This window comes from Bubalus bubalis, chromosome 15 (genome assembly GCF_019923935.1).
Source record: "Bubalus bubalis isolate 160015118507 breed Murrah chromosome 15, NDDB_SH_1, whole genome shotgun sequence".
NCBI lineage: Eukaryota > Metazoa > Chordata > Mammalia > Artiodactyla > Bovidae > Bubalus > Bubalus bubalis.
The window spans coordinates 72,066,132-72,354,489 of NC_059171.1; the positions used below are offsets into that span (position 1 = coordinate 72,066,132).

Consider the following 288,358-nt stretch of genomic DNA (forward strand, 5'->3'; position numbering starts at 1 on the left):
CCTTCTCTGTACTTTGTGCTTCTCATGAGTTTGAGCAAACTCTGGGAGATAGTGATGGGCCGGGAAGCCAGACGTGCTGCAGTCCATGGGGTTGCAAAGAGTCGGACATGACTTAGTGGATGAACAACAGCAGAGAGTGTAGTTTCTCTTCTGTCATGGGGGTCTCAGCCGAGGTAACGCAGGTGGGTATTTCTTTGAGAGTGTATCTACGGTAGATTCGTTTCCGATGCTAACTTTTTTTTTCAACGAGCTATGGTTAAGAGCAAAGAGTTAGATAATGATTCGAATTTACTGCTTTTCCTTTCATTACTTAAACCTTGTCCTCCCCTCCAGCATGAAACTTACCAGAAGAGCTTCGTGTTTGCACACGTGGGCTTAGACAGGTAGGGATTCTTTTTTTTTTTTTTTAAGATTTTTTTTTGGAAGTTTACTATTTTTAGATCCTTTATTGAATTTATTACAATATTGCTTCTGTTTTTTATTTTGGTTTTCTGGCTGTGAGGCATATGGGATCTTAGCTTCCTCCCAGACCAGGGATCGAACACCCACCCCCTGTACTAGAAAGCAAAGTCTTAACCACTGGACCACCAGGGAAGTCCCCAGGTATAGATTCTTATGGAAGAGACAGTATTTCTCGTTACATTTCAACTTTCTCTTAGAGATGAACACAGGGAGAATCCATCTCCTCACCTCCCTTGCCCTGAGGTGGGGCCAGTGACTACGTTCTGGTTGACAATAGAAAAATATAATAATATGGGTGACTCCCAGGCCTGGTACCCAAGGCCTTCTGAGTGACCTCCCTTTCTTTCCCTCTCTTCCCTATAGCTGGCTGGATAGAGAGGATCAGGCAGAGGACTCCAAGTAGAAGGAGGCTAAGGTCCTGAGACCATTACCAGGAAGGCCCCTGCCACACATCAAATAGGACATAAATGAGATCTAAATCTCTCATTTCATTTTAGCTGCTAAGAGTGGGAGTTATGTGTTAACAGCACTTAGCTATTATTGACCAATACGGTTCCGAGCCTAGTTCTACACCTAACTATAAGATCCTGGGCAATTCCTTTACTTTTTCTGAGCTTTCTCATCTGTATGAAGCTTTGCTGGCAGGCTCTGCAGTCAGCAGAGCAGAGCTTAGCATGCCATCTTCCCAGGAAACAGTGCACCTGCCTGAACCTGCTCGCCCACCTGCTGCCTGCTCCCTGTGCTTCCATCCGACCCAGTGGTCTTGATCCCCCCTCAGGGCATTTGCACTTGCTGTTCCTTCTGCTTGGGTCACTTTTCTCCCAGGTTCTATGGCTTTCCTCCTTCTCATCATTTAGGGCTAATCTTTAGCAGCATATCCTCAAAGATGCCTTCCCTGTTGCCTTCAGTTCAAAGAACATGCTTGACTTCCAATTCTTTTTTTTTTGGCCACAGCATGTGGGATCTTAGTTCCCCGACCAGGGATCAAACCTGTGTCCCCTGCATTGGAAAAGCAGTGTCTTAACCACTGGACTGCCAGGGAAGTCCATGATCTTCAATTCGTTATCACAATTGTCCTACATAATTTTTTTCTCATCGCCTCTACCCCTCTCTGAAAGCAGTGTTTCATGCTTAGTCATGTCTGATTCTTCTCGACCCCAGGGACTGTAGCCCACTAGGCTCCTCTGTCCATGGGATTCTCCAGGCAAGATACTGGAGTGGACTGCCATTTCCTACTCCAGAGGATCTTCCCAACCCAGAGATCAAACTTGGCATCTCTTGCGTTTCCTGCATTGGCAGATGGGTTCTTTACCACTACTGCCACCAGGAGGGCATCCCTGATAGTTCAGTTGGTAAAGAATCTGCCTGCAATGCAGGAGGTCCTGGTTCAATTCCTTGGTCAGGAAGATCCACTGGAGAAGAGACAGGCTACCCACTCCAGTATTCTTGGGCTTCCCTGGTGGCTCAGCTGGTAAAGAATCTGCCTACAATGCGGGAGACCTGGGTTTGATCCCTGGATTGGGAAGATCCCCTAGGGAAGGGAAAGGCTACCCACTCCAGTATTCTGGCCTGGAGAATTCCATGGACTGTACAGTCCACGGCATCACGAAGAGTCCGACATGACTGAGCAGCTTTCACTTTCACCTCACTTTCACTTTTCAGTGCCACCAGGGAAGCCCCTAAATACTCTGAAAGCAGAGTATTATGTATTGGTTTATAGGAATATTATCCATTAAAATTATCATGTACCAGGCACATGACAAGCACTGTATAAGCAGCAGCTCTTTATGCAGATCCCACTATATTGAGTCTCTGTTTACAGGTCTCTCTTTTCACAGTCCATTGTGAGCCTCTGAAGGTCAAGGACAAGGTCTTACTTATATTCACTTCCCAATAAACCGTGTACGTAAGAGACGATGAAGAAATGTCTGTGACGGGAGAGAAACTCAGATCGTGTCTTCGATCTAGAGCATCCAGAGACCAACGAAACCATCCTTGTTCTAAAAAAAATTAAACCTTTTTATTAGTATATTTATTTTATATATAAAAGAAATACAAAAAAAGAAACAAAGAAAATGCATTTATGGCAACTCGGACTTGTCGGCGCCTTCGGCTGGGGCTCCCGGCTCTGGCCCGCTGGGTGTCAGCAAAGTCCGCCGGTTGTAGTGGCCCTTGATAATGCCGGTGTTGTTGTTCTCGTTCAGCAGCTGCTTCTGCCTCTGCCTGTTGAGGGACTGGACGAGGCCCAGGACGACTGCGGCCAAGGAGTACTGCCCGGGCAGTCTCCTGGGGGGCAGGATGAAGGGGTTGGGCTGGACTCTTCCCAGGAGAAAGTACGTTTTGATTTTCCCTTCCTGTTCGCTAATGCCCTTCACGTAGATCTCCCCTCGGTAGTCAAAGGCAAAGCCCTGGTCCTTCAGGATGAGGTAGGTCTCCTCCGGGACCTGGATCCTGCCGCTGACCCCCGTGCTGTCCATCCGACTCGCCAGGTTCACGGTTTTGCCCCAAATGTCGTACTGTGGTTTCTTAGCGCCGATGACGCCGGCTACCACTGAGCCGTGGCTGATGCCTGTGAGGGAAGCAAAGGAGTGAGAGAAGAGAGAAGAGGGAGGTCTCGGAGGGAGCTGCCTCCGCCCGGGAGCGTGTGTGTGCATGTGTGTGTGTTTAGCCATGTCCGACCCTGCGACCCCATGGACTGTAGCCCACGAGGCTCCTCTGTCCATGGGATACTCCAGGCAAGAATACTGGAGTGGGTTGCCATGCCTTCCTCCAGGGGATCTTCCTGACCCAGGGATCAAACCCACATCTTCTGTGGCTCCTGCATTGGCAGGCAGAGTCTTTACCACTGGGCCACCTATTTTCATCTCATCTTACTACTGTGAGGTAACAATATAAAACCCAGTTTATACAGGATAAAGCTGACACTCAGCGAGTTTTGTTTTTGTTTTCTAAGTTTGGGCCGCACCTTGAGGCATTTGGAATCTTAGTTCCCTGACAGGGAATTGAACCTGTGCCCCCTGCAGTGGAAGTGGGGAGTCTTATCCACTGGACCACCAGAGCAGGGCAGTCCCAGAGGATTAAAAAGACTTGCCCAAGTCATAGAGCTGGTTACAGCAGACCCGAAACACAAACTGAGGTGCCCAATCCCATTGGGAACATAATTTTCTAAATTCCAAACTATGCCTCCAGTGTAAAGTACAGGTTGGCCTTAATCTTAGCAACATCTCCTGAAATTACAGAGCCTTTGCTCAGGGTTATAGTTCTTTTTATTTCTGGTTCGATCATGTATTCAGCGATTTCAGAAAGGACATGTAGGGCCCTTGAAAGATGTGGAAACAAGCCCTGAACAACCCATCCATCGATCAAAACATAAAATATCACTGCTTTATTCCAGTGAACAAAGGGAGTCCTTAGATCTGACAAGTCAGGCATGGCTATTACTCGACCTTTTATACTTGAAAGCTACTAAAGCAGAACCAAGAAAGTAAAATGGCACACCAGCCAGAGGGTATCTCAGACACGAGGACTGCAAGAACATTTGTTTTTAGATTGCACACTGGCCCCCAGAAGGTCACTGGTCTCAGTAAGGAAATCCTGGAGCTGCTGCTGGAGGACCATTTGGCCATGTGATTTGAGGCTAGCTGCTCCCCTTCTCTGGGCCTGAGTTTACCCACCTATACAATGTGAATGTGGACTAAGCAGGGGCTTTCAGATTGGGCTTCCCAGGTGGCTCAGATGGTAAATCTGCCTGCAGTGCAGGAGACCCAGGTTCGATCCCTGGGTTGGGAAGACCATCTGGAGAAGGAAATGGCAACCCACTCCAGTATTCTTGCATGGAGAATCCCATGGACAGAGGAGCCTGGTGGGCTACAGTCCATGGGGTCGCAAAGAGTCGGCCACAACTGAGCGACTAACATGTTCACTTTTAGACTGTACTTTAGGAGCACCCGCCCACCCCCCGCTGCCCCCAGGCTTAGTAGAGATGCTGAAAAAATTAACAAGTTATATGAATTGTGAATGACTATTATCACATCACTGTGAGTATTGTGTTGTTGTTTTGCAACAAGGGTGTCCCAAAGCCCAAAAACGCTGAGCCGTGTGGCTGAGTGAAGAACTCTAATGCTATCTGCCAGTCCCGGGCTCAATTCAGCATCTGACATCCTCAGGAACAGAATCCTGGCTTTTGGCTCAAGGCAAAACCCCAGAAGAACCACAGGGCAATGCACTGACCCCTAGCATCAGGTGAGACAGAGGGAAATGATTGACAGTCAGCTTTCTCTCTACCCAAGGCCTTGCATGGGTGGGATTCCAGATAAGCTGGAGGAGGGAGGAGCCATGGTCTATCATATTCTTGGTATTTCTGCACACAGGCCAGAATCCTTCCCCTACTTCCAGCATCTTGAGCAAGAAGAAGCCCAGATGGGCCTGTCCTTGGCCAGGTCACACTGGCTCTGCTGTATTCTTGCGGGAAAAAGCGCCCCTGGCTTGATGCCCAGGGCACGGGAGGGCTCAATGGAGCGAGGCCAGCCAGCCTTCCAGCTGCTACTCACCAATCCGGAGCTCGAAATTGTTGAAGGAATGCTTGTTGATCTCCTGGATGCTTTCAGTGAGGGCGAGGGAGAAGTCGGCCAGGGCGCACAAATGCCCCCACTTATCCTCGCATTGCTGTAGCGAACACGAGAGAAGACGTCATTGGACGGGGCAAACAGGATCATTTCTGCTGCAGGGGTCTGGTCTGTGTCCTAACCTAACTCCACCCACACCCCCCTTCAAGGGAAGTACAGGTTGTGAGCCGTGCAGCCTTCAGTGTCCAGAATCACAGGGTGCCAGGAGATTTGCTCCAGAGAGTGTCCTATGTGTGACTCTCAGATTCCATTCCCTACCCTTAGCCTTGTCTGTTCAGGCTGATGCTGCTCACAGGTGTGTGTGTGTGTGTGTGTACCCGCCTATGTTCATATGCATGATATTTCCAATCTAGGAGCTGTGTTTCTCTCCTTTGAAGCACTCACAGTGTCTGTTTAAGGGATATTTCACATAGACATTTGCTTTCTGAGCCTCAGTTTCCTCATCTCTAGAGTGGGGATAAACAAGTTGCCCTGCTCACCTCCTGGGGACTGAATGACAGTGTATATGTGAAAGAAATTCTGTATCTCTCTAGAGCAGAGGTTGGCAGTCAGGAAAGGGCCAGATAGCAAGTATTTTAGGTTTTGTGGGCCATGTGGTCTTTGTCATAGCTACCCAACACTGCCATTTTGGCCAGAAAGGAGCCATAGACAAAATAGAAATGAATGCATGTGGCTGTGTTCCAATAAAACTTTATCTATGAACACAGGTGGTGGGCTGGACTTGGCCTGGAGGATGTCTCTGGGGATCCCTGCAGTAGACTGGTGTGCACACGTACCCAGTGACCATCAAGGGTTTTTTCTCGGGTAGTCTTGCAACACTTCTAGGTTTTCAGTTGGAAAGTGAGCAAAGAAGGATGAGGAGGGATGAGGATTCCTGACCCTGGTAGTTCACGTCCATATCCAGAAAGCATCTACAGAGGACCTACCAGGGGCAGGGCTTTGTGCGGGGAGTGTGACTCTATCCCAGGTAAATTCATCCACTGACCTTGGGGGGTAGATGTTGGTTTTCCCACTTAACACTAGTGCCTGGCACACAATCACCTCTCAAAAGAGTGAAACTATTAATACTGGAGCCCGGGAGCCATGACTACTGAGCCCACGTGCCCTAGAGCCCGAGCTCCACAACAAGAAAAGCCACCATAATGAGAAGCCCCCACCAACACAAGGAGAGAAAGCCCGCATGCTGCAACGAAGACCCAGTGCAGCCAAAAAATAAACACATAAAAAATGTTTTAAAGTCTGACTTGCAATTTTTAAACACTTAAACACTTAAAAACAATTTTTATCATTTTTAAAAAACAATTTTTAAACACTTAAAAACAATTTTTATCATTACTTTTGGAGGAGAAAACAAATATTAGAGTAAGAAAACAAGCTAGGATCAGGGGTTTAGCAACACCTGCAACCGAGTCATAATCGGTATTTCTCAGTCCTGATTTTGCACATCAAGTGAACAGTGAGTCTCAGAGTGAAGCCTAAAGGCTTCTCAACCATAAAGAAGCATCGTTTCACCCGGTGGATCCTGCTTACACGGGGAACAAATACATCACGCACCTAGAAGGTCCATTTATGAGTTTCTCCCTACCAGTCACCAAGTCTCCTGGTGTGGACAGCCCACCACTCTCCCACCTTCAGCGACATGACCACAGTGAGGTCCCTGCCGGAGGGTGTGGTCGAGTCCAGAGCATTCCTTTACCTGCTTTTCAGGTGACAGGCCTGACACGGCCATGTAGGTACTACCAATGGTCTTAATCTTTTCAATGTCTTGAAACCGGTCTTCACCGAGCAGCTGAAACAGACCCAGACAACAGTGTCAGTCCTGGTCCCTGTGCTTCCAGCAGCCTGGGGCTCCTGGAAACAGACCCCTGGCGCACTGTGGGGACCACCTCGGGCTGGGTTAGCATCCTTGAGGTAGCCACTTTCCTCTCTCAGAATCAAACATCCAGGCCATCAACACATGTTTACTGATCACATGCTAAGTGTTAGGTGCCCAGACGGGTGTGACCAGATACTCTAAGGACTAGATCAGTTCCTATGAGTCTCTGAAAGAAACCAATCTATCTTATTAGATTTAAGAAGAAAGGGCAAATATTCCAAAATCCAACACCTCCTTTTGGTTTTACTGTCAGCATGTATTTAAAATCTTAGCATTTCATGTCAGCACCCTGGTCTAAGGCGCCATTAGTCTATACCTGGCTTGTTACTATTGTTTAGTCGCTAAGTCATGTGCAACCCCAGGGACTATAGCCCATCAGGCTCCTCTCTCCATGGGATTCTCCAGGCAAGAATACTGGAGTGGGTTGCCATGCCCTCCTCCAGGGGATCTTCCTGATCCAGGGATTGAACCCGTGTCTCTTATGTCTCCTGCATTGGTAGGCGGGTTCTTTACCACTGGAGCCACCTGAGAAACCCTCGGAACTACTTGGCTGAAGGCCAATTTCTGGTCCAGGCGTCCCCTCTTCAGAAGTTGATTAGGAGGCTTCGCTGCTTCATTTTATATCCACTGTGTAGCTAAGAGTATCGGGAGCCATAATGGGGTTCCTTATCAGTGCCTTCATTAGTTCTCTGTGAGGAGCACTGAGCTGTGAGGGACTCTTTGGCCTTCGATGAGGCAGAGGCTGGGGATGAGAAGTCCTGCCATTGGGTTATCACAAACCCAGTCCTGGAGCGCGTGCTCCAGGTAACATTCCGCCTTCCTCTGAGCCAGGTTCCTGTGGCAATTACATTAGCAAGAAGAGCAACCCAGTTACTGAAGGGTATCTGGCTGGAGCTCAATCAAGGCAGAATCTAGAGGGTCTCTTTGGACCCAAGAAAGAAAGCAATCTGACTTGCACTGTTGGTAATAACGGTAAAATATTATCTTTAATTTTAAGATCCCCCAAGGCTCACATTTCTCTCTAGGAGATGAGGCTGGTCTCTCCAATGTGTATCTTCACTGCTTTCTATATCCTTTAGATAACAATATATTATCTTCTTCATCCAAGCAGAGTCTATATGCGATCTGACAAATCTCCAAACTTTCCAATTACTGTTATAAACACCATGTACTTTGTCCATCTATCTACTGCACTTCATTTTTGTTGCCTTGTGGAAGTTCATTATATATTTGTCACATTAATAATTTCTTATTATAGCATATAGGCTATAACACAAATAAATAAGTTATTCTGTGAAAAAAAAAATTCCAAAGAACAAAGAAAGAAGGCACGTCCAGATGATCCAAGGACCCATGCAAGGAAGGCTGATGGTGCCTGGGGTTGGCAAGCCAGGGAATCTTATTTTTCCTTCCTGTTGACTACATTCTCTTCTTTCTTCCTTCTCCTCTGTGGCTTCTCTTCTTCCTCACCTTTCTCCCTCTTCTTTTTCTTCCACTCTCATCTCAGCTTCTCCTCTTTCTTCTCTTTCACCTTCTCTTCAAATCTCCTTCTTCCTCCTGCTGCTCCTGAGCTGAAACCCCTTAGAAGGACCAATTCCTTCTCTTAGTCTTTCCAACTTTCCTCCTCAAACCTCCATCTCTACCAACAGAGATGCTGTCTTCCACCTCTGTTTATTGGGAAGACCGGCAAAGAGGAGCCACCAAGGGATTTTAGGCTTCAAAGGAACGTGATGAAATACTCTTGCTTTTGGTGGTTGCTGATAGTCAGATGCATCTGCGTGAATGATAAGGTGACTGTAGTCATTCAGATGAGAAACAATATGGCCTAAAGCAGGACAAGGGCCATTTGCTGGTGAGATGGTGCAGGGCGTATCCAAGCTATTAAGAAGGAGGACTGCACAGGACATTCTAGATGGATGGTGGGGATTAAGGGAGAGAGCTTTGTTTAGGGGGATGGGGTAGATGCTGTTGACACCAGCTCAGCTCTCTTTTAAGGGCTCATTCTCCTGAGTGCTCTCAGGGCTGGCTGCTAACAGTGTACTATTATGCCAATTTCGGGGAATAGCCCTGAGAGCCCTCTTCTTGGCAATGCCTGGAAGATCACACCCCCCCACCGGGGTGGCCCATGGCCAATGGCTGACCTAGACAGCTGGACAAAACCCTTGCCTCAAGGTGGACCTTAATTTAAAGCCCTGAGCTCCCTGGGGGATCAGGCTGAGGAGTCTGGACTTCAGCTAAACCCACAATTTTGCTTGGCTTCTTCCCTGACATCTTTTCAATTACTCAGAAACTTCCCATCTCGGATTTAGGCATGTGGATGGACATGGGTGTCCTACATCAAGCTGGGGGGTGGTGAGGAGGAAAAGACCCCCTCCTGCAAAGCCCATTAATGTAAATAAAGTGCAGCATGAGTGTTTCCCCCATTCTTGGAAACTGGAAGAAGAAAGTACCACCTGGGGTGTGTTTATATTTTGTGGAGGTCTGTGAGCAAATGCTAATTGATGGTTTTATCTTTGGCAGTTTGAGCAGATAGAGAAATGGCCCCGTCTCTGTGATGTCAGAGCCTTGTAGTGCCGGCCTCCAGTCAAGTCCTGGTTTTGCCGTTTGCTGGTCGCGTGACACTGGATTAAATTCCTAGCCTCACTGGAGCTCACGTTCCTGGTCCTCAGGGAGAAACAACCGCCTTTATCTCGCGTGATAATGAAATTAGATGACACATGTCTGTGCCTATAACGCAGTCTGGAATTCCGTAAGTGCAGACATCGGTTACGAGGAACAACACAACGCTACGACAGCAAGGGTGCTTATTCGCGACTGTAAGTTTCGGAGGCTCCCATTTACCTCATCGAAGTCAGCAATGATCTCATTCAGCAGGCGGAGGCACTCCACTCCCTGGTTGTTCATTTCGGTCTGAGAGTAAAAGTCTGCAAACCCCGGGATGGAGGCAAACATCACCCCGACGGCGTCATAGGATTGAGAATACAGCTCCTGGACAGAGACACAGAAGGAAGCAGAGACAGTCCTCAGAGGCGAAGTTCTGCGCTCCCTATGTATGCGCACCTGCAGCCATGCACAGGGGCCCAGAGAGGACAGAGAGCGGGACCCTGACACCACCTCACCTCAGCATCGTCACCAGGAGGGCTGGGACCATTGAAAGCTCATGGTCAATTTCGCTGACTTGAGCTTAACTGAAGCCTAAAAATTGACATAAAATGAGTTTGATGATATAATATGCCATGTAAATGGGCATGAATGACAAATGCTTACTAAAAAACCGATTTTAATGACTAAACATTCACAATCTTTTTTTTTTTTTTTTTTTTTTTTTTTTGCTTTTCGTGTTGAATTTGTTTCCAAAACATTTTAATGTGTTATTCTAAGACCAATTGATAATTTTAAATGGCAAAGCTATGGCTGATTCATGTTGGCGTATGGCAAAGAGCTAGCACAATATTGTAATTACCTTCCAATTAAAATAAACTTTAAAAAATAAATAATTTTTGCATACTATTGTAAAAATACATTGTACTAATAGCCTGTACTAATAGCCTGTAAAAAAAAAAAACTATGACGAGAAAAAGAAAACTTGTAAATCCATGGTCTCCAGCCTCAGCTGGGCCCAGATTTCTGCCTGCGCCTCACTTTGCCCTTGATCAGCTTCCTTTTCTGCTATTCTCAGTGGCCCTTCTCAGCTCTAATCGCTCTCCTTACCTTTACTCTCCACTTGATTCTTCTCAGTAGATGGTCTTGTCTGATATGCTATTGAGAACACTGAGGCTCTCACTTTCCTTACTCATACAATCATCTCTTTCATTGTATTTTCATCTCTTCGGCTTCAACTCCAGACAATGCATCTTCCCTTCTCCTGCTGAATATCACTGCTTCTTCCTCATCTCTGGATCCCCCTCTCACTTCTTTAACCTCATCCTCCTATAGTGATCCCTTCTTTTTTCTTCTTTCTTTCTCCTCTCCCCCTCCACTTTCTCTAAGTGCCTCCGATAAGAAAAACTGCAGGGTGCTCTGGATGCTGAAGACACTTGTAACTAACCATCTCCACCCTAACTTCTCAAACTAGCTGCCTCTAGTGCCTGTGTCCATTCGCATGAAATGAATCTAGGGAAGGTCAGATTGCCAGCCAAAATGAGGACATCACTACACCAATCTCTGTCCAAGGCTTCCTGGGCATCCCTGGGAACTGGTGTGGTGATCACATCCAAGTTCATAGGTCTCTCAACTTCTCTGTGCTAGTTATACCACATCTATTTTCCTTGTGCCTGGCCCCTTCAAGGATTTTTTTTGGGGGGGTAGGGGGGGCTTATCTACTATCTTCAGTGTTGGTGATTGTTGTTACGGTTCTGTCCCTGACCCCCTACAAGGTTCACAGTTTCCATACTCACCTGGGTCATCTTGTTCACCCTCAACCTTTCACCAACATTCGCGTGTGCGTCTCTAGAATCCCATATCCAAGTCAGTTCTCCTTGGGCTTCAGGCTTCTCTGTTTCATGCTGGGTTGCCTTCACACTCCTCAAATTATAAGTGCTGCACCTGACTGCATGTCCTCCCTACCTACACCTGCTCCTGTTTCTTCATCCTCTGACTTGGTTGGTGGCACCAGCTTGGACAAGTCGTCAAAGTTAGATACCCTCAGAGTCATCCTTGACCTTTTCTTCCCATCATATTCAGATCCAATAAATTGCCAAGTCCAGGTGGGTTTCTTTTTGCCTCCAACATATTTTTTCTAATCCTCTCACTATTCCTTTCTATAGAAAGGAAAACAGGTCCTTCCTGTTTTCCTCCTTGACTGTTTTTTTTAACATTTTTTTAAAGATTTTTTTTTAATACGGTCCGAGCTATAAGGTGTTTTTGTTTGTTTGTTTTGCCTGCACTGTGCGGCATGCGGGACCTTAGTTTCCTGACCAGGGATTGAACCCACAACTTCTGCAATGGAAGGCAAAGTCTTAAACATTGGACCACTATGGAAGTCCCTTCCTTGGCTGTTAATTAAAATGAGAACCTCCTCCTGGGTTCAGAACTGGTCTTATCTCATTCAAAGGCATCTTCCATATGGCAACCAGAGTGATATTTCAAAGATACAATACTGACCATGCCCTTCCCATTCTTAAAACCCTCCAACTGCCCTCAGGACAAAGTTGAAACACAGGAGCATGACCTATATTCACATATTCCTGCCCTCGCCTCAGCCTATCTCTTCCGCTTCATGGGCTGCAATTCCCTGTGTTGGACCTTGTGTTCCAGAAACAGCGAAGCATCTGTACTCCTGTATGCCCACGATAGCGGATGCAGTAGGTGCCTGGCCTGCATTCTCTCTTCCCAGGTTCTGCAGTCAGCCAGCCCTTGAGTTTCTTTGCATGGAGTTTTTCTCTGGCCACTAGAGGGCACTCTGCCCATGTGAGCTGCAGGCTAAAATCTCCAGGAAACTAATGCCCGCCCCCTCCACTTCCTGCCCCCAGCAAGAAGCTGCTCTTAACAGATTCCGGATGGAGTCCTCCTCGCCCTCACAATTTGGGCCGCAGAACGTTGAGGCGCGCTTTCTACGCCACTTCCCAGGTTCTCCAGTGAGATTCAGCTCCAGCCACCCACAGAGCTAACCAGGCTGACAACGCCTCAAGACTGGATTCCTGTACTTTCCCTACCTACCTTCCTTCTTCCTCTCCTGTCTACCTGGGTGGGTTTCCTGGGACAACCTCCAAGCAAGATACTTACTTGCACGCGAACCCTTGTCTCAAGGAATGCTTCTGGAAGAAGCCAAAGACACATCCTCTTCAATGCTTTCATTTTTACTGTCTGTCCTTTGATAGAATATGTCCTTCCTTCCCTGCAATGAGCCTCCCTAACCAGGCTAACTCTAGTTTTCTGCCTTCACTACCCACATATCATATCTTCCTGCAGAACTTGCTGGATTCACTGATAGGGGTGGGAAGCTGACTCGGGCTGAGCGGGCACCTGGGTCACTATACACCGGAGTCCTTGCCGTGTGCATCGTCTTAATGTCCTTCTCTTTCTTTACCTGTGGACTCCGCAAGGGCAGGGACTCCATGCCATTCATCTCAAAGTGTTCAAATCATCCAGTTAGTAGTTTTTGGATGCCTACAATGTCATACATGCCCTATACAGGGTCTAAAGTGAAAGTGAAGTCGCTCAGTTGTGTCTGACTCTTTGTGGCCCCATGGACTGTACCAGGCTCCTCCGTCCATGGGATTTTTCCAAGCAAGAATACTGGAGTGGATTGCCATTTACTTCTCCAGGAGATCTTCCCAATCTCCAGGAGTCACTTCAGTCGTGTCCAACTCTGTGCGACCCCATAGAGAGCAGCCCACCAGGCTCCCCCGTCCCTGGGATTCTCCAGGCAAGAACACTGGAGTGGGTTGCCTGTGTAGGAAATGTTAAAGCTTTACAAAGCACTTTTGGATAGAATCCGATGGTTTAATTCTTGCACTAATCCTGTGAGAAGTAGGTATAATTTTTATACCCATTATACAGATAAGGAAAATGAGACATGGATGACTTAAGACATTGGGATCATGCAGCTGGCAGCAGAACAGCCAGAGTTAAAGACGTCCAGGGTCTTTCCCACTCAGCACACCTGAACTCGCCTTCTCTACCTTTTACGCCCTTGGTCTGAGAAAGAGTTTGTCCCTGATTCATGATCAGTTGACTTGAGCTTTAAGAGTGGGTACATCTGAATGGATGGCTTTGCTAATCTTCATTCAAAAGTGCAGAGGTGGTTGGTGACCAGTTGGATTGGGTTGGGTTGGGGGGCAGTGCAGATTGTAGCCAAGTTGCATAGCTATGGTACACAGCTTTCTGAGGCTGGGTCATTCACCTTGGCCTTGACAATGGAGCGATACCGAAGGAGAAGCCTGACTGCTTTATGGGTCGGAGAACCTGCATAAGCAAACCTACAGAACCGCATCCTCTGAATGGCTGCGATTTGGAGAGAAAGAAAATCTCTGTTTGCTCAATTACCAGTTGCATTAGTTTGCTCAAGCTGCTGTAACAAAGTGCTGCAGCCGCAGTGGCTTAAACTACAGAAGTTTACCTTCTCACAGTGCTGGAGGCTAGAAGCTCAAGGTCAAGGTGTTGGCTGGGTTGGTTCCTTCTGAGGCTGCTCTCCATTGGCTTGCAGATGGCTTTTTCTCCCTGGGTCTTCACAAAAGGTCTGTTACCTGTGTATCTGTGTCCTAATTTCCTCCTCTTATAAAGACACCAGGCACAGTAGATGAGAACCCTACCCTCTCCCTTTAAAGACCCCATCTCCAAACACAGTCACATTCTGTGATCCTAGCAAGTAGCAAGAGGGTTCTGCACTACTGGGCTGGCCAAGTGGAAGGACAGAACTTCTTTGCCTTGGGCACAAACAGGTCCCAGAGGAAATAAGGCAGACTGAGGGACTCACGAGCCCTTAGCACAGTAGTCCAACGACTCTGGTCTCCCCAGTCACGTCCGCTAGGGCGGGTAAGATGGGATAGGTGATGATGAGAGCCCCCTCTCCGTAGCACTGCCCCAGAGGGTGGAAGATGTCACAGGAAGCTCTTTCCTCAGTGGGCCAAGTTGGGAACACGTGAAGAGAGGAAACGATGAGCCTACAGATGTAGTCCTGTGGCCTCGGCCAGGGAGACCTGTTCCCCACTTCAGGTCCCTCGGGGGTAGAGGAGATACTCATGTCTGCTCTGCTGCCGCCCTGGCTTCCCCGAGATGCTCTGTGTGACATCCTTGATCCTCTGCTCCACGGTCAGCAGTGGCTGCCTTCTCCCGGTGGCCCGGCTCCTGTCAAGATGCCCTCTCCTAGTGCTACAACTCTCACTGGTCCCAGGAACTGCTTTATCCGCTGACCCTTCAGGACTGGGATGGTACCAGTTCCCAAGACTATCGACCCTATGAGGCTTTACCCACTTCTTTGTTCCTGTAGCTTCAACCAGGGATGCAACATTTCTGTTGCGCATTCAAGGGTGCATTCAAATTAAGATAATTCAAGGAGGGTAATTTACAAAGGGCTTCCCAGGTGAATAGTAAACAACCCTCCTACCAATGCAGGAGATGTGGGTTCAACCCCTGGGTCGGGAAAATCCCCTGGAGGTGGGCATGGCAACCCACTCCAGTATTCTTGCCTGGAGAATCCCATGGACAGAGGAGCCTGGCGGGCTACAGTCCAGGGGGTCGCAAAGAGTCGAACATGACTTAGCGATTAAAGGACAACAATTTACAAAGGGCTTAACTAGGAAGATGAGGGTCAAGTACAAGGTTCCCCTAAGAAATCCCTCAGGAAAACAGGGCTCGTGGCAGTCGAGCTGTGGCAGTTGAGCTGCCATCCTCCTGGGCTCAAAGGGATGAGAAGAGCCAGAGACAAGGATGTTGATTTGACATCGGAGGCGGCCCAGCAGTGGCCTTGGGAGAAGCTGTGGGGGACGTAGGCAGCCTCAGATGGATCCCAAAGGAGGGGACCAAAGGAATAATAATATACTGGCCTCATTCTCCTTCCCCCGGTTCCTGGATCTCCGGCCCAGGGTCCCCAGTTGATAACCCTCAGCTGGGTGTCAGAGGGCTTGCAAGGTCACTGCCGTGACCCATGCAGGTTGCCCCCTCCCTTTCCAAGCAAACAGAGAGAAGGGGGTGGGGCACTTGGAGGGGCTCATGGGAGAGCTCCAGACCCCTGCCCACACCTGTCCACACCTTTAGAGACATCCTGTCACTTGACTCGCTCCAATTGACCGCACTGAGTGTGCCATCTGTTTCTTTCTATTTTGAGTTCTAAAAAGATAAAAACACTGCACACTGCAGGGGTATTGATGAGTATAGAAAGCCCATTATTGTTTCACTGACCCTCCTCTGGCTGGATGTACAGGTTTGGGCTTTGCAGAGGATTCGAGTGCCTGCATGCTCCACCCTCTGCCCCCTACCCGGAAGCCAAAATGAAGATTTTGCCCAGGGAACCAGGTCTGGTTTTTCACTGGCCCAGGCCTGTCTGATTCAAAGCCCTGCGTGTCTTATACTAAGTGAAGTCACCTCTCTGCAGGGGAGAAATGGTGTCTTATACCTCCTGGCCTTGTATCTATCCTCAGGGCTCAGCTTAAATGCTATGTGCTCAGAGAGGACTTCCAGGACCCTCCAGTGTAAACACCCCCTTTTCACACATGCTTTCCTCTTACTGGGGGATACCGAGGTGGCTCAGTGGTAAAGAATCTCCCTGCCAATTTAGGAGACGCGGGTTTGATTTCTGGGGTGGGAGATCCCCTGGAGGAAGAAACGGCAGCCTACTCTAGTATTCTTGCCTGGACAATCCCGTGGACAGAGGGGCCTGGCAGGCTATAGTCCAGGGGATCGCAAAGGGTCGGACATTACTTAGCGACTAAACAACAACAACAACAATTCTCTAACTCAGATTCGTCCACCCTCATAGAACATTAACACTAATATATAACTATGTTACATATTCATTCGTTTTAATGTCTGTTTTCCCAGAAAAACACGTGCCTCATATCAGGCAGGACTTTGTCTTCTTTGTTCTTCTTTGTTTGAACCCCAGGATCTAGAATAACATGTGGCACATGGATGACCCTCAAGAAATCCTTGGGGAATGAATGACGGAGTGAATAGGTGGGAGGTGGGGCTGGGGGTGGAAAAAAGTAATGATGACTCATATTTTCAGAATTAAAAACAGTAAGAATCAGAGGGCTTGTAAAATGTGCCAGGCACCACTTAAGCCCTTTATGCGTAATAACTCATGCGAATGTTGTAACGTAAAGTTGGGGGATACTGTTACTGTGGAGATGCGGAAAATAAGCTCTAGAGAGGTTGGGCATTTATTCATGGTCACAGAGTCGTGAGAGGAGGAGCCAGGACTGAAGTTCAGGCATCAGATTTTCAAATATACCAAATGGCTCTTCTATGCTGAGCCCCGCTTACAGCCGGCCACGCTGGGCACTTCATGCGTTCTTCTTACCCAATTTAATTCTCACACCAGTTCAGCAAGGTTGGTATTAGTTCCTCCTCAGCTGGATGACAGAATGGATTCAGAGAGGTTGCATAAGCTGCCCTGGGTCACACAGCTAGCTCGGGGCAGAGGTGGCATTTGTGCGGCACGGGCTGTCCAGCACCTGAGATAACTGTCCTTGTCACTGTCCTCTCAGAAGTTCTAACAGAGCCGGGATGCGCGAGCAGGTTTCCTGGGACTCAGCGAGCGCCTGCCTGACACTGCTGACCGGGCCCAGCTGGCCTGATCGGCAAGAGTCCCTGCCTGCATGCTGAGTGCTATTCTAAGCCGAAAGTCAAGCAGAATAGCAGAAGCTGCCAGGACCTCTGCGTGGGCGACACAGCTGGAACAGACTCGGACAGGATGTTCCCAAGGGCAAGGCTCTCTCAATTGCCCTAGGCTTGGGTGGCTTGCGTCATTCCTTGTCACTGCTCCCCCGTCTCTGCCACTCACCCCCTAACAGCAAAGTGCAGGAGAAAATGCACAGCATTTGGCTTGGAGGTTGTGCACACCTGGGCTTGAATTCCAGCTCACTACACACTAGCTGTGACCTTGGGCGAATTCCTTTACTTCTCTGAGCCTCAGTTTCTTCATCGATGAAATGGGGAGAATCATTCTTACTGCCTTGTTGCCCATATCTGTGAGCACTGCCCTCGCCTCTGAAAGCTGGGACCCAAAGTCACGAATGTCCCCAAGCAGATATTCACAGGTTTGTATCACAGTCAGATTTGTAGCAAGAGAAGGAGCTAAAAATGCCTCTTATGGAAACAGAGCATGAAATCGGGAATTCTTGCAGGCTATAGCTGCCTGTCTCTGTCACCCCTTCACATGTTACACCACTCTGCCTGTGTCTCCTGCACACACACACATGCCCATGCGCGTGCACACACACACACACACACACACACACACCAAGTTCTTCCACACATACGTTCATATTTCCAGACACACATCCCAATCTTTCCAGATACCTACACAATATAAATCATGCCACATAGACATCTTCTATAACCATCACACACACGTACACACTCCCTCATCTTGACAAACTCCTGGGGCACCACGGCAGCAGCACAGTAAGGGGTAACATGGCACAGATGGAAGAAATCCGAGGGGCTGGAGCAGAGCTATGGCTTTGCTGAAGTCAACAGAGGCATACCATGGACCTCTCTGAGCCCCAGTTTCTTCATCACTACTGTGGAGGTCACAGAACCCTCCTCTTCAGGTTGTGAATAGAATGAAAGATCATTTTCATCAATTGCCTGTCTCAGTACCTGGCACACAGTAGGAGTTCAGTAAATGATATGGCATCATAATGTGAAGTCCTCCAGGCAAAGCGAAAACTTTCTCTGTTTAAGCCTAGCCAAGTGCAAACTGTTTAAATATTTATAAAACCACAAATGAACTTGACAAGACTTTCTATTGAGAATGTCTTATCCATGTGATGATGGCTGAGCCTGACCTTTATTTTGCTCAGTGGGGGTTTGGCTCAAATAATCGCTGATGACCTGGTGTCTGGGCATCTCTGGTTGGTTTCCTTTCTTTCAGGATGAAGTCAGCCAGTGCATTCCTGTTCTTCCCCACTGGTTCCAAATACCTCCTTGTTTTGGTGTCTTGATTGACAGGTGGCTTTCCTTTCATTTCTTTGTGGGTCTTCCCTCCGAGGGCTCCAGCATTCCATCTGTTCCTTCCAGTGGTCGCGGTTGACGGTCAGCGACATTTCGCTTTCTTGGCTTCCTCAAGAAGCTCTTGCAACAAAGTCCCTGACCTTAGGGAGCTCTAAGGAAACCAGGCTTGAACTCAATTCCAGAGAACTCCATCTGTTGAGGGTGTTTGGTGCCTTAATCTGCATCCAACAGACTCTCAAGGGCGTGAGTTCATCAAGAGCTGATTATTCAAGCAGCAGATGACTCATGCTCTTGGTTTCTCTCCCACTGGCCTTTTGCAGAGGCTCAGATGGGAAATGGACCTTGTAGATCTCTCCTAATTCTATCCTAAGGCAGGGGTCACAACCCCAAATGTTTTAAGAGGTCCAGCAGGTAACAAAAGTGTCAGGGTAGAGATGGATAAATTGGAGAGTCCATTCCATGTCTAAAGGCATCGAATCTACCAATTAAAACAAAAAAGCAAAACAACCAACTGACCACTGTCCCAGCCCACTGGCTCGCTGGTCAGATTTGTCTCAGAATCAGCCAGTCTGTAATCTTTGTTCTATGAGTTTTTCATCCCCTGTTTGACTCAGTTTGAAACTCTCTAGTGGAAGGGTTGTCTTGGTCCAGTCTCCCAGACAACTGCCCTTGCCTTTGTAGTGTCCTTGGCAAGGACTTTCTCCTCGCCACTTAAAAAGTTTCAGCAAAGGAACTCACCATTCTAGTTCATCCACAAACCTTTAATGAGCAAGACCATCCGGTAAGGGCACCAGGGCCCAAGGGTCGGTGGTGCCCAAGGCTGATGTTGTCCCTGCGCCTGTGGGCCTCTCAGCCTGATGGCTGCATCACCACAGGGCTCTACATAGTGCTGAATACAGAGATATCTCCTGAGGGTGTCCAGGGCCCTGGGTCTGCCCTCTGGAGTCTCACAGAGCAAGGTCAGTCCCTCTCATGTGATCACCCTTCAGGTCTTTAAAGGCATCTTTTATTTCCCTCTTGAATTACTTTTTTCTAGGTGGTTAGAGGGTGAACCAAATGGCTTGGTTTTTTTTTTTTTTCCATTTCTTATCTTTCACATCCACTCCATTATCAAGTCCTGTTGATTCTAATCTGTAAAGGTACCTGGGATTCATCCACTTCTATCTCACTGTGACATCTTAGGCCTCCCCATCAGACCCTTTCCTGGGCTACTTTAGGCTCTCTTAACTAGTTTCTGGTTTTGTGACTCTCTTATCCACACTCTATTAGCATTTGGTCAGATTAGGTAACACACTTTCCAAAGGATCATACAGCACTCAAAAGGGTGTCCCGAACCCTACCATACTCCATAAGACCCAACTACCAGGCCCTGGTCCCGGATCTTCTCATGTCACTCATCACTCTTCATTCTTGGAATGGGAAGTGTTCCAAATTCATGTCCCCTGCACAACCTGGGCTTCCCATGTGGCTTATCTGGTAAAGAACCTGCCTGCAGTGTGGGAGACCTAGGTTCGATCCCTCGGTTGGGAAGATCCCCTGGAGAAGGGAAAGGCTACCCACTCCAGTAGTCTGGCCTGGAGAATTCCAGGGACCGTATAGTTCATGGGGTTGCAAAGAGTCAGATGTGACTGAGCGACTTTCACTTTCCCTTTCTTTCTTTCCACAACCTCAGACTGAGCCCTTATTTGGAAATGAGGTCTTTGCAAATGTGACTAAGCTAAGATGAGGTCATACTGGAGACAGAGAGTCCTAAATCTAATGACTGGTGTCCTCATATGAAAAGAGGACACATGCCCTTATAAGGAGGGGGAAGGTCATGTGACTAAGGCAGAGCTTAGACTGATGTGGCCACAAGCCAAGGAGTGCTTGAGGCCACCAGAAGCTGGAAGAGGGGGAAGAATTCTTCCTAGAGACTTCAGAGAGGGCATGGTCATGTTACTGCACTGATTTCAGATTTCTGGCTGCCAGAACTGTGAGAGAATACATTTCTGTTGCTTTAAGTCATGCAGTATTTATTATAACAGCCTTGGGGAACCGAGACAATCCCCTAGCCCAGGCTTCCTGTTCCGTGGGCACCCCAAGCTCATCCTTACCTTGTCCCTGCTTGTGCTGTTCTCTCTTTCCTGAACCGTCCTGCCTCCTCCCCAGTCTCTCAGGATGACTTGGTCCTTCCTATCACTTAGTCACAGGTCAGGTGTGGGCATCTCCCCTGATCACACCTGCCCTTGCCAGCTGCTACTAGCCGGTAACATTGTCCACCCATCGCAGCAGCACCGTCACAGTGTGCTTCTGTACTGGGCTGCTACCTCTCTGCCCCCATTTGAATATAAGCTACATGATGGCAAGCCCTTGTCTAGGCAATCCCCCAGAAGCGTCCCAGGGCCTTTCAGATGTTTATTGCACAGTCTGTGCCTGAGAAATGTTTTTTGAGTGTTTGTTGTGACTTGGACAACAGGAAGGTTTAGTTCGCTTTGCTCAAACAAGGCTGCCCTGTTGTAGTCAATGGCTAAAGCTTACTTCACTTGCTGTAGTGTCTTCAGGCTTCATCCATGTTGCAGCATGTGTCAGAATCTACTTCCTTCCAAAGACTGAACAACATTCCACTGTATGTATTCACACAACATTCCACTCTATGTACAGACCCCGTTTCCCTTGTCCATTTACCTTCTGATGGGGTCTTGGATGACCCCAAATTCCGCTATTATAAATAATGTTGCTATGAATATGAATGTGCAGTTGTCTTCTTGTGACCCTACTTTCAATCCTTTTGGTTACATAACCCCAAAGTGGAATTGTTGGATTTCCATATATATATACACACATCTATGTAAAACTTTAAAATTCCAACTCAGTCTTGTGCTAGCAAACTTATCACATGCATCTTACAGATGAGGTACCAGAAGCTGGGGAGGCCACATGCGTGTCTCCGAGTGCTGGGGAGTGGGCCTGGTCTCCATGCTCAGGGGCCCTCCGAGCGCTTGGGATCAGTGTGTCCACCGCAGCCCTCCCGCGGCTGCCCGTCCTCGGGGGCCGGACGAGCCTGGGCTCACCTCATTGTCCCGGTCCTTCTCCAGGAAGTGGCGGGCCACGTGGCTGGGCAGGATGTTCCGCAGCATGTTCTCATTGTGCTCCCTCAGCTCCTTCATCTCGTTGATCTCCTCTTTGGCCTGGACTCGCCACAGGAAGTCCAGGCGGGCCGTGTACTCCAGCTGCGGTTCAGGGGACAGAAGGGAAGGGACGGGTTCAGACACACGTTTGTGGGAGGTGGACAGGGTTTCTCCGGAACCCTCCACAGATGAAACAGAGCCCAAGCTGAACGCTTTGGGAGGCCTTTCGCCTGACACCAGGAGATCAGAAGATGAGCAGATTTTACAGGGCTGTGTGCCTCCCCTTCCTGGCACTGGGGCACCAGGACTTTGCCATTGTTTCTTTCCCCCACTGTGCACCACAGGCGCTTTGAGGTCAGGCTTCTTGCTCGGTTCAGTGTCACATCCTTACCATAGAGCAACGCTCCTGGCACAGGGCTGGTGTTCCATTAATATTTCTTGACCCAACAAATAAATTACAGTAGTAAAACCAGCTAACACGTAGGCTGTGCTCATTAGATGGTGCCAGGAGCTTTTCTAAGGAATATACATATATTAATGCCTTTAATCTATACAACAAGGATGTCCTAGTGGCTCAGAGGTAAAGAATCCACCTGCAGTGCTGGAGACGTGGGTTCAATCCCTGGGTCAGGAATTATTTAGGAAGTTGTAGGTAGAACAGTAGGTATTTAATACCTATTAGTTCCCTCTTCTCCTAAAATCCTGTTTGGTTTTTAATTTTTAAAACTTGTTACTTTTTCTTAAAAACTTCATCTTTTGTGTTGGGGTATAGCTGATTAGCAGTGTTTTGATAGTTTCAGGTGAACAGCAAAGGGACTCTGCCATACATATACATGTATCCACCCTTCTCCAACTTCTCTCCCATCTTAGCATTTCTTTTCCTTGGAAAGAGGACAGTTTCCTTTCTAAAAAATCTCACAAACCATATTTATGAGGGCTTTTGGTAATGTCATTATTTCAAAGTCTTTAACTGTTGAAATGAACAATATGTTGCACCATTAAACACATGGTTAGATGCCCTGAATTCAAGGGCTTAAAAAAATTCAGATAGTTCTTTTCTTTGTCTTATGCACAAGTCTCAGTGGATGTCAAAAATATGAAAAGGCAGAGGTGCAAGGTTATTCTTTCAGCAGAATTTCTAATAGCAAAAGCTGGAAACAATCCAAGTGCTCATTTTGGTTGAATAAGCTTATATACAGCTATAAAAAGAAACAAAGAATATTTCTCTATATGTACTTTGATGGGTTGGTATCTAAGGAGGAGAAATACATGCACAGTTTGCCATTATCGATCTAAGGAAAGGGGATATCTATATATCTCTCTCTTTCCACATATATATATTTCTTTATTTATTAAAAATTGAAGTGCAAAAAAATAAAAAATCATTACAATGAGATGAGGAAGGTAGGGTGAAGGAATAGGGATACATTTAAACTTTAAAAATTATATCTTGTTTTATAAACCTGACTTTTGAATCATGGAAATATTTTACTTAATTATGAAACTGGATGGAATTTTTAAAAGCTCAAACTATATAAAATTTTTTAAAATGACAAAAAAAAAGCTCAAACAAACAAACAAACCTACAGGTATAACCACACAGAGAGGAATTATTCCAAATGTCTTTTAACACAATAATTTGCAGGCACGTTCGTAGAGAGAAATATTCTAAGGCTAAAAAGAGCTCAACAAGAATCTTCAAAGTGTTTACAACAATCACCTGGTAGGTGGTGGTATCTGTGGTATTATTGTGGTTTTGGAAAAGACTCTTGAGAGTCCCTTGGACTGTAAGGAGATCAAACCAGTCAAGTACTAAAGGAAATTCCTGAATATTCATTGGAAGGACTGATGCTGAAGCTGAAGCTCCAATACTTTGGCCACCTGATGCAAAGAACTGACTCATCAGAAAAGACCCTGATGCTGGGAAAGATTGAAGGCAGGAGGAGAAGGGAACAAAAGAAGATAAGATGGCTGGATGGCATCACCAACTCAATGGACATGAGTTTGAGCAAGCTCTGGGGGTTGGTGATGGACAGGGAAGCCTAATGTGCTGTAGTCCATGGGGTCACAAAGAGCTGGACACGACAGCAACTGAACTGAACTGATTGTATCTGAGGGGCTTCCTTGGTGGCTCAGACAGTAAGGAATCTGCAATGTGGGAGACCTGGGTTCAGTCTCTGGGTTGGGAAGATTCCCTGGAGAAGGGAATGGCTACCCACTCCAGTATTCTTGCCTGGAGAATTCCACGGACAGAGGAGTCTGGTGGGCCACAGTCCATGGGGTCATAAAGAGTTGGACATGACTGAGCAACTAATACTTTCACTTGCATTGTATCTGAGTTGCAAGATAAAGCAAATGAATAATCCTTTTCAACATTTTGTATTCTGATTTCCCTTCCCAAACCATTTAGGAACTGGCTACATGCAAACAGTACCAAGGGTTTGTGTGCCCTCAAAATTCATATTTTGAAATCTTAACCCTCAAAGTGATGGTATTCGGAGCTGGGGCCTTTGGAAGGTGTTTAGGTCATGAGGTTGGAACCTTCATGAATGAGATTAAGATCTATAAAAGTGATCCCAGAGATGTCCCTGTGCCTTCTGCCATGTGAGGATGTAGTGAGAAGCCTATGAACCAGGACGTGGGCCCTCCTCACAGACACTGAATCTGCCATTATCTTGGTCTTGGACTTCCTATCCTCTACTGGGAGAAATAAATTTCTGAGTTTATAAAAGAAAAAAGAAAACAGTACCAAAGGAACTAATAAACATTGTTTATATGTTTTGTGCCAGGCTCTTAACACAGAATGATAATTAACACAGGCTGAGTCCTTGTCTTGAACTGGGCACTGTACTTAGCATTTCAAACATACTGAAAGTCTTTTAATCACACCATGGCTCAACAAAGCAGGTACTTTTTTATGCCCATTTTATAGCTGAGGAAACGGAGGCACAGGAAGGTAAAGTCAGGTGCCCAAGGTTTCACAAATAGAGGCTGGGCTTTGAATTCAGGGCATTTGGACTCCAAGCTGTGGCTCTTAACCCCTGCACTCTACGAACATGACTTCATTCAGTTGTTCTCCAACTCTTGATAGATAACTATTAGACTTTTCCTTTTGCAGGTAAAGAAATGGCAGGTCTGGGAGGTTGAACATCTCAAGGTCATCTATTTTTCCAGGAGTCTCACTGGGATGCAAATTCAATAATTTGGTCCCAAGGCTTGGGTCTTACTAAGCTGCACAATCCCAGTGCCTATCTTTATCAGACCCGGAAGTAAGCAACTAGAGACTTGACCTCATTAATCTCTATCTCTGTGCTCAGGTGTGAGATCCTTTGCTCTGAAAGGAGAGCTGAGGCCAAGCCCAAACCTCAGGGCTGCAGTGAATCAGGCACGAGGTGGGAGGCACCTGGTTGTCTGCTCGCTTCTGTCCAACATTCGGGATGTTCACCTGCCTCGGAGGAGGAGGAAGTGTTTGGCGTATTGCTTTCACATATGTGCAGGATGAGAGTCCCAATTATTCGGTTACATAACCGCCTCCGTCACTCTGGAGATGTACAATTACACATGCTCCCACTGGGATGCTGCTGTGTACCAGGCATCAGTGGGGATTATTCAGGCTTTAATAAAAATAGGGGGCCTCTGAGTCACCAGGGAACACAGTGGAAGCCAGTAGCAGAGCCCGGAGTGGACGGACTTGATCCGGATGAACAGGACTCTGATGGGCGTCATGAAATGATGCTTGAGGTGATGCAGTTCTGCAGAAAGGTATCCTCTAACAGATAGGCAGCACCACGTGGTGGAGAGGGCATGGACCGAGAAGTTGGAGCATTTGCATCCCTGTTTCTGTCTGGTTCTCCTTTGTGACTTTGTGACCTCAAGTGACTTGAGTCTCTGCTGCTGCCTTGCGACCAGATGGATAATAACACTTTCTGTTTGTCTCCGACTCTTGCTTCCAAAGTAAAATATTAATAGCTCATGATGTTTGAGCACTTACTCCAAGTGCAAATCACTGGGAGAGGTGTATTATAATTATATTCTCATATAATACTACAAAAAAACCCTACAAAAAACCAATACTACAAATACTACAATACTACAGTTTTTTTTTTTTTAAACTCTACAAAAAAACAGAAACTGTTACTATCATACCCACTTTATAGGTGAGAAAATGGAGATACAGAAAGTTGGATACATGACTGAATGTCACTTATCTATTGAATGGCAGAGTTGGGGTTTGAATAATATCTACCCCACTCCAAAGGTTACATTTGTAACTGCTACAGTTATGGGATGCAGCTATGTCATTTTAAAACCTTTTGAGGGACTTCCTTGGTGGTCCATGGGTTAAGACTGCTTTCCAATGCAAGGGGTGCAGGTTTAATCCCTGGTCGGGGAACTAAGATCCCACATGACTTGCAGCCAAAAAAACCAAAGCATGAAACAGAAACAGTAGTGTAGCAAATTCAATAAAGACTTTAAAAATGGTCCACATCAAAAAAAATCTCTTAAAAAACCTTCTGAAGGTTAAAAATAAAAAAGAAAACAATCAGATATAACTTAAGTACTCAGGCCCTCATTATTCACTTACTTGCTCTTACTTTATTCATATTCTTCATGAGATGAGGTTATCTGCTTTTGCAGGACCAATGGAGAATAGAATAAACTGAATCAGAATTTCAGAAGAGCTTTGAGGAGGCACTAAGAGGCACAGAGTAATCCTTAAGGTGACAGGGAAGATAGAAACAGCTTTCCTATTCTAGAATGAGCCCCGACCCCACTTCTGAACTTTCTCTTAGCCATCTCTGAGAATTTCTCATGTGTCAGTTTAAAACCCATGTGATGGAGTATACGTACACTTTTCTATAGGATTGCCTTGTCTGATTGTCATTTGCATGTCAGATGAAGAATTTCTCCCCTGTACTAGAAGTCATCAGGACATGGAGGACATGATCCCAGCTCTCACAGAAAACCAGAAAGACCTAAGTCGGGGGATACTGCCGATGGCCAGACTTTGACCTTTGGCTTAGCGTTCCAGCTGAAACTGAAAAGCAAGGTAAGGTCATATTGCGGGACGGAATGCCCTTGGTGCTGTGAAGATACACAGACAGTGCTTTTTGTTTTTCCCCCGATCGAGAAAGTGGAAAGGTGGGCTCTGGAGACTGATCTGGGGTTGAATTCTAGTTCTCTCACTTTCTAGCTCAGCAGCCTGACTTCCTTCAATCTGTAAAACAGGATCCATCGTAACGACCATTCAGGTTGTTGAGATGGTTTGATAATTCAGGTGACGGACGTGTTGACTCTTGCCTTCTTTCCTTCAATTGCCAAGTTTAGTTTTATTGCCTTTGTCCCCCAAGCACGTTTTACCATCAGGCTTCCCAGGTGGTTCAGTGGTGAAGAACACACCTGCCAAGCAGGGGATGCCATTTTGATTGCTGGGTTGGGAAGATCCCCTGGCAACCTACTCCAGTTTTCTTGCCTGGGAAATCCATGGACAGAGGAGCCTGGTGGGCTATAGTCCATGGGGTCACAAAAGAGTCAGACACGACTTAGTGACTAAACAACATGTTACCATCCCGCTTTATTACAAATAACTTTATGTATGTATCTCTAGCTTCCTGGGGCTTTTGGCTGTTTCATCCCTGGTTTCTCAGGATTCATTACCTCCCTGTCTCCATGGTGATTTCTCAGTGGTATGTTTCTATTTCTGCTCTGGCTGATAGTCTTCTTGTTTTTTTCCTTTCCTGGTTACTTTTATTTTTTTGAAGTACACGCACAGAGAGATGGACTGGGATCCAGAGCACAGCAGTGAAGCAGACGTCCTGGCTCTAGCAGAAAGTGATGAGTGTTGCTGCGTTCATGGTCTGAGTCTGCGTGGAGAAATCCTACCAGTTGTGGAGAACAGGTGACATCTCTTGGATGAGGCCTGGTATGATGCTCCATGCAGAATAATTTCCTGCATCTCTGACTCCTGAGGTCCTTGGACAAGGCTGGTCCACGCATAGCACATCCCACATCGCATTATTTAGTGTCCACTCTCCTCCAGGAGACAGGAAGCCTTGGGGCTGGGGGTGGGGTTTTGTACGAGGCTATCCATGGTGCCCGCCCCAGATCCTGGCAGACAGGGAAGTGGCATCAATACTATAGGCACTTTATCTACTCAGGACAAATCAATGATGAAGTGCCTCCTCTATCTCTGAAAGGCAGTGCTCAAAATGCTACATACAATCATCTCAAATGATTCTTCAAAACAGCCCTAGTCAGGAATTACTGTCTTACTTTAAAGAGGAGGAAACAGAGAGTCAGGGAGAAGGCCACAAACTTCTTAGAGGCAGGGTGGGATTGGAACCTTGGTTAGGATGGTCCTCAAGCCGGATTGGGCGTTTGGAATAGACATGTGCCTGTGAGCGTGCATGCTATGTTGTTTCAGCCGTATCCTACTCTGTGGGACCCTGTGGACTGTAGTTTTCCAGGCTCCTCTGTCCATAGGATTCTCCAGGCAAGAATACTGGACTCCGTTGCCATGCCTTCCTCCAGAGGATCTTCCCGACTCAGGAATCGAACCCACGTCTCTTATGTCTCCTGCATTGGCAGGTGGGTTCTTTACCACTAGCACCACCCAGCTGGCATGTACACATACCTATATTTAAAATAGATAGCCAACAAGGAAGAAGGAAACAGCAACCTGTTCCAGTATCCTTGCCTGAAAAAGCCTGTGGACAGAGGAGCCTGGCGGGCTATACAATCCATGGAATCGCAAAAGGGTCAGACACAATTTAGCAAATAAACAACAATTGTATAGCACAGGGAACCTTGCTCCATACTCTGTGCGTGTTGTGTGTGTGTGTTAGTTGCTCAGCCATGTCTGACTCTGAGATCCTATGGACTGTAGCCTACCAGGCTCCTCTGTCCACAGGATTCTCCAGGCAAGAATTTTGGAGTGGGTTGCCATTTCCTTCTCCAGAGGATCTTTCCAACCCAGGGATTGAACCTGTGTCTCCCGAGTTGCAGGCAGATTCTTTACTATCTGAATTCAATACTCTGCAATAACCTAAATGGGAAAAGATTTTGAAAAAGAATAGATACATATATAACTGAATCACTTTGCTGTACATTTGAAACTAATATAACATTTTAACTCAACCATACTCCAATAGAAAATAAAAATTAAAAAAAAGCCAAAACACAAAAATCCCCAAACCTGAATTACACAATTTCCATTGTTATTGTTTAGTTGCCAGGTTGTGTCAGACCCCTTGTGACCCCATGGACTGTAGCCTGCCAGGCTCCTCTGTCCATGGGATCTCCCAGGCAAGAATATTTGAGTGCGTTGCCATTTCCTTCTCCAGGGGAATCTTCCTGACCCAGGGATCGAACCTGGGTCATCTACATTGACAGAAAGATTCTTTACCACTGTCCCATCAGGTCAACTTCCATAGTAATAGTTTTATCCAGGCAACAGAACTGGGAGAGATCCCAGTTGGCCTCAGCCAGAAATTGAAAGCTCTGTTTTTTTTTTTTTCCCCCTTATAATCATTTCATTGAAGGAGATACACCTAAAGGGAATGAAAACCATATTGCTCTCCAAATCATCTCCAACTTAGTTTTTTATTAAGTGTTCCATACTAGGAATTGTTTTGTTAAGAATCACAACTTGCTGGGAATTCCCTGGCAGTCCAATCATTAGGACTCAGTGCTTTTAACTACCGGGGCCTAGGTTCAAACCCTGGTCAGGAAACTAAGATCCCACAAGCCATGCATGGCTCAGCCAAGGGGCAAAAAAAAAAAAAAAAAAAAAAAAGGGAGGGGGGAGAAACAAAAGAAAATAAAAGAAGAAGAAAAAGAAGAATCGCCACTTGCTGCAAGCTACTCAAAGTCATTTATGCAGAGATGAGTGGTGGGCCCCCAGGCCAGTTTTATGGCAGCAGGAAATGCCAGGTGACCACAGGCAGTCAGAAGAAGACGTCAGATTACCTGCTGTCCATGGTAGAAAACGGCGAGAAGAAACATGGCCATTAGCAGCAGCGACGCTTCCTTGGTCCCCAGGAAATCTCTGTCAGGAGGAGAAATGCAAATAGTGGCATGGTTATTGACAACTATGAAGGGACTTCAAGGAGACCCATTATGAAACTGAGATTCAGACTGGAGTGGGATAAAAAGTAAGAAGCAGCTGTTTTCTGAGCTCCCACTATATGATAGGGGCTCTCTGAAGGCCTCCACATAGGCAAATAGGAAACCAGTTGACCCCCAAGGCCACAAGGTCACGTAGGTCATACCTGGCGGAAGACTCCAGAGTCTAGCATGTAGACAATGCATTCACATTAATAATGATGTCTTCTATTGCAAAAAGATTTTCTCTAAATTTCAAGGAGGTCTTACACTTTCTTGTCACAAAGGTCCATGTGAAGACAGACATTCTCTTTCTTCAGTGTTGTCCCATTTAAGAGACAGGCACATTGTACTTGCTATGTGGCAGTGCCTGTTCTCAGTGCTCTAAGAATCACACTTAGGTTTTTATTTAAAAGTCTTATTGCAATTTTAGGCACTGTTGTTCTCCTTTACAATATCTTTTCTGCATGGCTGCTAGAGTTTTGTTTTTTTAATACCAAGAAGAAAAGAGGGCAACAGAGGACGAGGTGGTTTGATGGCATCACTGACTCAGTGAACATGAGTTTGAGCAGACTCCAGGACATGGTGAAGGACAGAGGAATCTGGCATGCTGCAGTCCTTGGGGTCGCAGACTCAGACATGACTTAGTGACTGAACAACAACAAAACCAGATCACATTACTCCTTTGTTTTATAGCTTCCCAACCACAAGCATACACATACTCATAACTCATTCAGAGGTAACTTGACTCTGATGTGTTAAGGGACACAACAGGGCCATCAGAGATGAGATGCAGTGCTCAGAGAGTAGAATGGGCATAAATATGGCGGCACCCAGGCCATCTCCAGCCTTCCCTTTTCTATTCTCCCTGGAGACTAGCAGGAGGAGCATGGGGCTCAGGGCAATGACAGCATGAACTCAGCTGCCAAGGCTGGCTTTTCACCTCGCCTTACACTAAAAGACCCTCCCAGCTTACACAGGGCCAGAACCAGTCAGGCTCTCCAGGCAGAACAGAGACTCAGGAATGGAAATGTGCTTTCTCTTGGGGAGATACTGTGCACATGGGGACTCAGGGCTCCGAGGAACTCTGTAGACTGCAACAAGATGCAGAGTCATGAATTCCCAGTTCCATCTGCTTTTCCTTGGAGATAAAATGCTAATAATAGATGAAACTCATTATTACATCTCTTTTCTGTAGCCCCAGTGAAACACATAATTATTGACCATCTACTGTGTACCAGGCACATGATAGGGTACAGAACTGAAGAAGATACCTTGCCTTTGTCCTCAATACAGTTCAGTAAAGGAAAGAACTAGACAGATGGTTTCATAGCATGGTATAACCCATAGTAAGGATACACTCTGGCTGCCATGGGCATATAAGGGAAGAGAAAGTAAACTAGGCTGGATATTCAGGTAAGACTCAAGAGCTGAATATTAAAGGTTGATAAGAGTCAATCCTAAAGGAAATCAGTCTTGAATATTCATTGGAAGGACTGATGTTGAAGCTGAAACTCCAATACCTTGGTCACCTGATGCAAAGAGCTGACTCATTTGAAAAGATCCTGATGCTGGGAAAGATTGAAGGCGGGAGAAGGGGATGACAGAGGATGGGATGGCTAAATGGTATCACCAACTCGATGAACATTAGTTTGAGTAAACTCTGGGAGTTGGTGATGGATAAGGAAGCCTGGTGTGCTGCAGTCCATGGGGTCGCAAAGAGTTGGACACAACTGAGCCACTGAACCGAACTGAACTGAAGAGTTTGGGAGGAAAAGAGGGGAGGGGAGTCTATAGATATGAGACACAGATCTTGCTTAGCTAACAGCTGGTTTACAAGCCTCTAGTGCAGGGAGGATAAATAAATACCATACATCCAGTCTGAGGCCACACACAGACTCAGCAGGAGAGTGCTCAGATCTGGTTGAGCCGTACAGCTTACAGCTGGACTGTAAGTCATATATTGCTGTCCAGAATCTTAGCGGCTAGGATTCACTCATTCACTCAGTCATACTCACCACAGTGCTGTGCACAGGGACATACTAACAGCACCCTTTTTTCGTGTCACAATTCTCTGGCCCTTCAAGCTTGCGGACACCTGACAAAATAAAGTGGTGTACTCATGCAGACCCAGCTTCCAATCTCAGCTCTGCTGCTGACCAATGGTTTGACCTTGGACAAGCTACTCAATACCTCTGAACCTCAGTTTGTTGCCTTGGGAAGGACTCTAGTTGCATTTACCCCCTTAATTGTGAGAAATAATTGACCAAATCTTGGCAACACACATGCTTGGCATGGTGTGTGGCCCATGTCTCCCTCTCTTTATCCCTCAAAGCTCCCAGCACATCAACTTGCTCCTAGTGGTGGCATTTTACAAAATCATCATTCACACGGCTTAGATTGAATGGGACACGTCCTGTGTTCAGCTCCTCATGAATACAGCCTGAACGCCTGCTCTGACTGGCACTTCTGACATGCTTTCCTTTGCGATGCAGAAGAATTTTTAAAGCTCAGCAACGTATCACATAAAACATACCTTCAAGAGAAAACGTAAATACATCTTAAATCATTATGAAAGTAGTGGTTGACTAAAAATAGAGAGATAACTAGATCACATTCGGAAGAAAAGTAAAGGAAAATTATGAATGGTTGTTGAGTCTTCAGGATGTATTTCAGATGGAAAAAATATGGCCTGAGTAGAGACTACAGAAAATGCACAGTAAGTTAGCCAGGCCAAAGAACATCCAAAAAGAATTGTGAGTTGAAAGGACTTTTTTTTTCTTTGTAACTTCTATGACTATTTGAAGAACTTCCAAAGAGAGCCAAATGGCTGAAATTTGTACAAAACTGTAATGCTTTGTCAGATATTAAGTGGCAGAGACACGAAACCAAGGACATTTGGAACGAATTTATTTGTGTTAACAAAATTACTGAATTGATAGTATCCTCACCCTATGCTCATAGAAAAGGACATAATTAAGTGAAAGCACATGTAGAATAATGTGATCTTCAGGGCTACCACAATCTTCAGAGACCATCTTATCTTATACCTCATAAAATTAATATTTAATTTGAGCATTGATCATTACAGAGTACTCATACTAGCTGTAGTGAATTCGGAAGCTAATACAAATTCACAAATAAAAAAAAATAAAAATTGTTCTTCAGCGGATCACTCAGAGAAAACAATGATTAGTATTTTGGAATCAGCTCAATGTCATTTCCTTTTCCTTCATGCAAAAATATATTTATGTTTCCAAATTTAGAATCATAGGGTTCAGACTGCTTTGTAACATATTTTTGCACTTAGTATGTATGTGAAAATACTTCTGTGTAATTAAATACTGCACGATATAAATTTAATGGACCCATCAAATTCCATATTATATGTGCCATACATCATATAATGGTCCTGGCAAGCCTTTCAATTTACTGGTTGAAGACTAAGGCCCAGAAAGAATAAGATGCTTGCTCAAGGTCACATAGCTGATTTGTGTCCCAGGATGAGAATTCACATCTCAGGCACCAAGTCAGAGCGTTAGCCATTGCGCATCTGATGCCAAATTTTAATGCTGCAATTAGTTCCCATTTCCCCTTGTGAAACCCAAAATAAACCAGCCAGTTTGAATTTATCTCTTATTCTGTTGCCATACTAATGACTGCATTTGCTTAGCACTGATTTTATGTCATACCTCTAATAACACTTTGTGTACATTGCCTACTTTAATCGTCACAGCAGCACTTAAAATATTATTCTCCCTATTCTAGTAAAGCAGAAACTGAGCCTCAGATGTTAAATGAGACACAAATCTAGTGAATGGTGAAAGCTGAGTATCAATCCACATCTCAATGATGCTTTTTCAGTAAGCTACCACGGCTTTCTAACATGCACTTACTTATAATTACTTGCCTCTAAGCTCCTTTTCCCAGATGGCTCAGTGGTAAAGAACCTCCCTGCCAATGCAGGAGAAGAGGCAGTGGGTTCAATTCCTGGGTCAGGAAGATCCCCTGGAGGAGGGCATGGTAACCCACTCCAGTATTCTTGCCTAGAGAGTCCCATGGAGAGAGGAGCCTGGAGGGCTATAATCCATAGGGTCGCAAAGAGCCAGACACGACTGAAGTGATTTAGTAGGCAAGCTCCTTGCAGTATCGTATTCATCTGTGCATCTGCAGAAGCTACCAAAGCCCATAGCAAAGGTTATGACACTTGGGTTCGGAAGCAAATTCTACCGACAGCATGGGGAGCACATGGTTTGCGGGTGTGTGAATGTGTGCTCAGTTGCTCAGCTGTGTGTGACTCTTCGCAGCCCTGTGCACTGTAACCTGCCAGGCTCCTCTGTTCATGAAATTTCCCAGGCAAGAATATTGGAGTGGGTTGCCATGCCCTCTCCAGGGATCTTCCCACTCTCAGGATCAAACCCACATCTCTTGTGTCTCCTGCATTGGCAGATGGATTCTTTGCTACTGAGCCACCCAGGAGATCATAGGCTGTAGGTAGATGAAACAGCTTACTGTGAACTAGTGGTGTAAGAGGATTCCAAATGAACTACTATCTCCATCAGCCACTCATTCATTTCATTCAACAAACATTTAATTGGGCACCTGCTGCCAGATACTCCACTAAGTGCCAAAATTATGAACATGGGTAATGGCCCTTGCCCTTAAAAGCTCCTATTCTAACAGAGGAGGAGGACATGGAAATTAATGATTGAAACAGACAGAGATAAGTGCAATGATAAAAAATTATATGCACAGATTAGAAAATGAGGAATGATCAGAGACGGCTTCATGGAGGAGGCAGTCTTGAGCATGGTTGGCAAGGGGAAGAAAGTGCAGAGGCTCATGTGGGAAACAGCATATGGTTTCCCATGGCTGCAATGCAAGATCTAAACAGTGACCTGTGGCGTTGTAGGAGATAAGGTTGGGGGAGTCAATGGGACTCCAAGGAGGGTTTTGAAATTCTTGACAAACAAGTTGAACTTTTCTCTCTTGAGAGGTAACCAGGAACCCCTAAGGATTTTAAGAAGGATAATGAGTTGACCAGATGGCTTTGAGGAGGATGGCTTAAAAGGGTGGGTTAGGAGATCAGGTATGGTACAGCAGTCCAGAGACGAAAGTAGGGATATTTCTAAGAATAGTAGAAAAGAATATAGAAAAGGTCATGTCTAACACAGTAAGTCCCCTACCCTTGAACCTTCAAGCTGTGAACTTTCAAGGATGCAAAAATGCATTCACATGTCCAGTCACACAAGTTAGTTCACAAGTCTGGCAACATTGTACTTGCATGCATCCTCTATTGTCCAGTGACATACAGTATACAGAAGTACAGCATCTTTATTTGAAGACCAGGATGTCTGGAAGCAAGAGTAAAAGCGGTGGTGATGTACCTGGTACTGTACTGTAAGATTAAACATGTTTTCTTTATTTTTTGTGTTTGTTTTCTATGTATTATTTGCTTGAAAAACATTACAAACCTATTACAGTATAGAATTATTTGCCAACAAAGGCCCGTCTAGTCAAGGCTACGGTTTTTCCAGTAGTCATGTATGGATGTGAGAGTTGGACTATAAAGAAAGCTGAGTGCCAAAGAATTGATGCTTTTGAACTGTGGTGTTGGAGAAGACTCTTGAGAGTACCTTGGACTGCAAGGAGATCCAACCAGTCCACCCTAAAGGAGATCAGGCTTGAGTGTTCATTGGAAGGACTGATGTTGAAGTTGAAACTCCAATACTTTGGGCACCTGATGCAAAGAACTGACTCATTTGAAAAGACCCTGATGCTGGGAAAGATTGAAGGCAGGAGGAGAAAGGGACAACAGAGGATGAGATGGCTGGATGACATCACTGACTCAATGGACATGAGTTTGGGTAAACTCTGGGAGTTGGTGATGGACAGGGAGGCCTGGCGTGCTGCAGTCCATGGGTCGCAAAGAGTCAGACACGACTGAGCAACTGAACTGAACTGATTATTTAGCCTATTGTGTTAGCTGGGTATCTATTTGTTGGACCTACCAACAAATTGGACTTATGAATGTTCTCAGAAGGGAACTTGTTCATATGTAGGGGACTTACTGTAATAATTATTTGTATTCATCAAGTGCTTATTCTATGCCAGACCTTGAGCTAAGTTTCCAATATCACAATTTATCTCTTGTATATTCCTACAACATAGGAACTATTATCACCCCCACTTCACGGATGAGAAGATCAAGGCTTACAGAGGTTAAGTCGCTTTTAATTCATTTTCTCAAGATCACACAGCTGGTTGATGAAGGCGCTGGGATTTGAAGACAGGTGGTTTGACTCCTAAACTTGTACTCACAGGTGTCACGATGTAGTCGTCCTTACTAGGGGTGCTGAGGCGGATGAATTTCTAGGGACTGATAAGATACTGGCAGTCAGGGTGCCTCCCCTGTTTTGGGCTCAGTGTCATCCATGGAGATGGGGGTCGTCATGGAGGGGGCCTCATGAGCAGACAGAGAGTCTGAGTATGGGGGTCATCTCAGTGTGGACGTAGCCAGGATGCCCTGTGCTAGGTTCTCTGTACTTTCCCCAGGACCCACTCCCCAGGAACAATCAGCAGAAATGCCCCCAAACCAATGCGAGCTCCTACAGGATTGGTTAAATTCCAACAGCATGAGCAGACAGTGACTGTCAAATGGATCCACAGTGATTACTGACCCGTTGATTTATAAACATGGCCGAGAGGGAAGGCTGAATGGACTCTTCCATTTCTTATTAATTTAATTCTGTTGATAGCAGAGTGTGAATCAATACAAGACTAACTGACAATCAACCTTGAGTCAGGAAGCTGAGAAAAGCAGCAATGAACTTGGGATTATGCACACTCTTAGAATCCTACTTAATAATTTAACAATAAGTTTTTCCTTAAGACCTCAAAACAGAATTCAGAACTAAACCTTTCTCCTAAAAAGGAATGACGGGATAGGAGTGAACAGATCCTGAACACCTACAACGTGCCAGGCACGTCAGAGTCTCATGCAGCCCTACACTAGAGTACAGTTACTTCACTTTGCTGATGAGTGAACTGAGGTTCAGAGGTGGGAAGGGACTTTCTAATGCAACAGAGTCTGGATCTGACGCCAGAGCCCTGGTTTGCTCCATTACTACTTTTTAAATTTCCTTTGAATGAATAGATTTTAGATGATTTAATTTTTATTTTTACTACAAAAATGGCCTACTTTGTTCATATATATTTTTGTCCTCTTTTGTGCTGGTTTCTACTTGGCCATGGGACATCAGTTCTGGGTGTCCATTGGAAGGACTGATGTTGAAGCTGAAACTCCAATATTCTGGCTGCCTGATGCAAAGAGCTGACTCTTTTGAAAAGACCTTGATGCTGGGAAAGATTGAAGGTGGGAGGAGAAGGGGGTGACAGAGGGTGAGTTGGGTTGGATGGCATCACAGACTCAATGAACATGAGTTTGGGCAAACTCTGGGAGTTGGTGATGGACAGGGAGGCCTGGCCTGCTGCAGTCCATGGGGCTGCAAAGAGCTGGACATGACTGAGCAACTGAACTGTGGGACATCTGTTGCCACTAACCATTTAATCTAATTTGAAACTATTTTGACTTTCTTTGAACCCTGGGCATTTGGTGAGAGATTCTTCATCTTGATGTGAAAGACATGTTTACAATATTTACAAAGATGGGCTTTTGAGCCAGAAAGACCTGAGTTTGGATCTGGATCCGCCACCTACTGGCCATGTGCATCCAGGTAATTATTTAACCTCTGAGCCTGTGTTCCTCAGACGGTTGCCATGAGGGTTAAAGAAGGTAATGGATATAAAGTGGATGTTGCATTCACATAACAGGCACAAATTAGTACCTAGAATATATAAAGAACCTTTACAAATCTAGTGAGAAAAAGGCAAAAACACCTAATAGAAAACCAGGCAAAAGACATGACCTGCAAGTTTACCGAAAATGGCCAATAAACAACAAAAAACTGCACAAACTTATTCATGATGAAGGAACTACCAATGAAAATAATGAGATAAAATTCTCACTAAGGAACTGAATAAGAATTACAGAGACCACTGCTTGTAAGAGAGAAACTGTTCCAAACTTGTTGGAGAGCCATTTGGCAAGATCTTAAAAAGTTGAAAATGCAGATACCGTCTATTCCAGTAAGTGTGCTTTGAGATATGAACCCAAACAGATATTTTCAATGGTGATCACTGAAGTATCAATAGTGTTTTTATAGGTTAAAGGATAAATATATCTTGGTATGTTCTATCTAAAATGAGCTAAATCTGTAGATATGAACCTGCTGCTGCTGCTACTGCTAAGTCGCTTCAGTCGTGTCCGACTCTGTGCGACCCCGTAGATCGCAGCCCACCAGACTCCACCATCCCTGGGATTCTCCAGGCAAGAACAGTGGAGTGGGTTGCCATTTCCTTCTCCAATGCATGAAAGTGAAAAGAGAAAGTGAAGTCGCTCAGTCGTGTCCAACTCTTTGTGACCCCATGGACTGCAACCTACCAGGCTCCTCCATCCATGGGATTTTCCAGGCAAGAGTACTGGAGTGGGTTGCCATTGCCTTCTTCGAGATATGAACCTAGATGTATCTAAAAACTACAATATTACATGATAGCATAAGAATTTTATAAACAATTTAAAATACAGACACAACTAAATATATACTGTGTTTAAAATGTATATATATACATATATATATATATATATATATATATATATATATACATACACACATAAACTGGGTTAGCCAAAAAGTTTGGTCTGATTTTTTCAGTTTATGGAAAAATCAGAATGACCTTTTTGGCCTACCCAATATAAAACACATGGATGGGAAGGATATACATTAAATGCATTAGAAGTTGACTCTTGGGAGGAGGATAAAAGAACAATGCTAGGGAAGGGAACTTCAACAATATCTGAAAACACTTTATCCTTTTAAAAATGCAGAAGGAAACATGACTAATTGTATGCATTGTTTATTTCCAGCAGTTGGATCATAAATGTTCCCATTATTAGTCTCAGGCACATTTTCTGAGGCTTCTTGGACTGTCTTTTCCTTCTCTATTTCTCAGACTGTTGGCCACGTGTTCTGGTCTCAGAGAGACCTCTGTTCTTCCCACCTCTCAAGGCCAATCAGCCTCCTGCTCGGTGTCTGGCTCCTTCCATCACTTCCAGCTCCCGTGGAGCTCCCTAAGGCAGGTGTGGGGGCTGGTTTCCCTAAGGGCTGTAGAAATGGCTGAAGTATATCACCAGGAAGTACGTCCAGAGTATAAACAGACTAATGGGAGAAACGAGAGGGAAGGAACCAACAGATTCCATCCCTCCTGAGATACTTTCCCTACCTTGTCGCCTACCCAGAGATACTTCCAGACATCCTCCAAAGCCCCAGCTTCATGATTCATCTGGACAGCATAATATGGCTTGTATTTGCCTTCCATCCTTCCCTTCTTCACTTCCTTTCCCCTCACTTTTGCCGTCCTGGGTTTGGATTAGCACTTCATGCTTGCCTCAGGCTCTGTTCTCTAAGAAATCTAGGCTAAGATTTTTGTTGTTGTTGTATTTTTCCATATTTCAAAATAACACAATGTAAGGAGTTTAGCAACTTCTCAATGCACAGGGTCTGCTATTATTAATAGTGCTACAGAAAAATGACAACCAGACCTTACAAATCTCGGAGCTGTTACAGTTGAAGGAATTGTAAATTATTACATTTGGGGAGACCTGAGCTATGGTCTAGTCCAAACTTTAATTCATGAATTAATCTGTAGTGAATATACATGATAAAATGGAAAGCTAGGAACTTTGCCTAAACTTGTCATCCATAAAGTGCATGAGAAATATGCCAATATTCAATCAGTCTCTAAGTTTCAATAACTCTACCTGAATCATTTTCCCAGTGGTTTCATTTCCCACTAGAAGTTGAGCTCTTTTTGAGCACAGTGGTGGGCACTTACTCTCCGCTGTGGTTCAGGTTGTCGTAGCGCAGAAAGAGGCCTGCATAGATGGTCTCGGTCAGCAGGGCGTAGATGGCAATCATGATCAGGAGCACAGCCAGCTTAAGGACAGAGTTGAGTCGGAGGAAAACCGCACAGGTCACCATGGCCAGCACCCCCGTGAAGACAAAGTACTGGAAACAGAGAAGGTAGCTGGTCAGATTCAACAGGAATGTGGGCCGGTCATTCTCCTAGTCATGGATTCCAGTAGGTCTCTTTATACGGATGTTTGCTGAGCATCTCCATTTGGAGGTCTCAGGCCATCCTCAAATTCAACAGGTCCCAAGTTGAACTCGTCATTTCCTTACCACTGAGAGAGTCAATTTCTAGGTAGGTTGATAAGAAGTCCAGGGTTCCCGAGGAGGAGAGAAGGGTCTGAAGCTCTCAAGGAGGAGATAGGGGTCTGGGGTTCTCAAGGAGGAGAAAAGGACAAATGTTTTTTTTCTTTAAACCCAGAGCTGATGATTGCACAACAAAACAGCTCATCTTGCTCAAGGATATGCTTTCCCTTACACTCTGTACCAATGATGTATGACAACAATGTATCCTGCTTGAGGACATGTTTCTCCTTAACAAGAACCTTCTCACTAATCTTGTTATCTGAAAATGTATATTGTGGGAGTGGGTCTGGTAGTGGTAGTTTAGTCACTAAGTTGTGTCCAACTCTTGTGACCCCATGTAGCCTGCCAGGCTCCTCTGTCCATGGGATTCTCTAGGCAAGAATACTGGAATGGGTTGCCATTTCCTTCTCCAGGGGATCTTCCTGACCCAGGCATCAAACCCAGGTCTCCTGCATTGCAGGCAGATTCTTTACCAACTGAGCTACAAGGGAAGCTCTAAAGTGAAATTCACTCAGCTGTGTCCGACTCTTTGTGACCCCATGGGCTATACAGTCCACGGAATTCTCCAGGCCAGAATACTGGAATGGGTAGCCTTTCCCTTCTCCAGGCGATCTTCCCAACCCAGGGATTGAACCCAGGTCTCCCGCATTGCAGGCGGATTCTTTACCAGCTGGGCCACAAGGGCAGCCCCTGTGGGTCTGGTAAGACCTTTCTATTGTTAGTTGTAATCTTGTTAATTTAAGATGTATGTTGTGGGAGTGTGCCTGGTGAAAGTATATAAGGCCTTGCTAAGACTAGTGAGTGGGCACTCTCCGTGCCCCTTCTGATGTCTATGTCAGAAGCTTTCTCTGTCCCCTTTTCACTTTAATAAAACTCTGCTACACAAAAGCTCTTGAGTGATCAAGCCTGGTCCCTGGTCCTGAAGCTAAATCTTCTTTGGAGATCACGAATCCAACATCATTCACCATAAGCTATTACCACCTCCTCAAAACTCTCTTTCCAATTCTTGGGGGAACCATTGGCACCATTTCTCAAGCCAAAAATCTTAGTCTCATCTTTGCTGCTTTTCTTTTCCCCCATATTCCACAGTCTGCTCATCCTAAGCTTGTAGATTCTATTTCCTCAATAAATCTCATATCTATCCACCTTTCTCCTTCTATCCTGTTTCTGTTTTAGTTCTCACTTACAGTTTTGGAACAGTTTTCTAGCAGCTGTTTGCTTCTAGTTCCCAATCCTACAGAATATACACTACTGTTTTTTTTTTGTTTTTTTGGGTTTTTTTTGGCCACACCACACGGCACATGGGATCTTAGTTCACCAACAGGGATTGAACCTGTGGCCCCCACAGTGGAATCTCAGAGTCTTAATCCCTAGACCACAAGGGAAGTCTCTGAATACACACTGTTATTTTCCAGCCAGTATTTCTGAAACTCAGATCTGACCATGTCACTCCTTAACTTGAAGTCTTTCCATGGCTCTCTAGTCTCTCAAATTATATTCTCCTTCCTGCATGGCAAAATTCTCAAGACTGTCATATATCAGATTCCTTTTCACTGTCCAAATCCTGACATATGTTCCAGCCTCACTATAAACTGCGGAGAAGGCAATGGCAACCCACTGCAGTGTTCTTGCCTGGAGAATCCCATGGATGGAGGAGCCTGGCAGGCTGCAGTCCCTGGGGTCGCACAGAGTCAGACACGACTGAAGCGACTTAGCAGCAGCAGCAGCACTATAAACTGGCTATCTCCCACAGCTGTTTCCCTGCTCTCTTGTTCCTTTAGTGCTTTGCTTTTCCAGTGTCCTGTTTCTCTCAGCTCTCATGCATGTGACCAAGCCTTGCTCTTCTCACAGCATTAGCTCAGGTGTCCTCTCCTCTGAGAAACTTTCATGCATATCCTCCAGGTGCTTCTGGATACGGCCTCATTCCTCCACGGCAACCTTCACAGCCCAGCATGATACCTGCCATCTTGTATTAGAAGTAGCTGCTCAATAGGCCAGTTGGGAACCATTCAAGGGCTGCAATACTAGAGTGACCCCAGGTGTCAGTCTGCCCAGGTAGATTTCAGCCTTCTATAGGAAGATCCTCAGCCCATTTCCCTTACAGAAGGACACTATATCATTCTGGTCAAAAGGTTAGGATTCTGAGTATCCAGTAGGAAAAAAGAATAAAAATTGCATTATCAAAGACCCACTTGGTGATGGTACCTTGATTTTTATACACATGGTCTTCCCTTGTGATTTTTCAAAGCAGCTGGTCAAGATGGGATTCCTAATTGCCATTTTACAGGTGAAGAAACTGAGGCTCATAGAGCTTAAGTAAAATTTTCAAGTTCTCATAATTAGAAAATGATACCGAGGACACCTGTATACAACCTGTGCATGTAAATTTTAACTCTAGTGGGCATACTGGGCTTAATTTATAAAATCCATTCTAGCCTTGTTATGCGTGGCTCTTTCCAACAACTGGTTGTCTTCTCTCTCCTATGACAGGAAGAGACAATTTCTGTATGGGCAGAGGAGACAGGTAAGAAATTCTGGAATCTCTGAATGACGACTGAAGGATTCCCATGTCTTGACAAAGTGTTAAGGGGAGCGATATTCTGCTTGCTTGAAACAAGCATTTTATAAACTAAACAATGAATTTTTTCCCTACAATTGTTGTCTGGGGACCTGCTGGACACCAAGAATTGTGCCAGGCTGGAAGGCACCATCCTCATGTTAGGACATTGTCACAATGCATCATTTTCCTCTTAGAGAAGAAGGAGGAAGAAGAATTTTACACAACGATAACTTACAGGGACTTGCGCATCTGCTGACAGGGGTAGTATATACTGGAGTGTCTGTACCCATTTGATTGCTCTCAAAATCCCATGGCATTATGAAGTCACAGAACAAGAAGGGAAGAGAGCAGAGAGTTTTCAGAGAAAGGATCCAAACTTCCCGAATCACACAAAATCGAACATTTAGCAATTACGAGTCTTGGTATAAGCAGCGCAGTGAAGGGTACGCAGGCCAGCGACAGTGGCTTCCCTGTCTCTTCCTGAGCTCTGACTCTTCTCATGGTCCAGGAATGAGGCTGTCATGAACACGGGGTCAGCACGGGTGCTGAGTGGGGATAACCGATCTGACTTTCCCAGCTGTTTCTTGGACCGCATCAGGTAAGGGAAAGGGACATTTCGTATGTGTATGATGCTCTGGGACAGTCTGACTGTGTTTGGCTTGTTTGAGCTCCATGGTTTCCATTTGATGTCCCCCTTCCTCCCAATACTAGAGGAAGAATGATGAGTGTTTTTTAGTTCATCATAAGTTGTTAACTTAGATCTGTTGAAACTGCATTTAAATTCCACAAGTAGATGTGCTGTTTGTGTCTGACTGGGGTTGAGGATGGACTTTTCTGGTTATTTCCTAGAAGGGACTGCAGCCCCAGTCAATATTTTAATCTCATAATAATTCAGAGGAAGACATATCTGTGTTAATGATGTTCACAAATGATGACTCACGGTATAAGTATGAAGTAAAACCTAACCAATGAGCAGGCAAATAGCTAGTTCTTAGGGAAAGAATTTGATTTTTTTCTACATTTTTTTTTAATATAAGAATGATGTTTCTCTTGATGATGCTTATTGGTCAATTCAATGTAGTCACCTTGAGGGACTATGTGTTTATCTTGATCCTGCTTCTTTGATGACTGAGCTCAGATCCCTGTAAATAATCTTCAGAGTCCAGTTTTGAAAAATGCCCCCCAACCCCCACCCCTTGTCTGCAAATGCAGTTTTTCTATATTTGATTCCTAAACAATGATATCCAGCCAGATTATGTCTCCCACATTGCAGGTGGATTCTTTACCTTCTCAGGCACCAGGGAAGCCCAAGAATACTGGAGTGGGTAGCCTATCCCTTCTCCAGGGGATCTTTCCAACCCAGCAATCAACCAGGTTCACCCGCATTGCAGGGGGATTCTTTACTAGCTGAGCTACCAGGGAAGCCCTTTCACTTGCACTTTTCAAACAACGATGTCCAGCCAGATTATGCATCTTGGTGACTTTCAAAAGTTAAATTTGTTCCCAGAGGATAACGATTTGACATTGCTGGACATGCCTAGGAAGTATATGCTGTCAGCAAAGAACAGTTAGCAAAGAGGAACGTGGGGATGCTGGTGGAGTAAGTGTATGCTCTCCAGGCTCACTCTCTTGCTTTGGGCAACAAGTGAAGGTCTAGGAGGATCTGGCTTCCTGAAAACGATCCGAGTCAAGGTGGCCGCCATTTTATAAATAATTGATAGGAGACTGATATTGCTATGAAAGTATGGCCTGCTCAAAGTTTTAGTCACATGTTGTAGCAGCATACATGGGATTATGTAGATAATCTCATGTTTAGAGAATGAAGGCTTGCACCTTTTTTTTCTTCTTTTTTTTTAGTAATTTTATTTATTTATGGCTGTGCTGGTTTTCAGAGCTGTGCAGGCTTTTTTTTTTTCTAGTTGAGGTTAATGGGGGCTACTCTCTATTTGCAGAGCATGGGCTTCTCATTGTGATGGCTTCCCTTGTTGGGGAGCATGGGCCTTAGGGTGTGTGGGCTTCAGCAGTTGTGACTCTGGAGCTCTAGAGCACAGCTCCTTAGTTATGGCACACAGGCTTAGCTGCTCTGCAGTATGTGGGGTCTTCCCAGACCAGGGATCGAACCCATGTCTCCTGCATTTTCAGACAGACTGTTTACCAATGAGCCACCAGGAAAGCCCTGGCTTAAAAAAAAAAAAAAAAAATTGTTATATTCCTATTTCCTTCCTTAAATACAAAGCTCTATTTTGGCAGATACTATTTACTCAATTACCAAAGCTTTAAGGAAAGAGAAGGAGAAAAGAAACTAATATTTAATGAGTGTTTATGTATATTATCTCTATTTGTCACCCAAACAATCTTATAAGATAGGTATTGTTAATAATCCCATTAAACAGATGAGGAAACTGTGGCTCAGAGAGGTTAAGTGATTTCCCCAAGGCTAAATGGCTAGTCAATGAGAAGAAGAGTGCTTACTCATTCTGTCACCTCACAGCTTCTATCATTCAATTCTACTCTGCTTTCCATGCACAATTAATAGTCTTCAAAGGTTTGGAATCCAAGCTCCAGCGAGATGGGATTTGGTTTTTGGATCACATTGTGTTATTACAGCTTTTGGCTCTTTGTGGGGCAAGGCAATTCCAAAAATTAATTATCATTTGGGAAAAAACAAAATGATCTCCTCTATGTATTTAGCCATAACAAAATTGGCTCAGAGTAGAAGAAAAAGGAGCTTATATAATATCCCTCTGTTCAACTAGAAAAAGTTCTGAAATTACAATGGTGCTATTTGATCCTTATTTTTTGTTTGAAGTTTTTGGTGGACCTGCCGCTGTGAAAGTCTGGAGAATCTAATTTTATCCTGAATGCCAGTTGGAGATTTTAGACTGCAGTGAATACATTTTACTCCAAAATTACTCAAGGCTCTGATTCCTACCTGAGAAGTTAACCAGAGAAATGAAGGCAAGAGTTTAGGGAAATACCAATTTTTACAGTCACTTTTGGAATTTAAAATATCTGCTTATTTGCTTGAAGAATACAGAGGAGCCTGGCAGGCTACAGTCCACGGGATCATGAAGAACTGGACATGACTGAGCAACTACCATGAACTATTTGCTTGATTATCACTCCTTTGTTTCTGTTCCTCTCTTTTTGCTCCTTCTTGGTTTTTCTCCCTTTTGTCTTCCTCTTTTAACTCCCACCCCCTTTTATCCCTCATCTTCATCATCATGATCAACTTATGTTTAATGAGCATTTATTATGCACCAGAAACTGTAGTAAGTGTATGCATGCATTCTCCCAATCTAAGTCTCATGATAACACTGCAAGGTAGGCACAGCTGTTATCCCAGTGTGGAAATGAGGCTCAAAGAGCTTAAGTTGCTCAAGACCACAGCTGCAAGTTCAGCCAAAATGTTCTGACTACAGGTTTTCAAGACTCGAATTCTCTTCCCCTTTCTCTCTGTTTCCTCTTTTGCACTTAAATTTTAAAATAGTTTTCTTCAGTTATGATTCACCTACAGTGAACTGCATATATCTGTTGCACCCAATTTGCTAAGCTTTAGTATTTGTGTACGTCCACAGAATCATCACAATTATGAAAATGAGCACCAGCATGGGTTTCAGTGTATCCCTTTACGACTTTCCCCTCCCATGTGCCTCCCTCTCCTCCCCAGGCAACCACCTCTTTCTTTCTGCTATTATGTATCAATTTATCAATGCATTTTCTAGAGTTTTAGATCCGCAGGACCATACAAATGCATACTTTTGCTTTGTTTTGCTTATTTCTGTCAGCATACTGATCTTGGGATTCATCCATGTTATTGCACATATATCCAGGGATCATCTCTCTCTATTGATGTGTCCCCTGGATGGCTATTCTACAGTTTCTTAGTTTCTTCATCCTCTCAACTATTTAGGGACAATTGGGTTATTTTTAGTTTTTATCTATTACAAAGAAGGCTGACATGAACATTCTTTTCCAATACAGAAATATAACTTCGTATTTTCTAATATAAAATATTTATCATTTTATAAGAAGTTTATTAAGCAACAGAGTGGCTGACTTGAAGGGAAAACATTCTAGGATTCATTTCTTTTAGAATAATTTATCATTTCTTAAAGATTTATTGCCCTATATGTTTACTTCATTATCTGATTGGATTTCTTTTCATTTTTGTAACACAAAATAATAAACATTTTGATCTTTATAAAAAGGAGAAATGTCTTCTTAGACCTTTGGTGTTACTTTTCTTTTCTTTTTTTTTTTTTGCCACACTGCATGACATGTGGAATCTTAGTTCCCTGACCAGGGATGGAAACCCAATCCCCTGCACGGAAGGGCAGGGTCTCAACCATGACCACCAGGAAGCCCCATCTTCCTTTTAAGATTATTTTGAGGGAAGAACTAGAGCAGAAGCATATAATCTAGGGGTAATTATTGAACACTACTGAAGCAAGTCTCATCTGATTGCTCTATTTAATGTCCCATGAATTATGGTATTTTTCAGACTGGCTGGTGGGAAAAGACACAATTCCCAGCCTAATGTGAGAGCCAGGCACTAATCCTTTCAGATGTGTGTTTTTGTTTTTGTTTTCTGGAGCATCGCTGTTTTCTCATATGCATGCACTGATCAGACCCTCTGCAGATCTCTCTGAGTCTTCTCTATCAGAAACTCTCTTCTCTCTGGCAGTATGTCCTACAAACTCTAGCCACCTTGGTTCCCCCAGATTCTCAGTTCTATCTCCTCAAATTAGGGAGTTGCACTGAGTTCCATGTGCGTTCTTCCGACCTGAGCCAGTCTGAAACACTCTTAATGCAAGGTACAGCCCAGGAAACCATAGGGCTCACTTAATTTGCTTCTTGTCTTTCAGGGATTGCGTCCTTCAGTACCTGATGCCTAGTGTCTTGAAAACTATTGTTTCATATATTTTGTTAGTTTTTAGCTATTTCAGGTGGGAAGGCAATTTTATCTCTACTGTTCCACTTGAAATTTATCTTTTTAAAGAAAAATTATTAAGTTGACTGCGGATTCTGTCCTGTGCCGTGCCCTCACGGTAATGTTAAATAGCTATACAATACTGGCTTTTCTCCTTAAAGCAATTTAGAAGTTTGAAGAGTTGGGAAAAATGTTCTAGCTAGATGAATTATAGAAATGATGGAGTGGGAGTATGAAAATGATGCCTTAAGGACATGTGAGATTGGCAGGAAGCATACACTAGTAAATTAATGCTCAAAATTCTCCAAGCCAGGCTTCAACAGTATGTGAACTGTGAACTTCCAGATGTTCAAGCTGGATTTAGAAAAGGCAGAGGAACTAGAGATCAAATTGTCAATATTTGTTGGCTCATTGAAAAAGGAACAGAATTCCAGAAACGCATCTACTTCTGCTTCATTGACTATGCTAAAGCCTTGAACTGTGTGGATCACAACAAACTGTGGAAAATTCTTAAAGAGATGGAATACCAGGCCACCTTTCCTGCCTTCTGAGAAACCTGTATGCAGGTCAAGAAGCAACAGTTAAAAGCATACATGGAACAACAGACTGGTTTCAAATAGGGAAAGGAGTACGTCAAGGCTGTATATTGTCACCCTGCTTATTTAACTTATATGCAGAATACATCATAAGAAATGCCAGCCTGGATGAAGCACAAGCTGGAATCAAGATTGCTGGGAGAAATATCAAGAACCTCAGATATGCAGATGACACCACCTTTACGGCAGAAAGTGAAGAAGAACTAAAGAGCCTCTTGAAGAAAGTGAAAGGGGAGAGTGAAAAAATTGGCTTTAAAACTCAATATTCAGAAAACTAAGATCATGGCATCTGGTCCCATCACTTCATGGCAAATAGATGAAGAAACAATGGAAACAGGGAAAGACTTTATTTTTTTGGGCTCCAAAATCACTGCAGATGGTGACTGCAGCCATGAAATTAAAAGATGCTTGCTCCTTAGAAGAAAAGCTATGACCAACATAGACAGCATATTAAAAACAGAGACATTACTTTGCCGACAAAAGTCCGTCTAGTCAAAGCTATGGTTTTTCCAGTAGTCATGTATGGATGTGAGAAGTGGACTATGAAGAAAGCTGATGCTTTTGAACTGTGGTGTTGGAGAAGACTCTTGAGAGTCCCTTGGACTGCAAGGAGATCCAACCAGTCCATCCTAAAGGAACTCAGTCCTGAATATTCATTGGAAGGGCTGATGTTGAAGCTGAAACTCCAATACTTCGGCCACCTGGTGCGAAGAACTGACTCATTTGAAAAGACCCTGATGCTGGGAAAGATTGAGGGTGGGAGGAGAAGGGGATGGCAGAGGATGAGATGGATGGATGGTATCACCGACTCCAGGAGTTGGTGATGGACAGGGAAGCCTGGTGTGCTGCAATCCATGGGGTTGCAAAGAGTCGGACATGATTGAGTGACTGAACTGAATCTGAAGGATTGGGTATGCTTGAAGAAAGCTTGAAGGCTGGGTAGAACCTGGGATTCTACCCATGGGAGAGAAGTGGGAGAAAGTCCCAGGATGCAAAGACACCAATGATGACTGATGCCTGTAGGGAAAATTGGTTGTCAGGGACCCTTTAAAACCATAGCATACTCTGCTCTCACAACTATAGCTGACTAGTCAAAGACTGTTCCAATCTGCTAGAGCATATAATAAAGGGGCTTGATTATAAAATGAAGATCTTCCTATTGAGCCTCCGGAGAACCACATTCTGAAGTTTGAGATGATGAGAATGGTTTCTGCATATGACTGTCATTCACTTTACAAACCTATGTCTCTTTGCTCTCCTAGACTACTTCTCAAATCATAGCTGGAACATGACTTTCTTCATGATCATTTCCTATATCCTCACTCTTTTTTTTTTCTTTAGTAATTGGCAAGCTCCAGTTCAGAAATAAACTTTACTTTATACCATATATGATGACAGTCTCTTATGTTTATGCCACATCATCCAGCTTAATTACCTGCTTCCAGACTGAGAACTATTCCCCACGGGGGAGGTGGAGAGGTCCAGTACACAGATGAGGAAACCAGGGCTCAGAGAGAGGAAGTGATTTGCTTGGGGATACACACTTGTGAGTGACGGCAGGTGGTTGTGCAAATTAAGCCTTTTAGAAGGTTTGAATGTCTGATTCCTTCTACTTTGGTAGACAAATCCTTAGGTAGAGAAAAATGGCCAGATATATGCCAACATGGCAAATGGTGGGTTAACAAGGTTGCTGAAGTAGCTGATGATGGAAAGAGTCCAGGTGCTCACATTTTAGGCCAGTGGGATTCCTGCACCTGAGGAGATGTCGGAATTTGGCAAACTTTGCTTGGCAAGGGCCAGATAGCAAATATTTTTGACTTAGTTACCACTACTGAACTTTACCATTATATTATTATAAAAGCAGCCATAAAGACATTGCTAACAAATGGATGTATCTGTGCCCCACTAAAACTATTTACAAAACAGGTGGCAAGTGGAATTTGGCCTGTGGTCATAGTTCACTGGCCCCTGGGCAAGATGATCCTTTGTCTTGGGAGGAAAATTTTAATATTAAAACTGATTCATTTATTTTATCTCATTTTTTAACATTTCTATTTTATGAATATGTTTCATAATGTACATGATACTTTAGTACAATGGCGCATGTGTGCATGCCAAGTCGCTTCAGTCATGTCTGACTCTTTGTGACCCATGGATTATAACCTACCAGTCTCCTCTGTCCATAGGATTCTCCAGGCAAGAATACTGGAGCGGGTTGTCAAGCCCTCCTTCAAGAGATCTTCCTGACTCAGGGGCTGAACCTACATCTTTTACTTCTCCTGCTTTGGCAGGTGGGTTCTTTACCACCAGCACCATCTGGGGAGCCCAGGACATTGGTATACATTACAGATAAATATATTTTTATGGTGCAGGTTCAAAACCTTTTCATTTAGTAAATGAATCACAACTGACATTTAATCAGCAGCTATTTTGTGGCAGGTGTTGCTCTAAACATTTTCCATGGATTAATTAACTTAATCCTCACAATCACCCATGAGGAAGGTATTGTTTTCATTTTCATTTTGCAGAGAAGGAAACAGAGGCACAGAGATGAACATATGTGATCCAAAAGCTTACCCACCACTTTGTTAGGCCTAGGAAATCCATGAATTCTGTGGTCCTGAGTTTGGGAGTTCAAGTTTGAGGCAAGGGGTATATACACAGCATTGAATCAGAGGCCCAGATTAATACTTAAACACCAACTTCAAGTCAGATCACATGTTAGAAGCTCAACGTTTGCCAACTCATTTAGGTAAGCACCATAAGAACCTGATATTCTGTAACTCCACAATCACTGTGCAAAGAAGATATTATTTTTCCCACTTTACAGATGAGGAAGCTGAGGTTCAGAAAGAGTTTGAACTGATTTAAGATTCTACTGCTAGCAAGTAAAGAGGCTCAGTTGGGAGTGAAATTCAGCTTTTGCCTAACTCTAAATATCTGATTCTTGGCCGACTTACTGCCTCTTGGACACTCTTCATGCCCTCCAAATAAAAGTGCTCTCAGGGGAGTGGTATCCCACAGACTCTACAAAATTGGAGATCACTCCTTACTTGGTGGGAAGAAGTCCCAGAGCACATGATCTGCCCCACACAGCTGTGAAATCAGAGCTAGTCCCATCCTGCCCAGAACTTCCTTAGGAAGAGCCTTGTTCTTCCCTAGGGATGGAGCCTGAATTCAGAAGTGTGAGCTCATGAATAAGCCAGATGTGGTTTGAACTGCAGCAGCAAGTCTTGATAACTGAATGAAGAAGGGAAAGAGAAAGAAGTAAGAATGAGAAGAAGTGAGAAAAAAGGTAGGTCAGCAGGAGTAGCAGCGAGCAAGCTGCTTTCTGAACCTCTGTTTCATTATCTACAACATGGAGATGGTGGTAGCATCCTCCATGTATCTTGAAGATGTAATGATTTTGTGCATATCCAGTAGATGCTCTATTACCTGAGGTGAGAGATGAGGCTTTCTGTCCTTTTCAGAGCACCTGGACCAATTCTGGGGCTGAGGTCAGATAACAGAGTGCCTTCCCCCCACCACATACTGGAAGGGGTCTCAGAGAACAAAAGTCTACCCAAGGTCCTCAAGGTTGGCTGGTGTCTACTGGGACATCCCAACCGTCTTCCCTCCAGACCCAGAGTTTATATCCCAATATGTAAAGGTCTGGGTCATGGCTTAACAGAGCCAAAGATTGTCCTTTGCTTGACCCTTAGGTTGACCCCAAGGCCCAGGGCCAGCCTAGTGGCTATGGGGCTAGGAGATGGTCAGGCTTACACTACGATGGTAAGTGGCCTGCTGGGACACCTCCTGAGTCTGCGATGCTCTGGGCACTTTCTATACCACTTTAATATGTTTATTTACTTATCTTTTTTTAGTTTTTTTTTTTTTTTTTTTTTTTTGGTCGCTCTGCTCAGCATATGGGATCTTAGTTCCCCAACCAGGGATTGAACCCATGTCCCCTGCAGTGCAAGTATGGAGTCTTAACCACTGGGCTCTCAGGGAAGTCCCACTTTGATTTATGTTTAGCTGTTTTCTGCATTTGTGATTTACTAGCTTCCTTTCTTCCTCTATCTCCCCTTCTTCCATCCTTTCCTTTTCCAATGCAGCAAAGTCTGAGCTGCAGCTCTGTGCTCTGCCCTGTACTGAAGACAACAGCACATTCCACTCTAGGGTTTTAGGAGGAGCTGGGGGGAAATGAGAGGGAAGAGGAGGCAAAGGAAAGAAGAGAGTGGACAGAGGGAAAAGTGAAGAAGAGGAGGAGGAAGAAGAAGAAAGAAATGGGAAAGAGAGGCAGAAGAGAGCAGGAAAGAGACAAAAGGAAAGCAGCGGATACCAGGAGAGAAGGCAGGGCAGAAAAGGGGAAGAAGAAGAAAAGAAGGAGAGAGAGGCAGAGGAGGGCAAACAGGCCCCTGGAAAGCCAGCACGTCTAGGGCCCCTCAGCCAGTCCTGCTGATTCAGAGCTGGTGAAGATGCCTAAGCCCCAGTCTCACCAAGGGGAGCTCGTGAATAAATACCTCTGGGTAGGAGCAGATATCTGTAAACACAGCTGAGGAATTGAAAGTCAGGTTCTTCAAGGGTATCGACTTGTCAAAATCACACCACAGCTGCGGATTAAGAAAAAAAAAAAGAACAACAAAAAACAAAACAAAACAAAAAAAACACAGGAACAACAAAGTCAGTGTGAGCTGGAGACGGAGTCCTGTGCTATTGCTGTGGGGCTTCGGCAAATGCCTAGGGCAGAAAGGGCCCTCAAGGGGCTGGATTTCAGAATGCAAGCCCAGCTGGGACCTTCTGTTTCGTTTTAAAGAAAGGACTGGCTCAGAAAAAAAAATTACAAGCCAGTCATGAAACTAGGGTAAGGCCGCTCCACCAGCCCCATCATGGAGGGTTGCTGGTTGCGCTTGTGGGACTTGGAAGAGAGAACCAGGTGGGGAACGCTCACAGCCTGTCTCCACATGAACAGCTGGGGGGACTCGAGGGACCCACAGGGCACGCTTTCCAGATAGACTCTTGGCACTGGAGTGGGGGGCACTTCCTAGGCTAGAAGTTGCTGCAGGACATCTTGCGGCACTCAGAAGAGAATAGCTACCACTGGCTGAACGCCTAGGCTGCGGCAGACACTTTGCATGAAAAGGGCATCACAACCCCCTTGTGATGTAGCTACTCCTTTTATCCCCATTTTACAACTGGAAAATATGAAACTCTGAGAAGTAAAGTAACTTGTCCAGGGTCACCGAGCTGGTAAGTGGTGGAGGTGAGATTTGAACACAGGTCTATCTGACTCCAAAGCCTCTGAACTTCCTCCCACAACACTGTGGGATGGTTGGCCCCAGTGGCAACCCTGACCTACAGTCATTGGGACACCCCAGAAACATCTGATTCATCTAGAGTTGAGATCCTGGCTGCAGCTCTGCAGTCTGTGATCAATGACTAAGGACTTCTGTTTTCAATTGCCATCATCTATAAAATGTTCATTAGATGATGAGTTTTATTAGACTATGATTCCCCTTTTCTTTGTCCCATAGTCTCTTTACAACAAGGCCAACCAGAGCTTGAGCAAGGTGGACACTAGGTAATTATTGGTCCAGTGTGAACAATGGATTTCAGGCAGTGTAAATCTCTGACTTACAGGCTGACAATTGTGGGGGTCCAACAGTTGGGCTCCCTGAATACTTGGAGACCCTCCCTCAGGCCCAAAGGACACAACGATGGTTTCAGCCACAAGATGATGCCTTAACTAGTCTCCCTCAATGTTCAAAGCCCGGAATCAGATAAATCTCCTAAACATCTAGGTTCCTAAACCATGGACAATACAAGACTATTGGGATAGACACAAAAAATGCCTATAGCTACCACATTACCATTCTAGACAGAATATGAACTCACTAAAGCATGGGTCACCAAATTAAAGACAATGATAAATATGGCAGTTGGAGATTCATCCGAGTTCCATGTGTCACATCCGGTATGAACTCTTAGAATGTCACAGGCAAGATGCTCAACCTTCCTGAAAGGCAGCTTCCTCATCTGTTACGTGGGAACAGTAATACCTACCTGTGGCACACAGTAGGTGCTCAATAAATGACAGCTACTTATTTCCATTCTCCCCTCTCCCCCTCCCAGAGATATAGTTGGGCTAATGAGAATGAGCGTGAGTCATGGAGTCAGACAGACCTTATTAGCAAGTTATTTCATGTCTCTGAGCCTCAGTTTCCTCAGCCGTAAAGCGGGGATAAAGAGACTTACCTCACGGGGTTTATGTGAGGACTAAATATGGGAAGCACAGACCGCTCCTCCTTCAGAGCATGGCACACAGCAGGTGGGAACGTAACGAGGAGTAACTCTTATTTACGACTTTAATTGACTGGCCACTGAACGTACAGAAACTTAAGGGCATTTGCAGTGCCTTTAGAGCAAATAACCTCCACCACTGAGAAAAAGACCATTTTCCACCAGTAAAATGCATGGTTCTGACAGTATAGCCACATCTTCCTTCTCTAACCCTGACCTTGGGGCTTGACGAGGTACACGAAGGCGTTAATAATTAGTACCAAGGAGGGCAACGCCAGAGGCTGCAGGTTCTAGAAACTCTTCATTCCTGACTACACACTAGACACCAAAGGACTTGCAATGCTTACGATATTCAGGATGGCGCCCAGGAAATTAATCAAGATGGATGCAAAGATGATGACGTTCCTGGCCAAATAGGTCTCGTTAATCCAGCAGCAGGTTTTTCGAAGGACCAGGGGCAAACACTTGTAATCCTCCGCCGTAGTGATGAGGACCAGAGCCGAGTGCAGCATGATCAGGATGGAAAACTGGATGGCCATGGGCATCACCCTGCAGGAAACACAGAATGTTGGGTCACGTGGCATTAATCAGGGATCCCCCCTCTCTGTGCAACCTCATCAATCATGTTCAGGATTGCCCTCCCCCACTCCTTGCACCCAATAATTCCTCTAAAGCTCTCTTGCCCAGGAAAGGGGCTATTAACAAGAGGCTTTTCAAAAATTACATCCATCCCTATAAAATATTCTCTTGAGAGACTTTGCAATGAACATCAAATATTGGGCTTGATCTGTTGCTTCTGCCCATTTATTCCCACTTATTTCATCATTCCTCTTTCTCACCTGGCAACTGCTGCCAAGGCAACACACCACTGGAATTTTATCTGAGTATTCTGGCTGTGGGAGAGATCCATATGCCCTTTCCCCCTCAAGGTGGGTGTTAGGAAACACTTTCCCCCATGACTGCCCCGATGCCAAGAACTGAACATGGCACCTCTCCACGTGGCTCAGTTTGGTTAGTGATTTTCACAGTTTGCAGAGGCTACACTATATGCTGTGTGGGAGGTGGGTATATAGGACTCGTATTTGCCTAAGGTTTCAACATCACTCCCAATTACACATCTGGAGCTTCAGCACTGTGTCCCATGGCACCTCCTGCCTACTGGGCACCTCTGTTGGGTGTCAGGTGGTGATCTAAAACCCCATCTCTGGAAGCATTTGCTTCCTCTCCTTATCAGCCAACTTATCACCAGGATTCTCCTTGGGAATTTATCCTTTGTTCTCTCTACTTTACCCAGCCATTTGGGTCCTCTGCTGGCACCTCAAGTTTCTCTACCTCTGTTTTAGCCAGTGAACTGCTGCATGTTAAATGGTGTCTTGAGGGACATGGTAGGAGTTTTCGTATCTGTTCCTTCCTCCATAAAATGAAGTTTGTCCCTTTGGCTTTAATATTTTCACTGGATCTCAACAAATGTACATTTAATGAATTAAGCTGAACCCATCTTCTGTTTGTTTTGGCCACACGATACGGCATGTAGAACTTCCCCAGCCTGGGATCAAACCTGTGCCCCTGGTGGTGGAAGCACAGTGTCTTAACCACTGGACCACCAGGGAAATCCCTGAGCCCACCTTCTGCTAGAGCTACCACTTCTTACTGTCTTGTCTAAAGTTTCTTATTTCTTATGACTAACACTAGTGTAAGTACCGTATTGAGCTCTTGATTATGTCCTTAGGCCTGTGCTAAGCACTTTGTATCAATGCATAATATCTCATTTCCATTCCTTGGAACAAACCTAAGAGGTCTTTTGATCTCTTTTTTCACATGAAAAGTTAAGGCTCAGAGAGCAGCAACTTCCCAGGAGCTACTGAGTTGGTAAGTATTCGAATTAGGATTGAAAGTCCACTCTGCTTTGTCACTTTGCTAAGTCTAGCCATGTTGGTGAGTAATGTAGGTCCCATGATTGCAGTAATTTTTTTTTGCTTCTGTGGTTTTATTAGGGAGGCATCAGGGGTACCAAGACAAGAGACACATTTTGCCCATCTTCTAAGAGATCATAATCTAGAGGGAATATGGATGTGCAAATGATGAACTGATACATACTGTGTTGTGATAGAGAAAAGGTAATCAACAAACATGATTTTAAGAAATAAGAAATGAAATCAAGGAAAGGAAGACTTCCTAGAAGAGGTGACATTTAGGTTAGGCCTTGGAGGTTGAAGAGTAGGATTTTAGGGAGGAAAGATTGGAAAATGTGGGCAAAGTAGCAGAAGAATGGGAGTGACCAGTGTGTAGAATGTCAATTTCCTCTGCGTGGTCAACCATCATGAAGGCTGGAAAGTGATTTCTACAGCCCAGATATCGTTGTTGGGAGGGTTGTTTTTTTTTTTTTAGTGCCTGTGCAATTTTGATTTTATGGATCACCTTGATAGGAAGTCTCTGCAGGAGTTTAAGATAAGAACAGAAGGTCTGTGCAGCAGTGGGTTCCCAGAGGGCTCCACACAGATGGGAAACTTCCCTCCAAACAGGCTGGAAAAACACTCCCTGACAACACACCATTATTCCTGGGCACCCAGGGGAGGCAAACGACGGAGAAGGCAGGCGGATCGCTTTGTCAGATGGTCCCAGGAGAGAAGGGGCCAATTCCAAGGCTAATGCTGATGCAGCTTAATAATGTGAGGCAGCCACAGAGAATACGAATATCTTGTTCCAAAGTGAAGGCAGAGGCAAATCAAGCAAGGGTGAGTCTGAAAGCTGCTCAGAGGGAGACTCGGACTCTTTGATGGTCAAGGCTGCCATCTGGGTGGTCTACAGACCTCCGCAAGGTGTACCTGCCTAGCAGGTTCTCACCGCTGCCTTTTCTCTTTCTCCACCTCTCTGCACCCTCCGGGCAATCCTCAAGCACATGCCCTAATCGTTCTGTTCCTCCTACCTCTGTATTTTCTCACTCTCTGGGGGCGGTAGGGGTGAGGGGTGCAGGGCAGGGACATCCTGGTCATCCTTCAAGGCTCAGTTTTCTTTGGATTCTTCCAAGACACCTGGCATCAGGCTTGTGCTTATGCTAAGCCACTTCAGTTGTGTCCAACTCTTTGCAACCGCTTGGACTGTAGCCCGCAAGGCTCCTCTGTCCATGGGATTTCTCAGGCAAGAATACCAGAGTGGGTTGCCATTTCCTTCTCCAGGGGATCTTTCCAACCCAGAGATGGAACTCATGTCTCTTATATCTCCTGCATTGGCAGGTGGGTTTTTTACCCTAGCACCACCTGGGAAGCCCTGGCATAAGGCTAAGTACACAGAAAGTGCTCAATAAATACTCACTGACTTGTTTTTTGTGGGAGAGAAGACTTTCTCTTCTCATCAGCCTCCATAGGCTGTATTCCACACTTCAGCCCCTCTGCCTGCCCTCCCTGATGTATCCTTTACAAGAGGAGGAAGGACCAGCCCTACTGGTCAGCATTCATCTGGGGTGTTCAGTGGACCTGGTTCTTCCTGGAGGGCAGAGTCGCTGCTCAAGGTCAGTGTTTATGCAAAGTTCAGATGCTTGTCCTCTCCTCCTTCTAGATCCAGAAGGAGGATGGGATACTCAGGAAGCTAGAGCCTTGAATTTCCCGGTAGGAAGAGACTTGGTCATCTCCTCCTTTTGGCCAGACCATCTCTTCCTATAAGCAAGGAAGCTCAGGTTGCCCCAGGAAGTCCTGATGGGCAGGAGGTAAAAGGTAGCTAAGAGCAAAGCCCTGTGTGTTTGAACCTGTAGCTCTGAAACATAGCCAATAACACACCTGGGGCAAGGTAGCGAATTCTTCTGAGCGTCTTAATTTTTTTTTTCCCCAGTAACTTATTTTTATCTGCAAAACCAGGATTTTTATGTCCACCTCCTTTAAAGGAGGCTCTGAGGGTAAAATAGTAAAGCAATGTAATGCTTAGCACATAATAAGAACTCAAAAAAAAAAAAAAAAACCATTCATTTTCTTTCTCTATTCATGGTCAAAATCAGAAAAAGCATTTAAAAGATCTCTGGGAGGAATATTAATGGCAAGATAGGCTTTCTAAGCAAGCTACTGGCGCTACATAAACATTCCTCTGGAAATCTCTGCAGCAGCTCTTCAGCGTTCATTTATTTCTGCACATGTAAACATTATAACATCAATTGCATTTTTTATCTAATTATAGAGCTACTCAGGCATCCAGGGAGTCTGAATTTGCTTTTGCATTGTTGATGCACATAAGAGGCAAGGAAACCTTTCATTTCTGAAATCGAGTCTGAAAATGAATGACAAAGAATTTGCAAACAGCTCCATCCAGAACATTTCTAGACCTTAAGTTCTAATTTGCTCTCTGCAGTATGTCATTAAAACAGGGTACTGGCTGGTATCATGACTGGGCATTTGCTGGGGAGACAGGGATCTGGGAAATGAGTAAAAAGCCTATGGTGGCTTGTGGTGCAACAGGAAAACAGAAGTGCACACTGAAAGATGACATTCATACCACACGTTAGAACTGACAAAGAGCCCATGGGTCCAGAGGTACACCTGATCCTCGTAGCAACCCTGAGAGGTCAGTATTTGTAGCCTCTTGATTAGGGGGAAATATGGTGACTCAGGAAGGGAAAGGGAGTCAGAATTTATCAAAATGGGTATGGCTCATCTGATGCTTATAGCAACCCTGGGAAGCTGGCATTGTTATTTTATAGATGAGAAAACTGAGGCTTCAGAGAGGTCAAGTATAATACATACGTACAGCCAGTAAGATGCACAGAAAGAATTAAGATCCTGTGCCTCTTCCTTTCCTCTCATTGGCCCTCTCTTGCTTGCTCCCTCTCTCTTTTCCCTCTCCCTCTCTCCCCTCCTTCCCTCCCTCTCTCTCATTACCACGTGCGCAGACTTAGATACACGGTTCTCTTATTACAGAAGGTATCGTCTGGTCTTTTCTCAGTTTCCCCTTCTGGGAGAGGAACAGCTGCAGGCATGTGGAAATTAAAGGAAAGAGCCAGGCACTGTCTTTCTTTGCCAGGGTCCATTAATTTTTGCTTTGGGCCTGGGAATTCGCTGTGGTCATATGAGCAAAGATTGGCTCATCTGCTAAAGAGTCCATGACGGAAGAAAGGCAACTGCAAGGCACCTACCATCTGTTCAGTCTCAGAGAATCAATCAGAAACAAAGTGAGTTGGAGAGGAAAGCGCTCACAGTGAAGAAAGGCTGGGCTGTCTGGGCCCCTGGGCCACTCAGTTCCCCACATATGTGGGCTGTCTGGTCAGAGCTCAAGCTTGGAAGCCGTCTTCACTGTCAGTGTTTTATCTTCACTGAGCAAGTGAGGGTGGTGCTGGCTGGTACTTCTTTTTTTTTATTAAAAAGGATTTTTTTTTTTTTTTTTTTTTTTTTTTGCCATACCCTGCACGGCATATGGGATCTTAGTTCCTGACTAGGGATCGAACTCACACCCTCTGCATTGGAAGCATGGAGTCTCAACCACTGGACCACCAGGGAAGACCCTGGCTGGTGTTTTAGTTCCTGGCTTCAGCTTGCACCCCAGAGTCAGAGACATCATCCAGTCAGCTGCTAGGTGAGGTTCTATATCTCTTGCCCCCGGAACCAAGGAATTGGGCATCAAGGTGGCTCAGCTTCCTTGGTCACCTCTCCTGGGAAGGCCAGCTGGGAAAGAGGGGGTGCGGTGACCCCTTCTCCTGTCCCAGGCACAGGTCCTCAGGTCCAGCCTGGGCTCCTCCTTCACTCTCATCCCCCACACACAGTCAGTCCTGGAAACCGTCAACTCTCTGTCCTAAATACGGAGCAAGTTCATCCTCTCAGGCTCGCTTCTCTGTCACTGTGTGGTCCCTCTTCTTTCTCACCTGGAATTTTGCCATTGCCTCCCAAATGGTCTTCCCAACCGCAGACCTTGTCCTTTCCCCTCATCATCCATCCCTTCTAAACAGAAATCCAGTCACATCCCTTGTTGGATTAAAATGCTTCCGTGGGGCTTCCTTGGTGGTTCAGCAGTTAAGAATCTGCCTTCCAATGCAGGGACACCGGTTTGACCCCTGGTCTGGAAAGATCTCATATGCCAAAGGGCAACTAAACCCAGGTGCCTCCACTGGAGCCCACGCACCTAGGGCCCCGTGCGGTAGCAAGAGAAGCCGTAGCAGTAAGTCCGTGCACCGCGACCAAGAGCAGCGCCTCTCGCCATGACTACAGAAAGGCCGAGTGCAGCAATGAAGACCCAGCACAGCCATTAATAAATAAATAAAAATTTTTAAAAAATAAGATTTAAAAGGAAAGCTTAAATGAAGTCTTCTCTGCCGACCAGTCACAATTCCTCCGCAAGGCTTACACATCCCTCACCTCCAGAACACCCAATTTCCAGCTCTCCCCCTGCCGCTCTTGGCCTTCGTCTCAGTCCTCTGTCGTGGCCGGGGAAAGACCCTCAGGAGGTGGCTCAGGTGTCAGCGTCCCCTCTGGGACAGCTGCCCCGATCCCCCCGCCTCACCGCACGCCCGCGCGATCATGAGTCATTGCACTCCGCTGCAGTTGTTCACCTCAAGGGCTTTCCCCCAGGTAGACTGTCAGCTGTATGATGCCAGGGACCACATCTCCAGCGTCCAGCACGGGCAGGCACACAATAAGTGCTCGCAGGATGTTTGTGGGAATGTCAACGCCCTGTGCTCCAGGGCGGGAGGGAGCACTCACCAGCTGCGACCACACCCACATCCTCACTGTAAGAGTGACAGGGGAGTCCAGGGAATTTGGGTACACCTGACCGGACCCCACAAACACACACAGCTCACCACCCTGAGACCAGCCCTTTCCCCATGACCCTAGACCCCGCATGCTCTTGGGTAGTCAGGAGACCCATTCTCCTATGGCATTCCCTGGTACCCCATCCTGATGTATTCATTGCCGTTTTTGTTGCTGTTCAGTCGCTCAGTCATGTCCGACTCTGCAACCCCATGGACTGCAGCACGCCAGGCCTTCTTGTCCATCACCAACTCCTAGAACTTCCTCAAACTCATGTCCATCGAGTCGGTGATGTCATCCAAACCATTTCATCCTCTGTCATCCCCTTCTCCTCCTGCCCTCAATCTTTCCCAGCAACAGGGTCTTTTCCAATGAGTCAGTTCTTCACATCTGGTGGTCAAAGTATTGAACTTCAGTTTCAGCATCAGCCCTTCCACTGAATATTCAGGACTGATTTCCTTTAGGATGGACTGGTTGAATCTCCTTGCAGTCCAAGGGACTCTCAAGAGTCTTCTCCAACACCACAGTTCAAAAGTGTCAATTCTTGGGTGCTCAGTTTTCTTTATAGTCCAACTCTAACATCCATACATGACCACTGGAAAAACCATACCTTTGACTAGACGGACCTTTGTTGGCCAAGTAATGTCTCTGCTTTTTAATATGCTGCCTAGGTTGGTTATAGTTTTTCTTCCAAGGAGCAAGCGTCTTTAAATTTCATGGCTGCAGTCATCATCTGCAGTGATTTTGGAGCCCAAGAAAATAAAGTCTGTCACTGTTTCCATTGTTTCCCCATCTATTTGCTATGAAGCAATGGGATCGGATGCCATAATCTTCATTTTTGAATGTTGAGTTTTAAGCCAGCTTTTTCACTCTCCTCTTTCAGTTTCATCAAGAGGCTCTTTAGTTCTTCTTCACTTTCTGCCATAAGGGTGGTGTCATCTGCATATCTGAGGTTATTGATACTATTATCACTATAATATCATTGCTATAGCACATACAAATTTACATATATAGGCTGTACCTATCTACATACATATCTACATACACAGCACATAAGTAGCCACATTTATAGCATATACATCTAGATATATGCATATACTTTATATTTCTTTATGTCCTTCCACTAGATGATAAGGCTCAGAAGGGAAGGGTTTTTTGATTACTGTTGTTTTGTATCTCTCTCTCTTTTTTTTTTTTTTTTTGTATTTTCTGTTCAGTGATGTAACCTCAGCACCTAGAACATACCTAGCTCACAATAGGCAAGGGTTCCCCAGCCCCATGTGGAAGAGGTACATGGGCCTTCCTTCTCTCTCTCTCCCTCATTTAAAACATTTTTTTTAATTGCAAAATGAATCATAAATACAGAAAACCACATAAGCAGAGCTTAATTAGCTATTTTAAAGTGTCTGCCTTTGTAATGCCCACTTAGTTCATGAAATAGCGCTTTGCAGGGCATTTCAAAACTGCATCCATGTCTCCTGCTCCAGTCATGATTCTTCTCCCACTCCTTGTTAATCATTTCCTATTTCTTTATAGATTTAACATCCAGTTTTAGACACTATAGTTCTGTCTTGCCCATATTTTGCTAAATTTTATGTATCTTTTAAGTCTTTATAAAACATCTACAGGTTCTCTCTTTACCTCTTTCCTTACAATTTATTACAATTTACTTATTGAGGAGTATTTGCCTTTGGCACTTCCCTCAGAGGCAAAGAATCTACCTGCCAATACAAGGGATGTGGGTGGGGAAGATCCCCTGGAGAAGGAAATGGCAACCCATTTCAGCATTATTGCCTGGGAAATCCCATGGACAGAGGAGCCTGGCAGGCTACAGTCCATGGGGTTGCAAAGAGTCAAACACAACTTAGCCACTAAACAACAACGACAAAAGGTGCCTTTGATCTCACTATCTGGATTTTAATTTTTAAAAGTTTACTTTATTGAATATAGTTGACTTAGTGACTCAGTTTGAATCACTTTGAAGACTGTATATATTCTTTTATACTCTTTTCCACTATAGTTTATCACAGGTATTGAATATAATTCCCTGTGCTACATAGTAGGACCTTGTTGTTTGTTCTGGATTTTACTTTTGTGAATTCATCCAATATATTCTGTCCCCTGTGATTCGTGCAATTAAGAACCCAGTTCAACGGCCTGGCCAGACTTACGTTTGATCCCTTTGATGAGACTATCGACTTGTGTTCTTCCATCAGGAGATAGACTTGCTTGTCCTTTCTGTGTTGTCAGCTACTAGATCAATTAATTCATTGAAAGTTGGGAAATGGTGATATTTTAATTCTGTAATTTCTTTAAATTGTATCAGCTTGAATAATTTTATGAGTTTCCACTCACCCAATCTTGCAGTTCATGCAGGAAAGACAGAAAAAATAATTGTTTCTTTTCTCCTTTTCAGTGGTTTCCAAAGTATGTGTGTGTTAGTTCCTTAGTCATGTTCTACACTTTGTGACTCTATGGACTGGAGCCCTCTAGGCTCCTTGTCCATGGAATTCTCCAGGCAAGAATACTGGAGTGGGTCGCCATGCCTTTCTCCAGGGGATCTTTCTGACCCAGGGATCGAACCCAGGTTTTGCATTGCAGGTGGTTTCCTTACCACTAAGCTACCAGGGAAGCCTAAGTATTACAAATCAATTCCCCACCATCCACCAAAGGTTATCAACCCTTAAAAATGTCATTATAAACTCATAAAGTTTAAAATATTTGCTGGTATTTGATTGACTGTTTTAACAGTTATCCACACCACAGCTCTAATTATTCCATCTTGGGACAGTAGAAGCTTCTTCAACGTGGCTTCTGAGTTCTTTGGAGGTGACTATCAAGCATGATGACTTTCTTGCGTTGTAGTAGGACAAGAGGTTTCAGCCTTATCCTGAATGTTTCCTGTCGCAGCTCTAGCACCTTACATATCTCCAAACTTAAAAAACAACAACTGTGACATGTTACTTCAAGTTCACAATCTGGCCCCTAATTATGCTTAAACCTACTGGGTTGGATATTCTTTCTAGGACTTCCCACACTTATAGCTCCAGTCCAGGATACCATCTTCTATTTGGTTGTCATGTCTCCTTAAGCTCTTCTTGCTGTGCAAGTTTTTCATACTTCCTTTGCTTTAAATGGCCTCGACTGTTGGGAGAAGTATGGGTATTTTATAGAATGTCTTTCAACTGCAGTATGTCTGATGTTTCTTCATGATTAGATGATGGGTTTTGGGAAGGAAGACCACAGAGTTTATGTGTATTCTCATTTGGCCACCTAATGCGAAGAGCTGATTCATTGGAAAAGACCCTGATGCTGGGAAAGATTGAAGGCAAAGGAGAAGGGGGCAACAGAGGATGAGATGGTGAGAAAGCACCACTGACTCACTGGACATGAATTTGAGTAGACTCCAAGAGTCAGTAAAGGACAGGTGAGCCTATTGTGCTGTAGTCCTTGGGGTTGCAAAGAGTTGGACACAACTTAGCATCTGAACAACTCATCACAGCTCATCAACATGGCTTATCCCTGTTGAGTTTAACCATTATCAGCTGGCTGAGGTATACTCCCCTATTTTTCCTCCATCCACACTGTCCTTCTTGGCAGGAAGTCACTTTCAACGTAGCCACAATCTGAGGAGTAGAGGGTAAAATTGCACCTCATCAAGGATACAGTATCTACATAAATTATTTGGACTTTTCCCCATGGGAAATTTATTTGTTCTTCATCTTTTCTTTATTCACACAACCATTTATTTATATCAGTGTGAAACCCATGGATATTTATTTTACATTTTGGGTTATTGTTGTTGTTCAGCCAACCCAGTTGTGTCCAACCCTTTGCAACCCCATGGACAGCAGCACACCAGGCCTCTCTGTCCCTCACCATCTCCTGAAGTTTGCCCAAGTTCATGTCCATTGCATCGGTGATGTCATCCAGTCATCTCATCCTCTGATGCCCTCTTCTCCTTCTGTCCTCAATCTTTGGGTTATTACCCAATACTATTTTATTTATCTTCTTGCTTGAGTTGTTCCAATGCTGGTTCTTCGGAGCTTTTCCTATGTCCCTTTGATATATTTCCATCACTGTGTGTTCTAATACTTCCTAATTTCCTGGCCCTAAATGATGTTCCAGGCTCATCTTGTATATTTGCTATTCCAGACTTAGAATCAGCAGTTCTCCAAGGAGCTCTGGTTCCTTGCGTTGGATATCGATATTAGAAATCAGGATCAGGGTTGTGCCTATGGCTTGATGTGCTATCATTGCTGAGGCATCATTGCTGCTGGACGTTCTCTGCTGACAGAGCCAGGACATTGGGAATGGCAACCCACTCCTGAAGAATTCCACAGATTCTGGTGGGCTACAGTCCATGGGGTCTCAGAGTCGGACATGACTGAAGTGACTTAGCATACATTCTAATCTGTGTCTATAAACATATCTGTGTTTATGTAGACATCCTATATCTAACTATATATATATGTGCTCAGTCACTCAGTAGGGTCCAACTCTCTGCAGCCCCGTGGACTGTAGCCCACCAGGCTCCTCTGTCCATTGAATTTCTCAGGCAAGAATACTGGAGTGGGTTGCCATTTCCTGCTCCAGGGCATCTTCCCAACCCAGGGATTGATTGAATATGTCTCTTGAGTCTCCTGCATTGGCAGGTGAATTTTTTACCACTAATGCCACGTGGGATGCCCCAAAGGCACATACTTTAGTGAGCTTAACAAATACATGCTAATGTCTCCTACTCTAAGCCTTTACCATACGGATCATTCTAGCCTTTTCTCCTTGTCTGTAACCTCTTCTGGACCAACAATGAGAAACCTGACTCCCACAGTCCATTAACTTACAGTGCCCATGAACTGCAGCTCAAGTTGTTCACACACATGTCCATGAGAAACACCTTTATCAGCTAAAGTACAGTGCTATGCACAGTTCTTTTTATGCTTAGTTCTAGAGCCCATGAATCCCCAAAACTACTTAGGAAACCCCCTACGCTACTTAAGAAAACCCCATCTTTTCTCCCCAACCCCTTCAGTAAGGTTGTTTCACACTTTTCATACAGGTATAATCATTTATCATAGTCTTATTTCATCATGGGGTCCCCTGAACTCCTAAATAATTTTTTAAAAAAGTTTTATACATTAAGGTCATTCTTTGGGCTGTCAAGTTTATGGGATTTGACAGATTAATAGTGTCATATATACACCATTACAGTATCATAGTGAATAGTGTCACCACCCTAAACACATCTCCTGGGCTTCACCTATGCAATAATGCTCTTCCTCCTTACTCTCCAAATAATATCCTCTCTTCCTTTGCATGCTGTCTTATTTTAAATGAGCATTTTATATGATTTCACTTTGTTTCCTTTCTTAGTATATCAATTTGATTTATTAATTTTTTTTTTTTTTTTAGTATTTGCTCTAGAGTTTACAATGGACAGGGAGGCCTGGCGTGCTGCGATTCATGGGGTCACAAAGAGTTGGACACGACAGAGCGACTGAAATGAACTGAACTGAACTGAACCTTCAAATTGGACTTCCCTGGTGGCTCAGTGGTAAAGAATCTTCCTGCTAATTCAGGAGACACAGATTTGATCCCTGGATTGGGAAGATTCCTTGGAGAAGGAAATGACAGCTCACTCCAGTATTCTTGCCTGGGAAATCCCATGGACAGAGGAGCCTCGTGGGCTACAGTCCAGGGGGTCACAAAGAGTTGGACACGACTTAGTGGCTAAAAAACACCAGCAGCAACAACCTTCAAATTACACTGTAGCACTTCATGTGTAACGCTGGTACCTTAAAGCATCCCCAGTTCCTCCCTCACATGCCTTATCATGCTGCTGTCATTCATTTCGCTCATCTATATTTATTACCACTAAATACATCGTTAATGTTGTCACTTTAAACAGTTATCTTTTAGATCAATCAAGAATAAGAAAAAAATTTCAACTTCATTTATTTCTCTTCTGATGCTCTTCCTTTCTCTGTGTAGATCAAATTTCTGACCTACATCATTTTCCTTCTGTTTGAAAAACTTTTCTTTTTTCTTTTAAAAAAAAAGCTTTAACAAATATTTCTTGCAGGGAAGGTCATATAGAAATGCACATTTTGTTTGTCTGATAAAATCTTCAGTTCTCTTTCGCTTTTGAAGCATATAAAATTCTAGGTGGGTGACTTTTTCTTTCAACACTTTAAGTATTTCATTTTTCATTCTCTTCATGCTTGCATGGTTTCAGACAAGAAGTATGGTGTATTTCTTCCTGTTCCTCTGTAGGTAAGTAGTAACTCCCCTATCCTCACCACTCTGGCCTTCTATGAAGATTTTTTTCTTTGTCTTCAGTTTTCTGCAATTTGAATATGACATACTTAAATGTGCTACTTATTTATTTGGTTATTTATTTACTCTGTTTATCCTGTCTAGTGTTCTCTAAAGTTCCTGGTTCTGTGATTTGGTGTCTGTCATTAACTTAAGAAAATCTTCAGCCATTATTACTTCAAAGATTTTTCCTGCTCAGATCGCCTTTCATCTCTTTCTGGTATTCGGATTATGCATAAGTTACACTTTTTGGAATTGTCCCAAAGTTCTTGGATGCTTTGATCTTTATTATTTTTTTCATTTCATTTTTCTGTTTGTTTTGCAATTTGGGAAGTTTCTACTGACCTATATTCAAGCTTACTGATTCTTTCCTTGGCTTTGTTGAATCTATTGATGAGCCCATCAAAGACATTCATTATTTCTTTATGATGGTTTTGAGCTCTAGTGTGTTTCTTTTTGACTTTTACTTAGAACTTCTATCGTTTCTTGAACCATGTCTACTTTTCCCAATTGAACCCTTGGTATGTAGCAATACTTATTTCAAGTTCTCTTTCTGATTATTTCAACAGACTGTCCTACCTGAGCCTGGTTCTGATGATTGCTTTGTCTCTTCTTCCCTTTTGGTATGCCTTGTAATTTTCTGTTGAAAACTGGTCATATTGTTTCAGGTTATAGAAACTGAGGTGAACAGACCTTCACTGTGGGGTTCATTAATGTATTAATCAGGCTAAGGGGGGGGCCATGTTGAGTGCTGTATCTCTAGGTACCAGTGGCTCCAGATTCTTCTTGTTTCCTTGGGTTTGTCTCTTCTCTTGAACTGAGCTCCCCTAAGTATTCATTAGGCTTCCCTGGTGGCTCAGACAGTAAAGAATTCGCCTGCAGCGCAGGAGACCCGGGCTTAATCCCTGGGTTGGGCAGGTACCCTGAGGAAGGGAATGGCAGCCCAGTCCAGTATTCTTGCCTGGAGAAGCCCACTTATCAGAAAGAGCCTGGGTCTCACAGTTCTTTCAGTCATAGTCCTCGAATAATATACTGGATTCTTGATGTGGTGATAAAGTGTGGGGGATAGGGTTCTGCCAATCCTTTAAATCTCCTTCTTGATTTTAAAAACATTCTTCCTTTCCACCTTCTATTTATCTTAAGGCATTAAGTGCTGCATTTATGTGGCTTATGTTTCCTCATATTAAAATCTTCATTTCTGAAATGTACCTTTCTTTTATATTCTTTTTGAGCACTCATCCCAAATTTCCAAGTTTTTTCTAATTCCGATTTAGGTTGTTATAGGCTGCTTTGAATCACATTAAGGGTTTCAGCTGGTAAGTTAAAATTTTGGTATCTGTTGTAAGCATGTCTTTTCGAGTGTCATTGACAATAAGGATATCAATCTATTTTTACTTTATTATTGAAATATAGCTGATTTACAGCATTGTGTTAATTACTGCTATAGAGCAAAGTGCTAATCTACTTTTAATTCTTTTTCTTACAATAGCTTCATATGAGATTGCCACCAATACATTTTGTTGCTAATTTTTGTTCTACACAAATGTTGCAAATTACACAAAAATTAGCAACAAAATGTATTGGTGGCAATCCCATATGAAGCTATTACAAGAAAAAAAGAGAATTTATAAAGAAGTATGGGTTGGAGTAGTTGGTTTTTTTTTTTAAACTCCATAGAGTTTTCTTGTCTTTAAAAAAGGATTTATTCTGGCTGTGCTGGGTCTTTGTTGCTGCACGTGGTCTTCCTCTGGTTGCAGGGAGCGGGGCTATTCTTTGTCACGGCACATGGGCTTCTCATTGCAGTGGCTTCTCTCGTAGAGGATCACAGGCTTCAGGTGCATGAGCTTCGGGAGTTGCAACATGCGGGCTCAGTGGTTGTGGCTCGTGGGTTCTAGAGTAAAGGCTCAGTAGTTGTGGTGCACAGGTTTAGTTGCTCCATTGCATGTGGAATCTTCCTGGACTGTGGATCAAACCTGTGTTCCTTGCATTGCAAGGCAGATTCTTAATCGCTGAGCCACTGGGGAAGCCCCCACAGAGCTTCCTTTAGCTGTTTTCATATAGCATTCAAAACTTGATGGCTAGATTCCTTTTCCCTTTTTACTTGGACCATCCCTTTTCTTCTTCACTATAGACCTTACTGTGAGTAATTTTGATCCTATTCACACAGGGCACTGTCCTGGGAGGGAGATTTGGTTGGTCACTTTTAGGAGCTCACAGTGTCTGATGGTTGTAGCTCTTTGAACCTTAACTGTAAATCTTCATGCTCACCTGATGTTGGATTGGGCAAACCCTTTCCCACTTTCAATTGCTTTTGCAATTTGGTCCATGGCACTTTCCCATGGATATCTGTTGGCAATACTGGGACTCTTCTCTTCCTGGATCTGACAGATATCTGCTTGTTTATTTCCAATTCCTTCCACACAGATACTGATATCACACCAGTCTTGGGGCTCTTGGGAGACTGTCATTCCCATTTTGAAATTTATGGGTTTATCACATTAATTCTGTTTGTTGCAAATATGGTCCTTGAGGTTTTTGGTTTTGCTATCTAGTTGCTCAGATATGTGAGAATTCTGAGAAATTCAGAAACATATAATTTCAGAGATGTACCACCATTTTCCCAGAATCCCCTTTCTCCTTTGTTGTTGTTCAATTGCTAAGTCATCTCTGACTTTTTGTGACCCCAAGGACTGCAGCACACCAGGCTCCTCTGCCCTCTACTCTCTCCTGGAATTTGCTCAAATTCATATCCATTGAGTCAGTGATGCCATCTAACCATCTCATCCTCCACTGCCCCCTTTTCCTTCTGCCTTCAATCTTTCCCAGCATCAGGGTCTTTTCCAATGAGTTGACTCTTCACATCAAGTGGTCAAAGACGATTCAGCTTCAGCATCAGTCATTCCAATGAATATTCAGGGTTTATTTCCTTGAGGACTGACTGGTTTGATTCCTTCTCCTTCAGTTCAGTTCAGTCACTCAGTTGTGTCCAACTCTGTGACCCCATGAATCTCAGCACACCAGGCCTCCCTGTCCATCACAAACTCCAGGAGTTCACCCAAACTCGTGTGCGTCGAGTTGGTGATGCCACCCAGCCATCTCATCTTCTATAGTGCCCTTCTCCTCCTGCACCCAATCCCTCTTTTTCCTTATATCCCCGCTAATCAGGAAAAGGTCAAGCATTGCCATGCCCTTGAGTCGAACATCTTTCTATCACAGAATCATGCTACACCCTTCCCCAAAAACCTTCACAGGGTCTCTTTCTTGCTCCCAGATTCAATTATAAAATTCCTTAACATAGCATGTTGACAATTGAACTCCTGCTGGTTACCTCCTCATTTAGCCATGGCGCCCACCAAATCCTTGTACAAATGCTTTACTCTAGAGTCTTCCACTTACTGTGCTACAGACACGAGGTCGTTCACATCCCTGGGCTTTTTCCTGCACTGTTTTCTAAACTGGGAACATCCTTCCACTCTTTTTCCCTCATCCTTCTCAGCTCAAAACATCAACCCTTCTGCCAACTTTCTTTAAACCACCGAGGCAGGATGAATCACTGATTTTGGTACAAAGCAGTTAAGTATTAAAAGCACAGACTGACTCTGTTCAAATCCAGCTCCGTCACTATATGGATGGGGATTAGAATGCTGCCTCACTTATTGATTATTTTTGAGCCTTTACTGAGATAATCTGTCTAAAGGATTTAGCACATAATAGATGCTCAGTAACTGGAAGCCATTATTAATGTCTCTCTTTCTCACTAAATTACATCTTAGAAGATGCAGACTTCCTCCTGCAAAATGATACCATCTTGAGGGGCCAGCGGGTTGCATTGCCTGTATTAGACGTTTAACTAATATTTGCTGATGTTATTTTTAACCATGCGACACAGGGAAATTCCTGGCAAGTTTAGGGGGAAGGGAATTTATCTGAAAAAAGAGGCAAGTGTTATCTTACAGTACAGGAGATAGCAAAAAACATGGCCATTGGATGACTCCAGAACTAGATTCAAATGCTGGCTCTTGCACCTATAACCTGTATGATGCAAGTCTGTGTCTAATAGTGTTAAGACTCCAGGCTGTGGAATCTGGTTTGAATCTAGGATGTAACGTTTTTTAACTGTGAGATGTTAGGCAACTCTATTCACTACTCTGAGCCTCAGTTTTCTCCTTTTTAAGTGGGGATAATAACAGTACCTACCCCATAGAGTTATGATGAGAATTAAATGTGTTGGTATATGTAAAGAATTTGGATCAGGGAATGGCCACATATATTTGATTGTAGTATTATGAAAGTGCCAATTACGCTGACCCTGAAAGCTAGGATATTCTATCTATAAACAATAAAGATGCAATTAACAAAGGGACCCGTTAACAGTGATGGAGGGATTTATACTTACTTTCTGCATTCATGGGTGCCGTGTCAAATAAGAGGGAACCCTATGTTGATTTTTGTTGTTGTTTTTATTGAGATTGGGAAAAAGCTCTTGCCTTGGGAGAGTAATGTGGTTATTATGCAGAGTGAGACAACAAAACAGACCCTGCTGTCATCAAATGTTTGGCTATGAATCCGAGATCCTGTTATTTCAAATTCCGATCCCTTGAAAAGGTCAGTGGCTGGCTCCAGGTGAGGGCCCGTCAGCTCTCAGAGACATTGCATCTGATAACTCAGTCCTTTCATATTTACCTTGAAGAAGGAAGCAAGCTTTGTATTGCCGTGATAAATAGAAGAACGATAAACGCACAGACCAAGTTTGATTTGAATACTTCATCCCTCATTTGAGAATACTGTAATTAAAAAAAAAAGGGGGAGAATGAATTACATTGCAGCAGAGTTGGGCTCTTGGAAGAGTTAAGTTTTTACCAGTGTTTGGAGTCGGGGGTAACATCAAGAAAAGATAAGGCATTTAAATATATATATATATATATATATATATATATATATATGTATGTATATATATTTGACGTTAAGAGGCATCCATATGTTAATAAATCTTTGCGGGCATTACCTCCATCCCTCCCACCAACCTTCCAGTGAGAGCCCAGGGGTGAATATGATCTCCTTTATAGCGAAAGGGAATGGGAGAGGGACTTTGCATGAGCTTATAAATCAGTTCTCCTCCTTCCTCTGAACTCACATCATCTGAACAAAACAGCAGAGCACACATCCATATACATAGCAAATCAAATTCACATGGACTTTCTTCATGAGTAAACGTTAAGTCATTCAAGGATCTTGCTCTTGGGGACACAAGGAAATTTTTGACCATATAGTCCTTCTGCCTCCCTTTTTCATGAAAACTATTGAAAAATAAATTCATGGAGTCTTAGAATAGAAAATGATCAAGAAAATCTCCAGCAAGGGCAGTCCTTTCATTTCATACAAGAGAAACCAAGACTGATGGACCAATATGCTTGATTGCCCTTCTGTTGTCTGCTCGAGGTGGCCCTGGGGAATGGTGCTAACTTTATTTTGATTATCCAGAGTAGTCAGTAATTTCATTGTCCACCCTTAAAAGCTTCCGGAAGGTCAGCACTGAACGTGTATATACTTGTCTTAGTCCTGCCTAGTTTCCTGAACTGTCTTTGAGTCACTAAACTGAGGAATAATCCAATTCCTTCAGAAGGAAGAAAGGATTTTTAAAACTGAAAAAGGTCTTAAAGTTAGCCTACAACCAAGTCCCTCTTTTTGTCTTAATGCCAGAGAGGTCTAGTAACTCACCATAGAGCACATAGCACACAACATTTTGAGGGGTGGGAACAGAAAGCTAAGTCTGACTTTGCAATATCTTTGATCCCCAATTTGAATTTCACCATGATTTTATGAAGGAAGCATGAGAACTTCCTTCATAAAACTTCCTTCTTTTCTGGAAGAGTTCTCATGCTCTATGTCCCTAATACTAAGAGAAGACTTGCTTGGGTCAATGAGATCATAAAATTAGTCAAATTTACTGTTGGTATGGGAGTCCAGTCCCTGGTAACATGAGTTTTATTCTCTTGCCTACTCCTTGGTGTGGTCTAGGTTTTAGACTGAACTCGCTGCTCGGTGTCATGGCTGTGATTTGGAGAGTGGGAATGACCTGCAGTTAGTGAACTCCATGGTGCAGGCACCAATGCAGCTCAGAAACTGTACATTCATCGCTGTCAGAGGGCAATGTTTTTTCTACTCACTGGTGCTGAGTCCTCTGCCTGTTTGCTGACAACCTGCTCCATACCTAGAGGTGAACATGTCCCTGAAAAATCACATGGCATCTCCACTCTTGGTAAAATGATAGAAAACTCATGTTACTGACAGTTTTCCAGAGCACTGCCTAAGAACAGGGCACCACCAGAGAGACCCACACATACCAGCTTGAAAATAAGAGTAGCAGTTAATTCAAAGAACGATAAATGTCTGAATTCTTTCTAACAACCAGTTGCACAAGATCTAATTATTCTTTGTTGACTGATTTCAAACCAACTTGGTTATATAGATTTGATAATGAGATTTTAAAAACAACAACAATAATTTTTCTTGTATATAATCCCCCATAATGGCAGAAAGCAAAGAGGAACTAAAGAGCCTCTTGATGAAGGTAAAAGAGGTGAGCAAAAAAGCTGGCTTAAAACTCAACATTCAAAAAATTAAGATCATGGCATCCAGTGCCATCACTTCATGGCAAAGAGATGGGAAAAAATGGAAACAGTGATTTATTTTCTTGGGCTCCAAAATCACTGTGGACAATGACTGCAGCCATTAAATTAAAAGACTCTTGCTCCTTGGAAGAAAAGCTATGGCAAACCTAAACAGCATATTAAAAAGCAGAGACATCACTTTGCTGACAAAGGTCCATATAGTCAAAGCTATGGTTTTTCCAGTAGTCATGTACAGTTGAGAGAGCTGGGCCATAAAGAAGGCTGAGTGCCAAAGAATTGGTGCTTTGAAACTGGTGCTAAAGAAGACTCCTGAGAGTTCCTTGGACCTCAAGGAAATCAAACCAGTCAATCCTAAAGGAAACCAACCTGTGACTATTCATTGGAAGGACTGATGCAGGAAGCTGGAGCTCCAATACTTTGGCCACCTGATGTGAAGAGCTGACTCACTGAAAAAGACCCTGATGCTGGGAAGATCGGGGGCAGGAGGAGAAAGGTCAGCAGAGGATGAGATAGTTGGATGGCATCACTAACTCGGTGAATGTGAGTTTGAGCAAGCTTATTTTCTTCTGATGGCAAGTTGGTTGGTGATGAAGTAGGAGGACTTACTTGACCCCCAGATCCTCCACTCTGTCAGTGTTTCACAGTGAACAAAGCCAATTCCTTTTAACCTCAGTTTTCTTATCTGTCAAATGGGGGAATGAATATAATTCATAGGTTTTGCAAAGCTGTTCCATTTTACTGTATTTTGTTATGCTAGAATTTAATAATAACTTCTATTTTTTCATGTTTGAACTCCAGTGCTTAGCACAGGTCACAGAAAGGAAGAAACTTATAAGATTTGTGAAGATGATACCAATTAAATATAAAATATTGGTTTCATAATGGAGTGCATTGTTACTTTGGAAATACAAAGGAGACAAAACTGTGGAAAGAACATCCCTAATTGGCTTAGAATGAGAGGGTGCTGAGACTGAGTGGTGATTCATTTCACTTCCTCTTGACTTGTGAAGATCTGAACGCTCTGGTTCACAGCTATATTAAGTTACACGTATTCTCCTTCCTACCATAGTTAGACTCTTTATCCTTTCTCCTCTCTGTCCTCACTTGGCCCCACTTACTCTTTTATGACTTAGTGGTGAGCATGGCGTAATTTAGAGCTAGACTACCAGGGTTTGAATCCCAGCTTCACCACTTAAGAGCAACGTAACCTTGGACAAATTTACCAAGTTTTCCCTATCACAGTTTCCTCACTCAGAAAAAGGGGACAATAATAAAAGCTATCTTGTGTGGGCTGCCGGGAGGATGAAATGAGTTGATATATGTAAAGTGCTTAGAGTCATGCATGTAGCACATGGTAACCTTATATAATTATTTACTATAATCAATGAATTATGCATATTTTATTGCTATACAGTAAGTCCCCTACATACAAATGAGTTCCTTTCCAAGAGCACCTAAGTCCAGTTTGTTCATAAGTCCAACAAAGTTAACCTAGGTAACTAACATGATTGGCTATATAGTATTATACTGTAATAAGCTTAGTACTTTTCACAAAAATAGCATGTAAAAAACAAACACACATAAAATAAAGAATTTTCAGTCTTCAGTACCTTGAAAAGTACAACAGCTGGCATACAGGGGCTGGCACTGAGTGAACAGACAAGAAGAGTTACTGACTGGAGGACAGAGAGGAGGTGGGACATGGTGGAGCTGAAGGGTCATCAGGAGTAGGAGACAGAGGGCAAGCTGCAAGTTCACTCCCACCTGACACTGAAGAACACACATTTGCATCTTTGAAAGTTCTCAACATAAAGGCTCCTATGTAGGGGACTTACTGCATTTGTTACATTTTCCAACAAGTGTTGCTTTCTAGAATGCTGTCGTCCATTTTTCTGTACAAAATTGTACCTTGTACTCAGTAGGGTGCCCCAAAATGTTGCTGACTGATGGGTTCATCATGTTAGAAAGGATTCTTCTAAGGGGAATTACAATCTCCTATGTGATCTTTTGTCTTAGAAAAAGACTTTTGTCTTTATGCCTTCCTTTGCCTCCTATAACATCTTTCGCCAAAGGGGTAGTTCTCCCTTCTCCGGGGACCTTTGGAAAAGGTGTCCTATAATTCACTGAGTCCTTGATCTATAAGAGGACTTGGCCATTGCATACGTTAAAAATGAAGAACTTGAGAATCAGACGTGGGAAAGAACTAGTCAAAGTCAATCAGGTGGTTGGTGGCAAAGTTCTGACAACAAGCCACATCTCCTGGCTCCTAGTGGAGTTTTTGCTCCACTACACCACTGTCTTTGGACGGGAAATGTCCTGAAGACAGTAACTGAGCTAACTGTAGATGGGATTAATACCCATTAAAAAGGCCATAATACTTGGAACAAATTACAAATGCTTCCTTTGAGAGCTTAGATTAGAATTTTGATTATAGGTACCCCTTTATATCCAGTTGTTCCATACCAGCAGATTCAACCAACCGCAAATCAAAAATATTTGCGAAAAAAAAAATTCCAGAAAGTTCCCCAAAGCAAAACTTGAATTTGCTACTCACTGGCAATTATTTACATAGTATTTACACTGTATCTGCAACTATTAACATAGCATTTGAATTTTAAGTGAATTAGAGATGATTTGAAGTCTGTGAGAGGATGTGTGTAGATTATGTGCAAATACTACATCATTGTATGATCTTGGTATCTATGGTCCTGAAACCAATGCCCTGCAGTAGAAAGGGACAACTGTACTATTATTTTTCAATGTGCAGGGATTTGGTTGACTCAGGAAAGGGTCAGTTCAGAAAAGGGCCAAAATCTAGGATAACAAATTGAATAATAATAAGTAGGCAATATGCTAAGTACTTATTGTAGATGATCTCATTTAATTATCATGACAACACTTTTAAGAAGATTGTATTTATCATATCCCTATTTTGCAGATAATGAAACTGAAAATTATTGAGTAACACAAGCAGGACCTCACAGATTGTAAAGAGGGAATCCAGACTGCTTGACCCCAAAGTTCAAGGCCTAAAGAAAGTGAAGTCACTTAGTCATGTCCGACTGTTTGTGACCCCATTGATTGTAGCCCACCAGGCTCCTCCTTCCATGGAATTTCCTAGTTAAGAGTACTGAAGTGGGTTGTCATTTCCTTCTCCAGGGGATCTCCCCGACCCAGGGACCGGATCCAGGTCTCCCACATTGTGGGCAGATGCTTTACTGTCTGAGCCACCAGGGAATCCCATATTGTGTCAGGGGAGTGTGCAATTTCCTCGGTTCTGTTTCATCACAACAAAAATTTGAAGCGATGGACCAGCATTACAGCCCTCGGACAGACTATGTCACAGCTCTCGGACAGACTATGTCACAGCTCTCGGACAGATCAGTGTTACAGCTCCGTGTTACAGCTCAGTTTTATTTAGAAAATAAAGAAAAATACATCCATGAGGCATGAGGGCATGATGACCCAAAAGACATGAAGAGAAGAGAGAGAGAGTGAGAGAGGCAGAGAGAGAGAGAGACAGAAAGACTGAGAGAGACCGAGAGGGAGACAGAGCAAGAGAGAGACCCCCGGCCATTTGGCTCTTCTTACTATACGTTTTTTCTCTCCCCGGGCTTGCCCTATGTGAATTGGGCTAGCCAGGAGTGCTGTTTGTTCTACCTGAGGTCCTCACTCCAGTCCTCGGATCATCCTTTGTTTTATTTTCGGGGGCTTTTCCCTTCCTTGTCTTTTAGCCACCTTTCCTGGGTTCCCTTTTCCTATTCTAACTACCTAACATTTATCTGCTGAGACTTTGCTGTTTTTAAGATAAAATCATCTTCACAAGGTGAATGATCATATTTCAGTGATGTGGTTTACAATACAAAGAAAGAAAATGTATTAAAAATTTGAGTCTATGTAGAGGAGATCCAATCAGTCCATTCTAGAGGAGATCAGCCCTGGGTGTTCTTTGGAAGGAATGATGCTGAAGCTGAAACTCCAGTACTTTGGCCACCTTATACGAAGAGTTGACTCATTGGAAAAGACTCTGATGCTGGGAGGGATTGGGGGCAGGAGGAGAAGGGGACAACAGAGGATGAGATGGCATCACCAACTTGATGGATGTGAGTTTGAGTGAACTCTGGGAGATGGTGAAGGGCAGGGAGGCCTGGCATGCTGCGATTCATGGGGTCGCAAAGTGTTGGACACGACTGAGCGACTGAACTGAACTGAACTGAAATCTTTATTAGAATGAAAGTGAATCATAATCTGGGCAAAAAATGGACCTTAAAACACTTCATTAATCAGTCTAATACATTGGCACTGCTGCATTTTCATGATTGATTTATGGATTCTCATCACAAAGCAAAGCAAAATAAAGAACCCTTTTCCTAAGGCCTAAATGGGTGAATGAATAACAGGGAAGAAAATAAAAGATACAGTGGATTTTATTAAATGCAACAGAATAAGAGGGACCACTACCTTCAAATAATTTTAAAAATTGTTTTAAAAATGAAAATTTCCTACTTGATTTGATTAGGTTGGAACTTGGGTTCCCTTCCAAGGAAGTAGAGCAGGAAAAATTTGTGTTCCATTTTGTTTATTGTCTGTGGATGCTGGCCCTGCATTCTCTTGAAAGACATATTCATAAATGAACTCAGAGCCATCAGGACCTATGATTTCCTAGATCTTTCATAAGGAAGCTTGGAACTGAAGTGTGATCACACAAGGAAAAGCCCTTTCTATATTCTTCATCTACAGAGATGTGACTAGGGAAGTTAGCTTGCCGAGGTGATGGACAGAGTTTCTAGTTTTTTATGTTTCTTTGCCTGAGACAGGCCTGGAAAATCATCCTAGGTGGGTCAGAGGGATATCACCCTACTCTGCTAGATTCTCTAATTTGTTGCTGTTCAGTTGCTAAGTTTTGTTTGACTCTTTGTGACCCCATGGACTGCAGGACACCAGGCTTCCCTGTCCTCTACTATCTCCTGGAGTTTGCTCAAACTCATATCCACTGAGTTGGTGACACCATCCAACCATCTCATTCTCTGTTGTCCCCTTCTCCTTTTCCTCCTGCCCCACATCTTGCCCAGAATTAGAGTCTTTTCCAATGAGTTGACTCTCCGTATCAGGTGACCAAAGTATTGGAGCTTCAGATTCAGCATCAATCCTTCCAGTGAATACTCAAGAGTTGATTTTCTTTAGGATTGACTGGTTTGATCTCTTTGCTGTTGAAGGGACTCTCAAGAGTCTTCTCCAGCACCACAGTTCAGAAGCATCAATTCTTCGGCATTCAGCCTTCTTTATGGCCCAACTCTCTCATCTGTACATGACTATTGGAAAAACCATAGCTTTGAATATACAAACCACTTTCACATCTGAAAAGTGATGTCTCTGCTTTTAATGTGCCATTGAGGTTTGTCATAGCTTTTATTCCAAGGAGAAATTTTGACTATGAGCCAAAAGGTACTTACTAAATTCTTAACTCTCTACAAGATGTAGAGGACATTTCAAACCAAAGCAATAATCTAGTTAACTGTCCAAAATACGATGAGTTTTGTCTTTTTTTCTTTTTCATGTATTTATTTGGATTAAAAAATTTTATAGGTGGAGTGGGGATTTTATTTGTCACCTTGATCCAACTTTGATGAATGCTGATTTCACTTGGCAAAACCTCAGAAATGAGCCATTAACTCCTACTGGAACATTTCCAGTGATGAAGAAATCAGCCTCTCAGTTGACAGCCCATTCCATCTTTGGATAAATCTAATTTGAAGAAAGATAGTTTTCTAGCACATCTCTCACTAATATAAATTAATATGTTAAGAATCTCAACTGAGACAATCTACTCATTTTGTACGACTGAACTAAAGAATGTAACCTCCATTCTATTGTTGAATCCATGCGTTGTGAAACCTGGCACTGATTAGAGCACTCTTAAATTAGATCATTTGGGTGGAAGACATACGTATAGTAAAAACCAGGAAACTAATTTTCAGTCCTTTCATATTTTGAAATAGACTCTATTTCGTATCTTGGTGTCTAACCAAATCATTACCAGGAACATTTCTATGAGGGACAGGTGTATCTGAGGAATGTCTCACTGGTATACTTCTTCCGAAGAGACTTGACCTTCAAACACAGGTGGTCTCCTCATCTTTAACAAAGTCACAAGGAATCTTGCTAATGCATATTTAAGATGGACAGCTTCAAAAGTGTGAGACAGAGAGGATCCCACCCCAGGAATGACAGAAGATCCTTAATGATAACATAGTATTGTGAATCTATCTTGACAATGACCATGTATTATGGTCTTCCTTGGTGGCTCATCTGGTAAAGAATCCGCCTGCAATGCAGGAGACCTGGGTTCGATTCCTGGGTTGGGAATATCTGGGTTTGATCCCTGGGTTGGGAAGATCCCCTGGAGAAGGGAATGGCTACCCCCTCCAGTATTCTAGACTGGAGAATTCCATGAACTTTATAGTCCATGGCATCACAAAGAGTCAGACACGACTGAGCGGTTAAGCACACAATGTATTATGGTCTTCCTGGGGAGGGAGATGGATTGCCATATGAGAATTCCAAGTCAAACTTTTACAAAGCTTACAACCCACCATTCTCCCAGCTCACCCTTCTCCAAATCTCCCATTTTGGGGAGGAAAGACTCTTCCTTTCTTGAGGACCCAGTCGCCTAAGACATGGTGAGGGGGTGAGAATGATAACTGTTTTTGACTTTTTGCCCAGAAGCCCATAGTTTTAGATGATGCTTATATCCACACATAAAACAGCAGATTACTTTTAAAGACTGAGATGATAACCTTTAGGTTGAAATCATCATAATTGTATCATTCTACATTAGATTATTACAGATGAAATTGGTACTCCTGACTCTGAAAATGTGGCACTGGAGTTAGCTAATTGATCTGATGAAAAAGACACAAGCGACACAGCCCTTGATCTCATTTGACCTCCTAGAGGGTGTAGAAATAGCAGTAATTTTACAAGATAATGTCAAGAATGTAAAGGATTCTCACTTAGCTATTGTTTGAATAGGAATGATTTCCCCCCAAGTCTCTTTGAAATCTGTCCCTCTTACCTGAAAAAGGTGGTCTAAATATTCTTATTATTCTGAACCTTATTAGAGCAATAAAACTCAAGAATAACCTGAGGCTACAAAGGAATAATTCCTTCAAAAACCAGAGACCACTTGGTTCAGTGTTCCATGTATCTGCCCTCTGCATCTAAATAAGAAATAGTGTGCTTCAACACATTCTGAACATTTCCCAAAATAGACAAAAGCATTTTTTTCTCATTACTTAATCCCAGAACCCAACATCTTAACAAATTTTTCATTCATTTACCTAGCCTCCTCTGCTTTGCTGAAACTCCTCCTTATTTTAGTTCACTCATTATCACTCCAATAGGAGTTTACAGAAAGAAGAAATATTTCAAAGTTTGTGACACACTTTTCCTCAAATCTCTTAAGCCTTCAGTTAGCTTTGATTTTCTTTATAAAGGATAGAGAAAACTGAGTGAAATTCTCAACAGATATAAGAACCAATTGTACTCAGGCAAAGGATTATATAAAGGTTTCTTTGTGTGACAAATCCTTGTTTTTATGTGGTTACTGAACATAATAAAAGTAATATTAAATGAATGTTTTGAAATATTCAGCACAGAACTTAGTTCATAGCAAGTACTATCTATGGGCTTCGGGTGTGTACTCACTTAGTATATATATCTTACAAGGTTATGAATTTATGAAAGTCGTGACCCTAGTACCCTGAGATATAAGACACATTAAGATTGCTCCTTACACCACTGTTTTTAATGAAGTAGTTTCTCTAAAGAAGCTATAGAAGTGTAAGATTTATTTTAAGTGAGGATGCAGCCTCACCCAGAATTGGATTGGCATAGAATTCACCAGAAGGAAAGAGAAAAAATAACTATTGCATTTACTCAGACATCTATTATATGTGTATTACATCATCTGATTTTTACAACATTCCAATGAAGGGCAGGTGGTATGATCACCATCATCTCACTGAGATCAAACACCTTTTCCTCCATCACCTAGCCAGTATCTAGCAGGAATTGGGTTCAAGTCATGTCTACTCAGTAAACAAGCTTATGTTCTTTCCTCTGTCTTTTAACAAAGACCAAACACTTGTGAGCTTCCCTGTTAGCTCAGATGGTAAAGAGTCTGCATGCAATGTGGGAGACCTGGGTTTGATCCTGGGTTGGGAAGATTCCCTGGAGAAGGAAACAGCAACCCACTCCAATATTCTTGCCTGGAGAATCCGCATGGACAAAGGAGCCTGGTGGGCTACAGCCCGTGGGGTTGCAAAGAGTCGGACATGACTGAGCAACTTTCACTCACTCAAAAACTTGTGAAATAAATGAAGCTTTTGCATGTGCACAGGGGTGTCTATCTATCAACTTGTTATTATCCAATAATGATCTGTAAGTTAATGAAGTTTCCACTGCACCTACATCTATTTTCAAAGTGGGATTTGAACCAATGTCTATTTGACCCCCTAGCCTGAGGCCTTGGAAGACATTCCTTTTGGAGACATTCCTTCTAGCTTATCTGAGACCATGTGGACCTTGTTTATGGACCCAAGACCTTCTGACGTGATCTGATCTCTGAGGCATGAAGCAAGTGACTCAGCAAGCCCAAGTTTCAAAGTACAGCCAAGAATGGAGAAATGTGACCGGCAACTCAGGACAACAGAATCCCAGAAGGGTTTTCTCAAAATGTAGGTCCCTGATGGGCAGGCGCTTACATTTTAAACAAAACCTTCAAGTTTGAAAACTATTAGCCTAGGACAAAGGCTTTTTATTGCTTAAATTTGTAAGGGTGATAAAGGAGGCCTTGATTTCTCAAAAAAAAATTTCAGAATTTAACAGGAATACACTGGCATTGAAAGAAGGAAGGAAATCTAATTGCCATCAATATGGTTTGATTTTTAACAGCACACTAAACATCAAAACATAAATTTTCAATCAATTTTGAAGTGTGCACTAAACATATCTTAATCTTTATTCAAAATAAAGAAGTTGCCTCATTCTGAGGTGGTCCTGATGTTTTGTAACATCAAGTTGAGTGAAGTCATTCCAGTTAACTATTTCCATGTGATTTAAGCAGTCTTTCTTTGGCCTGGAAACCAAAGTAATTGTAGTTAATTGCCTTCCTCATCTAAGTTTCACTCAGAGCCTTGTCCCAGAAGAGAAATAAGGGGTAGAGGCTGAGAAATATCACCTTTCCACAAGTGTTCTGGGATTAAGATCCTCAAATATAAAGAACACTCACAAATCAATAAGACAGAAATGAGCATCACAATAAAAGAAGACAATTAAGATGAACATTCAAGTCACATAATTAAGACAAATGTGAAGATCACAAAAGAATATAAAGACCAAAACATAAAACACATATACAGAAAGACATTCAAACTCAATAATAATTTTTTTAAATATGGCAGGAAGATGCTCCTTGTATCTTATCAAGTCGGCAATTTTTAGAAAGTATAGGCACAATTTTTGAGGGTTATTTCAGAATGCACATTGAGTATTTTAAAATGTATATTATCTTATACCCATTTTTATGATTTTATCCCAAGAAAATAATTAAACATGGATGTATGATTTAACTCTGATCCTGGTAATGGCAATGCAATTTATGATTTGTAATAGTTAAAAACTGAGGGAACAAAAGCAAACGTAGCTAAAATATGCACTGGAATAGTACGCTATTACAAAAAATATTTTGTAACTAAACATTTATTACTGTGGGGAGAAGTTCAAGTGAAGAATGCTTAACACTGTCTTACAAGGCATGATGTATAAATGGCCCTGTTTTAATAGAAGCATTGCACAGGTAAGTGTAAAGAATCACACTCATGGAGACTAGCATGACACATGACAAAATATTAACACTGGGCATTGTGGGTTGAGATCACAAGAGATGTCATTTTCTTCATTTCGCCTCATATGCTTGGTATAAGCTTTTGCTAGGGCAAATGCATTACCTTTTTTAGGAAAAAAATTCATATATAATAGAAGAAAAAACCAATATGATTGACAGTATGTGACAAACGCCGTGATTCCTACATGTCTTTATCACAGTTCTAATTTTTTTTCGCCCCTGAGATCTGTAAGCTCCCTTTAGGAAATTTTAGCTGGAAAATAAAGACGGGCAGAGAATTCTTTAGTGGAGGGGACCTTAGATGACTGGATAAGGGCTCTACCCCTATTCTGGAGTCTTCCCGGAAATCTCATGTGGTTGCAGGGATGTTGAGAATCACTACTTCTAACCCGGCCAAGATCTAAGCCTGGGGTCACATGACTTGTCACCCATGTGATTTTTGAGTGACTGGAATTGCTATTTATAATTACATCGAGAAAACGGACGTAAACTGGGCAAACCAGGACATGTGTTCATCAAGACCTTCGGGAATTCACAGCCTCAAAGCATTGGCTGCTGAAAGCTACCAGGAGCTGCCAAACTATCTCATTTCACAGATGAGAAAACCTGAGGACAGAGAAGGAAAGTGTGCTGTTTAAACTTGGTTAAGACACAGGAGTCATGAGCATACTTTCTGAAGCTTAACTTAGAAGATTTCTCTGTGTGGACATCCTGTGAACCACAATGAGATGACATGGCAGGGAGTAAGCAGAACATTACAATCCTCTCTCCTGAAACTCTACAGTCAAGAGTCAGACCAAAAGCAACCCATGTCTTTTGGCTCTTAGGATTCACAACATATAGCCTGAGGCTAGTTGCAGGGGTGAGGCAATCTCCTCAATGATTCTCCTTATTAACCCGAGTCTTCAGTACTCTTGCCTGGAAAATCCCAGGGACGGAGGAGCCTGGTAGACTGCAGTCCATGGGTCACCAAGAGTTGGACACAACTGAGTGACTTCACTTTCACTTTTCACTTTCATGCATTGGAGAAGGAAATGGCAACCCACTCCAGTTTTCTTGCCTGGAGAATCCCAGGGACGGGGAGCCTGGTGGGCCACCGTCTATATGGGGTCGCACAGAGTCGGACACGACTGAAGCGACTTAGCAGCAGCAGCAGCAGTCAGTCACCCAATAAGTATTTATGCAACACTGGGAGGCGGGTAAAAGTCCCACTTCACATAAAGCTTGGAACAGATGCTAATTTTTACAAGCTAATGTAACCAAGAAGTGTCTGGATGACATTTCAAAGCGTTTTTTCACGTTCTCCAATTCACTAATAAAGGTGGAAAGGAGAACAGTTTCCCTTATTCAAATAACCATATATTGTTCAAACAGAACGAAGCCTTTTCTTCCTACAGAATTTCCAAGGTAAAAATCATTGTTTCCATTCCCAGTTTTTCTCTCAGAAAATATACTTTTATGGTCCAAACTTGCTCCCAAAGAGCAGGGTAGGGCAGTGGGAAGAGAAAAGACTTTGGAGTCACAAACACAGTAAATATTTCAACAAATCTAAGATGCACAATTTTTACCCCACCTTTTAACACTGAAATCAGAAAGTTATCTTACTGTCAGTGGAGACTTAAAATCTTGAATTCTTCCAGGGAGGTTTGTGATTGCTGTTACTGGTCACTAGGGGGCAATACGAACCCAGTGACGTGAAAGTCTCTCGGTGGTGTCCGACTCTTCGCCACCCCTTGGACTATACAGTCCATGAATTCTCCAGGCCAGAATACTGGAGTGGGTAGTCTTTCCCTTCTCCAGGGGATCTTCCCAACCCAGGGATTGAACCCAGGTCTCCCGCATGGCAGGCAGATTCTTTATCAGCTAAGCCACTAAGGAAGCCCCAAAATACTGGAGTGGGTAGCCTATCCCTTCTCCAGCAGATCTTCCTGACCCAGGAATCGAACCCAGGAATCCTGCATTGCAGGCAGAGACCACTTTAAATTCTCTGCCTGAGTTTTTTTAAAGATCACATTCAGAGTGTGAACTCAGGTGGCAAAACCATGTGCATTCCATTTTGGAGTTCAATTTCTTGGAGAGGATTTTTGTTTGTTTGTTTTTTCATCTAACCAATACCCAGGGAGAGGCATGTGAATTTCCTTGTTTACTCTGTCTATTGGGTGGTTTTTCTTAGTGCTGCACAGAAACCAAACACCTCACAGTCTATGGTACCTTAGAGTCGATGAAATATGGCAACCAAATTCTGAGATCTATAACTTCTACTTAACCTCTAAGAGGTTCAGTTTTCTCTTACAAAAGTAAGTGAGATAGTAATGTTTCCCTGGGGATGCAATAGGCCAGTATACTGAAACGCTGGCCACAGAGTAGATGGACACTGATGCTATGCTCTAACTCTGGAGTCCTGTGAATTTGAAGCCTCTGCTTTTATTTTGGTAAGGCTTCTGGGACCCTTTCTTATCTGACCTCTCTCCCAAATCCCTGCCCTGAGCCTTCCACTTCATCCAAAGTTCAAAGAGAAGAGAATGAAGATGGCACAGGATTGCCTTCTCCAGACAAGGGCCTGGGGGAGCAGATCCTCAGGGCTCCTGGGAGGGGCAGTGTCCTGACCAGACCAGGGCACTGGCTTTGGGGTCACAGTGAGCTCAGATTGCAGTCCCTATACTGACAGTTTGAGTTTGGGTGGGCTACCGAATCATTTCTCCATGCCCCATTTCACCAAGTATAAAAGGAGGCTCTTTATAACAATCCACTGGGTTGGCCAAAAAGTTTGTTTGGGTTTTTCTGTAACATCTTATGAAAAACCTGAATGAACTCTGGCCAACTCAATATTTCTTACTGTCACTGTTAGTCAGTTTGTGCTCATAGCTTAGAAATTGTTGTTGTGTAGTCGCTAAGTCCTGTTTGACTCTTGGTGACTGTAGCCTGCCAGGCCCCTCTGTCCATGGGATTTGCCAGCAAGACTACTGGAGTGGACTGCCATTTCCTTCTCTAGGGGATCTTCCTGACCCTGGAATCGAACCCGCGTCTCCTGCTTGGCAGGCAGATTCTTAACCACTGATCCACCAGGAAAGCACATAACTTAGAATGGTACCTGTTGTTGTTCAGTTGCTAGTCGTGTTTGACCCCATGAACTGCACTTCTTGTGTTTGTGACTCCATGAACTGTAAGCTGCCAGGCTCTTCTGTCCATGGGATTTCCCAGGCAGGAATACTGGAGCAGGTTGCCATTTTCTTCTCCAGGGTGAAATAACCACTGGTTACTACTTTTGATATATCCTCTGCTCAGCAGTAGTGTTGCCCCCGGAGAGGGTCTCTGAGCAGGAGTCAACGAGGACTGTCTCTGTGACACGAGGGGAGTGAGCACTATCCTGTGTGCCTCGATTGCCCGCCCCTGGGAGCCCATGTGATGCAGAGCACATGCTAGATGGTGTAAGACTGGACTACCAGTGACCTAATCCCCACGTGTCTGTTCAGGAGCAGATGCTGTCCCTTGCTTTTCCTAGAAGAACCTCCCTGGTCACAGAAAGCAACCTCTGATACATAGTGCCTCCTCTACATCCAATACCCCTCCAACACCAGTGCCTGCAGGTCAGCACCAGACACTATTGAATAAAATACATTAGAAATGATCTCTAGTCTGCAGGGGTCAGGTCATCAGTGAAGCAAGTACATCTTTAGAAAGAATGAATAAAAGAGTTTTTGCACAGCTCTGGATACAGCCTAATTGAGAAGATTCTTTGTAAGACCACCCTGCCTTTCCTAGCTCCTTCAATGGAGAAGCCAGGATAGAAAATGCCTTTAATTATATTACTAACAAGAAAAATCCACGTGCAATGGTGGGGGTGGGGGTGGGGTGGGTTGTTGAATAGGCAAAGTGTTTCTTTTCCTTTTGTTTTGTTAGTACATAGACACAATACATTCAAACTGTGAATCGCAGGTGAAGATCTTAATTTTGGAGTTTGCAACTTTCAGATAGTTATCAAAGAGACTCACTGGGAATAATGCATATGCTTGGAAGTGTGAATTCTCCAAACACAGCAAAGTAGACTCTCCCAGGCAGCTGAGCAAACTTGCAAAAAATTGCTCATTGGAGCTTTGCAGAGTATCGAATCAAACTCCTGAAATTTGCTTGCAAATCCCCTGCTGTTCTTGCCGGAGGCTCCTGCAGATGCTAAGCACCTCCTGTGCTCAGCCAAGGAAGGTCTGTCAGCTTCCATCAGTGCAAACGAGCAGCCTAGTTACCCAGGGACACCACCCGCTCATGGTTTGGTGCTGGGGGGAGGGGAGAAGGGGCGTGAAACTAAGTCATCATCAATACGGTAATGGTGGCCACTTCTGAGCAGTTCATTTCATCAAGGCGTTGCCTGGAGCATTTCATCCTAAATTATCAGGGAGGTGTGTCCATCAGCCTCATTGTACAGAGAGGATCTCCTGCTCAGAGACTCCTTCACTTACTGAAGGTCACACAGCAAGGAAGTGGCAGAGGTGGAACTGGAACCCAATTCTGAATCCACTACCATGTACTATGCGTACATCGGGGGAACTCTGAGCAGCCGACAACTGGGAGAATGGGAGAACAGGTGTCTACATCTAACCAAGACAGTGTTTATCACTAATACTTGCATTAGGTTATTGGGTGCCCTCATATAGTAGGTTACAAGGGTAGCAGATTCACCTAAAATCAAAGGCAAGTGGGTGCTAACGTCACTTGGGTTAATAATGTCAAAGTGGAAGGAACTCCTTTATTCTTTCCATCATCTTTTCCATAAAGAGCAAACTTGATGCTCTCTTTATCTAACCAGCATCTCCTTTCATGGCCTTCAGTCTACTCATGATTTTCAAAGAGAAAAAAGAAAAGACAGTACCAAACCAAACAAACACACAACAAACACACCAACCAAAACCGTAGCCCCTGGGCTCTCTCTCTAGTCCCGTGAACATTTACAACAATTTATTTCAGAAAAAGAGCCACTGTGGAGACCCAGCTCTACCTTGTGCTCCAGGCTGGAGTCTTTAAACATCAGTGAGAATGGCTTGATATGCTCTCTTCTCAATTTATCACCACTCCGCAAGTCGATGGTATGTTCTATTCTCTTGTTAATTTCCTCAGGCCCAGACTGGACATGCAAAGCTTGTGCAAGATGGTTTGGAAGTAGATTTATTGAATTTCTTGTTAGGGCAGCCAGAGTCTAGGGGGAAAGCACATGCAAACACAATAAACCTGCTAGTCCCCTTTGGATTAAAAAGAAAGGCAATGTGTTCAGATTAGGTTGCATCGCAAACAGTAATAGCATTCCATGCAGTTGTATTCAGTGAAACCTACAGAAGTTGATAAGTTAGCATTTGGTTCCCAGAAACACAACCTGGAAAAACAGTATATCAAGGGGGACATTTCCCTCTCCTCTGTGTAGGTGCACTGAATTCCTTCGGTTCAGGTATAGGGAGAGCTGTCGGTTTGCAAATGTTAACCAAGAGCCTTCTCTAACCAGGCACATCCCTGGTTTGAGAGAAAGAAAACCAATACAAATAACAGAAGGGAAAACGGAGCTGAAAAGCCCACAGAAATGATCCTCTCCAACCAAGTAGCTTCCACATTTTCATGTGGTCTTTCCTTGAATGGTGGTGGAGAGACTTGGGGACGAATGGCTTGCAAATTTTTTTTTTTTAGCATTTCTCATGGACAGTCAAATGAGCCAGAATCTGCTACTTAAGCTTGATGGAGATTGTTAGACCTTGTACACTTGACGAATGTTTTTCCCCATAGACTGTTATATATCTATATTTTCGTATAGATATATGTGTTTGATTTCCTTTAGGCAAAAATGCAAGCAGTTGCAGCCTTTCACCGTTTCACAGGATTAAACAGCAGGAGGTGGGGAAAGGCACAACCACCATGGTTGATCACTGGGTGTGGCCACATGGACGCAGAAATAACACTGGCTTAGGAAGACCCAGCAGATTTGGCAGAGGGGACTCTGTCTCCTGGCATCTTAGCCGCAGGTGACAAGATCAACCAGTAGGATCCAGCCAAATGCAACACCCACTCGCAGCTCCAATTTCAACTTCTTTGACCCAAAACATGAGAGTTGGAGCTCGAGGACGGCAAGGCTCATCTCCTCCCCGAAAAGATCTCTTGAGAAGACGTGAAGGATGCAGTACCTCTGTAGAGGGGAAGAGAAAGCTCTGCCTCCGTACACACTCACTGCATCTTCTTTTCTCTGCCAGCCTCTCATCTTGGCCAATGTTAGACCATAGGCTAGACTGAGACAAGATGATGCAGTCATGAAATAACAGCCTGTGAGAGCTGATAGAACACCTTGGAGGCCCTCCTGCCTGAGTCCTTCATATACCCATGTTGTGGTTGTTGTTCAGTCGCTTAGTCGTGTCTGACTCTTTGTGACCCCATGAACTACAGCACGCCAGGCTCCCCTGTCCTTCACTATGTTCTGGAGTTGGCTCAAACTCATGTCCATTGAGTCGGTGATGCCATTCAACCAATCTCATCCTCTATCACCTCCTTCTCTTGCCCTCAATCTTTCTCAGCGTCAGGGTTTTTTCCAATGAGTTGGCTCTTTGCATCAGGTGACCAAAGTACTGGAGCTTCATGAGCCTCAAAGAATTATACTCATGAGCCATCAGCTTCTCTGCAGCCAGGTCAGACTCTCTGACTCTGGAGCCAGAGTTGGGGGCTTTGATCTCATGGAGCCCACTAGCCCATTCCATGAGGATTCCTCCTATGACACTGTTGGACTCTTCCTTTTAATCTTCATGGAGATACTCAACATAACCTAAATTCATAGTCTCTAAAGAATTCTACAGCAGGGCTTTATCACTGGTAGAATTTACTGAAAACCTTTTCTCCAGCCACACGACAGAAGATGGGAGTCACAGGTGCCAACACGAGCAAGTACAGTATATGCTCTGAGGATTCTGAAGGTAATTTGAGCACTGAGTGCCAAGGAGGCAACCACAGAGAAAGAACAAATGTCAGGTGGAGGTACGGCAGGATGAGCGGGGAGAAGGAGCGGATCCAAGAGAAGGAAGCAGGTACCAGTGTTTTAGAAAACCGAAGAGCAGGGTTCATACCCGGGCAGAGGGTTTGAGCTCTGGGGTTAAATGTTTTTAGAACAGCATCTCAGAAGGTGAAGGAGACTGGAGCCTACCCTCTGTGGATCTCCTATTGGCTTCTTGGGCAGAAATTCTCTCCACTGTTTGGAAATGTCAGAATTCAGTCTTCTATCTCAGGGAGGAGGCATGAAAGACACTCTGCTGCTCATGGCAGACCCAAAACACAAACTGAGGTGTGCCCAGTACCATTGGGAACATAATTTTCCAAACTCCATTCCAGGTCTATGAATTTGGGCAAATTGTTTAAACCCTGTGGGACTTCCCTAGCAGCTCAGCAGCATTTAAGATGGTTAAGGCTTCACGCTCAGCTACAGAGGACATGGGTTCAATCTCTGGTTGGAGAGCTAAGATCCTGCATGCTTTGATGTGTGGGAAAAAAAAATGATCGAAGCCCAGATGAAAACCAGAGTTCCTTCTGAACTCAAATTTCTGAACATAGGGTCTTGCTGAGAGTCTCGGGATTTTGTAAACTTCATTTGGATGGGGTAGGAGAATATATACCCTCTCAAACTCATCATTTGGTTTATGACCAGAAGACTGTTCTTTCGGAATCATGTTTATCTGTGTACATACTAACAATGTACTTTTTTCTTTTTAAAATAGGGGTCCTATGGCTTCATGAGAAGAGTTGACTCATTGGAAAAGACTGATGCTGGGAGGGATTGGGGGCAGGAGGAGAAGGGGACAACAGAGGATGAGATGGCTGGATGGCATCACTGACTCGATGGACGTGAGTCTGGGTGAAACTCCGGGAGTTGGTGATGGACAGGGAGGCCTGGTGTGCTGCGATTCATGGGGTCGCAAAGAGCTGGACACGACTGAGCGACTGATCTGATCTGATGGCTTCATGGATAGTCATACATTTGGTATTTCTTAATCAGTTTGTGCCAGCAAATAACAAATTACTCCCAATGAGATCTCAGACTGAAAGTGTACTCTAGAAACATCCAGTTTTGTTGAGTCAAAAACACTTTAGCTCTTATGGATCACATATTCCAGTCTTCACACACCCTCTGCAGTATGCGTGTAGATGCTGTAAATCAGCCTGCACAGTCTCCATTCTGGAATTTGAGGAAATCATCCCTCTCTTTCATCACAAGATTCTCTTAATTAACTCTTTCCCCAAAATCTTGTTTTAAGGAACACAGGAATGAAGGAATGCTTCTTTACAAAATGGTTTGTGGACCAATCAATTTAGGAAATGTGGATCCACTGTTTGTTTACTGCCATCCATTCTCACTACTCTTCTCCAGAGAAAGGGTTTTGTCTCTTTTGCGAATCTCTTTGTCTGGAGTGTGTATGCCAGAACCTGGTACTAAAGTAAGCACTCAGTACTGGTGTGTTGAATGAAAAAATTCTTACATCCTCCTATTGGAGTCTCACAGTACACATTACTGAAATAAAAGTACTGATAAGTTCTGCAGAAATCAGGCTTTTAAATTCTGTATTTTCCGAACTTTTATAATCATGAAACAGTTTTTGCTCAGATCTCCTCTACATGGTTCGTGGAGGACCACTTTGGAAATAAGACTCTAAAGTTCTTCCCTGGTTTTGTTTGCAACTCTTACTTAGTGGATCTGTTTCTGATCTCTGAATAGAATCTATTTACTCGCCTCCACTTTTCTTCCACAGGCTAACGGAGTCAGCTTTCCCAATCACTTCACAGGTGACACGGTTTCCACACAGGGCACGACAATGCTCTCTACTTTGTCCATACCTTGAGTATACTACTGCACAGAATCAGACTGAATGCAAACGACATCAGACTCTGTGTTGGAGCCTAGGCAACTAACACAGTATGACCTGGTAAACAATTACTCCGTCTATTACATTTTACGCACTTGAATGTGTGGCAGCTAGGTAGAATGTCCTACTGCTTCTTTAAAACCCAATTCAGACATCATCTTCTGCAATAAGCCTATTATGAGTCTGCATGTATTCTTAGCACAGCAGTTACTGTGATGTATTGTTACCGCCTCATTGTGGGTTTGCCTGTTCCTCTAGGCTCTGATCTGGAGGGCCAGGCATTGTGTTTTACCCGTAACTAAACCTTCAGCATCTGGCATATTTGATAAATTCTTAATAAGCACTTTTGGAATGAATGAATGCATGCATGAATGAAAAGTTGAATGGCTGTGTCAGACTATTCTTAGGGCACTGTTTTCAATCTCTTGCTACCAAAAGTCTGGTGATGCTTTTCCTGTCTTCCCCCAAACGGACTCCAAATTTAGACTTTGTTTACCAAATTGCATTTATTAAATAAGTAGTTTGTTTTCCTACTATTCAATTAAATGCCTAGTTTTTGATCAGCCTGGGATAACAGGCATTGCCACAACAGCTTAAGAGAATTCCAGCCAAGAGCAAGAACCTTGAAAGGCAGCTTTATGATGCTTCTCAGCATGGGGTTTTATTCAGGTGTTTGGAATCCAGAACATGAGGTCACAGATGGGAAAGCACTAACCTACAGTCCTTCTTGGGACCAAAGCCTGGATAAACATCAGCTTGAGTGTTTCCCATGAACCAGAATAAAGCAAAGGTTAAAGTCATCAGTGAAAGGGTGTCATCTTTTAGCCCGGCTGGAGACGGAGTCTTGAGATTAAGTGACAGGTAGCTGTGACTGAAATCCTGTACTGTAGGCCAGCTTGCTATTGATTGGGAAAGACCCAGAGAAGATGCCCAGCCCAGCAGGCTCAGAGTCTCACAGGGACCTCTGCCTCTTATGCAGAGATGGCTTATCCTCTCCCCAGACTCTGGCTGTTTCCAGCCTCAGGCTGGAGGCTGCACTCCGAAGCAGGTATGCCCAGTAGCTTCCTCAGCTGCTCCAGAGCTTCCTCCCATCACCCCTATGGCAGCACCTCCCTGAGCCTCACCTGGAGGCCTCTATGGCTCCACTTCAGACTTGTGGCCTGCAGGGTTTGGATTGCGGAAACGGCAGAAATTGTACGTTTTAGTCCCTAACCCATTTTCTGTGTCCTGCAACTCTAGGCCAATGCGAGAAGAAATCGCCAGGAACAAACACTAAGCCTGAATAAGGGCTCCCAGGTGTACACATTAGAGCTCTTTTTTATTCTGTGCTATGCTCAGTCGTGCCCTACTCTTTGTGACCGCATGGACTGTAGCCTTCCAGGTTCCTCTGTCCATGGGAGTTCCCAGGCAAGAATGTTGGAGCAGGTTGCCATTTCCTTATCAGGAGATCTTCCTGACCCAGGGATCAAAACCAAGTCTCCTGTATCTCCTGCATTGGCAGGCAGATTCTTTTCCACTGAGCCACCAGGAAAGCTCAATTTTTCCTTCTACTGTTTATTAAGCACCCCCAACCAGCCCCCAACTTCTCCTTTTTTTTAGTTATTTTTGTGTTCTTTTTATGAAAGCTCACTTGGGAAAGCTTTGAGGTGATCTAGTCCAAAATTATTTGCTCCAGGAAGAATGCTTGTTGCATTTGAAAGTAGAACAATTATTGTTTTTTCCCCTCAAATCCAGGGATGGGGAGCAGAGATTTCTTTGGGTATGCACATCATGTTTTTCTTGTAAGAAGGTTCTAGTGAAGTGAGTGAAGTTGCTCAGTTGTGTCCGACTCTTTGCGACCCCATGGACTGTGGCCTACCAGGCTCCTCTGTCCATGGGATTCTTCAGGCAAGAGTACTGGAGTGGGTTGCCATTCTAGGCAGTATTTATTTGGGAAACACTGAGCTGGGGGTCCCAGGGAAAATATCCACATGGGGCTTTCCAGAACCTGCCATGTAACAATTTTTCCTTTTGAGAAAAATAGAGGTGCTAGTGAATTAGACCATTCTTTATAAGCAAGGGGTGTTAGCCAAGATTGCCACAATTTTCCCTGTCTGTACTGAGAAAAAAATGAAATGTCACATTCAAATGATATACCTGATGCTTTTTCTAAAATTAGGGATATTGCTTACTTTCTCTCTCTTTAAGATATTTATACCATCATCACCTATCTCCCAAACAAATCAAAAGAATGTTTAATGAGATCTTACTGTGGGAGGAGGTTTACAGAATACAACTACAGGAAGAGCTGAAGGGATTTTCATAATAGGCTCATAGCTTCTGCACCAGGAAACGAAATAACAAGCATCAGAATGTCCGCTCTGTTGGCTGAAATAATAGTCCGGACATTTCTAGCCAGCCTGCTCCAGGATTCCAGCACCCCTCTGTAGCCTGGTTCCCCATTCTCAATTGTCAGCAAACAATGTCAGTCTGGGGCCTGGGCTATTTGAGCCTTCACTGCTTCCCACTTTGGAGCAGAATCGGAAGTGTGCAAATATTGGCTGGATGCTGCATTGGATAGGGAATAAAAAATATATAAGCTCCTTTGTCACTTTGTGGTCTGAAATTTCAAACTGTTTACGATTAAGAGAACAAAACAATAACCAGGAAGGTATCCCAAATTCTGGCAGATTCCACAATAAACATTTACTAATTTGCTGCTGATTTGAACCCCACAAACTCACTCTTGAACTTTTGACTAACATCGATAAGGCAGATCATCAAAACAGTGTACTTATTTGGGGGTTTAGGTCCCAGGTGTGCTAGGTTCTTTTCCCAGGGTCCTTTGTGTGACATTTAATGCCTCATTCTTTGCTTCAGTTCATCCTAATAGTGGCTCCTGGCTTTGGACACAGACATGCTGGTTGGTTGCCTTTGGACTGCGTGCGTGCTACATTGCTTCAGTCCTGTCCTACTCTGTGCGACCTCGTGGACTGTAGCCTGCTAGGCTCCTCTGTCCATGGGATTCTCCAGGAAAGAATACTGGAGTGGGTTGCCATGCCCTCCTCCAAGAGATCTTCCCGACACAGGGATCGAAACCGTGCCTCTTGCGTCTCCTGCATTGGCAGGAGGGTTCTTTACCACTAGTGCCACCTAGGAAGCCCCTCCATTTAGCTGCTGCTGCTGCTAAGTCACTTCAGTCGTGTCCGACTCTGTGCAGTCCCAGAGACAGCAGCCCACCAGGCTCCCCCGTCCCTGGGATTCTCCAGGCAAGAACACTGGAGTGGGTTGCCATTTCCTTCTCCAATGCATGGAAGTGAAAAGTGCAAGTGAAGTCGCTCAGTCGTGTCCGACTCCTAACGACCCCATGGACTGCAGCCTACCAGGCTCCTCCGTGCATGGGATTTGCCCTTTAGCTGAGGGGTGGGCAAATGGTCATTTGTGGCTGAATTTTTGGGCTGACCACAATTCCAGGTAATTGGGCAGAGCTCCCGAAACAAGGTTACCCGGAGCCCACAGAGGGAAGCTCCAGCATTCAAGATTTTGTCCTGGAGCTCTGATCCAAGGACCTCAGAGCCAGATTAACCCAGGACAAGTGGTGCCTGACACTGATTCTGTCCGGCCAGGAGCTTGTCTGGCTCTGTTTGACTCATCTGCTAACTAATTCGGGATCCCTTAAATCTGATTTCATCCTCTGAATTTCTCAGAAAGATGCTAATCTCACTTTGGGAACAGGATTGTACTCTTGTCATTACACACTTGAGCCATTTTTAATCAAAAATAGTTGCTAAACTGCTGCAGAATTGGCTGAAGCAGAACTTGGCACGCCCATTTAGATGTGGCCACTTTGAAGTTAGATGATTTGGGGGCAAGCTGCCAGGTGAATTATTAGCTTTTAAAATATCACATCCACAGTAACGGGTGGAAGAGATGTGCAAACCCCGGCTTGGACCTCATCTCAGGACTGGGTGGAGTGGGTGAGCGGGATGGTGAGGACTTAGGGAGGGAGGCAGGATTTCCATCTGGATATGGCTCATGAGCTGGGGCGAGAGAAACCAACACACTGATGGCTTGTTTATCGAGCCACAGGGTAGGCGTGAATCAAAGTAGTCACAGCACTGAAATGACTGGGCCAAAATGTAATTGACTGTGGCTGGAGAGGTGGCCACCAGCCCACTGGCCAAGTGACCCTTTGTTCTGGCAACAGATTGGGTTGGCGATCAGATAATTTCAGCTCAGGTAATGAATAAACGAACATCTATCAGGACCGAAGTTATTCAGATTTCTTGTGAACATCAGTGATGTAGGTTTTTCAGAAATGTTAATGCCATGGGAAAAATTAGTGTGTGTGTGTTATATCTATGTCTTTGTTTACTTAACAGAAATTTGCAGAAATTTTAAATATAAGAATTACCTAACTTTTTATCTTTTTTAAAAGGTTCTGAAGTAACTCTTTTCATTGAGGAATATGACCTAAGTATTACATCAAGTTGTTCAGTCTGTCTGATTCTTTGAGACCCCATGGACTGCAGCATGCCAGGCTCCCCTGTCCTTCACTATTTCCCAGAATTTGTTCAGATTCATGTCCACTGAGTTGGTGATGCTATCTAACCATTACATTCTATCAAGAGTTGCTGATAAATTGCTCATATTTGGTGCTATAAGTCTATGGGCCTTATTATACAATTTGCTGATTAAGTTTAATGACTGATACTTTCCTGGATTCAGCTTCCAAGGATCTCACATTACTGACCTGCAAGAATCCAGCCTCTAAACTTTTCAACAGAGATGGGGTGACAGGCTGGGGCCTGGGCCCCTCGGCTGCACTGCTGCAAAGCTTGCACCTGAACTCACCTCTCCATGAACTGCCAAACAGGGAGAAACTGGAAGGGACTAAAAATAACTGTGTGCATGTGCAGTTGGGGCAAATTCTGATCAAAAGATACAAAAAGACCAAAAAAGCCCAACTGCCACTTCTGAAGAGCCAGGAGCAAAAACAGGGAGTTGGTAGCAAAAGCAGGGTACTGTGCATGCCCCCTGCACACAACACCACCTAAAGGGTGGACAAATGACCCAAGCCACCCTTCTGGCCAGACCCCTGGATACATCCCTACCCTCATCCCATATAAGGAACAAGCTTGCCCCCACTTTGGGAAATGAGCAAGCAAGGGAACCTGCTACTTGTTCTCGCCCCCTCCTGCTACAGCCAGGGCCCCAGTAAAGCCTTGCCTGAATTTCGTGTCTGGCCTTTGATCAATCTCTATATAGAGGAGGCCAAGAACCCTGGAGGGTAACAATAGCAGGACAAAACTGGGAAAAGAAGAGGCTGCTCCCTGGCTTCTACATCCTCTTATCCTAACTCTTCTACCACACACTTTATTAGATTGATCTAATTAATTTAGCTCTTCTTGGCTATCATTATTCCTAATGTTTGTTTCTGAGTTTATCATTTAAGAACAGTCCTGGGTCTAAGTACTCTCAAGATATGGACACCTGAGTGGGTGCTACCGTGTATGATGTATATGGAGCTCTTCTCATCTCAAGCTGTGAAAAGATCCTTTAAGGGGCTAAAAGTGATACAAAAGTCATGGAGTGGGAAAGACACAATGGAATCTAGTGGTTCATAACCTGGAATTCACAGTAGTAGTTTGAAGATCCTTGAGACATGACGGCCATTCAAAAAATTCCATCAATACCCAAGGAATTAGGACTATAACTCCTTGTAGACTCCAGGTGAAGTGAAAATAAGTACATACACAAATAGTTGAGATGAAGCTGGCCAGGCAAACAGAAATATCCAGGGTCTGTGCTCTCTGGGCTGGAACTGAATCATCTTATGGTGATTCGTTTCCTTGTGAAGAGCAGCAGCAATGGTGGATCATGACACATGCGAAACTCACTTTAAAGAGAGGGAGTACAAACTCACTCACATCAAATGCAATTTTCTTTGGAAAGAAAAACTCTGCTATATATAAATTGCACTGGGTCAGAACAATGAAAGATATTCATGGAGAAGGGAAAATCTTGACATAACTCAATGAAGAACTTTTACAATGACACATTTCAGCGCAGCAAAACTGGTACCAAGATGAATAAAACTTAAATCCACTGCTACTTTTTCCAAATTGAGGAAATAAGTAAAAAAGCAAACAAACAGATTTTTGCTTTTTATTCCTACCTACCTTCACACATTTCAAATATCATACAATTATCTTCACATATTTAAAATACTATTGGGACTTCCCTGGCAGTCCATTGGTGAAGATCCCTGGTCGGGAAATTAGATTCCACATGCTTCTCCGCATGATCAAAAATACAAATTAAAAATTAACTACCACTGCGTTCACTGGGTCCAGTTCCTCAGATGTTTAGGGTTCCTGAAACAACTAGTCAGTCCCTGGTGAAAGAAGACTCCAATGAGTTTAGCAAAGTTTCAGCCAGCTACTGGCCATGGGGGAGCCACAGGCTACGCCTTGTGCCAACTTATACGCTCCTTTCCAGAGCTGCAATTCCATACGAGCCACAAATTCATCTCTCCCTTTATCTTTTCCACCTTAGTCTATCTCTAGAACTTCAGAGAAAGTGGGGATGTTGCGTCAAAGTTAATGGATCAAAATGCCTACCTAATCCACTCAGTGCTCTCTGGATGGCTTCAAATCCATTTGCCTTTCTGAAGAGAGTGAAAAACCAGATCCCTCTAATTCCTGGCTGAACTCAGCTGCTATCTTCAGAGTTGGGACTAAGAGCAGCCTGGGGAGTTTTGTTGTCAGTACAAGCCACGTTACCGGAAGAGTACAGATGGACTTCAGGGAAATGTCCAGAACCCATCATGGTGTCTATCCCCAAAGCCTACAGATGTCCCATCCAATGAACATCAAAGCTTAATCTGATGTTAAAAGTGGTTCAAAAGAAATTACCTATGGAGGAAAATTTGCCTGTGGCTTCCTCTATACCAAGCCTGAACACAGACAATTAGATACTCAGCAGCTTGTCAAAGAAGCAGCTGACTCGGAAAACACAGCTTCCTCTTCAAGGCCACTGCCCCATATTTCGGGCATTTTTAGGGGTAGAAACTTCAGGTCAGGGTTCTCAGAGGGGAAGGAGAAGCATGCGCTTTAGTCCTCAGGAACCGAAACCCAGGCTGAGATGATGGGCCCTGTCTTTTCTCTCCTCCTGGGTTCTTGTTCCCTCATCCTTTGCTTCACTCCTGCTTGTCTGTAGATTTCAACTTAACCTCCCCTCCTTGGGAAGGTCTTCACTGACTACCTGGGATCACTATTTAGTTCTGCTAGAATGAGAACAATGTCCACTGAGCCTGATGACCTGCTAGTAATACCACTGGACTGTGAGCTCCCAGGCAGCTTGGACCTCTTTCAGCATCTTCCTGTCCTCAGCACCCAGTACAAAGCTTGGCAAATCGTAGTTCATTAAGTAGTTGAATAATCAATGGCTGCATGAATGAGGAAACAAACGGACTTCTGGGGGGATTGACTTGCCCAAGTCAAATGCTAAAGTAAAATGAGCTTGAATTAAGAGTGTTCTTTGTCTCCTGGCCTTTCATATGCAAAAAGGGGCCTGCCATTTAGTTTGCATACCACCTTTAGAGAGAAACAGAAGAAATCAAACCCTAGTGATCAGTATTTCTTGACAGGAGAATACAATGGTCGTGTTGATTATTTTGCTTGAATGATCATTTTGCCTGAAAAATAGCAAAGTGTGATGATGTTTATCATGAAGTTTGGTTCCCCCCCCCGTTTAATCAAAATGCAATTATACAGAACACTGAGAGAAAGGGCAGACTTCATCCCCTAGTTAGATGAAATTTCATCTCAATAATTTTTTTTTTTTTTTTTTGCTTTAACTCTTGCTTCTGATTTGGTATTAAAATTTTAAAACAGTTCATTAGATCACAGTTATGCTAAACTGTTATACCAGGAAAACTAAACAAGGGGTATTCCCATTACTTCCCATCATTGCAAATAATTCCCAGTGAATTATTTGTTCTCTGGGCTTTGGGTGGCAAGATTCCGAAGTGTAGGTAACTCACCAGTATAGCCACAGACTTCCACCATGTGTCTGAGGCTGAAAAACTGAAGGGCAATGTTGGAGCTGAGAGAAAAGTCATGGGACCATCTGGTCCAGTGCTGCCTTTGCACAGATGAGAACCCTGAGGCCTGGAAGGGAGACGTGGTGGCCCAAGGCCTTGCAATAGTATGCGGAGAATCAGGGCCAGGACTCCATTCTCTTTGAGTTTCTGTTCCAGCCCTTCCCACTATCATAGGGGCAAATTTGAGGTCCTGCAGAAATTTGCCCCAAGATTAGGAGACACACAGGGCTAACTTGCTCATTATGAGAAAACGGGCCCTCAACATCAAGTCCACATGGCTTTGATCAGCAAGGCAATCAGATGAGAGTTGTTTTTTTTTTTTTTCAATGGCTACAGAAAACAGGATCTAAGAGAAGTCCCAGCTGAGACTGATAAAAACATAATAACATAAATATGCTCTTATATCCTGCTTTCAACCGTGGCTAGCCTCACTCCCTACACATTTCTGGGGTCAAGATTCTCTAGGCTAAGTACAACTAAATCAAATGGTTCCTTTTTTGTTTTATTATTGCATAGACATGAGAGATTTTCCTGCTTAACCCTTTCCATGCCAACAATGATCGCATCAGGACTCTCAGGGAGTGAGATGTTAGGGGTATTGCTAACACTACCTGGAGGAAAAGCTGGCCCTTTTCTGGAGTTTTCACAGAAAATTTCTAAATACGCCTGCCGAGAAAGTGAGTCGTCTTCAGAGGGTGAAGACACACACACGTGTGCACACACACACACACACACACACACACACACACGACCTTTTAAGGTTGACTGACCAGGAAACGAGGTAGACGGTAGAAACCTGGTATCCATCTTCAGGACACAGAGAGGAGGCAATGCAGCCTGATTCAAAGCATGAAGGTTTCAGAATCAGACATGACCGGGTTCTGGTTTTAGTTCTGTTGTTCACTCACTATATGCCCTTCAGGGAATGAACTTATCTCTCACATCACAATTTTGTCACTTGTAAAGCAGGCACATCAAACTGACCCAGTAAGACTGATGTGAGAATGAAACGCAAAGACTTTGAGCAACACTCCCCACGTGGTACCTGGCCCCAGGCTCTCTACTTCTATGAGTGTCAGTGACGCCATGGATGTTTATCTATGTTCCTGGTAAGGAAATGCATTTAATTTCTGTCTTGTTGTGTGGAGCACAAGCATACCTTATTTTAGTGCACTTCATTTTATTGCACTTTGCAGATATTGTGGTTTTTACAAACTGAAGGTTTGTGGAACCCTGCCTCAGGCAAGTCTATGGCTGCCATTTTTTTAAAACTGCATTTGCTGTCTTTGTGTCACATTTTGGTGATTCTTTCAATATTTCACACTACCGCATTGTATCTGCTGTGATCTGTGATCATCGATCTGTGCTGTGACTACCATGATTCACTGAAAGCTCAAGTGATGGTTATCTTTTTTAGCAAAAACATGTTTTTTAATTAAGGTATGTACATTTTTTAAGACATAATGTTATCACGCGTTTAATAGATGACTGTATACTGTTACTATAACTGGGAAACCAAAACATTGGTGTGACCTGTTTTATTGTGACATTTGCTTTATGATGGTGGTTTGGAAGCAGATCTAAAATAATTTCATTTGTGTTTTTGATCTTCACAGTACACATATGAACTTCATGAATAATGACCAAAGTCAGTCTACTGTAGAGAAACAACTAATATATACAACAGAAGTACCAAATGTGTACTCTCCCCACCAGTGATTCTTTGAAAAGGTCTAGAGGAGTAACGGAAAAATGCCTAGGTTCTGATGTCATGATCAATGTGAAAAGGAGGGATGGGACAATGGTGATGATTTCTCAATAAATGGGGGAGAGAACCCAGGCTTTAAAAGGGGGTTGCTTTTAAAAGAATACCTCCACCTCTCTTGGCATATCACCTGTCATAAAAATCAAGTTGTATGGCTGATGCACTTTGCTGTACAGCAGAAACTCACACTGACATAGTAGTGTAAAGCCACTATACTCCAATAAAACACACACACACACTCAAGTTAAAATGATTCATATCCTCACACAATGCACTTTATAGAGACATAAAAGCTTCAACCTTTGATATCCTCTTATAAATCATATGTAAAAATGCTGTTTGTCTAATGAATCCATTCTTGCTCCCTACAATCCATTCTCCACAGGCAGTTGGAATGATCTCTTAAACATCTAAATTAAATCATGTCACTGGCCAGCTTAAAATAGTTCTATCACTTCCCTAGAATAAGATCCAAAGTCAACCAGGTTTTCAAGCTCAGCCTCTGTGTCCTTTAACTTCATCTTGTGTTCCTTCCTTCCCCATTCACTATGCTCTAGTCACTTGGGCCTTTTTGCTCTTCTAACACACCAAACTTTTTTCCCCACCCAGGGTCTTTGCACAAGCTGTTCCTACTATATATAATGTTCTTTTTCAGGTCATTCAAATGCAGGGTTCTTTCAACATTCATGTAAAATTTTCAGAGGTCTCTTGATGTAGTAAGTCTGCAGTAATTCTATTTGATCCCTAGTCATATATCCATCTATATTTACTTCTCAGTACTTCTGTGTTTTGATTAATTGTCTGCATTCTCTACTCCCTTAAAATAAGCTCATGAAAGATGGGGGCCAAGTCTGTCTTCTCCTTACATGATCCTCACCATCTCAAAGACTAAGACTGTTAAGCAATTGAATGAACCAGAGCTCAAGCTTACAAACAGATTTTAGTTATAGCATGGGGAAAATATGATCTTCAGAATGAGGACCCTTTTCTTATGTCTTCATTTTCATCTCAAATTTTGTCTCTGTTCTGAGAAATTCAATGACCATGTTGATGACTCAGTCAACAGCCTAGCCTTGAAATTTCTTGGATATCCTCCTTGAGGTCAAAATGTTCACACTTTTGGTGTACTTCAGCTATCTACTTCTACTTTTGTAATCTTACATTTTAATAGTCCATGTATAATCATAAGCTTCTTGCCTTCTAAGTTTTCTTAATTTCATTTCACTCAAGAGGCTCAGAGCATAGGAAACCTCACAGGTATCTGAGCCAGGGTTCAGGGAGCCAGGACACCAAATCAGTGGGCAAAACATCTGCCCATGTCAAGAGTAAAGGATAAAAAGCATAAGTGTTTAGGGTGTCCAAGAGTGGGCTGAAACAATTTTAGCCCAAGGGGGCACAGATATAGGGGCTGGGAAGATGCACAACATCTAAACCAAGAGATTATCTTCAGGCCTAGATTGGGACTGAAGACTCACATAGAGGCCAGAAATAATTCTAAGTGACTTCCCTTGCTCCTGCAAACTACTAACGGACTCCTGAAATGGGTAGTGGAGAGGGGACTGGGGTGGAGTTGGGGTTATTGGAAATCCAGAGCTCTCTCATATCAACTTGGACAATCTGGCTTCTGACTTCACCACTGCATCAAGTCTGCCTCTCACCAATGTTGTTTTCCAATCCAATTCAAATTGGCAATTTTCAGTCGTCCTTTAACTGGGCCTTTTGGCTACACTGGACACTGTTGATCATCTTGTCCTTCTCACAATGCTCTGTTCTGTCGGCTTCCATGATACCTCATCGCCTAATCTCCTCTGATAACTTTGCTTCCTGTCTGTCTCTGTCATGGGATCCTGACTCTCCTTTACCTCCATCTGGTGTTCCTGCATGTCTGTCTTACACTTTCTTACTGTTTTATTTTGCATATTCCTTAGCATGATCTCTTTCACTCTCATGGTTTCATCTATCCTCAAATGTTACCAGACTCACATCCCTTGTGTAATCCTTTTATGCTTAAGCTCCAGAAGTGTGTGTTCAACAGCCTTTGGATATCTCCCTTGGACCTCTCCCTGGCTTTTAGTGTTTCCTTCCATTACAGTATTGCTTATTTTGGTGGGCAGGTCTACCATCCATCCTGTCAGATCCAAGCAAAAAACCAGGAAGTTAAACTTGATTGGGTCTTCTCCTTTTATACCAAGCAAAAAACCAGGAAGTTAAACTTGATTGGGTCTTCTCCTTTTCTACCCACATTTATTCATTTAATCAGTTTGATTCATTCAATTAGCAAACTGTAAACAAGCCTTGTTATTCGCCAGGTATTGTTCCGATTGTGGACTCAACAGTGATAAGGGAAACAGACATAATCCCTGTCTTCCCGAAGCATATAAACTACTGGCTGACTTCATCTGTAAAGTGTTTCTTTCCTCTGTCCCTCCTTCTGTATTATTCTAGCAGTAGTTGGCATGAAACAGATGCTCAATTAATCTTTATTGAATGAATGAATAATGAGAATGTAACTATCCAAACATCTGCTATCCATATAGCACCGATTACAGCATGGCATACCACTGTCCTTAAAAATATGTCAAAGAATACTTTATGAATAACAGAAGCTAAAACATCTGGCCAATTTAGCTAGAAAACCCCAACAAAGCATTAGTATGTTTTGTCTGTGTTAAGCTAACACTTGGATGGTCTGGGCTTTCTGTAGTACTGACCAGGTGATTTGGCAGAGCACAGGCTCAGCCAGACCAGCCCTGATCTCTTGCAGGCACACTCCATGCCCCTGCGCTGCACATATGGCTCACTGACTTCCAGAGCTAAGCACAAGTGCATCTGTGGCCGTTTTAATTGACTTAATCGTTTCCAAAATGTTATCAGTACCACTTGGTTATCAGCATATCATTGGCTCTTAAGTCTTAAGACATCAAAACAAACTGAGATTACTCATCCTGAAGATGGTAAATACAGGCAAAACTCAGGCATCTTAAGAAATATATGGTATGGTTAAACACCAAAAATAATAATCTTTGACTAATAATGACATCTTTCTGATATCAGTTAAGATCATTAGGAAATTAGCAGAGAAATATTTCTAGTATTCCTATATAATTCTACCAGATCAGTCAATCATGAATTAAAACCAAGTATCTCTACCTCTCTTCTGGGTTCTCAATTCTTAGTAGCAAGGACAGGCACACTGAGACTAAAACAATTATTAACAGAAATTATCCCCATTTCCACAATCAGCTTAAATGGATGGAGTTTTTCAAAAGGAAAGACCAAAAATAAAAGGAAAAACAGAAAAGCAAGAGAGACAACTTTATGCACAGTTGCTGAGGTGCTCAGGGTGGATCTGAGCATCTTTTTAAAAATAACCAGCATTCAGGCTCAAGTTAACAATAGACAGAGGAAACAGACGGTACTTTCAGCGGGGCATGCACCAACTCCAGGAAGTATTTAAGACTGTAATTTTCTATAATAGCAAATTGTACCATGTGCACCAATTCAGGGATGGAAAGAGGTAGGTATTGAAATCAGTGATGACTTGTGTGGGCATAATAAATTTTGGGGGAAAGTAAACACTCACAAAAGAACACTGAAGACCTAAGGGTCAACTCTTGCAACGCATGCAGACACAGTTGAACCTGCGTCTTTGCCCAGTGGAATGAGTTCCATGCATTGATCTACAGCTCCTTTACACAGAGCTGGAAGGAAACGGAGGTCACCCTGGCCTCAGAGCACCCTGTTGATCTTTCAAATGCAGAAGAAAGAGGCAAGACTTTCAGCATTTTAACCTTTTCTATTTCACATGCCTTTAAGTACAGATTTTTCTTAGTGACAAGTCAGTGAGAAATGTTCAGTTCTGGGGATTAAAACAATTAACTTCTATATGTCTTCACAAAGCTCCAGATACTATCAATTTGGTCTGTTTACTTCATAGCAGTTTCAGCTTTTCCTTGGCTCAGGAGCATGTCAGAAGCTGTTTGCAAGTATTATATATGGACATTTTTGGGTAAGTTTCTTTAAAAAAGTGCAATGAATTCACATAACTTACATAAGGTCAACTGTGTGCCCGCCCTAAATAATGAAAGGGAAAACCCACGTCAGAGCCAGTGATTTTGCCCATGCTCTGACCAAGCACTCGGCCAGTGGAGCGTCCCTGAAGCCACTTTGGTTCTCCTTTGGTCAACCTCAGTTCTCTGGTGCTTCTCAGAGTAAGAGCACCTCACTGGGTTTAGTGTGAGTCTAGTATTTGAAGATATAGTTAAAAAATAATTAGATTCTTTGATCATTTACACTTTATGTACTGAGCCCTATGTCTCATGCATGCACTGCTCAGTCACTTCAGTCATGTCTGACTCTTTGTGACCCTATGGACTATAGCCCTCCAGGTTCCTCTGTCTGTGGGATTCTCCAGTTAAGAATACTGGAGCAGATTGCCATGCCCTCCTCCAGGGAATCTTCCTGAACCAGGGATCAAACCTGCGTCTCCTGCATTGCAGGTGGATTCTTTACCATCTGAGCCACCAGGGATGCCCATCCTATCTTTCATAGAAGATGCAAATCCATGCTACATAAAAATAGCATCATATTGATGGCTTTGAAATCACTTGCTACTCTTGAATGACCTCACCTTTACCTCACTTGCAGCTATTATATTTCCCAATCAACAGTGACCTTCTGATTCTAAATTTCAGAGGGTACCTCAGTTCTCTGAGCCAGCCAACTAACTGAAAAAATAAAAAAAAAAAAGACATTCTTATGGATTTGACCTTCCTCTTCCGTTGCTAGTTTCATAACACGAGGTTTATCTTCTCCAACATGAGGAATTAATTTTGGTAAACTGATAATTCAGCTTCACATGACATTTATTTTTAACTAGGTCAAAAAAAAAAAAAAAAGAAGTGGGTGTTGAGAACCCTCTGGTATTCCTGACATTTCCTGAAATTGACTGCATAAGTTAATTCCATCCTGAGGATACATGTTTGATCGTTTACGATTAAGATGCTCAACGAAGAAAAGGTTAAAGATGAATCGGTTTTCCCTGAGACATCTGGGTTGGAGGTGCACATGCATTCACAGCAAACCAGAAGAAGGAAGCCAGGACTTACGTTCTGTTTCCCCACTATGTTATCGAAGGGCAGTTCAGGGCTCCAAGATCCCTCTGTGAACGTCGCCCCGCTGTTTCTCCTGTCTGAGGAGCTCACAGACTCCTTGACGATGTCTTCGGGCAAAGACAGCAGACTCTCCTCAGGCTGCTTAATTAAATAGGTCTCTATATTATGCTTCCTCAAGAATTCGTTCCTCTCTTTACCGTGACCCTCTTCCACATTATAGTCACCGTTGAGGCAGTCCAGCGTGGCTTTGGAAATGTGAATCCGCCTGTGTGGACAAAGCATAGGTTGTCATACACCTGACATGGCTTGCAAAGGCCATCTTTGTTTTTGGTTCTTGTGCAAACCCGACATCAGGGCTGTACATGGGTGCTGGGAGGACATGTCCTCAAGGACTGTATCTGTTCCTCTGAAAAAAAAAAGCAAAAAGAATAAAAGAAAACAGAAATATAAGCATAAATCAATGAGCAGAGTATCTATCACCAACTTCACCCCAAGGGACCCTGTAGCCTCTGATAAATTGCAGCCCCATTGAGACACATTTAAGCAACCTCCTTTTTCCCCTCATGACTGTCAGCCTGATCCCAGCAACTTTTAAATACATGTGATTTTTTTTTTTTTCAGTCATGTTGATTATTTTGGAAAAACAAGTTCTATAAATGTTGCTGAATCCAATGGCAATTATTGTCAGAGTACCATGCAAATGTATACTTTTCCTATCACTTCAATTTTCACACATTTGTGCCTTATTTCTACAATTTATCTATAATCTTCTTAAGAACAAAGGCAGGTCTTACAAGTCCACAGGGCTACATGGAGGAATGCTTTAGGAAAACCACTGTAAGATGCGATTTCCCCTGTAATGTGTATGTGAAAAGCAGAAGAGAACAAAGCTGTGGATTTGTGCGGGCTAGGCTCACTCACAAGGTAACAGACTTGTATCAGCCATCACAGTCCAAGATTCTAGTTTCTTTTTTTAGCCAAACAACAGATGACATCAAGTGCTTTAAAGATCAGATGTGAATCTTGGGCATGTCACACGGTAAATCCTTGCGGACAAAAGGTTTTCTATTCTCGTCACTAGCTGAATCTGACTGCTTATTGTGCTGCATTGCAGTCTAGGTAGACTCGCTTGTTGCTTACAAGCATGGACACTTTGGCCAGGTTGCTTGCATTGAAGCCCTAGCTCTACCACTTGCTAGCTGAAAGATCTTGGGCAAGTTATTTAACATTTCTAGGTGTCTATTTTCTCACCCATAAAAATGGGGAAAATAATAGTATTCATTTCTTAGGGTCATCACAGGTCTTGTAAGAGTTGATTCATGTAAAGCAGTCAAAACAGTTCATGGCACACTGCACGTGCTACAAAAAACCACTTGAAGTACTCTTTAGAATGGCACTATTTTATTTCTGTTGTTTATTCCATGCCTCCTCAATGCTTATGGGATACAGTATACGTTCTGAACAAGATCTATAAGGCTTCTATTCTGTGGATCCTGCTTCTTCAAGGCTCATTCGCTGACACTCTCTCCAGCTAATCAAGTAATTGGCATGTCCTCAGATTCAAGGTGCTATTTCACACCTGCTAAATTCAGAGCAAGCCATTCTCCTTGCCTAGAATGCTCACCCCACATTCCTGATTCAGCACAAATTCATTTCTCTCGGCTGACTTCAATGCTCTTGAATATATGAATGAATGAATAATGTAGATACTTAAGACTTTGCTTGGCTTCTGGATTCTAGAAACAATATATCCAAGGAAACAATTTTTTTTGAGTGACTTTTCCAAATGCATTTTACTTAGTACTATCTCTGTTTCCCTCTGTCACCCTCCTTGCTTACAGAGAAAATAATTCACTGCAAAGACATGTAAAGAAACTGCCAACAATGCATTTCTGATCATTTAAGGTAGATTCTGCACATTTTCCAAATAAGTATTCTTGTATACAGTCGTTGATGTCAAAGGTAAGGTAAAATACAAGCAGGCTTCACTTTATGGTACTTCCCTTTATTTTGCTTCACAGCTATTTCATTTCTTTTTAAATACAAATTGAAGGTCTGTGGCAACCTTGCACTGAGCAAGTCTATCAGAGCCATTTTTCCAACAACCTTTACTCACTTTATGTCTGTGTCATGTTTTGGTAATTTTCGAAACATTTCAAATTTGTCCACTGTTATATTTGTTATGATGATCTGTGATCTTTGATGTTATTGTTGCAAAAAGATTACAACTTGCTGAAGGCTCGGGTGGTGGTTGGCATCTTTTTAGCAAGAAACTATTTTTTAATTGAGGTATGCGCACTTGTTTAGACATACTGCTATTGCATCCTTAATAAACTATGGTACAGTGTTAGCATAACTTTTATGTGCTGAGAAACCAAAAACTTCGTGTGATTTGTTTTATTGGGATATTTGCTTTATTGTAGTGGAGAAGGCAATGGCACCCCATTCCAGTACTCTTGCCTGGAAAATCCCATGGATGGAGGAGCCTGGTAGGCTGCTGTCCATGGGGTCGCTAAGAGTCGGATACGACTGAGCGACTTCACTTTCACTTTTCACTTTCATGCATTGGAGAAGGAAATGGCAACCCACTCCAGTGTTCTTGCCTGGAGAATCCCAGGGACGGGGGAGCCTGGTGGGCTGCCGTCTATGGGGTTGCACAGAGTCGGACACGACTGAAGCGACTTAGCAGCAGCAGCAGCAGTGGTATAGAATCCAGTTTGCAGTATCTCTAAGGTACACCCATATTAAAAATAAAAGCATGTGAAAGCTGTTTTGAGCTCTCTAGAGAAAAGTGCTAATTACAAAATATTTTCATGATACATTTTGTTAATATATAGGAATTCAGCTCAGTAGTGTTGAACTAGGAAAATAAAAGAAGTTGTTTCACCTTCCATGAAATAAAAAGGTGTCCCGGTCTTTCTCAGATCAGTCTCAGAGCTGGGTGCTTGAAAGCTGTCTTTTTCTCGCAGGAAAAATGAAACTCTTGGAAGTGTTTTATAAAGTCCGACAGCTGATTTTCTTTAAAAGTAATCAAGTTGCACACCAACCCCATTTGGTATTGTCTCTGGATTCTGCATTTTATCATTCTGTGGCCAGTGCTAAGGGGGACTAATATTTGCATATCCTAAATCAACAGTATGTTTCCCCTAGTGAAAGACACCCTTCTCATCATTTACTATGATCCTTCTGCTGAAATTCCAATCAGTATTTAAATGCTTTGATAGAAATGGAATTTCAGGGGCTCCTTTTCATCCTTGCTACTATCTGGAGCTTTGGAGTAAGACATTTGCAGCTGAGGTCTGGTGATTACATTTCCCTGTAAGGAAATAAGTCAGCTCTCAGACAATATTCTCATATATTGGTTAAGTAAATCTGACAGTTTCTGATAATTTTAAATGCCACAACATAATAATAATAGTCATGATGGTCAATAAGCTCTAACAGGTGGGCAACACTTATTTTGCATAAATGTTATTTTGTACCCAAATGTAGTCTATATGCTTTGTTCCAGGAATCATCTAATTTCCATTCCTTCCAACAACTGCAGGTGATAAGGCTTTCCCCCCCCTCATTTTGCTGACAGTGAAACTGGCTCAGAGGCAATGAGTAAGTAACTGGACCAAAGTCCTATGAACGGGCGAGGACAGTGCTGGATGGGGATTACAGCTTTCACCTTCAGAGTCCTTCCAAGACCCACAGCTACATCACATAGTCATTACTACAACCATAACCACAATTACTTCCCGAGCAAAGAACTTCATATACATTGCTTTCACTTAACAAAAGTTGAGAGCAGCAGCATCAGCTTCACATGGGAGTTTGTTATGGAGGCACATTCTTTGTTCCCATCCCAGACATGTTGATCAGAAACTCTGAGGATGGGCCCAGCTACTGGTGGTTTAACAAATTATGTATGGATTTTGCATGACTCCAGGGAACAGACCGTCAACCATTATGCCATGGTGTGGCATGCCTCCTTCCCTTCTTCCTATGCTCTATGCATCATACCGGCACTGCATACACAATGAGGGCCTGGAGAGTCATAATAAAGGACAATCTTGAGCAAACGGGACTGATAAACTAACAATGGGAGACAGTGATGGGTAGGGAGACCCTTCATAGCTATGTTTATGTGATATATTTCATTTCTTTGAGGCTCAGTGTCCCCATTAAAACAAGGAAGCTACTATTTACTATATGAAGAGATCAAATGACATGATGTATTCATGGTATTTAGCAGACTGTCTAGAGCATAAAAGATACTTGACACGGGTTTAGAATGGGGGGCTATCTCTCTCACTGAAAGGAAAAGTAAGCTGAGTTGTATCCTACAAAAGAGGAGGGGGGAATAACAGACATTAAAATAGCAGAAAAAGCCAAACAATGTCAAATCATGGAAAGTTCAGAGACATGTCTGCGTTTTCAAAGGAAGGTTACGGTCATACAGAAGGTCAGTAAGTCTTAACCCTGGCTGCCCATGAGAATTGCTTTAAGAACTTAGATGAGATTTTGCACAGATTCTGCCTGACATGGACTGGTATGAGGTCAAGACACCCGGATTTTTAAAGTGCTCCTGCGCTGTTTCCCATCGAAGTCAAATCTGAAAGCCACTGCTTTACAGGACTGAGTCCAGAGCACCTGAGTGTCCTCACTGCCTCTGACAAATGTCACTAAAGTTTTGGAACCAATATTTGCATGATGTTTTAAAGTTCTGTGTCCTCCAAAATAATTGTTTCTTGAATATATATACTTGTGAATTCTGCACATGAGAAACCCACTGTCACAAAGTGAACCAATGATAAGGGTTAAGCAAGGAGAGGGCTTTGCTTTGGCTTACCCGGGGATTCCTCCAGATTCAAGTTTGTTCGCAATGTCCACATCCCAAGACCAGACATCAAACTGCCACTTCCGAAGACCCAACACGCCACACAGCACCGAGCCCGAGTGGATTCCAATCCGCATGTCAACATCATGCTTTGTCCTTGATCGCACATACCTGACGACATAAGGGAATGAAGAGACAGATGTCAAAGGCCAAAGTGGGCATCTTGGCCCTGGTGGCAGTTTGGGTCTTGCTTACTCCATAAGTTTAACTCTTGCTCATTCACGTGCCACCTCTTCCATGAAGACTTCTTGGATTTCCTGATAACTGGAAAGATACCCTTCCTCCTCCAAACTCCACTAGTTTTTAATCTGAACTTCTAAGAGTCTTTATTACCTTTCTCCCCAAACCTGGTCATCCTATATAACTTCTGTCTCAGGAAATGACAACCCATTACTGCACAAACCTGTGATAGATTACAGATTCTGCACTTCATTGAACACTCCATTTCCAACCTAAATACTTTAACTTTTATTCCATTTCCTTCTCTCCATTCCTTATACCAACATTCTAGTTCAGGTCACCATTAAGCTTCAGTCTGGAATCCCCTTACAGCTCAAGTTCCACATAGCTATCTACAAGACAAAAGTGAGTGTCACTCCATCACTCCTTGTCTAAAACTCTTTCCTGACCTCCCAACCCCTAGAGCAGTGGTCCCCAGAGTAGCTTGCTCACATCCCAGGGCTGAGCCTGGTCAGCTATTGGGATGTATAAAGACAATCACACAACTTCCGTCTATAGCTTTTGTTTTTATCTTTACCAGAATTCAATATACCGATTGACCTTAGGGACCTTATAGGGTCTGTGTCAGACTGTCCTCTGCTTGTAAGCATGGGGGAGGCGTCTTGAAAATAGAAGATTTCTTCCATCAAGGGCTGCCTCTGGGTATAGCCATCCCTTCCTCATTTTCAGAGTTATCTCCAACCACTTCAGTTTAAGGGTTAAAAGATGTCATTTAGGTAGAAAGAAATTCCAACAGTAGAATATAATACTTTAAAATAGAAGAGCTAGAAAAATCTTCAGTGCCATATAGAAATCCAATGGTTACTTTACTTCAAAATGCTGAAAGGAGTTGTCAAATTTAAATTTGGACTTCCCTGATGGGTATGGTGGATAAGAATCCACCTGCCAATGCAGGGGACATGGGTTTGATCTCTGGTCTAGGAAGATTCCACATGCGGTGGAGCAGCTAAGCCACAACTACTGAGCCCAAGTTCTAGAGCCCACAGGGCACAATCACTGAAGCCCGCATGCCTAGAGCCAGTGCTCCACAGCAAGAGAAGCCCCGGTGCTTCTCTTCATCACAATGAGAAGCCTGCCCACTGTGACTAAAGAGTAGTCCCCACTTGTGTCAACTAGAGAAAGCCTGTGCCCAGCAACGAAGACCTGGTGCAGCCAAAAATAAGTAAATAAATAAATAAAGATGACTTATCTTTACGGCAGCTTATACGATCAACATTGATCATATAGATAAGCAACAAGGATATATTGTATAGCACATGGAATTATAGCCATTATCCTATAATAACTATTAATGGAGTATAATCTGTAAAAATACGGAATCACTATGCTGTATACCTGAAACTATTATTGAAGGAGGAAACAGACAGAACAGGCTCCATCCTGAAAGCAGGACTCCTTCTTGGGCCAGACTCTGGACTTTGAGCTATATGCCCAGTATCTATGGAAACGACATACCAACTGGAAAATCAGACCCCCAGGAGGGAAGAGCCCCAGAGCTCGTAGCTAGACTCTCCATTGCCTAAAAGAATACCCTAATTATCTGTGTAACCAAATAGAATCATACATTCTATTATGCTTATTGGGGTATGACCACAGGCCTATTGATATTTCTCCACTCCTAACTACCTAGGCTTAAGGCTTACGAATCACAGGTTAACTTTGATTGTGTCTTTCTTTTCCTTTGTTCAGACTAGTTTCAGAGAATTTGGGGAGGTGGGTTTGAGCACGTACACTTAGGGTATATAAGGTTTTCACAAAAACTGGTCGGGGTCCTTAGCTAAGAGGAGACTCTGCCTTGGGCCCGCTGGTGTAATAAGCTGCACTCCACTATCTGCATTGTCCTTCTGAGTGACTTTGTTTCCTGGAACACGTGGCTACAACATTATGATATTGTAAATCAACTATACCTCAATAAAAAATAAATTAATTAAAAATTAAAGATGATTTATCCCTTTTTATTTGACATGAAAGTGAATATTTGGGAAAAAACCCAAACTTTCTTAATTAGTTTATCCAAACCGAAGAGGATGATTTAAGAAGGAATGAGAAAGTAACTGCTTTTCCTGAGAAATTCACGTTCTCAAGAGAGAATTTTGAAAATAGAAGTTTGGAAATGTCTCCTTCTCTTTGGGAACTTGACTGTCAAACATGTTATATCAACTATCAAAATTCTCAGAAAGGAAGTTCCTTGGTGGTCCAGTGATTAGCAGGCTTTCACTGCCAGGGCCCAAGTTTGATCCCTGGTCAGGGAACGAAGATCTTGCAAGCTGGGTAGCGGGGCCAAAAAAACTCTCAAAGATGCATATTTACGTCAGGGAGAAAAAAGTTTTCCTTTCCCCTTCTAGTTTCTTCAGACTGCTCTAAAAATTAAATTGACATGAGACAGAGTAACAGTAAAAAATCAAATTTAATTACATACACCCAGGACAAATGTCTTGACATCCCAAGACAAATTAGAGACTGAAGGCTTCTATGAGGAGAGGAGGGATGAAGAGGAAAAGTTAAAATTTTACATAATCTCCTTCTTCTGCCTCTGTAACTCAGCTTGCCCTTTGCAGAGTCTAGATCACGTAGGTCACGAAGTCTCAGAAAGTGGGGACTTGCAATACTAGGAACTGGAGTTTATCTCACTCACCCTTGTCGTGCTCTTTGCATCACCCAGCCCCTGCAAACCTGCTTAACCATGCCTGTCCAGGTCAGGCATCCCCCTCCTCAACTTGACCACTTGACCCAGGCCGAAATCCCTTAGTTTAAATCAGCCTATTACCAGCTAGTGTTGCCCACTATAGTCTGTCTATAAAAACTCTGTAATCCCCTTGTCCCGGGCTCAGAGTTTGGAGTGTTGACTCCTCTGGGCCTGCTGGCGTAATAACCCGGAGTTCTCCGACTGTCCAAGTGTGGTGCTTGGTTTCTCTAGTACTGGTTTCTGCAACAGGAGAAGGGGGGAGGAGTTTGGGAGGTCAAAGGGGAGGAGAGCAATTTACAGGAAGATGGGAAAGAAGTGTTTGGCAAACATTTGCCAGGCTTTGCAAAGACAACGAGATACAGAGAGAAGCTTGATCAAACAGGACTTGCTAAGTTTTCCCCAGTTTAACACGTTTAGCTCCTATTCCTTGTAGTATCTCTGAGGCCAGATCTCTTCCTGGAATGGGGCCAATTTAAATGCTTTTAGGCAGTCAAAAGGAGGAGGTAAAAGCTCTTCCTGAGCCTTTTGTTTTCTTAAAAACCACCTGCCAGGGCTTCCCTGGTGGTACAGTGGATATGAATCCCCCAGCCAACGTAGGGGACATGGGTTTGATCCCTGGTTCGGGAAGATTCCATGTGCCACAGGGCAACCAAGCCCGTGTACTACAGCTACTGAGCTTGCACTCCAGAGTCTGTGCTTTGCAACAAAAGAAGTCATGGCAATGACAAGCCTGTGCACCACAGTGAAGTTTAGACCCTGCTCACCACAACCAGAGAAAATCTGTGCTTAGCAATGAAGACCTAGCACAGTAAGAAAGAAAACCCCAAAACAAAAACAACAAAAATAACAGCCTAAAATAATCTTCGTGCCAAACAGACACATTTTGGGGTGGCAAATTTTGCTCCCCTATGGTAATCTATTTTAAAATTTTCCAAGTACAGAATTATGGTAGACTTTGAACCCATTTGTTAAAAAATATAAAAAACCTACTGCCTTATAATGAGTTTGTATGAATAACTCACAAACATCAGAGGAAAAAAAGTAAGGTTGGGGACTTCCCTGGTGGTCTAGTGGCTAAAACTCCATGCTCCCAATGCAGGGGAACTGGGTTTGGTCCCTGGTCAGGAAACTATATCCTACATGCCACAGCTAAGACCTGCATGCTCAACTAAGACCCAGAGCAGCCAAATAAATAAATAATTTTTAAAAAGGAAAATGTATGGCAAGCCTTGTATAAGGCTTTGTCACAAATGACTTAGAAAATACAACCAAGGGTGCAAATACACCTCCAGGATCTGCCTGTTTTTATAAGATGTATATTTTTCTCTGATGGCCATCAGAGCCAAACACAGAAATAAACTGAATTCGGAACCTGACCTTTGCATTTCTGTATCATAAACTATTAAGATGAAAAAAAATTGGTTACGTTCAAACCCACTGCTCTCACCAAAAAATGATGAGAGCTGAAAGATTTTTGCACTATCAGTGAATTTTAAATATTTGAAAGTATTATTTATTTCACCAGTATCATTTACAACCCATCTCTCATGTGTGTTTTATAGTATGTGCTTTTAAATGTATGAATATAATGATAGAATGAACAATAATACAATTTCTAAATTATTACGATCACTTCTGATAGAGATGAGAAATCACTGGCCTGAGATAAAATGGAAAATTCCTGGCCTGGCACATAAAACCCTTCATGAGCTTCCTGCATCTCAATGATCAGCCTCATTTCTAGGGCACACATCGGACTCCAGCCGTCCAGACTGCACAGTCACTGCCTGAGTCCTGGGCCCTCCTGCCCCGTCTGGAATGTCCATCCCCGCCCTTCAGGTGACCTCTGGATCACGTGCTTTCCCCAGTGTTTGCACTGCATCCCACGTGAACAATAACTGGGATGCTGTATTGGAATCATCGCTTCCCTCTGCTGGGTTCTAAACATTGGTGGTATAGACTTTGCCTGGTTCAGTGCCACCCACCCCTCTTAACATGGCACTGGGTTTGGAACGTGGCCCACACTTAATGGACGTTTACTGGATGGAAAAATGGATGGGTATCCATACTCACTATTCATGTTCTCACATTTCTTTCTCTTTTTTTAAATTTCCTGACGAGGGATCAAACCCATGCCCCCTGCAGTGGAAGCAACGAGTCTTAACCATTGGACTGTCAGGGCAGCCCCCATATTTCACATTTCTACATATAAACTTCTTGAAGGCAGTATTCCTGTCTGAATAATTCTTGTATCTCTCACAGCCTGGAGCATCATGCCTCACATAAAGTTGTTTTTTTTGTTTTTTTTTTGTTTTTTTTTTTTAAAGAATAAATGAATGATTCCAAATACAAGCTGTATTCTCTGTTCTTAACAAGTTTGGCTAAGACAGTAAAGAATCCGCTTGCAATATGGGCGACTTGGGTTCAGTCCTTGGGTTGAGAAGATCCCTTGGAGAATAGAATAGCTACCCACTCTAGTATTCTGGCCTGGAGAATTCCATGGACAGAGGAGCCTGGCAGGCTACAGTCCAGGGGGCTGCAAAGAGTCGGACACGACTGAGTGACTTTCACTTCACTTCACTTCAACAAGTTATAAGATAATACGCTTATTTAAACAAGAAAGTAAAGTGGAAGTGGGTTGAGAATACAGATATAAACTAGATGTTAAGAAGGCAGCCACAGATATTAGAAAGAATGCTTGTAGCTAAAGGATGAGATACATTTTATTCCTGGTGAGGACTCTAGTTTGTGGGCCATTGTTTTAACTTTAACTTTTAAGTTAAAAACTGCATGTGTATACATATATACACACAGCCTTCATCCACTGATAATGAAAACATTTGAGGCCATTTGAAAAACTCAATAAAGCAAGAGGACAAGTAGCATCTAGCACTTAGGAAGAGCGTTTCAGTTTCTGATGCCTTCTCAATGAGTTTCTGTGAGATGTGTCAGTGGGGGAGGTCGTTGGTGTGGTCTACCATGTCTTACACCACAATATTCAAACACATATTAGGATTGTGTTTTCCTGCATATTCCATGTTATTTTTACCCAATAAAATGTGAGCAGAGGGACTTCTCTGGTGGTCCAGTGATTAAGACTCAGAGCTGCAGTGCAGGGAGCATGGGTTGGACCCCTGGTTGAAGAATCGAGATCCGACACGCCTTGCCACGAGGCCAAGAAAACACATATTTTGGGGGCAGAAGCTTTAAAAGACTGATCAACCACATTTTCTCTCTGTTCCTGCCATCAATCAAGGACAGTTGGTGATGAAGCCTTCTTAACTAGGGTTCTTGAATGACAGGGTTCCTCGTCATTTCCTCAGCCAGTTCACAATGGACAGAAAATGTGAATGAAAAGTGAATCTTTGTTGACTTAAGCCATTGAGCTTTGGGGGGATGTCTGTCATGTCAGCCTACTTGGGACTATCCTGAAGGGCACAGTCATCACCTCCAATCTACATCCTTCTCATGATATGAGCATCACTATAGTGGAGGGAGTAATACAGACTCTGGTGTCAGACTACCTGAGTTTACGTCTTGCTCTGCCCCTTACTAGCTGCACTATCTTAGGCAAGTTACTTAACGTCTACCTAAAATGGGAATGATAGTAGCATTGTCAGAATTAATTGAATAAACATACATAGAGAGCTGAGAAGAGTGTCTGGAACATACTACAGACGACTTGGACGCTTATCACATTTGAAGGAACTGTTGTTGTTGTTAAGTCACTGAGTCGTGTCTGATTCTTTGTGACCCCATAAACTGTAGCCCACCAGGCTCCTCTGTCCATGGGATTTCTCAGGTAAGAATACTGGATTGGGTTGCCATTTCCTTCTCCAGGGGATCTTCCCGAGCCAGGGATCGAACCCGTGTCCCCTGCATTGACAGGTGGATTCTTTACCACTGAGCCACCTGGGAAGCCCATAAGGAACTACAGGAAAGTGGAAGGATGTTCTTGTGGCCACACAGCTGAAAAGCAGGATTCTCAGACTAAACTGGGGCTGTTGTTTTTTAAGCCTCATGCACTTCACAACGTAGATACTGTATGTGTTATGTGAGTCTGGGCAAATAGCTAGATCCAACCGAGTTTCAATGGTGGTGAAATAAAACTCTAGCTGATTGTTTCACTTACAGAGCCTCTGTGAGCCCCAGAGGAGATAATGGATGTTAAAGCACTTTGCCAACTAATTGTGAGGGTCTATTAAACAGCACTCTGTGCTAATGCCATTGGGCAATTAACATTATCCAGGGAATGCACTGGAACATCTTAATGAAAAGACATTTAGATTTTTTTATTTTCTTCTACAAAAACAAAAATCCTAAGAAGACAAACATGGCTGCTACACTGCGTTTTCTTTCTTTTTGTTGTGTCTGGGATTTGACTTAATAAAAGATAAGAATGAAATTATGGCAAAGTAATGAATAATTTACAGACAGTGATCCTCTTTGGAAAGGCTACCCAGCAGTTGCCTAGAACTACAAACACATACCATGTGTTTCAAGCTCAGTTCTTAAAGGGGTGCTCTGTGTATCCTTGAAATGAAAAATGGATGGAATTCTGCTCTGAGTTACAAGTCCTGTTTAATTTTTCCAAAGTAAAGCCACACTGATGCTTTGCTGTGTTTCATTACTGCAAATAAAGAAAAAATAGATCGCTGACCTTATAAACATCTGTAACTTTCCCTTTCTTCTCCATAAACTCTGAGCTTCTGGAGGGCAGGGGTACCATCTTTCATTTCTACATGCCCAGCACTTAGCACACAGGTGTGCTGTGTGCTCAGACGCTCTGTCGTGTCTGACTCTTTGAGACCCCATGGACTGTAGCCCGCCAGGCTCCTCTGTCCACGGGCTTCTCCAGACAAGAATACTGGAGTGGGTTGCCGTGTCCTCCTGCAGGGATCTTCCTGACCAAGGGACTGAAACCGTGTCTCATGTCTCCTACATCGGCAGGCAGATTCTTAACCACTAGCACATAGGGCTCAGATGCACTTACTGAATTCATGGACAAAACCTTTCTTTTTCTATAGCCTTTGGCTGCTTCTTAGAGTCCCAGGGGAACCATGCAGGTGCCTTTAGCCCTGCCAGCTGGAGAGTGGGGAGAATCTCCACATCTTCCCCCTTTAATTCAAGCAGCTTTGCTCTCATGTGTTTTCATGGAGGGCTTCTATCTAAGATTTCTTTGAAATAAAGACTCCACTTAATAGTTATCACAAATTTTTTTGTAGCTCTAGATCAAGCAGGGGGTACCCATAGTGCAACAGTTAACCTGCAAAAAGTGATGATGTTATTTCCTGTAACTGAACGGTTAAAGAAGAGTGCTTGGTATATGTGAAAGATGAAGAACCTTAGAAATGTTCTTTCAACTGAAATGCTGGGAAAAAAAGGAGAGCATGGGAGTTAGCTATGGAAGTCAGTTACAGTCACTGGGCAGGGTGTTCTGCTCAAGTGTCAAGTTTTATCTTTACAATAACTCTGTGTACCATTACCAGCACCATTTTACAACTGAGGAAACTGAGTCCCAAGAAGTTCCTTTCTTTTGGTCACACATACAGCAGTGGAATAGCTGGGATTTCACCCCGGGGGTGCAAGTCTAAATCCAGGGGTCCACCTCTAACTACCTGGAATGGTTTACTGTGAGAAAGAAGCCATCCTCAGCGGTACACGAGCCACTGAGGTTTAATCTGGCTCTGCCCAATAGAGGGATGACACAGTCTCTGCTGATTAATTTCCAAAGTCAGCAGACCTATGACAAGCTCCCTTCTATAGATTTCTGAGTTCACAAAGGTAGCACAGGAGTCACTCACTGTCAGGGTGGGGGCTGTCAGTATGCTGGTCATGGAGCCTGACTTTGCCTTCAACCATGATCTATTCCACAGCCTTTACTGGATGCTGGAGTCAGCTTGCCTTACAAAACTTGCAGCTCATCTGCTTCCAAAAAGTTGAAAAACTACCATATCTTATCCTAGCATGGAAGTTGCAGTCTCATAAAATACTTCATATGATGCCCACAACAGTTCTGATAGGTAGATACCTATCAGGATTACAAACTTCCATTTTACAGATGAGGAAACTGAGGCTCCAAGAGAGTTAAAACATATTCAGTATCTCTTCTGTGTTGACCTCATGCTCTGTGTTGACTTCATGGTCTCCTTTCATTCTCACAACCACCCGATACTACATATCCTATCCATTTATCTCATTCATTCATCTAACAAGCATTTCTTGAAAACCTCAGCAGATATAAGCAGGAAACCAAATAGTCAAACCAGAAAATCTGTTCCTGTCTTTATAGAACTTGAATTAGGATGTTTTTTCCCCCATTTTGCAGCTAAGAAGCCTGGCATGGAGAGAGGTTAAGTTTCTCGCTCAAGGTTAGGAAGTGATAGGTCCTGATTGGCCCTCAGAATGCCAAACTGCAGGCTGAGAGAGCCATGGACACCTGGCCGCTGCTTGTACTCCCTTCAGCATCACCCTCCTGCTTTTGGGAGTGGGATGGTAAGAGGAGAATCTAGAGCAGGATTCCTGGTCAAAAACAGTGTGAACCCCATGAGAGAAAAGCAAGAGAAAGGATCCAGCCACTCATTTCCCACACTGAGCTCTATGTCTTTCTCTCTCTGTAAAAATAGATATTAAAAACTAAGGTTGCCCTAAATGATGAGTGTGTGTGTGCGTGTGTGTGTGTGTGTGTGTGTGTACTCTACAATGCATATTTCTTTAAACTCACAAGCACTTTTCTATGCCATTGAATACTAGCGCAAACCATGGAAACTAATGGCTCCTCATTTTCCTGTTTTGTAATATGCAAAAATTTATCTAACCATTTCCCTGCCTTTGGACATTTAGGGATTCAGATGAATATGCCTTAGGGTCTTTGCCCTGCCACTAATAGGCTGTGCGTCATTGACAGGAAGTTATCTATCCAATCAGAGTTTTATTTTCCTCCTCTGACAACTGGGGAAACAGACAGTAGCTTCCTCACCTCACAGGGCTGTGGTCACTATTAGGCGAGGTGAGTCAGGAAGGTTATTTAGTATAGCGTCTGGCACGTGGTAAGCAGTCAATCAATATTAACTTAATGAACTGTTGCTACTAGATAGATTTGATCTTCACCACTGTAAATAATTTTGCGAAAAGAACCCTTGCTCATGCATTACAGACAACTCTGTTGCATTTTAAAGAGAACTACAGCTTTGTGGATGCTGTAGTCAATGACTTTTCAGATTAAGGTTAAGAAAGGGGTTTGGAGAGGAAAGAAAGATACATATATATAGAGAGAGAGACACAAGGGAGAAAGGGAGAGATAGAAAGAGCAAAAAAGAAGTTCAAGAGAGAGAAAGGAGAAGGAAGAGATGCCCAGAGGCATGCAGTGGGCTTGGGCACTCCTGCCTCTTAAGGGAAGAAAATTAAATCCTGATTTTCATTCCTCATCCTGCCATGCTGCTTGGCAGGACAACCCCACCACAAGGATTAAGACCTTTGCTCCAATTAACCGCTGGGGACAAGCCAGTTTCTGCTTGACATTCTGGTGTCATTCCATGTCTTTTTAGCAACTGCACTGAAAAGATCAGGCTCTGCAGTTTTCATTAAGTTTCATCAAGGGAGCCTTTGCAGGATATTGCATATTACAGAGCCCACCTTCAGCTCTAGTGTCTTATAAGCTATCAAGCCTTCCTGGAAATAGAGCCAGAGTGTGTGAAGAAGTGCCACCTGGAGCCACTTTTCAATCTACTTAATGGAACTATTATCTAAGCCTATTTTAATTAATTTAATTTTATGAAAAGACATCCATGAGATGCTATTAAATGCTTCATTAGAAATAAAGCTACATTCAATCACCATTTTTTTTTTTTTTGCCATTCACCCAGCTAATATCATGTTTCTAAAATCAACTATTTTTTCTAATGGAATACATTTACTAAGAGGTTTGATGAAGGTTTACAATCTTCTCTTCCCTCTTAGTGTCAGTTCTGATAATTTATTAAGGATGTATATGAGCCTTCCTAGGCTATCCTTTGACCCTTTGGGTATCAGTAGCAGATTGCAGTCATCAGAAAGAACTCCAGAAATCTAGAGATGAGATTAATCATGTTGTCATGGTTAAGACCAATGGTTTTGAGGGCAGATGGTTCTAGATTGGTGCTCTTGTTCAGCTACTGACCAGCTCTGTGGTTGTGGGCAATTACACGAACTCTATAAGCTCCAGTTTCCTCATGGGTGAAGTAGGAGCCTAATTCCAGAGGTGAGTCAGGATGCACCCACACAGTTGTACTGGTTGTTTATGGTTAACAACCACTCCGATGGACTTCCTGGCCAATTCTGATTAGTCCATGTTGTAGCCATACTAGTGAGAGAGTCAGTTCCTAGGTAGGTTGATAGGAAGTCCGGGTCTCCAAGGGGGAGAGTGGGGCGGGGCGGGGTGGGGAGGGGGGGAGGGGAAGGGGGCGGGGTCTGGGGCTCTCAAAGAGGAGATAGGGGTCTGGAATTCTCAAGGAGGTGGAAAGGACAAACGCCCTTTCCCCCCTACATTCCTTAGTCACCTAGGGCTTCCCTTAGAGCTCAGTCGGTAAAGAATCTGCCTGCAATGCAGGAGACCCAGGTTCAATTCCTGGGTTGGGGAGATCCCCTGGAGAAGGAAATGGCAACCTACTCCAGTATTCATGCCTGGAGAATCCCATGGACAGAGGAGCCTGGCAGGTTATAGTCCATGGGGTTTCGAGAGTTGGACAAGACTTAGCAACTAAACTACTACTACTAGTCACCTAAAACTTTTTTTTCTTTAAGCCTGGAGCTGATGATTACACAACAAACAACTCAGTTTAAACTCCTTACTAAGGATTACATGGGGACTTCCCTGGTGGCTCAGATGGTAAAGCGACTGCCTACAATGCGGGAGACCCAGGTTCAATCCCTGGGTTGGGAAGATCTCCTGGAGAAGGAAATGACAGCCCACTCCAGTCATCTTGCCTGGAAAATCCCATGGATGGTGGAACCTGGTAGGCTACAGTCCATGGGGTCGCAAAGAGTCAGACACGACTGAGCAACTTCACTTCACTTTCAAGGATTAGGTAACAACACTGTATCCTCCTTGAGGACAGTTTCTCCTTCCTGAATACCTTCTGACTAATCCTGATATCTTAGACTGTATATTATGGGAGTGGGTCTGGTAAAATGTTTCTATTGATAAGTTCTAAAAGAGGCTTACTCCTTGGAAGGAAAGTTATGACCAACCTAGATAGCATATTAAAAAGCAGAGATATTAGTTTGCCAACAAAGGTCCGTCTAGTCAAGGCTATGGTTTTTCCAGTGGTCATGTATGGATGTGAGAGTTGGATTGTGAAGAAAGCTAAGTGCCGAAGAATTGATGCTTTTGAAGTGTGGTGTTGGAGAAGACTCTTGAGAGTCCCTTGGACTGCAAGGAGATCCAAGCAGTCCTCCTAAAGGAGATCAGTCCTGGGTGTTCATTGGAAGGACTGATGCTGAGGCTGAAATTCCAATACTTTGTCCACCTCATGTGAAGAGTTGACTCATTGGAAAAGACCCTGATGCTGGGAGGGATTGGGGGCAGGAGGAGAAGGGGACGACAGAGGATGAGATGGCTGGATGGCATCACCAACTTGATGCACATGAGTTTGGGTGAACTCCAGGAGTTGGTGATGGACAGAGAGGCCTGGTGTGCTGCGATTCATGGGGTTGCAGAGTTGGACATGACTGAGCGACTGAACTGAACTGAATCCTGCTATCTTAAAATGTAAATTGTGGGAGTGGGTCTGGTTAAACTTTCACAACCTTGAAACATTCTTTTGATTTATTGTAATAACTAACTAAAAAAGTATATAATTCTCTTGTTTAGACTAGTGAGGGGGGCACTCTCCATTCCCTCTTCTGATGTCTGTGTCAGAAGGTTTCTCTGTCCCTTTTTATACGTTAATAAAACTCTGCAACACAAAAGCTCTTGAGTGATCAAGCCTGATCCTTGGTCCCGAAGCTAAATCTTTTTCGGAGATCACAGTATCACTAGTTGTTCAATATTTTGCTCTCAGCCCTGCCTAACTCCTAGAATTGCTATATGGACTAAATGAGTGAAGACATGTAAAACACTTAGTTCATGGCATAGAGTAGGTGTTCATTAAACCTTATTGTTATTTTTATTATTATTTTATTAGACTGGAACCCCTAAAAAATGAATAGATTTCTGTAACTTAACTGAGTCCAATTTCCCAGTGTCCAAACTCAGCCCTGATTGTAAGATTCTATTAAAAAAAAAAAAACATTTTCTGGTGACACATGCATGCTATGTATTTAAATTTTCAAAAGAACACTCTGAGTTAGGGCTCTTATCATTGCCATTTCACAGAAGAGGTCATGTAGGCTCTGAGAAGTGAAGAAGCAGGAACCACATTATGTCTTCTGCCTGCAGTTCAGGATCAAGTGTGTTCCCTACAAGTCATCTCATGGTGCCACCGTCCCTCTTCCAGGGAGCCATTGCTGTGAGCCATCCAGCAACAAACTCTAAAAGGTGGTGTGTGCGTGCGTAGTCACGTAAATGTGCCCGACTCTTTGTGAGCCCTTGGACTGTAGCCCGCCAGGCTCCTCTGCCCATGGGGATTCTCCAGGCAAGAATACTGGAGTGGGTTGTCACGCCCTTCTCCAGGGGATCTTCCCAACCCAGGGATCGAACTCAGGTCTCCCGCATTGCTGGCAGATTCTTTACCGTCTGAGCCACCAGGGAAGCCTAGAACCCTGTCCAAATGCTTAGAGTATTATCAATTGACAAGGGAAGTTTACTGTAATGATAAAAATTTGATTTAAACTTCTAGGTCACATATGGTGTCTTGAGGGACTCTTGGGGTCTTAGCTTTGGAGGATTATAACCCTTCCCTATTTCACTACTGCTCTATTTAAGGTCTTTACTCCTCTTTCCTGTACTGTTATAAAAATATCTCCCAACCAGTTTCCTTCCCCTTGGCCTCTGTTTTCTCTCATCCAGAGTCAACTGGAGAGAGTTACCCATCTCCATGGTTACCCTCCTCAAGCGCCGATCGGAACATGACACTTCCCCTCTTCAAGTGTCAGAGACTTCCCATCTCCTGAGGGATAAAACCTGGTGTATCTCAAAAGGTCACCAACTATCTGTGTACTAACTCCACAGACTGAATTTAGAATTATAGTGACTGTGAAGCCTGCTTCAAATCCTTCACACACACACACACACACACATACACATACATATGCACAAACATACCCATGAACACATATGCATAGACATAGAAGTGCACACACACTCATGCATATTCACATATCTCACAAAGATACATACACACCATACGTATACACATACATACACACATATACACACCACATATACATATACAGCACACATGTACATATATACAATACATATGAAAGAAAGTGAAGTTGCTTAGTCATGTCCAACTCTTTGCAACCCATGGACTGTAGTCTACCAGGCTCCTCCATCCATGGAATTTTCCAGTCAAGAGTACTGGAGTGGGTTGCATACATAAGCATATATACACATGCACACACATATGCACACATGTGGTTTCTGCCATTCTTAACTACCAGAGTAACCTTCTTCATAGCCTTGTGTTTTCTTAAAGGTACTTAAAGTTTACTTGGCTGCACTGGGTCTTAGTGGTGCTACCCAGGCTTAGTTGCCCCAAGACATGTGGTATCCTCCCGGACCAGGGATCAAACCCACGTCCCACGAATTGCAAGGTGGATTCTTTATCACTGGGCCACCAGGGAAGACCCATGACTTTTGTTTTTAGGAAAAAAACTTTGGATCTCAGTGAAAAAGACCACTGTGGAGATATGTAGATGGGGAAACCATTCCCTTGTGCTTTTACTTCTGACAGTCTTGACTGTTTCCTTGGGAAGCCTTCCGGTGTTCTGAGTAGAAGCTCATCCCAGCTTTCCAGATTCCAGCTCTCTGTTCCCACTAGTGTGTGATGGAAGGAGAATCCCTGTAACATATTTGGATTGATCAGTGAATAAAGGTTCAGGGCCATTTTGAGCGTTGGTTTGCCATTTGTGCAGGAGTTATAAATCTCACCCAAACATGGACATGACTGAAGCTGCTGGGGTCCGGATGCCATCTCACCATCAGAGCACCAGCCCCTCATTGTCAGTCTGTACTCTGGGGACTGGTGTTGGGATTCCGACTTCTTGAGGGAATGCCAAAAAGGGGGACAAAGAGAAACCCTGACAAGGCGGGGGCAGTACCTCAATAGGGATCCATCTCTGATGACAAATATACAGGGTGGCCATCAAGCCTGGGGACACCAGTCAATAAATGGCTTATCGACATTATAGCATATGCAAATAATGTTAAGTATGGTTCCAGACTTGATGGCTTCTTTGGAGTTTTCCAGTTGGAACAAGTGCCTTTGGGGCTGAATACAAAGTTGCATTATGTCTAAGTGGTGGTTGGTTAAGATTTTTGACTTTTTGGTAAAGCTATAGAACTGAGCGACTTCACTTTCACTTTTTACTTTCATGCATCGGAGAAGGAAATGGCAACCCACTCCAGTGTTCTTGCCTGGAGAATCCCAGGGATGGGGGAGCCTGGTGGGCTGCCGTGTATGGGGTCACACAGAGTCGGACACGACTGAAGCGACTTAGCAGCAGCAGTATAGAACTGGAATTGTCTTCTCCACGCATGGAGGTGCAAATATTGTCTGCTGGTCATTCCTCAGAGTGCAATACTTGACAGGGGTGGAAACTCTACAAGTCTGAGCCAATTGTAACTCAGTTTTGCCTAATTCTAGAGCTTGTGTTTATTTCTCTGCACCATGCTTTGTTGGTAACCGGAAGAATTCATGCTGGACCTCAAGTCACCTACATTATAATCAAGGAGTTGTTTGAGTATTAATAGACTCTGACTCATGCAGTTAAAAAACATCTTCCTGAATTGTCTTGTTCTAAAGGAAGTAAAAGCTGTACTTAGTAAACTAACAAGAGAAAGTCCTTGAATCGCTTCAACCCCTCCAAATCTCAGTGTCCCACTCCAAAGCTTCAGAAAGGACACTTTAAATTGGTTAAAATGGTCAGGAGGGATAAGATCCTCTCCAGAAAGATAAATGGTAATGTTCTGAGAATCTTAAAGCATTTTGAAAATCAGTGTTCATTTCTTCTGCAATGTCATTTCTGCAGCATATCTTCTGCTGAAGTTCAAGTTAGAAACTCCAAAAAAAGCCTGTGAATGAATGGATAAAGAGAATATTCTTTCTTTCTTTTTTTCCTTCCCCCTCCTTTCTTTCCTTTCATCCCTCCTTTCTTTCTCCCTTTCTCTCTCTCTCTACACAGACACACAGAAACACTGGAATATTATTCAGGTTTAAAAATGAAGAAAATCTTGCCATTTGCAATAACATGGATGAATGTGGAGGGTATTATACTCAGTGAAATAAGCCAGAAAGAGAAAGACAAGTACATTTATATGTGGACTGTTTTTTTTTGTTTGTTTGTTTGTTTGTTTTTAAAAAGCCATACCAATAGACACAGAGTAGAAAGGTGGTTGTCAGGAGTTAGGGATGAGGTAGAGAACAGGGTAAATGTTGTAAAAATACTCATTATAAGATGACTAGGTTCTGAGGTTCTAATGTAAATGTGACGACTATAGTTAACGATACTTATTGTATATTTGAAATTTGCTGAGAGTAGGTCTTAAGCATTCTCATAAAAAAAGACTACTATGTGAAGTGATGGATGTGTTCATTAACTTCATTGTGATCACCATTTAAAAATGTTTAGGTAGGTCTTCCCTGGCGCTCCAGTAGTTGAGAGTCTGCCTGCCAGTGCAGGGTACACGGGTTAGAGCCTTGGTTTGGGAACCAAGATCCCACATGCTGTGGAGCACGTACCACAACTACTGTAGCTTGCCTGCCCTGCAGCCCAGCCTCCTCAGTAAGAGAAGCCGCCACAATGAGAAGCCAGCGCACAAAAACCAGAGAAAGCCCATGCGCAGCAGTGAAGAGCCCACGAGCCTCAACACAGACTCAGTGGCTCTTAATTTTATTGATCAATTTAATCTTAACACAAATTTAAAGAAAGAGAGAAAGACAGAAACTCAGTGGAAGGTTTGCTACTTAAACTTGATTTTGATAAGTCATGGTTGATAATTCATAAACTTGCAGAGGCCTCAGAGCTGGTCTAGTCCAACTTCCTCATTTCATAGACAACCAATCCAAGGAACATCGCTACTGGGCAGCCATAGACAAGAGAAGGACCCCGGAGAGACCCGTTCAATACTGTATTTCCAGGGACTTAGCACAGTATCTGACACATGGTAGAACTGAACAAATTATTTGTTGACTGACCTACCGACTGACAGACAGAGTAGAGTTCATAGACCTTATCAGCTGCAGAGCTGGTATGAGACACTGGGTCTTCTGGGTTTCAGGCCCACTGCCTCCCTTGAAACCAGTCAACACATTATTACAATTCAACCTAGTTTTCAGGGCAAGACTCTCAAGCATCTGGATTAATAGCTGAGAAGCATCTGTAGCCTTTCCTATCTATGAAAGGCTGATCAAAGGAAACCCTGGTGGGAAGTGGTGGACTCCTTTCTCTATCCCTTTTGGAAGAAACATCTCCAGTCTCTCTCCATCAGCCTACCTGGTCTTAGGGTTCGTGAAGGTGGGGTTTTTCATTATATATGCATGTGTGCTAAATTGCTTCAGTTGTGTTCAACTCTTTGTGACCCTTTGGATTGTAGACCACCAGGCTCCTCTATCCATGGGATTATGCAGGTAAGAATACTGGCATGGGCTGCCATTTCTTCCTCTAGATCTTCTCCACCCAGGATCAAACCCACATCTCCTACATTGGCTGGCAGATTCCTTACTACTGAGCCCAGGGAAGCCCTCTCACCGTACACCTCATGGCAAAGCACCTCACTGCTTTGACCAGGCCCTGGTCATGGGTTGGTTCCAGAGGTGGGAACCTGAAGGCCTGCCCAGGGGGCACACCTGCCCACCCAGAGTGTGATGTCGGTCTCAGTCTTGAAATGACCAGGGTTGCTTCAGTGGGACAGGATCGTATTTAGGAAAAGTGCTTCTATGCCCTCTTCTTAATTATGGGACTTCCCAGCCTTTCCCAATGTCAATAGTCTCTGCCTGAAACCTGAATAAAGTCAGGGATCTGTCAGCAAGTAGAAAGGTCAAGCACAAGGTGTTGGTCACGGCCAGGTTCTATTTTAATAGAGAGGGAGCCTCCAACTCCTGAGGCTCCTCCTGCCTGCACCTGGTCTTGGGAACAAGCAGGCAAGCTGAGCCTACAGTGGAGGGTGTGCATGGGGGTGCAGATTGCTGTCTTTGCTGACTTTAATCTAGACTAACACTCCCAAGCATCACATGCATACCAGGTAGATGATATGACCAAGGTGTGAGTTCACAAGGAGAGCCTTCCAGTCTGTTTTCAACAACTCTCTTCTTCTCTTAATAGACGAGGCACAAGCCATGGAGATTTCTGCCCATGGGTCCTCTCTTTACTGCCTTTGCTGTGGTTGTGGGAGGATGTGATGCTTGGAGGATCTGCAAACATTTTGGAACCTCGAAGGGAGCTTTGACAACATTGAGCTTTTATCACACAGCCACAGACAGTCTAGTTCTAAAGTCCTTGACCTCAATAACTCATCCCCCTTTGATTAAACCTCTATTTGTCAGATATACTGACCAAAGCCAAGAGTACTTGTCACACACCCATGAAGACACCCCTGGCTGCCCTTCCTGTTGACCTTAGGATAAAATGAAAGTGAAAGTTACTCAGTCGTGTCCGATTCTTTGTTAATTCTCCAGGCCACAATACTGGTGTGGGTAGCCGGTCCCTTCTACAAGGGACCTTCCCAACCCAGGGATCGAACCTAGGTCTTCAGCATTGCAGGCGAGTTCCTCACCAGCTGAACCACCAGAGAAGCCCAACAATACTGGAGTGGTAACTTATGCCTTCTCCAGTGGATCTTCCCAACCCAGGAAAGGAACCGGGTTCTCCTGCATTGCAGGCAGATTCTTTACCAGCTGAGCTACTGCGGCCCCTTAACATGATTGAGAAGGCTCTGCAGGTTCTGGCTGATCCCAGGGTGCAGCCTGCCTGTCACCACATTCCAGCCGAGACCTCACCAACTGCCATGGCAGCACATCCCAAACTCTGCACATGGCCATCTATCCTCCAAGCTCTCCATTCCACCTCCAGGATCTAATGTCTTACTTTTCAGGAAACAGCTTAGACATCTGTACACTGTAAAGTCTTCTCCAGCACCCCAGATTGCACAAACTGTTGGTTTTCTATCGTCCCCAACCACCCTGGTTTGATTCATCTCAGAGCATATTGTACTGTGTTGAAATTGTCTATGCATTATCTCTCCCTGAAGGTAAGCATTACATTCATCATGTTCCTTGCTGTATCCCCAGAAGAACATTAGTTATACCAATTTGTTGAACAAATAATGAAAGGGAAGTATAACTAGAACACAATGAAACTAGCAGGTTTATTGGTTTTATGGGAGAACTAACAGGCATAAATCTTCTTGAAATAAGTCAAAGAGCTCCACCTTGCAACATACACATGACTGAGCGCAAAGGATAGATAGGGTGCTTTTGGTCTTTTTCATCAAGCTCACCAAAGGCCTGGGATTAGGGAGAAGATCTCAAGTTACCTGATAGTTTTGATCATGCTGAGGCCCATTTCAACACAGCAGTGGGCGTGGTCCTGGCGGGGCTCAGGAAGTCCTGAAACGCAGTAGTAGCAGTCCCCCAGGATTTTAATACGAAGGCAGTGATGCTCCTGAAAGGCATAATGTGGGAAAGGGTTGAGTCAGCAGACAGGTAAGTGCTTCCGAAAGGCTTGGGAAAGAGGGGAGCTGGGTCAAAAGGTCTGCACCTTGGGATGAGGGGTCCTACTTTTGTAGGGGATGTTTGAAGGAATCAGGGGCAGAATGGAGTCATGGAAAAATGGTGGATTTTGAGCCTGACAGATACACAGTCATATCCTGGCTCTAATCTTAATACCTACTGTGTGGAAGGACCTGGCAGAGTGGGCATTCAACATGGGTATTCAGTGTTCCCCTACGAGTCCTGCTCCCACATGATTTGGTAGTTTTTTTTTCTTTTTTTTGTTAGCTCAAAACAAGCACTTAAATATATAAATTACTTAAGAGATACCAGCTATTTCAACTCTATATAAAGTTCCTTCCCAGCTAGGGTACTGGCACCTTAATAAGAGGGGCTGACTATGTCTAATATATTTCCATTCATTTATTAATTCATATGCTTGTTCATTGATAAAATCATCAGTTGAGCACCATCTATCACAAAGTAACCATTGTCCCTGACACAAAGGTGATTAATAATAGATCCCCCAGAGGAGGGCATGGCAACGCACTCCAGTATTCTTGCCTGGAGAATCCCATGGACAGAGGAGCCTGGTGGGCTATAGTCCATGGGGTCGCAAAGAGTCAGACATGACTTAGCAACTAAAGAACAACAACAAAATGCATCATATACTAAACGGAATGAATCTCACAAGAACCTTGAGGTAGGTACAATTTTTATCCTCATCACTTCACCAGTGAGAAGCAGGACACAGCTGTTTGGTGGATTCACATTCTTGAAGATATGATTCTTACAAAGTTTCAAAGAGCAACAAGCATCTAGGAAACGGTGCATCCTTTCATACTGAATCAGAATAGGCTGGATCTTGCAGATTTTACAGGAAAGAGAACCTGGGACAATATAGCACTGGGGCAAAGAATGCTGGCAGAGGAGCTCCACTGCTAGAGATCAAATCCTAGACACCCCCCTCCCCACCTCACCTTTGCTGTGTATCTCTAGGTAAATTACGTAACCTCTGAGCCTCTGTTGCCTCATCTATAAAAAGACGATAAGGAAGACTAGGACCTCAGGGATGTCCCTGGTCATTGCGTGGTTGAGACTCTGCACTTCCAGTGCAAGGGGCGTGGGTTCAATCCCTGGTTGGGGAACTAAGATTCCACAGGCCATGTGGTCAACAAGTTTAAAAACAAATAAAATAAAATTGGGTCTTTAGGAAAAAAAATAGGACCTCACTGTGTGACTGTAAAGATGAAGGAAGATGATGTGCATGAAGGCTTAGTATAAGATCGAGCAGATACAGCACTAAAAACACTGCCCGTCTCTGTGCTGCTCCTCTGTCCATGGGATTCTCCAGGCAAGAATACTGGAGTGGGTTGCCATGCCCTCCTCCGGGGGATCTTCCCGACCCAGGGATCAAACCCAAGTTTCCTGCTTTGGCAGACAGATTCTTTACCACTGAGCCACCAGGGAATTCACTGCCCGTCTCTGTGCTGGGGGCTAGGACTCCTGTCCTAGTTCTTTCACATTCTATCTGCCACCACGGCAGAGTCCCTCTAGATCTCCCTGGGCTAGATGTCTGGGACTCAGTGACCTGTGAGGTGTTCTCTAGATTTGAAGCCCTAGGAGCCTATGAGTCTGTGGCTTTGTGGGTGAGCAGCTCTCCTTGGGAAACCAGAGTCCAAGGGCAGGAGGAGGGGAATTGCAGACACAGAGGGGCCTGCTGAGATGCCAGAAGCACACCGATGCCCTGGTACTGCAGGCTACAAAGCACCATGCTGGCTTCCTAAGCTGAAGAGGGGTTGGGACATCATGTTTGAGTAACGAGTGAAATCACTCACCCAATAAAAATACAAATACCAGACAGGGAAAAGAGAATCAGAACTGGCTCTGGCGTTTCCCTCTCTGCATCAGATCTCCAGGGTCTTGCCAACCTTCCCAAACAGGCACAGATGTGATCTTCAGAATGCTGATAGCAGGCATAGCATCCCATAGTTATTTTTAGGAGCATGTAGCTTCTATCTATTGGCAGCTTCAGTGCCACTAAATTTGCAAGACAGCACAAAGGGAAGCTCAAGACCTTCACTTGTTTCTTCTAACACACTCTAGACTGTAATGGCCAGAATAGAACTAGATACTGGTCACTGGTTCTGGCAGTTTCTAGATTTGTGGAGTCCATGGGACAGTTACATAATATATATATATATAATATATATATATATAATATATATATATATATAAACAACCAGAGGGCCCAAGGGACTGCACCAAGGTTCAATTTTGTGTTTTGCCAAGGAAGTATGAAAAATGTCCATCAACATACAAAAATAACAACCCAACTATCCCACTATTCCCATCACTTTATAAAATAAAAGGCATTTTTAGCTCACTTCACTCTGTATAATAGGTTCTAGGTTCATCCACCTCATCAGAACTAACTCAAATGCATTCATCTTTATGGCTGAGTAATACTCCATTGTGTATATGTACCACAACTCCTTTATCCATTCATCTGTCAGTGGACATCTAGGTGGCTTCCATGTCCAGCTATTGTAAATAGTGCTGCATTGAACAATGGGATACGTGTATCTTTTTCAACCCTGGTTTCCTCAGGGTATATGCTTAGGAGTGGGATTGCTGGGTCATATGGTGGTTTTATCCCTAGTCTTTTAAGGAGTCTCCATACTGTCTTCCATAGTGACTGTATCAATTTACATTCCCACCAACAGTGCAAGAGTGTTCCCTTTTCTCCACACCCTCTCTAGCATTTACTGTTTGTAGACTTTTTGATGATAGCCATTCTGAGTGGTGTCAGGTGATATCTCATTGTGGTTTTGATTTGCATTTCTCTAATAATGAGTGATGCTTAGCATCTTTTCATGTGTTTGTTAGCCATCTGTATGTCTTTTTTGGAGAAATGTTTGTTTAGGTCTTTCCCCCACTTTGTGATTGGGCTGTTTGTTTTTCTAGCATTGAGTTGTATGAGCTGCTTGAATATTTTGGAAATTAATCCTTTGTCAGTTGTTTCATTTGCTATTATTTTCTCATTCTGAGGGTTCTTTTCACCTTGCTTATAGTTTCCTTTGCTGTGCAAAAGCTTTTAAGTTTAATCAGGTCCCACTTGTTTACTTTTGTTTTCATTTCCATTACTGTATGAGGTGGGTCGTAGAGGATCTTGCTATGAAGTGAGTCAGAAAGAGAAAGATAAATATCGTATTCTAATGCACAAATATGGAATATAGAAAAGTGGTACTGAAGAATTTATTTACAGGGCAGCAATGGAGAAACAAACAGAGAGAATAGACTTATGGACATGGGGAGAGGGGAGGAGAGGGTGAGATGTAAGAAAAGAGTAACATGGAAACTTACTTTACCATATGTAAAATAGATAGCCAACAAGAATTTGCTGTATGACTCAGGAAACTCAAACAGGGGCTCTGTACCAACCTAGAGGGGTGGGATGGGGAGGGAGATGGAGGGAGGTTCAAAAGGGAGGGGATATATGTTTATCTATGGCTGATTCACATTGAGGTTTGATAGAAAACAAGGCAATTATCCTTCAATAAATAAATAAATAAATAAAAATAAATAAATAAAATTGTGAAGGTCATCAAAAAGAAGGAATGAGAAGCTGTCATATCCTCAAGGAGTCTAAAGGAGACATGAGAATTAATATAGTATCCTGGTTAAAAACTGAGGCAATATGAATGAAGAATGGACTGTCATTAATAGTAATCTATCAAATTTGTTCATTAATCTCAACGAGTGTATCATACTAGTGTAAGATTTTCATAATAGGGGAAACTTGCATGTAGGACATATTGGAACTCTGTACTATTTCACAATTTTTTTCTATAAAGATAAAACTGTTTTAAAATAAAAACTACATTCAACTTTTTTAAGAAAAAAAAGGAAAAGGCATCTTTAATACTGAAAAAGTAAAAAGACACATGCTTGGAATAAAGAAAATCTTTTGGCACTAAATGAAATTAACAATAAAAACTCACATATGTAGATATACATGCAATTGCTGTGCATATATATACTGTATATATTGCTATATATGTGTGTGTGTGTGTGTGTGTGTGTGGTATACATATAGATATGCACACTACAGAAATGTGAGTTTTCATGTACATATATACATATCTCATAGTGGCCACAAGTTAAAATTTGTTTGCTAAGGAGCAAATCCCTTGCTCTTATTTTGAGTGAAAACACTGAGGCTGGGAGGCTGTGACTGGTGACATCAGTCGGGCACCCTTCATGTGCGAATGGTCTTTGGGCGGAGCTTGCAGTGACTGAGGCCATTGTGACCTGGCGCAGTGGAGACATCCTCCTCCCTGTTGACCACGGGAGGAGGGAGGGGAAGTGTGGAGCAGAGAAAACTTTGGTCTAAGAATCAGACCTCCAATCTAGTCAAATTTACCAGCTGTCTGACCCTCGATAAGTCATTGAAGCCACTGATATGCGGGTTTCAACTGGCCATATATGACTCCAGTCAAAATGATCCGTTTGTCCTCAACAAATAACAAAGCAAGCATGGCCATCGACTAGCAATAACAATGATAGCCAGCATCTGAAGATGGTCTTCTCCACATTCGACACCACACCTTATCTTTTCTCCTCTGAGTATCACAACAGCCTTGAACACAGCAGAGTGTGTTTTTAGATATGAAAATTTCAGCATACAACAGATGGAAAACTTCCTGTGCCACAGGGCAGCTGGCTAAAAATAATGATATGGACTATAAATGATATTCAACAGCCCCAAATCAGTGATTTTTCCATGAAGACAGAGGTGAAAGCATTTTGGAAAAACTTAGGGAAAGGGAGTTGTATTTATTAAGCACATACTACGTGCCAGGCTATGTGCTGAAGGCATCACATTGACTGTTTAGTCTTTAAGACCACATTCCGAGCCACGTGTCACTTCACAGGTGGCTTACGGAAATGAAGGTCATCCAGCAAGTCAGAGGCAGAGTGGAATTCACAGCATCTCTGTTTGACTTTGGGGCTCCATGCTCTCTTTAGAAAAATACTAATTGTGGCAGAGTCTAGAATGATAGATTTCCTGACAAAATGTGTTTTGGAAGGAGACACGTAAAACAGTTTATTACCTTTTGGATCAGACAGAGAACAATGTGGTAACAATGTTTGAAGGGTCCATTTTCCTTCTAAACAAAAGGTGAAGCTGACAGCTTCTTGAAAAATTGTGGTCCCCCAATAAATACCATTTGTGTATATATATATGGCTCAGACAGTAAAGAATCTGCCTACAATGCAGGAGATCCGGGTTCAATCCCTGGGCAGGGAAGATCCCCTGGAGAAGGAAATGGCAACCCACTCCAATATTGCCTGGAAAACCCCATGGACAGAGGAGCTGGAGGACTACAGTCCCTGAGGTCACAGAGTCAGACACAACTGAGTGACTAACCTTTTCACATAAATATAATAATAATTTGTGTGTATATATATATATATATATAAATAAACAAGGAGATAGTGAGGGGCAGGAAGGCCTGGAGTACGGCAGTCCATGGGGTTGCATAAAATCAGACACAACTTAGCAACTGAACAACAGCATATAAATATAAACACAAATATGAAAGGGCCTGTCTTCTCATCTGTCAAGTTCTGTCAATTTTGCAGACACATTCTTCTGATCAATTCCTATGAGCTGTCAGACGATCTGACAGTAATATCCAAGCAACTTCTTTTTTATTTACCAAAAACTGCTTTGAAAAATTCACATTAAAAAAGCCAGGTTGCTTTGAAAAAAAGATGTAGAAAAACAAAAAATAAAGTAGGGTGAGAGTCTTGTAAATTTTATTCAGTTAGTCCTAATATAATACTTTTCTTCTCATCTTGATGGCTTTGATATGATAAAAATCTTGGGGGAAAAATCCAGAGAATTTATGAAACTATATATGTATATAACATCGAGGAGACACAGGTACCAAATTATCAAAGACGGTTATATCACTGGGGAGGGGTAAGATTATAAGGATGCATACTTTCTATATGGTTTCTTTTTTAAAAAATTAAAAATTTTTTTGGCCACATTGCACAGCATATGGGATCTCAGTTCCCTAACCAGGGATCAAACCTATGCCCCCTGCCTTGGAAGCAGGGAGTCCTAACCACTGGACCTCGAGGGGTTCCATGTGTTGTCTCTATCTTTGATGTTTGAATTTACATAATGGACAAGTAGGGCTTTAGTAATCAGAAAAAAAAAAAAAAAAACATGAAAAGGAAAAAGACTCTCAGAACAAGAACATTAGTGCCATGAATGCACTTTAAAAAGTTGTATTAGAAAATCATGGCAATTTTTATGGTACTTTATCTAACTGCAACTATACAAATTAACACATGAATATATTGCCCTAGTAAAAATAAAGCTGTAGATAAGTCTCCTCGAGTAGTCTCTCCCCCTCAGACACACCACACGCTAGAAACCTGGTCCCCTTTCCCCTCTTGAGAGACTGCTGTGCATTCATACATACATTTCTATATTTCTATGTATGCACTATTTTTCATGTTCTTTAGCTACAAATTGATCGATTTTGTTGTTCAGTTGTTAAGTCATGTCCAACTCTTTTAGACCCATGGAGTGTAGCATGCCAGGACTCCCTGTCCTTCTCTATCTCCTGGACTTTTCTCAGATTTGTGTGCATTGAGTTAGTGATGCTGTCTAACCATCTCATCCTCTGCCACCTCCTTCTCCTCCTACCTTCAATCTTTCCCAACATCAGGGTCTTTTCCAATGAGTCGGCTCTTCACATCATGTTCATGAGGTTCTTTGCATCACTGTTCATGGGTTCTCACAGCAAGAATACTGGAGTGGTTTGCCATTCCCTCCTCCAGTGGACCATGTTTTGTCAGAACTCTTAACTATGACTTATCCATCTTGGGTGGTCCTGTATGGCATGGCTCATAGCTTCATTGAGTTATGCAAGGTCCTTTGCCATGACAAAGCTGTGATCCGTGGCGAGGAAACTGATCATACCATGTTTATAGATCTAAGATGTGTTTTTTCACGCAAAAACTTGTCTTGAAATTTCATGTTTGGTACAGAAATGGCTATCTCATTCTTTAAAATCTATTGATAAGCTTTCCATAGTGTTGGAATAGTTTCTTTTTTAAGATATTATTTTTGATGTGGACAATTTACCATACTGCTTTTGTTGTTTACGTCCTGGTTTTTTGGCCCTGAGGTATATGGGATCTTAGTTCCCCTCACCAGGGGTCGAATCCATGCCCCCCACATTGGAGGGTGAAGTCTTAACCCCTGGACCACCAGGGAAACCCCAGAATTGTTCCTTGCAACAATAATTTAGGTTGCTTCCCATTTTGTCAGGAATCTGAAACAAGGTTTAAGATGTAACGATGTTGCTTTAAATTTACAATTTTAAAGCCTTGATAATAGCATACATATCATTCCTAGTTTGGAAGGGAGAGGGGTAGTTATGGACTATTTTTTTTTTTTTAAAGATCAAAGATCAAAAGTTACTAGAGTTTGCCAAGGACACTAGAAAGAGTCAAAAACATTCTGCTTTGAGCAGCCTGAACCACAAGGGCGCTGAGGAACTCAGTCACATTAAGAGGATCTTTAATAGAAAGCTTTGAAGTTTTTGCCTGTATCTTAACGATGCAGTGGATAAATGGGCAGCTGCAGTAGATGGTATTTACACGGGAAGTGGGTTCTGTCAGATGTATGACATAAAACTAAGCAAAGAATTATGGCACAGCAGGGAGAGGTCATTATAAAGCCACAGAATTTTGATATTAAAAGATATGAGAAAAGGCAAGTCTAATCCTCTTTTACACAGAAGCAAAATCTGTGACCCACTTGGTTAAGTGATTTGCCCGAGGTTGGGAGGCAAAAGCATTTCAAGTAGGTTTTCTCATTCCAAGGTGAGCTGAATTGTTTCCACTGGCAGGATTTCTCAAGCTTTTTCACGAAAGTCCCCTAGAGTAGAAGATACTGATGCTCCTGGGGTAGGTGGGTGGGTGAAAATGGGGTCGGGGTAGAATGGGAATTACTGAGTACTTTTGGGTGTGCTGAGAACGTATTTTGAGCCAGACTTTGTGTTGTTTCATTTATCCTTCATTACTATTCTGATAGGAAACTGAGATTCAGAGAGGTGATTTGTAGTTAATTGAAGTCCAGCCCATAGCTGTCCATCCAGTAGTCACAAACGGATGTGAGAGTTGAACCATAAAGAAAGCTGAGCACTGAAGAATTGATGCTTTTGAATTTTGGTGCTGAAGAAGACTCTTGAGAGTACTTTGGACTGCAAGGAGATCAAACCAGTCAATCCTAAAGGAAATCAACCCTGAATATTCATTGGAAGGACTGATTCTGAAGTTGAAGCTCCAATACTTTGGGTACCTGATGCAAAGAGCCAACTCACTGGAAAAGACCCTGATGCTGGGAAAGATTGGAGGCAGGAGGAGAAGGGGGTGACAGAGGATGAGATGGTTAAATTGAATCACTAACTCAATGGACATGAATTCGAGCAAACTCTGGGAGATAGTGGAGGACAGAGGAGCCTGGCGGGCTGCAGCCCATGGTGTTGCAGAGGGTCGGACACAACTGAGACCTAACTTTCGGAGTCATCCAGCATGAGTAACAGTACATCTCTGACATCTCGCTCCATCCCTAAAATGCCTGGGGCATTGCTGGGTGGTCAGAAGCCAGCACCTGGCCTCAGGTGGCCTGAATCACAGATGCACCACCTACCAGGGGTCCCGGGCAGATTATTTTACTTCTTTGAGTCTCGGTCATTTGTTCTACAAAACGGGAACAATAAAAAAACTTCCCTTATAGATTTTTGTAAGAGCTGCCTAACTGTAAGTTAGGTAATCCAGGGCAAATACATCGAGTAACACAGAATGTACACGGGGCAGTTTATGAATGTTTAATATGCTCGAAATTAATCATTTTACTCCATCATCTATCTGGATTTATTTTTATATTCATTAAAAAAAAATCTTTCAATAAGATTCAAGCTCCAGAAGGACTATAGCTTCCTGCAGCCTAGGGACTCGCTGGGCTGTGCACACCCATCTCACCTCTCCCCAACTATGTACAGTGTGAAAGTCTGTAATGTCTGACTCTCTGCAACCACATGGACTGTAACCCACCAAGCTCCTCTGTCCATGGGATTCTCCAGGCAAGAATACTGGAGTGGGTTAGCCATTCCCTTCTACAGGGGATCTTCCTGACCCAGGGATAGAACCCAGGTCTCCTGCACTGCAGGAAGATTCTTTACCGTCTGAGCCACGAGAGAAGCCCCAGTGAACAGTGTAGCTAGGGCAAAAAGCCGAGGCTACAAGGCCAAGTCCACATTCCTTAAATGTCGCGCTGTGCCCTCCAGACTTGGGTCTGCTTTCCTCTTTAAGCTCACTCCTCACTGCAGTCTCCCATGCCCTTTACGCTCCAGCAATCTTGAGCTCCTTATAGCTCTCCAAACAAGCAGCACACTTCCGCATTTTCACACTTGCCTGCCTTTGCCCTGGCTCAGCCTGGAAGGTGCTTTGTCATCTAATCTGATGCTGGCAAAGCTCCTGCTCTTTCTCAGACCCCGTCTGCATATGGCCTCTTCTCCTGATGCTGCCCAACCACCCCTCTCCTCACCCCAAGCACTGACTGTCCCTTTCTTCATCCACCAGGACTTCTGTGCCCACTGCCTGTACCGCACTGCCCTGCAAAGTTGGTGGACTTGTTTCTTCCTTAGTGGAGTCTGAGGGCAGGGGCTGATTCTGTCTTACCACAGCCTCACACGGTTCCTGGCACATAAGGAGTGTTGACTGAACAACTTGGATTGCATCTTTCATAGCAATCCTTTATCTGGGTCAATGGGGATTACTGTGACACCAGAAACTGACCTTGATCGTATCTTTCAGTTCTCTTTGGAGGGCCATTTTTGTTCTTCTCAGCACCTCTGGGCAGAAATATTTAGAACCAGAGTATAAAGTAGAAGAACTACGTGTAACTGGCACCAACCACCCTTGAAGCAGCGATAAAGAGAAATGGTGTACATTCTTCCCTACCTTCAAATTGCCAGCCCTTCAGGTTAACCTGATTCTTCTCCTGGGAGGAGACCTCAGTTTCCACCTCTTCTTCTGCTCCTGTCAGCCTCCTACTTAGTAGCTGTCCAATAGTTGCAGGTTACAATGCAGGGTCCTTGGCCTGTCCTTGCTTATTTTTCTAGCCTCCCCTCTACCCCTTTCAGCAATGCTAAATAGCTTCTGGTTCTTCACACATACAGCATCTTTATTTTTGTTCTCTCCTCTGCATACATTGACCTTTCCTGTTTTATTTACCTCCTAATTGGTGTACAATTTTTATACAATAAAATTTACCATTTTGATAAATGTGTACAATCACACTCACATACAGAACAACTAGATCACCCCACAAATCACCTCACCCTATGCTTCTCTGCATAGAACGACCCTATGCTTCTGTGCATGGGACAACAGAGGATGAGATGGTTGGATGGCATCACCAACTCGATGGACATGAGTTTGAACAAGCTCCGGGAGTTGGTGACAGACAGGGAAGCCTGGCATGCTGCAGTCCATGGGGTCACAAAGAGTTATACATGACTGAGCGACTGAACTGAACTGATGCTTCTGTGCAATCCGTCCACTCCCTCCATCCCTTATCCTAATTGGCAATGACTTATCCCTTCTCTTTCCCTGTAATTTTTGCCTTCTCTAGACTGTCTTACAAATGGAACCACCAAGTGTCTAATCTTCTGTGGCCTGGCTTCTTTCACTTGTCATATTGCACTGGAGATTCACAGATGCTGTTACATGTACTGGTGGTTTATTCCTTGTTACTGCTGAATAGTATTCTGCTGTATTTGTCTTCTCCTTTGAAAGATCCAGCCTAAGAATCAGTTTCTCCCAGAAGTCTTCTCTGATCCAAGGGTTATACGTTGTTTCTATGTTCCCATGGGATTCTAGACTTTTTTTCATCAGAGTGCATAGTACACTGTACACTGATGACCTCTTTAGGTATCCCCAACAAGACTCAGCTCTAAGAAGGCAGAAAATGTGTGTCAGTCATTCCCATATTCCTAACACAACACCTAATAGAGGCTCAGATGCAAGGATGAATGGATCTCTGTTGGAGTGAAGTGAGCTTAAAATAGGACATTTTTGATACTCTAATAATGATATGGGCTTCCCTGGTGGCTCAGACAGCAGAGAATCTTCCTGCGCTGCAGGAGACCCAGGTTCAATCCATGGGTCGGGCCTGGAGAAGGGAATGGCAACCCACTCCAGTATTCTTGCCTGGAGAATTCCATGGACAGAGGAGCCTGGTGGGCTACAGTCCATGGGGTCGCAAAACAATGCTATGGTCTCATTCCACTCTCACAGCAGCCTGCGAAACTGGCACTACTATACATCCTTTACAAAGCAAGTCAAGTCATGCTAATCTGAATCCAAAACCTGGGCTAAAATACAGTGTGCCAAAGACATTCCTCTGTGATCTGAGTGGCTTGAGGACTTGAAATCTGTGTTTTGGTGGCAAATGTTCATATTCTTTAACCTGTTCTCTATTTTCGCTCTGGTCAAGCCCGCAGCAATAGAAAGGTAGTGTCCTGTTGGCTAAAACCCAAACTCTTAGGTCAAACAAAATGGTGGTGGGACTGGCCAGTAGCTCACCGGTCCTTGAGAAGAGGCTAATTCATTCCAGACGGCTGGGGTTGGCGGGGAAACTGCAGGCAGTCGGCTCTGCGTGAAGCAGCGCTGACGCTGCATCTGACGGGAGCCCGGCCACAGGCGGAGGCAGATGGAGACAGATTTAAAAGGACTTTGGTTTAATTGTCACTCAACCAGCTGTCTCTCAGCTGGGAAAATTCATCTGACAAACCGTAAATAACTAACATCAGTCCCCAGAATGCACAACGGTCAGGGGTCCAGGTCTGGGGTCAGGATGCAGAACGGTAATGACATTGGTGATGAAGACCGAGTCCCCTTTTCCCCTAATTCTGCATGCAGTCCGTCACTCCTGCAAAGACGAGGAGGGAATTAAATTCAACTCACATGGGCCAGTCGATCAAATCTGGCAAAGAGCTCGTTGAGCATTCTGACCAGCTCCTGAGCAGACAAGGTCGTGGAGAGGTTGGTAAATCCTTTAACATCTGCAAAAAGAATACTAGACAACAGGGAAGGGATGGGGAGGGGGAAGAGAGTACATTAATACTTGAATCCATCTTGGGAGAAACATCCCCATTCAAACAAACCAACTGTGGCCTAAGATGGTAGCTCTCCTTGCCAGGGGAGTCTCGAGGTATACCTCAGTGTTTACCAAACATTTCAGTGGACAGTCCACCCAGGGGTTCAGGAAGGACAAGATGGCAAGGGAAAGCCCTTCTTCCTGTGCAGGACTGTGGAGTGCTGGTAATGCGAACAACCCAAAAGGGGAAGTTTTCAGTAGTGAAGTGAAAGTCACTCACTTGTGTCCGACTCTTTGCAACCCCCTGGAATCCTCCAGGCCAGAATACTGGAGTGGGTAGCCTTTCCTTTCTCCAGGGGATCTTCCCAACTCAGGGATCGAACCCCGGTCTCCTGCATTGCAGGTGGATTCTTTATCAACTTAGCTATGAGAGAAGCCCTGGAATAGATCAATGTATTGTGGAAAACAAAATGAAGCCTTATGAATTATCCTTGCAAATGCAGATATCATGAACACAGAGCATAATGGACACAGGGACAAAAGAATGCAAAACCACATTATGTCCAGTCCAATGACATAGGCTCTATCCCAAATTGCAGGCATATAGAGTTACAATGTTTTTCAAAAATTGTGGAAATAAGTAGCAAGCCTGGGAGACCTTGGGCAGAATAATAATGACTTCTATGAAATGCATATTTACTAAGAATTTCAGTTAGCTGAGGTCTTAGCCTACACATATTGCTTGGTGGAAGGGAAGGGGTAGTCCTTGAAAGTCTTATCAAAGCAAGGCACTGCATGAGTGCTGTCTTAATCAAGCCACCTGGTTAGCCCGTGGGGAAGGCAGCGTTCATCCCAATGTGAAAATCAGGAACTTTTGCCCAACATTCACTGGTAGCCCGTGGTAGAGTTGGGATTGTCCTTGAGGCTGAACTGCACGGCGAGGCACTACTCCGCACACCTAACACAGGATCTCAGGGATCAATTCAGCCTCAGGGGTACCTCTGAGAGGAAGGATGAACATCAGACAGGGCACCGCATTTTCTTGATTCTCGTGTTTTTACCAAATCTGAAACTGACTGCATCTTTGTAGTGTGTCACACTTTTTGGTTAGTTTTCTTAGTGTTGCATAAAATAATGGTGAGTTTCACCACCAGTGTGACTTAGTTTTAATGAAATAGCTGAATCGGCCCGAAGGCCCCGTGGAATGTGCATGGACTTACGTTGGTCATCCCTGGTATTCAGTGGCTCTTAAAGTTGTCTCCTTTACAGACTCCTTTAAGAATCTGATAGAAGTTATGGATTTTAGCTCCTAAAAAATGTGCAAGTATTCAAAATTTTGCACTTGATTTCAAGGGATTTTTACTTTCCCAGAAGCCCACTCAGGGACTCATTAGGAATCCTTAGATCTCAATGTTTAAAAATATTTATTTCATTTTATTTATTGATTCAGCTGTACTGGATCTTAGTTGTGGCAGATGGCATCTTCGATCTTTGTTGCAGTATGCAGGGTCTTTAGTTGTGGCATGTGGGGTCTCGTTCCCTGACCAGGGATCAAACCCTGGCCCCCTTCATTGGGAGCTCAGAGTCTTAACCACTGAACCAGCAAGGAAGTCGCCTTTAGATGTCAATTTAAAAGCTATTGCTTTAATTAATTAATTAATGCCTTAATTATTTAAGCAAAATTTATGTGACCCACTACACACTGTGCTAGAAAATTGTATTAAATGATAAAGAATGCCCAGTACCTGTCCTCAAGATCCTCAGAGGATGGGGAATGGAGTTGGGCAGTCAAAGAGAAAAAGAAAAACATCACAGGCAATGACTGCTGTAATGGAAAGACTCATGGAGGGGCTTGACCAGCCACTGGAGGATCAGGAGTTTCCTAGTGAAGCGAAGTCCAGGGGGAGTCTTGAATGACCGAGGGCGGGGTTCCCAACCTCTGGGATCTGAGGCCTGGTGATGTGCGGTGGAGCCGATGTAGTAATAATAGAAATAAAGTGCGCAACAAATGGAATGCACTTGAATCATTCAAAACCATCCCCTGTGCATGCCCTCGTCTGTGGAAAAACTGTCTTCCAGGAAACTGGTCCTTGGTGCCAAAAAGGCTGGGGACTGCTGCTCTAGAGAACTTGATGGTAAAGTGAATAAAAGAATGGGTGCTCTTAGCAAGAGATCAGCACATACTAGGGTCTGGTTGGAGAACGAGCAAACGTACCAGGGTTCTGCAAGAATTCAAAGACAGCTTGTCAAAGGGTAGTATTGAGCAAGGAAGGTGGGAAGAGGAGAGGGAGAGGGGAGAGAAAGAGAGAGAGAAGGAGGGAGGAAGGGAGAGAGAGAAGGAGGGAGGAAGGGAGAGAGAGAAGGAGGGAGGAAGGGAGAGAGAGAGACAAGCTCAGAGGAGAGAACAGAGGGATAATAAAGAAGGGCTGGATGAGCCAGGTTGATGAATACAGACTTTTTCCTGACCATGACAGAAAGCCAGTGAAGGGTTTTAAGCATGGGAATGATACCTTTAGGTTGTTCCTGTGTGAGGCTTCCTCTGCAAGAGTCACCACACTGCTACGGTCCTCTACAGTTTTCTGGTGGTATAGCATCTGGTTACACGCATAGGATTTGTGTCTAGACAGACTGGGGTTCAAATCCCAGCTCAACCACTTATGAATACTATGAACTTCTCCAAGCCTTTGTCTACTGGAGATCATTTCAGCACCTACTTCACTGGCAGGTAGCGAGTGTGTGGCACAGTGCCTGGCACAGTTAGTGCCCCATAAATGTGTCAGCTCTTGGCATCATTATTGTACAAAAGTGCCCTATAACTGAATGGTTGAATGGAGGAGAGAGAGACAAGCAACGAGATAGAAGAAAATCTGACTATTAACTGGATTATTTATCACCCGAAGTTAAAAGAATTCCTAACTGTGGGTAAAAGCCTGAAACAACAGTAGCAGCAATACTCAGAGTATAGACTGTGGACTTGATACTGTTCTAGGAGTTCTACATGTAGGAACTCATTCATTCCTCATAACAACCTATGAGGGAGGATCTAGGATGATCATCTCCATTTTACAGATAAGGAAGCTGAAGCCTGAGTAACTTGGCAACACACATGAAAACCTGGGGTTTGAACCAGACAGCCTAGCTCTGGAAACTTTACTCTTTTTAAAAAATCTTTTGGCCGTGCTACGTATCATGTGGGTCCCCAATCAGGGATCAAACCCACGTCCCCTGCATTAGAAGCACAGACTCTTAACCACTAGACAGCCAGGGAGTCTATACTCTTTACAACTATAGTACGCTACCTTTGAAATAAGCCATCATCCTCACACACATGGGAAGTGGAAGGGTCCAGAGACCGTCTAGTAGAACTGCTCACTTTATGGACCTATTTGACCCAAACTACTAATATCTGTCTATGGAAGGAATAGTTCATTCATTCATTTAACAGCTAATAAATTAAATGCCTACTATGTGTCAGATCCTGGAGATCAATGGAGAGCAGAAAGTACAATCACAGCCCTTATGGAACAAGGAGCCTACTGAAAGAAGAAATAGAATCTTTAAGAGCAAAGGGCATAAAGGTTTCAGACAAGCTGTGTTTCCACAGCATCATTTTTGTGTGTGGTCTTCTGAACACACGTTGCTTTATGCACCCGTGTCTGCACAGGGTGTGCCTGCTCCCTAGCATAGCTTTCTTTCCTTTTCCTAACTACTAAAATCCTACTTGTCTGCACCCCCGTGTTCACTGTAGCACTGTCTACGACAGCCAAGACCTGGAAACAACCTAACTGTCCATCAACAGAGGAGTGGATAAAGAGGATGTGGCACATATAACAACGGAGTATAACTCAGCCATAAAGAGGGATGAAGCTGTGCCATTTGCAGAGACATGGACGGACCTAGAGACTGTCATACAGAGTGAAGTAAGGCAGAAAGAGAAAAAATAATATCCTGTATTAATGCATGTATATGAGATCTAGTAAAGGGTACCAATGAACCTATCTGCAAAGCAGAAATAGAGACATAGTCATAGAGAACAAACGCATGGACACCAAGGGGGGAAATGGGAGTGGGATGAAATGGGAGATTGGGATTGACATATATAAACTATTGATGAAAGTGAAAGTCACTCAATCGCGTCTGACTCTTTGCGACCCCATGGACTATACAGTCCATGGAATTCTCCAGGCCAGAATACTGGAGTGGGTAGCCTTTCTCTTTTCCAATGGATCTTCCCAACCCAGGGATCAAACTCAGGTCTCCTGCATTGCAGGCAGATTCTTTACCAACTGAGCCACCAGGGAAGCCCAAGGATACTGGAGTGGGTAGCCTACCCCTTCTCCAGAAGATCCTTCTGACCCAGGAATCAAACCAGGGTCTCCTGCATTGCAGGTGGATTCTTTACCAACTCAGCTGTGAGGGAAGCTCATATGATACAAAATAGATAACCCATGAGAACCTATGTATAGTACAGGGAACTTTATTCAACACTCTGTGGTGACCTAGAAGGAAATCCAAAAAAGAGGGGCTAAACGTATATATGGACTTCCCTGGTGTCTCAGACGGTAAAGCGTCTGTCTACAATCTAAGAGACCTGAGTTCAACCCCTGAGTTGGGAAGATTCCCTGGAGAAGGAAATGGCAACCCACTCCAGTACTTCTTGCCTTGAAAATCCCATGGACGGAGGAGCTTGCTGCAGGCTACTATCCCTGGGGTCGCAAAGAGTCGGGCACGACTGAGCGACTTCACTTCCCTTCAAATGTATATGTACAGATGATTTGCTCTGCTGTACAGCAGAAAATAACATGACATTGTAAAGCAACCAAACTCCAATAAAAAAATTAATAAAATAGAATCCTGGACTTCCCTGGTGGCTCAGTGGTAAAGAATCCACCTGCCAGTGGAGGACACATGGGTCTGATCCCTGATCCAGGAAGATCCCACATGCTGCAGAGCAACTAAGCCCAGGCACTGCAACTACTGAGCCTGTGCTCTAGAGCCTGCGAGCAACAACTATTGAGCTCATGCGCCACAACTACTGAAACCCGAGAGCCCTAGAGCCTGAGCTCTGCAACAAGAGAAGCCACCACAATGAGAAGCCCAGGCACCCCAACTAGAGAGTAACCCCTGCTCGCTGCAACTAGAGAAAAGCCTGAGCAGCAGTGAAGACCCAGTGCAGCCATAAACCAATAAATAAAACCCTTTTCAAAATGGTCCACCTTAAAAAACAATCTTTGGAAAAATAAAATAAAATCCTAATTGTCCTTCAAGACCCCATTCATATGCTAAGTCACCTTTGATGGATATTTCCCCCAGCATAGCTGGTCACCACACTCTCGCTCTTTGCCTAGCCTGTGGTCTCCTCTGTCAGGGCACTATCTCCTAATCATGCGTGCTGGGTGTGCTCCATCCATAGGTAAAGAACAGGAAGAGCGTTACTTCTGAATCCCAAACCTTAGCACGTGGTGGGCCTCATGAAATATTCCCTGAACCGAAACAACAGAAATCTTCAGAATTAAATTTTCCTTCCTCAGAGTGGTCATAGCCACCACTGGCATCCCCTGGAACCTGCTTAGAAATGCAGAATCTCAGACCCCACCCCAGACCCTCTGTGTCAGAATCAAACAAAAATTTAACAAGAGCCCCAGGTGATTTTTGTGCATGCTTAGTTATGCAATAAGTTTGTTGAATAAAAGATAAGAAGTAACCAATGCCCTGGTTCTCACTTTATTGTTCATTCTGCTACCCCCAGGTGCTGGGCTCAAGATCAAATCTTTTGACTTTAAATACAGGCTTGTAACCTTCCAAGGTGAATATACTGAAGAGGCCATATTAATTGTCAGATCTAATTTGCTTACATAAGTTGTTCATTTGGCTGAAAAAAATTAGTCACCCTGCAAATACTGTCCTCAAGGATGCTTAGCAGAATTCGCTAGACTCATTAGGAACATGAGCCGTGTGTAGACTTTTCTTCCTAACCTGTGTTTTTGGGAAGGTTATTTAACCTCTTGGAGCTTCCATTTTTCTTGATAATAAAGCAGAGATCATGCAAGCTACTCTTCAAGGTTACTCCACTTATAAATATCATTTATATCACTTATAAATAACAGTGTTCAGTTCAGTCACTCAGTCATGTCCGACTCTTTGCGACCCCATGAATCGCAGCATGCCAGGCCTCCCTGTCCATCACCAACTCCCGGAGTTCACCCAGACTCACGTCCATCGAGTCAGTGATGCCATCCAGCCATCTCATCCTCTGTTGTCCCCTTCTCCTCCTGCCCCCAATCCCTCCCAGCATCAGAGTCTTTTCCAATGAGTCAACTCTTCGCATGAGGTGGCCAAAGTACTGGAGTTTCAGCTTTAGCATCATTCCTTCCAAAGAAATCCCAGGGCTGATCTCCTTCAGAATGGACTGGTTGGATCTCCTTGCAGGGTATGTAACTCCTTGTGAAAATTTTTGGGACTTGGAGAGAGGGCCACTCAAACAGACCTTCAAAGCCAAGTTTTCTAGCTCCACTCAATTGCATTTTGTTTATGCTGAAACCAAGCAGCTCCCTTTGGGGCTCCTGGGCACAAAAGCCTTGCTGTGCCCCCCATTTCTTGATTACAAAAAATAGGGTCCATTCAGCCTCTGTGACTTTCCCTGAGTTCCAAAAGGCAGGCTCAAACAATTACTAATTAGGGAAGGGATGGGATTCAAAGACCAGGGAGGAGCAGTTAAGAAACAATAGAGCAGCCTTAGGGCAGGGTCCTGGTTCCCCTTCAGGGGATACACACAACAATATCTTTGAGCTGTTTCCCTATACTGAAGCCCCCTCCATGTAGAAGTTAACAGTTTGCTGCCCACAAGCACGGAGACCCCAGATTGGTTGAAACCAGAAGGTTGATGATGTTCACGCCCACTTACCTCCCCACCAGTGGATCCATCAGCTGATCACACCCTATTTGAGCTATAAGACTCCTCACTGCCCCCTCCAGGTCAGCACACACTGTTTTGAGGGCAGTAGCCCACTGTGGCCCATGGCTTGACAAAGCAATAAAGCCATCTTTTGTACTTCACCCAAAATTCTGTTTCCAAGAATTAATTCAGTGTCTGAGTACAGAGGCTGGATTCAGCTTCAAAGTGATGATTGCCCACTTTGACAAGCCTGGTTGGGAAGAAGCAGCCAATCAAGAAATTGAGTGGACTGAGTTATGTGAACATACGTGCAAATGTACATGCTATGGGGTCGGGGGCAAGAGGAAGGCAGCTAGGGAGCTTGGGCAGAAAAGCTAACAGTCCACCAAATCCACACCTCCCGGTCACTAGCAAAGGCCACTAGCAGGGCTCTGGCCCTCTTGTATCAGGGTGGGGCCATGTAATCAGGTCCCATCAATGGAATCTGAGCAGACTGATACATGCCATTTCTGGGCCGAGTGTTAAAAAAGCAGGTATGCCTTTTCTCTCCAAGAACAGAGTGGTGAGAACGTTGACACCCATATGAAATGTAGGGGCCTTTATCCCTGAATCACCCACTGACCAGGGTATATAAGCCAGGAGGAAACTGTGTGGACAAATTATATTGAATTTATATCACTGAAAATGAGAGGTTATTTGTTAGAGCATTACCCTAACTAGCACAAGAAGAGTCTTAAATATATGGGGAGTAAGGAAAGAGAAATAGAACTGGACAGATGGGACTGGAAGCCCAAATGGTTTGCCATAAAAAGCCAAGTAGCCAGGTGGGGCTCCAGAACAAAGCTGGTGAAGTCTCAGATGTTTATAGCTGAGATTGACTTGACAGTCCAAATGTTTTGTCCATTTCAAGCAGCTAGGCTTTTGAATTAGGGAAACGGAGATGCAGAAAGACGAAATGATGCCGGAGATGTGCCTCATAGAAAGTGCTCTGGGATGCATGCAAACCCGGAGCTGCTCGCCGCAGTCCACCCTGGGACACTCATGTCCCCAAGCATGGCTCCTCTTACCACTCCTTATCAGGACAGGATGCAATGAGCTGTATGAAATATAACTGAGCTGGACATTTAGAGCAGACTATTTTTAGGGAAAGGTCACAACATAAAAACGACATAAAAGCAACCGAGAAGAAAGAATGATCCAGGTGGGTTGCCTGGAAGAGAGGGACAGAATGAGAACTACCTTTCAAAAATGCCACCTGCCTGCACCGGGTGTGCTCTGGGGCCGGGGTAAGGCTGTCCTCCTCTGCTTTTTTCTTTTTGAATCTCCGGTCCTATTTTAGTTTTCAGTAGCCTTGTTGTGGGCAGGAGAGGCTTCACTGCCCCACATTGAGAGCATCTTCCCAGGACCTGCGGGGCCGTGGGCATCTCACCATCAATGTCTCTATGAACAGCAGGGAGGGGCGCCTCCAGCTGCCAGGATCTTTGCACATTCTTCTCCCATTAGAAACGGCTCTTTCACCACGAGCTTAGGCTGCTGGAGAATGTAGGGCAGCAAACTCAATCTCAATTTAGTGTGGCTTCAAGTTCTGGAAAGGAATCTGGAGCACAAAAGCTCAGTTCGATGGCTGAAAATAAATGGGCGAGGTGCAGAGAGCAGAAGTAACTTTAGTTGTCCTCCACTAAGGGAAGTCCTGGAAATTGATTAATGCAGAAGGAACCCCAAACGTGTTACTTATTGAACTTAAAGCTCCCAAGTATGTTGATATGGGCATGTAGGCTTCTTTATATTTTTATTTATAAATATTTACTTCTATATATTTTTAGGGTAATTTCTTTCTCTCCTCTTCCTCCATGGTGACAGGCACTTTTGTAATTTGTCATATACCTATTTTATAATATGCCATATTTAATTACAGTTATACTTCATTAAATTACATATCATTATACTTATACATGGGCTTCCCAGGTGGTGCTAGTGCTAAAGAACTTGCCTGCCAATGCAGGAGATACAAGAAACATGGGTTTGATCCCTGGGTTGGGATGTTCCCTTGAAGGAGGGCATGGCAACCCACTTCAGTATTCTTGCCTGAAGAATCCCATGGACAGAGAAGCCTGGCAAGTTACCCTCCATGGGGTCACAGAGAGTCGGACACAACTGAAGTGACTGAGCACGTACGCATGCATGCTTATACATAAATCATTATGCTATGTCAATACATAATTAATGTCATATATATCAAATATTTATTATATGTTTTGTATTTTTCGTATTTATATCTTATTGTTCTGCCTTCACTTGTGCTGATTCCTCTGTCCAGGATTCCTTTCCTTGTTTTTTTTCATTTGGCTGACTCAACTTCAAAGAAGTAAATAAGAATCATCTCATCTAGGAATGTTTCTCTACCCACCTCCATCCCCACTCCAGGCCTTCTTCTTTTTATGGTCTCTTAGCTCTTGCCTGGAAAATCCCACGGATGGAGGAGCCTGGAAGGCTGCAGTCCATGGGGTTGCTGGGAGTCAGACACGACTGAGCGACTTCACTTTCACTTTTCACTTTCATGCATTGGAGAAGGAAATGGCAACCCACTCCAGTGTTCTTGCCTGGAGAATCCCAAGGACGGGGCAGCCTGGTGAGCTGCCGTCTATGGGGTCGCAGAGTCGGACACGACTGGAGCGACTTAGCAGCAGCAGCATCCTTTGCTTATTTTAATAATAGAACCTCATACTGGATTATAGTTATTGGTACTGCCCTGAGCCTGTTCTGCAACTGGTATTGATGGGTTCCCATTGACTGTGGGACCAGTTCCTTGATCTGGATTGTATCTTTTATTAGAGATGCTGTTTAACAAGGGGCTCTTTGCAAACTCAAGCATCTAAACCAGTGTATCTCAATTCTTGGTTGAGAATCTCAATGACCCATATTTAAACACCCTCTAAAGGGTGGTGGTAGAATCAAGCTTTCTGCCAGACTTACTTTCACACAAGCACCCTGGCACAACAGAAAAACACCCCGGGATGCTGGTAAGAAGGAAAAGTTGTTCTTTCGTTCTACCGAGGTTAGGAGAAAAGGAACTAAGAGGGTACACCAGTGATTTTTAGAGCTGGTCAACCTATAGATTTCCCCCAATGCTTGGGAAATTCCCACCCTATGATATTTGCTGGGAGGGAGAAACAATTTTACTGGACAAGCTGAAAAGTTAGATTGTTTGCTTCCTCGTTACTTGTGGGGAATGACTAGGGCTCAGCCAATTGGACACATACGTGTGCCTCAGGCTTGCTTAACTTGAGATGCAAAGAGGCAGGGTCGGGGGGCGGTCAGAGGCAGCCAAATCCAGACTCTGGGGCTGCAGGAGGAATGCTGTGTGCAGGGGTGGAGTCTGGGACAGGGCTGGGAGCACAGGGAATGGATTCTTCAGGAACAGTGGAAGCAGCCAGTGTCCTCACTGGCCCGGTGCCCTGCTGTGATCTTGGCTGTGCTTTCAACTTCACCCTGGCCCATTTCCTGAGCCTGCCTTTCCATCCTTCCGCAGTGACTCTGGGAGCCACCACGTGGCCTTTCGCTACATTTCTTTTACAAACGCCAGGGTTGGATTCTTTATTTTTTTTAAAAAAGCATCAGTTTTCATTTATTTCAATTCAGAGAATAAAAATTGACTTGATTTATCTTTTATTCATTTGCTATTTAAAAATGTATTACTATGACTCGGAAAACCAATTACTAATAAATGTTTAAGAATTTTAAATTGTAAAATATTACTAAGATATTAAATATCCTATACAAAATTTTCATAAATATGTCCATAAGTAAACTTTGTATGAACCAAGGAAAAGAGAAACTATTTTTTGCTTATTTTGAGTTATAAAAAATAAGACCTTAAAATCAACAAATGCTTCTCCACATTTACAGTGATGCTGTTTTACAAATTTTTCAGCTCGTGGACTTTAACAGGGTTGGATTTTTTTTCGCTTGCAACCATGAAAATGTCTGAAACAATCTACAATATGCTTAATGCTCTACGATACGCTCATACCCATCCTTCGCTTTGTATATATCTTCACTGACATAATCTGTATAAACCACTATAAGGTGGCTGTTAAAATGCCCAGTTTACAGAGGAAGATCCTGAGATACAGGTATGTAAATCGCCCACAGTCATACACAAGGAAGAGTGAGAACTGGAATTCTAAACTGGTCTGCCTCATTAAAGGGCTTCCCTGGTGGCTCAGACAGTAAAAAATCCACCTGTGATACAATAGATACTGCTTCCATCTATGGGTTGGGAAGATCCTTGGAGAAGGGAATGGCTACCATTCCTTTGGGAGGGCATTCCAGTATTCTTGCCTGGAGAATTTCATGGACAGAGAAGCCTGGTGGGCTACAGTCCGGGGTTCATGTAGTTCATGGGCTACAGTCCGACTCATGCAAAGAGTCGGACACGACTGAGTTACTAACACTTTCACTTTTTCACTGCCTCATTAAGGAGCCCTCAACCCCGCCCCTCTGATTTTCACTACATACTATATCGTCTAGCACAGAGGAGGCACTGATGGATAGATGGATGGGTAAAGCAATAATAGATGGTTGGGTGGATGGATGGATGAGTGGGTGGCCAAAAATATATTTGCAAAACAAAAATAAGCTGTAATCCTTTTTTGTATTGTTTTAAAGACATTATGGGACTTCCCTGGTGGCATAGATGGTAAAGAATCCACCTGCAATGTGGGAGACCCAAGTTCGATCCCTTGGTGGGGAAGATCCCCTGGAGAAGAGAACGGCTACCCACTCCAGTATTCTTGCCTAGAGAATCCTATGAACAGAGGAGCCTGGTGGGCTACAGTCCATGGGGTTGCAAAGAGTCGGACACAACTTAATGACTAAACAACCAAATCTCTGTAGCTTGCTCAGCAAGAGCTGTGTGCATTAGGGAAGCCCCTTGACCTGATGAAGCCTCAGTGTGCTGATCTGAATGGGGAATCAAAAGACCCATTTTTTGTTGTTATAAAACAGCCTATGGGAACATGCTCAGAGCCTTGCTTGGTGTATGTGAGGTTCTAATACTTTAGTGTATCTCATAAATTCGCCAGAGTTCGAAACAGTGGTGATGAGCATTGATGAGGAGGAACCAGGACTACAGCTCAGCTCAGAAGGGAGCCCTGAATGGGACGTTCACAGCCCCTCATGACTTGACCCTTGTCTGCCAAGGTAAATGGGCTTGTTCCAGACAAGGCAGGGCATAGATAGGAATCTACATGATGGAAGTGACTTAGCATGCATAAGAAATATAAAGAAGGGACATGTGTAATCGCCCCTGAAGCCTCCAGATCATATTCTGGAATCATTTTTTCCCATAAAAGTATAAAAAGCTCTTGTCTTTCCTACTCAAAATGTAAAGTCAGGCAAGCCTGCTGCAGGGGAGCCAGGCAAGAGGTAGATTAGCAAATATAACTGCATTTCTCTGACATTCTTCTGGAGGCTCAATTTGGAAGTGTTAAACTCTCTGATGAATAATCACTAGTTAATGAGTTAATCAATCACATGAAGAAAGGCGCTGACATTTAGGCAGACAGAAATCATGGCGGTGAGGTGAGAGCAGCCAGGGCAGAGACCGAGGTGGGGGTCTTGTTGCTCACCTGACGTTCTCGTAGCGATGGATGTAGATCCGGTGGAACTGATGCTGTAGGTGCTCGTCTTCCACGTTGGTCATGTCATTGATCATCTCCAGGACAACAAAACGAGGAAGCACGGACAGCACAAGTCGCTCCTGGGACAAACCAACACAAGGGTGAGAACTAAAGTATTGCTGCTCTATCAGTAAGCAAAAGACATTAGAGCCATCAAGCCAAGAGATTACAGCTGCCCTGACGGTGAGCCCTGAGGGAACTCAAGATGGAGACACATGTATACCTGTGGCAGATTCATTTTGATATTTGGCAAAAACTAATACAATTATGTAAAGTTTAAAAAAAAAAAGATAGAGACAAAGGAGCCGCCCACTGCCAAGCCCATCTAGCAGTCAAGTGGCTGCAGCAACCCTGGACCACGAACCCTGAGGAAACTCCGATGAGGAAACACATGATACTTGCCCCAGAGAGCAGAGCTCCATATCCAAAGCATGATTTCAATGAGCCCAGATGCTCGTATCTTCCCTTACATAGGAAAGCGCCAAATTCCTTAAGGAGAGATGTTTGATTTTCTTTTGTTAACAGTACTCCTTTGATGTTCCAACTACCTGGTCTCTTGTTGCAAAAACTCATATATCCTGGCTCCCCCCATCCGCCCTTGCCTCTTAGAAAGTTTTCTCAGCATGTCTGAGATGCTGTGTTCCAGGCTTGAAATCCTCAGAAAGTCTGCTGAATAAAACACAACTGTTAGGGGAGTGGGTAAATTTCCTCGGTTCTGTCTCGTCACAACAAAAATTTAAAGCGACGGACGTTAAAGCCCTCGGCACGTCACAGCTCTCGGACAGTGTTACAGCTCCGCGTTATAGCTCAGTTTTATTTAGAAAATAAAAGGAAAATACATCCTCGAGACATGAGTGTATGCTGACCCAAAAGACACAAAGAGAAAACAGAGAGAGAGAAAGAGAGAAAGAGAGACAGAGAGAGTGTGTGTACATGCGCACACTCAGAGAGACCCCGGGCCCTTTGGCTCCTCTTTTTATATGTTTTTTTCCTCCCCCTGGGCCTGCCCTATGTAAATTGGGCTAGCCAGGAGAGCTGTTTGTTCTACCTGAGGTCCTACTCCGGTCTTCGGACCTTCCTTTGTTCTATTTTCTCGGTCTTTTCCCTTCCTTGTCTTTTAGCCACCGCCATTCTGGTGGTGGAAAAAGCCATCCTTTTTCCTATTCTAACTACCTAACAATAACTATCAACTTTTAGGTTGTGCAATTTTTTTCCAGTCAACAAGGGACAGTCTTGTTAAACAGATCACTGGGTCTCAGAAGGGTGGATAGAGCATGTAGAAGTCATGGGGCTCTTGGCTGAACCTCTTGAGGAACTATTGATTTTCTACCATTCTAGGAACATGACAAATGTCTACTGAGTACTTGTTATTTTCTGGGCACCGTGCTGAGTGTTGGTAGATGGTGGTGAACCAAACGGATGAGAGCCCTACTATTGTGAAGCTTACATTCTAAAAGGAGATACAGACATTGAATACAACACACCCAAACATGCCCACACATGTTTATGTGTAACAAATGCCAAGAAGAGCAGGTCATGATCAGAGATTATAATGGTTGACAACATGATCCAAATTGGGGGTCAGGAATGACCTTCCTGAGGAACTGATATGTAAATGACTTTTGGAATGAGCCAGCCTTGTGTAGTGTAAGAAGAGAGCCCCAGGAAGAGGAAACAGTGAGTGCAAATGTCCTGAGGCAAATGGAGAGCAATGGTGTGGCTGGAGGGTGGTAAGAGAGGAGTGTGGTGATATGCAATGAAGTTGGAGGTGTAGACAAATGTGTCAGGCCTGCCTAAGATGTTAGCACTTAATTCCAACTAAAACCGGAAGCCACTGCATGCTACTAAGCAGAGCAATGACATAAGCTGATTGATATTTTAAAAGAACATCCTTGGCTGTGGTTTGGAGAATGAATTGTCAGAAGGGGCCAAGGGTGTGGGCAGGGAGACCAGGTGAGAGGTGATGGGGAGATAAGGTCTATAGGATGGCAACCAGAGGGATGGCAGGAGAGAAAGAGGGTGTAACCCTCTTTCTATAGCTATAACCATGGTGATAGCTAGGTTTTTGAGTTTGGTTAATGGGAAGCATGTGCTACATTCCCTAAAACGGGGAACACGGGAGAGGAATCAGGCTCAGAACACATCAACTCTTCCTCAAGAGGAAAGGAAACCAGACACATATAGCCTGAAAGTAGGAACCCAACACTTGTCAGAAAAATGTTTTACCGTGTGACCAACACGGTAGATAAAAACAAAACAACCCATTGACTAGCAACATGAACTAAATCCTAAAAAGATCTTGTGCTGTGGGAACTAGGCAAGGATCTGCTTCTTTCTTTTTCTATAATTTGCTCTAGTATGGAATGGAGTTTAAGACAGATACATTTTATTATTATTATTAATTTTCAAAATTTAAGTACAGTTGATTGACAATTCTAATTGTGCATTAATTTCTGCTGTACAGCAAAGTGATTCAGTTACACACACACATATATATACATTCTTTTTTAATATTCTTTTCCATTATGGTTTATCATAGGATATTGAATATAGTTCTCTGTCCAAACAGTAGGACCTGGCTGTTTATCCGTTCAACCTATAACAGCTTACATCTGCTGACACCAACCACCCACTCCATGCCTCCCCCAACCCCTCCCCCTAAGACAGGTGCATTTTAATCATCATAGTTTCTCATATCTTCATAGATATTTATGGATCCTAAGCATTTTCACCATTCATTCTTTCATTTGTTCCTCACAAAACCCTGAAAAGAAGCAGGGACAAATACTTAGCCGACAGACTGAATCAAGTCAAATTGCTTGCATGACCTGAACAGTTACCACATGGCAAAGCCAGGACACAATCCTTTGCCACGCTTTTCCTGGATGGGATTCTTGGTGAGATGGGAAAAGCCTCAGGTTCTAAGTCTGACTGGAGTTCAGATCCTGCCTTCATCCCTCAATAATAAGGTAGCACTAGGTGAACTACATCCTCTCTCTGAGACTTAGTTCCCTGATTTGGGAAATAGTGATAATATCACCTACTTCACAAGGCTGCAATGAAAATTCAATGAAATAAAATACGGCAGGTGTTGGAGTTAATTCCCTCCTGCTTCCTCTTTGCTCTATTTAGCCCTCCTCTCATGTGAAGGGCTTTATCAATGAAGTGTCCACAGAGCTTCACATGATGAGGTTTTTCCTCTTGGGAAAGCTGTCCCATTGTGGGGCTGAGAAGCCTGCTTCCTGCAAACGCCCCTGCCTGATGTCCATTTCATGCTTATTATGCTATCTGTCAGTTTCCAGGTACTTGTGATCCAGTTCAGGTAACTGCTGCTGGATGGGAGTCGGTCCTCATCATGGCTTTGAGGGGCACTCAGAGCCTCAAAACTGTAGGTACTAAAGAAATATTTCCTAAACAAATGAGTGAATAGAGAGATGGCAGAGACTGTGTTCAGCTCATGACTGCATCTCTTTCCATGGCCATCACAGTCCCTGGCACGGACTATTTAATTAAAATTAAATCTATTTAACTAATTATTAAATAGATTCTTTAAGTGGCAGTGCACATTCAGTCTTTAAGTATGGCATAGACGCTTTATGGGAGACTTTTATTTTTAGAAAACATTTTAATTTCAGTATGTTCCCAGATGACTAAAAAATTTAAACTTATTACAAATTATCATACAGAAGAGCTTTTTATGACCAAACCATTTCATGTTTTATTTTCTGACTATTAGTTCTGGGACACTGGCGAACAGAACAACAGATATTATTTAGGAGGTAGATGCACCTTGTTTGCAAACAGAAATAGATTTTTTGTTTGTTTCCTTTGTTTTACAATTCCAGAAACACAAGAATTTAACATTAAATACCTTTTAATAATCAACAGGGAATAATCATAATATTGTCCCCATTAATTCTGAAGATATATTTCATAAAATTCAACATCTTTATGGGAGATTTTCAAAATAAAATTTTAATAGCAAAATTCTCCAGCACCCAGGTTTGCCAGCCTCTAGCTAGTCTGGCTGGAGAAGGCAATGGCACCCCACTCCAGTACTCTTGCCTGGGAAATCCCATGGACAGAGGAGCCTGGTGGGCTGCAGTCCATGGGGTCGCTAAGAGTCAGACACGACTGAGCGACTTCACTTTCACTTTTCACTTTCATGCGTTGGAGAAGGAAATGGCAACCCACCCCAGTGTTCTTGCCTGGAGAATCTCAGGAACAGGGGAACCTGGTGGGCTGCCGTCTATGGGGTCGCACAGAGTCGGACACGACTGAAGCGACTTAGCAGCAGCAGCAGCAGCTAGTCTGGCTACTGCCAACTGCCCCAGCTCCCCACCCTGTAAGGCATTTTCTTCCAGACGATGGGAAATTGCCTGGAGTCTGCTTATAAAAGCCCATTTTCAACACTTTTGCTTCCCTCAGATTTGCTAGCTGCTTGAGAAACATCATTCAAATCCCCTGAAAACACAGTCTGAAAGAAAAATGGGAAAGTTTGCCCCTTAATACAATTCCCAAGTCTTACTGAGGCAGAATATCAGATTTTCCGGCTTTTGAGATCACAGATACAAGACTCTCTCCTGTAGCCAGACTGTGGCCCAGGGTGGCCTTTGTACTCACATTCTGCACGTCTATCTCCCCCCGGATTTTTCCCATTTGCATGAAAAGGGGCCCCGGGCCTCAGTGGCTCCTGCCTGGACTTGCCTCTCATCTAACTGGCTCTATTCCAGTCAGCAAAATGGCTTCAGGGGCATCTATTGCTACAATGCACCCTGAGGGAGAAGTCAAGGTGAAAAAAATGAGAGCGTCAGCACCCTCATTTAATGCAAATGCTTGTCCTGGAGGAGAGAAAGAAAGCAGGGCAGTCCTCTAGGCAGGCAGTACTTCCGAGCTTGCTCGCACCTATGCTTCTGAATGGCTTTGGGAAGAACTCCCCATTCAGACCCTCGCAAACCAGAGACCTCCCAATACTCTCTGTACCGTAGGCCAAGCAAGGTCAACTGCTGTATAGGTCCAGACTCTGGCGAGAGGCTTATCCTGGGGTTATAGATAATATCTTTTTAAAAAAATGTGTATTTATTTGGTTGCACTGTGTCTTAGCTGCAGCATGTGGGATCTTTAGTGGCAGCAGGCAAATTCCTAGTCAAGGTGTGTGAACTCCTAGTTGTGGCGTGAGGGATCCAACTTCCTGACTAGGGATTGAACCCAGGGACCCTACATTGGGAGCTTGGAGTCCCAGACACTGGCCCACCAGGGAAGTCCCCCATAACATCTTATTTTAAAGAGATCACTCATTGTGTAGCAAGCCAAGTGCTTTGCATTCAGTATCTAACCAAAACCTCACATTAACCATGCATGCATGCTAAGCCACTTCAGTTGTGTCCAACTCTTTGCGACCCCATGTACCATAGCCCATCAGGCTCCTCTGTCCATGGGATTCTCCAGGCAAGAATGGTGGAGTGGGTTGCCATGCCCTCCTTCAGGGGATTCTTCCTGACCCAGGAATTGAACTCCTGTCTCTTAACATCTCTTGCATTGGCAGGTGGGTCCTTTACCACGAGAGCCACCTGTTAGCCCATAGTCGTGTGAAATGGAGTATTTGCTGCCTTATCAATAAACAAGGATGTGACAGCCATCAGGGATTTCCAGCCTCCAAATGTGAATCTCTGAGCCCAGAGAGCACCCAAAAGGGAAAACAATGCCTGTGATCCGTTTTCTGCGTCATCCCTACAGTGAATGAGGAACTAGGGATGTAAAAAAACAAAGAAGCAGGATGCTGGCCCCAGACAGCTGAGATGCATATGAAAGGAATGATTTCAGTGAGCCCAGACGCTTGCATTTTCCCATACATAAAAGAGCACCAAATTCCTTAATTTGAGATACCTGATTTTCCTTAATTAACAATAACCTTTTGATGTTCAGACTACCTGCCTTTTGCTGCAAACTTCTATCTAACCTGACTCCTCCCCACCCGCCTCCTCGCAACAGTTCTCTTTGGGGTCACTTGAGATGCTGTCTCCTGGGCTTGAAGTCCTGAGAATTCCCACCAAATACAAAATAACTCTCAATTTCCAGGTTGTGACTATTTTTTAATTGACAGTGGGTTACTATCTTCATTGCATTTTATTGATATACATAAGATGTTGAGATTTAAAGAAGTTAAGCCAAATGAAGCAGTTCAGAGTCACACAGTTGGTAAGTGCATAGTGAAGATTCAAGCCCATGTCTTTTTCCTTTGACACTTAGATTATAATTCATCCGTTTATTCACTTGTTTCTCATGTCAAGATGTAGGTGCTATGTGACAGGTGCAGGGCTGGGCTTGGAGACTAGGCAGTAGACAAAACCAGACATGGTACTCACCTTTGCCGAGATAATATTCTAGAGGTAATGCATGGTAAATAAAAATATGGACTAAGAATACAGGGTGCTGTTTATATAAACATGGAATTGAACACTTTGGAAAAACTTGGTAATATTGCGTAGCTAGAACACTGCACCCAAACTAGATGTCAGCAAGCCAGCCATACACATTTGTGGGAAAAAAGAATAAAAATCCAGAAATCACTCTGATAATTCTGAGAGTACTTTTAATATATGTGGCTCCATTTTAAAGAGCTAGAAAATTTGACTGATGCAGTAGTAGCTGTGGTCTCTGTAAGAAAAAACAGACCCCTGCTTGAAAAATACCTTGGCCTTATTTTAAGAGACCAGATAATGAACTTATTCTATGTTTAAATTACAAATACAATATTTAAATTGAATTCTCATAAGCTCCCATTTCAACCTACTTTTTCAATTTACCAAGCAGCCTCCCATCCAGATGACTTCAGCTAAAGGGATTTTACAATTCTTAATTGGGTGTCCGTCATCCTCCCTAAGGGCTCCCTGGGTGCACTAGTGGTAAAGAACCCTCCTGCCAATGCAGGAAATGTAAGAGACGAGGGTTCGATCCCTGGTTCGGGAAGATCCCCTGGAGGAGGACACAGCAACCCACTCCAGTATTCTTGTCTGGAGAATCCCATGGACAGAGGAGCCTGGAAGGCTGCAGTCCATACACAGGTTTGCAAAGAGTTGGACATGACTGAAACGTCTTAGCATAGCACAGCACCCTCCCTAAACTGGGAAGCATTTGGGAGCAAAAAGGATGTTTTTTTCCACCTCCAGAAACCAACACAGGCTTAGTGAGGAAGTGGCTATATTGTCTGATTCCTTTGGTGATAAAGAGACAGATATCCTAGTTGACACAGCTGAAGCAAAATCAGGCTTTATCATAACTATCCTGATATCTTAAGGAATCTAGGGGCAAAACCTGGACTTTGGAAACAAAAAGAGCCAGAGACCCATGACTCTTTCCCTAAAACTTGGGTCTCTTCTTCTCCTGAAGGTCAGCTTCATCCTCCTCTCTGACTTCTCAGCCACTGGGAGCTCTTGGTCCTTATCCTTTGGCCATTTTTGAGAAAATTCTTGCAGAGTTCAAGATGCAAGATGTTTGCTCAGGGGCTCTGCTTGGGTCAAACATCTAGTTCATGCTCATGGTGCAGGATCAGGACAAAGATTATGGCGTTAATGGGGTGATCATTATAACAGGGGATCTTCCTGGTGGGTTCAGTGGTTAGGACTCTGCGCTTTCACTGCTGAGGGCCAAGGTTCAATCCCCGGTCAGGGAACTACGATCCCACAGGCTGTGCAGAGCAACCAAATAAATAAATAAAAGGATTAAGGTTGTTCTGCTTTTTATTATCACCATTCATTGGCAGTTTTAAACAATGTCAGCCATAAAATACCCCTGTTCACTCCCAAGATGATTGCTTAGCAGAGAACTTGGCATATAAGACACCTGTAGATCCGTCCATGATGTGGCAATGCATACCTTTGTCATCCATCTCACCCTGGCTGAGGCTCAGCACATCCGTGGCAACCTTTAGCTGAGGGTCTAGTCTGATGTATCAACCGCTATAACTTGATGAAATAAAAAGGAAGGCACTTTCTTTTGCCCTTTGGGAATGCAATGATAAACCAAAGGCAATATGACACTTGGGGAGATGCTATGTTCTCCTAAAGGCATTTAGTCAAATGTGAGGAATAAAGAACACATTTGTTAGCCCAGAAGACATTAGGTACTAAACCTGCTGCTAAGTAGCCTCTCTTGAAAATCTTTTAAGCACTTCTTAAGGCTTGAGGATTTCAGTCTTTTCAGAGAATCCTAAAAGGCTCTTTCCCACAAAGTTCACTACTTTTCTCAGACGCAGGTAACACGATTCAGTATTGTACTATTTTCAATAAAAAGATGTTGGTATGTAGGTCAGAAATCACAATCAGAAGAACTAAATTTTTTTTGGCATGCGCTCACTAATTTTCTGATCTTGGACAAATTACTTAAATGTCTCTGGATCTGAGTTTTCAGGTATAAAGTGGAAGGAAGTGTTAGTCACTAAGTTACGTCCAACTCTTTGTGATCCTATGGACTGTAGCCCACTAGGCTGCTCTGTCTATGGAAGGCTCCAGGCCAGAATACTGGAGTGGGTTGCCATTCTCTTCTCCAAAGGGTCTTCTTGACTCAGGGGTTGAACCCGGGATTCCTGCATTACAGATCCTTTACCATCTGAGCCATCAGATGGAAGTAAGTACTAAAGCAGGTACAAAAGCAGGTACTAAATCTCATTCTGCCTACTTCACAAAGAAACTTTATTGAGGATGAAACATTCCAGGTGGATATTATAGTGTGTTTAAAAAAAAAAAAAGGAGCTTGCTGGACAGAATCAGAGGAAAACATTCAGGCAATGGGCAAAGATGTGGAGGAGAGATGGAAGATGGCAAGCTTGTGGAAAAGCTCACCAGTGTGCTAGGTTCTTGGTGAAGAGGCACTGGTCAGAACTGAGACTTGAGAATTCCACTGGAAACAGTTTGGGATGGCCCTTAAATGCTAGAACAATTGGGAGAGTAGCAATGACATATATAAGCATCACTGATTCAATGGACATGAATTTTAGCAAAGTCCCAGAGACAGTGGAAGACAGAGGAGAGTCCATGGGGTTGCCAAGGGGCAGATATGACTTAGTGACTGCACAACAACAATGTGTGAAACAGAGAGCTGGTGGAAATCTGCTGTATAATCCAGACACCTCCGCTTGGTGCTCTGTGATGACTTAGAAGGGAAGGATGAGGAGGGTGGGAGAGAGGTTCAAGAGGGAGGGGATATATGCACACATATAGCTGATTCACTTTGCTGTACAGCAGAAAGTAACACAACATTGAGAAACAATTATACTCCAATTAAAAAAAAAAAAGAAAGAAACCTGATCTTTAGCCTGTAGGGGACAAGAGAGCAGTAAGTGATTTTTTAAAACTGGGAGTTACCAAAAAAAAACAAACAAACAAACTAAGAGTTACAGTCAAAAAAGTAAAAAGGCCACAAACATCCTTTTCTGAATTAGAGACTGAAAAGTTAGTGTCTACATTTCCCCAAATCCTGCAATTCTGGATCTGATTTGGGTTTTGACAATTAGATGCTTTTCTACAAGACTCAGAATTTGGAGGTTAGACAGAAGCTATTTTTCATCTACTTCTGTTTTTTTTGTTGTTGTTGTTGCTGGCAATTATGATTATGGAGATACTGGGATTTGAAATAGCAGCCTTCCGCTATCTACTCACAAGATTTATGGCTGTTTGAAAGGTGGCCATTGTCCATATTTTTGCCAGGGGGGGGGGACTGAAAAGGTGGCACTGGTCTGGAACTAAGAGCTGTGGTAACAGGGGTTCCCTAATTCTCACTCTTCACAGCATGTGGGAAGCTAGTCCCCAAGGTTTAGAAAAGAAACATAGATGTCCCAAGAGAGGATTTAACCCACCTCCAAGGCCAAGGGATAAGAAAGCCCTCTTGTGGCAGGAAGGCATTTTATAATTTCATCGACACTCAAAAATTCTTTCTAAAATTCATCAGGGGACTTCTCTGGTGGTTCAACGGTTAGGAATTCACCTTCCAATGCAGGAGATGTGGGTTCGATCCCTAGTTGGGGAGCTAAGATGCTACATGCCAAAAAACTAAAATGTAAAACAGAAGCAATATTGTAACAGATTCAATAAAGACTTAAAAAAAAAAGATCCACATTTTAACAAAAATAAAATTCATCAGGACTTTAGAAATTAGATACACCTTGCCCTGGAAGTCCTCTTGACTATATATTTGCAAATGATACACACCACATGTCACTCTGATATTCCATTACACACCAAAAGAGCATGCCTATTTGCCTCTATTTGACTATTCAATTCAATTTCCTTCAATAAACAGGGTCATGCCTGAAGTGTTCCTGGAGCTGAATAGACTCCAGCCCCAGAGAATGCACAGCCGGTGGGGAATGCAGGTGCAGGAACACTTCATGGCTCATTTCAGTAAGCGCCGTCAGAGAAGCAGGAACCTGGCCCTCTGGGGAACACCAGGAATGACCCAGAGGAGGGGTGGGATAGTGGGGTCTTGTGGTCCCTGTCCCTCAGTCACAGGACATTTATTTCAAATAAGTCTCTCAATAATTTCATGAAGGGAGTTGGATTACGGCCGATTTAACGGATAGGAAAACCAAGGGAGCTACAGTCTTTGCCCAAGCTTATGCAGTCAATAAGGTGCAAAACTGGAACTTAAACCAAGTCTTTCTGAGTCTCAGCATCGATTAAGTCACCTGTGAACACAGTAGGAGCCGTCCAAGAAATAAATTTTCCAGTGAAATTCTAACACCGAATAAGTCAGAAATCACAGAGAGGCTCGTCTTTGGAGAACTCTAGGCGACATTTCCCTCGATTCTGATAAACTCCTTTCAGACCACAGTCACTTCACAATCTGTTATAATAACATGCTATCATAGATGCGGAGAAGCAATGGTATAAAAGCTACCAAATGTTGCTTCAATTAAATGGCTACAGAAACATATACCTTTTGGACAACTGCAGATAGATCCTTGTGTGGAAAAAACTTTTAGTGGTATGGGGGCGTTTTTTGGTTTTTGTTTTCCAAGAATATTTGGATGGACGTGGCAGAGCACACACATTTCCAAACTAGCATCCATGTCCTTGGATGGGAACCACTTGGGTATTTGCAAAGTAAGGACTTCAGCCTTGTAGGTGTGGTGGGCAGGGAATTTTCCATCGATTCCAAGTGGGCTGATCCAGACTTGTAGATCCTGAGACTCCAATAAGTTGAAGGGATCCTATTTAAGAAAAACATGACAAGGCCTTCCCTGGTGGCTCAACGGTCAAGAATCCATTTGCCAATGTAGGAGACACGGGTTCTATCCCCGATCCAGGAAGATCCCACATACCTCGGAGCAACTAAGCCCATGCACCACAAATACTGAGCCTGTGCTTTAAAGCCCGGGAACCACAACTACTAAAACCCTTGCACCCTAGAGCCCAAAATTCACGACAAGAGAAGTTATCACGAGAAGCGGCCACACCACAAATAGAATAGCCCCCCTCACTGCAACTAGAGAAAAGTTTGTGCAGCAACAAAGATCCAGCACAGCCAAAAGTAAAATGAATACAATTATTTTTTAGAAAAATGGCTGACATTTACCCCATACATTAAAAAAAGAAAAACATCACAAATTGTAACTGCAAACTTCAGAGGACCCCTTGGAGGGCCTTAGAATGGCCTTATAAGTGAGGAGCCCTAAAGCTTAAATTTATCATTGTCACCAAAAGTCTGCTTCTGAGCAGGCAAACCATCTTTCTTTATTATAAGTGTTGGAAGATGCCAACACTTTGGAGCCTGCGGCTGTGTGTGAACAAATAAAACACAGTATCGCCTAGCTCAAGTATTAATATGCAGCTGTTTCCATAGATACCTGATTAAAACTATGCCACACATGTATTTTAGAAGCTTATTTGAATAGTGTCTCTGATGTAGTTAATTCTTAGTTTCTAATTCAATTGTTATGATTATGGTACCTTTTTTAGATTATTACAGATGTTTTATAACACTCATCCACTGAAATTTTAAAAACATTCAATTTGTGTTGTATCTTGATAGAGAGAGGAGCTTTTCATGTTTATTCAAGAACATGAGTGCATGCTCAGTTGTGTCCAACTCTTTGTTACCCTATGGACTGTTGCCCACCAGAATCCTCTGTCCATGGGATTCTCCAGGCAAGAATAACTGGAGTAGGTTGCCAAGCTCTCCACCAGGGGCTCTTCCCAACCCAGGGATCAAACCCGTGTCTCCTAAGTCTCCTGCATTGGCAGGTGGATTTTTTTACCCCAAGCCACCAGGGAAGCCTTTTATTCAAGAACATCATACTTTAATAGCAACTGGGACAGAAAGCTTCGGAGGTTGAAAGATGGATTAAAATTCAAATAAGGAGCCCCTGCCCCTTCCTGGCATCATTATCAGGAGCTTGTATATCCTCTTCAATGACATTTTAAAAAATAATAAAAAAGAATAACTCACGTCCGCAGTGTGTGTATAGTTAAAAATTACTTTCACATGTACTTGCCCACTGAACGGTCAGAAGAATCCTGAAGGCAGAAGTTAGTAAAATGATTTTACCAGTGAGGAAACTGAGGCTAAGAGAATTTGTTCAAGGCTAGCTTATCTATTAATGCAGGGCATCAAGTCACATATCCTCTTTCTGCTGTATCCCAAAAAACCATGACTGTCAAGGCCAGGGCTCCAAAAAAGGAACCAAATCAAAGGTTGGAGGGCGTGACATGACAGAGGCCATAGGGCTGGTGGTCCTTGCGCATCCACACCCCACAAACATGAAACTGCCTAGGTCAGATGTGGGCACACGGTCTCTATACCAGTCTTTGGACCCCATAAAACCAACTGGCTAAAGAGTTCAATCATTGCTTTTCACTTTGATATTTAATTCTGAGCTCATGTCAATTTTCTGCTCCCGAGAAGAGCAATTATCAAACATTTCTCATTTACATTTGAAAAGCATGAAATATCATAACCATCAGGGCTCGCCTGAAAAATACATGCAATACTCATTCATTCACTAGTTCTCCCTTTTATTATTTCAATAGAAAAATACAGGCAGGCACTCCCTACAACATAAGGTGTAATTCAATTGTCTTTAGTTTTCTTAACTTCTCACACTCCAAACATCTCAATCAGTTTCTCCCTATACTTATTTAAAATCAATTCAGTCTCTAGTAGACTGGGGACTTTATTTTCTGTGGAATGGATTAGTTCAATGAATAAAGCACATGCCTAAGAAAGAGTAGCAATTATATCAACAACCTTACTATGAACAATAGATCTTACTGGGCACTTATGAAGTGTCAGGCTCTGTACATGAATCATTTCATTTGATCCTCACAACTCACGAAGTAGAAACATTTCTTCCTGCCATTACACAGATGTGAAAATTGAGGCATAGAAATGTTACGTAGTTGTCCCAAGGGCACAGAGCTAGTAAGTGGCAATGCCTGGATGTGAACCTGGGCATGTGGATGTAACTGGGTTTATCCTTTTCATGAATGCAGTGGATCACCTGGGCTGACTCTCATGTCACAATCTTTTTCATACTTTGTATGATCTATTGTGGAGTATCATCCACTACCCATTCACGCATCTGACAAGCTGTTATTTAGCAAACATGCAGTAAGGAATGCGTTAGAGGCGGGCAGTGCGCTCTGCACTGGGCAGAGCGGTGGATAAGCTTCACTTCTGCCTCCTCCATGCATGCAGTCTAGTTGACAGAGAGACTGAAAATGACTGCAATAAAATATTAATGACATTATGATAAAAGTCAGCACAGGGCACCACCTGTCACCTGCCTGTTCCAAAGCAGTATCAGGATAGCAGATGTGAAAAATGAAATGCTCTGAGCTGTTGGAGAGGTGTAAAGATGAAGTATTTACATCCTGGTGATTAACAGACAAACGATGAGGCTCCAGTTTTGTGAGCTAAACCACAAACTCTTCTGGACAATGGGGATGAAGAAAGAAGAGTTGATGGAGTGTAGGCTTCAACAGGAACACCCCCTGTGGGATGTGAAAACCTCTGCAGAATCTAGCTCCCAACTGACTAGAGGGGAAGGGAAATTATTCTTTGATATTTGTCAACAATATGCTCCTATTTGGGGAGGGGCCTCATGGGAAATGCTCCTTAATTTAATCATGATTTTATTCATTTGATACAATGTTACTTACTGAATGTCTAATATCAAGTAAGACATTAAGGGAGGAAGGGAATGAAATATGAGTTTTCCTGGATCAAGAAGCGTGTAATCCAGTATCAAGATGCAAGATATGTCATAAAAGACAAGATGTAAAGTGCCAAACTTACCAAATTCCAGTGTATTCTGAAAAATTGTATCTAAAGATTTTACTTTTATTTCCGGCACCTAAAGGAGATTGGTCTACATTTCATAATGTACTAACTTGATTACTATTGTTAATACATTTGTTACCATTATGAAAATTCTGCAGAGGGTTCTGAAAAAATGTGGCGGATTCATTTTGATACGTGGCAAAACTAATACAATTATGTAAAGTTTAAAAATAAAATAAAATTAAAAAAAATTTTTTAAAAAAGTGATCAAAATGAAAGTGGAATTTTGATTGGATTTTGATAACCGAAGTCCTAAACAGTGAAAGGAAATCAGCCAAGTGTACCAAATAGCCCCTGCATCAAGCTGTGCCTGAAGCCTAATGCTGGCTTGGGAGGAGTGCACAACTTGTAAAATAATCTTTTGCAGTTGTTATTGGTTTCTTGCAGTCAGTGGGCAGATTGGTACAAAGTTGGGGCTTTTGGAATAGTTAAGAGCAGAAAGGAGAGCATAAAAACCCCATGGGAGAAAAGCAAAGGGAATTGCCCCCAAACCCTACACTACTCTTGGTCCTCCCGGAGTCCATCATGGGCACCAGGAGCTCTCATTGAGGTTTCATTGGAAACTTCCACTAGACACTTCTTTGAGCAGAATCACTATTTCTTTTCCCTACTTAATTCATTTGATTTCCCCAAGTCTCTCTCTTTATTCCTATTGATTACACCATAGTCTTGGTGAGACATTGGTGCACCTACCCCTAGATATTCAGTAACATAAGGCAATGCATTCTCCTTACTGACAAGGCCAAAATTAGTTGGAGAATCTCTAGTGAGGAAGAGAGGGCAAGAGAGCAAGGGCGGGACCTAGACTGATGCTGGGCGGAGATGGGGAGGATTGAATGTGTTAGCTCTTAGCCTCGCTATTGCACAAAAGTGCATTACGGTTGAATGGATGGGTGGAGGAGAGAGACAGCGAACAGGGAAGTGCTGGATGAGCCAGGTTGATGAATACAGACTTTTTCCTGACCATAATGGAAAGTGAGTGAAGGGTTTTAAGCATGGGAATGATACCTTTAGGTTGTTCCTGTGTGAGGCTTCCTCTGGAAGAGTCACCACACTGCTACGGTCCTCTACAGTTTTCTGGTGGTATAGCATCTGGTCATGTGCATAGGATTTGTGTCTAGACAGACTGGGGTTCAAATCCCAGCTCAACCACTTATGACTACTATGAACTTCTCCAAGCCTTTGTCTACTGGAGATCATTTCAGCACCTACTTCATTGGCAGGTAGCGAGTGTTTGGCACAGTGTCTGGATGATACACTGATTATGAATAGAGGTAGCATGTCCAGGAGACTTCGCTAAATGCATCGTATAATAGTGGGTATATGTGCTCTGGAGTAAGACTGTCTAGGTTGTAATAACAGCTCTGCAACGTATTAGGTATGGGGTGTGTGTGTGTGTGTGTGTTTGCAGTCACTCAGTCGTGCTCAACTCTTTGGAACCCCATGGGGGACAAACCCCTGGGGGACTGTAGCCCCCCAGGCTCCTCTGTCCATAGATTCTCTAGGCAAGAATACTGGAGTGAGTTGTCATTCCCTTCTCCAGGGGATCTTCCCAACCTGGGGACTGAACCCAGGTCTCCTGCACTGCAGGCAGATTCTTTACCATCAAAGCCACCAGGGAAGCCCAAGAATACTGGAGTGGGTAGCCTATCCCTTCTCCAGGGGAACTTCCCAACCAGGGTCTCCTGCATTGCAGGCAGATTCTTTACCACCTGAGCTACCCAGGAAGGCCTATCCTGCTGCTGCAGCTGCTGCGTTGCTTCAGTCGTGTCCTACCCTGTGCGACCCTATGGACAGCAGCCCACCAGGCTCCTCTGTCCACGGGATACTCTAGGCAAGAATACTGGAGTGAGTTGCCATTTCCTTCTCCAAGGCCCATCCTAATGCAGTGTAAATTCATCTTTGATCACATTTGCAAAGACCCTCCTCCCAAATAAAGAGGTCTTGTCTAGTTCACCTCCCATGTCTGCCTCATCAGTTATGATGTATCTTTACCTAGAGGGCGTAGCATGCTTTTCCAAATTTGTTTATGTCAGATGTATTTGCAATTGCTAAAACTGTAATTAAATATAGCACAAACAACAGAATATGAATATAAAAAGAAAGCCAGCTTTTGTTTCTGTGAAAAGTTGAATGCTTCAGAATTCCTCAGTGCTCTTCTTAAAAATGCTTTTGAATTAGGTGTGGGTATGAAATTTGCAAAAGACTGGAAATAAAGAAAATTTGAGAATGGTTCTGTCCTCAAGATTGCTCTAAAAGTATTTTTTAGCTATTTACCCTCTTTTATTGTCAATACATTTTGAGTGCAGTTTGTATAAAATAGAGGTTATAGAATTCCTGTCAGTGGACATATACTCACATCCAGATGAAATAAACTATTTTAGGCATGGATCTTTTTTTTTCTAAAAAAAAATATATATATATATATTTTTTTTTCTTTTCCCCTCATCTAGTCTACTACTATTTTTGAAAAGTGCCTTTAACTATAACCAGGCTACAAAATCCTACCTTCCTTCCAGCATTGTACAATTAGGTTGTGTGAGGTTTCCAATTCCAATTTTCTGTAGCCAAAATTCCCCCAACAGTTTTATGAGCTAAAAGGGCCCCACAGGGCTGTTGCGGTCTGCTCTTCAGCCTCTCACAGCTAGATCAGAGGCGTTGAGGTCAAGGATGGTGAGGGATTTCTTCTATGTGAACTGTCTCTGGAAATGTTAATTGTATGCAAATGAGTGCAGGATTATGGCCTCTCTTTGAATCAGGGAAAGTATTTAAAATCTGTACCCACTCAGGGATGACAGATAGAAGAACACAAACAAGAAGAAACACTGTAGTACTATAATCGCAGTGTGCTCTGCTCAAATAGGTCCAGGTGGTCCTATATGTTCAAGGACCAACTATGGTGCCCAGCTGCCATCTCTATTACTTGATTTCTTCTCAGCAACCTTGAGATAACAGGGATTATCATTTTTGACAGATAAAGGATCCAATATTCAGAGAGTTTAAGTGGTGTCCCCAAGGTCACCCAGGCACAGAGTTGGAAAATGTGAAAGTGAAGTCACTCAGTGGTGTCTGATTCCTTGCGACCCCATAGACTGTAGCCTACCAGGCTCCCCAATCCATGAGATTTTCCAGGCAAGAGCACTGGAGTTGGAATTAGCAATCAAATCTAGGTTTGTCCTTCTTCAAAGCATTTCCTCGTTTTGCTGTGCCAGAAGATGCAAGCCATGTGCTAGGAAGATGGCAAAGAACTAGGCAATCAGGCGGTTGCCAGAGGGGCAAGGGGGTAAACACAAGACCCTTGAGTGACGTCAGCTGTTACAGGAGGATCAACAGTCAGGAACACTGCGCTTCTGCTCACTGCGCCAGACCTTACTGACAGAGGCAATCACAGTGCTGGCCCCAATACTGGGCAGAGTAGCAAGAACTCATGTTAAATAAAAATACCTAAGTGCCAAGGAGAAAGTAGTTCATGACTGCAAGCAGTAAAGGAGGCGTTCTAAAGGGAAGACATCTCAGCATCGGTTTGAGGCGTTGGTGAGACTTTCACAAAAATAGCCCTAACATTTGTAGAGTTCTTTACAGTTGAAATAACGCTTTTTCAGGCATTATGTTATTTGTCTCTGGGAAAACACCCTGTGGGTTAGAGTAGGCATTATCATTTCCGATTGAGAGATGAGGAAATTCATGCACATGGTATTCTGCAGGCAAGAATACTGGAATGGGTTGCCACGTCCTCCTCTGGGAGATCTTCCTGACTCAGGGATCGAACCTGCATCTCTTATGTCTCTTTCAGGCGGGTTGTTTAACACTAGCACCACCTGCGAAGCCCAGGATAGCACATGGGTGGTCTTAATGTAAGAGCTGGGGAAGAGCATAAAGGGTTTTTCTGGAGCATAATAAGAGTCATCTAACTGGAGAAACAAACAAACAAACACACATTCTGAGAGTCCAGGTCCATTTTGATTCTTCTTTGAATGAATGAAAGAATGTCAAGGCTATGCCTTACTAGTTAGCAGTTCTCTACAGCTTCAGAAATACTCTCCTAGATCCCATTGGGCACCAACATGCACCCAAACAACCAACTCAAAACTCAATAAGAAACCCAAATTTCTCACCCAATCTATCATCCAAACCATTCGCTTATACCAATATTATCTAACAAAGATGTTTCAGTTAAACAGAACTGTTTTAATACAGCTAAAACATCTGCATTTTATAATAACCTCCCTGCTGTTGCAACATATGGCAGCATCAGACTACTTTATTCCAGGGCCCTCAGAGCTTCTGAGACACTTCAAAATGCCGTATCATCATAAGTAGGTTTTGGCAACTCTCAAAGCTGAAAGAAAAACAATTAGTTCATTTTAATATTTAAAATAAACATGGGCCATTTGGATCATTTGGGAAGAGAGGGGGGGATTACAAAAATTACAATAATTAGAATCTGACTCCCTAAAGAGAGATTTCCTAAAATGTAGCTTCCAGATGGAAAATTCTACAGCAGGTCCAAACAAGACATGTTCTCAGCCTGTCCCAGTCTCTTCTGAATTGGAAAAGAGTCCTCCTCCTACCTGACCACCTGATGCGAGGAGCCGACTCATTGGAAAAGACCCCTGATGCTGGGAGAGATTGATGGCAGGAGGAGAAGGGAGTGGCCCAGGATGAGATTGTTGGATAGAATCACAGACACAATAGGCATGAATTTGAGCAAACTCCAGGAGATAGTGGAGGACAGAGGAGGCTGATGTCCTGTGGTCCTTGGAGTCTCAAAGAGTCGGACAGGATTTAGTGATTGAATAACAACAAAAACCTCTTCCTACCAAGTTTTTAATGGGGGTCACAATGAGCACCATCCCTTTACTTATATACAGCAGAATTATGACAACATGACTCTTGTGTAGGTAGAAGTGAAGCCAGGAGCTGAAGTGAGAGTTCAGGATAACTCAGTGAAATAAACGTGAATCAGAAGATCTTATATTCCAGTCATTGTGCGGGATAAATACCAGAGAATCAGATGAATGAGGACAGCTATCTTTAATGGGTCCTTACTGGCCACGGAAAGAAAGAAATGGAGACTCGTAAATGTTACAGTGTGTGGCAGATTCTATGAGAGAGTTGACTTTAAGACGTATTAGAAGCATAAGGAGAGCATTTCACCTAACCTGGGAAGGTAAAAGCAAGCTTCACGGAAGGAGGGATGCTGGAATAGAATATTCAGGGTAGAGACATTACACTGAAATTAACGAGAGGAAGGTGAGCTTGCTGGGCTGAAAGAAACAAATGGTGTAGAGTAGGGAAACAGCTGTTCAGGGAGCTGATGGCCATTTGGTTTCAGGTGTGAGGCGAGGAGGTGGAGAAGAATCCAAGGAGAGAGGAAAAGGGTTAGATACTGGAGGAACTGTCGGGCGGTCTGGTTGGGCCACGCATGGAGGTCTGGATTTCATCTTGGAGGGAATGCTACCACTGAAGGGTTTTCCTGCAGAGAAGGGGGACGTCAATGTCATTATCATTACAGCATTCTCTGTAATAGGCCTTGAGTGTGTCCTCTGCCTTGGACTGAGAACTGTTCCTCCTTCATCTCACCATAGCCCTGGAGAAAGGTAGAATCATTATGACCATCTTGAACCAGTGAAATTCCTCAGTCATGCCCGACTCTTTGTGATCCCTTGGATTGTTGTAGCTTACCAGGCTCGTCCATCCATGGAATTTTCATCTTACATGGAATGACCATCTTACACCCACAAAAATCAAGGTCTTTAGAGGAGGGGGGTTTGTCTGATTTCTCACAGTCAGGAAACACAGGAAGTAGGACTGGAATCCGGATCTTGCAGACATTGATGACCGTGCTTTTGATCCCTACATTGTACTGGTGCTGAACTACACCAGGCTTTGGGGATGGATAACAGTTTAGAGAAAGAGAAGCTAGAGCCCGAGAAACCAGACAGGTTAAGGGATGCTTAGTATGCTCTGTGCTTGTTACAGTTGATGACAAAAATTGTTAAAAAAAAAAAAAAGACAAAGTCCTGTCACCCAGAAAACAGAGCCAATATGAGCTCAACTTCTTGAAGCCAATCATCTAAAATAAAAATGTCAACATTTGGGCCCATTCAGTAGTTCCTTCCTGGAATTCTGCCAGCTACTATGGACAGGAACAGGGGTGCTGTAAAGCTGAGAACCAACATCAAGGAAGTTTGTTAAAAACCTAGTTTAGAAAAAATAAAATAAAATAAAAACCTAGTTTAGAAGAGACCTTGAGCAAAGAGTTTTAGCATTTGCTGGTTTCTCCTGCCTGCTTGTTCTTGACCTTAACTCCAGTGCCTGCAACCTCAGGTTATCCAAGGAAAAGGCCTGATTTTCAGGACTCTGAGTCTCAAGGCTCAGAGCTCTTTCAAGTTCACCAACATAGGAAGAAAGTAAGGAAACATTTCAAATTCTGGGCCATCTCATTTGAAAGCCTTGCCTTCTCTGCCCATCTACCATTGAGGAAGTTCTCAGGGATAAAGGAAACCTGAGTGAGAGATCAATATCAGTGGAAAGAAACTTTAGCATTGAATGATTCAAAGCCAGTTAGCTTAGACACTACCATGCTGAGGGCAGGGGGTGGGGTGGGGTGAGGGGTGGAGGAGGGTGGAGTGGAGGGTTGGTGGGGGAAGGGGATGGTCAATATATCAGAAATACTTTATCAGAATTGTACACACAGGACTATAACAAACTCGGAGCATATTTTATTCAATCCTCAGAACAAAGAACCTTCCACCAAAAGAGCCTCTTCTCAAGCCTCATTATAAAATAATGAAGCTGACTTACAGTTTTCTATTGTTTCATATGTGTCCTCTTAGTGGAAGCAAACACAATGCTGAAGAAAAGATACTGTACCAAATAAGGATGAGGAACCTAAGACTGAGAGTTAAGCGGTTAAGGTGGCCAACTAGGAGGTGATATGGCAGAGGTATGAATTCTACGGGGCTCTCATGGTCCCTTAGACGGTAAAGAATCTGCCTGTAATGCAAGGGACCTGAGTTCCATCCCTGGATCAGGAAGATCCCCTAGAGAAGGGAATGGCTACCCACCCCAGTATTCTAGTGAACTTTTCACTGCATTTGATTTGTCACTTCTTCTCACCTTTGGGTATTATTTTCTTCCTCCTATTATCAACTTAAGAAAAAATAAAGATTAGAGAGGATGGAGGAAGGTCTGTGCATCATGTCAAATTTTTACGTCACAGCAACTCCAAGACAATGAACTTGAAGAATGGGAAAAGAAGAAAAGTCTTATGAGTACAATAAAGCAATCATTTTCAGTGTCTCCAATATTTCATAAACATTAAATAAAAGACTGAGTTTCCCAGACAACTTCTCCACAATTGCAGTTCTGGCTGTGATAGTGCATCAAGAACAGTTGATAAATTATTAATCTGCAGCACTGTCTGAATTGGCATAGATCCCATGGAAAGAGTGATGTGCCAGTCTAGCAACTGCTCTGTTTTACAGAGCAACATAATGTATATGTGTATATAACCTGGGAGATATCGTGTTTATTGCACAAAGTGATTTCTTTCTTAAAGCTATTTTTCAAAATTATTTTACAGTGATGCTCAGGGCAACTACAATAAATCTATTATGAGGTTCCATAGGTGTTTTAGACATCAACTTAGAATTGTCCCAATTCTAAATCCTATGAAATCCATGTAGGAGCTGGAAATTCAATAATTTTTTCTGTGCCCCTGGCAATAACATACAGCACTGGGAGTTGCATTTTGTCAAGTTGCACCTTATCTGTCCACCTCATCCATTATCAAACAGACCCAGCTTTGCTCACTTCAAAGATCCATGTTTTACTGATGATTCGATGAGATTAAGATAAAAAAATGTTCCATTTTTGAAGCTATTTTCTTTATAATTTCCCAAACCATTATTGCACAAAGTTTAAAATAACAAGCATGTATCCACAGATGTACCTTTTTGAAAAAAAGCCTTGTATGGTAGAACTAATATATCTATTGAGCCTAGGATTCCCAAGAGTATATAAACAGTTTGAGTATAAAATATGTTCATTCTATAACCAACTTTAATATATTCCTGTTATTTCTTTTTGAACATTACTTTCAGAGGCAGAGATATGCATTAATTTTTATATATGAATAATTTAAATAGGAGAAAATCTTTATTTTTTGAAAGCTAATTTTATCTTTGAGAAACATATCATTTGAGGTCAAAGCTATTTTTTAAATCCTTATAACACCCACCTAAATAGGATGTCCAAGAAATCCCTTTCTTTTAACCTCTTCCAGCTAAAACTCATGGTCTCCACTTTGAACCAAGCTGCTTTTCCTATCGCATCCCCTATCTTAGGACTGGTATCATGTTCCATAAAATTTATTGTGTTCAGTGATCTCTTCTGAAAATCAGGATGAGGTATTAGGAACTACACATGTAAAAGATTCTTCTCTGAGCTTCCTATAATTTGAATTGCTATGTAGTAAAAATATTATTTGAAACAACAATTTACACTTTGAGAAAATAGGAATTAAAGATGAGAATACGGATGGTTTTCAGAAACCATGGCCTTTTCCACAAACACAGATGTCAGTGAAAAGCGTCAGGAAATCACTTTGTATTTGGACTCATTTTATTTCTTATGGGGAACAACTGAGTGTGGAAACTAAGATCAATTCATTTTGACCTGAGAGTCTAACATAACTATTTCAGCATCTGTAATCCCATGACACAGAGTTTGAGACAACACTTGCTAGGCGGGATGTGTTTGGGGAGACAAAATCTCTATGGAATTCAGAGACTGGCTAAGTGATCACCAAGACACAGGGTCTTTTCAGTCGGTACCTGTCTTTGGTTTTCCGTCTCCAGCCGCAGCCTGGCGTCCACACACCTCCGTGTCTCCAGGAAGGCTTGGCGCTGGGCGCGGTCTGACAGGTAACTGATGAAGATCCCAGCTGTGTTCATACACATGAACAGCACTGCCTGCGCCACAGCCTGCAACAGAGTCACAAACATAGCTTGGTCAAGTGGTTAAAAGAAGAGCTTTGCAGGCAACGAGAATGACTAAATAAAAACTTCCAAGGTAGGGCTTCCCTGGTGGCTCAGTGATAAAGAAACCACCTGCCAACACAGGAGACATGGGTTCGATCCCTGGGTTGGGAATATCCCACACGCCCCGGGGCAACTAAGCCTGTGGGCCACAACTATTGAGCCTGTGCTCTAGAGCTGGGGAGCCGCAGCTACTGAAGCCTGCGTGCCTAGAGGCTGTGCTCTGCACTCTGCACTCATTGCTATACCGCAATGAGAAACCGGCAGACTGCAATGAGGAGTAGCCCCAGCTCGCAGCATCTATAAAAACACCCAGGCAGCAACGAAGACCCACGACAGCCCAAAATAAATAAATATATATTTTAAAAAATTTCCAATGTAGATCTTAAGGTAATAATCCAAATGTTTAGTAGCAGTTGAATAGAACTTTGCCCCTCATTCAGTTCTCAGGTCAACTTATTCCTACAGCCCTTCTTCAACCACTCCATCCAGTTTAAAGCTTCTCCCTCCCTAAATCCCGGAGAAGGCAATGGCACCCCACTCCAGTACTCTTGCCTGGAAAATCCCATGGACAGAGGAGACTGGAAGGCTGCAGTCCATGGGGTCGCTAGGAGTTGGACACGACTGAGTGACTTCACTTTCACTTTTCACTTTCATGCATTGGAGAAGGAAATGGCAACCCACTCCAGTATTCTTGCCTGGAGAATCCCAGGGACAGAGGAGCCTGGTGGGCTGCTGTCTATGGGGTAGCACAGAGTCGGACACGACTGAAGCCACTTAGCAGCAGCAGCAGCAACAGCTCCCTAAATCCAGATTTGAACTCAAATTTGAAATCTCAAGGAAAGCTTCCTTCCTCACGCTATCTCACTTATCCCTTCACTAGCTGAAATTTTTAATTTTTTAAAGGGTTGGGGAAGCAGGTGAAAAGACAAGAAAGATTAGTAAGAAACAGGAAACATGTTAGTTGAAAGGTACTATTGTATTTAACTTTGGTACCCAGGTTTTCTTGGGGGAGCATCCAAGGCCTGATGTTCCTAACTCAAGAGAAAATATCACATTTGTCTACTGCTTTCTATTTCTATTGCCGTTACCCATCTCCCAGGTGCCAAAGTCTCTTTAACCCTTAAGTTAAACTTTGTATTTTCACATTTGAAATTGAAAGTGTTAGTTGCTCAGTCGTGCCTGACTCTTTGTGATCCCATGGACCATAGTCCGCATGCTCTGTCCATGGAATTCTCCAGGCTGGAATCCTGGAGTGGGTTGCCATTTCCTTCTCCAGGGAAATTTGCAGACCCAAGGATTGAACCCAGGTTTCCTGGATTACAGGCAGACTCTACCATCTGAGCCACTTAGGAAGCACATCCGCCCCGTCCCAAACTTCTCTCTGGTGAAGAAAAGCAGGAGATTCTGGAAAGGAGTCAATAGATGGAAGAAAAAAAAAACAGCATAGTAAGGCTTTCTTGATTTTTATGGCTTTAGCTTGAGAGCAGATAACATAAGGTATAGTTTGAAGGTGAAAAATTGCAATGGGAAACCCAGTTGGTCTGAAGAAGCAAAGAATAAGGTTCAGTACTTATGGCTGATTCACGCTGATGGGTGGCAGAAACCAACACAATATTATAAAGCCATTATCCTACAATTAAAAATCAATAAATAAAAAATAGTAAGGTTCAGAACAACTGTAGTTGCTGAAAAGTGATGGGAAAAGCCCCCAAAGAAAAGAACCAGTGAGGAAGAACATTAAATTCCTATATAAACTCTTCTCTGACCCACATATGCACAGGGCAAACAGCAAATGATCGAGTTAATGGTAAAAGAATTGAACTGAGATTTGAACTGCCATAAATAAATAAAATTTAAAAAAAGAATACATAAAATATTCCTAAAGGAAACAGCATAGGAGACTTACAGTACCAGGTAACAGAATTGTTATAAAGCCATAATAATTAAGACATCCTGGTATTTACAGGGGGATACAGAAATTGACCAGTGGATGTGAATGGAGAGCCCAGAAACATAAACACACAAACTTGATAATAATGCACTCTATTTCTAAGGAGAAAATAAGGCCTTTTCAACAAAGGGTATTAGAAAAATTTGTTATTCACTTGGAAAATAAAGTAAAAGTAAATTCCTGCCTAATCCAATATATAGGAATACATTGCAAGTGGATTAACGTCTTAAATATGAAAGGCACAAATATTTTACTATTTTGATAAATTTTTAAAATTAAATGCAAAAAATACAAACCATAAAAATAGATTGATATATTTGACAAAATTAAAATTAAGCACTTCTATTCATTGAAAGACAGCTTTAATTAAATGGAAAACACTATAAGTAGAGATATTTGCAACACCTACAACTGGCAAAAATTAATTTAAGCTCACATGAAGAACTTGTATAAATCTATAAAAATAAAAGCAGTCTTATAGGATACAAGGGCAAAAGAGAAGTGGGGTATTTCAAAAACAAGAGAATATCAACATGAAAATAAGGATAACAATCTAGGAACTATAAGTTAAAAATCCACACCCATTCTACATCTACCAGGTTGGCACCAAAAAGGAAAAAAAAATAGTGGGGCATCATCAAATCAGTAAGGATGCTGTTGGCAATGTGAACTGACATTGCTCCTTGGACTTTGCATACTAATCTTGAATTTGCACATTACTGGAACTGAACCTTTCCCCTTCATACCCAGAGCCATCTTTGCACAAACAGCCCAGGAAACATGCCCGAGAATGTTAAGAGCAGCGTTTTCTATGAGGGCTTGAAAGTGGAAATAATCTGAATGGATATTTTAGGATGTATTAAAATACTTAAATACTACTCAGTGGTGTTGATAAATCTAACTATTATTGTATGAATCAAAAATGTTTGTAGAGACTTCCCTGGCAGTCCAGTGGTTAAGAATATGCACTTCCATTGTGGGGGGCACAGATTTGGTCCTGGTCAGGGAACTAAAATCTGCATACTGTGTGATGCAGCCAAAGAATAATAAATAAAAATAAATTTAATTAAGCATCTTAAAAAAGTAGGACTGCCCTACCATTCTTTATCCTTGCACACTGAGCATTTATCACAATTCATATTTATTTGCAGGCTTGGTTGTCTGGTACCTATTTTATCACATTGGATTATTACTTCTGATGCTACAGGATGATGTTTATTTTACCGTGTACTGATACCTAGTACCTAGCATAGTGGCTGAAAAGTGCTTAAGCACAGTGCCTGTTATCTGGCACCTAATGTGTGCAGGATATTTGGTGAATGAGTGAATGAATGTATGAATAACTCTCCTCTGTACCACTCATCATTACTCACAAGATATGATGGACTAACGATCTTGAAATACCAATAATAATGTAAAATACCCCCACAAAAATCCTTGACAAAATTTTAAAAATGTGTGGGAACTGGAAAAAACCGAAAGTACCTAACTTTACAAGAGATAAATGAGGGGGAAGCATTTCTGATAAAGGGATGCTAGCTATTAACTACGTAAATAAGCTACTCAAATTGCTTTATGGCTTTAATATTACTAGCAACCCAAATCCCAAGTGGAATTTTCTTTTGGAACTTGGAAGATGACTTAAAAGTGTATCTGAAAGAATATATGAGTTAGAATACTGGAGACATTTTTACAAAAGTGATTACAGAGGGTCACTGCACAGCCGGAAGATAATATACACCATCAGGGAACAATAATTAAAATTCTGACAATAGTGAAAATCTCAACTGAAAACTTAGTGAAATAAAATAGAAAACATGATGAGTTTGTATTCAATACATATAGCTCAACAATTCAGTGGAAAAATAATTGTCAGTAACAGGATAATTTTTCATCTATTGAAAAAATGGATGATAGCCACCTCATAATATATATCAAAATAAATGCCAATGAAATAAAGACTTAAATGTGAAAAAGAGACTACCCAAAAAGGAAAATAAAAGAGAATATTGCTCTAATCTAAGCAGAAAAGCATGAGTCAAGTCTCAAAAATAAGTAGGTTTTTTATAAAAAATGAAATTATTCTGACACATTGCTTGTGTGGGTGGTAAAGTTTACTCATTTCTTTCCACCCAGTGACCTAACTTCTAGCCATCTATCTTAAGGAAACAATCATACATAGGATCAGAAGTTTCTGTTAAGGGATGTTCATTTATTAATGAAAACAAAAAATAAATGGAAATTGTGTATTTTAGGAGTAGGGGAAACGGCTGAATGACTGAAGCATGCATATATGAGATAATATAAAGTTGTATTAAAATATTTAATGACATGAGCAAACCTGTATGGTACATTAAGATATAACATTTAAAACTGTATTACAGCACGAATCTATGAGTTCAATGTGATCCTAATGCCCAGTACAAAAGAAAATATATATATATATATGTACTTGCATGTATATGTCCATGCATATGTTAAAATAGGAAGAATAGGTTATTCAGACAAAGTCACTTGTGATGATATAACAAGGCAGTAAAAACAGGGAAAAAACAAAAACATGAGAAATCAAGATTGAGAAGAATTATACCCAAAAAGGTGAGCCTAGCATTTGGGGCTTTTTCTTCCTAAGGGCATCTGCACATTTCAAAGGAGGTGTCTGAGAGCTTCAGAAGCAGAGCTGAGTGTTCAAGACTCAGGAACCAGGGGAACAAAAGCTGAGAGGAAGCAAAGGTGGAGATGCTGGAGGAGAAAAGAGTCCTCAAACAACCACTTGTATGTGGACTTGATCTTTGATCAGTAGTTGACCACCCAAATATCTTTACTGTTGCATTTTAGTATCAAATAAGTATCTAATAATACTAAAATGTTGACTTATTTTTAAAGCAAGTTTTATGTAGGTGCTATTCCATTGTAGAAGCTGTAGATCTGTGTTTCCATGAAAGAGAGGGGTATATATTGCTATGATGTCTCAGGTTGGTTATCCTAAACAATCCCTCCAACTTACAGCTCTCTCTAGATCCCTGTAAGCCCCACTTGTAAGCCACCTCTGCCCCAGAGCTGACATACTGAATGTGAGATGCTTAAGAAACATCTGTTGATCAATGCTTTATTTTTCTACCCTTACATATCTGTAAACTGCCATTGAGAAGTCTTCCTAACCCTTCACTACTAAATAATTTATCTATTCAAAATTATTTATGGAGCAAGTTCTGTGTGTCAAGTACAGTTTTATAAGCTGGCAAAGCAGATAAAGCTCAGCTCTCATTCTAGTGGTAGGAAACAGGTAATGAACAAATAAACCAAGGAATATTTAACACATAGGGGCTTCCCTGTTGGCTCAGTGGTAAAGAATCCAACTGCAATGCAGGAGATGTAGGTGACATGGTTTTGATCCTGGGTCAGGAAGATCCCCTGGAGGAAAAAATGGCAGCCCACTCCAGTATTCTTGCCTGGAGAATCCCATGGACAGAGGAGTCTAGTGGGCTACAGTCTGTGGGGTTGCAAAGAGTCAGACACGACTGAACATGTCAAGCATATCATTTAACACATGGTGATGCTTTGTGTGAGATAAATACTAAGAAGAAAAATATGGCAGCATAAGGAAGATAGACAGTGATGGAGTAAGGTTGGGACTGCTCATTTAAAGGGAGTTCAGAGAAAACTCTCTGATAAGAGATATTTGAGCAAGATCTAAAAAAATGAAGAGAGTCATGGAATATTTGGGGAGAGTGATTCAGGAGGAGGAAACAGAAAGCACAAAGACTCTGAGGTGGAGAAGAAGCCCGCTCAAGCCCATCATGAAGTCCACCATGGTTGGACAGAGAGGGGGGCAGGAGGATGGAGGCGCTTTTAGGAGACGAGCCCTGAAAGGTACCAAAGTGTCAGACTGTGCATGGTCTTGCACATGATAAGAATATTGACTTTAGGGACTTTCCTGGGGCGTCCAGTAGCTAACACTCTACACTTCCACTGCAGGGGACTCAGATTTGATCCCTGGTCGGGGAACTAAGATCCCACATGTTGAACAGCACGGCCAAAAAATTAAAAGAATACTGGCTTTTCTCTGTGTGAGACAGGAAGGCACTGGAGAGTCCTCAGTCCTGGGAGACATGACCCACCTTCCATGTTTTAAGGGTCAAGCACTGGCTGCTGTGAAGAAAACAGACTCTACAAGGGGCTAGGGTGGAGTTAAGGAGAAAAGTTACAAGGCTTTTAGAAAGTTCGAATGAAGAGAGATTGTGGGCTTGGACCAGGATGATGCGCAGCTGGTGAGATCGGGCCAGGCCCTGAATACATGTCAAAGGTAGAGACAAGATTCACTGATAAATTTTGTGTAGATGATGAAAAGAAGAGAGGAGATGAGAGTGACCTCCAGGAAATTACTTATTCTTACCACACATGCAAATCATCTAGGGGCTTAAAAAGATGCAGATTCCCTCAGTCCTACTCAGAACTACTGAATAAACATATACAGGAATGAGGCCTGGGAATCTTCATTTTTTAGCAATCTCCCAAAATCACTTTCTGCAGTGGGTCCATGGGTTGCCATAGGGAATCACTGCTTCATGAAAACGGTCTTAAGATCATAAATAACATTGCCTTTTGACCTCCTATATATAGGTCCATCAGTCATGCTGTATTGGGAAGAACAAAGTTGACTCCATATGGATCTATTTATTTTACTTTAACCTTTATATTCTATTGCTTTTGCTTAAGAGTTAGGAATGTTGCCTATAGTTTAAAGTACACAGGATAGCCTGTTCTCAAGGCTCTGGCTTTTAAGGGTATGATGCTTTTCCACTCAAACAAGGGATAAAAAGTAAACAGAGAAGAACATTTGTTTAGCTGGAGAATTACAGGAACATTGTGACCTGACCTATGTGGACAAAGTGTTTCTGCATCAAGAAGTTTGCCATAATCAACCTCACCCTTCCCTCACTTTGCCTTTAAAAATGTTTTGCTGAGACCATTTTGGGGAGTTTGTGTTGGTTTGGGGCGCAAGTCATCCATCTCCTTGCATAGCCCAGCAATAAGCCTTTCTCTGCTCCGAACTCTGGTGTTCTGGTATTATTTGGCTTCATTGTGCGCCGGGCACATGAACTTGCGTTCACTAACATCACTAAATTCTGGACTCCCACAGGGCAGAGACCATTTCATTGTATCTCATCTCTTAACACAGGGTCTGGCATTGTAATACTCAACAAACACTTGTCGAATCTAATTAACTTGACGGAGTCACATGAGTGAATTTCAATGACCCACCTCTTGGGTGCAGTTTTGTGATGCCTGGGAAGAGGGATGTTATCACTGTGAGTGGGAAGCCCTCGACAAATTCATCCAGATAGGATGAGTCCCTCCTCACCTTCCCCATCATCTCTTCCTCCAAGCCCTGGAGATGGAAGCTTCTCTGTGTGGGCCAGGCTGGCCCCTTCCTCCCTGGGGCGGTGTCCACAGTGTGGGCACTGCTATTTGAGGCCAGGCAGTGGAGAGCTGGAAAGGCTCGCAGAGTCAGCTGCCCCATTTGACACAGGATTTGCGCTTTTATCATGGCAGCAAGATCTGTGCCATTCATTGCCAACCGGCCAGACCGGAGGACTGACTCACTGGGGATCCCCCCACCCTTCTGCATTCAAAGTTATGCCACAGGGAGGTGCATCTCCTTTTCTCTGCAGTTCGCTTTGTACAGGGAGCAGTGCCACAGTCTGCAGTCCAAGCTGCAGGCTAGAAGAGACGCACTTTATTATAAGAACAGGAGAAAGACTGCCCTTCCATTCATTTCTGCGTTTCCAAAAGCATCCTTTCAAGTGCTACTGTGTGTATGGAAAGACTAACTCTGGGAAAGTGACTATGGGGCCTGTACCTGTGGACAGTTTTACTTTTTTAATTTAGTAAGGAGGAATTCCCTGGAGGTATAGTGAATAAGAATCCGTCTGCCAATGCAGGGGACATGGGTTCGATCTCTGGTCAGGGAAGATTCCACACACTGCTAGGGGGCAACTAAGCCCGTGTGCCACAACTGCTGAGCCTGCGTGCTGCAACTGCTGAAGCCCTTGGACCTAGAGCCCATGTTGTGCAACAAGAGCAGCCACTGCACCAACACTAGAGAATAATCCCTGCTCAACTAGAGAAAGTCTACGTACAAGCAAAGAAGACCTAGTTCTGGGGGTCCTGACAAAGTGAGTGGGGCAGCCACACACCAAGGGCCTTCACATCTGCCCGGTGCTGTAGCTTCTGCAACCAGAGACCTGGGTTGCACTTCCTGTTGCCCCCATTTACTAGGCATACGACCATAGGCGTACGACCACTTTTCGCCTTTTGAACTTTCTCATCTGAACAATGGGAATAAAACTTCACCACATACAAATACATACGTGTATAGCTATATATTTACGTCTAAGAGATGGTGAAGGATAGGGAAGCCTGGCGTGCTACAGTCCATGAAGTTGTAAAGAGTCAGACACGACTTAACCACTGAACAATGAACAATAAATATTTGTATTATATATATATATGTGAATATGCATGGCAGGTAACAGATATCCAATAAATGTTGTATATATAAACATGAGGTTATTTTCCCCCCAAATTCTAGTGTACAGTGCAATATATATTTTTTATCTCTGAAAAAATGATGCATTACAAATTACTATTCTAGCTGGTTTCTCTTCCTGTTTTCTTGAGAAAGAAGCTACCTCCTAAACCAAGCACTGAAAATCATTCTGTGAGGATGCAGTATGCTATGATGCCAAAAATGAAAAGGTCATAGGTGTAATCCCGAATGTTCCTAGCTCTCTTTAGTTTGACTTTGAAGATGTTGTCTCTTTGAGTTTATATGAATGGGTTTGAGCACAACATTTCTTGAGTTAACCAGTCCTACATTATATTTCTTATTGAAGCTTCAGGGGTGTTCTGAACACAGGAGAAAAAGATTTTCTCCCTTCAGGTTCAGAAATAACCCAGAGGACCATGAAGTATTAACATCTCTTGTATTTACACTAATTTACAAAGAATGTTTCTGCTCATTGTTTACTATGTAGAGAAGGTAGTAGGGGGGATTATGGAGTCATTCAATCCCATCTTTCACCCCCTGGGTGACCCAGGCAGGTCATTCCCCTCATTAAGGGCATGGATATTAAATGGTTTGGTTTGCTTTGCTCTGTAGCACTTAGCAGTTTATCCCAGTGGTTGAGGATCTGGGTTCCCAATGAGTGAGTGAAAGTGAAAGTTGCTCAGTCATGTCTGACTCCTTGTGAACCCACAGGCTGTAGCCCACCAGGCTCCTCTGTCCATGGAATTCTTCAGGCAAGAATACTGGAGTGGGTTGCCATTCCCTTCTCTAGGGGATCTTCCCGACCCAGAGACTGAACTCAGATCTCCTGCGTTACAGGCAGATTCTTTACCATCTGAGCCATCCGAGTTTCCAATAATGCCACTTATTTGTTATGTAATCTTGGCCCAGTTAGTTAATACAGCCCTCACTTGTAACAGAAGAATGCCCACCTAAAGATGCCGTTGTATAAGTAATGATAGCAATCCGCAAAAGGCTTATAAGACAATCATTGCTTACTATGTGTTGACTGAGGTCATGGTTATTATTATTATTATTATTGCTTTTGTTGTATGTTATATCACAAGAATGACTCATGGAGGTCTGAGCAGGTAAGCAACCTGGGAAGCTTTGTGTTTGAGAAAGATGTCCAGCAGTACAGCAGCAGGAAGAGTTATCACCCTCTCTGAGTTAAGGACTCAGAGAAGACTGGGATGGGGGTGATTAGGACGCTCCATGGGCTCAGCCATCATGGTCATCATGGCCATCATGGTCAACAAAAGAGTCTGAAATGCAGTACTTGGATGCAATCTCAAAAACGACAGAATGATCTCTGTTTGTTTCCAAGGCAAACCATTCAATATCACAGTAATCCAAGTCTATGCCCCAACCAGTAACGCTGAAGAAGCTAAATTTGAATGGTTCTATGAAGACCTACAAGACCTTTTAGAACTAACACCCAAAAAAGGTGTCCTTTTCATTATAGGGGACTGGAATGCAAAAGTAGGAAGTCAAGAAACACCTGGAGTAACAGGCAAATTTGGTCTTGGAATACGGAATGAAGCAGGGCAAAGACTAATAGAGTTTTGCCAAGAAAATGCACTGGTCATAACAAACACCCTCTTCCAAGAACACAAGAGAAGACTCTATACATGGACATCACTAGATGGTCAACACCGAGATCAGATTGATTATATTCTTTGCAGCCAAAGATGGAGAAGCTCTATACAGTCAGCAAAAACAAGACCTGGAGCTGACTGTAGCTCAGACCATGAACTCCTTATTGCCAAATTCAGACTTAAACTGAAGAAAGTAGGGAAAACCACTAGACCATTCAGGTATGACCTAAATCAAATCCCTTATGATTATACAGTGGAAGTGAGAAATAGATTTAAGGGCCTAGATCTGATAGATAGAGTGCCTGATGAACTACGGAATGAGGTTCATGACATTGTACAGGAGACAGGGATCAAGACCATTCCCATGGAAAAGAAATGCAAAAAAGCAAAATGGCTGTCTGGGGAGGCCTTACAAATAGCTGTGAAAAGAAGAGAAGCAAAAAGCAAAGGAGAAAAGGAAAGATATAAACATCTGAATGCAGAGTTCCAAAGAATGGCAAGAAGAGAAAAGAAAGCCTTCCTCAGCAATCAATGCAAAGAAATAGAGGAAAACAACAGAGTGGGAAAGACTAGGGATCTCTTCAAGAAAATCAGAGATACCAAAGGAACATTTCATGCAAAGATGAGCTCGATAAAGGACAGAAATGGTATGGACCTAACAGAAGCAGAAGATATTAAGAAGAGATGGCAACAATACACAGAAGAACTGTACAAAAAAGATCTTCATGATCCAGATAATCACGATGGTGTGATCACTCACGTAGAGCCAGACATCCTGGAATGTGAAGTCAAGTGGGCCTTAGAAAGCATCACTACGAACAAAGCTAGTGGAGGTGATAGAATTCCAGTTGAGCTATTCCAAATCCTGAAAGATGATGCTGTGAAAGTGCTGCACTCAATATGCCAGCAAATTTGGAAAACTCAGCAGTGGCCACAGGACTGGAAAAGGTCAGTTTTCATTCCAATCCCAAAGAAAGGCAACGCCAAAGAATGCTCAAACTACCGCACAATTGCACTCATCTCACACGCTAGTAAAGTAATGCTCAAAATTCTCCAAGCCAGGCTTCAGCAATATGTGAACCGTGAACTTCCTGATGTTCAAGCTGGTTTTAGAAAAGGCAGAGGAACCAGAGATCAAATTGCCAACATCCGCTGGATCATGGAAAAAGCAAGAGAGTTCCAGAAAAACATCTATTTCTGCTTTATTGACTGTGCCAAAGCCTTTGACTGTGTGGATCACAATAAACTGTAGAAAATTCTGAAAGAGATGGGAATACCAGACTACCTGATCTGCCTCTTGAGAAATTTGTATGCAGGTCAGGAAGCAACAGTTAGAACTGGACATGGAACAACAGACTGGTTCCAAATAGGAAAAGGAGTTCGTCAAGGCTGTATATTGTCACCCTGTTTATTTAACTTATATGCAGAGTACATCATGAGAAACGCTGGACTGGGAGAAACACAAGTTGGAATCAAGATTGCTGGGAGAAATATCAATAACCTCAGATATGCAGATCAATAACCTCAGATATGCAGATGACACCACCCTTATGGCAGAAAGTGAAGAGGAACTCAAAAGCCTCTTGATGAAAGTGAAAGTGGAGAGTGAAAAAGTTGACTTAAAGCTCAACATTCAGAAAACGAAGATCATGGCATCCAGTCCCACCACTTCATGGGAAATAGATGGGGAAACAGTGGAAACAGTGTCAGACTTTATTTTTCTGGGCTCCAAAATCACTACAGATGGTGACTGCAGCCATGAAATTAAAAGACACTTACTCCTTGGAAAGAAAGTTATGACCAACCTAGATAGCATATTCAAAAGCAGAGACATTACTTTGCCAACAAAGGTCCGTCTAGTCAAGGCTATGGTTTTTCCTGTGGTCATGTATGGATGTGAGAGTTGGACTGTGAAGAAGGCTGAGTGCCGAAGAATTGATGCTTTTGAACTGTGGTATTGGAGAAGACTCTTGAGAGTCCCTTGGACTGCAAGGAGATCCAACCAGTCCATTCTGAAGGAGATCAGCCCTGGGATTTCTTTGGAAGGAATGATGCTAAAGCTGAAACTCCAGTACTTTGGCCACCTCATGCGAAGAGTTGACTCATTGGAAAAGACTCTGATGCTGGGAGGGATTGGGGGCAGGAAGAGAAGGGGACGACAGAGGATGAGATGGCTGGATGGCATCACTGACTCAATGGACGTGAGTCTGAGTGAACTCTGGGAGTTGGTGATGGACAGGGAGGCCTGGCGTGCTGTGATTCATGGGGTCGCAAAGAGTCCGACACAACTGAGCGACTGATCTGATCTGATGGGCTCAGCTGAGCCAACTGGAGGCACAAAGGTACCACTGCCAGCGTCCTCTGTCACGGTCCTGGGTTCTTCTTACAGCTGTCAGCCTGAGACCAAGCTTCCTGCTTGTCCTTTATAATAATACATACTGAATTAGGAGAAGAAATTATAGATAGTACATGCTGCTGCTGCTGCTGCTAAGTTGCTTCAGTCGTGTCCGACTCTGTGCGACCCCATAGACGGCAGCCCACCAGGCTTCCCCGTCCCTGGGATTTTCCAGGCAAGAACACTGGAGTGGGTTGCCATTTCCTTCTCCAATGCATGAAAGTGAAAAGTGAAAGTGAAGTCGCTCAGTCGTGTCCGACTCCTAGCGACCCCATGAACTGCAGCCTACCAGGCTCCTCCATCCATGGGATTTTCCAGGCAAGAGTGCCGGAGTGGGGTGCCATTGCCTTCTCCGAGATACTACGTAATGAAGTTTAAAAAAATAACAGAGCATTGAAGTAGTAAACTTAAGAGCATATCTAAGGGAAAAAAATGATGCTGGCATGCTGAATTCAGAGGGTGTACGATAGCATGATGAATTAAATGATGAAAAAAGTACATTAAAAACTCTGAGTTCAGTGAGAAATGACAAAGTAATGAGGGGGAAAGGCAGTCTTTTCAGATTAGAACAAGAACAAGAAGAGAGAATAATTCTGAAAAACAGAATTAAAAAAAATAAGAGGAGTATAAGATTTAAAAAAAATGGATTAAACAAAACTCTGACATTAAGGAGGAAGTAAAAATGTTAACGGCTAAAAATAGGAAGGACTGGAGGTGAGGAAAAATAAATGTTTAAACCCTTCAAAAATAGATAAGGTAAGATGATGAAGTTAAATTTTTAAAAAATATCAGAAGTATAACAAGCAGTAGCTCAAAATTTAAAATAAACTATGCTCAGGCAAAGCGGTTTAAGATACTAGCCCATTTACAATGTTTATTCCACAGTATTCAGTGAAAGGGACAAACCAAGTGGCCAGTAATTGTTCCAATAGTGTTTTCCAGGCTCAGGTAACTCTACCCTTAGCATCTCCTGCTTCTTTGCAAGGGAGGGAAAGTGAGGAGAGCTTCCCTTTACACACTCCAATTGTGTACCAGATACTGAGCTTTGGCCTTTATGTATGCTATTTTATAGCAACCCAAAGGAGCTTCCATGGTGGCTCAGATGGCAAAGAATCTGCCTGCAATGCATAAGACCCAGTTCCAATCCTTGTGTTGGGAAGAGTCCTTGGAGAAGGGAACGGCAACCCACTCCAGTATTCTTTCCTGGAGGATTCCATCGATAGAGGAGACTGCTGGGCTACACTCCATGGGGTCACAAAGAGTTGGACTGAGAAACTAACAGACTTGGTCGTATTAGCTCCATTTCATGGAAATGAAAAATAAGACTCAGAGAGGTTAAGCAATTACCCAGGGCCACAGAGCTAGTAAGTGGTACTAGCATGACCAATTGGTCTTGGTTTTCCTGAACACAGAACTTTGCTTTAAAACCTGGGAAAACCAGGTTTTCCTTTGCTTGGTCCTGGGAAAACCAGCAGGAGTTTTCCTAGCATGCTTTCTGCACAGCTTCCTTGCCATCTACTCCGGTGGTGCCCAACCTTTTTGGCACCAGGGACCGGTTTCACGGAAGATAATTTTTTCACGGTTGGTGGGGAGTTGGTTTGGGGATGATTCAAGCACATCACATTTATTGTGCACTTTATTTCTATTATTACCACATCAGCTCCATCTAGGATTATCAAGCATTACATCCCAAAGGTTGGGGATCCATGACCTATTCAATTCACAGAGCTCAACACTCAGCCTGGTCCTCACCCCATGTAGAAGCAACTCTCCTCCTTGTTTTCTGCTCTGTGGGACTGTATCTCATATAGTCATCTATCATCGCTCTTATATGGTGGTGATCAGTCTCATCCGCTGTCAACTCTACATCCCCAGGGCCTTGCATAGTGCTTACACTTAACCTGTGTGTGTGTGTGTGTGTGTGTGTGTGTGTGTGTGTGTGTTAGCCTCTCAGTTGTGTCTGACTCTTTGTGATTCCCTGGGCTGTATCCCACCAGGCTCCTCTGTCCATGGGATTCTATAGGCAAGAATACTGGAGTGGGTAGCCATTCCCTTCTCCAGGGGATCTTCCCCACCCAGGGACCAAACCCGGGTCTCCAGCATTGCAGGCAGATTCTTTACTGTTTGAGCCACCAGGGAAGTCTGCTCCTCATTCATTCGTAGAGGCAACAAATATTTACTGAGTGCCTCCAATAGGTGAGGCAGCATGCTAGGACTACATAAAGATGGACCAAAGAAACATAGGCCCTGCCCCCATGAAATATACAGACTGTTAACACTTCAGGCCTTTGGGATATGTTTGTTGAATGAATGAATGAGCTTGGTGGTGGACAGACTAAAGGGATGTGAGCTGTTCAGCTTCCTGCCCTCCCTTAGGGGATGCCTCAGTTAAAGATTCTCAAGACCTTTTTTTTTTTTTTCCCCTGGCCATGCGCAGTGTGGTTTGCAGGCTCTTAGTTCCCCAATCAGGGATGGAAAAAATGCCCCCTACAGGGGAAGCGTGGAGTCCTAACATTGAACTGCCGGGGAAGTTCATGAGGCAAATTTTCATGGGTACCCAAGGGAAGAAAGAAAGTGTCTGTTCTCAGTTGCCCCCCTTCAATTATCCAGGAAGCTTCTATGGTTTAGGATTTTAGAGTTTGGGAATCAGAATTTAACCCCAACACTCTACCTCCGAGAGCCTCTGAGTCTATTTTGGTTTTTAATAGAAATGACTACTGATGACCTATTCTACATGTTCTAGGCACTATCCTGGGCTCTGGGGATACAGAACAAGTCTCTTCTGCCTGAAGCTTATATTCCAGTGAACTTACTATTTCTTCACATGCAAAAGAAAAAAGGAATCCCTATGATCTAGGGTTATTGCAAAGATAAGATAAAATAACACACAAAACTTACTCTCAACGTTATTATAGCTTAGCAGTCATAGAAGAATCATCATAGGTAATGATTCTTTGTGAGTAGTTATAAAGATTGAAGGAGGCAACTATCTGACTTCCCAGGTGGTCCAGTGGTTAAAACTCTGTGTTTCCACTGCAGAGGGTGTGGCCAAAAATTTTTTTTAAAAAGGTGGGGTGGGGAGGCAGTTGCTATACATAAAGAACTACTTAGCATTTACACAGTCAGTTCAGTTCAATTCAGTAGCTCAGTCGTGTCCAGCTGTTTGCAACCCCATGGACTGCAGCACATCAGGCTTCCCTGTCCATCACCAACTCCTGGAGCTTACTCAAACTCATGTCCATCAAGTTGGTGATGGCATCCAACCATCCCATCCTGTCATCCCCTTATCCTCCTGCCTTCAATATTTCCCAGCATCAAGGTCTTTTCTAGAGAGTAAGTTCTTCACATCAGGTGGCCAAAGTATTGGAATTTCAGCTTCAGCATCAGTCCTTCCAATGAATATTCATGACTGATTTCCTTTAGGATGGACTGGTTGGATCTCCTTGCAATCCAAGAAACTCTCAAGAGTCTTCTCCAACACCACAGTTCGAAAGCATCAATTCTTCAGTGCTCAGCTTTCTTTATAGTCCAACTCTCACATCCATACATGACTACTGGAAAAACCACAGCATTGACTAGATGGACCTTTATTGGCAAAGTAATGTCTCTGATTTTTAATATGCTGTCTAGGTTGATCATAGTTTTTCTTCCAAGGAGCAAGCGTCTTTTAATTTCATGGCTACAGTCACCATCTGCAGGAGAAGGCAATGGCACCCCACTCCAGTACTCTTGCCTGGAAAATCCCATGGATGGAGGAGCCTGGTAGGCTGCAGTCCATGGGGTCACTAAGAGTCGGACACGACTGAGCGACTTCACTTTCACTTTTCACTTTCATGCATTGGAGAAGGAAGTGGCAACCCACTCCAGGGTTCTTGCCTGGAGAATCCCAGGGACGGGGAGCCTGTGGGCTGCCGTCTGTGGGGTCGCACGGAGTCGGACACGACTGAAGCGACCTAGCAGCAGCAGCAGCAGTCACCATCTGCAGTGATTTCGGAGCCCCCCAGAAATAAAGTCTTTCACTGTTTCCATTGTTTCCCCACCTATTTGCCATGAAGTGATAGGGGACTGGATGCCATGATCTTAGTTTTCTTAATGTTGAGTTTTAAGCCAACTTTGTTTTACACAATAAACACCCCAAAATTGCAGCCACTAGTATAGAAGTTTTCACATAGGCTGCCTCCAGAAAAAGGCAGTGGGCAGAGACTAAGGAGGAACCATTGGGATTTGGTTCTCTTCTCTCTTCTTTCTCCGGTATGTGCTCCCTGGCTCGTAGTCATAGAGGATACCTTGGGGTTCTCTAGATCAGCTTTTTGCCCCTAAAGAGCTGCCCTTTTGTGCCCCTCTCTATGCTGATATCTCTGGGTGGTATCAGGTCTCTTTGTCTTCAATTTCCATTTGGGTTCTTCCATGGCTAGTTCAGGAAGGAGCCATAAAGACAGGAAGAGAGAGAGAGAGACTGGGACAAGCCCTCATTCTGCAGCAGCCTGGGCAAAGACTGTGTTCCTGTGTAACTAACATGACAGCTCTCACCAGGTTTTGATAATACCACCCCTCTCCTTGCTCCATCAGATCTCTGGGGGTGGGAACAGCATTCTCCGTGTCTCATCACGCTTTGTGGCTCCCTCAGTCCGATCCTGGGGCTTCCCAAGTGGCACAGTGGTAAAGAGTCTGCCTGCCAATGCAGGAGACCCAAGAGATGTGAGTTCGATCCCTGGTTTGGGAAGATCCCTGGAGGGGGACATGAAACCCCACTCCAGTATTCTCGCCTGGGAAATCCCATGGACAGAGGAGCCTGGTGGGCTACAGTTCATAGAGTTGCAAAGAGTCACAAATGACTGACTGACTGAGCTGGCATGCACGAATCCTATCCCAAACATTTGCTTGATTGACAGTGGAACCGAGAATATGTCTGATGCCAAAATCCATTCCATATCACTATGCTCAATCCTCCCCTGCAGAATACTCAGCCCTCCTAACTTTAGGACTCACGAACACTTCCTTAAATATTCCAGTTAAAGACAGCATCATCAAGGAATTCTTATTAATATTAATATCAATTAATATCAATATTAATGGATTTTGTTTTAGGAGGAGACACTGTTTCTGGAGGCTTGACCACATCAACCAACTCAACTGTTACTTTGCAAGGAAAACCAGGAGCCAAGTCCAGGTGCAGAGTTTTGTCATATGTGCCCAGAGTATTGGAGGAAGCTTCTCCATTGGACTCTGAGTTTTATACGGTGACAAATTATAACCTAGCAGAGTTTTCTCATCTGTACATTTAGCTTCTCTGTATTGACTGCAATTACAAGTTGGGGTAAGAAAGAAGAACAAAGAGAGAGAGGGACAGAGGTGGAGAAAGAAAAGGGAAGGGAAAGGAAGAGAGGGGAAAAGAAGAGAGGGAAGAAAAAACCTAGAGAGCATATTAAAAAGCAGAGACATCACTTTCTCAACAAAGGCCTGTATAGTCAAAGCTATGGTTTTCCCAGTAGTCACATACGAATATGAGAGCTGGACCACAAAGAGGGCTGAGTGCTAAAGAATTGATGCTTTTGAGCTGTGGTGCTGGAGAAGACTCTTGAGAGTCCCTTGGACTGCAAGGAGATTAAACCAATCAGTCCTAAAGAAAATCAACCCTGGATATTCATTGGAAGGACTGATGCTGAAGCTGAAGCTCTAATACTTTGGCCACCTGATGTGACGAACTGACTCATTGGAAAAGACCCTGATGCTGGGCAAGATTGAGAGCAAGAGGAGAAGTGGGTGGCAGAGGATGAGATGGCTGGATGGCATCACTGACTCAATAGACATGAATCTGAACAAACTCTGGGAGACAGTGAAGGACAGGGACGCCTTGCGTGCTGAAGCTCATGGGGTCTCAAAGAGTTGGGCACGACCGGGCAACTGGTTTGAGCATGGTGTCTGTTCATGAGCACGTGGTGTGAGAGGACAAGGATTTACAGTCTGTGTCGGTCAGTGGCCTCCAGCAAGGCGCCCACCCCATTCGACTGGATGTGCCACTAGGTTTAAAGTTACATCTCTGTCACACATCATGGCTCTAAACACAAGCCAACTGCTTCCTCTGGCCTCGATCATTCCAGAGTAAAACTTGCCTATGTTGGCTTATGGAGGTAGGATACATCCATTTGCTGACTTCTTTTGGCATTTAACAGATTTTTTTTTTTTTTTTTTTTTTTTTTTACAGCCTGACTTGTGACTACGTTGTTCACTTTAAAACCAAACCTCAGTGTAAGCTGTGATTCCAAAGTAGAGTAGGTTTCATCCAAGTAGTATATGTTGCACTGTGACACGTGTAGCAGAAAATACGGAAGTTAGCAAAACAAGTAGAGATGGGAAAAGCCACAGTCTGGATGCCCACAACTCCTGGAGCTGGCAGGTGAATAATAAACATTTCTTTGAATGAAAAAAGGAATGAATGACTCATCTGCTGCTGGCAGTCAGGAAAGACTCAGGTGTCCTTTCTGAAAAGACTGTTGATGCAAAAGGCACAGGGCATTTTGCAGCACTGTGTTGAAAATGAAGCCTATAAATATTCACAGGCAGGCAAATCAGATATGTTTTGAGGACCCAAATGGACACTGATTCAATTCTCTTCTCTCTCCATCTAGGGCCTGTCAGGCATCGCATCTCAAGTGCTTTATGGATGTGACTAGGAGGAAGCAAAGGGTCAGCTGGGGAATGCGAGACTCAAATGAATTGCTCCCTTGCTGGATGGACCCTCCTGGTCGGGTCACTGGCAGGTCACTGATGAAATGTCCCCCTTTGTCACATTCTCCGTTCCTGACACACAGGACACGGAAGAGCTGGGAATCTGCTTTAGCTACCTTTAAGAGTGCTTTCTCTCAGGACTTCCCTGGTGGTCCAGTGGTTAAGAATCTGCCTTGCAATTCAGGAGGTGAAGGTTCAATCCCTGGTCAGGGAACTAAGATACCACACCCTGAACAACTAGAGAGTCTGTGCTCCCACATAATGCAACTAAGACCTGATGCAGGCCAGACGAAAAAAAGGGGCTCTTCTTCCAGAGTTAGCTTCAAAAATTTTAAAAATGGAGGTGATGGTATGAGCGTGGGTGGTTTTGCTTAGCTTGGAGATAGATGCATGTGTGGGAGTCTGGCCTGGGGACAATATTAAACATGTCTCCATTAGTGTCGTGTCAGACCCTGGGATGTCCTTTGTGACAGAAGGGGTGTGAGAATGGGCACAAGATTGCAGGATCCAGTGGTTGCATCACTCCCAGGAGCTGAGGGAGCCCTGGATTGAATAAGGGAGCACCTTGGTGTCATTTTGTAGTCAACCTCTCCAAAGTTGGGACGCCATTCTTCAGGATGCAGGGGACACTTCAAAGGCATGATGCTAAGCCCTGGTAGATGGGATGCATGAGTCTGAGAAATAAAGAGGGAAAGCAGGAGTGACCCCACTTAGCATCTCTTCCAGTGACCCACCTGGGGAGCCTGCAACCCTGAATGCTCTAACTTTAGAGTTCCAGCTCTCCACAGGTTGAAAACTTCCACCAGGTGAGAGTAACAGTCCTACGAACTATAAAAGATGGCATGTTGGGCTCATTATGCCAAGTAACCAGCAGACAAGCAAAGTCATCACTCAGGCAGGAATTATATCCTGGCCTAGGAAAGGCATGGTGACCAGAGGCTCAGAGGCCTGAGGTTCCAGTTAGAAACTGGAACATGCTGTCAGGTAAACCACCAAGAGATGCTAAATCACCAAGAGATGTAAACCACTGCCAGAGATGCTAGCTGGCGGAGAGGGGAATCTAGAACAGAGACAAGAGGAGGGATACCATGTGTATCAGTTGGGCCCCCAAGACCAGCTGCAACAGTGGAAACTGATTTATCTCAGGCACTGCCCTCTTCTAAGCTTGCCCAGGAAAGCTCACCAGGGTCATAGAGAAACTGCTCTCAGAACTTGTGCAAAGATGTAGATCCCAGTGGCACAAGGAGTGAACTGTGGTGGGTCTTGGGATGAGCCATTACGTCTCCTTCTAGGAACCAGGGACATAGTCTCCTAGGATTCCTGCCAAGGGCTGGCATCATTCTTTGAGCATCAACTCAGCTGAGAGGGCCTCCACACCCAAGGTCACTCTCTAAGACCAATGAATTTGGAGGTATAAATGCTCATAATTTCAGCTCAAAAATATCATCCCGGCTTCAGAATTCCCCATGGACTTCTCAGGTGGTCTGGTGGTTAAGACTCTGCATTTCCATCACAGAGTGTACAGGTTCAATGCCTGGTTGGGGAACTAAGATCCTGAATGCCACACAGATCAGCCAAAAACAAACAAACTCCCCATGGAATTACTAAGGTTGCTGTTGAAATTCATTCAGAGCTCAATTTGTCCCTTTGTCTAGTTTTACTTTCTTCTCTTCCCTTCCATGGGAGCTGATTCCCAAAACATCCCCTGATAAACTCCCAATACCCACCTCTCAGTCTGCTTCTCAGAGGACCCAACTGGTAATAACCAGAAAGCATTCAGAGCCCTCACGGATGCTGTCAGCCTCCAATATTGGCTGAACGAATAAATGTGTTCAATGAGTGATTTGAATAATGAGTGTATTTTGCCATCCAGACCACTAGATGGATGACGATTTGACTGTGTTATAGAGAGTTCTCTTCTTTCTTCATCCATTTTATAGTTACTGAGCCCCAACAATGACCTGTGAAGTGAAGCGAAAGTTGCTCAGTTCTGTCTGACTCTTTGTGACCCCTGGGCTATACAGTCCATGGAATTCTCCAGGCCAGAACACTGGGGTGGGTAGCCTTTCCTTTCTCCAGGGGATCTTCCCAGCCCAGGGATCGAACCCAAGACTCTTCGCTTTGCAGGCTAATTCTTTACCAGCTGAGACTTAAGGGAATCCCAAGAATACTGGAGTGGGTAGCCTATCTCTTCTCCAGGGAATCTTCCTGATTCAGGAATCGAACTAGGGTCTCCTGCACTGCAGGCGGATTCTTTACCAACTGAGATATCAGACAATGACCTAGACACTGTTTTATTTTATTAAAAAAAAAAATTCTTATTGGAGTATGGTTGATTCACAGCACTGTGTTAGCCTCAGGTATACAGCAAAGTGAACCAGCCCCCCTCCACCACAAATGTATACATATCCATGCATTCTTTCTCAGATTCTTTTCCCGTATATAGGCCACCTCAGAATACTGAGTAGAGCTCCCTGTGTTATACAATAGGTCCTTATTAGTTCTCCACTTTCTACACGGTAGTGCGCACGTGCCAAGCCAATCCCCATTTCCCAATCCATCATGTCTCCCCGTTTTCCTTCTGGTAACCAAAAGCTTGATTTCAAAAGCTGTGAGTCTGTTTCTGTCTTGAAAGCAAGTTCATTTGTACCCTTTTTTTTTTTTTTTAAATCCACATATAAGTGACATCACATGATATCTGTCCCTGTCTGTCTGGCCCACTTCACCTAGGATGATAATATTTAGGTCCAACCATGTTGCTGCAAACGGCATCATTTCACTCTTTTCCATGGCTGAGTAACATTCCATCATATATACGTACCACACCTTTTCCATCCATTCCTCTATTGATGATGCCTCCACATCTGTTTTAGATTCTCAAGGCAAATAAGACCTTCTCTCAGGGCCCTTCCTTATGGGACTCTCCATAGGAACTTTAATTTAGATCAAACAGTTCAGGGAAAACCTCTCTGGGGGTCGAAAGTTTAAAGGAAACCTGAAGAATGAGGAGGAGTTGGCCAATAAGAGAGGCAGGCAACAACTACCCCAGGCAGAGGGCAGGCAGAGAGGGTGACCGTAGAGTAAGTGAGGTAGGGCGAGGGCAAGGGCAGAGGGCTTCTTGCTGACGCTCTATAGCTTGTTTCAGCCTGGTGCTCTGGGGTCGAGCCACTTCTAGGTCACGGTGAAAACCACAGAAGATGGTTCTTCTACCCAATATATCTCTGCCCTGAGACTCTTCCTGCGATTTGAGATCAGAACTGCCCCTTCCTCTCCAGCCTCCCCCATCGTCTCCTCCTTCCCCTCCCTCCGGAGCAGATGGCGCTGTCAAGGAGCTGGTGGTAGCAGTTCCCAAGAAGTTTCTGGTGTGAGCATGAAGGAGGTGTTGTGTAACGCGGTGGTTACTATGGCAAGTTTTATTGGGTGATTGGGTTTGAAGAAACATTTTGATTCATCATTAGCTACTGAGCTAAAAATAGTGCCTCACCAGGAGCCTGTTTTCTCTTAAAATGTGTCTGATGTTCTGATAAAGTGCAGTACGCACCAAAAATTGGAGCATTTTCTCAAGTCACCTAAATCTTGATCTTGACTCCTCCAAAGAAGGCCCAATTATCATCTGCATTACTCCACCAAAAGGCATGTTTGTTGTTACAGATGAATATAGTATTGACTTAGATGAAAAAAGAGTCCATTATGTCCAAGTTGAAGAGCCCAATTCGTAGAGAAGATGACTTTATAGGGTATAACTTTATAAAGTTCCTCAACTACACAATTTTACAGGCAGGGGATAAAGCCAGTCTCCCAGCATTTCTTTTATCAGATGAGTATACAGAATAGAGTGGTTGAAATATGGCACTCTACCAAAGGACAAACACTGGTCAACCTCTGTAGTAGAGAATACTACTATGTCACGTCAGGCGTGTCCGACTCTGTGCGACCCCATAGATGGCAGCCCACCAGGCTCCCCTGTCCCTGGGATTCTCCAGGCAAGAACACTAGTAGAGAATAAACATTGGCTAATCTGTGGCACTAGTGGTAAAGAACATGCCTGCCAATGCAGGAGACATAAGAGGCGTCGGTTTGATCCCTGGGTCAGGAAGATCCCCGGGAAGAGGGCATGACAACCCACTCCAGTATGCTTGCCTGGAGAATCCCATGGACAGGAGCCCGTCGGGCTACACTCCAAAGGGTCGTAAAACGGTCAAACACGACTACAGTGACTTAACACAAGCAGAATCTGTTGCCAAGAGTTTAGTTCACTCTCACTTTTTCAAGTTTACCCATTTAATGTTTGAATCAAATAAAATATTCTTCAAACATTTAAGCCCATGGTGGTTATGAGTAGGCGCTGTGTGTTTGGATCTATAGGGCTGAGTTATATACCTTGTGACCCATTAGGTAGTAAAAATATAACGGAAGCCAAGAACATGAAGTGTCTCCAGCCCATGGTGACTCATACCTAATGCCATCCTGTTTGCAATTTTTTTTCATATTATTCTATGTTTGTCTCTTAATTCTGCTACTGAACGCAGCTAAGCCTATTTTGCCAGCTTTAAGAAGCGGGGCAACTAACTTTCCAGGATCGCCACGAGATAAAAAGAGGTCACGTAAGGACAAACCCCACCATGCTGTCGGCTACACTAACCTAGGAGCACAATAGATCTGCCTCTGGGATTTGAATTCTCAACTCTGCGCCTTACCTAAATGTGGGGAGATGGAGCTTTAAATCTCTCTAAGCTTCAGGCTCCTCACATGTTGCTGCTGCTGCTGCTGCTAAGTCGCTTCAGTCGTGTCCGACTCTTTGCGACCCCATAGACGGCAGCCCACCAGGCTCCACTGTGCCTGGGATTCTCCATGTTAAGTGGGGATAATAACTGTACCTACTTCATAGGTTTTTGTGATGGAGAGAAGTGATTACATGGATCCCTTGGCATACAGAGATCAGTTAGTACACATCAGCTGTTACTATCAAGTCATTTCTTTTTCTCAGCGAGACTGTATGTTCCTTTGCGTGCATGCTGAGTTGCTTCAGTCGTGTCTGACTCTTTGCAACCCTATAGACTGTAGCCCTCTAAACACCTCTGTCCGTGGGATTCTCCAGACAAGAATACTGGAGTGGGTCTCCCTGCCCTCCTCCAGGGGACTCTTCCCAACCCAGGAACTGAACCCACATCTCCTATGTCTCCTGCACTGGCAAGCGCCTTCTTTATCACTAGCGCCACCTGGGAAGCCCGCATGTTCTTTAATGAGTGGCAATAGTCACGCCTAATTCTTTTGGATACTATTATGACAATGTATCTATTTTGAAAACTTGGATACTTCTGAGAGTGAGAGGAGGCAGGCACCGATCTGGGGTGTCCTGGGCACTCTAATATATAGTGATCCTACCTGCGGCACATGCTACTGGCTTAGGCACAGGCCAATTATATAAACCTTCAAGCTACACTCTTGGGAAATAGCTTAATAAAGGGCAATGTCTTCAAAAGTGCAGGCACCGCTCTAGAGTCTGGGGATATGTCAATCAACAAAAGAGACCAAACCCCTTCTTTTACTTATGAGGATGCAGACAATAAACAAAGGGATACAAAAAGACAGATGCACCCCCAGTGTTCATTGCAGCACGACTTAAAATGGTAGGAAGTACTTAAAACTACATAAAGCAACCTAAATGTCCATGGACAGATGACTAGATAAAGAAGATGTCATACATGTATACAATGAAATATTACTCAGTTATAAAAAGGAACGAAATTGGGTCATCTTTAGTGACATGGACGAACCCAGAGTTTGTCATGCAGAGTGAAGTAAGTCAGAAAGAGAAAAATAAATATTGTATATTAACACTGGAGAAGGCAATGGCACCCCACTCCAATACTCTTGCCTGGAAAATCCCATGGACGGAGGAGCCTGGTGGGCTGCAGTCCACAGGGTCGCTGAGAGTCAGACACGACTAAGTGACTTCACTTGCACTTTTCACTTTCATGCATTGGAGAAGGAAATGGCAACCCACTCCGGTGTTCTTGCCTGGAGAATCCCAGGGATGGGGGACCCTGGTGGGCTGTCGTCTATGGGGTCGCACAGAGTCGGACATGACTGAAGTGACTTAGCAGCAGCAGCAGGAGCAGTGTATTAACACATATATGTGGGAAGTAGAAGAATGGTGCTGATGTACCTAGTTGCAGAGATGCAGATGGAGAGAACGAGCTGTGGACACAGTGGGGATAATGGAGAGAGCAGGACAAACTGAGAGAGCAGCACGGACACATACACACCACCACGTGCTAAAGAGACAGCTAGCAGGAAGCTGCCGCACAGCACAGGGAGCTCAGCGTGGTGCTCTGCGATGACCTGGAGGGCTGCGATAGGAGAGGAGGTCCAAGAGGGAGGGCATATATGTGCACGTACAGCTAAGCCGTTGTGCTGAGGCACACACGTTGCCATACAGCAGAAACTAACACAACACTGTGGAGCAACTACACTCCAATAAAAACATAAAACACCAAAGTTGCTGGCCTATAAGAAAAATGCTAAACGAATACAAAATTATGGCATTTCCTGTGCATTGGTGAAGAGTGCTATGGAGAAAAATACAGCTATCTCTGATCAAGTTATATCTGAGCAGAGAGCTCCCCAAAAGGTGAGCAAACCATGCAGATATCCAAAGGAATAATGTGGAGTATATACTCCATTATCAACAAACATTCATAACAATAAATGGAAATCAGAAGACAAAATATAACCTAATCAATTTTACGGAGACTTTAAAAACTCATTTCAGATATGCCTGTTGTTTTCCCTATAATTTTGGTAATTTGATCTTTAAATAATTTATAACATAACAGCTTTACCCAGCTGTCACCATTATAAAAATAGTAGTTAAATTTATTATGTATCTCCTATGTGTGTGGTACTTTACCACAATAGGTCAGCATGGGGGTTATGGCACCTGCATTTCCAATGAGAGACACGAGGCTCAGAGAGGTGAAAATCCATGTGTGTGTCCACGGCCAGGTAGAGGAACCAGGCCTGAAATACAGACCCCAGTCTGCAGATTTCAAATGTCTTGCCTTTTGTCTAATGACTTTGCTTGTAATCCTAACACTTAGATAAGAAGCCTGTGTCCATCTGAGAACAAGAACAAACATCAAGACATAGTTAAAGATGGAAATTCCTTTCTTTCTTCATCATTCAACAAATGCTTTCCAAGGGCCTACTACATGCCAGCTACTGTTCTAGACTTAGAGGATACACTAGTGAGAAGTGGACATCATTTTCTATCTGTGGGCCTGCCCTGCTGGCAGAAGGAAATAATACAATTACATAAATTATTTCGAGTGGTAGAAGGTGAAAAAGCTGGCTTAAAACTCAACATTCAAAAAAGATCATGGCATCTAATCCCATCACTTCATGGCAAACAGAAGGGGAAAAAGTGGAAGAAGTGACAGATTTTATTTTCTTGGGCTGCAAAATCACTGCAGACAGTGACTGTAGCCATGAGGCTGAAAGACCATTTCTCTTTGGAAGGAAAGCTATGACAAACCTAGACAGCATGTTAAAAAGCAGAGACATCGCTTTGCTGACAAAGGTCCGTATAGTCAAAGCTGTGGTCTTCTCAGCAGTCATGTACGGATGTGAGAGTTGGATCATAAGGAAGGATGAGCACTGAAGAATTGATGCTTTTGAATTGTGATGCTGGAGGAGACTCTTGAGAGTCCCTTGGACAGCAAGGAGATCAAACCAGTCAATCATAAAGGAAATCAACCCTGAGTATTCATTGGAAAGACAGATGCTGAAACTGAAGCTCCAATACTTAGGCCACATGATGCGAAGAACTGACTCACTAGAAAAGACCCTGATGCTGGGAAGGATGGAAGGCAAAAGGAGGAGGGGTTACAGAGGAGAAGATGGTGAGATAGCATAACCAACTCAATGGAGATGAATTTGAGCAAACTCCAGGACATAGTGAAGGAGAAAGAGCCTAATGTGTCCATGGGGTCACAAAGAGCTGGACATGACTTAGTGACTGAACAACAACAAAAAGAAGGTAAAAAGCATGCTTTTAAAATAGAGCAATGGGGACTTCCCTGGCAGTCCAGTGGCTAAGACTCCATGCTCCCACTGTGGGGGCCCAGGTTCAATCCCTCATTGGGGAACTAGATCCTGCATGCCACAACTAAAGATCTTGCATGTTTGGATCGAAGCAGTCAAAGGTTCCACGTGCTGCAATTAAGACTTGGCAGAGCCAAATAAATGAATAAAAACAAAATACTGCAATGTAAAATACAGTGGAATGTAGGGTGGGGTGGGGTGAGGTAGGGATGCTGTGTGAGAGAGAGGTTACAAATTTAAATGAGAACATCAGGGTAGATGCTGTCACCGAAAGGGTGGCTTTCCTGCCAATATGTGAAAGAGGAAGTTGACATGGGGATCTCTCGGTTAAGGACATCCCCAGCAGATGGTAAGGCCAGAAGGGTGTACTCAAGAATTTCTAGGAGAGTTGAGACTGGAGCAGAGTGAACAAGGGAGAGAGTAGCAGAAACCCAGGCAGCAGGTGGAGGGCCAGAGTGGACCACTTGAGGGACAGCTTGACCAGCATGAAACGGGGACTCATGCTCGGTTTGCAGCAGAGGAGGGGCTGTGTTGATGGCACATTCGTTTCAGGAGTTATCCTCAGAAAAGCCATTGGTCCATCTGCTAGAACCTGCAGAATACACAACGGTTTCCTGAGCTCTCCTAAAATTTATTCAGCTCGAAGTTCTTCTCCCAACCCATCCAAGAAGCTGGAAGAAGGACTCTTGCTTTGATCAGAAGGGACCTTTGGTCGCATGGGCCTCCCCTCAAACTTGGAATGCCTGAGATTCTGAAGTGCAGTAGAAAGCCAAGCTAGATGATCGGAAGCATTCAGATTGGTGTTCCTTGCTCCCGCCCTTCTGTGGACAATGGCCGTGGCTTTGAATTCAAGTACAGGACATATGTTTGCAAAGTGGTTCTTTAGGGTATGGGATGAGACGCTCCGGGAAACCAGATGCTAGAACCGCTGCCCCATCTCCTGGAGTCTCTGTGGGCAGCTGCCAGAGGGCGCCGCTCTCACTTGTGACCACTAGCAAATCTGACCCCATTGTCCACTGGAGGCAGGCACTGGAACCAGTTAGCAATAACAGCCTTGTAATGTAAAGTAATGAATGCGGATTCAGTCGTGTCTGACTCTTCATCACTCCATGGACTGTAGCCCACCAGGCTCCTCTGTCCATGGAATTTTCCAGGCAAGAATACTGGAGTGGGTTGCCATTTCCTACTCCAGGGGATCTTCCCAACCCAGGGATCCAACTCAGGTCTCCTGCATCTCCTGCATTGGCAGGTGGAGTCTGTGCCACCTGGCAAGTTATAATCACAATCTATTAACAGTTAATTTCCTTTGCCCATCAGAGTTTTAGAAATGGTGACAGAGAAGTGTGCCAAGTTAGAGAAAAAGAAATCCCACCAGTAAATGAACAGTCCAGGATAGTACCCTGCCCAGTGTCAGGATACTAAGAAACATTTCAGGTGCAAGCTTCCAGGTCTGATAAACAACAGGGCTAGTAACTCGCCCTCCATAACCAAGTTATTATACCATCTGACACACTGAATATCAGAAAGCTTTAAAATATAAATTGTATTAACAACTGCCAAGTGTATTTTTTGGTACGAGTGCTTTGAGTGAGTGGATCATTTAGAGAAAGCATTGGTTCAATGGAAAGAAGTGGGCTTTGAAATACATGTCCTCCTTCAATATTTAACCAAAATAGGGACTCAATAGAGTTCCAATACTGTCTCTTTTAGCTATTATTTTTTAAAGGTCAAAGAGAATACTCAGAGAAAGAGACGCAACTCTTTTTTCTTTTTAGTAAAACACACCATGTTGGAGAAATGATGTTTGATTACATTCTTTCAGCCTTCCATCAAATGATTTGGAAGTAGCAGTTTAAAAATATCATAGGCATACTTTTTATTAATCAGGCTATTCGCTAGTGCTTTGGCCTGAGCCTTTTGCCAATTGTTTCATTTTGGCCAGGTCACTCTCCCCAACAACTCTGTTCATTCATTCAGTAATTACTTACAGATTATCAGTTATGTGCTAGGCAATGTTGTAGGGGCTGGAAAGATGACAGTGAATTAAAAAATCAAGGTCTTGGGACTTCCCTTGTGGTCCACTGGCTGAGATTCTGAGTTCCCAATGTAGGGGGCTCAGGTTCAATCCCTAGTTGGGGAACTAGATCCCACATGCCGAAACTAAGAGCTGGCATGCCACAGTTAAATATCCCGCAAGCCACAGCTAAGATCAGGTGCAGCCAAATAGATAAAATAAATTCAAAAGTCATAAATATTAAAAAAAGAACCAAGGTCTTTGCCATTATGAAGCTCCACTGCAAACTGTATAATAACAGGTAACACAAGACTTCCCTCGGGGCTCAGTGGTAAAGAACCCACCTGCCAATGCAGGAGACGCAGGTTCAATCCCTGAGTTGGGAAGAGTCCCTATAGAAGGAAATGGCAATCCACTCCAGTAAGCTTCCCTGAGAAATCCCATGGACAGAGAAGCCTGGCAAACTTCAGTCCATGGTGTCATGACTCAGGGACTGAGCACACACACACACACACACACGTGACACACATGGCCTAAGCAGTTTAAAGTCCCAAGACTTTACCCACATTACCTCTGTTAATGCTCACACTGGCCTTATAAGATACATACTATAACTATCCCCATTTTATAGATGAGGGAACTGAGGCTTAAAGAAGTTAAATAACTTGCCAGATCACAAGTTAGTGAGTGGTGGTGTCAGGATTCAAACCCAAGTACTCTAGTTCCAAAGCATGTCTTATCACTCATTTTGCCAAAACACCTTCTTTAATTTGAGAAGAAATATACAAGTGACATTTGCTGAAAACAAAAATATAGTGGAGGGTATGGATATGGGCATCTCATTTTTCAGCAGTGGAGGGCTCACTATTTAGCCATGCCATTTTGTGGGTACCTCTAAATCTTACCTTTGAATTCCCAGCTCACCTGCTACAGTGAAATTTTCCTGTCCCCAGTCAGAATTAATGACACCACCTTCTTTCTGGCTCTAAATACTACACAAATGTCAGGGACTCTGGTGGAGATGACAAAAAGGGAGGAGAAAAGGAATGATCATGGTGATGATGGAAATAAGGGTAATGTTGGAATTAATGAAAATGATGGTCTGAGATATTGTAGGCAGTACTGGCCTTTTGCAGCACAAAAGCATGGCAGCTGCTTATGTCATGTCAACGACAAACAGCATTTCTACAAGTAGGTGTGTCACAAAAGGCCAAGAGCTTCTTGGGGCGGAGTGAGTTTCCTGTCATTGGAGTATTCAAGCAGAATTAGTATAAAAATTTAATAGAAAATATATAGATTAAGTCGCTTCCCTGATAGCTCAGCTGGTAAAGAACCCGCTTGAAATGCAGTAGACCCTGGTTCGATTCCAGGGTCTGGAAGATCCCCTGGAGAAGTGAACAGCTACCCACTCCAGTATTCTGGCCTGGAGAATTCCATGGATTGTATAATCCATGGGGTCACAAAGAGTCCAACATGACTGAGCAACTTTCACTTTCACATATAGATGAAGCATATTAATCTATTTTCTACTTTTTTATGATGTTCATTACTCTTCCCAGACTCAGTCCCAAAACTGAGAGGACAAATGAATGTCAGTATGACTCAAAGGTTTTCCCTGGTATTACACAAGTTTTCCTTTCATCTACCTATTTATCTAGCTAGTTAGCTATTTAGCCACCCAATCCAGTATTTGTGTCAACTTCCTCATCGTAAGGTCAACAGATCTTATAAATTTATTTGATAACTCAAGCTTACTGAGATCCACAAGAAATAAGCAGTAAGATAAGAGTAATTATGTTTAATAAAATTGGTGGTTATCTCTTTAATGACACCATCTATTTAAAGACTATGGAGGTCATGAGTATTTTTACCAGAATGTGGACTATTAAAAGAAAAGCATCACATTGGCATAATGATTTTGTGGTAGGATCACTGGAATTACTACTTAAAGGCAAATTCATCTTCCCTTGGTATGATTCCTATTCATCTACTGGTACCAAAAATATTTTGTCTGCAATTTTTAGCCTTATCCAGGATTTGAGCCAGAAAGAAAGAGGCCAGAAGCTTGGTAGAAGCACTAATCTGAACTCTGGTCCAACTCACAATTATCTCACCTTCTTGGACATTAAAATCTATTGTAATATATCCTCTAGAGAAGCCAGAATTACCACCTGACCCTGAATATCAGCCTTGGGTATTCCCATTCATTTTTTCATTCTTATGTAAATATTTATCAAACATGGAGTGCTGAGAGTATTCAGGCGTGCAAGCAAATTTGACCCACTCCTTATTTCATCATACCTACTCTCTGGTGGAAAAACAGACATGGAACAAATACTCTCACCACACACACACACACACACACACACACACACACACACACGTGTTATGTGTTAACTAAGAAAAGTACAAGAAGAAGAAGACATGTGCTCAGCCGTCTCCGACTCTTTCTAACGCTATGGACCATAGCCCTCCAGGTTCCTCTGTCTATGGGATTCTCCAGGCAAGAAGACTGGAGTGGGTTGCCATTGCCTTCTCCAGGGGATCTTCCCGATCCAGGGATTGAACTTGGCATCTCTTGCATCTCCTGCATTGGCAGGTGGATTCATTATTACTAACCCACAAGCTGGGATCTAACAGAGGGCAGAGGAAGCCTCCCTGAGAAAGTTCCTTGGGTTGAGAATGAGGAAAGAGCTTCTTGGGAAAAGGAGGAACAGAAACTCGGGCAGCTCAGAGGCAGAAAGAGACATGGGTCTTTGGAGGAACTGAACGGAAGTCAGTTTCTCAAACTGAGTGAGATGGAGATGAAGAATGGAATTATTGGAGGAAGACAGAAGCCCGATCTTAAACGTGGATCCCAGGGGGAAATTCTGCCTTTGCCTCAAGAGCAATGGGAAGCTACTCACCTTTGCTGAAGGACTCTAAGCAATAATCCCCAAGAGAAGAACTCCACCCTGTGACACTGTGGACAGAGGACTGGAGAGGGTCGAAAGTGCGTGCAGGGCAGCCGCTGTGATTCAGGAGAGAAACAGGATCTACTGCACCGAAGTGAAAGGATGGAGATGAGGGGAGGAAATGAGCCTATTCGGACGGCAAACTGGGCAGGAACTTGCAGTAGCCCGGCCATGGGGACGGAGAGACGAAGTGTCGGAGATGGGCTTTCTGGTTTGGGCACCTGCAAGGATGGACCAGAGAACCTGGATCCATCCAGATCAAGATCTGGGCGGAAAGCAAGCTTAGGAGAACTGCAGGAGGTAAATAGCCCCATTCCTTTATGATATGAGAAGGTATTTTTTGGATTTCCTTTTAGAATCCAACTATTTTACATGTAGCCAATTATTTATAACATCAAGAGTCACAGAGTCATAAGCTTCAAATTAGAAGGGATCTTGAAAATCATTTAGTTCAACCCTTTGCCTTTTGCCCCAAATTCCTGATGATGAGCATCTGGCTTCTCCTGAACACCTCCAGGGATGCCTTTTAATCTCACAAAGCCCGGTGTGATTTCAAAGAGTTATAAATAGGAAAGCATCCATTTCTTCCCTTGGGACATAGTCCTACAAGTCTTCTCCAGCCATAATTATTGCCTGGTATTTATTCTAGTGCTATAAATTATGTATCAGATGATACAACATCTGATCTGAATCTTTATGTTCCCGAAACCTAAAGTATGAAGAAAAAAAAATCACAAAATGAAACTGTCTCTGTTTGTCTTAAATGAACAGATAATCAACAAAAGAGTTGCAATCAAGGAGTGGTCAATGGTTATGTATTGGTCAATGTACCATGGATATATTTTGCAGTCAGCATTGATTAGTAATTGCATTTGAGATGTTGGTAATGGGGACATGTGTTCATGGGGCTCCTTGGAAGAAAAGCTATGACAATCTAGACAGTGTATTAAAAAGCAGAGACATTATTTTGCTGACAAAAGTCCATATAGTCAAGTGAGTGAAAAGTGAGTCACTCAGTCGTGTCCGACTCTTTGTGACCCCATGGAATATAAAGTCCATGGAATTCTCTAGGCCAGAATACTGGAGTGGGTAGCCTTTCTCTTCTCCAGGGGATCTTTCCCACCCAGGAATCGAACCGGGCTCTCCTGCATTGAAGGAGGATTCTTTACCAACTGAGCTATCAGAGTTATGGCTTTTCCAGTAGTCATACATGGATGTGAGAGTTGGACCATAAGGAAGGCTGAACACTGAAGAACTCATGCTTTTGAGGGTGGTGCTGGAGAAGACTCTTGAGAGTCCCTTCAACAGCAAGGAGATCAAACCAGTCAATCCTAAAGGAAATCAGTTCTGAATATTCATTGGAAGGACTGTAAAACTTTGGCCACCTGATGTGAAGAACTGACTCTTTGGAAAAGACCCTGATGCTGGGAAAGATTGAAGGTGGGAGGTTAAGGGTAAGACAGAGGATGAGATGGTTGATGGCATCACTGATTTGATGGACATGAGTTTGAGTAGGCTCTGGGAGTTGGTGATGGACAGGGAGGGCTGGCATGCTGCAGTAAATGGGGTTGCAAAGAGTCGGACATGACTGAGCAACTGAACTGAACTGAGAATGCTTATTTCTTTTTTAAAGCTTTTTTTTTTTTTTAACTTTTTGGCAGCACCCCGTGGTGTGTGGGATCTTAGTTCTCTGACCAGCAATCGAACCCTTGACCCCTCCAGTGAAAACGCTGGCATCTTAACCACTGAACCACCAGGGAAGTCCCTGTATCATTTTTAAAAGAGATTCCACACACTGTACAAGGGATCAGGTACTCAGCCTATGGGCTTCTGTCCTGTGTTTGACCAGTTCCAGCCCCATCTCAAAGCAAGACAGCCTGACAACGTGTAACCAAGCGTATCAGGTCCACGTGTGTCACAGAAATACTACAATTACCACTACAGTCCAGGGCTTGGTGCCTCCTGTTTATCAGCTCAACACTTGTTGTTATTCATCAGCTCCTTTCATATCTATAAACTATGAGGTTCTGACAGCAGGTATCCTACATCCTCACCTTGTTACAGATCATGGGACTAACGTATGACAGGATAAAGTGAGTTCCTCAGGGCCCTCTGTTGGTGTCCTGGTGTCTGCAGATGATGAAGAAGAAACCACAGAAGCCAAACTCCAAGCTGTAGGATATTCCGGCTGCATAAATGCCCAGCTCAGTCACTTCTAGGTAACATTGACATAAAATGGCTTTTTTAAAGCTTTTTTTTTTTTCCCTTTTTGGCAGCACCCCGTGGTGTGTGAGATCTTAGTTATCTGATAATGGCTGACACACACATTTTAGAAAAGCTAGGTAGGCAACTGTGACAAGTGCCACGAATCACTAATTAAATATTCAAAGTAAACATTTGTCTGTCAATTAAATATCTCAGTTACTATCCCCTTTGAAACAAATTGAATGACTAAAATCACATACAGTTTTACAAGTCACGGAGTCAATGTAATTAAACTACTAGGAGAAACTAAATATTGACTACTACCTAATAAGTAATTCTCTTAGCATTTGCTATAATCTTACTTGTATTTCTCTTCCTTCTCAGAGATCACAGACCTCAGCCAGCTCTATTTTCTGTAATGACTGTCATAATCTGATCTTGGAAGCCAAATAAACCAAGAAAACACACAAATCCTCACCTCCACACTCATTATAACTTGTTGTGGTTCAGTTGCTCAGTCATGTCTAATTCTTTGCGACCCCATGGACTGCAGCACGCCAGGCTTCCCTGTCTTTCACTATCTCCTGGAGCTTGTTCAAACCCCATTGTAGCCATCTCCTCCTGCCCTCAATCTTTCCCAGCATCAGGGTCTTCCAGTGAGTCAGCTCTTCACATCAGGTGTCCAAACTACTGGAGCTTTAGTTTCAGCATCTGTCCTTCCAATGAATATTCAGGGTTGATTTCCTTTAGGATTGACTGGTTTGATCTCCTTGCAGTCCAAGGGACACTCAAGAGTCTTCTCCAGCACCACAGTTCGACGTGGTAGAGTATGAGCCATCTCAAAAACCATTTCATAGTGACAGACTTTTAGAGCTGTGAGGAATTCATTTCAAGGCCAAAACAGGTGGAGTGGTCTGTACAAAGCTGCATGGTCTTGGATATAAAATCCAAGGTCCCTCTTTTGCTGACTGTTAGCTGCTATTTTCAATGCAATGTGCTATTCCCCTGGCTCCATAAAGCAATAATATCATTATGTGCATTGCTACCATTTGGAATACAAATTTCATTTTTCTTCCCCTTTATGACTTTTAACGAATCACCTCTGAAACTAGCAGAGTTAATTGAGATAAAATGGTCTTAAAAGACCATCAAATCGAGGGGCAGCTTTGAAATGAGACAGATGTGGTTAAAATCCTTTATTAGCTGTCTAACCAAAGGGATATGATGTAATACGCTGAGCTTAGCATCCTCAGCTATAAAAAGGAAGCAGCGGCACTGATACTAAGATGATTCCTCAGGCATTGACTCAATAAGCCTCTGCTACGAGCTGTTCCTGTGATGTGCCAACGTCCATTCCAGAGATATGTAAAAGGTCCGTACCTGTCCTCAAAGAGTGTATGGTTTAGCAGTAGAAACAAATAAGGAAACAATAGCTTCAATCTCATTTACCAACCCCTATTCCTTCTTCAGGTCTTAATTAAGAATACTTTTCTCATATCAGTTCAAGCCAAGTGTTTTCTTTTAAATAGAAACCAGGACTAGAAGTAGGGTGAGATTAGCCAAGTTCCTGGGGTGTACAGTTTAGAAATTTATTTATTTGGTTGTATATTGCCTTTAAAATGGAGGGATGTAAAGGGCATGAGGAGATCCAAGAGGACAGGGACCTACATCCATCTACCTGGTCGAGTGTCAGAAAGCCCATGGCAGGGAAGGTGGGGTCTTTGCTGAATTTCAGGTAGATGGGCTGGTAAAAGGTAATGAGATCAGAGATGAAGGAATATCTAATTCATTCTGTGTGTGTGTTAGTCGTGTAGCTGTGTCCAACTCTTTGCGACTCCATGAACTGTAACCCACCAAGCTTCTCTGTCTGTGGAATTCTACCATCCATGGAATTCTCCAGGCAAGAATACTAGAGTGGGTAGCCATTCCTTTCTCCAGGGGATCTTCCTGACCCAGGGGTTGAATCTGGGTCTCTGGCATTGCAAGCAGATTCTTTACCATCTGAGGTACCAGGGAAGCCCCTAACTCTAGCTGTTGAGAAAACTTCAGAATTCTGGCATTTTTTCACTACTCACAAAACCCTTTTAGGCATCAAGAAAACAAAGTCACCTGGCCAATGTCACTGAGAAAATTCAGGGTAAAAATAAGACGACAATTTGTGGTTCCTATGTTTTTAAGGAAATGCATATACATAGCTTCAGAAATATCTCTCACTGTCCATTGGCACAGTTCACAGATCCTCTCTGGCTGAAATGTCTCGGGCAGGACCCCAACAGCACGTGATGTCATTGTTCACTTGATAAGAGACAAAGGTTGTGTCTCTCTCATAAACAGAGAAGAAAGCCCTCTATTCACCGGGTGCTGACTTTCTGGTCCCATGAACCCACCCTCAAATGAGCTGTCCATCACCAGTAGGCTACGAAGACTCACGTAAGTAATGGGAGAAGTTTGATGTTGAATTAGAAGAAAATAAGTTGGTTCTTACTGATTTTGATTTTGTTTCTTGAACTAATTGACAGCAGAAAAGGGAATTGATGGGGATGGTGCCTCACAGAACTGAAAATAGGAGACTGACTCTTAGCCTTTTTGGACCTTTTATTGAAGACTGTTTTGTAGTTATTTGCATTGGGTTCCAATATCTAAAATCAGGCTCTATATTGCCTTTACTATTGTCTTCAGTTCAGTTCAGTTCAGTCACTCAGTCGTGTCCTATTCTTTGCGAGCCCATGAATCGCAGCACGCCAGGCCTCCCTGTCCATCACCAACTCCCGGAGTTCACTCAGACTCATGTCCATCGAGTCAGTGATCACTATTGTCTTACTAAATAATTAATTTATTTTTGGCTGCGCTGGGTCTTCACTGCTGCACGGCTTTCTCTAGTTGCTGTGACCAGGGGCTATTCTCTCGCTGTGGGGAGCAGGCTTCTGATTGCAGCGGCTTCTCGAGTTGTGGAGCACAGGCTTTCTTTAGGGCACAGCCTTTACTTTGCTCAGTAGTTGAGGCTCTCAGGTCCTAGAGCACGCAGGCTCCAGTAGTTGCAGCATGCAAGCTCAGCCTGGTTCATGGGCTAGGTTGCCCCACAGCATGTGAAAACTTCCCGGACCAGGGATCGAACCCATGTCCCCCTCCATTGGCTGGTGGATTCTTAATTTCTGGACCACCAGGGAAGTCCATATGTTGGCTTTAGGTAGTCTTCAGATAAAATTGGTCCAGTTGGTGTACAAATTGGTCTTTATATGATAGGTTTTACACTGTAAAAGTGGGAGACTAAGTATTATTCAGTTATTACACTCAGCAAGGTCAACTGGTTCTGTTCAATGGCCTTCTCTTAGGAGTGAGGCAGACCAGCCTGGCTGGTGAGGGGCGCCAGGAAGCAGGTAGGAAAGTAGGGACACTGCTTGCCCACAGCTACACCCGGATGAAATTAGAGAGTGAACATCCATAGGTGACCAAAAGTGGGGACCACTGAGGGGTCTGGCCAAAGAATTGATTTGGGGTAGAATACCACGAAGCAGTATACCACAAAGCACCTGATGCGAAGAGCCAACTCATTAGGAAAGACCCTGATGCTGGGAAAGATTGAAGGCAGGAGGAGAAGGGGACGACAGAAGATGAGATGGTTGGATGGCATCACCAACTCGATGGACATGAGTTTGAGCAACCTCTGGGAGATAGTGAAGGACAGGGAAGCCTGGAGTGCTGCAGTCCATGGGGTTGCAAAGAGTCGGACACGACTGAGCAACTGAACAACGACACCGCAAAGCAAGGGGCTTCTTCCCAGGTGGCAAAGTGGTAAAGAATCTGCTTCCAATGCAGGAGACACAAACGATGTGGATTTGATCCCTGGGTCAAGAAGATCCCCTGGAGAAGGAAATGGCAACCTGCTCCAGTATTCTTGCCTGGAAAATTCCATGGATGGAGGAGCCTGGAGGGCTGCAGTCGATGGGGTCCCAGTCAGACATGACTGAGCACACACACAATGCATGCATTCACAAAGACAAAAGATGATGGACCACAAAGCAAAGGGAGCCTGAGCGAGGTGTTGGTGTTGGGATTCAGAGCCAAGGTGCTAAAGAACCAAGAAGGAAGCCAAGGAACGGGTGAGACTCTCATTAATACTGGACTCTATTTTGTGTGGATGGACTGGATCCATTTAAAATTTTCATGAATGGACAAACAGGTATGGATAATTTAGATCCATCATTTTTAATCTCCTTTTCCTATTTTGACTGAAGTGACCTGGATAATGAGTTAAATTTTTCTTCATGTTATCTAATATAACTTCCTTAACACAGGTCTAGCAAGCACTCAGAGAAGGCAATGGCACCCCACTCCAGTACTCTTGCCTGGAAAATCCCATGGACGGAGGAGCCTGGTACGCTGCAGTCCATGGGGTCACTAAGAGTCGGACACGACTGAGCGACTTCACTTTGACTTTTCACTTTCATGCACTGGAGAAAGAAATGGCAACCCACTCCAGTGTTCTTGCCTGGAGAATCCCAGGGATGGGGGAGCCTGGTGGGCTTCCGTCTATGGGGTCGCACAGAGTCAGACACGACTGAAGCGACTTAGCAGCAGCAGCAGCAAGCACTCAGCTTGAAACTTTCTGCCCAAAGGACTTCTTGGGATAACATTTGGTGTTCTTTTGCCTGTATTGACCAGAGAAATGGATTTTTTTTTCCCCTCTCACTGGTTTCTCACTGATTGTATGTGTTGAGGGGTAGCCAGGGAGCGGACAGGGGAAGGAGTTGATCATATAATATTCATTCATTCACTTCACTTATAACTGTGCTGTTTAGTACTGTTAATGTGCCAGATACGATGCAAGGAGCTAGGGACACAAAGATGAGCAAGACACAATCCTTGACCTCAAGGGGCTCACAGCCTGGTAGGCACATGAAATGTTGTAAGTTGCTCTAGTAGTTGAAAATGCAAAGTGTGGCAATGTACCAAGGAGAGGGAACTGAACCTTGCTTAAGCTCCTTGTCTGCCCATCCTTGTGTGAAATGGGCTGCCTGGAGCTCCAAGGCATCTGCTCAGTTTCTAGCTGGAGTTATTGCATACGTGTGCTTCCCAGCTGGCCCTAGTGGTGAAGAACACACCTGTCAATGCCGGAGACACAAGAGACACGGGTTTGATTCCTGGGTCGGGAAGAATCCCTAGAGGAGGAAATGTCAACTCACTCCAGCATTCTTGATTGAAAAATCCCATTGACAGAGGAGCCTGGTGGGCTACAGTCCATGGGGTCGCAAAGAGTCAAACGTGACTGAGAACACAGAACAGCTAGGAGAACCTGGAGCTGCTGCCAAGCCTGACCTTCTCAACACGAGGCAGATGCTTTCGTGAGTCTGCTGGTCACCAGGCTTGGGATGTGTTCAGTCTGTGATAAGGTGATGCTTTATAACTGACCTCCTAGCCCTTCCCAGGGTCTCTTTACCCTCTTCGCCAGGAAGATCCATACCCTTTTACAATTTCTTCTAAAGTCTGACCTTTCCTTTCACACAACTCCTAAAAGAAATCCACTGTAGCTTTGATTTTTTTCATGCTTTACAGACTGTAGTAAAAAGAGCCCAAGACCTGCATAAAACACTTACCCAATGCTGTGTGTTTCAGACAGGTTCTAAGAGTCAGTTACAAACCTCCCTACTCCTGTACCGGATTCACAAACTTCCCCCGTCCTCCCAGATCCATTCAGGTATCACCCTCCTTAAAGTGACAACCTTGACAGTGTAGCGCACAGCTGTGTCTCAGAATCTAGAACCCAACAGTCAGTCAACAAGTATTTACTGAACAGTTTTCCTACTCAATCCTTATTCTCCTCTTCTTCCTAATTCACTCTTGATTTTTTGAGAAGCAGTAAACTTGAATCTATTTTTGCCATCTTTTCTTGATGATGGAGGAGGGGCCATGTATCAGAATTCAGAATTCTGGTCCCCAAAATAGAGGCAGATGGCATTGGGTATGGGTCCCAGAGGACCATGCAGGGGTCCCTTCCTGAAAGGGCTACAGACTCGTGGGCAAATGTGCTTTGGTTAAGGGAGGAAAGGAACAGGCTGAGCTGACTCCATCTTGAAAAAGAAGGAAACTCCATCTCTCACTTTCAGTGAGCTTTGGACTATATGCCTGGTAGCTATGGGGATAACATACCCACGGCCGAACTGGCCTCCTGGACTGATAAACACCAGATTCCATACCAAGATTTCCCGTCACACCAAAAAGAATATAACAGTCCCTTATGTAGCCAATTACCTTGGTAATCTTTATGGCACCCATTGGTGTAGGCTACAATGCATAACCAGCTGACCCTTCTGATTATGAATCATGGCTGTAACCTGATTGTATCTCCCTTTAACACTTTCCAGGCTAGATTTAAGGAATTTGGGGATGTGGGCTTGAGCAATACACTTAAGGTTTTCACAAAAGCTGGTTGGGGTCCTTGGCTGAGAGGAGACTCTGCCTCGGGCTCGCAGGTGTAATAAACTGCACTCCACTGTCTGCATTGTCCTGAGTGTTTCCCGGAACGCAAGGCTACAACATGATCATCTTGACCTCTTACCCTTTGCCCTTTGTCCTCTCCTTTTCTCTTGCCTGCAAAGTGGCTGTGATGACTTAGAGATGCAACCAATTGTTTTCAAATGACCTTGAGGAAAAGATCTTCCCTGTGGAATTTTCTGTTAGAGCATCTGGATAGATTTCTGTACAGCTTTCTCTTGATGAATCCCCTGACAGGGAGCTCATCACTTAAAAAAAATCCCCCTGGGCAGGTCTAGTTGCTACAAAGCCTTACGAGATTTAAGTGAACCAAAATCTCTCATGGTATAAAGACCACCCATTGGTCATTATTCTGTCTTAAAGAATACCCCTAAAATAAACAGTCTCTGTTTGTCATGAAGTACCCCGGATATTTGAAAACACTGACCATATATCTTCTATCTTTAGGCCTTGCAGGAGTGTTTCTTTTTGTTTGTTTGTTTTTCTAGTTCTGTTCTATTTTGCTGCAATTTTTTCCATGTTCTGAGTGAAAGGAATACATTATATTTTGACTATACATTCCCTAATCCTTAGTCATCTTGGTTTTATAAGCAATCATGTATATTCAACACATAATCACACATAAAAAAGGAGAAAAGATTCTGAAATGGTTTACTCCAGTCAACTGGAAAACCAGCTGACACAGGATTAAAGACATAGTTTATAAGATAGTTCAACAAAATAATTCTTGTTTCACGTGAAAATTTTATGCTGGTATGCTTTTTACATAGAGATGGCAGTTTTAAAAATTTACTTGTTAAAAAAAAACCCCAAAGATTAATATGATTTAATTTCACACTTAGCTCTTGTCTTCACCACGTAAGTTTTTACCATGTTCTGATTTAGGAGAATTTTGTGTTTGAAAGATATTTTGCAATTCCTAACACCTGAACTTGGAGGCATGTAAGTCAGGAAGTTGGGTGGAAGAGATAGAAAACCTCACTTGACTAATGAATATGCAAAGCATTATACATATTAAACCACATGACGTAGCTAAAAATAAAATTCAGATACAAAATCACAGACATGCCTAATCAGAGTCCAAAGCAGAGATATCAAGGAAACACGGAATTGTAGGTTTATCTGACAACACAGAGTTATAATCCCAGTTCACTGATTGAGAGGGCGGGCACGCATTTGTATTTACAGGTAGAATGGCTTTTATTCCTCCTGGGAGGTGACCTGGCCTCCCTGGGAATGTCTGGGGCCTCAATGGTTAATTCATCTACCCAGCATTCTTCTGTACCCTGCAGAGAGCTAACTGTGAAAAATCTTGCAGCGAGAAAAGCCGGCTTCCGAAGTGCTGCTTAAGTGACCTGACTCCTTAAAATAGTCCTTCATAAACAAAACTCACATGATCTAATTTGAGTGTGTAAATCCAATTATGTTCCCTGGGGAAGCACAGGGAAGATGATACTGGCTCTCACTGCTCTGTGATGGGTGGTTGGGCAGAGTAGCAGTCTTCTACTTCAGCCCCAAGAAAATGCTTGAGGAGAAATTATTTATGGAATCCGTTTTCTTGCTAACTGAGGGTCAGACCTATACATCCCAGAAATTTGCCTATTTTTTGTTCTTGGTACCTTGTGTTATAGAGAAAGTAAAGAACACGCCATATGTCTAGTGAACGGATACGACATCAACTGTATATTCTAGACTTCCTGGTTGATCACAGCATCAGTATTGAGCCCATTCGTTGGTGAGAGGAAGGGTATGGGATGAGTATTGTAAGTGTCTCCCATGTTCTGAAAACAAACACATGTAGGATCAACTCAAATAGACACACTTGGGAAATGAATAAGTTATCATCCTAAGAAATATTTAGACACCAGTGAAATGTCACATCAGCGTGATTGTAGTAGTGTCCTTTGATTACATGTTGCTGGCAGAACTGACGTTGGAATCAACTTAAAAAAAAAAAAATCTTTCCTTTTAATGCTTGGTTTCACTTATTTTTGATGAGCTCTTAAAATGCCATCAATCATCAAGGTGTAAATATGACTAATGCACTTGTCCTACTTAGCATGATACTGCAGCAGCTGCTCCAGAAATAAAGTCCTCCCAGTCTTCCCAGTTCCCATCTAATTATGCTCCGACAGACTGAAACCAGTCAGGTGACATTACTGGCTAGGCAGAAAAACAAACTCATAATTCAATCTTGCAAAGACCACACCACACGTCATTTTACAACTCAGTCTAAATACACAGATGTCAAGCTTATTGGCACCTCCAGGGCAAATGTGTCTACAGATAGGAGGCTGAAGGGACTTAGTTGGTCATTTCAGATGTCATTAAAAATATCCTTTGCAAAGTCTGCTGCTGCTGCTGCTGCTGCTAAGTCGCTTCAGTCATGTCCGACTCTGTGCGACCCCATAGATGGCAGCCCACGAGGCTCCCCTACTCTGCATTAAAAAAAAAAAAAAAGGAGGAAAGGAAGGAAGGAATTGATAGAGCCAAAAAGGACAGTCTCTGGGTATTTTTCGGAAATATGAGAGGATAATATTTCCATTTCCTGGTGTTCAGAGGACCCTCTTGGGAATGCTGACACTCAAATCTGCTTTTGAAAGTCATTTTCTCAGACAGGTTGGAACGCTGCAATTATTTTTTTTTAAAGCCTACATGAATTTGCCAACCGAAAATGCACAGAAATGGAGGTATTTGGGCTTTTAAAAAATGCACATCATAACTAGTGAGGTGCTTGAAATAGGACTCCAGTTATACTCGTTTAATGGATATTTGTGTTTTCTGAACTATCTGTCTTGATATCAAATACCAAATTGAGATAATTTAAATGACATGTCATTTGCCATGCATTAAGTAGTCATAAGATTCCCTTTATCTGACATGGATTAGCAGACTTAGACAAAGAACATATAATATATGCTTATATTTAAATTTTATAAATGGGGAGAAAGATGGTAATTCCATTACACTCACTTTGTCCTTACTGTGAAGTCAACCCTTCATTTAAATGATCAGAAACGTGCAAAGGCTACTTCTCTCCTGACCCCCACCTGCTCATACCAGACACCACTATCTCACCTAATACAAACGACAGATGCTCCCCAAAAGGATTTTTTAAAGGCCAAATGGTAAGCTCTAAGTCCCTTGTTCTTAGTCAAGTGTAATGATCGTGCCTTAATTAGCATTCTTCTGGCACTGTTTCATCGGATGTATGTAAGATTGGGAAGAAAAGGCTGCTTTCCCAATTCAACTCTGACAGCATGACCTTGAGCACTAACTTACCTGGATTTGCATACTTGGCTGCATTTGCTCTCGAGTTATCTTGGAGCCATCACCTCCTCTCTGACACGTCTGCTTATCTGCCTCACCAAGAGGTTCAAAGGGCTAATTAGCCACTGGCTGCAGCATTTTAGAATCCCCCAGAGGGAGGCATAAAGCAGCAATCTTTCTGGTTAAATACTGCTGTCTCTCAGTGTTCCAATAACTAAATGATTTTCATCGTCTTATCACTAATGAACTGAAGAATGAGAACGGGACAAATTTCAGATGTTAGGTAGCCCATATTATTGTCACTGGCAATTAGAATAGAGTAAAATGGTAATTACAGCAACGGAGCTTAGGCTGTATCTACTGGGAGGAAGAACTTAACAAATATAACCTGATCATTCATAAGTTATTTATACATATAATGCCATTCTGTAATGAATTTTTAGATGGGTAAATTGAACTGGCAGGATAAACAATCTGTTTAACATGTGGAAGAATTCTGTGTTGTAGAGGAAATCTGGACAAAAGTGCTACTGTCTTTGGCTTGAATCACATAATGAAGCTGTTTGTTTCTTCAGCTGCTGAGTTGTGTCTGACTCTTTGCGACTCTGTGGACTGGAGCCTACCAGGCTACTCTGTCCATGGGGTCCCCCAGGCAAGAACACTGAAGTGGGTTGCCATTTCCTTCTCCAAGGGGATCTTCTCAGATCAGGGATCGAACCCGTGTCTCCTGTGTTGACAGGTGGATAATTTAAACTGAGCCACCAGTCACTCAGTCGTGTCCGACCCTTTGCAATCCCATGGACTATACAGTTGATGGAATTCTCCAGGCCAGAATACTGGAGTGGGTAGCCTTTCCCTTCTCCAGGGGATCTTCCCAACCCAGGGCTCGAACCCAGGTCTCCCCCATTGCAGGCAGATTCTTTATCAGCTGAGCCACATGGGAAGTCCCTGGGCCACCAGGGAAGCCCACAATGAAACTGATTTTACTTAAAATGGATGAGACTCCCCAAGGAAGGAATAACTGCAGTCCTGGTATTACCAGTAGCTGAACTATCTCAGGGGGAGATTTCGAAATAAAGGAATCCTTTGAACTGGGCTTTGTACCTTCTAAGGTTCCTCAATATTTCCAATGCTGCTTTAGACATACAAAGTATGCAGGGATCATATCTGTGTATTTGAACAGAACCTCTTTGGGTGGGAAGTTTACGACTTTCCTCTAACGGTTCACCAAGTGGAGAAAACAGAAACCATTTCCTTGCTGATAGTAAGGAACCTCCTGGCTGGCCCTTTTTATTGGGCTGGCCAAAAAGTTTGTTCGGGTTTTTCTGTACAGTATTACAAAAACCCAAACAAACTTTGTGGTCAACCTGATAGGTTCCATCTTGGATCCACAGTGGAAAGCACATGAGAGCTGAATGAACACAGGACTCTCTCTTCATATAGGGTATCTGCAGAGATCTGCAGCTTGGCTGTTACCCTGTTAAGCCACAGATACCACATTCTTCTAGAGGAAAAGAGAAGCCGACTCTTAAGCCTGGATTAAAGAAGGCAATCACCAGCTCATTTGTTCCTTTTGAAAATGGCCTTTTCGGTGAAGGGAAATAGCTGAGAGGTGTGTTCACTGTATCCTCAGCTTCCTACTTCTTGAAAATGCTAAGTTCAACATGAGCCATCCACTTAATGGGAATTGAGATTAATGTAGGGAAATAAGATATGCCAGTGTTTATGCCCTTCAGTTGACAAATTTATATCCGCTGAGCTAGATGATGAGATGAGCTAGCTACAAAGAGTCTGTTCCCCACAATTCAATCATTTTCCCCTCTTGGTTGCCCTTTGGCTGTTTTGTTATATGTTAATTCTTGGGCTATATGGGATATTACTCCCTTGAGTGGTGAAACACGGGTGAAACTCTTGCTCTGAAGCCACCTCAAATGCTTATGTTTTTAGAAGGATGCTCTCTGAAAAGTTTCTGAAATATGATTAGCATTGAGCTAGGATGTGAACCCTGGAGAAGGCAATGGCAACCCACTCCAGTACTCTTGCCTGGAAAATCCCATGGATGGAAGGGCCTGGTAGGCTGCAGTCCATGGGGTCATTAGGAGTTGGGCACAACTGAGCGACTTCACTTTCACTTTTCACTTTCATGCATTGGAGAAGGAAATGGCAACCCACTCCAGTGTTCTTGCCTGGAGAATCCCAGGGACGGGGGAGCCTGGTGGGCTGCCGTCTGTGGGGTTGCACACAGTCGGACACGACTGACGCGACTTAGCAGCAGCAGCAGCAGGATGTGAATCCAGCCCTCACCACTTGTTATTCTTATCATCTTCTGGATGTCCCTCTAAAGTTTCTAAGAATCTGTCATTTCTTCTCTGAAATAAAAGTGATGGATGTTACCATCTGTTTGGCATTACTAGATGAGATCATGTATGCAAAGGCTCTTGGTTATATGCAAAATATTGTACAAATGTAAAGAGTTGCTACCGTGCTTTGATTTCCCCAAAGGTGTTTATGTGTAAAAGACTGTCTTGCATACATAGCTGTATGTGTGTGTATAGAAAGCTTTCACCAACACAAACGTCAGGGGACTTGGCTATTTCATAATATTGCTTACGCAATGAGTAGTCTTGCTCATTCAGTGATTGAAGGGCCTACCAGGTGCCTGGCATTTTTCTAGGTGATGAGGATAAAATGATAAATACGATAGACAACGTCTTGCCTCTTACATGGTGTTTACATTCTTGTGAGGGTACGGGGTTGGGAGAAGAAACACAGGAAATACAAACAAATCAGATCATTTCAGATGATGCATGTGCTCTGGAGAAAACAAGGCTCGTCATGCACCAGGGAGTGGCATCTGAACTGAGTCTGGAGTCATGAGGCTGTGTCAGTCATGTGAAGACCTGGCAAAAATCGTTCTAGGCAGCAGGCATAAAGCCTAAGAAGTGGGAAAGAGTTCGGGATATTTGAAAGACAGGAAAACAGTGATTTGGAGGCTGAGGAGTAGAAGAGAAAAGAAAGGAAGAGAGAAGGAAAAGGAAAGAGGAGAGAAGAGAAATCTAATTAGCAAGAAAAGCAGCATCAGATAATAATGGATCCAGTAGCCCATGGTAAGGAGTTAGGATTTTATTCCAGTTTCTATACAAGGTCGTTAGAAGGTATTAAGTGTGCCCTGTATATCACCAAATGGTATACCAAACATCACCAATACAAAAACCACAGGCTTTTTGTGTGTGCGTGTGTGTGTTTTTGAAGCTATTAATGCTTAACTTCATCCACCTGCAAGATCCAGGAAAGACACTTGAACCTCTAGAGGGCGCCAAAGGAAAATGTTTTGTAGCCACCAAGGTTCTTTTCAGCACCTAAAGTCGGAGGAAAGCGCTCTACTTGTGCCTTCAGTCTGGTAAAAGGTGACAAGTTAAGAGAGGATGGTTCATCTACAGTTCCTACCCAAACAGGAAGTTGGATGAGCTTGGTATGCAGGTACCAGGTCCCTAGTTTTCACACCGAAGGATTGTTTATGATGGGGTGGGAGTAGGAAGACATTTGAGGGTTATTTTTAATCTTCTCCCATCTGGTAGTATTTGAGTGGAGTATAAAACAAATATGGATCCAAACTTTACTTTCTGGATTCGTTTGGCAAAAAAAAGTACCTCTATACTTAGGGCTTTGAAAATATTCATCATTTGCCACTTAGGATGTGTTATTCTAAATACTATTCCAAACTGACTTGATGAAGTCTTTCAGTAATGCATACCAAGAAAGGCTACTGCATGAGAAGCAGTGGATTATGATAAATGGAATTTTCCGCAAATGGCCAGATAGTTATATTATGAAAACGACTCATAGTGGAAAAAAAAGAGAAGGGGAAGGAAAGAGGAGAATGATACAGAAAAACTGAGAAGGGGAAGAAGGGGAAAGGAGCAGGAGGGGTCAGGAGAGGTCAGCTGATGTCTAGGCAGGTAGTAAAGGAAATGCAAAGCAGGAGAGAACTTGGGAGAAAGGGAGAGAATCAGAGGACACTGGGGCTCAAATCACCAGGTCAACGAGATTCAGAAACACAGTTAACATATACTTTCCTATAATCTCCAAACTGAGACTCTTCTCATATGTGGATATTACAGGTTCATGGTGATTTTCAGAAAACATTCACTATTATCTTTAATAAGAAAAAATTCAGCTGGTCAGACCTTACTCACAGAGGCTCTCACGTCCTCATTTCACGCCTGATGATCACAGCCAAGTACTTTATATGCTCTTTGCTCTGCCCAGGGAGACTTCAAAAAGCATCGTAAAAGCAGTCAACCAGATAAGTAACCTGAGCAAATGGATACAGAGCCAGCAGAGGAGAGAGAGAATCCCAAATCAGCTAGAAGCCCAGAAGGTCAGTGATGGGGAAAGCGCTCTGACAGAGCCAGTACTCTAAAAGTCATGAGCAGTTTTCATAGGTATTGTACCTGTTTATTCTAAGAAGCATTATTCAATGCTCAGACCTCAAGAGGAGCCTCTGAACTTCCAATAGAGCAAAAGTACCCCAGAGGCTGAAGCTAAAGCAGGAACGTACAAAGCATGCCCCTCTTCAAGCACCTCTCATCAGCTTTTTATTTGAAAACACTTCCGCTGATACACTTCCTTCATTATTATGGAGATGACCCTCCTTCCATTTACTCGTTACCTACCAGACATTTGGCCAAGGAAGTGCCAGGACATTAATTATCTATTGATTTCAATGAATTTAAACAATAGTCATCGTCTACCTCCTCCTTCACGGATGAAGAGAACTCTGTTCACAAAACCACATCCATATTTAATGGAGAAAGACAGGAAGAAAGTGGGAGAAAGGGACATAAAGAGTCAGGTTCCACCTAAATATTTCAAACCATCTACATCAAAATGCCCCTTTCCAATGAAGCAAAACTTGCCTTCTTTACTAATGGCATGCCCCCCCTCCCTGCCAACCTCAAGTTCCGAATTTGATTTATTCAAAGCATTGGGGTTGGATCCTGTGATAAGAGAAGATAACCTTGTAGACTCAAAAAGACAAAAAAGAATTCGCACATAAAACATGTATCACAGGCTTGACTGAAGGATTGCGTGAGAAAACTTAGGTAGGGTACCCAAGCACCAGAAATTAGTACAGGGTTAACTAATGTTGATTCCTTTGCAGCACAGAGATTCAGAGAAACCCAACACTGAATCCCACAGTCCCTTACAACCCCCTGCTGTAACGCTTATGGGTAAAGCTGCCAAGGAATGGGGCACCTTCTAAATTGGGGTGCTTCTCCTCCCCTTCAGTCTCCTGCTCCAGAGCCTCACTGCAGCCCCTGGGGGATGTGTGAAGAGCAGAAAGAAGACTGTACATCAGCTAAGAAGCTAAGAAGAGAGGAATTACTCACAGAATCAGAGTGGAATGGCGGAGTTGGTAGAAACTTTAGAGATCATTTAATTCCAGTTCCCTCTAAGAAGAAAGAAATACCATCCCAGGGGGACCCAGGACCTCCTAGGTGCAAGGCACTGTGCCAGGCTGGGGGAGGAGACTTGAAGGGAGAAGCGATTTCTAAAGAACGTCCAGGGGAGTCAGGGGAAGAGCAAGGCAGGCAGGAGTTACCTGATTGATGGAAATGACCGCCAGCCTGGGGATGACCGCTTGGAGGACCACCTGCATCAAAGAGGTGCCTAGGCCGGCCAGGATGGCCCAGGTGAGCGGCAGAGGCAGCATGCTATAGGTGGCAAAAAGGGTGAAGAGCACGTAGCCGATGCCGTCTCCCAGGAGCCCATAGCCGAGCCCTGCTGCTAAGATCTGGGTGGTCATGGCCACCCAAGTGACCACACCGCTGTACTGCAGGTATGTGTGCGAGGTGGTGTCCTTCCTGACCACCACCAGGGCGCAGATCACCACCTCTATGCCGGTGAAGAAGCCCAGCAGGATGCCCTTGAGCGGGTCCATGGGGGCAGAGGCCAGGCTCAAGTGGAGAACTAGGAGGGTGAGTTTGGTCAGCACGTCCAGCACATTCATCACCACCTCCGATTTGCGCCTCTGGCCCAGGAAATAGCGCTGGTAGAGGCGCTCCAGATCCCGGGACTTGAAGGAGTTGCGCAGGGTGGGGAAAATGACCCCTCGGTAGCTGTAGCCCCCATTGAGGAAGAAATCCGAGTTGCTCGGGGCGCAGTCGAGATGCAGGAAGCCCAGGTCGCCCCCGCCGCCGCTGCCGCTGGCGCTGCCGCTCCCGCTGCGTTCCGGGAAGACTTTGGGGCCGCCGGTGCCGTGCGCTCGCTCCCCAGGGCCCAGCGCGTAGAGGGGCAGCGCCGAGTCGCCGGACAGCTGCGACGCGTGGTGGTGGTTGGGTCCGCCGCCTCCGGGGTCCGAGGCTTTGCTGGAGCTTCCGTTCCCGCCGCCGCCGCCGCCGCGGTGCCCGTGGATGAAGCGCTGCTCGGTGATGTGCCGCACCGCCGTCTGCCACAGCAGCCGCTGCGGCCGGGAGCCGCTCCCGCCGTCGCCGGCCGGGGGCGTCGGGTGGATCGTGTAGAGTTCCTCGCTGCCGCTCAGGCAGCGCACATCGGAGAGCTCCATGGCGCCGGGCCGCGGGGAGGGAGGCGCAGGACCGGAGGGAGGCCGCCGGGAGAGGAGGTCCCTAAAGACCCAGAGGCTGGCCTGGTCTGAGCTGGGTGGCGAGCCCTTCTCTCCCGAGCCGCCCCGGGCAGGAGGGCCCCCGCGCGTCAGGTCATAGTGTGCCCCGGGGCAAAGGGCGTCTGGTAGGTGGCCGCAGACCCCTGCGTCCTTGCGCGGCGCCCTCCCGCCAGCCCCGCGCAGCCTGGGTGCGTGGCAGCCGGGGCTCGGTGTCCGCAGCAGCCGCGGCGCTCGGAGCCACGCAGCCCCCTTTCCGGGCTCGGGCTTCCCAGCTGGTTCTCGGCTCAGCGTCTCGGCGTAGCCTTTGCTCTCCAAGAGGCGCCCAGGCGCCTGGGGCTCCGGGCTTGAGCTGCGCGCCGGGCAGGTCCTGGCTGCGGCACTGGGCTCAGGACGCCCACGGCGCGGCGGCTGCAGGGGGGCTGGTCGGGGGGTGACCGGCGGCGCAGATGGGTACGAAGTTAGCAGCTGGGGCTGGAACAGAGCCCTTCGGAGAACTCCATTGCGCCCGGATGGGGAGCCGGGGCGGAGCTGGGGGCGGGGGGTTTGAAGGGGGAGGAGTGGGGAACCGTGAGGTGGCGGGTGGCCCGCGGGAGGCGTGGAGGGGCGCTAGCCTCAGCGATTACGAGTCACCAGTTAATTTGGAAGTGGGCGTGTGCTGAGCCTCCCCCCGTGGGTTCGTTTCTGGCTGTCTCCACTTGCTGAGCGAAGACTGGCCGCGCTGAGCTGGCTCTGGCCCGACGCATCCCTCGGGGAGAGGGGAGGATCTCAGGGTCCCAGTCGCGGCTGTAAGACGAAGCCCCCCTTTCCAGCTGTGCTTCCGAGGGGTCGCCGCCCAAGCTTCTCAGCCCCCTTCACTTCGCTCGTTGGAATCCATTTGGCCCGGAGCTGGGAGGAGCGGGAGGCGGGGGCAGGAAAAAGTGGGGAGGGCTCCCAAGCCAACAATTTGGAGAACTGAGAGAAGCCGCCGGTGCAGGCTCCTGAGGCTAAGATCCAAAGCGGGGTGGCTGCTGCGGGTGTAAGGTTGGAGCGAGAAGGGAGGCCCGAAGCCGCGGGGAAGTCGCCTGGAGTCGCCGCCGGATCCAGGGAAGCGCCGCGTGCTGCGCGGGCGCTCTGATGCGCGCTGCGGGCACCGGGCGACGGGGAAGAATTTGGAGACCTGTCAGAGCGGCCGGACACCCGCGGCCACTTAAGCCCGCCCCCACGCCAGGCCACACCCCCAGGAGCGGGGCGGGGAGCGGGGGGCGGTGGCGGCGGGGACCTGGCACCCAGATCTGGCCAGGGCGCCCCGGGTCTTGGAAGCGGCAGCGCGCGCAGTTCCGCGCTGGAGAGGACGGTGGGGCTGCGGCTGACGCCCCCGGCCGGCTCCGGACGCCCGGCTGCAGCGCTCCAGCTGGCGGCGCGGGCCGGTTCCTCCGCGGTTCTTTTTTAGGTACTGGCTCGGGTCCTGGGCAGGTGCGCAGCCGGGACTCGTAGGCCGCTGTGCCTACGGAATCCGAGGGCCCAACGCCAAGGAATAGAGGGTCTCCTTTACGCGCTCTCCAATGGGGTGTCTTTTGACAAAGCCAACTTTCGGGCTAAAAGCAAAATGTCCCCAAGAAGCCGCAGTTGTAGAGACAGGCAGCCTCCCCAAAGAGTCTCTTAACCACGCCAGTCCAGGGGATGGAGGGCGCGAGGCATTAGAATACAAGGGCCCCCGGAGTGCCTTGCACGCCGAGTTTCTCCCGGCTAACAGGCTGGGTGGAGTACGAAGCCGCGGGGAAGGCATCTCCAGCCGCCCGCTGAAGCCCGGTTTCCCGCCCGCCGAGCTCCGGTTGCGAGCAGTTGCGGACACAGCGCTTGGCGGCGCTCCGGGCAGAGCCAGGCGCCACCCGGGGGCGCGTGGTGTCTGCGCCCGCGCCGGCCCGAGCACGGGCCCCGGGCGCCGCAGTCCCGAGCCTGGCTGCAGGTGGCGGAGCCACCGTGGCCTCCACCTCCGCCACCGGGACTGCGGCTGCCGCAGGTGGAACCCGGGCCCTGAGCACGGTCAGCTGATGACCAATGACGTCAGGCCCCGGGCGCTTTAGCGGCTCTCCGTGGCGCCCCCCGAAAGCCCCAGGGACCGCCTCGCTACCCCCTTCAGGCCCTCCCCAGCGGACGGTCCCCCACTGTTTTCCCTGGGAGAAACTCCCCTCCCTTCGCCTGCCCTGGGCAAGAATAGCTTTGCCTACCTCCCTTCTCAACCGCTTACACCATCTCCAGGGTTATTTGTGTCCACTGTGTCCCAGAAACACAAGATTTCATTATATCAAGCCTTTATTTTCCACACACATGGGTTTCAGTTGAAGCCCAGAATTGGTCAACTGTCTTGCACATAGAATCGCCCCCACCCCCGCCCCAAAGCAGGAAGAAGACTCAACATTTTCCCCTAAGAGTAGATTTCTGAGATGTTATGCACATCCTGGAAAAGACTCCTTAAATTCGAGTCCTTTCAGTTGTCTTCTACCACTCCACCCCTCAAGAAAGAAAACTAAATTAAAGGCTCAATTTTAAATGGAAAGAAGGTCGGTTCTATTTTTAACCCAGTTGTAGATGTATTAATTCCTTAGCTGTAAAGAGGTCCCAGAATAGCTGGTCTCTTTGGTGAGGCTGGAACTTAAGGGCAAAGCCCTTCCCCCTGCTCCCAACCCACTTTTGCAGTTATCTAGACCTTAATGAAATTGTCCTGGGCATTACATTCCTGAGAGAGAAATGCTACTTGCTTTCTCCCTTCTTAAATTCCTTGGACTCTGCCTGGCCAGCTCTCCTGAAACTCTGGGTTGGGCAGTAAATATCTTGACTTGAGGCAGGGGAGCCCAAATAGGGCAGAGGGCTGGGTTGGGGAGGGAGGGGGTTTCTGTGGACCCCATGCCAGGATGTGTGGGGAGCTGTGTCCTCAGGCTGCAGGCACAGCCCCAAGTCATCTGTGCTAATGACCATATTAGTAAACTTGGCAGTGGAGGACACCTCTTTATTTTCTCAATTCTTTCTCCTTGGGAGCCTGAGAACTCAGCCTGAATAAATGAGGGGTTGAATGCAGATGGAACTTTCCTATGAAAATCTTCTTCCTGGACATATCCCAGGATGATTTATTCAGCAGCAAAAGGAGGCGTGCCAAGGAGGGGGAGATTGGACCCAATCAGATAAAATGACTCAGGCTGATGAATGAGCATAGCATGCTGACAGAAAGCAGCTCAAACAACTTCATGAACTTAGAGGTCGAAACTAACATGTCAGGGAGAAAACACTGCATCTGGTCAACGGACTCCTCTGAAAGTTCCTTTGCTGTAGGGGGTGTTGGGACATGTTTGAAAATAAGAGAGTGGATGACAGAATAAGATTAAAACGTTCTTCTTCTTGGAATGACACAGTGCCATTCAGTTTCTGGATGGCTGTTTCTGGATGGCAGCACTGGGTCAGCACACATATTGGGAGGCTTTAGGGAACATGCAAACCACCATACGGTTATCACTTAAAACAAGAAAAGTCAACACATTGCTTTGAGGCTATAATGGACCTCTCACAGTGCTTTCATTTAAGTCCCTGCATATTTACTATGGCTGGGTCTCCACTGTAGAGGGAAAGGATTTTGCAGACTCAATGTCTTTTTGTACATAGCTTCCTCTTCTTGGAATTTCCCTCTATTCCTTTCATAACCCTCCTCCAAAGCCCTCCTCATCTCATTCCTTCAAAGCCCAAGCAATGTCGTCTCTGCTTTCCTGGTATTTCCAATGAGGATTAGTGGTTTGCTTTTCTGTTTTTCTGGTTTTCTTTTCTGTCGTTCTGTTGTACTCAGCCACTCAGTTGTGTCCGACTCTTTGCGACCTCATGGACTGTAGCCCGCCAGTCTCCTCTCTCCCTGGAATTTTCCAGGCAAGAATACTGGAGTAGGTTGCCATTTCCTCCTCCAGGGGAGCTTCCCAACCCAGAGATCGAACCCTTTATCTCTTGTTGTCTCCTGCATTAGCAAGCGGATTCTTTACCACTGAGCCACCTGGAAAATTGTTCTGTTCGGCCCTTCAATATGGTTCTTAATTACTCATTTATCCCTCCATGAACTGGTGAGGTCATTGAAGGGCAAAATTGATTTTCCTTGAGTCCATGTCCCCCTGTTTCTAGCAACTCTAGTGTACATAGAGATGATAAAATTAGCAATAGCAGGTGGCACATTTCACCCTTTACAATGATCTTTATAACCGTCAATTCTCTGAGTTAGAGCCCTCTCTATTTTTTGTTATTCCCATTTTACTGACTTGGATATTGAGGCTCCATTCAACTAAGAAACTTGCTGAAGATCTCACCTATAGCAAAATTCTAGCAGTTAAATTTAAATTGTATAAATCTAGCCTCCATGTGCTCAATAAAAATATTGTGACAAGCAAGTCACACATTTTTGACCTAATTTAAATAGGATTGATAGGCCAGAAAATGTCAAATATATTTTGCAAATTAAATAAGAGACTTCTGAGATGTTTGGGCTTTGAGAAGTCTAGTGGGATGACTCCAAATGGATGAGGTAGCATAACGGATTCTCGTTTCTATAGAGGATCTGCTAGGTTTTGCTCAGTGTGAGCTATGGACACTATTCCTAATTTGTGAAAAAGCAGATTTTTCACATATTGGATTTACCAAAATAATTAATTATCGCACTGTACTCATTGGCTAAGAGTAGTATTGGCAAAACAGCCTCTTGCCCCATTGGAAAAAAGTATTTGCTTTATGATGTTGTTACCTACTGCTGGCCACATGTATAGTAGATATGGGAAATTTGTTCCTCTCAAATGCTTCTTTGACTTCTAGGCTAACTAGATTAATATATGATTTAAATTTTATAAGAGCTGTGCTCTTTGCAAAATACCCTTAGAAATGCTAACACTCACTGAAGACATAAAATATTCACATGTAAAAGAAAAGATGGACTCAGTTCAGGAAGGAGACCTGAAACCAGAGAGATCCTGTTTCCTAAGGGAAGGAGGGTGTTGATGACAAGGCAGCTTCCAAAGCTGGAAGTCCTTAAAGGAAAAGTGCAGGAAATTTTCTGAGGATGGATCTTAAATGGTCACACACACACACGAAGGAAAAAAAAAGAAAATGTTAACTGTACGAGGTAATGCATATGTTAATTACTTGATTGTGATGAACTCGTATATCAAAATATCAAGTTGTAACCTTAAACATATACAGTTTTGGGGCTTCTTGGTGGTTCGGTGGTAAAGAATCCACCTACCAATGCAGGAGATGCTGGTTTGATCCCTGGTTGGGAAAGACCTCATACGTCAAGGAGCAACTGAGCTTGTGTGCCACAACTACTGAGCCCGTGCTCTAGAGCCTGGGAGCTGCAGCTGCTGAAGCCCCCACACCCTAGAGCCTGTCCTCAACAAGAGAAACCGCTGCAATGGGAAGCCTGTGGACCGCAACTAGAGGGCAGCCCCCACTCGCCGCAACTAGAGAAAAGCCCTCACACCAACAAAGAGCCAGCACAGCCAAAACTAAGTAAATAAACAGATACTAAAAGAAGAAATGAAATAGATGCAGTTTTTATTTTCAATTACACCACAATAAAGCTGGGGGGCAGGGTGATGAAAAGGATATGACTGTCTTGCCTGGAACCACTGCTCTTAGGAAATATCAGAGCATGGACTACTTTGACAGAACTCTAGGAAAAGTCAAAGTCTAAATTAAATAAGGCTCATCCATGGAAAGGGTCTCTGAATGACCAAATTTAAACTCACGTTTCATCTGAAATGCAGCACAAATATACAATAGAAAGATTGAAATGTCCATTTTACTCCTTTCGAGTGTTTTCTTTGCATTGTAAAATGTAAGAGAGGGAAAATTTTGTGTAGATTTTGGATCTTCATGGGAACTAGGTTCAATTAGATTCTGGTGCCTGAGAGAAGAAGTCTCATCAGCGGGAAAGTGATTGTGAGACAGCGTATTTATACACAGAATTCATCAGGCAAGTCAGAGAAAGATCTGTCCAAGGGAGACAGACGTAAGCACCATTTTCTTCTTAAAAGATGATTCCTTTGTCTCTGGTTTCACTAGGGTGTGAGTTTGCTGTGGCAGCACTTATGAAGCCTTCACGTACTGAAATGATAATAAGAACACACACACACGCTCATACAGCCCACTGGACAAGCTGTTAAGATGCTCCCTAAAAGAAGTAGTTATAAAAGAAAAAGGAAAAGAGTTTGCAGGTAGTTCACTCACATCACCAAACCTTCTTTTGAAAGCGAAAGTGTTAGTCGCTCAGTACTGTCTGACTCTTTGTGACCCCATGGACTGTAGCCCACTAGACTCCTATGTCCATGGAGTTCTCCAGGCAAGAATACGGGAGTGGGTTGCCATTTCCTTCTCTAGGGGATCTTCCTGACCTAGGGATCAAACCTGGGTCTCCTGCATTGCAGGTAGATTCTTTATTGTCTGAGTCACCAGGGAAGCCCCAACCTTCCTTTGGCAATGGTTTGATATCTGCTTTTTCATCTGGCTCACTGAAGAAGTCTTAGGGCAAAGTGATCAGACTCAGTGGGAAACAAAGTAGATCATTTTCCCCTACTCTACCTTTTAAAAATCTACCTGATTCTTAATTTAATAGCACAGACATTTTCTTTTTCTTTTGGCTGCACTGTGAACCATGTGGAATCTTATTCCCGGACCAGGGATTCAATCCACACCCCCTGCATTGGAAGAGCAGAGCCTTAAGAGTGGGAAAGACCCCACTCTTCTTATTTCTTGAAATGTTTCACCTTATTACTGTTTCCCTCTTGGAGATCTTTGGGATCTATGTAGGATATTTAGGGTAAAGGCTCATAGATGGTAGTATAACACATTTAATGTAGTTAAATTTATTGATGTAGTTGTGTATATGGATCTCAGTCCACTGATTAAGTGTGAAAGAAACATTTCTCTTCATCTTTTAAAAATTGATGTGTTTCTGTTTTCACCCAGTTTGTGAGACATTTAACTCTCATCCTTCTTGAGGCTTTCATCTCTACCCTCCTAATCCCAAGAGGATGCCATAGTTCCAGGCTCTGATGTAGTGCCCAGGTGTGTGTGGGAGGGGGTGAGGAAGAGGGTGAACATGCATGCCCTCTGGTTTTTGGCTGTCTTATTTGTAAAAGTCATGACTGAGGCAGTCAGTCTTTGGTCCTAATCACATGGTTCCTGTGGGGCCAGCAGCATCTGCATTGCTTCTTCTGGAAACAAACAGGAGCACCTTCAAGGTCTGCTTAAGGGCCCATATCCCTGACGCAGGACGTCGCCCCTCCTTTTCAGGGTGCTGGGCCCTCTCTAGTGCACCCCCGGGAAGTCATTGGGTAGTATGCAATAGCTCCCCCTCTCTCTGTTTCTGTCTCTGTCTGTCTCTCTGTCTCTTCCTTTCTCCTCTTCTGCCCCAGTGTGGGAATATCTCCTTTAGTCTGGTCAGAATCCTCGCTTGGTGTTTCTTACAAGCTCATCTGATTTTTCCTGTTCTCTTTGGAAATTTTTTTTTATAAAAACAAAAGATAGAAAGACTACTTGTGGTTTCTATTCATTCTTTCTGGAAGCTATTTGTAGAAGGCTTGCATGAAGGAAAGGGGAAAAGGGACTACGCAAAAGCAAATCTCATAAATTAATATCTCAAAATAATTCACACATACAAAATGGGTGAGACTCATTTCTCCTGATCAGTTTTTTTTTTTTTTTTTTTTTTTTTTTGCACTGTGGGTTCCAACCAAATCGTGAGGTGTGAAATCCACTTGGTGGGTCACAATTAGCATTTAAAGAACAAATTGGTAAAACAGTAGAACACAATCATAAGGATAATTATATCTTACTACTCTTTATAAAGGCCTTCTTTTTTATCCAAATTCTTCCTCTCTGATGTTTAAAACAGAAGAAAGATTGATAAAATCTCAGAAAAATACCTTATCAAACTCTTGGTATGACATTATCTGAAATTCACAAAACAAAATTTGGTACAATACAGCATTTCTCAGTATCCAGCATGATATTTAAAGTCACATGATACAGTTGGGAATCAAGTAGATTTGGCTATCGTAAGCTACATACACACATATTCACATACTCTATATGTACTGGGTACCATTTAACATAGATTTTGTAATGTGAATTAAAGTAAAAAAAAATTTGGAAGAGATTGATGTAGCCCTCAGATCGTTATTGGAATTATTAAATACTATGTTTCATAGCTCAGTTGGTATAGAATCCGCCTGCAATTCAGGAGACCCCCGTTCAATTCCTATGTCGGGAAGAACCCCTGGAGAGGGAAAGGCTACCCTCTCCAGTATTCTGGCCTGAAGAATCCCATGGAGTGCATAGTCCATGGGGTTGCAAAGAGTCGGACACGCCTGGGAGATTTCACTTTCATGATTACTGAAATGAGGTGCTGTGGCAGTTGGGAAGACTCGTTCTTGAGTTGTGACTTTACAAGATGACAGGTCTGTGATCCTGCTCAATTACTTGGTATTTTTGAACTTTCATAACATGGGGGGAGGGAAATGACAACTTCACCAGGTTTTGTGAGGACTGAAGGTAATTGTATAAACCGTCTGGTTGGTATAGTGCATCATACACTGCAAATGCTCAATACAGAAGACCACCCTACCCCTCAAATGAGTCAGCTTCCCTAAGGAATCTAGCTCCTCTTCTCTCTGAATCCATGGACTTACTATTCCCTTTACCTAGAGCCCTCTTTCTCTGCATCCTTCTGCTCTTAGCATGGATGTCCTCTTCTTCATGAAGAGGCTTTCCCTGGCTTTCTAGGTCTAGGTTAGATGCCCCTACAAACGAGAAATGCTTTTGGCTACAAATAATCGCAAAACCCAAATAAAGACAACTTAAGCAAATAGGAGTTAGTTTTTCTTTCATGACAAGAATCGGGAATGTAGAGATTTGCTGCTTTGGTTCAGGAAGTTAATTATATTAGGGACTTCATGCTGACTCTCTAGAATTCCTTTGGCTTTTTCCTTATGGTCACAAGATGATTGTAGCATCGCTAAGCGTTCAGTTTCCCATTCCACATAGAAAGTTAGAAGCAGAAGGAGGAGTGATGCTCAGAGTTTCTCCTCAGTACCTTCTTCTTTTTTTTTTTTAAAGAAAAATATTTATTTATTTGACTGCACCAGCTCTGGTTTGCGGCATGTGGGATCGAGTTTCCTAACCATGGGTCGAACGCCTGCACTGGGAGGGTGGCGTCTTAGCCACTGGACTACCAGGGAAGTCTCTCCTCATCACCTTCTTTTTATCAGAGATGAAGAAGTCTTTCCCCTCCAGACTCCACCATCGTGATAAAAGATAACCGCTTAGGATTACGATTCAGGCAGATAATAGATTGCTTCCCAGGTAGCTATGGTAGGTTTTCAAAATAAATGAATAAATAACCCAAACAAGCAAACAACAACCATTTAGACTTGCTGCAGTTCAGTCAAGATCATATATGTCACTGAGAACTATTCTCATGTGCTCGAATATTGAAACTTCCCAAGTCTACAGTTAGTCGTATCTGTTTCTCTGCAGTGACCTTGAATAAATACAAGGTACAAAACAGGAGGCATTGGCTGGGAGAAACTGCCCCTTTCTCTGGTTCTGACCTCCCCAATCTCTTGTTTCTTTGTGTATCCCTCATTAACCAAGACAGTGAGAGAAAGATAGACTTGTAATAACACAACAGACACCTTTATCTGCTTTGCCACTTCGAGTGCTATTCCTGTGTTTCAGTCTTTTATAAATTCGCCGGCCTTGCCAGACATCCAGAGAAGTCTCAGACCTCCTGTGTCTGTGATGACTTCAGGTGGGCGAAGGAGAGGATGAGCAAAAAGAGGAAGCCTGGGAAAGGAGAGGAAAGGAGGGAGCAAGGCAACAATGGAAGGAAGGAAAGAAGGGAAGGAGGGAGGAGCGTGGGATGAAGGTGAAAAAGGTTTTGAAAAGAGCAAGATGTAAACCGGAAGAGGACAGAAGAAGAGAAGGAAGGAGAGTAAGCTGCACCTGTTCGCTGTGAACCCAGCACTTTCACACACTTCACTGTATCAAATCCAGGACCCAGGGAGGTAGACCCTGTTCCCCCATAGTACAGATGGGCAAACTGAAGCCTCATCAAGCCTACACAAGGATTCCTCTAGATGGTTTAGGAATGGGACTCAGTATCAGTGGAATCTTTCAAGTTCTTGTGCTTACTACTACCTCATAGGAGAAAAGACCTAGGGAGGTAGGAGAGAATATGAGTGGGGACCAGCAGTAGCCAGGAGAGGCGAGGAGAGAGCGACGGGCAAGACAACGTGGCCCTGGTTACAATCGAAAGGTACATCTGGTGCCCTTCTGTCTTCATTAAAGCTGTGCTTACTCTTTAACGACTGTGCACACTATTAGATTAATTAATTAGACTTGAGTGTGCTCCTTACAAACCCCAGGGAGTTCACCAATAAATAGTGTCTAGACATGGTGGCTATGGAACCCAGAAGGAGGTCATCACAAAGAGTTTCACTCTTTGGCTTCAACTCTGGGGTGAGGCTGATGGTTGGAAGGCAAGGATTTGGTTATGAGTTCTCCACGTGCTTAGAGCCTAAGATCCCACTGCACCCAAATTTATCTGAAAGTTCCCTCATGTTGGGTTGACTTGGAGTGGAGAGATGGCCCTCAGTGGGGCTCCCAACACAGGAGGCTTCAGTGTCACTCAAATTGACAAAGGACCACAAATCTACCCTTTGAAGCTATATCTCCATGAAGTAGTCTACAAAATCTTCTGTTGACATCATCTGATAAAATCCAGAGAGTGCCTGAATTAAAGCTGGAGAAATGAAGATAAGCAGCTTGGAAGAAAACCCAGGAGACAAGAGAAGATCCTTTTAAGAAATGAAATGATGCAATACCAGTGCTCTTGATGGCATAGAACACTGATGACTCTGAGACAAAAAACCATTCAGAATGGTATCACTTTGAAAGTTTTAGGAATATAGTTCCCAATTTATATCAGTTATATTTTCATATATCTATATATGCATATATTATGTCTACAAGTGTGATATCTGTTAAAATCTATATTTATCTGTTTAAATGCTCTTTCAGTAAGTATGCACTTAAAATTCTAAGTGGTACAAAGCGTTGCTTTATAGTTTAATTAGCAGCATTTGTTTTTCTTTTTTAGTGCTGCATGAAATAATGAAGTGTATAAGAGTTAATGGAGTCTTATATTCCAAGAAATACAGTATGTTGTGGTGATAATAAAGCCATTGACTTACTGGAAGGGATAGAAGAGACTCACATCTTTTTATTTCATAGGTGAGGTCCACTGCAAAGAGGTTAAAGGACTGGGACCACCCTCTACTCATTACAGGACCAGTAATTCATCTGAGGGACTTACCAGGTGTCTCAGCAGTAAAAAAATCTGCCTGCCAATACAGGAGACACGGGTTTGATCCCTGGGTTGGGAAGATCCCCTAGAGGAGGAAATGACAACCCACTCCCAGTATTCTTACTTGGGAAATCCCATGCACAGAGGAGCCTGGGAGGGGTACAGTCCATGGGGTTGCAAAAGAGTCGAACACGATTGAGTAGCTAAACAACAACAGCAACAGTTCATCTGAGGGAAACACACAGTCTGAAAGTCAAATCTGGCTTCAAATCCTGACTTCCGCTAGGCAGCCCTGTGCCCTTGATCAAGTAACTTAGCTTCTCTCTTCTTTACTGTTTTTCATCTGCATATTAGGGATGATAATATCATAACAGGTATCAAAAAACATGTCTTAAAATTACAAAGGGGACGTTGTAGAGTTCTGGGTACAGGTGAGCCTCCAGTCTGAGACAGGTCAGACTGCTATTATGAGGTTACCAGAAGTTTCTTTCCAGACTTCATCTTTTGGAGAAAAACTCATCTCTTCCCTGCTCCTGCTCAGTCTTCCCTTCTTCTTCTTCTTTTTTCTCTCCTTTCTTTTCTCTCTCCTTTCTCCTCGCTCTCTTTTTTCTTTTTCTTCCCTCCCCACTCCTTCTTTATTGCTTTTGAAACCTATTTATTTTTCCTCCCGTCTCCTACTTTGCCCACTTTCTCCTTTTCCTCCTTTCTCTCTTTCTTTTCTTTCCTTCCCTTACTTCATCTGCCTCTGTCTCTGTCTCCTCCTCTCTGTCTTATCAACCAAAAGTACTTTAAAAGCACTCATCTCTTTTTACAAGGGCACTAATCCCGTTCGTGAAGACTCTATCTTTATAGCCTAATTCGCTCTCAAAGGTACTATCTACAAATACCAGTGTATCGGAGGTTAGGGACTCAGTGTATAAATCTTGGAGGAACACAAACATTTGTGTTTCATAACACTTTTCCATACAAATATTAATGAATTTCATTAGTTGCGGTTCTTTTTGCTGCAAACTATAGAAAAAGTCTGCAGCTAATTTAAGCCAATAAAAGTAGAAAGGATGGGATTTCATGGTGGGAAACTGTAATCTTCACAGTGTAAAAGGAAGAGATGAACAGTGGAACTTGGGAAGGATAAAACCTGGGCCATTCAGCAAGATGTTTTATTGCTCTTTTTTCTCTGTTTCAGTCATTGATGTAACTCAGTTCCAATTGTCCCTTGGTCCCTGGAATCTTCCTTTCAGCTTTCTCATTCCCAGAAAAGATAAATGATTGACTGACAGCCTACTTAAGTGTTTCTACCTCAACAGTACCGTCTTTGATCAGGTAGGCATTGTCCCATAGTACCCCATGTAGCTAGTGGGATATGGCAAGTGAGTCACCTGAATTGATGTTTACTGAACACATCAAACATTCATTAAATATCTACTGTATGCCAAGAAACACTCAGATGAATGCAACACAGTTCCTGTCTTCAGGGGTTTATAATAATCTGGGAGAATTCCTTGTTACATCTTACTACTAACTTTCCATAAGCATATTCCCATTTAATGCACTCAAGCATTTTGATTTTTGGCACCCTTGTCCTCTTCCATTGATGTATAACATTGGGATTAAGAGCCCTAGCTGTGGAGTTGAACTTGAGTTTGACTTGGCTTAATTGCAGCTGTAGGTACATTACTTAATTTCTCTTCTCTGCACTTTGGTTGCCTTTTCTGCAAAATAGGATAATAGCTCTAGCTAATAGGTGTGTGTGTGTGTGTGTGTGTGTGTGTGTGCGTGTGTGTGTAAGAGTGCAAATAGATGCCCAATGGATGTCAGCTATTGCTGCTATTGTTATCATGATCTTAATGCTTTTGATTACTAGAGTTTCAACATTGAGTTTCAGGAAAGTTGAGTGACTTGCCCAATATCACATTTACTGGTGGAATTCGATTTTATTTTAAGTGGAAGTGCAGAACCTCCTGCATGGGTGTATGGCCCTGACTCCCAGTTCTAAGGCAATGTAATAGTCAAGAGAGCTGAACACCAGGAGAACCGCTTCTGTACTGAAGCCTGGGGGGTGATACTGATGACTACAGGACTTTAGGCTCTTGTGACGTTTCAGAAACAGTTGTGGACTGTTTTGTGTCCTCGCATACGCACATGTGTGTTGCCTGAGTGCACGTGTGTGAGCGCATGCGCAGGATTTTTTCCACATCCCACTTAGCTCTTGAAATATATTCAAAGGAGCTGCTTTCATGGAAATTCTAGTCAAACTGGAAGCCAAGCACTTTAGGAAAAATCAGAAAATGGGCCTTTAAGAATCCTCTAACCAAATACTTTCAGACAAGCAAGAGTTCACTTCTCTTTGCAGTGATGACCAAGGAAATCAGTGTTTAGAAGCAGCCTCGGTCCTCTTGAATTCCAGGAGCTTTAATGAGCAGATTTCCCTGCTGACCCAGGTTGAACATATTACATGAGTAAGAGATAATTCTTATTTGTGTTCGGCCATTGAGATTTAGGAATGTTTGTTATTATGGAATAACCCAGCCTAACGTGACTAATAGCAGGAATTTGAACTTCACAGCTGGAGCTGGGTGGGTTCAGATATTTTAGCATTAAGTCGACCCCAGCTGACATGGAGATTACCCCATAAAACTCACTGAGCACCTATTTGTTCCAGGTTATGTGGGAATGTGATGTGCAAATGTGTTTGTCTTCTTAAGGTGTCTACAGCAGAGAGGGAGAGACAAAACAGTGACTGCAGCTCAGCAGTGCTCAGGATATTGTTGGAGGGCCAAGAAGAATGGCTTAAGCCAGGTTTGGATAAGCAAGTAAAAAGTAAGCTAAGACAACGAGGTAGAGGGCATTTTAGATAGAGGGAGCCACGAACAAAAGGAAAATCAGTTTCAGGGAACTGCAAGGACACACTGCATTTGGGTCAAGAGTGAATGAGGAGAAATAGGCTGAAATGAAGCTACCTAGGCAGCCAGACCCAAGGTCAAAACCACCTGCAGTGCTGTGTTAGGGAGTTTGACTTTCATTTGGCAAACCACAGGATGGTACCTGGGCTTCCCAGGTGGCGCTAGTGGTAAAGAATCTGCCTGCCAGTGCAGGAGACATAAGAGATGCAGCTTCCATTCCTGGGTCGGGAAGATACCCTGGGGGAGGGCATGGCAATCCACTCCATTATTCTTGCTTGGAGAATCTCAGGAACAGGGGAGCCTGCGGGGCTGCAGTCCACAGGGTCACATAGTTGGACACGACTGACGTGACTTAGCACACACTCAGGATGGTACCCATTAGACTGTCTCACAGCAAGTCCATGAGGCAAATACTATCACCACTAATGCCCAGTGATAAACTCAGGTTCGAAGAAGTCAAATAAGATTTTTTTTTCATCTTTCACTTTCAGAATCTTTTATTTATTTGTGATACACTTGACATTGAACATTGTGTAGATTTAAGGTGTACAATGTATTGATCGGCTCTACTTGTATATGGCACTGAGATGACTACCCTAGCATTAGCTAACACCCCTATCAAATCCCATAATTATCATTTCTTTCTTTGTGGTGAAGACATTTAAGATCTAGTCTCTTAGCAACTTTGAAGTATATAATACAGTATTGTTGACTATAATCACCGTGCCAAGCACTACAAACTTGCAGTTAGAAGATAAATAAGTTCTTGAGAGTAAATGAGATGTTTTGATCCCATACAACTAGTAAGTGACTAGTTGAGACTTGAATAGTTGTTCTCTGAACTTTTCAACTTTTCATCTCACTTTCCCCCTTGCACAGGTGACTATGGCCACAAATCTCCAAGTTATCTTTATGTGTTAGGGTTTTGTGCTTGCCTCCCCTCTGGCTGGTCTCTGGGTCCCCAGATCTCCCATTGACTGCCTTTATTTTACCATGTGACCTCTCCTAAAATGTCTCTTGAGTGGCGTGCTGTCTGAAATACCCACTGACCCTAACTTCTTGCATCCCTCTTACCCTAGTTATATTTTTTCCTTCATAACACTTACTACTACTGAAAATTTTCTTTGTTACCTAATTAAATGTTTTCTCCTTATTTTTGTCCTTTAGACTATAAACTCTATGAAAACTTTAGACTATAAACTCTATGAAGCAACTTATTCATTTTGTGTTTTGTGTATAAGTTGCTCAGTCATGTCCAACTCTCTGTGACCCTATAGACTGTAGCCCTCCAGGTTTCTCTGTCCATGGAATTCTCCAGGCAAGAATACTGGAGTGGGTTGCCATTCCCTTCTCTAGGGGATCTTCCTGACTCATGGATCAAACCCTGGTCTCCTCCATTGTAGGCAGATTCTTTGTCATCTGAGCCACCAGGGAATATTTCTTGTCTTGAACATAGGTACCTGACTCCTGGTAGATGTCTAACCCATGTTTCTGAAAGGGGTGAGTGGCCCATTGAATCACAGCTTCAAGGTCACAGCCTGGGAAGATAGCCCTGTGCACTATGCCGAGGGTTAGTGTGAAGCTGCCATGAACCAAGAAAAAAAAAATCTCTGGGTGATTCCTATATATCACCCTGCTTTAGTACCGAGGAGTTCAAGCAAAGAAGAAAGAAAGAAAATTCTTCCCAAAACAATCAAGAAAAATTATACATTTAGCAGGGATCCTTTGACTTCATCAACTATCTACTGAGCACTGAATATGTGTTAAACCATCCCTGGGATTCAAAGATAAATGGTACAACATCCCTGATTTTATTACCTAAAGCTTGCATCTTTTTACATTGTTATTTTATTTTCTTGACTTCCACTGATAATCTGGATAACATTTTATATCTGAGAAAACACACAGTTCCTGAGTAAAACAGTCCTAATCGATGAAGTGATGTGAGGAAACAAAGGTAAAATTCCAGAATTTTAGCAGTATGTGGCCTCACATAAAGTTTCAGCTCATGTCTTCGGTTAAGAGATGGAAAACTGAGTCATCACAGATTTTGAGTGATATTTCTAAGGCCTCATGTGAGATAATTGAGAAGTTATTGGGAATTAAAATTCTTCTGAGTTCTATTTTAAAGTGCTTTTCCTGTGCAGAAAATTAAAAATAAAAAAGGAAATAGATGAGGTTTCTTTCCTTTAGAGAAATAATTTAGCCACTTTGAAGGGCCATTACTGATGGGATTCGCAATGAAGCATGATTTCCACTCGGTGATTCCTTAACCAAACCAGAGCCCCCAGCTGAGTTATGTTGATTTCTTTACCACCTGACAAGAGTGACAGAATATGAAGGAGTTTTATTTTCACTAATTTGCTTCTGAGGTGTTGTTTGGATGGAATTGCACCTTTAGTCATTATTTTCAACCTCCATGTATAATGCTCTGCTGACTCATATTTACTTTAGATTTAAAAGCTCGGTTTTGTCCTCAGTAATTAAAGTGCCCACATTTCTTAGATGGGCTCAGAAGATGGAGCTCTATTCTGCTGCATAACAGATAAGACCATAAGACACACCATAAGGCCAGGGTGTGTTTATTTGAATTCATTACCACCCCTTAGGGATGCCAGCACACCTGATGTGTTAAGGATAGGTTTGAAAATGGCAACCCACTCCAGTGTTCTTGCTAGAGAACCTCATGGAGCCTGATGGGCTGAGGTCTGTGGGGTCACAAACAGACGGACAGGCCTTAGTAGCAACAACGATAAGCACACACTCTTGTCCTTCTCATATGGAGGGTGGAAGAGGTTGCTTTAACTAGAACTCTATAGAACCTGGTTTCAGTGGAGTGGGTTCCTGGGGTGCCTTCTCATAGTCATCTCCATGGTTGCCAGGATCCAGGGTCCAATTGGCTTCACAGACTCGTGGGAGCTTTTGGACAAAGAATGACTGAGATCAAGGGCGCCGTTGCAGACACCAACCTGAATAAGCAACATCTGATTCTTCTTGTTCTGTTAATATGAAACATGGCCAGGGGAGCACTTTTCTGCCTTTTTGGACCAGACTTTGGCAGAGCTGAAGGGGAAGTTCACGTTTCAGGTGCCCCAGAAACACAGCCTGCTGCCCACATAAGAGGAAAAGCTAAGAAGTCATTTCTGCAAAGCTTGGAAACCACAGCTTCAGGGACCCGCCCAGAGACTCTGTTTTCACAAATACTGGATATTTCCGTTTAATTTGCTGTTGATGTGTTCTTTTAGTGATAGGTTTTTTTTAATGCTCTTTCAGTCCAAACTAGCTGTAGAAGATAATTGCCTTCACCATTCATGCATGTTCTCCAAAGAGAACTTGTGTGTTGTTTTGAGATATTTTATATGAAAACATTTGATTGCATTTGCCATCCATTCACATCAGTGAGGGAAATTTCCTCCATATTTCTTCCAAATTTCCATTTGTCAGTAAGAGAAGAGAAAGATCTTTTGGATTCTGTACACTTCATTTCAGCTGTTGCAAATTTTGAATGGTTGTGAAATGGTTTTACATTTTATTAACACCTACTCGTACAAAGTTGGTTTTTAGTTGTGGTAACTATTAAAACTTTGAAAAGAGCCTCATTAAAAAGTATCCATCAGAATTTGTGTGTGGCCAGCTGAAGCATAAAATCCACTATGAAATAAAAGTTATCACCAGAGAAGCAAGTTCAAGTTGCCTATTAGAATTTTGATGGGATTTTATGCAGTTGTTTCATACGAGTTTAATATTTAATACCATCCACAATACTTTTTCATTTTATCTTTTCTTATCATAATAGTACTTTATAAGAAAGTTAAATGAATTTTCTTCTGCTACCAGCATTACTGCACTAAAAAATAGTATCATGTTTCCTGTTGCAGTGGAAAAAAAATGTCCTACACTCCACAGCATGAGCAGACCTTTTACAATTCCTTATTGTGGTCTGGATAATGATCCTAGTTAGAAGTGATTTACTCTCAGAAAAGGAACTTCTCGCTGGCTTATACAACAACCTGGTAAATAAAGCAGAATCTCTTTGTAAAATGAGCACAAGGAAGCCTTGAGATTAAGTCTTGCCTTCATTCCTTCAAACTGTAGATGTCCATCTCTTTTGCCTCCTGTCCTGTGCTTTGCAGAGTTGGGTAAAGTTTCTCAAGAAAATAGATGATGGTCTCTATCCAAACTAGAAAAACTGGGATAATGCTGTTAACTTTAATGTGTTTTTCATAATTTTTTAAAAAAAAATATATATTTTTTAAAGAATATAATCCCAGAAGGCTCCCCAGGTGGCTCAGTAGTAAAGAATCTGCCTGCAATGCAAGAGCTGCAGGAGATGCAGATTCAATCCCTGGGTCAAGAAGATGCCCTGGAGTAGGAACTGGCAATCCACTCCAGTATTCTTGCTGGGATAATCCCGTGGACAGAGGAGCCTGGCAGGCTACAGTCCATAGCATTGCAAAGAGTTGCCTACGACAGAGCAATCGAGCAAGCATGAATGCATGCTCCCAGAAATCCACACAGACATTCATCTTAATAGATTACTGAAGACTACAGGAAAGAGAAAGAAAGAAAAAGTCTTCCATTTACAGATGTTGCTTTAATCTTGGACAGTGGGATATCTGACTTAGAGAAAAAGTGCTCCATTAGGTTTCAGAAGAGTGTACAAAAAGGTCCATGAGCAGGAAAGTGTAAAGTGATATATTTAGAAGAAAAATAATTCAAAAATAATCCAAGCCATGTATAACCCACAGTTTTCAGGCCCACAACTCTAGGTGTAAATCTAGGGTTATTAGAACATTTGACTATAGTCCTTTTTCAGCTTTGTCTCATTAGCTATTGCAAGATGTCTGTCATATTCAACCGTCTCTCAAATCGTTCTACTTTTTCTTCCAATTCTATCGTCACTTCCTCTGTCCAAGCTACAATAATGTTTTCTTTTTCTAGCCATGCCACGTGGCATGCAGGGTCTTAGTTCCCTAACCAGGGATGGAACTCAAGCCCTGAATTGAAAGTGAGAAGTCTTAACCACTGGACTCCCAGGGAAGTCCCCCAAACTATAATAATCTCCCTTCATCCTTTTTTCTCTTTTGTTTATTCTCTTCTTCACTGTCAGCATAAACATTTGGCAGTACTAATCTGGTATTTAACACACAGCACATCTACTAAACCCCTCTGGCATCTGTCTTCCTATCGCTCATATGGTTAGGACAGAAACCCCCAGAATGGACTTCAGGACCTCCCTCGACCCAACTTCTGTCTGTCTCTCCTCCTTCAGCTGGCCCCAAGCATTATCTTTGATCACATTCTCTAAATATACCTGGTCCTCACTGCTTTTGCCCACATCACCCCTCTGTGTTTTCCTGATCCCTCTCATCACCTCAGTCACATATTTTCATCCTTAATATCTCACTTCCTTGTTATATCCTTAGAAAATCTCTCCCCAATGCCCTGATTTGGTCAACAACTCTTACCACAGGCTCTGAAAAGACGGTGTAACTTATTCTTGGTTGTGCTTTTCATATTTGCCATTTTTCATTTCCTTGGCAGTTATTTGATTAATGTCTTTTTCCTGCCAGACAGTTTACACCCTCTGAAGACTGTATTTTTCACTTTTGTTTTGGCTCACCATGTGGCTTCAGACTACAATATGGAGTTGAATCAAGTCCAGTGTGAATGTTCAGTACAATACATTTCAGCTGCTATTTATTATTAATTGTTTTTTAGTGGATTCAGTGTATATACTTCTGGTGAACTTCTTGGTACTTTCTGTCATTTTCCCTTTTCCTGACTGTCTCCTCCAAGTCCTGTACTAGCTAAGCCTGTCCGCTGCTGCCTCCATCACCGAGTCTTATCCCTGCTTCCTCTGGGTACAAGAGCCAGGCTTCAGCCAAGCCTCTGAGGACCCTCACTGGTGAGGACTAAGGGAACAACAGCTTAGGTTTGACCCCATCAGACCCAAGAGACTCTGGCTTCCCAAGGCTCAGGCGGGAAAAGCCAGGTACAATAGCCAAGCACCATGATGGAATTGACACCCCAGCGGGTGAGCTTGGACCAGTGAGAGACAGGAGACAGGAAGGATGGGCAGATACATTGCTAGCGCTTCTCTCTGAAGAAGAAGTGAAGTACGCAGCCCCATTTGGCTTTTCCAGGGACACCCTTGTGACTGATCCACCCTTTCCCTTTACAGTCCCCTGAAACTTGGGTCAGTTTAGTAAAGCCCATTTCATATTTCCCTTGAAACTTTGATCAGTTTAGTAGCACGTGTCTCGTATTTGTTTTCTGTGCTTCCTTCTCTCTTCCCTTTTGCTCCCCTCTCCTGTGCACTGGCTGTACAGCCCCGTGAAAAATAGCAGCTAAGATTCACCTCGGGCTGTTTTCTAGGAAACCGAGGCTTGGATAATTTTCCCTCTTGTTTTCAGTGTCAGTATAATCTTCCTTTGGGCACCAATCTAAGCAACTGGACAGTGCTGGACCCCAGTCACACATTTGTGAGCCAAATATTTATCGAGTTCATACTAAGGGATGGGCTTTATTTAGGGTTTCGTAGGTATGAGAATGTAGAGAAAGTTATTCTTGAGCTTTAGAGGCCATTTCTGAAATGGGAGAAGGGGAAGCAGGCATGGAAATTAGCTATCAGGAGCTTATAGTAAGTGTTCACTGACCTAACAATCATTAGTTTTGCCCAGAGTTGTCAGGAGAGTATTTTCAGGGGGGCAGTAATATGATGAGGAAATGTTACCCTAAAGGATAAGGAGTGATCTTCCCATCAGACAAAGTGGCCAGAGAGAAAGAAGAGACAAGAGAAGGCTCTCCAGGTGGAGGGAGGAACAGGCATGCAAAATGGATTGTGGCACATCCTGAGGAACATTGCCAGAGTTTATCAGAATAAAGGAAGCTGGGGAGGACTCAGGCTCAGAGCTACAAAGGAACATTCACTCTACATTGTGGTCGGGCAGCCACATTTCTGATGCCCCCAGTGAAGAGGCATCAGAATAAAATGAAGGTGATGGAGGGACCTGGTATCAACTAATTTTGTTTAATTTTTCCTGTTTTATTTTGTAGCAGAATTTCAGGCACGCTGAGCAGCCCAAGCTTAGAAATATGAAGAATGAGAGTTACTATAATCATAGAACCTGCATTTTTACATGTGGTTGCTTGCCCTTTGAAATCCAGAGACTGAAGCGACAAATGTAGCCTGGTTGATTCCCGAAGCAGATCTGTTTTTGATGTCTCCTTTTACAGGGCAGAATTATTTTCAGTAATAATCAATGAAAGGGATGAATATGTTTCATGTATGAGTCAAAATTTGTATTTCACATCTTAAAATTTTATACCTTGAATTTCACATTCTATTTCACTTTTAAATTGAAATAAACACTTTAAAGGCACATGGAATGACAGAATTGAAGTGACTCAAGTTCTTTCTTCATCTTTACCATCACTGTATCATCACTGTGTATTTCTCACCTGTAGGTTAAATATAGAAATATGTACTGTATCCACAGGGTTGGATATGTGAACTATATTTGCACCCACAGTAAGCACAAACAGTTCTAAATCCTAGGAAAATTTACTCTTGAAAGCAATATGTGTTACTGGGTTTATCCATGTCAGGGGAGCTCTTTCAATCAACTTCCATTGTATTAATGAACAACAAACACGTACCAATTTGAAGCCTATAGACACATTAGTAAAACTCATCAGTAGTAACCGTGATTGTTGGGAACTTGGAACAACAAATAATTTGGGCTAATGTGCGTTTTCTCACTGACATTGTTCAGAAGTGCTAGTGAATGGTGATAATGAAAGCAGCTGTGGTTGAGCTTCCCAGGTGGCGCAGGGGTAAAGCATCTACCTGCCAGTGCAGGAGAAGCAAAAGACAAGGGTCCAATCCCTGGGTCAGGAAGATGCCCTGGAGAAGGAAACGGCAACCCACTCCAGTATTCTTGCCTGGAAAATACCGTGGACATAGGAGAGTCCATGGGGTTGCAAAGAGTTGGACAGAACTGAATGACTGAAACAAACAAAGAAAAACACATATAGTAAGTTTTAGATGAACTAGCTCATCTAGTTCAAGAAGGGAAAGTGAGACCCGAGGGGGAAAACTGAGATAGTAGCTGAGACAGGATTGAAACCCAAATCTTCATATTTCAACTCAGTTCTCTGACCCCTTAGCAACATTGATTAATTTGATTATGGTGACAAAGTGAATGGTTGATCACCAAGCCCGGAAGACTCAGCACTTTATGAGAAGTGTTGTTTTAGGGAAACTGGTTTACGCAGTTGTCACAGACTTGTGTTCAAAAAAAATGCTCTCTTTTTTTCCAGCAAGCTCTGGGAAATGGTGAAGGACAGGGAAACCTGGTATGCTGCAGTCCACAAAGAGTCAGACATGACTGAACAACTGAACAACAATGGTTTTTCAATATTGGGCCATGGATAACTCCTCCGTCTCATGGTGACATGAGATGCCATTATAAGCTGAGTGAGATGATGCATCTACAGCAGACACACACTGTCTGCATCTGCTTGCTGCTCAAAAAACCCTATGATTTTCGTTACTATTGCTATTATATATGAGTGCTGCCCATAGAAATATAATACGAGCCACAAATGCATTCCATGTATGTTATTTTGATTTTCCAATAATTACTTTTGAAAAAGTAAAAAGAAACTATTGAAATAAATTTCAATAGTTTAATGATATGTTTTGTTATTTAACTCAATATAATTGAATATTATCACTTCAACATCTGATCAATATAAAACTTAGTAATGAAATATTTTGCATTTCTTTTTAGAGGCATGCCTCATTTTATTGCATCTCTCTTTATTGTACTTTGCAGATACTACATTTTTTTAGCCAATGAAAGGTCTGTGGCAACCCTGCATTGAGCAAGTCTATTGGCGCCATTTTTTTCCCCAACACCATTTGCTCCCTTCATATCTCTGTGTCACAGTTTGGTAATCCTCACAATATTTCAAGCTGTTTCATTATTCTTGTATTTGTTATGATGATCTTGTGATCAGTGATCTTTGATATTACTACTAGGACTTGCTGAAGGCTCAGATAATGCTTAACATCTTTTAGCAATAAAGTTATTTTTATTTTTTTAATTAAAAAATTTTTAAGATTATTCTATGTGAACCACTGTTAAAGGCTTTATTGGATTTGTTAACATATTGCTTCTTTTTTTATTTTTATTTTTTGGTTGTGAGGCATGTGGGATCTTAGCTTTCTGATGAGGGATCTTCCCTCTGCCTTGGAAGGAAAAGTCTTAAAGACTGAACTGCCAGGAAAGTCCCCAAATTTGTTTTTAATGAAGGTATGTACATTGGTTTTTTAGGTGTAATGCTATTACACACTTACTAGACTATGGTATAGTGTGTATATAACTTTTAGATGCACTGGGAAGCCAAAAAACTTGTATAACTCTTGCAATATCCATTTATTGTGTTGGTCTAGAACAGAGTCTGTAATCTCTCTGAGGTTTGTCTGTACTAAGAAAGTCCAGCGTGTATTGTATGGGCTTCCTAGGTGGCTCAGTGGTAAAGAATCTCTGCCTTCCAGTGCAGGAGATGCAAGAGATGAGGGTTCAATCCCTGGCTCAGGAAGATCCCCTGGAAAAGGAAATGGCAACCCACTCCAGTATCGTTGCCTGGAAAATCCCATGGACAGAAGAATCTGGTGGGCTCCAGTCTGTAGGGTCACAAAGACCCGGACAGGACTGAGAGACTCAGCACAAAGTCTGTTCTATACTAGAGCACATCTCAGTTTGCATAGTCACATTGCAAATGTTTAATAGGCTCATGTGAGTACTGGCTGCTATATTAGACAATACACATATACATATTTACTCTAAAAGGTGACATATATTAAGAACATAAAGAGCTATTAAAGTTTTGATGGTGCCATTTACCACATTTACATTAATATTTTGGGTAATCAAGCAATCAGGGATATTTGAAGGAAATCCTAAAACTTAAAAGTATTTGATATAATACCAAGATTTGTGTGTGTGTGTTTCCAATGATGAAACAAGAAAATTAGAGATACCAAGGGAATATTTCATGCAAAGATGGGCTCAATAAAGGACAGAAATGGTAGGGACCTAACAGAAGCAGAAGATATTAAGAAGAGGTGGCAAGAATACACAGAAGAGCTGTACAAAAAAGATCTTCATGACCCAGATAATCATGATGGTGTGATCACTCACCTAGAGCCAGACATCCTGGAATGTGAAGTCAAGTGGGCCTTAGGAAACATTACGAACAAAGCTAGTGGAGGCGATGGAATTCCAGTTGAGCTATTTCAAATCCTGAAAGATGATGCTGTGAAAGTGCTGCACTCAATATGCCAGCAAATTTGGAAAACTCAGCAGTGGCCACAGGACTGGAAAAGGTCAGTTTTCATTCCAATCCCAAAGAAAGGCAATGCCAAAGAATGCTCAATCTACCGCACAATTGCACTCATCTCACATGCTAGTAAAGTAATGCTCAAAATTCTCCAAACCAGGCTTCAGCATTATGTGAACCGTGAACTTCCAGATGTTCAAGCTGGTTTTAGAAAAGGCAGAGGAACCAGAGATCAAATTGCCAACATCCGCTGGATCATGGAAAAAGCAAGAGAGTTCCGGAAAAACATCTATTTCTGCTTTATTGACTGTGCCAAAGCCTTTGACTGTGTGGATCACAATAAACTGTGGAAAATTCTGAAAGAGGTGGGAATACCAGACCACCTGACCTGCCTCTTGAGAAACCTGTATGCAGGTCAGGAAGCAACATTTAGAACTGGACATGGAACAACAGACTGGTTCCAAATAGGAAAAGGAGTATGTCAAGGCTGTATATTGTCACCCTGCTTATTTAACTTATATACAGAGTACATCATGAGAAACACCGGGCTGGAGGAAGCACAAGCCAGAGTCAAGATTGCCGGGAGAAATATCAATGACTTCAGATATGCAGATGACATCACCCTTATGGCAGAAAGTGAAGAGGAACTAAAGAGCCTCTTGATGAAAGTGAAAGAGGAGAGTGAAAAAGTTGGCTTAAAACTCAGCATTCAGAAAACTAAGATCATGGCATCCGGTCCCATCGCTTCATGGCAAATATATGGGGAAACAGTGGAAACAGTGTCAGACTTTATTTTTGGGGGCTCCAAAATCACTGCAGATGGTGATTGCAGCCATGAAATTAAAAGACGCTTATTTCTTGGAAGGAAAGTTATGACCAACCTAGACAGCATATTAAAAAGCAGAGACATTACTTTGTCCACAAAGGTCCATCTAGTCAAGGCTATGGTTTTTCCAGTAGTCATGTATGGTTGTGAGAGTTGGACTATAAAGAAGGCTGAGCGCAGAAGAATTGATGCTTTTGAACTGTAGTGTTGGAGAAGACTCTTGAGAGTCCCTTGGACTGCAAGGAGATCCAACCAGTCCATCCTAAAGGAGATCAGTCCTGGGTGTTCATTGGAAGGACTGATGTTAAAGCTGAAACCCCAATACTTGGCTACCTGATGCGAAGAGCTGCCTCATTTGAAGAGACCCTGATGCTGGGAAAAATTGAGGGCAAGAGGAGAAGGGGACGATAGAGGATGAGATGGTTGGATGGCATCACCGATTCAATGGACATGGGTTTGGGTGAACTGCGGGAATTGGTGATGGACAGGGAGGCCTGGTGTGCTGTGGTTCATGGGGTCACAAAGAGTAGAACACGACTGAGTGACTGAACTGAACTGAACTGAACAAATAAAGATCTTTGTAAATGTCCAGTGCAAAGGAGCAAAGCTAGAATCACATTTTTTTTTTCTAATGAATAGTTATGACTCCTCTGGTCATATTTTGAGACATAGATCTATTGAAGTTGATTGCATTGTTCTTTCTGCCTTACTTTGCCAGGAAGCTCTTAGCTAAATTGAGCATTCTACTGTAGTGGTTATCTTTAGGCTAAGTATCTTTTTTTCTACCTGCTCTATCCTCAGCTCTTGTTTTTTATTCTAATTTTGCCTAATTTCAAACATGTTTATTTATTATTACTGAAAATTATTTGAGGCGAATAAATAATATATAAAGGAATAAATGTATAAAGCATCCTAAAAGCATCTTTTGGTACCTTCTTCAGACAGACTATTGGGTTGAATGAATTACAATCCTATGTGAAATATGACCTACAGTTTAGTACTCTTAGGACAATAATTAAAACTCAAACTATAGATTTAGATATTGTCAGAGCCTGGAAGGGCTGGGAAATTATTTAGCTGGACTCTTGAGTTCCAGATAAGTTAAGCAAACTTCTTAAAAGTTTCTAGAAGTTTAATGGTAGATCTGGCCTTTAGACTGACCTTCACAGCATATGAACTACCTCTATATCCATTGTAATAAGATTCTGATGAGCTAGTTTTCAAAGAATCAGCTCTCCTTGGTGGGTGGGCAGAGACGTTTTGCCTGGGGCAGTTCAAATCTTGACATTTGTTGGTACAATGTACATTGACTAATACAGATTTCTCTCTTATTTGCTGAGGGCAAACTCGGCTAGACATAATCGATCTATTCTGTGAAGGAGTCTAGGCTCTCCATCCCTGATAATAGAATCATTATTCATGTGAGATGACTTTCCACTGGGAGTTTGGACTATGGATATTGGTTTTTATCACTCATGCTTGATAAAACTACACAACATGCTAATTGCTGAAATTATTTAATAAAATTTGGCATTGATTTGGGAGAAAAAACAGACATTCTCATATAGTCACATATTTACTTCAAGGTTTTTGGAAAATAATTTGCTAATGTATATCAAAAATCTTAATCATATACATGTCCTTTGGACCAAAAATATAGCTTCTAGGTATTTATCCCAAGTCAATTTACAGCCTTTGCTTACATGTGTATGTTACACAAATTACATTTGTATCACATTTCTGACCCCTTATCAGGACCTGGGAATTGAGTAGTTCTAATTATGCCCATTTTACAGATTAAGAAGCCCAGACTTGAGGAAGTTCAGATAACTAGCTTGTAGTCACACAGCTAATTGGTAAAAACCTGTCTGCAATTTACTTCATTTGAATTATGCAGACAGCCTTTGAGACAACCATTTTAATACAAACTGACAAAGGCTATCTAGGAAATCAGAGGAGACAGGAAAAAGAGCAGAGAGAGAACAAGGCTTCCATAAGTGATATGTTTTATTTGATCCTTAAATATGTTTGACATAAAAATAGCAGATTAAAAGATACTAGACTTCAGACTCAAAGTTAGTAAACATTCAGATCACAGTGAAATCATGCATTGCTGCATTGCACATGAAATGAAGAAGTGTGTGAGATATATATTGAACTCAAAATTCAAGTTCAATGTGATACAGTATTTGCTTTTTGTGACTGTTCATTTAAAACTAGGAAAGATTAGAGCCGGCTACTGACTCTTATTATTTGGACTAAAACAATTTTTTTTGCAAGAAAAAAAAAACAAAGGATCAACCTACTATTTTAGCTTATTTACTTTTTTCTTTTTTTTTTTAACAAGCTTGGCTCAGCTGGTAAAGAACCCACCTGCCAATGCAGGAGATGAAAGAGATGAGGGTTCAATCCCGGAGAAGGGAAGATCCCCTGGAGAAGGAAATGGTAACCCAGTCCAGTATTCTTACCTGGAATACCCCATGGACTGAGGAGTCTGGTGGGACAGTCATGGGGTTGCAAAGAGTCAGACACAACTGAACACGCGCATACGCAGAAAACCAGCACAGCTGGTTTCTGTGTTTCTGGATTTCTCCTTTCTGTTGCAAGGAGAAATCAACTGACTCCATGTTGTAACTGTTTCTTTGGCTTGCTTTCTGTTGCTTTTGTTATTCTAATTATGCATAATGGCCGGCCTCAGAGCATCCTGCCCCTCTGCCTGGCTGTCAGAGTGTCTTTGTTCAGAACCCTGTAGATGGCAGGAAGGAAGAAATGAACACATACCCCTGTCTGAGGCTTGCCATTCTGGGAGACATTTGCAAGATTAAATGGCCTTTTACTTTGCTTCCTCACGGCCCCCTATCTCTGATTTACAAAAGAACCTGGCATCCAGACCCGGGTAAGATGGTTATTTTGAGATATTAGTCTGCCATCTTCTTGGTCAGAAGGCTTTCTGAATAAAGTCCTATTCCTTGCTTTGACTCCTTGTCTCAGATTCATTGTCCTGTTGTGTGGTAAGCAGAGCAAACTTGGACTTGGTCACATAGCCACTATGTACCCTGCTTGACTGCTGATCTGGGGCCAGCCCTCCAACCTGGGTGGAGCTTCTATTTGGGGAACAGAGGGTGTGGGATTCTCTGTGGAGCCTTTCCTGTGTCCTACTGAAAAGGTTGTTTTTAACTTTCACTTGTGAAGTTTATAATGAGGGATTTTCTCACTTTTCAGTAGGAGTCAGTCTTTACACCCTAACACGCAGGATTTTAAAATGGGCGAACTGTAGAAAGATGCTTGTGGGATGCCTGCAGGATAAAAGAAGCCTTTGCCTGTGGTGGTTATGGATATCAGGCAAACTTCATCATCATCACCAAAATAATTCCAAACATTGGGCCAAGCATTATGCTAAGCACCCTCAGCGCATTGTCATGTTTAATCTTCATCATACACTGCTGCTGCTGCTGCTACTAAGTCGCTTCAGTCGTGTCCGACTCTGTGTGACCACATAGACGGCAGCCCACCAGGCTCTCCCATCCCTGGGATTCTCCAGGCAAGAACACTGGAGTGGGTTGCCATTTCATACACTCTGGGTAGCTACTATTACCCCTGCCTTACAGATCAGAAGACTACAGCTCAGGGTACAAGTTGTCTGCCTCACATGAGGGTCATAATTATCTCATGACCTTCAGTGTCAGCCCTGATGGATAGGAGCTTTGAGGAAATCTTCAGTGAAAGAAAAACGGAAGGAAACAGTTAAAGTCTTACATGCATTTAATAATCTCCGTTGCATCAGATGAGAATGAAAATCACTCCATTCACCCTGAGTCCTGCACACTTTGAAAGGCTGGAACTAAATAAAATTAAATTGCTGTTTTTCTCTTGAGAAGCTACAAAAGAAATGTAAAAAAAAAAAAAAGAAGAAGAAGAAAAAGAGTCAGAAGTTAGTCTGCAATCAGGGGCTGGTAAGTACTATCTGTCTATGCCACTAAAAATATAATTCATTGAATTGATGTAATTCATTGAAAGCACAGTTTCTATGGCTCAATGGAGGCAATATTTTTTTCAGAGAGAATTAACAAAACAAAAAATTTTAAAACTAGAGGGAAAGTTAAAATGTAGTGAATACCTTCTATGTGCCCAACCCTACTTTATGTGTATTTTCACATTAAATTTTACTGCTTTATAGATTTAATTTTCCTATTTTATAGATGAAAAAATTGGATCTTGGAGATGTTATAGTATCTGTCTGAGGTCACAAACTGCCCATCTCTCTGACTCTGAATGATTCAGAAGAGTCAGAATTTCCTCGTAGTTCAGTTCAGTTCAGCTGCTCAGTTGTGTCCAACTCTTTGTGACCCCATCAACTGCAACACACCGGGCTTCCCTGTCCATCACCAACTCCTGGAGCTTGCTCAAACCCATGTCCATTGAGTCGGTGATGCCATCCAACCATCTCATTCTCTGTCATCACCTTCTCTTCCTGCCTTCAATCTTTCCTAGCATCAGGTCTTTTCCAAAGAGTCAGTTCTTTGCATCAGGTGGCCAAAGTATTGGAGTTTCAGCTTCAGCATCAGTCTTTCCAATGAATATCCAGGATTGATTTCCTTTAGGTTTGACTGGTTGGATTTCTGTGCAGTCCAAGGGACTCTCAAGAATCTTCTCCAACACCACAGTTCAAAAACATCAATTCTTTGGCACTCAGCTTTCTTTATAGTCCAACTCTCACATTCATACATGACCACTGGAAAAAAACCATAGCCTTGACTAGATGGACTTTTGTGGACAAAGTAATGTCTCTGCTTTTTCATATGCTGTCTAGGTTGGTCATAGCCTTTCTTCCAAGAAGCAAGCATCCCTGGACTCAGTGATCTCTTTTAATGGAGCACAGTTGCTCGATGGGAGGGGTCTTGACTACCAGTTATTCTTTCAGTTCCAGTGATGTGCATTGCCCACCAAACATCATATCTAAAGTAATATTCTTAGTTTAGCACTCTGAGACCCTCACAGTTCTCTAGAGGATGTATCAAAACAATTAACACATAAATGTTAGGCCACCATGGGCAGTTTGGAATCCCACACTCAAGCAGCATCGTGTAAGATGAATCTGAAAATGGATTGACCCTAGGATGTGTGCTTGTGTGTCTTAGAACCCCAACCTTTCCATTTGAATGAAGAAGTAGAGATTCATAGAGATGTGGTTATTTCCCTTAGGTAACACAGCTAGTTAGTGGCAGAGCTGGGTCAGGAAATCTTGACTTGGGGTTCTCATTATATAAAACTTGGTGTTTGAAAGAGAGGTGGATATAAAATTAAATATTTTAATACTAAATTGTAGGGATGTAGCTTCCTTGATTAGTAAAGGTTCAAGAGAATTCCCTGATAGTCCAGTGGTTAAGACGCCACACTTTCACTGCTGAGGGTACGAGTTCAATCCTTGATCCAGGAACTAAGATCCCACATGCTGTAGGGAGTGGCCCCCCAAAATAAACAAAAAAAAATGAAAGCTCAGAATGTATATTATACATATACACATAATGCATATATAATTATCTAATTTTATTTAAAATAATATATGCCATTGAAAGGCACTATAGAAATATGGAGGAAATTTGCACAAAGTATGCATATTTAAGTATGAAGAGGAAACAGCAAAAATGAGAAAAAATGATAAGAAGAAAAGGAGAATTTAATGTGCTGAGTAATTTACATACTGACAGTAAGTTTCTTTGAATGGAACATACAAATGTATGTAAATTGGACAGCCTATTTAAGAAAAAGATATGCAAATGCATGTCCACAGAAATCTGCTACCCTTCCTGTTGAAGTAGAATAACAAGATGCCTAATTTTTGTTCAAATTATTCTTTTTTTCTTTCCAGAATGTCCCCTCAGGAAACTGTAGGGCCAAATTTTACCTGTCTAGATTTTAATCATTCATTCATCCTTGTGTTCGTCTTACATGTACTTAGGGCATTATACAAAATAATGAAGTAGCAAAGGTGAATAAGACACAGAAGGTACCGATTTATTGCATTTATTGTAAATTGTGTGCCTCTCCCTCCATAATTGAAGCTCTTTTGAGGGCAGGGCTCTTTATCTGTTTTGCACAATGAAATGTCTAAATCTGCTTCGAGAAACACATGAGGAGCTCTGAAAATATTTGTCAAGTGAGCATGCCTGGCTTAAAGCAAGTGCTCAGCCATACTTAGCTTTCTCTTTCCTACCTCAACTTCAAATGAAAAGCTACATCAGTTATAAGACAAATGAGTACTAATGGCATCATATATAGCATGATGGCTACAGTTAGCACTGCTGTATGTTAAGAAAGCTGTTAAAAGAGTGGATCCCAGGAGTTCTTATCACAAGGAGAATATTTTAAAAGACTGTTGCTGTTGTTTAGTTGCTGAGCTGTGTCCGTCTCTTTGTGAGCCCAAGGACTGTTGCCTGACAGGCTCCTCTGTCTGTGGAATTTCTCAGGCAAGTGTATTATCGGAGTGGGTTGCCATTTCTCCTCCAGGAAATCTTTCCAACTCAGGGATCAAACCCGCATCTCCTGCATTGGCAGGTGGATTCTTGACTGCTGAGCCACCAAGGAAGCCCCCCCTTTTTTTTTTTTGATTCAAATATTTATTGCACAGCTAGGGAAATACATGGTCAGAGGTGAGGCAATTGCACAAATAGAAAGCAAAGTGTAAGGTTCACTGAATCACAGCAGTCAAAGTGTTCTAGGAGATCAGTTGATTGCTTCCAGCCTGGAAGGAGGCGTGGGTGGGTGGCCAATCAGCAAAGGGGACTGAGATTCAACTAGAAGACTTCAGTCTGGATTGTTGATGATGTACAGTTTGGACTATGTGTGTCTCTCCTTTTCCTCTCCCCATCTTTGGTCTTAATTTACCAGCAGTGCCCAGGATTGTTCAATGTGTTTTTCTATACTTGCTTGCATTTTTGCTTTAATGTCTTAAGGACAGAACTAGGTCCTTTCGGTGTTGTAGGTGTTTTTTCCTGTTTTTTGAAGGATTCTTGACCTTTTGATCTTGGTGTTGACAGTTTTGAGTCTTTTCCATTCTGATTCGATTTTTGTGCATTTTTGGCTGGAGTATCTCTTACAGATTTCTTTACTGGAGTTTTTCTTCAACTTCCTCATCAAAATTGTCATCATCTTCATCATCATCATCATCGTCATCTTCATCAGCAGCAGCAAGCTTTACTTTTTTTCTGGGGAACCTTGCTACCACTTCTAGGGGCAGAACGCTTTCCAGATATACTTAGGAGTTTCACATCCTCCTGCTCTTTGTCTTCTGACCCTGCATCTTCCTCCACAGCTACTAAGTGCTGTCCACTGATATGCACAGGCCCTGAACCACACTTCAACCGTAAAGCCACAGGTCGTGTAATTTCAAAGCCCCCAAGAGAAACCGTTGGCTGTACAGACATTTTCAAAGTTGCCAGTGTTACTTTAGTTGGACCGCCTTCATAATCCATCACCTCTGCTTCAACAATGTGTAATCCATCCTTTGCTCCAGCCCCTAAACTGACCGTTCTTAAAGATAACTGGTGCTCATTTTCATCATTATCCACCTTGAAGGGATAATCTCTGTCAGCCTTTAGTTCACAACCAGAAAGACAGTTCTGGGGCCTCAAACGGCTCAAATCCATGTCCATTGACTCCTCCATGGGTTGGCAGCATGCATTTACATGGGAGAGAAGTCGGATGGAATTAAAAGACTACTGTTCAAAGGAGCAACTGCACAGGACAGAGTCACACCAGGGAAAGCAGAAGCCTTTTTAAAGGACTAGAATTACTTTATTTGACAGAACCGTACGAACAGATGAGAATTTAGTTAATATTTTTCACATGTTATCATTGTAACTTTAAGCAGGTAAATCTTAATTAATATTGTCTACATCATAATTGATTTGCCTAATTCTAATTACAAGAAATAGTTATGCTTTATTTTTTTTCTTTCATTGTATCTCTATGAGACGATGGATGTTAACTAAACTTATCTCGGTAATCATTTTACAATCTACGTAAATCAAACCATTGTACTGTGCACCTGAAACTTTCCCAGTAATGTTATGTCAATTATTTCTCAATAGAACTGGGAAAAAATGAAGAGCTACAGAATGTCTGTTAGGGTTGAAAAAGGCAATGACCACCAACCAGCTTTCTTCTCTATCCTCGCCGTGACAGGACTCTGCTCAGCCTGGGAGGTAATTAACACTCCTAAGGTGACACTTTTTCCACTGGAGAGGTAGTTGCTGTCCTTGGCATGGGTTCATCTCTCTTTGGGACAAATGCCATGTCTCCTTCTCCTCCTTTCACCAGATGCCACGTTCCACTGCATCCCATGAACAGAGGTATTATGTGTCTCACCAGGAAAAGTGCTGGCCCTTCTTTTTTCTTTCGCTTTCTCAGCGTCAGACACGGTGTCATCCAGCCTGTTTCATGGCTTTACTTTGTTGAAGGGATTTTTCTTTGCTGATGTGCGAGCAGAGTTTCTTCCCTCTTGGTCACATGCACTGTGGCTTCTCAGCCTCCTCTGGGCTGCTGCTTCTATGATTGACTCCTCCTGATATGAGTCCTTGGCAAGGACCGATGGACGATGGATTATTAGTAACTGCACATTGTCCAAGCGGTGCACATCACCTCAGTTTATAAAGCACCTCCCTATCTGTGGGCTTCTTTATTCTCACAAAGCAATTTGTCCTGCTTGTGATGGTTGAGAATAAATGGTATTTAGAATGAGAGGACCTCTGTTCATATCAGAGCTTGTCCATTCATCAGCTGTGTGATCTGAATATCCCTTGTGGCCTCTCTGAGCCTTATTTGAATCTGTGCTAATGACTGAGGGGTCATATAATGTGTCATCGCCAAAACTGTTTTGAGCTTCCAAGTGAGTACTTTTAATAATCGTATGAGAATACAAGCATATATAGCTCTCTTCTGGGCCTGTCAGATATATGATCACTCCTGTCATACTAACAGTTCTATCGCTTACGATACAGATGCTGAGACTAATACAATAACAACTACCATTGATGTTATAATATTAGTGATGAATACCTATTTCACCAGGTTATTGTGAAGATTAAGAATGCATGTTAAAAATACTTACATCCAGTTAGATGTTATGTAAATATTCTTTGTTTACTTAAAACTTGGGACAAGAGCTCAGGCAGATCATTCCTGAACACGTGCCAACTAAGGAATAGAAATGGTAGTGGGCTTTTTTGGAGATACCCAGTTGGTCAAGGTAGAGCAGAATTTCTACCTTTCAGTTATAAGTGGATGCCTCTGCTTTCTTTTCTGCAACATTCAGAAGCGTGTTCTGTTACCCACCTAGAGGTTGGCCATGGGGGTTTGCTCAGTGATAATTTCCTTGAAGGCAGGGTCTATATCCTGCTCATCCCTGTCCTCTCAGTACCTTTTAGAGCACCTGGCATTATGCACATGCTCAAAGAATGTCATGATGGATGAACATACAGCTGGAGAGCAAAGTTCCAAAGGACAGTATCATTTTTTTTTAAGACTTTTTTTATGTGGGCCATTTTTAAAGTCTTCATTGAATTTATTACAATATTGTTTTATGTTTTGCTTTTTTTTTTTGGCAGCGAGGCATGTGGGATCTTAACTCCCTGACCAGGGATCGAACCTGTATCCCCTGCACTGCTAGGCAGGGTCTCAGTCACTGGACCACCAGGGAAGTCCCCAAAGGATGGTATCATGACAGGTATTCTCTTTTCCCTGGAAGTCAGGCAGAAGGAGGGACTTGGGATGAGAGCTAGAATCAGGGTGAGAGACTCTGTATGAATGAAAGTGATAAAAGCCCAGAATGGTGACCTTAATTTCTATCTAGTCTGTTTATATTTGCATTGCCAGTTTTAGCACAGTGCTTGCTCTTAGCAGGCTCCTAACAAATTGTTGTTGGATCGATATCCACAGCTGTAGTCTATTTGACATGAAGAGGAACATGGCATTTTTCCAGAAAAAAGTCAAGTGATTATAAACTTTTGACCAAGAGAACCAGATACCTGAAAAGGGCACGGGCAGACCGCATTGGATACCAGCTGTGGATGTGCTGCAGAGCTGAAGTCCGATGGATGGTCTCCAAACTGTGGTGCTGGAGAAGACTCTCGAGAGTCCCTTGGACTGCAAGGAGATCCAACCAGTCCATCCTAAAGGAGATCAACCCTGAATATTCATTGGAAGGACTGATGCTGAAGCTGAAGCTCCAGCACTTTGGTCACCTGATGCGAAGAGCTGACTCATTGGAAAAGATCCTGATGCTGGGAAAGATTGAAGGCATGAGGAGAAGGGGGCAACGGAGGATGAGATGGTTGGATGCCATCATTGATTCAATGGACTTGAGTTTAGCAAACTGTGGGAGATCGTGCAGGACAGCCTAGTGTGCTGAAGTTCATGGGGTCACAGTCGGATGCGACTTGGCGACTGAACAAGAATAACCCCAGTGCTGCTGTCCCTCCCCAGCAGGAGACGCTGGCTGCTCACCTCTTGACTGGGTTGACCTGAGCCTTCTCACAGGTATAACACAGCTCTCCTCAGACCACACATCTCACAGCTGGGTATGCCAGGATGTTAGTCCAAGTACATTCCACTAAACTTCCTTGTGTTCAGCTATTCACCTCTTCTAATTTAGGTTTCCATAAAATTTCAATGAAAGGAACATCTGGAAAATTTTGTATAACACATGCATGAAACTATTCCCTGACCAAAGTGACTTACTTATGAAAAGTAAGACCAGACTACCATTTTCCAAATTAGTATCCCATACAACACTGATGCAACAAGATATCCCAAGACAAAGGGTCCCATGGATAATAAGATGAGAATAGGTGATATCTTATATTTTTTCCTAATTAAAGTTTCCCAGTATACCTCAGAGACTATAAGTTCTTACACAAAGAAACCAGTTGAACTTCATGAAACATAGCATTCTCTGCATTTATTTTATTCCCAAGCCTCCCTTTCCCATATAATAACATCCTGCAGTTCCTGTGTTTAGTATAACATACATTGGGAGGTGTTGGGCTGAGAGAGTTTCCAAAATTCTTACCAATCTAAAATTCTGTTCATCTATTTAAGGAGAGCAGCCAGTAGCTTTTTTAGAAAACCCTGCCTGAGTAAATGCTGCTAGTTCCTAATCCATATTTGGGGGGTTTTATTATTATTTTTAACAGCTGAGGTAGGGTGCTGGCATGGATTATTTCCCTGGTGGCTCAGATGGCAAAGAATCTGCCTGCAACGCAGGAGACCCACGTTTGATCCTGGGTTGGGAAGATCCCCTGGAGAAGGGAATAGCCACTTATTCTAGTAGTCTTGTTGTGAGAATTCCATGGACAGAGAAGCCTGGTGGGCTACAGTCCATGGGGTCGCAAAGAGTCAGACGCGAGCGACTGAGTGACTAACACTTTCATTTTGATGGTTTATTTAGAAAATGTGAACCATTCTCATCAGAAGCAGTGGTCTCTAAGAAGCTGCCTGAGTGATGGATCATTCATGAACCATGTGTATGTTCATCTTTAGAGAACTGTTTATAAAGAGGAATTCGATCTCAGATGAGGCCCTGAGATGCATGAGGTTCCCAGCTCCAGATGACTCAGCAGAGGATGAGCTTGGAGACTATTTATTACATTTCAGTGGCTGGTTTGGGGCTGGCTGGGGGTGGGGGGAAGGATACAAGCCTCTGAGATCATCAGACAGTAAGAATTGGCACCTTTTAGGAAAGAGACTTTAAATAACTCAGAGCAGGCAGTCCATGTTCAGGGGGATGTGTCCTCTCCATTTTTCACTTTGTTAGGTCATTCTGATCAGCCTTATTATTATTTTTAAAAAGTTCTCCCTCCAGCTTTTCCAGCCCATCATCATGGTGGTGTTAGTGGGGACACAGGCCAAGCTGTACTAAGGGAAAGGACAGCTCCGGACCTTCCACCAGGCAGTACTGTCCCTCCATTTGCAGTTAACAGCATCCAGAGACACAGACCCCAGATGGACTTGCACAACAGACTCTTTGTCAGAAGTGGACCCCTTGGTAGAGATGATTCTTTGAGATTGGATTCAAAACTGTTTTGTGGAAAGAAGATGATAGAGAGCTTTGACCACAGAGAAAGCCTGGACACAGAAGGCCTGATTCCAACATGGGCCCTGTCCCCTACCAACTCGGGCTTTGAACAGAAGTCTAAGTCTTTGAAGATTCAGATATCATCTTGCTTTCATGCAACTTGTATTCTCATGGAGTGGTTGATGGGTAGCAGAAAATACACAAGCAAATAATCAGATAAATAAGAGAATTTCAAATGGGTATAAATAGCTGTGAAGGAACAAAATGTAAAGAAGTAAGAGAGTGAGGTGAGATTGGGATGGCTAGTGGGGGGTCAGAGAAGGCCTCTCTGAAGAGACGGCATTTGAACTAAGAGCTGAATGACAAGGAGGCGCTCCCATGGAAAGCTCCAGAGGTGTCCTCTTGGATTGTTAATGAATGGCTCTATTTTTAAAGCACTTCATTTACTGATTTCAAAATAACATGGGCAAAATTACCTTTGGAGGATCCCCTGGAGAAGGGAATGGCTACCCACTCCAGTATTCTTGCCTGGAAAATTTCATGGACAGAGGAGCCTAGTGGGCTACAAGTCCATGGGGTTGCAAAGAGTCAGATGTGACTAAGAGACTAACATTCACTCACTCTTTTACTGAGTTCAGAATAACATGAACAAAATTACCTTTAACTCTGTTTTCTCTCTGATTTATCTGTAATTGATTGAGTCCTAGGCTCCCCGTAGTGACAGATTGCATTCTCCCACCATCTTCTTTTTTATCCATCTGTGATAACCATGTATTTTTATTCTTCTGCCTTTCCCCATCTCCCTCTCTCTTTATTTACTTGTAGAGAAAGATGGAGAAAAAAGGAATAGATTTTTCTAACCAGTAGAACATTGGTTGTTGTTTGTTTCTTCCAAGAACATTTTAGCAACAGGGACAATCAACAGCAAGAAGACCTTCATGTAAGGATATTGGATTGGTCCCATATATGTGTAGTTATCTGATCTGAATATTTCTATTAAAATAATAAAACTGCATTTTCTTGGAAGGTTCCATCACATGTGTTCTCTCTACATATGTTCTTACAGCTTGGATTAAGGAGCAACAATACCTTAGTTTTGCCTAATGTAATGGGCTTCAGTGACACCTGAGAAGGATTGGTTTGGCAATTGTATATACATGTCATAACTCAAAAGAAAGATTTTGGTCAGATGCAGCTTTGTCAGTATTTGGTGTGTTTACAGTTGCAATCACCCAGTATATTTATGGTTGCAATCATCAAGCATATTTATAGTTCACATATGTGGGAAACATATATAGGACTGAGCTTTAAGAGATTAGCAGAGTCATGAAGGAGGCTGAGATGGATTAGCCAGAAATCTTAGAGAACTCACTGGGAGGGTGAGGTGCCATAGAAACCAGGGAAAAAGTTACTTCAAGAAGGAAGCATAGGTCCATGCAGATTAAGATAAGGAGTGAAAATGCCCATTGAATTTATTTTTTAAGAGGTCATTGGTGACCTTGTTTGGGCAGTATAAGTGGAGGGTGGGCTAGATGCTAGATTTCTGTGGATTGAGGAATTTCAGTGAAGTAAGAAAATGATGACAGTAAATAAGTAAGTTGGTTACATAGGTTGGTAGTTTGAGGGTGATATGAGGTAAAATGAAATTATTTGTGAATAAAAAGAAAATGCTCATAGCATCCTACACTGGCCTCTGTCATCAAACTTATCACACAGTGACTGTGTCTCTGTCCAGAGCATTTGACTTTGAATTTTGACCATGACATTTTTGTCCATGTTAGAATCCCCAGTTCCCAAGAATAGACAAGATTTTGTTGTTAAAGACTGCTTAATAATAGAGTGAATAAAAAGGACGTATTTAGGAATATCCTTATGCAAAGATATTCCATTTTGTTGTTGGCACTGAATTTAAAAGGAATAGCTACCAAAAATCAAACGATCTGCCCAAAGATTTTCTTTGCTGGAATCTGATGTCTTTAAAAAATATATGTTTATTTATTTGTCTGTGCCAGGTCTAGCTGCAGCATGTGAGATCTAGTTCTCTGACCAGGAATCAAACCAGGGCTCCCTGCATTGCGAGCGTGCAGTCTTAGCCACTGGACCACCAGGGAAGTCCCTGGAATCTGATGTTTTTATAGCAGGAGCCATATGTTTTTACTTCTTTTTGTTCAGCACCAACCACAATGCCCCACACATAATGTGTGTGTGCTCAGTCATGTCCAACTCTTTGGGACCCCATGAACAGTATCCTTCAGGTTCCTCTGTCCACGGGACTTCCCAGGCAAGAATTCTGGGGTGCGGAGCCATTTCCTTCTCAGGGGATCTTCCTTCATTGGCGGGCTGATTCTTTACCACCAGGCTACCTGGGATACCCCTCACCCTGTCCCCACCACACACACACACAATCCTCTCTAGAGGCTTCTCACTTTAAACGGCAGTGAAGTGACTGAATGCATGAGGATGGAGAACATATACTTAATCTGACTTAGACTTGGGGAAGAGAAGTTTCCCAGGTTTGCAATCACCTTCCTCAAATATCAAGGACCTGTCAGATACCGTAAAAATTAGTTGTCTTTTCTATTATCCCAAGAAAAAGGAATCGAAAAAAGGGAGGAAGTCAGCAAAATATGTCAGCAACTGAACTTAATGATGATTGCTCATGTCTGGTTATTCTGTTGATGGACCACTAACATTGTGATGCATAATTCATAAATGAGTGTATGTTTATTCCATGAAACTTATTTTTCTTGACTTCATTTCAGCAAAAATAATTTCTTATACTTTTAAAATAGAAAATGTTCATGTTGTTTGTGTTCTATTGACTAAAATACTCAGCAAGATTAAAATATAAAATAGAGTTCTATTCAAAGTATGAAAAATTAGAATATATTTCCATAAAATGTAAGCTAAATGCAAGCGAAGTGTCAATTTCATTTCTGTAAAATATAAACATTTGAAAAATTAACATCATTTTGCATATGTCTCCAAAATGTTGTCTCATAAACTTTCAGTATTGCTTATTAAAATTAAAATATACAATATTATTAAAATTGCTTAATATCAACATTTTAGTCAAAATCATTCAAATTCGGTTATTTAATTTTTAAATGTAATTAAATCTTTTAAAATTTATGTATGAAAATAGTCTTCACATTTCTTGCACCCATTGCCCACCAGGTTGCCAATATAGAATATTGGAGTAACATCCCATACATGTTACACTGAAGCGCAAGAATATGCAATTTTAAGAGTGAAGGGCATTGTTTAACATTACAAAATGTTTCTTAGTTGACTTATGCGTGTATTCTGAATCCTAAGTTAATTCTGAGTACCTCTGAAATCACTAATTGGAATATAAAGAGATGCAAGATCAATGGATAATTGGCATCCTTGGGAAGCTGATGCTTTATTATACCAAAAGCTAATGCATCCTTGAGAGGAAAGAGTTGATAGAGTAGTTGCTTGATCTTTTCTCTTTCTGAAGCATTTTCCCCACACAGGTGATTCATGTGCATTTGTGTCCATCTCCATTTACAAAGCTTCACACATTTGGACTCAGCCATCTTTCAAGTCACTCAGTCGTGTCCTACTCTTTGAGACCCTATGGGCTGTAGGCCGCCAGGCTCCTCTCTCCATGGGGATTCTCCAGGCAAGAATACTGGAGTGGGTTGCCGTGCCCTCCTTCAGGGGATCTTCCCAACCCAGGGATCAAACCCAGGTCTCCCGCCTTGCAGGCAGATTCTTTACCATCTGAGCCACCAAGGAAGCCCCATCTTTCAAGAATTTATGGTAAAAGAAACATTTCCTGTATGCCCAAAGAGTGTTAGACACATGAACTAGTGTTTAGATTTATGAGTTGTTCTGTGCCATTGCTGAAAGAGGAGAGTGAAAAATTTGCTTAAAACTAATACAATTATGTAAAGTTTAAAAAATTTGGCAAAACTAATATAGTTATGTAAAGTCTAAAAAAAAATTAAATTAAATTAAATTAAAAAAAAACCTCAATGTTAAAAAAAATAATAATAAGATCACGAATCTGGTTTCATCACTTCATGGCAAATAGAAAGGAGAAAGGTGGAAGAAGTGACGGATTTTATTTTCTTGGGCTACAATATCACTGTGGGTGATATCTACAGCCATGAAATTAAAAGACCCTTGCTCCTTGGAAGAAAAGCTATGACAAACTTAGCATATTAAAAAGCAGAGACATCACTTTGCTGACAAAAGTCCACATAGTCAAAGCTATGGTTTTTCCAGTAGTCATGTGCAGACGTGAGAACTGGACCATAAAGAAGGCTGAGTGTCCAAGAACTGATGCTTTTGAATTGTGGTGTTGGAGAAGAGACTCTTGAGAGTACCTTGGACTGCAAAGAGATCAAACAAGTCAATCTTAAAGGAAATCAATCCTGAATTTTCATTGGAAGGACTGTTGCTGAAGCTGAAGCTCTAGTACTTTGGCCACCTGATGCAAAGAGCCAATTCATTGGAAAAGACCCTGATGCTGGGAAAGAGGAGAAGGGGGAGACAGAGGATGAGATGGTTAGATAGCATCTCCAACTCAATGGACATGAATTTGAGCAAACTCTGGGGGAGAGTGAAGGACAGAGAAGCCTGACATGTTGCAGTCCATGGGGTTGCAGAGTCAGACAGGACTTAGCAACTGAGCAACAACAAATTGCTGAGTATCAGATCCCAAGAATCAGTGGTATACATATGTACTTTCATAAGTTTGCTTCTGATGTACTTTTGTGATATGTAGGATCCTCAAAAGAAAAGGGTTCAGGGAAAGGATGCCTTTGTTCTAGCATCTGAGGGAGGTACCAGGTAGATCTGGCAGGTCAGCATTCAACTTTCCATACAACTTCCTTCCGTATTTTTATTTTTGTAAAACCAGTGGTCTAAAAATTACATTTCTCAAACCCCCTTATAACTATGGTTCTGGTTAAACTGAGTTTCTGTTAGAGCAGTTGCACTCACATTGAGACTTGGAAGGCGAGATTTAACCAGAAGCTGTCTTTCTGTGGCTATAGTAGCTGCAGCTGGCAAACCCAGTGATGGAGATTTGGGGTTTCAGGCAGCAGCATTCCAGGTGTGGGCTGGACTGGTGCTCACCAATGCAGAACTGGCCTGCAGGGAGAGACCATGTGAGGTGTCCGCCTCAGTCCCTGGAGCACAGACAAGGTGGTATCTTCCTGGGGCCAACAGGTGTTGCGGCAGTCCCCTCACCCCTCCTTCTTACCTGTGGCAGAGGTAGCAGCTCTCTGTTGGCTGATGCTGTCTTATGTCCTAAGAGGACAGTAGGGAGCAGAGGCTTGAGCAGGGAGACAAAGTCCAGGTGCCGCCAAAGAGGAGAGAAATAAGCTGCCTTCACTGGGTGCTCACTTTCTGCCTTGGACTCATCTCATCACACTTGCATTTCAGACCTTATCTCATTTAACGACACCAACTCAGTTTTTTTATTTTATTTTTTGCCTCACCCAGTGATTTGTGGGATCCTAGTTCCCTAACCAGGGATTGAACCTGCCCCCTCAGCAGTGACAGGACAGAGTCCTAACCACTGGACAGCCAGGGAATTTAACCAATTCAGTTTTCAAATGGGCAGATGAAGTAAAACACCTCACCTTGATTGAGATCCCTCTGCAAGCAAACTTTGTTCAATTGCTTTACCTTTCACATGAGTCCTCAGAGCATAGGTTTGGACTACTGATCTTCACTTTCACTTCAGTTCAGTTCAGTCTCTCAGTCGTGTCCGACTCTTTGGGACGCCATGAATTGCAGCACACCAGGCCTCCCTGTCCATCACCAACTCCCGGAGTTCACTCAAACTCAAAGTCCATCCAGTCGGTGATGCCATCCAGCCATCTCATCCTCCGTCATTCCCTTCTCCTCCTGCCCCCAATCCCTCCCAGCATCAGGGTCTTTTCCAATGAGTCAACTCTTTGCATGAGGTGGCCAAAGTACTGGAGTTTCAGCTTCAGCATCATTCCTTCCAAAGAACACCCAGGACTGATCTCCTTTAGAATGGACTGGTTGGATCTCCTTGCAGTCCAAGGGACTCTCAAGAGTCTTTCATTTTGATATTTGGCAAAACTAATACAATTTGTAAAGTTTAAAAATAAAATAAAATTAAAAAAAAAAAAGAGTCTTCTCCAACACCACAGTTCAAAAGCATCAATTCTTCGGTGCTCAGCTTTCTTCATAGTCCAACTCTCACATCCATACATGACTACTGGAAAAATCATAGCCTTGACTAGATGGATCTTTGTTGGCAAAGTAATGTCTCTGCTTTTCAATATGCTATCTAGGTTGGTCATAACTTTCCTTACAAACAAGGAAATTAAAGCTAAGTTAGATTAAGGGTTTGTGTTTAAGAAGAGGTGATATGGGGTGTTTTTTTCTTATCACCAACTTCAAAACCCTGTCTCTTTCTCTATCACATGAAGGCTAGAGATGTAGTTCAAGAACGTGGATGACTCACTTAACTCACAGGAGACTATTGGGACGACCCATATATGTTTTCTGCATATCTACAGCCTCCTCTTTACCTTTAAAAAGTAGTAGTAACTCATCCTATGTAAAAATAGTGTGTTGATTTTTTTCTTATTGTGAAGTGATACTTACTGTGAAATTTACCTGAAATAATTTGGATAGCACATGAAAGCAAGAAAGAGGACATAAAAATTCCGAGTCCCACTGCTCTCGAATCAACCACTGTGTTCATTTTGATGTACACACATCCTTCTAGGTTTCTATTCTTTCTATGTAAGTGAATGCACATAATTATGGTTATACAGCTCATTTTCTAATAATCTGCTCATTTCACAATTGCTCACAGTGATTGTCAGTTGAATATCCACCTGGTATTCCATGTCATTGATTCTACAATTTATTTCTCTCGTCATGCATTTCTGAACATTTCTTTTCCCACTTTTTTTGGGGGGGGGCCTGGCACATATGATCCTGTATTGATCATATGTGTTTATATTTCTTTACATGCTTAATGATTTCTTTAGACATGGGCTTTTGAGATCAAGATATATTTGAGGGCTATATATCCAAAAAGATGTAGCTTCTCATCAGTGTTCTGCAAAAGTAGCTGCCTAGAGCCCTTCATTGATGTGACTATTAGCTTTAAAAATAAGCCAAAAATACCATCTTAAAGAAAAGTTATCCCCAATTAAATTAAAGCCATGTTAATATTGAGTAGTGTGAGGCTTGGGGGAAATATATTGATTTTTCCCATCACTCCACTCAATTTCCATGGAAGTTCTTGAAGAATGACACCTCTTTTATTCTTATGGTAGAGTCAAAACTTCCTGCCAAGACTTGTCCCCTCCTCACACCTGTGAGGTTTAATCTTACCATCAGGATGTGATAGCATGCTGTCTGGCCAAAACTTTTTTTTGTCTCATTATGGGCTTCTTACCCAGCCCCATTCAGGCAGTGCAATCAATGTTTGCTCAGTTTAAAAGAAAAGGTAGAATAATCCCTAAATATATGAACTATACCAGCAACTACACTCAGAACTGGCTTTAGCATACCTATTTTTAAAAGTCAGTTTTTGTACCTAGGACTTTGATGTTATTTTCCAAATTCCTTTTGCTGTGATCAAAATCAATGTTGAGCAAGGTACTTGACTGAGCTCTAGGGTGCTTCCAGGAGGTCTTTGTCTGGTAATATATAGAGAGAGAGAGAGAAGGAGGGGAAGAAAAGTGTCCTTAAGGTCTGAGGGTGGAAAGGGAATCTGAATGTCACCTTTCCATCCTCTCTCTTCAATCTTACATCTGAGAATAAAAGTTTATGCCTTCTATTCCCTTTTGAAAACAGTTAAGCCATAACAGATGTACTTTGCCAAGCAGTTCCAGACATCCTGTATACAGTAACTTATGTATTCTCATATAATAGTCTGAAAGAGTTGGCCTGTTATTATTCCCAGTTTACAGATGAGAAAAAGGAGACACGGAGATGAATTATCTTGCATGGCTTCCCATTTGACTCCTGCCTGCAGTGCAGGAGACGTGGGTTCAATCCCTGGGTTGGAATGATCCCATGGAGGGGGAAATGGCAACCCACCCCAATATTCCTGCCTGGAAAATTTCATGGACAAAGGAGCGTGGAGAGCTACAGTCTATGGAGTCATCAAAGAGTCGGACACAACTGAGTGACTAACACACATACGTACACACATCGACACATCAATTCAGCTGCTCAGTGCAAAAAATGAGGCAATGCAAGGGAGTTTGATTCTAAGGTCCACAAACCCCATCACTCTGCTCTTAGTCTGATGGTGGAAAGTGAGCTGCCAGCCAGGCAGACTGAAGTTTGATCCAAGCTCATGACTGCCCTCCTTGATCTGCCCTCTAAGCTGCACTATGTTTTAGAACATACTGACTGGTAGTGGGGGTGCAGAGAAAAGAGGACGGGCTTTCACTTCATCCCAGTCATGACTCCTCCACTTCCTCACTGCGCTATTTTGGTCAAATTTCTCAACCTCTCTGAAGCCTTGTTTTTTCATCTGCATCATGGAGAATCACAATAATCACAGCATTTCTTGGTTGTGAATTTGCAACAAAGGCTTAGAAAATTGTCTAAGGGAATAGATGGCTGGCAAGTTTTATTCTTCCCCCCACCCCCGCTTTTTTTTTTTTTTTTGTCATAAGGGATTGTATCACAAATTTCCCAGGGCTCAACTTGGCTTCATTTTTCTCTTTGATAAATACTCTTAGCTCCACTATCTTTTTTTTTTTTTTTTTTTTTTTTTAATATTTGTTTCTTTGTCTGCACCTAGTCTTGGTTGCAGCATGTGGGGACTTCCACCTTAGTTTCAGGCTGTGGGTCTAGTTTCCTGACCGGGGATGGAACCTGGGCCCCCTGCATTGGGAGCACAGAGTCTTAGCCAATAAACCACCAGGGAAGCCACAACTCCATTATCTTTTAATAGTAACAATTATGTGAATAACATTGACATCAGAAATCATCCTGGTCCATTCTCACATACAATTCTCACTTCTATTCTGCAAGAGTGGCCGTGATATTATTGTCATCTCTGATTATGGAGAAGGAAATGGAGGAGGCTCAGGAAGGTCAGAGGACTTGTCCAAAGTTATAGCAGCTCCACATATTTGAATCCATGTTTTGAAAACAGGTCATCTGACACCAGCACAAGAACGCTTTCCATCCCAGCTTCCCTCTTTCTGTGTCTCGCATGATGTATTTTCCAAACTTTCCCTTATTCCTCTGGCTTCTTTCTTCAGGGTCAATAACTTCTTGGAAGTGGCTAGAAGTGGGTGCAGCATTTCAGATGAGACTTGCCCAGGACCGCACATTTTATTGTTTGTTCATCCCACGATGCCTGGAAGAACGGGTTTTGGTCTGAGCTCTGTCTTAGATGTGTTATGTGAGAATGATCAGATTGTTTTCTCTCTCTAGTCCTGGCTTTCCTCATTTGAAAAAGAGAGAATTGCTAGCAGTTCCTCCTACACTGTTGGTTTTCAATACATTTTGTTTGAAAGAATGAATGAATAAAATAGTTTGTTTCTTAACTCCTTATACTTCTAAAGTTTAAAAGCAGGCATTCAATAATGAGTACACTACCTATGAAATTTAATTTTTTTAATTGTTATTTGGAGGATAATTGCTTTACAAAGTTGTATTGGTTTCTGCTGTATGACAATGTGAATCAGCTATATGTATACATGTTTCCCCTCCCTCTTGAGCCTCCCTCTCACTTTTCATCCCACCCCTCTGTAATTTCTTAATTTCTTTAAAGACACTCTAAATTGACCCAAGATTTTAACTGTTTTGGGGAGTGCAGTTCCTTCCTCCTCGGCTTCATGTTTCCATACAGAAAGTGCCCCATTATAGTAGCATCTGGCCTGTGGCACTGGCCTCTTTGTCTCCTCCCTTAGGGAAGAAAGAACTTTCATTGATTAGTGAATTGCTGAATCTATTCTGGCTCTTCTTTGGGGGCATATTCTTACCTTTAAGGAGGAAGTTTCTGGTCTATTGTTTCTATTTTGTACCAATTTGAGGGGGGCAAGCTTCATGTGCCAAAGAGCGTGGGGCAGTGATTTGCAAGGAAGTTCAGTTCAGAGTGTTAACAAGCTCATTGGCTATGCTTGGAAGCCACGGTTGATATAACTTTTATCAGTAGTGAAATTGACATTTTGATCTCCATCTCTCCAATCCAGGGTCCACATATCGTTTGCTCCATAATTAGAAAAAGGTGAGGCATAATTTACTGACACAAAAATCCTTTCATTTGATGAGAGCAGATGATGATAAATGACAGAGAAGAAATATTTGGGGTCAAAATGTAAGTCATTGTGATAGAGGATTTGTTGGCTTGAAACACAGCTTTGGGCCCAAAGTTATGGCTTATGGTGCCCATGTGGGATTTTGACTAATTTGCATTGGCTTGTGCCCCATGAGGGTGGTTTTTGGTTTTATCCTTGTGCCAGTGACCCTTCTGGAGGCTTTTCCATCAATGAATGGTTGTTATTATACAAACAAAGGTGGATTTTAATAAGCATGGACTTCAGAATATGCTGGTCATTTAGATCTTCATTTTGGTCTCCTGTAACTTGACCTTGAACCACATAGGTATGGCTTGGACTAGTATTTTAGGAGAAGCCGAGGCAGATGTTAGAAGTTTTGGTCTTGATAAGTGGCACAGTATTTCGACTTTTCCTGAGGTCATCGGTCAAGAGTAGGTCTACAAGTGACCACTTTAAGCTGCAAAGGCAGTTACAATTTTCATGGACTGCAGAGTCTTACTGCAGGAAATTCTTACTTTAGAATGTTATTGCCAGGCCTAGGCAGCCAGCACTAAACCTGCTGCCCCCAGCTCTCCTGGCAACATGACGGGACAAAGGATGGACCCAGAGGTTCCAATAGCTTATAAACGTGGGCTTGTCTACTGGTTCTTGAGAGTTTATTCTCTACTCTGTGATCTCAAGTTGGCACGGGGTTTGTTTATTTTGAGGTTCTGCCCATGGCTTTCGTTTCCCAAGACTGAAACTGTGCCTTCACCCATAGAATGGTGGTATATTTTATTAGTCAACAGGTAAAATAAAAGGAGATCCTTACTGTAAAGAAGAGTAAGCTATTTTCTTGGCAGGAATTATTAAAAATTTGGAAGTTAAAAAGCGAGAAAAATGGTACAGATTCCTATTAGCAGGGCAAGAATAAAGATGCAGATGTAGAGAATGGGCATGTGAACATGGGCGGTGGGAAGGGGAGTGGATGAATTGGGAGACTGGGATTGACATTTATACACCACTGTGTGTAAAACTGGGAGAAGGCGATGGCACCCCACTCCAGTACTCTTGCCTGGAGAATCCCAGGGACGGGGGAGCCTGGTGGGCTGCCATCTATGGGGTCGCACAGAGTCGGACACGACTGAAGTGACTTAGCAGCAGCAGCAGTGTGTAAAACAGATAGGTAGTGGGAAGCTGCTATATAACACAGGGAGCTCAGCTCAGAGCTCTGTGATGACCTAGAGGGGTGGGATATAATGTGGTTGGGAGTGAGGCTCAAGAGGAAAGGGACATATGTATGCATCTAGCAATTCACTTCATAAAACAGCAGAAACTAATACAACATTGTAAAGCAATTATCCTTCAACTTAAAATAAAAAAGAAGGCAATTAAAAAGCCTGCCTGTGCCTAGAATACTTCACTTCTAGGAGCCATTTTATTTAGAAACTCAAGGAGGAAATAGAAATCTTGACTAGTATACTTCAGTCACTCCCAGTGAGAGTAATGGAAGCTTTGGAATCAAGCACAGGATGACAGTGTTAAAGCAGAAATATACCTCCTTAGATAAATGCTGACATCTTGGCGGAAAAATCAGGCAGATATGAAAGGGAAATGAGATATCAAGGACTATGATAAGCAGATATAAAATAAAAGTAGCTGCACCTAGATGTAATTGCTGTATAAAAGGACATTAGAAAAGCAGGCATTTTAGTTGTTATTAGATCAGACAATTTGACAGTTATACAAAGAAATATAACAGAAGGAAAGAGGCGAGATTTCAGGAAGCAGACTGGAATGAATGTCTCAGGATCCTGACAATCGCTGAGAGAGGACCACATGAAGAAACCACGAAACCTGGGAGACACATATAAATGACTCCAAATCTTTGGACAGACAAGAGACATCAATAGAATGCACTCAAAAGAACTTCAGGATTTTGGAGACTTGACTGTTCTAGATGGGCTTTCAGCTCTTGTCTCTGCCATTAGAAAAAGGCTTGGTCTCACAGTTATCAAGACAGTATGGTACTGGCACAAAGACAGAAATATAGATCAATGGAACAAAATAGAAAGCCCAGAGATAAATCCACGCACATATGGACACCTTATCTTTGACAAAGGAGGCAAGAATATACAATGGATTAAAGACAATCTCTTTAACAAGTGGTGCTGGGAACTCTGGTCAACCACTTGTAAAAGAATGAAACTAGAACACTTTCTAACACCATACACAAAAATAAACTCAAAATGGATTAAAGATCTAAACGTAAGACCAGAAACTATAAAACTCCTAGAGGAGAACATAGGCAAAACACTCTCTGACATACATCACAGCAGGATCCTCTATGACCCACCTCCCAGAATATTGGAAATAAAAGCAAAAATAAACAAATGGGACCTAATTAACCTTAAAAGCTTCTGCACATCAAAGGAAACTATTAGCAAGGTGAAAAGACAGCCTTCAGAATGGGAGAAGATAATAGCAAATGAAGCAACTGACAAACAACTAATCTCGAGAATATACAAGCAACTCCTACAGCTCAACTCCAGAAAAATAAATGACCCAATCAAAAAATGGGCCAAAGAACTAAATAGACATTTCTCCAAAGAAGACATACAGATGGCTAACAAACACATGAAAAGATGCTCCACATCACTCATTATCAGAGAAATGCAAATCAAAACCACTATGAGGTACCATTTCACACCAGTCAGAATGGCTGCGACCCAAAAGTCTACAAGTAATAAATGCTGGAGAGGGTGTGGAGAAAAGGGAACCCTCTTACACTGTTGGTGGGAATGAAAACTAGTACAGCCACTATGGAGAACAGTGTGGAGAGTCCTTAAAAAACTGGAAATAGAACTGCCTTATGATCCAGCAATCCCACTGCTGGGCATACACACTGAGGAAACCAGAAGGGAAAGAGACACGTGTACCCCAATGTTCATCGCAGCACTGTTTATAATAGCCAGGACATGGAAGCAACCTAGATGTCCATCAGCAGATGAATGGATAAGAAAGCAGTGGTACATATACACAATGGAGTATTACTCAGCCATTAAAAAGAATACATTTGAATCAGTTCTAATGAGGTGGATGAAACTGGGGCCTATTATACAGAGTGAAGTAAGCCAGAAAGAAAAACAGCAATACAGTATACTAACGCATATATATGGAATTTAGAAAGATGGTAACAATAACCCTGTGTATGAGACAGCAAAGAGACACTGATGTATAGAACAGTCTTATGGACTCTGAGAGAGAGGGAGAGGGTGGGAAGATTTGGGAGAATGGCATTGAAACATGTAAAATATCATGTATGAAACGAGTTGCCAGTCCAGGTTCGATGCATGATACTGGATGCTTGGGGCTGGTGCACTGGGACGACCCAGAGGGATGGAATGGGGAGGGAGGAGGGATGAGGGTTCAGGATGGGGAACACATGTATATCTGTGGCAGATTCATTTTGATATTTGGCAAAACTAATACAATTATGTAAAGTTTAAAAATAAAATAAAATTAAAAAAAAAAAAAGAAAAAGGCTTGGTCTATTTCTGGATTTAGGATTTTAAGGCCACCATTTAGAGAGAATTATCTGAATGTTTAAGTGATTAGATTAATCACACGACCATACAAATAATCTTCCTTTTGATGAACTCAATGTCGATTGATGAGTAACATTAATTATATTTTCAGAATCCCTTTGCCACGTACTGCAGTGTAATCACTGGTGTGATATCATAGTTGAAGTCCCAGGGATCAGGGTGGGATATCTTGGGGCCTATTTTTAGATTCTTCTTACCACAACACATATTAAAGAGGATCTAGGCAGAATAATGATAGATTAAATCCAGATATAGTCTGATGGAAGAGTCTCTCCTGGGTAGCACGACTCAACTCAGAAAATGATAATGCACAAGATTTGTTGGAATGTTAGAGGCTTCTGGCAGACTTCAAAATTATTAATTTTATAGCCCTCATTTTGGGAAACCATATGAGATAACATTTAAAGGATAGTGTCGGATAAATAAACATCTTGGCCAGAAAGCAGAGGGAAAAAACCCAAAGGAAAGAAGCAAGGAATTTAATTCCAGCAAGCAGCATAGGTCCTCCATTTGCTTGAGAAGGAAGGGGGCCAAGCTACAAAAGAGATTAAATAGTTAGAAATTCAGTTGTACATTCCTGTAAGCCTTAACAGCACAACAGAGAGGAAGGAAAAACTGGAGGCATGGTTTGTGTGTGTGCGTGCTAAGTTGCTTCAGTTGTGTCTGACTCTTGGTGACCCTATGGACTGTGTAGCCCACCAGGCTCCTCTGTCCATGGGATTCTCCAGGCAAGAACACTGGAGTGGGTTGCCATGCCCTCCTCCAGGGGATCTTCCCGACCCAGGGATCAAACCTGTGTCCCCTGCACTGGCCTGAAAGGGTAGGACAAGATAGTCTCTAAGGTTTCTTCCAGCTCTGATGTGAGGGTGTTGATGGGGAACACTGAGAGGAGGAAGTTCATGTTTGCGCCCTGAGCTGTATCTCCATTCATTGTCTTTGAATGTCCTGGTCGTTATCCATGTATTATTGGCAGATTTGGGGAACTGATGGAGTAGGACATGGCAACCCGCTCCAGTGTTCTTGCCTGAAAAATTCCATAGACAGAGGAGCCTGGTGGGCTGCAGTCCATGGGGTGGCAAAGAGTCGGACACGACTGAACACTCACTCTTTGGGGAACTGGATTCCCAAGCATGGGTGCCATAAATGGAGTCAACAAATCATTGCTATTAGGGTCAGCGTGACTGTCTCTGGCAACATTAAAAATAGAACACAGCCTTTTTTGGTCTCCCTGCCTTTTCATGCCTAGATACATCTGATAATTAAGAGTCTGATAATGTGGATATTTTCTTCAGAGCAAAAATGAAAATATCGCCAAAAGCACCAAGTGAGTTTTGTTCGAATTTGGCTGGATTTAAGAAGTGTGTCTACAAGTTTAAATGCTCTCTTTCCCTTAAGGATAATTTTAGAGCTGATACCCTTGTCTCCCTCCTCCTGATGTTGTGTTTTTCTCTCTGGTTCTTTGTCTTAGCCGAAGTCCTTAGTGTCATTGCTAGTCTTTCACCTGAATCCCATTTCTGTTTCCAATCACCACGGCACCTGTGTTCCTTGACAAGCAGCTTTTTATCTTAGCACGAAGCAGAGTAAGAGAAGCAGGTGAAAGCTCAGGGCTAAAAAGAAAAATTCTTGAGCCTGCGTATGTAGTTTTAAACTATTTTGGAAAGTTAGAAGTTGGCACGGGGGAAAGCCAAAACTTTGAGGATTTCTTTTGCGTGTCATTTTCTGTGGAACACGCTCCTTCATACCCTCACCACCATAGTTCTTTGCGTATGCACTTCCCTTTATTTGGAACCTCCTCCTCTGTTTTCCGTTTCTTTCCCTCCCCTCTCTCCAACTAACAATCTCTCTCTTCTTTGCTGTCTAAAAACCCATCCTTCATTAAGTTTCAGCCAAAGCATCACTTTTTTCAGGTGACTTCTCTGGAGGCCTCTGTCTGGACTCCTTCCACAACTCTTTACTGACGCTACACTTGTGATCACACATTTCATGTTTGTTTATCACTCTAGACCATAAGGCCCTGGAGGCTGGAAATGTACCTGTCTTGTCCAAATTTATCTTTTTTTAAAATTGCAGTATAGTTGCTTTATAATGAATGTCGTGTTAGTTTCTGCTGTACAATGAACTGAATCAGCTATCAGATCATATCCCCTCCCTGGTGGGCCTCTTTCCCCACACCCCCTCCTCCCCAACCCACCCCTGTAGATCACCACAGAGCTCAGCTCCCTACTCTGAGAACCAACTTTATCTTAAAAAGCCAAATGCTTTTTTTAATCCCAAGTCCTATGTGTGTGTCCTCAGCCATGTTTGATTTTTTGCAACCCCATAGACTACAGCCCACCAGGCTCCTCATCCCTGGGATTTCCCAGACAAAAATACTGGAGTAGGTTGCCATTTCTTTCTCCAGGGGATCTTCCCAACCTAGGAATCCAACCTGCATTTCTTGAGTCTCCTAAATTGGCAGGTGAATTCTTTACCCTCTGAGCCATCTGGGAATCCCTTAATTTCTATACATCCCAACTTCTAACACTGTGAAAGTGTTAGACACTTCTACAAAGTAGAAGACAAAGTAGATGATGACTAGGTATTGACTTTATAATTTAGTGAACGCGCTAATGAAAGACTGTGTTGCAGATGTATTCCCTGCTCCTGGTGTTTCCTTCCTTATGAAGGGATTTTTTCACTTTACTGACACTCAAGCCATCTCCTGACCCTACTCTTCAGCCTCCTCATGGGAGGACAAGTGGTTGATTGAATAAAGGATAATGAAGGGCAGGTATACATAGCTCATCTTCCCTCTGGGAGCCCCCTGCCCACAATATGCATGAATTACTGCTCTGCTCCTCCCCTGCTCTGCATTTTGAAAGGGTGTGCCCACAAGCTGGGAGGGAGCCCTGTGGCTCATGTTCAGAATTAGACAGCCTTTTCTGTCATGTATCAGAACCACTTCCTCAGTTCAGCTTTTATCAATAACAAAGTTGCTTAAAATCTCTACCTGTCTTACTCCTTGCCTAATGTTTTAACATTAGGTTCAGAGTGTGAGTGGAGAGAAGGATTTTTTTTTTCTTTAAAGGGAGACGTCTTCTGAAAAAATATTTTTATTTATTATTTGGCTGTGCCAGGCCTTAGTTGTGGCATGCAGGATCTTTAGTTACAGCATGTGAACTCTGAGTTGCTGCATGTGAGATCTAGTTCCCTGACTAGGGCTCGAACCTCAGCCCCTTGCTTTGGGAGCCTGGAGGCTTAGTCACTGGGCGACCAGTGAAATCCTGAGAAGGTATTCTTTATAAGACACCCTCCAATCCCAAAGGAAGGCATGAAGTTTTCACTTCTTAAAAGGAGCGTGGATTAAAAAAAAAATTTAGAAGCTGTGCTGCAGTTCATGCGGGACCTCTGACAAATACTGTGCAAGCAGCTAACATGATTGGTTTCAGCAACCTGGCGAACATCTGCTGAGGACAAAGTACTTGACGCTACAGGGGATTCAAGACAAATAAGCGCTGTTCCAGGCCTGTGGAGAGCTCACGGTGCATCAGTGAAGACAGACACATGCATAAATAATTCTAATTCAAAAGAAGACTGTGATAAGTGCTATCACTGAGGAATAAACACCACCTTGCAGAGTTTGGGGGAGGGAGAAACTTTAAACTTTAAGTTTAAAGAGCATCTCCTACAAGCTGCTTATAAGAGAAAGAAAAATTTAACTGGGGCCTTGTAGAAAAGTATGGGAATATGTTTAACCCAGGGCCTAGACTGGGCAGCTGGGAAATCAGAGGGACAATGGACCCCGATCCCTCAAACAGAGCAAGGAAGGGTTTTGGAATGTGCTCAGGAAGGGGTCATATCCAGTTAAATTGCCAAGTGAGAAATGTTCCCTAAAGAGGCTCTATCTGTTCAAAGCTAAACATGGTTGGGCAATAGCTATCTGGGTTGAAGAGATGTCATGCTTTTTTATTATTAATTTTTATTGGAGTCTAGTTGCTTTACAATGTTGTTAGTTTCTACTGTGCAAAAAGTGAATCAGATGTATGTTTACATATATCCCCTCTTTTTGGATTCCCTTTCCATTTAGGTCACCATAGAGCACGGAGTACAGTTCCCTGTGCGATACAGTAGGTTCTCATTAGTTATCTATTTTATACATAGTATCAATAGTGTATATACGTCAATCCCATTTCCCCGGTTTCGCCCACTCCCCTTTCCCTCTTTGGAGTCCATACGTTCTCTACGCCTGTGTCTCTATTTCTGCTTTGCAAATGAGATCATCTATATCATTTTTCTAGATTCCAGTTATATACATTAATATGCTATATTTGTTTTTCTCTTTCTGATTTTTCATTTTTTAAAGTTCTCTGAATCTCTTCCTTTGTAACTGTGTCTCACTCTCCCATCTTTCCACCAAGAATAGAATATTTTATTGGCAGCCTCAGGCATCTACCCAAAACATAGATCTTTCTCTGCCTAATTGATCTAAGTAGGATATCGTTCTACTTCCAGGTAGATTGTGTGTGTGTGTGAGTGTGTGTGTGTGTGTGTGTGTGTGTGTCAGTGAGTGAGTGTATGTGTGTTCCATATTATTGAGACGGGGAAGGTATAATTTTCTGGTTCATCAGCAGCCATGACTCCACAGGTACCAAGGTATAGGAAAAAGACCAAGTTGGTACCTGTGAGTGGTCAGATCACCCCCAGCTCACAAGATTCAAGCCTCTAGCATGCAGGGTACTTAGGGCTAAGTAGACAATGTCTCAAACCACCTAGCTTATCATGGAGGACACTGGTTGTTTCCTTTTTACCTACCCAGCATCTAGTCTCTTTTCCTTCTACCAGTACCCTGATTTTTCTAGTACTGTATTTCTTTACCCTGGCCACAGTGATTTACTCAGGAATGAGGGATAGAACCTAAGCCAGTTCACTGAGAAACAATCCAGAAACTTGGTGCAGATATTATGAAAGAGGTGCTCTTCACTGGGGTTGCTAAGCTGATAGGATGGAATCTCAGCGCTTGCTCATACAAGGGGAAAACCTTCCCAGAGAAACACAATGGAAACATAACCAAGTTAGAGAGAGAAAGATGTCCAAGGACGTTATCTGTACATTGATCTCCAAGCAAACATGAAACCATGGATTTTTTGTTTCTTTGTTTGGTTTTGGCTATACTGGGTCTTTCTTGCTGTACGGGCTTTTCTCTAGTTGTGATCAGGGACTATTCTTCATTGTGGCCCTCAGGTTTCTTATTGCGGTGGCTTCTCTTGCTGCAGAGCACGGGCACGCGGGCTTCAGTAGTTGCGGCATGAGGCTCCGTAGTCATGGTTCCCAGACTCTAGAGCACAGACTCAATAGTT

At 43.2% G+C, this 288,358-nt stretch overlaps 1 protein-coding gene, 1 long non-coding RNA gene and 1 pseudogene across 4 annotated transcripts; 1 reads left to right on the plus strand and 2 right to left on the minus strand.

Annotated features, from left to right (window-relative positions):
- Positions 1–2,457: 2,457 nt before the first annotated feature.
- Positions 2,458–232,874, minus strand: ADCY8 (adenylate cyclase 8). 3 transcript variants are annotated; one of them, XM_025265512.2, is made up of 18 exons: positions 230,616–232,874; positions 180,519–180,668; positions 157,291–157,421; positions 144,633–144,744; positions 132,395–132,522; positions 112,746–112,904; positions 107,903–108,173; positions 89,061–89,258; positions 72,215–72,315; positions 54,842–55,043; positions 52,718–52,807; positions 39,747–39,919; positions 29,658–29,736; positions 21,633–21,791; positions 9,805–9,951; positions 6,784–6,876; positions 5,013–5,127; positions 2,458–3,031 (listed from the first exon to the last, which is right to left on the minus strand). In XM_025265512.2, the coding sequence occupies exons 1-18, from the start codon at positions 231,576–231,578 to the stop codon at positions 2,544–2,546; spliced, it is 3,759 nt and encodes a 1,252-aa protein (XP_025121297.1). In that variant the 5' UTR covers positions 231,579–232,874; the 3' UTR covers positions 2,458–2,543. The 3 variants fall into 3 exon arrangements, with proteins under 3 accessions (XP_025121297.1, XP_025121300.1, XP_025121298.1); XM_025265515.2 differs by lacking the exon at positions 89,061–89,258 and having other exon boundaries at positions 230,616–232,173; XM_025265513.2 differs by lacking the exon at positions 52,718–52,807 and having other exon boundaries at positions 230,616–232,172.
- LOC123329513 lies at positions 51,357–60,700 on the plus strand. Its single transcript, XR_006545083.1, has 3 exons — positions 51,357–51,510; positions 59,900–60,047; positions 60,506–60,700. It is a non-coding gene; the product is annotated as an uncharacterized LOC123329513 (long non-coding RNA).
- Positions 232,875–264,039: 31,165 nt separating the features above from the next.
- LOC102388947 lies at positions 264,040–264,749 on the minus strand (annotated as a pseudogene).
- Positions 264,750–288,358: the final 23,609 nt, after the last annotated feature.

Bases quoted from the DNA above. Each gene is read 5' to 3' on its own strand.
- ADCY8 (XM_025265512.2), bottom strand. From the start codon at position 231,578: ATGGAGCTCTCCGATGTGCGCTGCCTGAGCGGCAGCGAGGAACTCTAC. The intron at 132,523-144,632 runs GTGAGTTGAATT...TATGCCTTTCAG, and splicing joins GATTTGATCGACTGGCCCAT to GAGCATCACTGCCTTCGTAT. The intron at 108,174-112,745 runs GTAAGCCAAAGC...TTGTCCACACAG, and splicing joins GAATCTGGAGGAATCCCCGG to GCGGATTCACATTTCCAAAG.